Raw genomic sequence first — 243,793 nt, forward strand, 5'->3', positions numbered from 1 at the left:
TCTGACACTGTTTCCACTGTCTCCCCATCTATTTCCCATGAGGTGATGGTACCAGATGCCATGATCTTAGTTTTCCGAATGTTAAGCTTTAAGCCAACTTTTTCACTCCTTTTCCTATTTGGAACCAGTCTGTTGTTCCATGTCCAGTTCTAACTGTTGCTTCCTGACCTGCATACAGGTTTCTCAAGAGGCAGGTCAGGTGGTCTGGTATTCCCATCTCCTTCAGAATTTTCCACAGTTTATTGTGATCCACACAGTCGAAGGCTTTGGCATAGTCAATAAAGCAGAAATAGATGTTTTTCTGGAACTCTCTTGCTTTTTCAATGATCCAGCGGATATCGGTGATCTGATCTCTGGTTCCTCTGCCTTTTCTAAAATCAGCTTGAACATCTGGAAGTTCTCGGTTCACATATTGCTGAAGCCTGGCTTGGACAATTTTGAGCATTACTTTACTAGCGTGTGAGATGAGTGCAATTGTGCAGTAGTTTGAGCATTCTTTGGGATTGCCTTTCTTAGGGATTGGAATGAAAATGGACCTTTTCCAGTCCTGTGGCCACTGCTGAGTTTTCCAAATTTGCTGGCATATTGAGTGCAGCACTTTCACAGCATCATCTTTCAGGATTTGAAATAGCTCAACTGGAATTCCATCACATCCACTAGCTTTGTTTGTAGTGATGCTTTCTAAGGCCCACTTGACTTCACATTCCAGGACGTCTGGCTCTAGGTGAGTGATCACACCATTGTGATTATCTGGGTCACGAAGATACTGAACTGTAATTGAAAGCAGGTTGTATTAGAAAGACCTGAAACAGGCTAGTTTTATTAACTGTTTAAAATGAATACAATAATATTGCACCTTAAATTCATGCTCTGTTAAATAAAATATTAACAACAGTTAAAGAAGGCGAAGATTAATACTTGATGAAATTATCAGAGAAAGCTTTATGGAAGAAGTAGGGTTTGAGACCGGAGAAGGCAATGGCACCCCACTCCAGTACTCTTGCCTGGAGGATCCCATGGACGGAGGAGCCTGGTGGGCTGCAGTCCATGGGGTCGCTAAGAGTCAGACACAACTGAGCGACTTCACTTTCACTTTTCACTTTCATGCACTGGAGAAGGAAATGGCAACCCACTCCAGTATTCTTGCCTGGAGAATCCCAGGGACGGGGGAGCCTGGTGGGCTGCTGTCTATGGGGTCGCACAGAGTCAGACATGACTGAAAGTGACTTAGCAGCAGCAGCAGCAGGGTTTGAGACATAATTTCAAGTATTGATGGAATTATAAAGAGGAAGTGATCATCACTCAGTCTTGTCCAACTCTTTGCGACCCCATGGACTGTAGCCTGCCCTCTGGAGTGGGGGATTATAAATTATTGTAATTGGGATACAAAAAATATTTTAATGAAAAATTGAATATATTATCCATTAAATATGCTTGTGGGTTTCTGAAATAAATTACTTTTAGCTAAAGCTAATGAAGCCTAAATTTATATGTGAAAGTTAAATGTGGAAAATGCTTACTGAATTAAGCACTTGAGTAGGAATTCGGATTTCTTCTTGCAGAGGTGGTACTGGTTTGCCTAGGTGCTTCTTCTATGATAGCTGGTCAAAATGGAATAATGTTTTTTCAACAATATTCCTTAAAGGTAATGAGAGACCTGGATTTCCATTTTGCTTTTAGCAAGTTGACCTAAAACAAATAAACTAACGTCTCTGACTCTTTTTTTCCTTATCTAGAAATGGTATTAGTAATAACTTTACTGACAACCTCATGGCAGTTGTGAAACCTGAACAGGATAATGTGTGTGAAAATGCTTTGGAATCTTTCAGATATAAGATTCAGTAAATAACAGAGTTGTACAGATTATGGCCTAAGAAGTTTCTATGCAGATAGTTTTAGGAATAAATACTGCAGAATTCTCTGCAATGTCAACATGGGTTGTCTGCCTTATCAAAGATTCTAATGAACACAATGTATTATATTTTCCCTGGGGTGTGGGTAACCTATGTATGTGTGCAGCATGATTAGTTGATTGCTTCATATGTACTGAATCATCTTTTATCAATTCTGGGCTGATTTACAACTATGCAGTTAACTGTTATTTAGAGTGTCATTGGAAAATTCTTGTTTGTATTATTTTTAGTTTATAGATTATGTACAAAAAATCACCTTCTTCATACTTGTATCCAGATTAATTGCATTACTGAAGAATGATAATGAACTGCTAATGCAGACGGAGAATAGTGCTCCAACTCTAATTTCTTATATAACTGAAGAGATGACTATTTGATCACTGAGAGGAGAGCAGAATTATAGAACTGTAGTACTCTCTAGCTTTTCTTTCACTAAGAAGTAAGTTCAATTGTCACTAAAAGTAGGTTCAATTCTTACTAAGAAAAACTGAACTTGGTTTGTGATGCAAAGAAAGTCTTCAATTCACTGTCGCCACATCCCTATTCTCTAACATCTAATGATATAGTATTATTTTATGGGGTTTGATAAAATTAATATAAAATTTAATAAATTGTTAGTACTCAAATAATAACATTTAACTCTCGATAAAGGTTCAAAATACACAAAGGATTTAATTTAACAAAATATACATATTTTTTCATATGGTAAAAAAATTGCCCTTTTATGTCAATTATATTTCAATTAAAAATTGCCTATTAGAAATGCTATCTGGGTTACTGAGTAGTATTAGTTATCTATTGCTGCATAATCAATTACCATGGACTTGGTGGCTTAAAATGATACATTTATTATCTCACAGTTTATGTAGGTCAGAATTCCAGGCACAATGTAACTGAATTATTTGCTTCATGATCTCTCACAAGGCTTCAGTCATGAGGTCAGCCAGGGCTGGAGTCTCATTTGAAAGTCCAACTGGTAAGGATCAATTTCCAGTCTTACATGGTTGCTGGCAGAATTCATTTCCTTGCCAGCCTGTTTTCCTGAGAACCTCAGTTCTTTTCTGGCTGTCGGCTGTTCCTTGCAAAAAGGTCTTCTCCATAGGCAGTTTATAACATGGCAGCTTGCTTCTTCAGAGCCAGCCAAAGTGAAGTTGCTCAGTCGTGTCCGACTCTTTGCGACCCCATGGACTGTAGCCCACCAGGCTCCTCAGTCCATGGAATTTTCCAGGCAAGAGTACTGGAGTGGGTTGCCATTTCCTTCTCCAGGGAATCTTCCCAACCCAGGGATTGAACCTGGGTTTCCCACACTGCAGGCAGACACTTTACTGTCTGAGCCACTGGGGAAGCCCAAGAGGTCTCCAAAAAAGCCGGAAGTTACGATCTTACCTAATGTAATCACAGAAGTGACATCCTATCACCTTTGTTGTATTGGTTAGCACAAGTTGTGTGTCCTGCTCACCAAGGGAGGGGATTACACAAGGGTGTAAATGCCAGGAGACAGGGATCATTTGGGCTATCTTAGAGTCTGTTGGAAAAGAACTGATTAGTTTGACATACGACAGTCTACCAAGAGAGATGCCCGTTAAGAAATCTTAGTCAGGGGAATTCCCTGGAGGTTCAGTGGTTAGTACCACTGCACGGGGCACAGGTTCAACCCTGGCCAGGGAACTAAGATCCACATGTCACATGACATGGCCAAAAAAAAAGAAGAAATAGTATTCAATTAGTTCTATAATCCAGAAGGAATTAATGGGAATGACTTAATAGAATTTTTTAGTTAGCAATACAGTATCACAAGCAAGTATAAACTACTAAGCACATTATTTTTTCTTCCACTATTCTGCTCTTCATCTACTACTGTCAGCTATGAAATGAAATAGCCTACATCAGACCCTGAAAAAGTAGTAAAGAGTTGTACTTCAGAAAAATGTTAGAGAAAAATAGTCTCACACATATATGAGTTTTATCAACAAATGGTTTATCAGCACATGAGATCACTTTTGTTATATTGATAAGCAATATCTACTAAAAATGGCATTCTCAACAGCACAGGCCAGCAGTGCTTGCATGTGTGAGTGCCAAGTCACTTTAGCGGTATCCGACTCTTTGTGATCCCATGGACTGTAGCCGCCAGGCTTCTCTGTCCATGGGATTCTCCAGGCAGGAATACTGGAGTGAGTTGCTTTGCTCTCCTCCAGGGGATTTTCCTGACTCAGGAATCAAACCCACATCTCCTGTATCTCCTGCATTGGCAGACGGGTTCTTTACCACTTGGCCATCAGGGAAACCCTACATGCCAACATGTTCCCCTGCAGATAAAATAAAGTTAAATAAAATAATAATGCTTGGATATGATTAGAAATTATCAAAAGAGTTACTGTGGCATTACTGTAATGAGGTTGTTGACTCTGAGTAATTGACAAAACTTCATCAGGTAATTAAGAGAGCTCTTTGTATTCTTAACAAGTCAAAACACCAGCTATTAAACAATTGAGAGCAATTATGCACAAAATGATCATTTTCTATGTGAAAACATTTGTATCTATTTGAAGACTAGCAAAGACTGCAAAACCCTATGATGGGAGAGATTAGTAATTATCACTTCAATAGTGTTTGGATTGTTGAGTTATAGTTAGTGGATGGCCTCTAACAGGATTGAGAATAAGTTCATTAGCCTGAATGGGAAGTCAGGAAAATCCTATTTTGCTTTTATTTTTAAGCTGCAGAAGAAATGCCATGGAAAATGGAAATAAGTACTTGTAAGGTTGGTCGGTATGAACTGGAGCACTTCCAGCAGCTTAAGAGTTGTGTGGAAGGCTGAAGACAAAGATACATTTCCTATTTTTAAGTTTGCCAGTTTATCTTAGAGCAAATTGATATTATAACCTTTAATGTTGGTATTTCTGCTCTACTGCTCTAAATCAGACAATAGATGTATTTTGAGAGATTATAGTGATTTGGTAGGAGTTCTTCACTCACATAAAAGGACTGAATAAATTTTGTGCCTGCAGTATTTATGACACATCATGTATAATATCTATGGTTCATAAATCCTAAATAGAAAAGGTCAAGAAATGAATTGACAAGATTGGGTACCACCATGCCAAGTAGACTGAGATATTATGTAAGCCACATGATCAAAGAAGACATTCTAATATTGTGGTAGCAGCTTCAAACAGACAAACATCTACATGTTTCCTTTTTATTAGCTGAAGTGTAGGTTTGGTATCTTGACAGGGCCCTGCTTTGTCATTGTCCTTGGAAGTACAATTGTCCTTCTCTGAAGTACACAGGAAAATTCTCTTCTGAATACAGAGTGAAGTCAGGTTTTTAGCTAAGTCATATAGAAACTTATGTCTTCTCATTTATAGTATAGAATTGAAGGGTAGGAAGGACTTTGCTGAAGAAATACAGGTTTGATGCTTGGAGCAAATGAAACAAAAAAGCAAAAGACTGGGAATACTAAGGCCTTGGGTGTAGCAAGTATTTGCCTGAGGAGAAAAATACTTTTTCTGAATTCTGATAGTGTGGCTTCTGTTTCAGAGTAGGATCTTCTTTGAAGGTTTAAGCATTAAAAAGAGAGTCTATTCAGTTATAATGTGAGCCCTTGACCTTTGCCCAAGGATTCAGTTCAATCATATAAATCAGAAATTCAAATGTCAAATCACCCATGGTTTACCCAGTTTTGTATACTGGCATTTAGAAACCCATCCTGTCTCATTCTAGAGGTGAAGTTTTAGTCATTTGGAGGCATTATCAGAAGCCTATCGAGTCTAAGAACATACAGGTATTTCCCCTGTTTTCGAAAGTTTGCTTTATGCCACTTTGTTTATATGAAGGACCTTACATTAAATACCTATTTTCACTAAATGAAATCTGAAGAGGATTTTTACTATTATGAAAAAAAGGTGAAAAGTGAAAATAGTGTTCAGCATTTGTTTTACAGCAAGTGTCTATAGAGGCAGTGCCCCCCGAGCAGCAAGTTGGCACCTCAAGCTCCTTCCCCAGGAACTATATGCAGCATCTCAGCAACAAGTCACCATTTTTGTTGTTGTTTGTTGGACCCTTTGTTGTTGCTCAGTCACTAAGTTGTGTCTGATTCTTTGCAGCCCCATGGACTGCAGCATGCCAGGCTTCCCTGTCTTTCACTATCTCCCTGAGTTTGCTCAAATTCATGTCCATTGAGTCAGTAATGTTATCTAATCATCTTATCCTCTGCCGTCCCCTTCTCCTCCTGCCCTCAATCTTTCCCAGCATCAGGGTTTTTTCCAGTGACTCTATATCAGGTGCCCAAAGTATTGGAACTTCAGCTTCAGCATCAGTCTTTCTTATGAACACTCAGGACTGATCTCCTTTAGGATGGACTTGTTGGATCTCCTTGCTGTCCAAGGGACTCTTGAGAGTCTTCTCCAGCACCACATTTTGAAAGCATTAATTCTTTGGCGCTCAGCCTTCTTTATGGTCCAACTCTCATATCTGTATAGGACTACTGGAAAAACCATGGCTTTGACTATACGGACCTTTGCTGGCAAAGTGATATCTCTGCTTTTAATATACTGTCTGGGTTTGTTATAGCTTTCCTTCTAAGTCACCGTAGCTTTTAACTATTTCTGTGAGCATTGGTGCTTTATCTCAATTTATCAATATTTTATGCATCTATTAGTAAGATATATCCTAAGGTGATTACTTTTTTGCTTTACACCATTTTCAGCTTTCATATGGTTTCATAGGAGCAGTCTACTTTCAGATACTGGGGGAAACCCTGTACATATATTTGTTTTGTGCAATTTTTAAAAATAAGAATGAGGAGCTTCTTTTTTCCCAATTATTTTTATTAGTTGGAGGCTAATTACTTTACAATATTGTAGTGGTTTTTGCCATACATTGACATGAATCAGCCATGGATTTACATGTGTTCCCCATCCTGAACCCCCTTCCCACCTCCCTCCCCATCCCATCCCTCTGGGTCTTCCCAGTGCACCAGCCCTGAGCACTTGTCTCATGCATCCAATCTGGACTGGTGATCTGTTTCTCACTTGATAATATACATGTTTCAATGCTATTCTCTCAGAACATCCCACCCTCACCTTATCCCATAGAGTCCAAAAGTCCGTTCTATACATCTGTGCCTCTTTTTCTGTCTTGCATATAGGATTATCGTTACCATCTTTCTAAATTCCATATATATGCGTTAGTATACTGCATTGGTGTTAATCTTTCTGGCTTACTTCACTCTGTATAATGGGTTCCAGTTTTATCCATCTCATTAGAACTGATTCAAATGTATTCTTTTTAATGGCTGAGTAATATTCCATTGTGTATATGTACCACAGCTTTCTTATCCATTCGTCTGCTGATGGGCATCTAGGGTGCTTCCATGTCCTGGCAGAGCTTCTTTGACAGAACTTTATGTGAGCTAAGGTACTGAAAGGCTAGCAAAGTCTTTGATACAGGAAAATCCACAAACTTTGTAGACCAGGTTTCCTACAGAGAGCCTGGCTCACTGGGAAGTTATTCTGCTAAGCAGAATTACTCCACATATTTTAATGTGAACATTTGTATTAGATATAGATGAAAGCCAGTTTCATGCTTAGTCATGAATAGAGATTCAGAAACAAATCACACTATGGGGCAAAATAGGGTCAGTTAATGGGGCTGTCATTTAGACAAGTCCATAGATGGGGTAAGGTTTCATTTTGGTGAGCCCTTTGAACAGGATGAGAGACTCAGTTGGGGATAGTCACCTTAAACTGAAGGAAGTAGCACTAGTTTGTGAGCTTTATTTAGAATTGGTCCACAAGACCCTACTCTTCTTTAGTGAGTTGAGCAAAGTTGTGCAACCCTGAGGAAGTACCTGAGGTTTATGGGCAGGATATAAAGCAGGCTTCTTATTTGTGTGCGTACCTGAGCTTTCAGTGAGTTCTTGATCACCTAAGGAGGATGTATATATTTTGAGAGAGAGTAATCTAGCAGGTACAGATACTTTCTTTCTGGAAAACAATACATACTATTACCGTATGCATAGGAGACATTCAAAATAATTCTCTTTGTTTTGATCAGTATTTGTTAAATTATCTTAGGGTGGTAGAAGCTTCATCTTGATAAGTAAGACCCCCTCACAGACTCCATATATATAGTTTCTGTATAGTGTCCAGGTGTTCACATGGTGATGTGAATGTAATTCTTGTGGTCTTTATCTACCCATACCAGCATCCATTGAAATGTCAGATACTTAACTATGCAGATTATTACCAAGTCTTACTATTTTTCTTTACCTTAAGCTCTCTTTCTCTTTTGTATTTCATTATGATTTTATTTGGGGCTTCCTAGGTAGTAAAGAATCTGCCTACCAATGCTGGAGCCACAGGAGACATAGCAGGAGATCCCTGGGTCAGAAGTTACCTTGGAGTAGGAGATGGCAACCCACTCCAGTATTCCTGCCTGGGAAATCCAAAAGAAAGAGGAGACTGGACAACTACAGTCCAAGGGGTCGCAAAGAGTTGTCCACATCTGATCATGCATGTGTATTTTATTTAAAAATTTTTATTGAATTATAGTTGATTTACAACATTGTGTTTTAATTTCTTCTGTGCAGCAAGCTGACTCAGTTACACACACACACCCACACACACACACATTCTTTTTCATAGTCTTTTCCATTATGGTTTGTCACAGGATATTGAATATAGTTCCCTGTGCTATACAGTAGGACCTTTTTGTTTATCCATCTTGGGATGCTTTGCATCTGCTAATCTCAAACTCCCAGTCCTTCCCTCCCCTGAACCCTTCCCCTTGGTAACCACAAATCAGTATTTGTGAGTCTGTTTTTGTTTCACAGATATGTTCATTTGGGTCATATTTTAGAGTCCATATATAAGTGATATAGTATGGTATTAATATTTGTCTTTCTCTTTCTGACTTACTTTGCTTACTACAGTAATCTCTAGGTCCATCCATGTTGCTGTAAATACCATTATTTCATTCTTTTTAGTGGCTGAGTAATATCCCAGTGTGTGTATGTGAGTGTGTGTGTGAGTGAGTGTGTGTATGTGTGTGTGTGTGTGAGTGTGTGTGTGAGTGTGTGTGCGCACACGTGTGTGTATGAGTGTGTGTATGTGAGTGTGTGTGTGTGTGAGTGTGTGTGTGTGTGAGTGTTTGTGTGTGTGTGCACCACATCTTCTTTATCCTTTCATCTGTCACTGGACATTTAGATTGTTTCCATATCTTGGCTCTTGTGGATAGAGCAGCTGTGTATGTTGGGGTGCATGTGTCTTTTTTAATTGTGATTTTGTCTGGGCATATACCCAGGAGTGGGATTGCTGAATTATATGGCAACTCTGATTTTAGTTTTTTGAGGAACTTCCATACTGTTTTTCATAGTGGCTGTGCTAGTTTACATTCCGAACAGAGTAGGAGGGTTCCCTTTTCTCCACACCCTCTCCAGCATATGTTATTTGCAGACTTTTAAACGATGGCCATTCTGACTGATGTGAGGTGGTACCTCATTGCTGTTTTGATTTGCAGTTCTCTAATAATTAACTATGATGAGCATCTTTTCATGTGCTTATTGGCCATCTGTATATCTTCTTTGGAGAAATGTCTATTTAGTTGATCTTAAGGCCTGGAGGGCTACAGTCCATGGGGTCGCAAGAGTCAGACATGACTGAGAGATTAAACCACCACCAAGGTCTCTTTACGGATCCATTTTCTCTCAGTCATTCCTGTGGCTCTTTGTGGGGGGCAAATACAATGAGGCTGCCTCAGACTGTTTGCCTAAACACAACACTCAGCCATTTTTATTCTGTAGTCCCTGCCACTACACTGAGTTCTATCTGGGAATGCGGGCATTGATTCTGTTCTTCTCACATCCCTCTAACTGATCTGAGGCTCTCTCTTCCCCTTTCCTCACTGGGGCTCAATCTTAGGTGAATGAGGAGAGGTAGTCAAAGTTTATGGGGTTCCTTCTTAGGAGCTGTGATAAGCGCAGATAATTTTAGCTTCAAATAAAACAAATCCTAACCAACAGTGGTTTAAACAATTGATTATCTCATACAAGAGGTCCAGAGACACAGGCCAGGACTGGCATAGCAGCTTCACTATATAACCAGGAATTCATCTTCTTGCCATACTTCCATTTTGTTACCCTTAGCTGTTAGCTTTTGTTACTGTGTTTATCACCATTGTGCTTGTCATGTTCACTCAATGACTGGCACACCTCAGGGTATCATAATACAATGCCATATAGTTTGTCCAAACAGGGAAGGGCTATATGAGGTACAAGAAATTATGGGGGAAGTCCTCTATAAGTATAAAATTTATCTCACCATAGTTACAAATCCACAGAAAGCCACCCAAATTAGGCCAAGGCAGGAAGAGAATTTGTTGGAAGATATATCTTATGGACCTAAGGATAGGAAGTATAGCTGAACTTTATGGTGGACTAGAAGCAGGAACCAGAAAACTGTTATGAACCAGTACAGCTGTCCTCCCTTCCTTCTCTGGACACATGATCTCTTATTGTCTGCTTTATTTTTCTTTCTTGGCATTGGCTTTTTATATTTCTCTGTGTACAAACTAGAAAATGGTCACTTTAGTCATACCAGTTCAAATGCAAACTAAGATTGAGTAGCATCTCTTATGTTTTAAGTTCTCTGGGGAAAGAATATGAGTGGTCCAATCTTGATTGTATGTCAATCTTTAATCCAATTTGTGACCATGGGGATGGGTCAAATGACTTAGCAGTTCTTAGGAGCTGAACAAGAATACTCTTTTGAGAAGGGGCCATGGGTGTATATGTGTTTGTATGGCAGTGGTTATTGAAGAAGAAATAACAGGAGTGGGTTGCCATTCCCTTCTTCAGAGGATCTTCCTGACCCAGGGATCGAACCTTGGTCTCCTGCATTGCAGACAGATTCTTTACTGTCTGAGCCACCAGAAAAGAGGGCGGGGAGGCCACTTTCCACAAGGGAAGCCCACTCTGAGGAAAGATAAATCAAATTAACCATTCATTCATTCTATAGACATTGGTCTCAGTTTTTTTCCTCTTATGTTTTCTTTCAGAGAGTGTCAGTACCATTTATGTAGTTGCCCACATTATTAATTCTATACCACCAATAAGCATCACAGTAGCTAATATTCATTGAATATTGTACTATGTGATAGGCATTCTATGTACATTGTTTTAAGTTCAATCTCAGAACAACTACATATAAGTATTATCTATTTTGTAGATAAGCAAAGTGAAATTTAGAGATGTTAAGTCAAGCTTTCAACATCTCTTTTGGATTACTGCAGTAACCTGCCATTTCCCTGCCTCTGTTATGGCCTCTCCAATTCTTTTTCTGCCTGACAGTCATAGTGGTATTTCTAAAACACAACAGATTTGTTATGTTTGATCATGCTACTTTCCTGCTTAAAATCCTTATAAAGTTCCCTCAAGATAAAGTCCAAATTCCTTCACAGGATGTATAAAACCTTTTATGATCTGGGCAGTCTTTACCTTACCAACCCCTAGCCTCATCTCTTTCAGTCTTGTACCTCACAGTCTATCCTCAAGCCACACAGATTATCTGCAGTTCATAACAATTCATTTCTTCCCTCTGCACAACAACCCTGTAGTCATTATCCCACAGACTCCTACATATTACCCATAGTCAGGATTTGACTTAGATGTTACCCTATTCAGAGGCCTTTCCTGATTGAATTTGGTACTCCTCCTTTATACTTTTGTATCACTCAGTGATTTTCTCTTATGCTTATCAAACCATGCTGTAATTGTATGTCAACTTATTCTGTCTCTTGCATTGGATTGTAAAGTCTTTGAGTAGGAAGATGAAGTATAGTTTAGTTTTGAAAACCCTAAGATTAGGGTAGTGCTTGGTGCATATTTGTTGCTCAATAAATATTTGCTAAATGAATGAATCTGGGAGAAGTCTGGAAGAACTTACAAAGTTACCTGGAGAGAAACAGATATTCAGCATTTCTTATTTAGTAAATGAATTATTCTGACAGCTATTTCTCCTTAACTGTATTCTTTTGGCTTATAATTTATAAAAATTGAGCAGATACAAATTTAAAAATTGAGAAAATTAACCATAAAAACATATCACAAATAATAAAATAAGAAAGTGATATAAAACAGTAACCTAGGAGTGTTAAACTTAATGTATGATAAAGAAGACTGAAGGAAGTAACAAAGCTTGAGACTGGGGAAGGAAAAGCAAGGAACTGAATTTTTTTCAGCACCGTCTAAATTGAATGGATTTTTTCCCAGTAATATCTGATTTAAATCTTAGAATAATTCTTTGAGGTTGCTATGCTACAGCTGCATTAAAACTAAGGAAATTAAAGATCAGAGTAAAATAAACTGAATGATTATACAATAAACTTTCTACAGATAGAAAGCAAATGAAACAAAACTCAACCATAGAAAATATGGGGTATATGTGAGGGTAAATCACTCTACACCCTAAATGATCCTTTTGTTTTTTGTTTTTTTTTCATTTATTTTTATTTTTGTTGGGTTTTTGTATCAGCTTTGTAGCTTTCTTCCCTAAAGTGATTTCCTTCACTCTCATCTGCTTTGACTGTATGGATACATCCTCCCTTTTACCAGGATAAATTCCATCTCCTCCTTCAAGCTTTGTCTCACTCAAGTTGCTTCTTAAGTGAAATTTGCTTCATTAGACCTGTTTTTTTATTTAGCTAAACTTTTCCGAGCCTAGCAAAGCACCCTGACTTCTCTTTCAGAGAATTACCAGCACACAGCAGTAAAAACCAACACAAAAGAGACTATTACTATAGATTACTCAGGAGAAAAGAAATCCTTAATAGTGGCAGTGTTTAAGTGACTATATTCTGCGCTGTGAGAACACCTGGAGTCATTTTTAACTCCCACCACTCCCTACTTCTTAGTCGGGTCAGTTTTCTAAACTTTCGAAGTCTCAGTTTTCGTATCTACGAAAAGAGGATCGTAGTAAGAGTCTCCTACCTACATACTCCAGAACTTCTGTGAGGAGCAAATCGGAGGACATACGTGAAAATATTTCACAGACATTTGGTAAAACGCTACAAAATGTTTGTACCTGGCTACAGATGAGACAACGACAAGTTATGTTCCTGGGCTAAAAAAACTCAGAGGCTAATCGCTAGGGAATGGAAGCCGAGCGTTGCTATGTGACGTCATCACTCCGCGCCAGACGCGACGGTTTCCGGCTTGGGCTTCAGGCAGTATTCCGCGTCATGGGGGTTTGGCAGCGTTTGCTGGTGTCTGGTGGAGTGTCGCTTCGGGGCTGCGGCGGGGCCTGTGTCCCGCTTGGGGGAAGCCGACTATTGATTTGTCGGCGCCAGGTCCGTGGTGCTGCAGGGCAGGTGGAGGCGGGCGGGTCGGAGATCTGGGGCGCCGGGGCGGCAGGTTCTCTGCAGGTGCGCTGCTATTGCCTCTTGCCAAGAATTCACTTCAGTCCCTCTTGGGCCCCCTCCCCTGCTCAGTGAGACCCCAGTTGTCTGGATGTGCCCACTTTCCACGCAGGCCCCCAGTAGGACCAGGGCGAGGCATAAAGGGTTAGAACATGGATGTGTGACTTGCACATGCTTTCTTAGTGTTGTTTATTTAGAAAATAGGTTAAAGAGAAGGAAAACACGTGGGGATTTAACTCCGTAAAGAGGGAGATTACTTACTTTCCATTTTTAACGCCTGGCAAATAAATTTCAACTTAAACAATGTGTCTCTGCAGTTGTGATCAACAGCTATTTGTAAATAACACTAAAGGCCTAACTAATGGAAATGAGCAGAATTAAAGTAGAAAAGAAAGACCTGTTAATCGCAAATACCGAATTGTTTAACCGCGTAATAATGGAGATAGCTTATTTTAAAACTGTTTTTTCTTCTTCTCAAGTTCTCTGGCGCTGAGAGTGAGACCCTAAAACAAAGAAGATCACAAATCATGTCTCGAGGACTTCCAAAGCAGAAACCGATAGAAGGTGTTAAACAAGTTATAGTTGTGGCTTCTGGAAAGGGTGGAGTTGGAAAGTCTACTACAGCAGGTATTATAGGATATTCTCATTTTGAGTAGAATTTTAGGCCAACTGGCAAGTGCAGAATATTAAAATTATAGTTTTGTTCTTGAAAAAGTATTTGTGAAGTTTCTAATAGCTGGTTCCTTAGTATGAGGAGTTGGTAGTGATTGAGGGCTTAGATTTTGGAGTTAGGCAGAACTAGATATGTTGCCAGGTCTTTGACTCCTTAACTGAGGAAAAGGTAGTCAGGTTGCCCATCAGATCTTCAGTTTACTTAACTGTAAAGTAACAGTGATGATAATCTTTTTCATAGAGTGGTCATGCAAATTAAACAAGTTAACCACTTAGCCCCCTGTCTCCTACATAGAAGTACTCAATGTTTGGTTGTTATTATTTTTAAAGCATTTAGTAAGTTTAATACTAAATTTATTTCTGTTTTTTAAATACTAAACTTATTTGTTTTGTTTGCATTCTTTTCTAGTCTTTTTCAGTGTATATTTAGCTAAGTAGTTGCAATGAGATTGTTTACATTATTGTGACCTGTTTTCATTTAATCATAACAGTTTTTCAGCATTTATAAAGTCAAAATAGATCTAATATTTGAAAATCTTTTAATTATTTAAAACATGTAATCTTTAGATCTTTATATTAATACTGGAACAGAGATTTTTTTTTTTGGTGGAGTTTGCAAGTTGATTATAGATTTCATTGTGACTGAAATGCTGCTTTCAGAACCCATAAAAGAAGTCCCACTAGAAATGTAAGAGGTACCATCCAGGACTAATGAACAGGTATTCCCAATTTTTTTCAAAAGAAACTTTTTATTTCTAAAAAAAAAATTTCAGTATAATAATGTAAAAAGGTAGCTCCCCTTCTTCCAGTTCAACAGAGGCAACTTGTATTATCAATTTGAAGTCATAAATCTCTCAAGGTTTGTTGAATCACTTAAAATTTTCAGTCATTTTAATAGGAATGGCTTAATTCAGATCTTACCCAATCTATCCTTTTTGCAGTTGATTAAAAAAATAACTATCCTTATTATATTTCATTTTGTTAGTTTTGACATAGTTCCTCACTGTTAAGATCTTGTATATATTCATGTATTTATTTTCAGCTTTTAACTCAAATTTCTGCATTTTTTCAAATTGAAGTGTAGCTGATGTACAGTATTATGTAAGTTCCAGGTAAATGGCATAGTTCACAATTTTTAAAGATTATATTCCATTTACGGTGATTATAAAATACTGGATCTAATCCTTGTGTTGTATAATATATCCTTGTAGCTTATTTATTTTATAATAGTAGTTTGTACCTCTTAATTCCCTACTCCATCTTGCATCTCCTCCCTAAGATCTGTAAAGTTTTTTTTTTCTCAGATATCAATCTAAACTTGGGGCATATATGTACCTTAAAATTACTTAATTCCTTTGAAACCAATGACATTTTGAAATAAAAAGGGTCAGGTACAGAGTTCTGTGACTTTCACTAGCGATCCTGTGTCTTGACTCAAAGCCATATTTGGTAATTCCTGGATATAGCAGTTCTGTAGTTGTATAACCAGCTATAGATCCAACTATATAGTGTTATTAGCTTAGTTCCCCTCCCCCCCTCCCCATTTTGACCTGAATGTATCGTGGAAGCGTTTTTCAGATATTTTGAAGAAATTAAGATTTTACAAGTGTTGTAGTTATGATAGGCTCCCACTATACTACTTGATAGATACCATATTGTTATTAAAGATGGTTAGTGATTGTTCTTAATGAATTTATGCTGTATCCTACACACTCTTGCTTTCTTTCCTAAGGACGTACAATCTATCTATTTAACATTTTGTTTTTAAAATTCGGAAGTTCTTAGTTTTCAATTCTAGAATCCATCTCTACTTGTGTTTTGAAAATTAAGGTTTCCAAAAAAATACCTGTTTTCAGTGGTGTGAATCCCTTTGCAAGCTCTGTGTTTACTTGAATTGGTTAAAGATGGAAGGCGTTTTCATGATAATAGCCACAAGTTCTTTGGGTTTTGTGCAATATAATTTGTCAAATCTGTATGCTAGCACTTGTTTAAAACAAATTTATTTATTGTTTTTGGTTATAAGATCTTCTAATGCCATGGGCTTTGGCAGCATTTAGACAGGAAAGTATATGAGAAAATGTTCAATGTGTGACATATATGTGCTTTAGTAAGCATCCCTTCCTTGCTTTTCATCTTTGTTAGCACCATACCATCTATCTCAAATAATTGATCTATACTTTTTCATAACTGCTGTCTCTGCTTTAGAAATAGATTATTTCTATGTAACTCTGTTGGCATTATATTTCTTTACCTTATACATATTTATTCCAGTTCCGAAGTGTCTCAAAATATTTCCCATCTGAATATGTGTGCTAGAAATATTTTGGATTAGAGTGAGGACATTTGATTGATGCAAACATGCTCTTAGATTCTATTGTGTAAATGGAGAAAGATCCTCACATTGAAATGAATTACTCTGCCTCAGAGTTGGATTATGTTTAACCTACAGCATACCTGAAATTCAGAATTATTTTATAATTTATGATTTATTTTTTTTGCTTTATTTATTTTTTTTCAATTTCTCCATTTAATGATTAAATCAAATATTAAATATTAATAATGATTTAATAATGAATTGTCAAGTGCCATTCCCTAGGCTGAGTACTTTACACTTAGAATTTGATTTGATTCTTACAACAGTTATGAAATAGGACCTCATTTTATCGAGAAGGAAACATACTTGGGGGTAAAAATACTCAAGATTATAAAACACAGAGTGGGGACACTGGGGTTTGAACCAGGTCTGCCTTGAGAGTTTATGTTCTTAAATACTTCAAAAGAAACAGTATCGGTATCATCTAGAACATTGTCCGGTAAGGAATGGTGATCCACAGTATGAGGGTCTGTTTATCAGTTTGGGAATGTATTCCTTTTGGACCTCTTTCTCATCTCAGATGTAGCATATCTCTCTTGCTGGGTTAACGGTGGTTTTGGGGCCTACTGCTTTCCCTGTTTCTGTCTGAGATTCACTATTAATAGGCACTTTTGGGAAAATGTTTCACTGTCTTACCTTTTTACCTTTTTCCCTTCCCTCTTCTCACTGGTCCAAGCTTTCATTTATGTAGGTATTTGTGAGTTAGATTATTTGGAATTCCTGTATTACCAGCATTTATTTTTAAAAAACAATAGGATCAGCTCCATTTTTATTTATTAAAAAGTATTTTTCTGCAAAGTATTTTTTGAAAATAATTGAATAATATATACATTAATATGATTAAAACATTTAATATATTATTTACACTTGATCTTAGCCAAAAGGCCGAGAATAAAACATTTAATATATTATTTAAACACAGTTGTAACATGTGATAAAGGGATTATTTAAAGTTTTGAGACAGGCATCTGTTGCTTATGCTGAAATTTACTTTCCTTTTTGTCTTTTTTACTTTCTATAGTCTCTCCATGTCCTTGTTTATTTTTTTAATAAAGGATTTATATTAAAATTTTATTTGCTTTGGTTATTACATTGAAAATATTAAAAGGCAAAATGAATTCTGGTAGAAGGAAAGTTACTAAGTTTAATTACTTTTTTGTTTCTTACAGTGAACCTTGCACTTGCTCTAGCAGCGAATGATTCGGTAGGTATTTATTAATAGAACTACTAATTTATTAACATTTTTAAGTCAGTGATTTAGAGCATACTCATGTTTTCCATTTACTCTATCAGGGGCTGTATATCATAGCTCTAGTTATTTGCATGTCTTTAAGGGGCTAAAAAATCTGCCGTAAGTACTGGTTACATTTAATAATGGTGATGAAAATGGAAGGGGATTGCTGGTCAAGGAATTCAGGTAGCCTCTAGAAGTTAGGGAAGGCAAGAAATGTTTTTTTTTCCTTAGAGCCTCCCAAAGGTATGGCATCATGTCAGCACCTAAATTCTAGCTCATTGAAACCCATTTGAATTTCTGTGATAATTTTTTACAGTAGAAGTAGGAAACTGATACAGGAAGTCAGTTTTCTTAGTCCTTAAATTTCCAAAAGTGTCTTTATTTTACCTTCATATTTGCTAGTTTGACTAGATGTAGAATTCTAGGTTCACAATAATTTACTCTCTGAACCTTGAAAACAGCTTTCCATTTTCTTCCAGCATGCTAATAAGATATCTGATGATAGTCTGATTTATACTGCTTTGTAATAACCTGTGTTTTTCCCCTTAAGGCTTTTATGAATTTCCTTTATGTCTTTTAAGTTTAGAAATGTCACAGATATGTGTCTGGTTGCTGGCATTACATTTTTTTTTTTTTTGCCTGTTTGGAAATTGAGCAAGCAGTACAAGGCTTGAGTCTTTTTCAGCTTAGGGAAGATTTCCTCATTGATTATTTTTTGTGATGTGCTTGTTCTCTCTCCAGAAATCTATTAGGTAGATATTGACTGTTTATGCTTGTTAATTTTTCTCTCATATTTTCCATCTCTTTGTCTTTTGCTCTGTGTTTTGAAAGATGTCTTACGCAATTTTCCACACTGCTATATTAGGTTGTGGTTGTTATTTAGCCCTTTTTATTTTTATTTTTAATTTGGAAATTATATTTTTTCTAGTTTTTCAGAACTGTTTCCCTATTTTGCAGTTGCTTTTCCTAATCAACTAAATTAAAATTATGGTTGTACCATTAGTTTGAGTCTCTCTGAAGATGCTAATTAGAATTAATAAAAAAGGTTCCGTTTAATGATCTCTATTTACTTAGCGTGGTGGTTCTTATAATGTGGTCCTCTGACCAGCAGAATGAGCATCACCTGGGAACTTGTTAAACACATAAAATCTTGAGCCCCAGACCTACTAAATCAGAAACTCTCAAGGTGGAGTCCTACAGTTTGTGTTTTAACCAGTCCTCTAGATGATTTTGATGCATGCTAAAGTTTGAGAACCATACATCTAGAATTTTTTAGAACTCTAAATTGCTAATGCACCCTTTTTGTTTTCTTGTGTGATTGTTTTTAATTTAGTTTTAAACTTTTTTGTTTGTTTGTTTCAATGTGAATTTGGAATAGAAGAGAGATACTCTGTATGGTTAGGCAACCTTATTGAAATATCGGGATGGGGAATACTTGTAACTCTATGGCTGATTCATATCAATGTATGACAAAACCCACTGAAATGTTGTAAAGTAATTAGCCTCCAACTAATAAAAAATAAAAATAAAAAAAAATAAATAAAAGTGAACAGGTTAGGAAAGATTAACCTATTTAAAATTTAAAAAATTTAAAAAAGCCAGTACTACTTTTTAAAGAATACTTTTTATTAAAGCACTTAATTACCTTGAAGAAAGGACGCCATCTTTCTTAAATTAGGGAGGGCTGGTTATACCCTGATTCATTCCCATGGAGTCTTAATTCCATGGAGCTTGTGTTGTAAGAGGTGTCTCTGACTTGCTTACCCTTTAAGCCAACTTTGCCCAAGACCTTGCTAACTGTTTTCTCCTTTCTTCCTTGGGTTGTCCTTTTCCAGCATCGCAGTGGGAAGATCTAATAAGACTTGTTTGTTGGCCTGGAGGAAACAGATCCAGGAAGTTAGTCATTTTACTTACAATGTTGGTCTTAATAATCTCTATAAACAGGGTTATATAAACCACAGGGGATATGTAAGATAGTCATTGGGATGTGGAATTTTTCTTTATTTGTATGAATTTTTATCTTTTAAAATTTAAGTTTTTTGTATATACTTTATAACTTATAGTAAATTAGTATAGTGGCTCTAATAAAGTCAACACATATATTAACATGTATTGAGGTTGTATACTGGAACATTTTTCACCAGGTGGGAAACGTGGTCAAGACAGTTTGGTTGTCACTGGCCAAGGCAAAAGAAAATTTCTGAGCTGGATCATTTGCCAGTTCAAAAGAAGACTACTTTATAGATGGAAATAAAAGCCTTATAGGAGTAGGATGTGAATTTTCCCTGCCTTTTCTTTGCCTTTTGTACTTTCCTTTGGGGATGTAGAAGGTAGTGTTACAGGGCAGAATTTGGGATCCTGTCATGTGTACCATGCATTTTAAATATTCAATCCTGTGGTATATTGGAGCTGGCTGATGCTAGTTGTGAGAACTGATTGTCAAATTTGCAAGAATTTTGCAGTTGATATCCTATTGTTAGCTCAAAATAGGCCATGGTGGGAGTATTTAATGAAAATTGACAAATACTGAAAGTTAGACTTCCCACCTCACCCTGGGCCACTGTTAAACATTTTCTGGCACAACAGTGATTATACATATTACCAATCATATATTTCAGTCTTTCTTGTTTCTATCTTCTTAACCGCTTTTATTGTGGATCTCATTCTTCCACAGTATAAATTTAGTGAACAGAGAAGCTCTGAAACTGGAGAGGGGAAGGTAAAGGTCACCAGAATCCAGTGATGAGCTGTGTTCCTAAATGATGTTCCTAATTTTCCTAAATGATGTTCCTGATGTTCCTAAATCAGTTTACTTCAGTTTATTTTAGTTCAACAGACATTTAGTGAGCCCCTCTAACACTCACCGTCAGACACCATGAGTATAGGTATATAAAGAAAAGTAAACATGCCTACGAAGACTGCATTAACAAAACTGTTTTGTGTGTGTGTATATATTTACATAAGTGTATATATGTCTTTTTGTGTATGTGTGTGTCTATTTTGGTGATGGTAATCATTTCAGTTCAGTAATCATTTCTTCTGTGAGTGAGAAAATGTGCTTAAACAACACTTAATAAGGTTTTATCATAATTTGTTTCAGAGTAGGCACACTGTGCACTCTTAAAGGTTTAATAATCTAGTGAAGACAAGAGGAAGATAAATGTCTTAAAATGATGAACTGTGTCCAAGGTCAAATATAATAGTGTTTCTGTCCAAGACAACTAGCTTTTATTTCAGAGAAAAGCTGTCTTTTTTTCATAGAGCATTTTTGTGAACATAATTATATTTGCCTTTCACAGAAACCTATAATGCAGTACACTTAATATTTATCAGTTTTACAGTCTTTATTGATTCTGCCCTATCCTTGTCACATTTCATCAGCCAGCAAATGTGCTTTTTTGTCTCTGCAATATTTTTCCAGTGTGTATCTTTCTCTTCTCACTGTTCCCACTCTAATTAAACCTCATATTACTTCTTTTTGGTTCATTCATTCATGTATACCTCAAACAGTTACAGAGTGCCTACCCTTCCCCAAGAACTTTGCTACTTTGGAGAATATAGAAATGCATGAAATACAGCCCCTGCCTTTAAGGGCCTCCCAGAATAGGAGACTGCTGCAAGCACCTCTTACCTGCCCAAGCACAAATCCATTCAGTACATAATGCCAGATTATTCTTACTTGAGCACCACTGGAACCCCATTTAACCCTGAATGCCTTTGGTGAGCTTCAAGATCTTCTATAATCTGGCTCCCATCCACCTTTCTGGGTTTATCTTCAGCTCTTCTAAATGGTCCCTGTGCTCTGGCAAGTCTGGGTTGCTTGCTGTTGCCAGTTTGAGCTTGACTATATTGATATGTTCTTAATAGCTTACAGTGTTTCTTCTGTGTTTCTACTGGAGTGTTCTCTACTTTTTCTTCAGCTTTATAGGTCCTCTCCTCCAGGCTGCAATGCATGGCTTGTGCTGGTTATATCCTGCCCCTAGAGTACTTCTCAAGGGAATTGAGTTATGACAGACATCCAGGGTATCGTCCTTTTCATGTGTACCTGTAGACTGCATTCTGATTCACACCGAGGCACTGTATGAGCCAGCCTGCCCTGAGAGGTACTTAGTGACATGCTCCCTGAATTCAGTCCCAGTGAGTGTCTTTCTTCCATTTTGTGAAATCCAGTAGCACTATTTACTGTTACTATTATGTACCCATGTAACCATTCTGGTAATTTTATATAGCAAATAATAAAAATAACATTTATCGAACATTTGTCATATGTCAAGCACTGTTCCTCATGATATGTTTCTTAATTCATTTATTCTTCATAGCAACCATATGGGAATAGATACTGTTATGGTCCCTGTTGTACATAAGAAGCAGAAGCAGCTGGAGGCTAAGTATTTTGCCCAAGCTCACCCAGGAAGTAAATGGCAGAGCCAGGTTTGAATGCCAGCCTAGATCCTGTGCCCTTAGCCTATTTGTTATACTACTCCTATGATAGCTAGATTCTTATGATTCAGAACTGTGTTGTCTTTATTCTTGGCTGTTGACTTAGGAAATAGACAACAAATGTTTGCTACATGCATGAATCGAGTGTATAGATGGGTTTCATAGTATATAAGTGCAAAGGTTTGTTTTGCATTGTTTTTTGAGGAATGGTGCGGGATGGGAGGGCTTGTTGTGGCTTAGTGGCCTGCACACTATTCTTTTCCTGATTCTTAAATGATAGTGTGCTCCATCTTTCTACTTGGCTCTCTTCTCATTTTATACTGTCCAGTAATCTCATCTTTTCCCACTACCCCAGTGACTACCCATGTGCCCTGGATTCTAAATGCATCAGCAACCTAGGTATCTCTCCGGGTGCCAGACCTGGCTGCCTCACCTACTGTAGATGCCCACTTGAGTGCTTTACAGACATTCAGGCTCAACATGTATAAAACCAAACTTTTCTTTCTTGTAATTGTCTTTGTCCTGTGACAGTCATGTGATTCCCTCCCACCTCCAAACCTGTTCCTGCTGCTTCTACCACTCAGAGCTTTTGGAGTACGTCTTCTCATTTCATTCCTTAATGCCATATCTTTTTCAGACCTTTATTTTATCTTTCATGAGGTGATTCCAGCTGTTTTTTTTCTCTGCTATGATGCTTTGAGGACAGGACTAGTACTTCTCATATTATTTTAGAGATCTGTTTCCTTGTTTAACTTCTATGCTAGTTTAGGAACCTTTTTGGGCCAAGGATCTTGGCCTTATTCCCTTTTTTAAAATTCTCAGTCTCTAGTCCAGTGATGGTATATAGTAGGCTCTTGGTAAATGTTGGTAATGACAGTGGAACACGTTAAGTGAAGAGTGGTTGTGAATATATATACTAATATATTTCACATATGTAGATTCTAAGTGTTGGATAAGCTATCTATCATTTGTTTAATGCTAAATTATGCCCTTTTCCCCCCTGAGCAAATGAAATTGAAATCTAAATGGGATAATGTGAAATGCTTAGCACAATGGCTGATACATAGTAAGCTTTAAATTACTTCTTAGTATTGTAACTAAATAAAATTTTTTTGCAAGTAATGTCTCAAAATAAAAATTGATATGCATTTTACTTACATGACTATTTTAACAAAAACTTATTTTAAGTTTTTACTTATTTTCCATTGCTACAATGAATCATTAAGTAGAATTTTAATTGGACTGAAAGATGGAACAGGAAGCAGTATAATCTTCAAAGAGTTTGTGTTTCTTTGGTTATTTTTTTTCCATTGATTTTTATCTCAAAATATTTATTTTTTTCCCAAGATTACATAATGTCTTCACACTTATTCTTTGCAGCTGTACTGCTCTATTTCACAAAATTACTATGAGAGGCACTTAAACATAATTAAGATTGTCTTAAGTCTTTGAAGTTCTATGATTATGTTGGGAAAAACTGGGAAGTTTTAGTTCAAGATTTAGGTTTTGGTTTTTGAAAAGTTCATTGATCTTGGAAACAGAACATGATATGTAGTGTCACTTAAAACACTATGATTTTCTTCATTAATAGTTATGTATATAGCAGCTAACAGTCCAGCTTTTTGGTGGCAAATAGACCTGGGCTTGATTCTGGCTCTGCTTCTTGCAACCTGTATAACTTTTGCCTGTACCTACCTCTTAAGGCTGTGGGTATTAAAGGAGATAATACATATGCTGCACTTAGCACAGTGCCTGGCACACTGTTGTTCCCACTGAGTCGCCTCTGACTCTTTGCAACCCCGTGGTCTGGCATATAGTAAATGCCAATCAGAGCATTAGCTGTTCTAGTATTCTAAATGCCAGCCTGGACACATTAACTATAATGTTAGTTATAATGTGAATTTGGATTAAATATGAATGAAACTTTTTCACAATTCATAGGAAATCCTGATGTATACTACTCAGCTAATATTGGGGATTATCTTCTCTTTAATGCCAGTGTTGTAAAGAAATTACAGTATATTAAAGCAACCTGTTCTTAATTTTTTTAAATCATTGCTTGGAAGTATATACAACATGCACATTTCTTATAAAAATATTTTGTTTTGTTAATGGTTAGCCATTTTGGAGGAAGGGTGCACTTTTAGTGTTCAAAGTATAGATATTTTAAAGCTGGAGAGGAAACTCGGACAAGAGATCCAAAAGGAGCAATTGCAAAATCATTTTTCCTCCTTTTTGTTCTTCAATTCAAAAGTAATTCTTGGCAAGAAGAGTGTTTTTTAAGTGAATTTGAACTCACATTTTGACATTTACTGAGGAGAGACTCAGAAGATCTATTTGTAACTAGAGCAAAAATCTTAATTAAAACTAAAAATTTGTTTTAGGATAAGAAATATATTTATTTTAGTAGTTATAAATAAATTTATAATGACTTTCTTACAAATATTTGATAATTGTTATCACTACACATATCCATACATATTACTTTCATAGGGGATTATCAGTTTATAATCGATGAAAAGAATGAATAGATTTCCAGTGAAGCACTTTTGTCTTCCCTGGTAGCTCAGCTGGTAAAGAATCCACCTGCAATGTGGGAGACCTGTTCTATCCCTGGGTTGAGAAGATCCACTGGAGGAGGGCACGGTAACCCACTCCAGTATTCTTGCCTAGAGAATCCCCATGGACAGAGGAGCCTGGTGGGCTGCACTGCATGAAGTCGCAAAGAGTCGGACATGAATGAGTGACTAACATTAGCAGAGTACTTTTGTCTTATTCCTTCATATATAGGTTTGTTCATTCATTCTTTTATAAAAACTTGTGTTGAGGGCCTGTCATCTCCTAGGTTCTGTGCTTGACATGGGAATTCAGAGCTGAAAAAGCCCTACCGCTGTCCGCATCTTAGTTAATTTACAGCCTGAGTGCCTGTTTGGGAGATTGTTATTTCAGTTGGAGCCAGGATCTCTGTGTGACTAGATGCTTTTTGACTTGTCTCTGGTCTAATTCTCTTCTCATTTGCCACAGATGCTCTTCTAAATCTTTCCCATTTTCAATCTGTCTGTTACATTTCACATTTCTTACCCCCCCTAGCATGTGATCTTGCCTCCTATTCAACTTGAAAACTGGACTTTTCCTTGGTAACTTGTTTGCCTCTCCCTCTATCATCTGTATCTTTCTGTGATCATCGTGACTACCTTCCTCTCCTTTCTCAGGGAAAGAGATTTCAGACCCGATACCTCTACTGGACTCTTGATCCTTCATTTTCTGCCTCTTCTAGGATTTGACTCATACATTCCTTTTGGTTATCTTCAGTTTATCTTTACTCATTCCTTCCCTTTGGTCTAGAGAGCTCCTCATGTCACACACACTGAAAAGTATAAATGTGTATTTGTTGGGTGAGTGAATGAATCAGCAGGTCTTCTTTAGCCCCTGGGTCCCCTCAAGCTCTGCCCCCTCTGACTTTCCATTTATAGCCATACTTGAGAGAGTTGTCTGCACCTGCTGTGTTGGTTTACCCAATTCTCATTTATTTCTCAACTTCTGGAATTTGACTTATTACTATGCTGTTGAATTTCCTCTTGTAGTTATCAGCTCTCCACCAAATATATATTCTCTGTCCAAATTGCTTGATTCTACTTGCTACCCTGCTACATTTGATACTGCTGACCACAGTGGCTCACGTGTTAGAGAATCTTTATTTATTTGACTTTTTTATCATTCTATCTTGATTCTTCTGTCTTTCTCCAACCCTTTCTGTTTCCTCTCTAACTTTTCATATTGCTCCATTCCTGTATTTTAACATTTTTCTCCCTTATACTTACATGCCTTCCCTTTGTCTTTATATACTGCTTCTTTGACATCTGTCTCTCTTTAAAAATCCAGACCTTTATTTTCAGTAGTTTGTTCAACATCTCCACTTGGTGTTCTACAGATCTGTCAGATTTAAATCATTGAAATGGAACTACCATAATATTCTTCCTCACCTAAACCTCCTGTTCCTGTATTCTTTGATAATTCATTCATATGCTACCATTACTTATGTCAGTTTTCTATTGATGTGTAACAAACCACCCTAAACTTAGTTATATAAAGCAATGACTATTTTATTTTGCTCATGGTTTCTATGGGACAGGACTTCCCTGGTGGCTCAGATGGTAAAGCGTCTGCCTACAATGCCAGAGACACAGGTTCAATCCCTGGGTTGGGAAGATCTTCTGGAGAAGGAAATGGCAACTCACTCCAGTACTCTTGCCTGGAAAATCCCATGGACACCAGACTGTAGACTGGTAGTCTACAGCCCTTGGGGTTGCAAAGATTTGGACACGACTGAGCAACTTCACTTTACTTTTTCTATGGGACAAAAATCTGCCTAAAACGTAGGTGGGGTGGCTTGTCCTGTTCTACAACATTTGGGGCTTCATCAGGGAAGATTCACATGACTGCAGACTGAAATTATCTGGGACTCTTCATTCATATGCTTGGTCCTTGGACTGGGATGATCTGAAGGCTGAGCTTAGCTGGGATTGTTGATTAGAGTACCTTTACCTGGCCTTTCCGTTATCACAAGGGCTTCATCGCAGTGTGGCAGCCTCAGTGCAGTTGGACTTCTTATATAATGGCTCAGAGCTTTGAGAGTTAACGCCCCAGTGAGTGAGGAGGAAGGTGTATGGCCTTTTGTGACCTAGTCTTGGTCGTCAGGCTGGGTTCTGGACTGAAGTACTCATGTGCTTCCCGGATTCAAGGGGGAGGAGGCATAGACCTCACTTCATAATGGGTGGGGTACTAGTAAATATGTGGCCATGTTTTAAAAATATCACACCACATCTATTGGTGTCCTATGTAGAAACCTTGATATTATCCTGTCTTTCATTTCTCCAATCCCACTCCACTTTTATATATCTGTTCCTAAGTGCTGGCCTTTTTAAATTTGGAAGTATCTCCTTTTCTCCATTATCATGAACAGAAGTAAGACTTTTATTACCTTTCACTTAGGAGTTTTCATAACCTCTTAATTAGTCTTTATTGTCTCTCCCACCTTGAATTAAATAGTGATTCCTTACATTGTCTGTAGGATAGTTCTTACTGCATACAGGTCTATGTCCAAATTGCTTAACTTCCTCTTAAAGGTTGGTGGTGGTGGTTTAGTCACTAAGTCGTGTCCGACTCTCGTGATCCCGTGGACTGTAGCCCACCAGGCTCTCAGTCCATGGGATTTCCCAGGCAAGAGTACAGGAGTGGTTTGCCATTTCCCTCTCCAGGGGATCTTTCTGACCCAGGGATCGAACCCAGGCCTCTTGGCACTGCAGGCAGTTTCTTACAGGTTGTGTCGACCTAAATTCCCACTGTGTGGTTGACTGCTTCAGCTGCTCCTTTGCATTAGCTGTCTTCCTTGTTTTCTTTGCCCAGTTCCTTTCGTTCTTCAGGTCTCATGTTGGCAATTTTATTCCTCTTCTAAACCTCCTTCCTCTCTGAAGCCTTTTTAGTGGCTTCACATAATGTCAACGTCACTTCTTCCTCATTGGTTCATACAGTTATCTCCTGCCATTAGAATGACCATAACTTACACAAGGTCAGGGACTGTATCTTAAATTATCTGCTACTATTGCCTGTCCTATTATATACTCAGTAAATGCTTCTAGGTGACTGAAAACAAATTTCACTTTAGTAGAATTCTCTAAAGATTTGAATGAGTTACTGGACTTTCTAAAATGTCTATAAAATTACCAAGGAGTCATATTTGTCTTGGGAGAGTTATGCTCAGAGAAGCTTTGAAGTTAGGGAGTTTACATTCTGTGTGTCAACATTTTATTTCAGTTAAATCATATACAACAAAACCAAAAACCTTATACTTGAAATATCATTGTGTGCCAGAATTTAGGAAAGTGAGCAAGGATTAGATTTAAAAGAAGCTTTGATAAGATTAAAGCCTGTGAGAATAAAGTTGAAACCAGAATAGTATTGTTTTCGTTTGTAGCATTTTAAAGTTTCAGTTTTGGCCTGGAAATAGTTCACGTTACAAATTTTGTTCCAGCCTATTTCTTTTTGGTCAGGAACATGTGATAGTTCACTTTTGGCAGCTGCAGTGTGTGAAAGGGCTGGGGTCAGCACTGCTGTGCAGAAATGGGTCAATGGGCGTTCAGATGAAAGCGAAAAAAACTTTTAAAGAGGCTTTATTTATTGTTGGTGTAATAAGACAAAATAATTATAAGCTTGAACCTCTTACTGTGTCCTTACTTCCTCCTTCATCTCTCAAATGCCTTGCCAAATTAACCACATCAACAAATTTTACAGAAAATGGATTGCTGTTTTAAATACTTCTTTAGCTATTATTCTTAAGAAGCTTCTTCAGAAAGTCTTTCTCTGTTGTCCTCCAAAAGGACATAAGTCTCCTTTGTATGTCTATAAAAGTCTGAAATGGCCATTTATGAGAGCAGGCAGCATGTTCTGCTTGAGTGAGTGATAAAGTACAGTAACCACCTATTTTTCAGCTGAGCTGGAAGAACTCTATCCTACTGTTTCTTTAAAAGATGATTTTATCACCGTCAGGACAGATAACAAGCTAGGATTTTGTAAGAGCAATAAATGACAAGTTGGTTTATTACTTGTGACTTTTAAACAATGTAACATTCTTAAATTAAAGAGAGAAAGTACTCAGGTAATCTTGGAAAGCAGTTTCCATGCCCTGCATGGAGATACGGTTGCTCTATGTTTAGATTTTTCCTGAGTAAGATAAGACACACATGGTTTCTCCAAACCCTGGAACAGCCTTGCTCTCAAATTTGTGCTGGAATGTTATCTGGAATGCGATGGGGCTCTTTGTCAGTCACCATGGAAACTGACCAAAGCTCTATCTAGTCCTGTCCTTTGGGCTATTTGGGGTGACTTAAATAAAAGATGACCAGCAAATGTAATCCTATTCCCCACATATGTATTTTCTTTAAAAATTATTAAAAATACAGCTTACTAAGAGAGAAAAGGGTATCTGTATCCTATTTTTATTAGGCTATTTAAAACATTCTGTGCAGCTGAAGACTATTCTGGCCAAGAAACATTAATGAAAATTCTCATTTTGGATGGGCATAATTCCATTGGTTTGTGATTTTGTCTTTTGGCCTCTGTGCTTATATATGCAATAGAATAACAAATGCTGAATTTCCATTTACTGCTTAGTGATGGAGAGGGACTTGACATAGATTTTAAGTCATGTGTATTATACCATTGCCAAGTGAAATGTGGTTTATGTTGTACAGAGATGGACGAGTTAAAGGCATCTGTGAGCAATTAAGATAATTAAGGATTCAGGTATTATAGACATCTAATAGTACATCTTCTGAAATGACCAGTTTGTAGCTAAAGTTAGGGAGAACTTTATATTTATGGTAATCCTTAGAAGTCTGAGCTTTGACAGGCTCTTCTGTTTCCTCAGTGGGAAACTGGTGAACAGAGGAGGATGATCTGGGCAGAGACTATGGGGATTTGCCTTATGCTGATAGAAGAGCCTTTTAACATTTTTACTTATTTTTTAAATTAATTTTTATTGGCTATAGTTGCTTTGCAGCATTGTGTTCAAAGTATTTTATAAATAGTTAATTTTAGAAATTGAGGTGAAATTTACACTAATAGAGTTTTGTGTTGTGAGCCACACTGCCTGCATTTTTCCGTATTCAAAGGTTTATTCTGTTTTCAAGGTCAGACTCTGAAAAGGTAAAAATGGAAACTTGGATTGTTGAGGTTCCTCTTGGTTATTTCAAATAACATGATTTCCTTTAATGTTCAATAAAGTCTATCTGTAAGAAATGAAAATACTCAGTGCTTCTACAGATAGAGATACTTTGATTCATTCATTCAAGTACTTACTAAGTACTTATGTACTGAGTACTTTTCTGGGTCCTGGAGATACAATGATAAAAAAGTTCACATTCCTGTTTTAAAGGAGTTTACGGTCTGGTGGAAGAGATACAATAAATAAATATATACTTTTAGGTAGTAGCAAGAGTTATGAAAGATAATAAAGCAGTGTAAGGAAATAGAAAGTGATGGGAGGTGCTGTTTTAGATTGGGTTGTCAGGAAGAGACTGTCTAAAGATGTCAGAGCAGAGACCTAAGTAATTTGAAAAACTGGGCCTGGGGAAGAACAGAAGCCCTGACGTGGACTCCACTCGGATTGTTTAAAGAATACCAGGAAGGCCAGTGTGACTAGAGTGGACCAGGGGAGAGGTTGGCAGGGCCACATCATGCAGCCTTATAAGCCATGGTGGAACTCAGAACTTTTTTTCTGAGTACGATGTGAATTTTTAAACCAGGGCAGTGACATGATCTTATTTACTTTTTAGAAGGATGCAGCTGCGCTGTAGAGCATAGACTGTAGGGGAGTAAGAATGAAAGCGGAGAGACTTGCTAGTAGCAGTTGCAGGAGTTTAGGCTAAAGATGATAGCTGGCACTGTCGTCTGCCTTGGTGGTGGCTATGTGCTGTTCTTAGTCACTCAGTGGTGTCCGACTCTTTGCGACCTCACAGACTGCAGCCCGCCAGGCTCCTCTGTCCATGGGGATTCTCCAAGCAAGAATACTGGAGTGGTTTGCTTTGCCCTCCTCCAGGGGATCTTCCCAACTTAGGGATTGAACCCAGATCTCCCTCACTGTAGGCTGATTCTTTACCATCTGAGCCACCAGGGTAACACAAAAATCTTGAAGTGGGTAACCTATCCCTTCTCTAAGGGATCTTCCCAACTCAGGAATTGAACCAGGGTCTCCTGAACTGCATGTGAATTCTTTACCAGCTGAGCTACCAGGTAAGCCCTTGGTGGTAGAGGTAGTGTTAATTAAGTACTTAGGTCCCAAACCCATCACTCGAACTATTTCGTCATCCCGAACTGAAACTTGGGATTTGGGAAAATGGTCTTATATCAAGTAGTACATTTTTAAGATTGTGATAATGGAATGCATGTATTTTAAGACTTGTCCAAGTTGCTAAACCTGTAGAGAGATTAAAAAAAAGACATTGGTTTTAAATGTTCTAATTGGTATAGCACATTGGTTTTAGGCAATTGTCTACTTGTTACTTTATTAGCCAATTCCCCATACTTTCTTTGGCTTAAAATAGTGGAAAGCTTCGTTCTTTTAGAAGTTCTCTAAGGAATTAAAAAAAAAAAACCATGTCAGGATGAATTGGGTACTGACTAGAATGGTTAATTTCCAAAAGCTACATAGCATAGAAATTCTATCATGGCAGGGACAATTTGAAAATTAATAGATGCCAGTGATAATAGGATAGAGGGGGCTTGTTTATGAACAGAGTATTTTAGTGAGCAGACGCCAGCTGTGTGTGACTAAGGGTAGCATTCATCCAGGCAAAGGATGTTTTGGGGGAAATTTGTGTACTTTTTTTTTTTTTTTTTAAACAGAGAGACTGTTTTTTAGTTAGACCACTGGTCTCTATTCTTTTTCAGAGGATTAAGTTTCAAAGGAAGGATCAGACCACTCTGGTGGGATGAGATGGTGGTGGAGGACATATGTGGAATAAGAGGGATGTTTGCAACAATACTGGGCTAGAATTCCCCTAAACACTATGGTTCATAGGCATTTGACCAAATACTCAAGGGCCAAATCTACATATTACTTGTTTTCCTCCATTTAATGAGAATGATTGAGCTTAATTAGCTCCCAATTTTGTATTTGCAGTGGTCACACCACAGAGCTTGTGAATACTTAAAAAAAATTTTTTTCCCACGTTATAGTAATAAATAATACCTGTTTTGAGCATCAGATCTTTGCAAAAGTAGTTTGGTAGTAGAAATTGTTTTCGTAATGGAGAAAAAAGGACTAAAGATTGTTATAAGTACTCAAAAGAAAAAGGGAAATTTAAGAGTCTGTGATACGTCTTTTTAAAACTATTTTGACTGTGCCACCCAGGATCTTGTTAATAGTTCCCTGACCAGGGATTGAACCCATGCTTCTTGCAGTGGAAGTGCAGTCTTAACCGCTGGACCACCAGGGGAGTCCCTGAAATGTCATTTCTTTTACAGAAAGTATTTATTTATTTATTTTTTGGCCACTCCATGCAGCTTGTGGAATTTTAGTTCCCTGACCAGGAATCAAACCCGTGCCCTGTGCAGTGGAAGCTCGGAGTCCTAACCCTGTACCTCCAGGGAATGCCCCTGAAATGTCGTTTTTAAAGGAGGAAATTGAATTCAGGAAAGAAGAGACTTGCCTGGAAACAAGTCCTGTAATTGGAACTTGAGTAACATCCGCCTTTGACAGAATTCCCTGCAAAGCTGGTACTTACACTTGGGTCCTTGAATTAGGGCTCTGACATTTTCATATTTGCCATGGAAATGATTGTGATAATATAAATGATGCTTTATTTTTATACTTGATTATATAGAGAAGATGGAAGCCAGATGTTGTTTAAGTGTATATCTTCTGAGACTGCAGGGACTGTAACATAGGCAATAGTAACTGAAGGCAGCAGAGTGGGTGTTGCTGAAGCTTGCAGGGCAAGCTCTGGTTTTTCTTGGTAACTCTTGGTTTTGGTTCTGGCATAGTTGGCTAGGTTAACTGATTACATCACATGGTCTGTGGTTTTATGATTCATGTTGTGAAACTGGAGAACCCAAGGCATTCCTTTGAAGTGTGTTTAACTGTCTGCTTTATGTCAGACACTATGGTAGGCATTTTGAATAGAGTGGTGAATAAGACAGTTCAAGTTGTTTATTTACATCTGTGCTAAGTACTGCAAAGGAGAAATCCTGTTGTCAGGAAAGCATGTAACAGGGTGCTGATCCTAATCTGAGGGCTCAGGGAAGACTTCCCTGAGGGAGTAACAGCGGTTACATCTTCTTTCCAACAGCCACCATTGCTGTCTTTCCCAGTACTCTGTTCTTTTTTTTTTTTTTTTTCCAGTTTAACAACTGTTATTGCCCCAAATTCTTAACTTTTCTTCTTCCTTCGTGCCTCCTTCTCCCACTCCCCTACCCCGTCACCCCCATTAGAATGAAAACTCCTGGAGAGCAAGGACCTTTGTGCCAGAAAACCCTAAACTGAAAGGAACACGGAGAGGTGGACGAATGTAAAAAAGGCCAGTGAGGTGGCAGTCAGTATGAGAGGGAGAATAGCAGCCTTGGAGACCATGTCAAGGATTTTAGAAGTTTAGAATTTATCCTAAGGGCAGTGGGAAGCAGTTATAAGCAGGGGATAGAAATGTTCAGATTTGCTTAAACATTATTTCACTGTTGCATGAAGAATGGTAGAGATGTTAGAATGGGCCCAAGAGACCAGTTCAGGCTATCATGGTAACCTAAGTAGCAGAACATGGGCGATGTCTTAGAATCGGATTTTAGCAGTGGAAATGGAGAAGAAAGTAAAATTGGTAGGTCTTGATGATGGATTGGATACAAGAGAGGAGATGAAGAAGTCAGGGGTGCCCTCCATCCGAGACTTCTTTATTGTACAACTGAGTTGATGTCAGATACATTTTCCTGATGCCTTTGAAAAATAACGTGCACATTGTCAAGTTTTGTATATAGTAGAATTGTTCCTGATTGTGAAGTATCAGCAAATGTATCCAAAATATCCAGTCAACTTTTGGTCAGGACAGAAGTGCACCTTTTAGTCTATACTCTTTTACCTACTAATAAGTAATCAATATCTTTGCTTAAGGCTTATTAATTGTTATAACTGACTGGGGTCTGAACATTTCTTTTTTTAATGGTTTTGAGATATGGTTCACATACAGTTACATACAGTTAGATTCACATACAAATAGATATAGTTTATCTATTTTAAGTGTACAGTTCACTGGCTCTTAATATATTCACAGACTAGTATATCTATCAGTTTTATAACATTTTCATTACCCCAAAAGAAACCCTATATGGCTTAGCCATTATTCTTCAATCTCCTTCTGTACTCCAGCCTTAGGCAACCGTTAATTTACTTTCTGTTTCTATTGTTATTTGGTCGCTAAGTTGTGTCTGACTCTTTGTGACCCCATGGACTGCTGTAGGCCAGGCTTCCCTGTCCTTCACTATCTCCTAGAATTTGCTCAAATTCATGTTCATTGAGTTGGTGATGCCATCCAACCATCTCTTCCTCTGTTGCCCCCTTCTCCTCCTGCCTTCTGTCTTTCCCAGCATCAGGATCTTTTCCAGTGAGTTAGCGCTTCCAGCTCACTGATTCATTCTTCTGCTTCAGATATTCTGCTATTGATTCCTTCTAGAGTATTTTTAATTTCAGTAATTGTGTTGTTTTTCTCTGTATGTTTATTCTTTAATTCTTCTAGGTCTTTGTTAATTGATGCTTGCATTTTCTCCATTTTTTTTCAAGGTCTTTGATCATCTTTACTGTCATTATTCTGAATTCTTTCTCAGGCAGTTTGCCTGTTTCCTCTTCATTTATTTGGACTTATGTGTTTCTAGTTTGTTCCTTCATTTGTGTAGTATTTCTCTGCCTTTTCATTTTTTTTTTTTTTTTTTGACTTATTGTGTTTGAGGTCTCCTTTTCCCAGGCTTCGGGGTTGAATTCTTTCTTCCTTTTGGTTTCTGCCCTCCTAAGGTTGATCCAGTGGTTTGTGTAAGCTTTATATAGGGTAAGATTTGTGCTGAGTTTTTGTTTATTTGTTTGTTTTCATCTGATGGGCAAGGCTGAGTGAGGGGGTATTCCTGTCTGCTGATGACTGGGTTTGTATTTTTGTTTTGTTTGTTGTTTAGATGAGGCACCCTGCGCAGGGTGCTGCTGGTGGTTGGGTGGTGCCGGTTTCCTTTGTGTGAGTTCTCACTGTTTGATACTCCCTAGGGTTAGTTCTCTGGTCGTCTAGGGTCTCGGAGTCAGTGCTCCCACTCCAAAGGCTCAGCGCTTGATCTCTGGTCAGGAATGAAGATTCCACAAGTGGTTTGTTATGGCATTTAAGTGAGATTAAAACAAATATCCAAAAACAAGAAACAAAAGATGAACCCCAGACAAATGGCAGTTACAAAATCAGGCAAATAATAATTAAAATAATGGAATATACACATATATATATACACCCATGAGCAAAGTCAAAACAGTCCAACAAAAATAAAGTACAGTAGATTGACCCAGCGAACAAAGGAAATAAAAAATTATATTTACACACTAAGAACAAAACTAACTAAAGCACAAACTGGAAAACAAAACTAAAGCAAGATGCCAAGTGGGGAATAAAGCAATGAAAATAAAACTAACAAATATGTTGAGTGGAAAGGAAAGAAAAGAAAGAATAGATATGTATAGTTAAATAGACGTAGATGAAGAAGATTTATATATAGTAAAGATTAACTGCAAGGGGAAAAGAACAGTAGGAAAGGCAAACAAAGGAATAAATGTAGGAAAAATATAATAGGTTAAAAAATTAAAAATTAAATTAAAAAAAAGGAAAACTCCACAGAACTGCAAAAGCCAAATGTAGAGGCAGAGGTTTATAACAACAATAAAAAATGTGACTGAGAAAAAAAAGCCCAAAAGCTTAGTTAGATTTCATAGTGCCAATAAAATTGACAGCTACAGCAGAGGGTGAAAGAAAAAGAAAAGGCCACAGTCTACAGGGTTGGAAAGTCAGACACTACTGAAGTGACCCTGCATGCATAGGCGCAAGACTCTTTTTGCCTGTGGCAGCTCTGCCCCAGTGAGTCGAGCGTGAAGGCGGCGCAGCTGCTTGGCTTGCGGGGACCCTGGCGGCGCCAAGTGTGCAGGGACATGGACTGCCTCCACCGTAGGAGTCATGGTCCTATCAGAGTCTTCTTCCAGGCACATTTGGGGCACCCTGGGTGGGGTCCTACTCTGTGTTTGGGCACATCAGTCACTTAAAGGGGCACCCTGGGTGGGATCCTGCTCTTTAGTTCAGCGCATCAGGTGTTTGATGGGCCAGCCTCTCTATTGTTCAGTCCCTGGGATTCTCCAGGCAGGAATACTGGAGCGGGTTGCCATTTCCCTCTCCAATGCATGCATGCATGCAAAGTCGCTTCAGTCGTGTCCGACTCTGTGCGACCCCATAGACCGCAGTCCATCAGGCTCCTCTGTCCACAGGATTCTCTAGGCAAGAATGCTGTTGTTGGTTGCCGTTTCCTTCTCCACCTCTGACTCAAACGATTGCCCCAAAACGGGGATTGGTCCCCTGCTTCAGTTCCCCCACCATCCAGTCCTACTAATGCTCCCTGTTTTTCCACCTAGTTCCTTCATCCTACTGAATTTTGCGTGGTTCTATATACTCATTTCCTCTGGTCAGTTACTCCTTTCTGCTCTCAGCTGGTATTCTGCATGCACTTCTGTGTCTGAAGATGTATTCCTGATGGATCCATGGAGAGAGTTGTACTCTACGTACACCTACTCCTCTGCCATCTTGTTCTCTGAATGTTGAGTTTTAAGCCAGCTTTTTCATTCTCCTCTTTCATTGTTGTCAAGAGGCTCTTTAGTTCCTCTTCAGTTTCTGCCATTAGAGTGGTATCATATCTGCATATCTGAGGTTGTTGATATTTCTCCCAGCAATCTTCATTGCAGCTTATGCTTCATCCAGCTTGGAATTTTACCTGATGTACTCTGCATATAAGTTAAATAAACAGGGTGATGGTATACAGCCGTGTTTTAACTCCTTTCCCAATTTGGAACCAGGCAGTTGTACCATGTCCAGTTCTAACTGTTGCTTCTTGACCTGCATACAGGTTTCTCAGGAGACAGCTAAGGTGGTCTGTTAAATTTTCCACAGTTTGTTGTGATCTACACAAAGGCTTTAGCATAGTCGTTGTAGCAGAAGTAGATGTTTTATTGGAATTCCCTTGCCTTCTCTATGATCCAACAAATATTCAGTTTGATTTCTGGTTCTTCTGCCTCTTCTAAATCCAGCTTGTGCATCTGGAAGTTTTCAGTTCATGTACTGCTGAAGCCTAACTTGAAGGATTTTGAGCATTACCTTACTAGCATGCAACTTGAGTGCAGCTATATGGTAATTTGAACATTCTTTGGCATTGCCCTTCTTTAGGATTGGAATGAAAACTGATCTTTTCCGGTGGCCACTGCTGAGTTTTCCAGATTTGCTGACATATTGAATGCAGCAGTTTAACAGCATCATCTTTTAGGATTTTAAACAGCTCAGCTGGTATTCCATCACCTGCACTAGCTTTGTTTGTAGTAATGTTTCCTAAGGCCCAGTTGACTTAACACTTAGGATATCTGGCTCTAGGTGAGTGACCACATCATTATGATTATTCAGGTCATTAAGACCTTTTGTGTATAGTTCTTCTGTCCTTGTCACTTCTTCTTAATCTCTTCTGTTTCTGTTAGGTCCTTGCCATTTCTGTTGTTTATTGTGCCCCTCTTTACATGAACTATTCCCTTGGTATCTCCAGTTTTCTTGAAGTGATCTCTAGTCTTTCCCATTCTATTGTTTTCTTCTACTTCTTTGCACTGTTCGTTGAAGAAGACCTTATCTCTCCTTGCAATAGCAAGGAACTGTGCATTCAGTTGGTTATATCTTTCCCTTTCTCCCCTGCTTTTCACTTCTCTTCTTTCCTTAGCAATTGAGGAGTAAAGTCTCCTCAGACAACAATTTCCCCTTCTTGCCTTTCTTTTTTGGGGGATGGTTTTGGTCACTGCCTCCTGTACAATGTTACGAACCTCCATCCACAGTTATTCAGGCACTCTACCAGATCTAATCCCTTGAATCTAGTTGTCACTTCCACTGTATAATCATAAGGGATTTGATTTAGATCATACCTGAATGGTCTAGTGGTTTTCCCTACTTTCTGCAATTTAAGCCTGAATTTTGCAATAAGGAGCCGATGATCTGAGTCACAGTCAGCTCCAGGTCTTGTTTTTGCTGACTGTGTAGAGCTTCTCCATCTTTGGCTGCAAAGAACAGATTGATTAATCTGATTTTGGTATTGACCATTTGTTGATGTCCATGTGTAGAATCATCTCTTATGTTGTTGGAAAAGGGTGTTTGTTATGACCAGTGTGATATCTTGGCAAAACTCTGTTAAAGCCTTTGCCCTGCTTCATTTTATACTCCAAGGCCAAACTTGCCTTTACTCCAGGTCTCTTGATTTCCTGTTTTTGCATTCCAATCACCTGTGATAAAAAGGACATCTTTTTTTTTTGGTGTTAGTTCTACAAGGTGTGGTAGATCTTCATAGAACTGGTCAGCTTCACCTCCTTTGGCATCAGCGTTGGGGAATGAACTTGGATTATGTAATTTTGAATGGTTTGCGTTGGAAACTGACCAAGATCATTCTGTCTTTTTTGAGATGGCACTCGAGTACTGCATTTCAGACTCTTTTATTGACTATGAGGACTACTGTCTCATTTTCTGTCTCTATAGGTTTGCCTGTTTTGGACATTGCATATAAGTAGAATCATTCAATACATGATCTTTTGTACCTGGCTTCTTTCACTTAGCATAATATTGTCAAGGTTTATCCATGTCATAGCATGTTTCATTTCCTCATTTCTTTTTATTTCTGAGTAATAATCCATTGTATAGTTATAACACATTTATCTGTTTCATCCAGTTGATGGACGTTTGGGTTGTTCCCACTCTGGCTATTATGGATAATGCTGTTGTGAATATTTGTGTGTAAGTTTTTGTATGCACATATATTTTCAGTTCTTTTGAGGGTATATCAAGCAGTGGAATTGCTGGGTATACCATTTTACATTCCTACCAGCATTATATGAAGGTTCCAGGTTCTATGTCTTCAACAATGCTTTACTTATTTTCTCTTTTTGATTATAGTCATCCTCGTGAGTGTTAACGTGGTTTCTCATGTAGTTTTGAATTGAGTTTCCCAACAGTGTTTCTATTGGACTAAAATAATAATAAGATAGAGGAAGGACAGTTTACTGGCTGACATAGAATATGTCAATCATAAGAAAGTATGCATATGCAAGTAAGTATTTTGATCATTTTCTAAGACTTTGCATTATCTTTAGGATTTTTTTTTTTAGGATTCTTATTTATCAATTAACAATGAAAACATTTTATTTTGTACGTTAAAATCAAAATAGTTTTGAGGTTCCAAAATACTTTTCACAAATCCCCTGAATATTTTTGTTGCAGTTTTTCTTTCCCTTTAAAATATAGTCTTCATCTCTTTGGCTGCTAAAAGACATAGTTGAGAACATCTACTGATTTTGGACAAGTTCAGTTGAACAATCCAAGGACCATCTTGTACCAGTCACTCGTTTTACTGTGTTTACATGGGGGCTACCTTCACAAATCCTCCAATCTTGTGGGCCAGACAGATACACATTTATGTATATATAAGGAAGAATGTGTACTAACACATATATATGGAATCTAGAAAGATGGTAACGATAACCCTATATGCAAAACAGAAAAAGAGACACAGAAATACAGAACAGACTTTTGAACTCTGTGGGAGAAGGTGAGGGTGGGATGTTTCAAAAGAACAGCATGTATACTATCTATGGTGAAACAGATCACCAGCCCAGGTGGGATGCATGAGACAAGTGCTCGGGCCTGGTGTACTGGGAAGACCCAGAGGAATCGGGTGGAGAGGGAGGTGGGAGGGGGGGTCGGGATGGGGAACACGTGTAAATCTATGGCTGATTCTTATCAATGTATGACAAAACCCACTGAAATGTTGTGAAGTAATTAGCCTCCAACTAATAAAAAAAAAAAAAAAAGGAAGAATGTGGCAAGTGTAGCAGTTGGCGGGTATAAACAGAGTGTGTTACTATCAGAGTTATTAACTAGAAATTAATTCCAGTTTTTAGCAGAGGCAGTAACTTATAGACTAGGTAGAATTTTGGCTGGTAGAAAGCAGAATAGAAGAGAATTTTAGGTTGAAGGAACTATGTAAGCAAAGTCCTAGAAACAGGAAATTATAAGGTGTTTGGGGTGAGAAGTAGTCTGTGTGATTATAGTTTCTGCTATATTGGGACAAGACGGCTCATGGGGGATCCAGGTGAAAATAGCCTGGATGCATACAACATGTAAAGGTCTCTGAATTTTGTCCTGTAATCAGTGGGATACTTTAGAAAATTATCTGCTCGTGTACAGTTCATGATAAAATCTATGCTTTTCAAAGGTAAAATGCATAGTGATGGTGAAGAACAAATTAGAGATAGATGGGGAGGCAAGGGAGGCATTTGTAATGAGAAGGGTGAGAAATGACTTATCAACTAAAATTCGCTGAAGATAGGGGTTTGTTATTTCACATGAAAGAAATCTGTAAGTTAAAGAGTTGGTTAAAAGAAACCCAATTATATCAGGGCTCTAGGATGGCATTGCTGCGTGTTTCTTGGTTTAATCTTTATGATCACAAGATGGCTCTCATTCAATCACAAACAGGAGTTAAAAGGGTGGGCTGTCTTGTTGTTAGAGAAGAAAACTGACTAACCACTCTTAGCTTGACTGACCAAGATTGGATCTCATGACAGTGACTTAACTGCAAAGGAAGCTGGGAAAATGGGGGATCTGATTTTTTCCCACCTTTGTAGTGGGAGGTGAGCTCTGCTGATGGAAAGAACAGGTGAGAGTAGGAGTTCTCAGAGGCTAGAAATTAGTAGTGTTATCGGAGATGCTAATACCCTCTAGTAGTAAAAAGGCAAAAGAACAGACCGCTTTAAGAGATAAATTCAAAGTAAAGGAGAAATTAAGATTGGCTCCTGTTTTGGTGGTGAGTGAAGAGATGGTAATGCTATTTACCAAAGTGTATTTCCTGATCTAAAATTGAGTTGGGTCCTTAACCTGTTAATACCACTTATAGGGTGAATACCGTCCTAGGCCTACTGCTGCTGCTGCTGCTGCTAAGTCACTTCAGTCGTGTCTGACTCTGTGCGACCCCCTAGACGGCAGCCCACCAGGCTCCCCCGTCCCTGGGATTCTCCAGGCAAGAACACTGGAGTGGGTTGCCATTTCCTTCTCCAGTGCTTGAAAGTGAAACATGAAAGTGAAGTCGCTCAGTCGTGTCTGACTCTTAGTGACCCCATGGACTGCAGCCTACCAGGCTGCTCCTTCCATGGGATTTTCGAGGCAAAAGTACTGGAGTGGGGTGCCATTTCCTTCTCCAGTCCTAGGCCTAGGACCCTATTATTGTACCTTCTAATCACCAACCTAATGGAACTTGGAGGAGACTGTTGGAGGTAGTTCAGTCTTTTTTTTTTAAATTGTTTATTTTACAGTATTGGTTTGATTTCTGTCATACATCAACATTAATTAGCCACAGGTGTATGTATGTCCGCTTCTCATTTTTAAGGACTACTTCTTGGACCAGTGTCAGTTTGCTGCATAATAATCACCTGAGCTTGTTAAATAAATCAGAATCTTTGGGAATTTGATTATTTTTAGATCTTGGATTTGACCATCAATTTTGTTAACAAGCTCCCCAGGTAATTCTGATGCACAGCTTGGTTTAGGTATATTTGGTAGGAAAAATGTGGACTTTGGTTTTAGGCAAACCTGACTTTAGATTCCAGTTCTTCACTTATTAACTGTGTGAACTTGGCCAAAGCACTTGACTCACAGAGCTCAGGTCCCTCATCTGTGAAATGGGTAATAACAACAACATCACCGATAAATAGCTACTTTACATAGCTTTTTGAAACACACGGTATTAATGTAGTATGTCTAGCTTAATGACTGCCATATTGTAAGGATTCAGTAACTGGTTATTTTCATGTACCTTAATAAGTACTGGGTGTTTAATTTAGCAAAGAAACACATTTCTGTAAAGCTACAACAAAAAGAAAATAAAAAGCCAAATATAATAAATTGCTTTTCTTGTTACTTGGTATCCACTGTAATCAATAATTGATTTTTTTGGCCCAGCCAAACATCTTCTAAGCTTGAGCATATAAGCTCTGTTTATTTTCCGAACTGCATTTTTGGCTGTGTCTGTTCTGTATAATCTCTATAAGTATATAACCTAAAAATCAGTCAGTGTACAGAATTACTAATCCATTTCTGTGAAATACATTATTTAATATTCAGTAGAGGCTATTTTTCACTAAATCTCATATAAAACCTTAAACTAGGCAGGATTCTTGCTTTTATAAAACAAAAACCAGACAATTCTGATAAAAGTAGTAAGTGCACATTTAGGATCATTTTGTTCTTCTTGGGGCTTATGCAGTTGCCTGGGTTAAGAATTGGAATGTTACTGTGGATGACTGTCTAGTGATAAATAACTACCCACTGAGAGTGAACGCTTGTTTTTCCTGTTTCAGTGCGTAAGGAGGTCTTGGTGTAAGGGAGAAGATGCTTACATTGGCTGTTTACTTTGTGCTAGGGAATGTGACTTACTGTGTCTTGTAGGAGAGAGGCAGCCTGCCGTAGTGGGCACCTGTGGGCTCGGAAGGCGTGCTGTCTGGGCTCCTTTCTCAGCTCCTGCACTCACAGATGTGACTGTAGGTAAATTACTGATCTTTGCATGCCTTGACATTATACTGTACACCTGCCTCATGAAGTTGTTGTGAGGATTACATAAGCTAACATACCTAGAGTATTTACAAAGTGCTTGGCTTATAGTTCTGTATAACTGTTAGCTATTCTTAGTTTCACAAATTTCACAAATTTACGCTGTTCTGCGGTCTCTCAAAAATCCTGTAAGGTTATGTATCTTCTTAATCTTTTTTTATAGGTAAGAAAACTGAGGTTTGATGAGGTTAGTAACTTAGCCACAATGCCATCTATTTGGTGATGCAAATACTAGATAGCTTCTTTCTGCATTCTACTATGCCTTTAATAATTTAGTTATTTTTTAAAAATTCTAAAAATAATTACTCATGTGATTCATATGGTATTAAGTAATATTGATTTCAATTTATAAAAAAATATTTTTGCTAATTGGCAATAGAATGGATTAACTTTCTTTGAACTTTGAGTAAGCTGGTAATATTTTGAAAAACATTTTTTATTGATCCTCCCTTAAAAATATTGCATCATGGGATATGGAGGAAAGATAACACTTGCACTTTGTTGGTGGAATGTAAATTGGTGCAGTCACTGTGGAAAACAGTATGGAGTTTCCTCAAAAAACTAAAAATAAAGTTGTCATATGATCCAGCAGTTCTACTGCTGGATATATATTTGAAGAAAACAAAAACAATAATTTGAAAAAAACACATGCACCCCAGTGTTCATAGAAACATTATTTACAAAAGCTAAGAAATGGAAGCGACCTAAGTATCCATTAATAGATGAATAGATAGATGAAGATATATTTACAATGGAATACTACTCAGCCACAGAAAATAATGAAATTTTGCCATTTGCAAAAACATGGATGAATGTGGAGGGTATTATGCTTAGTGAAATAAGTCATTCAGAGAAAGAAAATACTGTGTGTTATCCTTTATATGTAGAGTCTAAAAAATACAACAAACTAGCAAATGTAGCAAAAAAGAAACAGGCTCACTGATGTAGAGAACAATTGTGGTTACCAATGGGGGAAAATTAAGGGGGGAAAGCAAAATAGGGGTAGGGAATTAAGTACAACAACCTCCCATCACCTCATGGGAAATAGATGGGGAGACAGTGGAAACAGTGTCAGACTTTATTTTTTTGGGCTCCAAAATCACTGCAGATGGTGACTGCAGCCATGAAATTAAAAGACGCCTACTCCTTGGAAGGAAAGTTATGACCATCATAGATAGCATATTAAAAAGCAGAGACATCACTTTGCCAACAAAGGTCCATCTGGTCAAGGCTATGGTTTTTCCAGTAGTCATGTATGGATGTGAGAGTTGGACTGTGAAGAAAGCTAAGTGCCGAAAAATTGATGCTTTTGAACTGTGGTGTTGCAGAAGACTCTTGAGAGTCCCTTGGACTGCAAGGAGATCCAACCAGTCCATCCTAAAGGAGATCAGTCCTGGGTGTTCATTGGAAGGACTGATGCTGAAGCTGAAACTCCAATACTTTGGCCACCTCATGCGAAGAGTTGACTCACTGGAAAAGACCCTGATGCTGGGGCGGATTGAGGGCAGGAGGAGAAGGGGACCACAGAGGATGAGATGGCTGGATAGTATCACCGCCTCGATGGGCATGAGTTTGCGTAAACTCTGGGAGTTTGTGATGGACAGGGAGGCCTGGTGTGCTGCGATTCATGGGGTCACAAAGAGTCGGACACAACTGAGCGACTGAACTGCACTGAACTGAACTATGTATGAAATAAATACGCTACAAGAATATATTGTGCAGCACAGGGAATATAGCCAGCATTTTTTAACAGTAGTTAGTGGAGTATAATCTTAAAAAATTGTGAATCACTATGTTATAACCTGAAACTTACATAATATTATAAATCAACTATACTTCAATAAAAATTAAATATTGTATCAAGGTGTATTGAGATATTTTAAAGTATGGTGTAATTGCAGTAGGCATTTAATTGATATTAATTACAGAAATATAATTTACTTGGGTTTAGGTAATGATATTTTTATAACATCATTTTATACTTGATGATCATAATAGTTCAGTTCAGTTCAGTTGCTCAGTTGTGTCTGACTCTTTGTGACCATAATAGTACCTTGAGGTTTTTGGACTTTATTTTTGTTTGTTGTGTAGTTATATAAATATTTGAATACAATACTATTATTAATTTCATTTATAATATGGATGCATTTGTGATGCATCTAAATCTAAATCCTGAATTATCTAACCCTAAATACATTTTACAGAATATATATACAGTTTTGCTTGCTAACAGATAGCCACTAATGTGTATGCATAGTATTGACTTGAGACATTTGTGTCTACCTGTCTGTATCTTTTATATGAATAATTGTGTACTGAATAAGAAACTTAATTTAAAATATTAAAATGAAAGATAGGCTGTGCTTTTTGTTTTTGTTTTTAATTAATTCTGTAACAGGGGGGTGGAAGTATGTTAAACTAGAATCTAAAGCCAATCTTGCATTAGAAATTTTCCCTTACTTACTCTTCCTCTTTCTCTGTAAGCACACAGGTACATGAACCACACTTACCAAACAATAAAATAAAAATATTGTTTTATAAGGTAATTTTCAGAAGGTAAAAAGCCCCAGACAGCTTTTCCCCTTTATAGTTTTAGGTGGAAAGCGTTATGCGCAACTTACTTTGAAATTTCCCATTAGAAGCAATAGCGATTTTGTTTTGAATAGCTCTAAAGAAGCTATGTGTTTCCTCCTCAGCACTCTTTGGCCTACCTTATAAATTTCTTTTGGTAAAGTGCAGCGTGTTGCCAGAAATTCATTTTCTCTCTTTGGAATGGAATGGAAGTTGCTGCATTTGATTATGGGTTAGAAAGAGAACAGTTATCCAAATTTTACATTCAATAATATTTTTCCTTAGTTTCATTTAGTTTATAACATATTGGTGGCAGAACTGTTCCACATCCTTTGAATTTCGTGATCTGATTGCATACAATAAGAAGTTATCCAGATCTTTCTCACAGTAACAGTCTGTCTTTTTTCTTTTTCTTAATTATTCTCCCCATCCTCCCTGACTTGGCTCTCACCAATTCCTGTCTTCTCTCTCAATTTTTTTCTTCTCAGTAGTTTGTTTCCATCTCATCTCCTTGAGGAATAAGGAGGACCCTAAATCCTTGGTAGGGCAGTGTTGAAACAATTGGTGAAAGGAGAGCAGAGGACACATGAAGACATGGGTTGTAAAACCAGCTGCTTGGCTCCTATGATTTTGAATCTGGAGGGTGATCAGGTGCTCTGTTTACATCTGATTCCTGCATTGCTGCATTGCTTTTCTTTGCAAGAGCTGCTCTCAGAATTGTAAATGCTCTTCCCTGCATTGCAGTTTAGTTAAGGACATTTTGAAGGAATTGATGTTGGTTTTCAGTGCTTTTGCTGCAGTACCTTATCTGATTTGGGAAAGAAGGTTCTTATTTGGTTAGGTTTGTAGTTCTGTAGGCTTAGATTCTGTCAAAAAAGTGGCTGGTTGGTGTCGCAGATAAGATGATTATTATTTTTAGACGTTAGTATCTAGAAGTATCTTTTTCTGCATCTGTATTACCATGGTGATAGAAGGCTTCCTAATTTTTCTCTGATTTTGAAGACTCTACTAAAAGCATCGATACTTTTTTTCTTTAACTATAAAGACCAAAGATGCAAGGTTTTTCTTAATCTTAGTTGTTTTATTCCTAATTTACTTTCTCTGTTACTTGCTAGATGAAAATGTAGAACTTAAGGCAATTACTTTTTGTTAAAGAAGATAAGATGTTGCCTGTCTCTGTGGTGTGTGTGTGTGTACTCTGGAAAGGAACTCCACACACACACACACACACACACACGCACACACACACACACACACACACTCTTCTATGTTTTTTATGTTAAAAAGAAAAACAGCCTTTTTATGTTTAAAACTCTGGATTGAACCTAATCTTCGTAGTGAACAGGTATAAAAATTGCCTTCTTTTTAATGAGCCCTTTCACACTATATTGTGGGTTTAGTTTTAAAAAATTTAGATAGTGTGCTTTTTTTTTTTAAAGATAGTATATTCTTATCATATATATATACATGTATTTTACAGCAGCCCACTATAACCAGTATTTGCACTAGATTTTCTTCTATGAAGTCCCATTTTTCTGGAGTTGAGATCAGTAGAAAAATGAAGATAACATTGGATTTTCTTGGAAAAAAGTGGTGGTTAAGAATAGACTGCAAGGAAATGTATGATCCCCCCTTTTTTAAATACTAGATATTTTAAACTCTACCTGCATTAGTTAATTTTGAATTCTCTAACTTAAACTATTAGTGTAGAGGTATTAGGAGAGGGAATTTCATGAACTCCTAGAGTGTTAGATCTCAAGGGATCAAGTAACCAATCCTGATACTATGTAGAGGAACACTGGAGGTTTATTCATTCATTCATCCACCCATTCACTCAATGAATATTTATTTTACTATTGCTATTTTAGGTTCTTGGGGATATCCTTAGCCTTATGGAGTTGACAATAAATAGATATTAGACATCATAAGTAAGTAAATTGCATATTGGAAAGTGATAAAAGTAGTCTAAGATAAGGGGGAGAGAAAGTGCTTATGTGAGGGTGGGTTTCGTTTGCACTTCAAAATAGAGTAGGTCCCAATGAAAACGTGACATTTGAGCAGAAACTTGAAGATGAGAGTGTAATCTGTGTGACATCTGTGGGAAGATTGTGTCAGACAAAAGGGAAAGCCAGTTCAAAGGCTAATACATGGGGCCATGTCTAGCTTATGTTCACTGAGTAGTAAAAACATCACTTTGGCTTCTGGAGTAAAAGTGGACTGAAGTTAACAGGTGATGAAAGTTAACAGGACTGGAAGGCAAGGGTATGAGAAACTGAATAGATTATGTGGTGTCTGGTGAGCTGTAGGGACTTTGGCTTTTCATGGATGAAATGTAGGAAGGGGTGTCAGTGAAGGGTTTTGAGTAGACATCATCTGACTTATGTTTCAACTCTGAATCATTCTGACTGCCCTGTTGAGAAGAGGCTGGAGTAGGGTTACTAGATTTAGAAAATAAAAATATGCTCACTAAATTAAATTTGAATTTTAGATAAACAATAATTTTTTATATACATTTGTCCCATGCCATGTGACTATTTACCCATATGGCAGAATGTAAACTACTATCTTATAGTTAAAAAAAGAAAAAGAACACTCTTCATTGTTCCTGTTGTTTACTGTAGGTGACTGTTACCCTGATCCTGTTGATCCCAAGGCATGGGCCTTAGAGCAAATTTTCATCTTTGCTTTCCATACTATCCAAATTACTGTTTTTCACATTGTGGTCATCTTATACCTGAGAGTGTTACAAATGCAGTTTGTTGAACTCTGGCCCAGACCTACTGAATCAAAATTTCTTGAGATAGCACAGAGTATCTCCATGACTGCTCACTGTTCTAGATTCTATTTACAGTAGTGAATAAAACATACAAAATTCTTTACCCTAATGAAATTAGTATTCTAGTGGGTGAGACAAATAAACAAGATAAATAAGTAAATATATAGTAAGTTAAATATTTATATAGGTGCTAAGAAGAAAGAAAAAACACGATGGGGAAAGGACATATGCTATGTAACGATGAGGGAGTTGTAGTTTTAAACAGCGTGTGCCCAGTGAAGACCTCACCATATAGTGATGTTTGAATTGAGACTTGAAGAAAGTGACAGAAAAAGGTAGATCCCTGGAGGTATGCATTCTTCACTGAAGAAATAACAACTACAGAAGTCCTAAAGTGAAAGTGAAAGTGAAGTCGCTCAGTTGTGTCTGACTCTTTGCAACCCTGTGGGCTGTAGCCCACCAGGCTCCTCCGTCTATGGGATTCTCCAGGCGAGAATACTGGAGTGGGTTGCCATTTCCTTCTCCAGGGGCAAATCTGGTGTGTTCAATACACTGCCAGGGGCCGTATGTCTGGAATGGAGTGAAAGGGGAAAAATAGTAGGGGAAGAGATGAGAGGGGAAGAAAAGAAAGAGGAGTGGTGAGTGAGTGTTAGTAATTAGACCTTATTGTATGTTGGAAAGAGACTTGGAAGCTAGACCCAGCTATGACATCCCTGGACTGGTTTCTTCTTGGCTAAAAAGCAGTCAGAAGATTAAGATGATCTCTTTTGGTGTTTTTTGGTTTTGTTTTGTTTTTAATCTTAAATAGTCTTTAATTTGATGCTCTTCCATTTCTAGCTTGTTTATAAACAGTTCATCATTTGAGATTCTTTTGTCCTTTTCACGAGCTCATCTCTGCCCTCTGTCTAGCCATGTGAACTTTTCCCTTTATGTTGCCCTTGTTCCTCTTTCTTTCTTGGTTGAACTTGAAGATTTAGACAGTCCTTTGATAAATATAGTAGGAAATTGTTCTCTTATCACTTTGAGTGTCAGAAGTAGTAATGGTTGGACAAAGTTATTTAATGTTAACTAAGAATTAAGAACCTCTTCATGGATCACAGCCTTGTTGTGGGGAAGGAACTTGCATAACTCAGTGAAGCTATGAGTAATGCCATACAGGGCCACCAAAGGCAGACAGGTCATGATGGAGAGTTGTGACAAAACATGGTCCACTGGAAGAGGGAATGGCAAACTACTCCAGTATTCTTGCCTGGAGAACCCCATGAACAGTATAAAAAGGCAAAAAGCTATGACACTGAAAGATGAGCATCCCTTCCACCCCCACCCAAGTCAGAAGTATCCAATATGCTACTGGGGAAGGGTGGAGGGCAATTACTAATAGCTCCAGAAAGAATGAAGCAGCTTGGCCAAAGGGGAAATGATGCTTAGTTGTGGATGTGTCTGGTGGTGAAAGTAAAATCTGATACTGTAAAGAAAGATACTGCATAAGAACCTGGAATGTTAGGTCCATTAATCCAGGTAAGTTGGACTTGGTCAAGCAAGAGAAGGCAAGATTAAACATTGACGTCTTAGGAATCAGTGAGCTAAAGTGGATGAGAATGGGCGAATTTAATTCAGATGACCATTGTATCTACTTCTGTGGGCAAGAATTCCTTAGAAGAAATGGAGTAGCTCTCATAGTCAACAAAAGAGTCTGAAATGCAGCACTTGGGTGCAACCTCAAAAACAACAGCATGATCTCAGTTTGTTTCCAAGGCAAATCATTCAACATAACAGTAATCCATGTCTGTGCCCTAACCGCTAATGTCAAAGAAGCTGAAGCTGACCATTTCTATGAAGACCTCCAACATCTTCTAGAACTAACACTCAAAAAAGATATCCTTTTCATCATAGGGTATTGCAATGCAGAAGTAGAAAGTCAAGAGATACCTGGAGTAACAGATAAGTTTGGCCTTGGAGTACAAAATGAAGCAGGGCAAAGGCTAACAGAGTTTTGCCAAGAAAATGCACTGGTCATGGCAAATTCTTTTCCAACAACACAAGAGACGACTCTACACATGGACACCAACAAATGGTCAATACCAAAATCAGATTGATTATGTTCTTTGCAGCCAAAGATGGTGAAGCTCTATACAGTCAGCAAAAGCAAGACCTGGAACTGACTGTGGCTCAGATAATTGGTTCCTTATTACAAAATTCAGGCTTAAATTGAAGAAAGCAGGGAAAACCATTAGATGATTCAGGTATGATCTAAATCAAATCCCTTATGATTATACAGTGGAAGTGACAACTAGATTCAAGGGATTAGATCTGGTAGACAGAGTGCCTGAATAACTGTGGATGGAGGTTCGTAACATTGTACAGGAGGCAGTGACCAAAACCATCCCCCAAAAAAGAAAGGCAAGAAGGGGAAATTGTTGTCTGAGGAGGCTTTACTCCTCAATAGCTAAAGAAAGAAGAGAAGTGGAAGGCAAGGGAGAGAGGGAAAGGTTATATCCAACTGAATGCACAGTTCCAAAGAATAGCAAGGAGAGATAAGGCCTTCTTCAATGAACAGTGCAAAGAAGTAGAGGAAAACAATAGAATGGGAAAGACTAGAGATCTCTTCAAGAAAATTGGAGATATCAAGGGAACATTTCGTGCAAGAATGGGCATGATAAAGGACAGAAACGGTAAGGACCTAACAGAGGTAGAAGAGATTAAGAAGTGGCAAGAACATACAGAAGAACTATATACAAAAGGTCTTAATGACCTGGATAACTATGATGGTGTGGTCACTAACCTAGAGCCAGATATCCCAGAGTGTGAAGTCAAGTGGGCCTGAGGGAGCATTACTACAAATAAAGCTAGCTGATGGGATTCCAGCTGAGCTATTTAAAATCCTAAAAGTTGATGCTGTTTAATTGCTGCACTCAATATGCCAGCAAATCTGGAAAACTCAGCAGTGGTCACAGGACTGGAAAAGGTCAGTTTTCATTCCAGTCCCAAAGAAGGGCAATGTCAAAGAATGTTCAAACTACCATACAATTGCATTCATTTCACATACTAGTAAGGTTATGCTCATAATCCTTCAAGCTCGGCTTTAGCAGTACATGAACTGAAAAATTCCAGATGTGCAAGCTGGGTTTAGAAAAGGCATAAGAGCCAGAGATCAATTTGTCAGCATTTTTTGGATCATAGAGAAAGCAAGAGAATTCCAGAAAAACATCTATCTCTGCTTCATTGACTGTGCTAAAGCTTTTGACTGTGGATCACAACAAACTGTGGAAAAATTCTTCAAGAGCGGGAATACCAGACCACCTTACCTGTCTCTTGAGAAACCTGTATGTAGGACAAGAAGCAACAGTTAGAATTGGACATGAACCAATTGACTGGTTCCAAATTGGGAAAGGAGTACGTCAAAGCTGTATATTGTCACTGTATATTATTTAACTTCTATACAGAATACTTCATGTGAAGTGCTGGGCTGGATGAATCACAGGCTGGAATCAAGATTGCTGGAGAAATGTCAACAACCTCTGTTATGCAGATGTGATACCACTCTAATGGCAGAAAGTAAAGAGAAACTAAAGAGCCTTTTGATGAGGGTGAAAGAGAAGAGTGAAAAAGCTTTTGAAACTCAACATGAAAAATCCTAAGATCATGGCATCCATCACTTCATGGCTTATAGATGGGAAAAAGTGGAAGCAGTGACAGATTTTATTTTCTTGGGCTCCAATATCCCTGTAGTTGGTGACTGTAGCCATGAAATTAAAAGACAGTTGCTCCTTGGAAGGAAAGCTATGACAAACCTAGACGGCATATTAAAAAGCAGAGACATCACTTTGCCAGCAAAGGTCCGTTTAGTCAAATCTATGGTTTTTCCAGTAGTCATATATGGATGTGAGAGTTGAACCATAGAGAAGGATGAGCACCGAAGAACTGAAGCTTTCAAATTGTGGTGCTGGAGAAGACTCTTGAGAATCCCTCGAGTCTCAAGACTCTTGAGAATGTGCAAGGAGATCACACCAGTCAGTCCTAATGGAAAACAATTCGGAATATTCATTTCAAGGACTGCTGCTGAAGTTGAAGCTCCAGTATGTTGGCTACCTCACGTGAAGTGCCAACCCATTAGAATAGGCCCTGATGCTGGAAAAGATTGAAGGCAGAAAGAGAAGAGGGCGGCAGAGGATGAGATGACTAGATAGCATCACTGACTCAATGGACATGAATTTGAGCAGACTGTAGGAAATGGTCGAGGTCAGAGGACCCTGGCGGGCTGCAGTCTATGGGGTTGCAAAGAGTTGGACACGACAGTGACTGAACAACAAGAACAAGATAAGAAGCATTTTTCTCTACTAAGAGATTTAAATTCTTTGAATGACAGCTTGACTTAAAGCTTAACAGAGAGAGGAAAAAGAGGCTTGACTAAGCTTCAAATTGAATAAATCCCAAATTCTAGTCCAAGGTTAAATGTAATATAATGTGTAGATAATCATGGGATTCTTAACTGGATACCTCTATGGAAAGGACACTTTTGAGTAGGTCTTAATCTTAAATGAATGTTTACTTACAAATAATCAGGTAGACCACTCTAAGATGTTGTTTTGATGGGGTCTATTAGCAGATGTCATGGATAAAAAGAACATCATGAAGCTTTGCAGTCTTCTTTAGTAATAATTCTGTTGGAAGAACAAAGCACTATCACATTTGTTGCTGGAGGCTTTGAAATCCAACACACATAAAAAAACGGGACTTGTAGGCTCTCAAATTCCAGCTTTCATGCAGCGGTAATGAAACATTATAATCACTCTGAATAATTCTGCCACCTTGTCTAGCTCTCACAGGGTATTGTGAATTATAAAGAAACAAATACAAAAATCTAAGTAGTATCTTGGGGTTTTATCTGTAGTGTTTTTGTTGTCTGCTAGAGTTTGAGTACTGCAGGAGAGTCAGAGAAAGAGTATAATATTAGGTACCAACATATTAGGTTAAGTTTATGATGGCAGTTCTACTTGACAATAGTTGTTGTTTAGCCACTAAGTCGTGTTCAGTTCTTTTGTGACCCCATGGACTGTAGTCCATCAGGCTCCTCTGTCCATTAGATTTCCTAGGCAGGAATGCTGGAGTGAGTTGCCATTTCCTTCTGCAGGGGATCTTCCTGAACTAGGCAGCAAGCTCACGTCTCCTGCTTGGCAGGCAGGTTCTTTACCACTGAACCACCTGGAAAGCCCACCTTACAACGGTGCATTTACAAGGTTTTTTTTTGCTAATAATCATTTTCTTCATCTGTTGTGTATTTGATGAGGCTTTTGTAGTGATTATTCTCTTGGGCTTGACTGAAATGAAAGAAATCTTAATTGGACCTTTCTTGACTAAATATAATTATTTTAGGAGGAATGAGGCGGAAAGGCATCATAAAACTTAGTTGAACAATCAGCCGCATATATTTATTTGTAACCTCTACCTTACTCATTTATTTTCCTACAGTGACTTAAAATAGGAGCCTATTGAAAAATAGTGGTGTAAATTTTGAAAAACAAAGTTTATTTTGCATCTTTTGCATATTATTGAATTCTAGACTTGAAGATATGTTTCAGCTGATTTTTGTAGCTGTAGTAATTTTATCAGGTTGGTAGCTGTGCCACAATCAAAGTACAGTATACTTTAATTAATACAGGCTTTGGAGTTTCTATTTAATGAACACTGATTTATTTGCATTTTATAAAATCAAAACAAGACATACTAAGTTCCAATGAAACAGCCTAAAATGTGTCCGCCTTATTATTTTTTAAAACTAGCCAATTAAGGATGAGGAAGTAAATCTTTACTGAGATAGCTCCTCTGACACCAAAGGGATGACTGTGTTCTGCCTGCTCTTGGCTTCACCAAAATTAGGTTGTTGGGCAGCTGAATAACTTTGTCATGAAAAAGTTTATTTTTAAAATCACTGTTGGCAAACTGTGACCTGTGGACTAAATCCTGTCTGTTTTTGTAAATGAAGTATGGTACAGAGCCATGCTCATTTGTGTTCGCATGTTGTTTATAGTTGCTTTGGTGCTACAGTGGCACTGTTCAATAGTTTCGGATCAAATGGTCCACAAGGCTTAAAATATTTTATATTATTTGGCCCTGTCGGGAGAATCGTGCTGACTCCTGTTTTTTAATCTAAGTCTTCTGTAGATAGGTCATGTTCAAGTTACGGTGGAGTTTTATGTGGTTGGTATTTTTGTGTTCAATTTTCCATTCAGCTTCATTCTAAGGAGGAAATAGTTTAAAAAAAATCATTTGGAATGTTAGTTTCTTGCTTCCTCATCAAACGTAGGTATAATACCACTTTACACGGTTGCCATGAGGAGTCAATGAGAACTGTAAATAAAATCTTTAAAGTGCCTGGCACCCAGCAGGAATTCAGGTGTTGAGGGGGGTATAATCAGGGAAAGTCTGGGTGTTTCTTTGGGTGATTTAGGATGGCATGTTTTTAGAGATTCTGATTTGTCCACAGAGCTGGCTGTGGAAGCCTAGTTTATAGAGTTTCTTAGTACAACATTGTTGATTAACTTTCCTCCATCCTTTCCTTCCTGCTTCCCTGTGCCCCTCTTTCTCTTTCCTCTCCTCCTACTGACCATTGTATATTGCAGGAAAAATGGGGTATGAGAGGATGGTCATGTCCCAGGTCTTGACTGAGTACCTGGGATGGGCTGCCAGTTGAGGGTCCTTGACCTTATGCAGAAAAGAGTTCAAGAGCTAGCCATAGTAAAATGAAAGCAGGTTCATTTAGAGAGATACACTTTTGAGGGGCTTCCCTGGTGGCTCAGATGGTAAAGAATCTGCCTGTGATGCGGGAGATCCAGGTTTGATCCCTAGGTCGGGAAGATCGAAGGGAATGGCTACCTACTCCCCTGGAGAACCCCATGGGCAGAGGAACCTGGTGGGCTACTGTCCATGGGATCTCAAAGAGTCTGACATGACTGATCTACTAATACACACACACACACACACACACACACATTCTTTTTAGAAGGTAAGAGCTGACCCCAGGGTACCTACTCCCCTGGAGAATCCCATGGGCAGAGGAACCTGGTGGGCTACTGTCCATGGGATCTCAAAGAGTCTGACATGACTGATCTACTAATACACACACACACACACACACACACACACATTCTTTTTAGAAGGTAAAAGCTGACCCCAGGGTACCTACTCCCCTGGAGAATCCCATGGGCAGAGGAACCTGGTGGGCTACTGTCCATGGGATCTCAAAGAGTCCAACATGACTGATCTACTAATACACACACACACACACACACACACACTCTCTCTCTCTCTCTCTCTCTCTCTCTCTCTTCTTAGAAGGTAAGAGCTGACCCCAGGGCATGGAGTCCTGTTGAAAAGTGAGAGCAGACCTTGGCTGTGGCTGGTAGGTAGTGGTCTACGTAATTTAGTTTTTATGGGCTTCCATGGTGGCTCAGAGGTAGAGAATCCGCCTGCCAATGCAGGAGACAGGGGTTTGATCTCTGGCTCAGGAACGTCCCCTGGAGAAAGAAATGGTAACCCACTCCAGTATCCTTGCATGGAAAATCCCACTGACAGAGGAGCCCCTTGGGCTGTAGTCCCTGTGGTTGCAGAGTCTGAGAGGATTTAGCAACTAAACAACAAACAAGGAGTAGCAGGAATAGTCTAACCATCTTAGAGAAGGAGTGGGGATTTTCAGGAGATGGGGCACCCCTCACTTTTCAGTTCAGTTCAGTTCAGTCGCTCAGTTGTGTCCAACTCTTTGCAACCCGATGAATCACAGCACGCCAGGCCTCCCTGTCTATCACCAACTCCTGGAGTTTACTCAAGCTCAGTGTCCATCGAGTTGGTGATGCCATCCAGCCATCTCATCCTCTGTTGTCCCCTTCTTCTCCTGCCCCCAATCCGCCCCAGCATCAGGGTCTTTTCCAATGAGTCAACTCTTCGCATGAGGTGGCCAAAGTATTGGAGTTTCAGCTTCCACATCAGTCCTTCCAATGAACAGCTAGCATTGATCTCCTTTAGGATGGACTGGCTGGATCTCCTTCCAGTCCAAGGGACTCTGAAGAGTCTTCTCCAACACCACAGTTCAAAAGCATCAATTTTTCGGCGCTTAGCTTTCTTTACAGTCCAACTCTCACATCCACACATGACCACTGGAAAAACCATAGCCTTGACTAGATGGATCTCTGTTGGCGAAGTAATGTTTCTGCCTTTTAATATGCTATCTAGGTTGGTCATAACTTTCCCCCCTTTTAGGCCTTTTTTAATTGGCTTCTGAACTGTCATGGCACCTGTGGGTGTATATTTAGCATATGCAAATATATTACAGTGGGCATATAGTGTGGCTCAAGGTCTACTGGAAGTCGAATCTTCCTCCATCTTGAGCCTAGTATGTTCTAACCTGTTTTGGTCTTATCCTGTTGTTTTTCATGGTTGTGTCATTCTTTTAACAGTTATGTCCTGCCCTCTTCCTTCCCGTCTCAATACCTTTGCTTCTCTGTTTCCTTTTTGATATATGTAAGCATTAGTACTAAATTTAGTTAGTCAGTAGAGACTTGTAGAGGATTTTCCATTATTCTTAGTTCCATCCTCTAGGATGCAGAAGAAATTAGCTTCTTGTGATCTCCCTCCCTACCCTCTTTATTCTTACGTGATAATGTATACTAGCAGATATCTAGGTATATATGCAAAATCCATTCCTACCACAGCAAATTTTAGAGCAGGTCTTCAATTTTGTTTTAACCCATGATGCCAAGGGCTCACTTGTAGACAAGCATAGTTTTCTTCTAGAAGACAGGACAGATAGATGATAAATAGATTCTTCCTAACATTTTGAAGTGTCAGGTGAGTGTATGCTCCTCGGTTCTTTGTCTCGTCACAACAAAAATTTGGAGTGACGGACATTAAAGCCCCTTTGGCGGGTCACAGCTCTCGGAGGACAGACCGTGTTTATAGCTCTCAAGTCTCAAACGGACCGTGTTGTAGCTCTTAAATAAATCAGTGTTACGGCTCAGTGTTACAGCTCTATTTTATTTAGATAATAGCAAGAAAATCCATCTTCGAGGCGTGAGAGCACGTCGACCCAAAAACGTGAAGAGAAGAACGCCCCATCACACGGGGGAGAGAGAGAAGAGGGCTTTGGCTCCTCTTTTTGTATGTTTCTCTGTCCCTGGGCCTGTCTTATATAAATTGGACCAGCCAGGAGTGTTGTTTGTTTTACCTGAGGTTCTCACTCCGGTCCTCGGACCTTCCTTTGTTCTATTTTCGCGGGCTTTTCCCTTCCAGGTCTTTTAGCCACCGCCATTCTGGACTCCTTTTCCCTATTCCTACCTAACAGAAGGAAACTTAAAGATCTAGTGATGATAAAATTGAGCTGGCAATCTTATATTGCAGGCACCCACTTAGTTGTTTTCTTGTTTCATGAAAACATAAACTTAGAAAACTAAGTTATTTTACTTGACAGGTATTTTTAGAAGATTAATTTGAAACCTGGGACCTAACCCTTTCAAGTTACTTTGAAAGCAATGTTAAAATAAATGAGAGCAAGGACAAAGAATCTTAGAATGTTTTTTGTTTTAATTGGCATTATTATTATTTTATGATAGCATTTAGTTTTATAGGTGTCATGGAAAAGATATGGAAAAGAGGTGATAGTTGTAATATTAGCAGACCCATAGACAATAGTTAAGTTATCCACGTTTGTTAGGTTTGAAAATCTTTTTATCCATATTGAATTTACTCCTATTTTCAATTCACCTGAATTCTTTTGTTTGTGGTTTGAAAAGGAGTTAAATTGGGTCAGAAATTCTCGTTGAATGTTCTACCTTTTTAAAGCTACTGACTGACCTGAATTTAGTACCGGTGCTTATATACATCAAAAAGGAAACAGAGGAGAGAAAGGTACAAAGACCAGTAGGAAGAGAGGAAAGTGAAAGGGAGAGAGGGACACAGGGAAGGTAGGAGGAGAGGGAAGGACGAAAGAAGGTTAATCAGAAATATTATGTTAAGAACCTGGATAAACTAGACTTCCACAGCCAGCTCTGTGGAGAAATCAGAATCTCTAAACACATGCCATGCTAAATCACCCAAAGAACCTCCTAGACTTTTCCTGATTATTTCTTCCTACCACTTGAATTCCTTCTGGGTCCTGGCACTCTGCTAAGGATTTTATTTACAGTTCTCATTGACTCCTCATAGTAACTCTGTAAGGTGGTGTTATACCTACTTTTGATGAGAAAGCTAGAAACTAACACTCAAAATGAGTTTTTAAAGTATTAAACCCAGTTTTTATATATCACCATTCTATTAAAGGTAATGTATTCTTCCTCCTTTTTCATGTATTTTACAGTAAACTGAGAGATAGATAGTAATCTTGAGTCCTTTAGCTTCTGTGAGTCACAGAGGGACATTAAATGATTTTCTTAGAACTGCCATTTGAGTTAAAGTTAGGGGCATAAATTTGAATGTACCTTATTTTGTCTATTTATAGGAACCAGACAGGTTTAAAAAGTAATTTTGTGTCTGGAAATAGGTAGATAACAGAAAATGAGAGATTGTTTAGTGTTAAAAAGTTTTGAGAGTTGTAAAGAATTTTATCTTTCCAGCATACAGGGAGAGAACCGGATGAGTTGTATGTCCTGGGGAAACAGAACTCAAAAGCACGTGTTAGAATTAGCATTCTGTTTGCTTGTATATGAGAAAAACCAGTAACAAATTGATTTAATCTGTGAAAGGAGAAAGAGCAGGGAGGTGGTGGGGGGAGAAGAAAAAAAGACCTATTTAGAGATAGTGAATTTTGTTTCTCTTTCTTTGTTAATCTGCTGATTAACTGTCAGCTAGTGAAGAGACCAGTCAGATATTCTGCTCTTGGGCAGCTGCATAAATCATCAAAGAAAACAGTTTTGGTTGTTTATGAATTCTCTGGAAGACGTTGGGTGTTCTACTGTGACTTGCACATAAGAGGTTGCCTCTGTATTATGTCTGCCACTATCCTCATTAGCATTTCCATGCCAGATTTGCATCAGAATTCCTCACTTGCTTTAATTATGGTCTTGTTTCCATGATTTTCTCCCCTTATTTTGTATTCTTTGGTGTGTTAGATAGTCTTTCCAAAAGTTAATGCTCCATCTTCCTGGGGTTATGTTTGCTGTTGTAAACCATTATTTTAACATTGTGTGCATGTAATTTGTTAGTTCTCAGATAAAAAAAATCTTAGTCTGTTTGTGACTGTATGGGAGATCTGAACCACAGTGTTTAAAGTGTGTGCAGTGGATTTCTTTGGTCAGTTAACTGGAAGAGATTAGGAAACCAACAAAAAATATTTACACTGGGCAGTTTATGTTCTTTTACCTCACTGTTGCTTTAAAAGTTTAGGTTATGATTTAGAAATATTTTACAAATTAGCTTCTCTGTAGTTAGACTTATTGTTGCTGTGCACTTTATCTCTGATGAAGAGTGGGGAAATCTTATGGTAAATTCTGTTTTCTTACAGTCGAAGGCTGTTGGTTTGTTAGATGTGGATGTGTATGGCCCTTCAATTCCAAAGATGATGAATCTGAAAGGCAATCCCGAATTATCACAGAGTAAGTAAAGAAGAGATAAAGAGTACGGCAATGTAGCTCCACTTTTATTGAGTACCTGCTGGGTGTCGGGCGTTGTGCCACATGCCGTGTATACCTCATGCACACTGCACGATAAGGTGTGGAGCCAGACTGCCTGGGTTTGAATTCTGGCTCTGTCACTGATTAACAGTGTAGCTTTGAATGACTTGTGTCCTCATGTGTAAAACAGGGTTAAATGCTTGTACTTGCCAGATAGAATTGCTATATTTCATTGCTTAACTACAAAATTGCGGTAAGTGCAGTGCATATGGAGCACAGTGCTTGGAACACTGTACATGGTCAAATTTAGCTCATCATCGTCTTTGTATATAAAATGTGTGGGTGTGTGGGGTTATTTGAATAGAAAGTATCTGACTGAGCGACTTAACTATTTGTTAGAAGAGCTGAAAATTATTTTCTCTAATCGGATTTTTGTTATATTTATTTTAAATTGTTTTTGAAAAAACCGTACAGCATTGATTTCTCTCCCCAGCCTTCATTGCCATCAATAATAGGAGAGAGTAATTTTTTGGATAAATCTTTAATATTTATAACTGTTGTTATTATATTTTCTTACAAAACTATTAAATATAAAGCTTTAAGAACAAGGAAATTCTATGCTCAAAAAAAGAAAAATTGAAACAACTGGTAACTTTCCTTGAAAAATAGTTTTGAGTGAAGACACTTTACTAAAATTTATTTGTAACTATAGTAAGCATATGAGATTGAATAATTTCTTTTATTTCTTATTGGACCTTTTATTTTCCATGAATCTAGGACAAAATGCCTGTATTTACTGAAGAGTTTATATTGAATTTTCTGTGTACATAACAGAAGGTGTTATTTTTGTCTTTGTGATTAAATGTTAGGTAGTAAGACATTATCTGCTATTTAAGGTGCCTTTGTTGGTGCTGAGATGGGCTTCCCTCATCTCTCTGTCGTTAAAGAATCTGCCTGCAATGCTGGAGACCCAGGTTTGATTCCTGGGTCAGAAAGATCCCTTGGAGAAGGAAATGGCAACCCACTCCAATATTCTTGCCTAGAGAATCCCATGGACAGAGGAGCCTGGCAGGCTACAGTCCATGGGGTTGCAAGAGTTGGACAGAATTTAGGGGCTAAACTACCACCGAGGTGGTTTGTTCGTGCTGTAGTTGTTGAAATCAGTTACAGCATTAAGTTCTGAATAACTGCTTATCAGATAATAAGGATTCTTCCTATTACTTTGAAGGAATTTAAGGCTCTAGTGATGATAAAAGTGACCCTAGCCGTCCTACATTACAAGCATCCACTTAAGTTGTTTTCTTGTTTTGTGAAAATAGAAACTTAAAAGAAAGCTAATTTATTCTAGTTTCTTTGTTCTTTGCCCTTTTAGTGGAATGCGTACTTACTTTACAAATATGTGCCATGAGCCAAAATGTCAAACTTACACAAAGAAGTAATGAATTTGTGTACTTTAAATGATAGACTCTTTATGTCTGTCTCTTGATTAAGTAGCATGAAAACTAGTGCATGTAGCACATGAGTAATGGCAAAATGAAGCCCTTGGTGTCAATTTTTTCTTAAGTAGTCTGTTCAGTCTATGCCCGTATAAATACTTGAAGTGAACTTTAATTTCTTTCTTGTTTTCCTGAAGCTGTACTCTTAAATTTGATGTTTGCAAATTGGCTGCCATTAAATAGACTTTCTGGTAAAAATTAGCTACTGGAAATCTTGGAAAGCCTGAAAAGAATGTGTGTTGACAAGCAGATCTCAAGTCCCATAAGAAATAAACTGAACGATTAAGGCATTCACTTAGAAGAGTGTGGATTCTTGAAAGCCCATCTTTTAAATTGGTTTTTGAATCTTAGATAAACCTGCTCCCGTTGTGCTAATTGGCATCATTTTGACTTTTCTATGTTTTTGTCATTTTAATTTATCCTGTATTACTGTTTATTAAAGAAAGCACAGTGCAACATGAAATTATCTTATTAACAGTAAGAAAAAAGATTTGTTTTCAGCGGTTCAGATTTTGGGGAGGTAGAACTGTGAGCAGAATCTTAGCTTTATAAATGTTTCCCCTGTTCTTGCACTTAGCTACACAACCATAGGGGGAATGGGACTTCAGGATTGTCTTTTTTTGTTCATTATTTAAGCAGACATATGGTAATGTAGTTTTGATCAATTTGTTAATTTTACTCCATGTTAAAGTTGGCAGATGCATTCTCTTATATTTTTCTTGTTGAGGAGATTATAGAAAAACCACACTTCTTGTACTTAGATATTTTAGTCTTGATCACCAAGGGAAATTTTACATTTGATTCTAGAGAAGTGAATTCAGTAATTGAGGAAAAATTTGTTTATAATCGTTTTGGATTTCTTAAGCTGAAAATGTTTCTATCAGCTTAAAAGGACAACAGTGATTTTCTATGTTGGTATGCAGTATGCAAAATTATGGTAATGGAAAGTCTAGCCAGTTTGTAGAGAGAGTATTGTACAAAAACCTCACCAGGTTGACATTATAATGGGTGCAAATGACCAGCTGCTTTGGGAACCTAATGGAATTTAGAATAAAATCCATGTGTAGTTTGAGAAATTATCATCTAAGCATGAGTTAAACTTTTTTTTTTTGTCTAAAGAACAAATACCAGTCATTTGTCTCTTTTTTAAGTTTGTAAATAACATAATATGCAGATTTCATAATATAGTATAGCCAAACTATAGTCCTAGAAATTATTGACTAGGAAGGTTTTCAGTTGAAATTATAAGAAAATATTACATGGTAGTTACACACAGAAATGTGTTGTTAATGCACTAATGTAATACTCTTTTTTGTTGAGGATTTTCACTAAACTTTCTCAGTTAACTTTTATTGGTAGAAATCTGCTTTCTTTCACAGTTTTATGATGATGAATTCACACTTTATCACACTTGTGAATTTATCACTACTTAGTTTTACTAAAGAATGTCTTAAAGTATATTTAGCTAATAAAGTAGGAAAATTTTTAAGGCCTGTGGAGAAAGGTTACTAAAATTGAAATGTCAAGTAATTTTATTGAGGATGACACAGTGATTATTAATAATGATTAACTATGAGCCTTTTTTTTCAAGTAGGATTCACTTTTCTTTTGTTGGGGGATAGATTTTCTACTCATGTCACAATATTCTGCTCTCTCTGTCTTAATAAGCATTTTCCAAGTTTATGAAATGAATGTGTGTACAGAAGAGACAGAGAAAATGTGGAAAATCAGCTTGGGGAAATGACTTTTTATAATAGCAGTCATCTCCAGCAAGAACTGCCAAGAGGTGACTAAATTTTTTTAAGGTAATTTAAGTGCATAAAGAATGAGAGTGAATTCTACTTATTTCTGAAATTACCTTTTTTCTTCCAAGGCAGAGAGTTAGGGGTGTTACTGAAGTTACTGACTTGAATAATTAAATTCTGATGCAGTAGTTACAGTTCCGAAAGTTTCTCAATTATAATTTGCTTCTTCTGATCATTGTCTTGTGGACTCTTGGGTTTCATCTGATGCTAAAGTTCCTCTGATTATCTTTGGAAAGTGTTCTGGGACATATTGCATAATCAGTGTTATAGAAATGACTTTTTTTCTTGCTGCCTTCCTGGATTTTGTTTACAATCTGTTTTATACCTACAATATTAAATTGTTGTTGTTTAGTCACTGAATTGTGTCCAACTCTTTTGCAACCCCATGGGCTGTGTAGCCTGTTAGGCTCCTCTGTCCATGGGATTTCCCAGGCAAGAATACTGAGGTAAGTTGCCATTTCCTTCTCCAAGGGATCTTCCCTACCCTGGGATAGAACCCACGTCTCCTGCATTGGCAGGTGAATTCTTTATCATTGAGCCACCAGGGAAGCCCAGAATATTAAGGCAAAGTGCAAATCAGGAGTTGAAGGAATCAAGGAGATCCAACCAGTCTATCCTAAAGGAGATCAGTCCTGGGTGTTCATTGGAAGGACTGATGCTGAAGCTGAAACTCCAATACTTTGACCACCTCATGTGAAGAGTTGACTCATTGGAAAAGACCCTGATGCTGGGAGGGATTGGGGGCAGGAGGAGAAGGGGACAACAGAGGATGAGCTGGCTGGATGGCATCACCAACTCGATGGGCATGAGTATGAGTAAACTCTGGGAGTTGGTGATGGACAGGGAGGCCTGGCGTGATGTGATTCATTGGGTCGCAAAGAGTTGGACATGACTGAACCGAACTGAAATCTTATTAATTTGATCTTGTTAAATCTGGCTTTAGGCACTTTTATCTTTAAAATCTTTAAAATCCCTCAGAGATGAGATTTGTGTTCTTTGAAGAATCCTGTCACCCTACTTTATCAAGACAAAAGTCTACCCTTCACTTGGCTTATTGTTTCTTACACAGGTTATTGAATAGTCTGAACTAAATACTTTTTTTAGTATGGTAAAACCCTTTTCCTTTTTTCTTTGCCAGTTCTGAGTTGCAGAATAGGCAGCCTCTTTTTTGGAGTTCTATGTGTTCTGCTGCAAACCATCTTAGCCAAAGGTTGTAGCACATAAAGTCAATGAAGAAATGCTTTATTTATCTACAGAACAACCAAGTGTACTTTAGTAGCTGTGTGTGCATAGTCAGGCACTTGTTCATGTCTGACTTTTTGTGATGTTATGGACTCTAACCCTTCAGGCTCCTCTCTCCATGGATTTCTCCAGGGAAGAATACCAGTGGTGGTTTTGCAGCTAAGTTGTATCTGACTCTTGCGACCACATGGACTGTAGCCTGCCAGGCTCCTCTGTCCATGGGCTTCTCCAGGCAAGAATACTGGAGTGGGTTGCCATTTCCCTTCTCCAGGGGATCTTCCTGATCCAGGAATTGAACCCGGGTCTCCTGCATTGCAGGCAGGTTCTTTACTGACTGAGCTACAAGGGAAGCCTAAGAATATTGGAGGAAAAAAAAACAAACAAAAAAGAATATTGGGGGAAGCTGAAGAATATTGGCGTGGGTGCCATTTCCACCTCCAGGGGAATCTTCCTGACCCAGGGATCAAACTCACACCTCCCATGTCTCCTGCCTTCTCAGGTGGATTCTTTACTGCTGAGCCACCTGGGAAGCCATTTTTTAGTAGTTGCTACCTGTTAATTTTTGCTTTCTTTCACAGGATGACAGCAAATAGTGTTGACCAGTGTGTCTGCTTATATGTCAAATAGTCCTTACATCTTTGTGTTTACAATTAGCACCTGCCCCAAGACAAGATTGGTGTCCTATTATGCCTCTTTTGCTTTCTGAGTTATATCAGAGGGCTACCCTTAAGATATGTAGATTGATAGGAGGGTACATTTGTAATATAGCCATACATTTTAAGGCTATTTGTAGTTCTGAGACGGGAATCTGAGTTCTTGTCCATGGAGCTGAAGAATGGAATCTACAAACATGCAAACACTTATGGTAGCAAGCAAATAGGATTTATTAAAGAGGAGAAAAGTACAAAGTTTTCAGCATAGACACTGAGAGTAAAGAGTCCCCCCAAGGTGGGACTTACAGCCGTTTTTATATCCTTCCTTAAGTCACATTATTTCTAACCAGTCAATTTAAAGGTCAAGATACTTAACATACATAACACACACATGATGGTGTGATCACTCACTTAGAGCCAGACATCCTGGAATACGAAGTCAGGTGGGCCTTAGGAAGCATCACTATGAACAAAGCTATTGGAGGTGATGGAATTTGAGTTGAGCTATTTCAAATCCTAAAAGATGATGCTGTGAAAGTGCTGCACTCAATATGCCAGCAAATTTGGAAAACTCAGCAGTGGCCACAGGACTGGAAAAGGTCAGTTTTCATTCCAATCCCAAAGAAAGTTAGTGCCAAAAAATGGTCAAACTACCACACAGTTGTACTTATCTCACTCGCTAGCAAAGTAATGCTCAAGATTCTCCAAGCCAGGCTTCAATAGTACATAAACTGTGAACTTCCAGATGTTCAAGCTGGATGTAGAAAAGGCAGAAGAACCAGATAACATTGCCAACATCCGTTGGATCATTGAAAAAGCAAGAGAGTTCCAGAAAACATCTACTTCTGCTTTATTGACTACGCCAAAGTCTTTGGCTGTGTGGATCCCAACAAACTGTAGAAAATTCTTCAAAAGGTGGGAATACCAGACCACCTGACCTGCCTCCTGAGAAATCTGTATGCAGGTCAAGAAGCAACAGTTAGAACTGGACATGGAACAACACACTAGTTCCAAATCAGGAAAGGAGTACATAAGGCTGTATATTGTCACCTTGCTTATATAACTTGTATGCAGAGTATATCATGTGAAATGCTGGGCTGGATGAAGCACAAGCTGGAATCAAGATTGCTGGGAGAAATATCAATAACCTCAGATAGGCAGATGACACCACCGTTACGGCAGAAAGTGAAGAACTAAAGAGCCTCTTGATGAAAGTGAAGGAGAGAGTGAAAAAGTTGGCTTAAAGCTCAACATTCAGAAAACTAAGATCATGGCATCCATTCCCATCACTTCATGGCAAATAGATGGGGAAACAGTGGAAACAGTGACAGACTAGTTTTTTCGGCTCCAGAATCACTGCAGATGGTGACTGCAGCCATGAAATTAAAAGACACTTACTCCTTGGAAGAAAACTTATGACCTACCTAGATAGCATACTAAAAAGCAGAGACATGCCTTTGCCAACAAAGGTCCGTCTAGTCAAGGCTATGGTTTTTCCAGTAGTCATGTATGGATGTGAGAGTTGGACTATAAAGAAAGCTGAGCGCTGAAGAATTGATGCTTTTGAACTGTGGTGTTGGAGAAGACTCTTGAGAGTCCCTTGGGCTGCAAGGAGATCCATCCAGTCCATCCTAAAGGAAATCAGTCCTGAATATTCATTAGAAGGACTCATGTTGAAGCTGAAACTCCAATACTTTGACCACCTGATTTGAAGCATTGAGTCATTTGAAAAGACCCTGATGCTGGGAAAGATTGAAGGTGGGAGGAAAAGGGGATGACAGAGGATGAGATTGTTGGATGGCATCACCCACTCAATGGACATAAGTTTGAGCAAGCTCCAGGAGTTGGTGATGGACAGGGAGGCCTGGCATGGGGCAGTCCATGGGGTCGCCAAGAGTCGGACAGGACTGAGCAACTGAACTGAACTCAATATGAAACAGATGTTAATTACTACCCTTCCCTGGATCTGAGTGCTGATAATTTATCAGACTAAAGATACATTCCAGGAATTCAGGACAATGGAGTGGGATGTTTACTGAAAACAAGACTGAGGTCTTAGAGTTCTACACTGTCTGCCTAGTAATTTCTACCTCAGTTCATATTCTCTTTTCTAGTCTAACCCCAGACTGGAAAAAAACGTGGTTTTTTTTTTCCCCTTCCTAATCTTTGATCATTTTCAGTGTTTCTCAACATTATGAGGACATTTTCAGTGTCTTCTCTGAAATGAGGAAAATTAAAAGAAACTTACTATTATTAGGTATTGTGGAGGGATAGTTTGCAATTTTGTTTGTAATACTCTAGTTTTTATGTATGTATTCTCTGAATTTTTGCTTTTTAAAACAGAACACATTATTGCTGATTCATAGTTACTTTAATAATTCAGTGAGTACTTTAGAAACCTTTGAGGAATATTTTAACAAAACATATGCTTCCCCCCTCCTTTTTTTTTTCTTTTTGGGCTAACAGAAAGTAAAGCATTTAAGACAGAAAAACCGAGTTTGGTGAAAGCAGAATGTAAAATGAGTTTTGAAGTGGAAGATAAGGGAAATAGTTCATCCATGAATTGGAGACTCCAGGGCAAAAGGCAAGAGGCCATTAATAAGGAAATTATACTAAGAGGCATGAAAAGTTTTGATGGTCTGGATTTGGAGGCTGTCAAGAGAGAAGAGAAATTAGACATGCTATCCCTGGTGGCTCAGCTGGTAAAGAATCTGCCTGCAATGTGGGAGACCTGGGTTTGATCCCTGGGTTGGGAAGATACCTTGGAGAAGGGACCCACTTCAGTATTCTGGCCTGGAGAATTCCATGTACTGTATAACTCATGGGGTCACAAGAGTCGGACACGACTGACTGACTTTCACACACACACACAAATAATGAAATAAGGCATCTTTTTCATTTTCTTTCTGCACTTCCACTCTAGATTTTTGTCTATGTGGCATACATCTATATCAGGCAATGGATTGAAATGCCATCTTGTTCTTTAAGATTGGATAGATTTTGTATACCCATGTTCGTAGTGTTATCCACAGTAGATAAAATGCAGAAGCTATCCACGTGTCCATCAATTAATGAATGGTTAAGCAAAATATGGTATACACATACAATGTAGTATTAGTGATAGTGAAGTTGCTCAGTCGTGTCTGACTCTTTGGAGCCTACCAGGCTCCTCTGTCCATGGGACTCTCCAGGCAAGAATACTGGAGCGGGTTACCATTTCCTTCTCCAGGAATGTAGTATTAGTCAACCTTAAAGAGATAATTCTGACATAACCTGAAACATGGATGAATCATGAGGATGTTATGCTAAGTGAAGTAAAACCAGTCATAAAAAGAGAAATAGTGTGTGATTCCCCTTACATAAGGTACTTAGTCAATTTTTTAAGGACAGAATGTAGAATGGTAATTGCCAGGAGCTGGGGGAAAGGGAAATGGGGAATTATTGTTTGGTAGATATATAGTTTCAGTTTTTTAAGATGAAAAGAAATCTGGAGAAGGATGGTAGTGATGGTTGGACAACATTATATTTAACATCATTCTCTTGTATAGTTAATGATTAAGATGGTAAATTTTATGTTATGAATGTTTTACCACCATTACAAAAGGGAAAAAACTGGGTATATTTTTTGACAATGTTAACTGTACTAGGCTTAACAGTATAGGGTTTCTTCAGTGTGTTTATGGTCTCAACACAGGGAATCAACCTGCTCTGTAAAAGAGCCATCATTACAGAACTGGGAGAAAATGGAGCAGTGAGGTTTCTCTGGGAGACTCACGTCCCTGGTGGCTCAGATGGTAAAGCGACTGCCAACAATCCTGGAGACCTGCGTTTAATCCCTGGGTTGGGAAGATTCCCTGAAGAAGGAAATGGTAACCCACTCCAGTACTCTTGCCTGGAGAATCCCATGGATGGAGAATTCTGGCAGGTTACAGTCCATGGTCACAATAAACTGTGGAAAATTCCAAAAGAGATGGGAATACCAGACCACCTGACCTGCCTCTTGAGAAACCTGTATGCAGGTCAGGAAGCAACAGTTAGAACTGGACATGGAACAACAACCTGGTTCCAAATAGGAAAAGGAGTACGTCAAGGCTGTATGTTGTCACCCTGCTTATTTGACTTATATGCAGAGTACATCATGAGAAATACTGGGCTGGAAGAAGCACAAGCTGAAATCAAGATTGCCAGGAGAAATATCAATAACCTCAGATATGCAGATGACACCACCCTTATGGCAGAAAGTGAAGAGGAACTAAAATGCCTCTTGATGAAAGTGAAAGAGGAGAGTGAAAAAGTTGGCTTAAAGCTCAACATTCAGAAAACTAAGATCATGGCATCTGGTCCCATCACTTCATGGGAAATAGATGGGGAAACAGTAGAAACAGTGTCAGACTATTTTTTTGGCTCCAGAATCACTGCAGATGGTGATTACAGCCATGAAATTAAAAGACTCTTACTCCTTGTAAGGAAAGTTATGGCCAACCTAGATAGCATACTAAAAAGCAGAGGCATTCCTGTACCAACAAAGATCCATCTAATCAAGGCTCTGGTTTTTCCAGTGGTCATGTATGGATGTGAGAGTCGGACTGTGAAGAAAGCTGAGCGCCGAAAAATTGTTGCTTTTGAACTGTGGTGTTGCAGAAGACTCTTGAGAGTCCCTTGGACTGCAAGGAGATCCAACCAGTCCATCCTAAAGGAGATCAGTCCTGGATGTTCATTGGAAGGATTGATGCTGAAGCTGAAACTCCAGTACTTTGGCCACCTCATGCGAAGAGTTGACTCATTGGAAAAGACCCTGATGCTGGGAGGGATTGGGGGCAGAAGGAGACGACAGAGGATGAGATGGCTGGATGGCATCACCGACTCAATGGACATGAGTTTGAGTAAGCTCCAGGAGTTGGTGATGGACTGGGAGGCCTGGTGTACTGCGATTCATGGGGTCGCAAAGAGTCGGACACGACTGAGCCACTGAACTGAATGGAAGTCCATGCGGTCGCAAAGAGTTGTACAGGACTGAGTGACTTTACTTTCACTTTCACTTTGGGAGACTTAGTAAGCTTAGCTGTAAACTTTCTCTGTTGTTCAGTTTGGAAACTTCACTAGTGTACAAGTTGTTATGAATTATAGCCAAAAACTATATTTTTGTGTTACAAAAAGTGACAGAGCTTATTATATTTAAAATTCTTATTGCTACCTGTATTACCATTTGTAACATGATCAATGTTATAAACACCTCTGTCATTTGGCCCCTGCCTTCTATTTACTTCCACTGCCTCAATTCTAATAAGCTTGTTCTGTTATTCAATGAGTACCACTCTCCATGGCCTCTTTTTCTCAAAAATGCCATGTTCTGTGCTGGGGACCCTCACATAGTATATTCTCTCTGCCTGAGACACCTTACATTTCTATTGTCTTCTACCCCTCCTCCACAACTAAATCTGCTATCAAGTCTCAATTTTAATGATTCTCTTCTTTGACTCCTTCTCTCACTCCTCACTCTCCTTATTGCAATTGCAAGGGTAAGTTATCTGTTTAATGTTTTCAGTCTCCTCTACCAGACAGTAGAACATCACAGAGCAGAGGCTTTCTGGCTTAGTTTCATTTAGACTTGGTTATGTAGTAGATGCTCAGTCAATCTTAGTTGAATAAAAGAAGTTTTCTGTTAAATTTCTTGTACATTAGATGCATACTTTATTTTCTACTTTGGGCATATGAGTAACTTAATTTGCAATCATAATATTTATTTTTTTAACGAATAATATAGACAGTTTTAAGATATTTTCTTAGCCATTAGTCTTTGTGGTAGATGAATGACTCATACCACTTTTTTCCATTTTAGGAAAAGAGAAAGAACCCATATGGTTAGTAATTTGACACTTGAGAATTATGTTACGTGGCGTGAAATGGCTGTTCACATTGTTTCAGCGTGGTAGGACAGTGCCACTTTTGCCTCACATTTTAACTTTAAAATGTTGAGTATAGATCTGGTTACCTATAAAGGATAGAGGCTTGTGGGGCCTGAATGTGGGCCATGATGGAAGGGGCAGAGTTCATAATCCCTGCTCTGAGACAGAACAACCTGGAAAAAGTAAAGGAACTAGAATCTCAGCATGCATTATCCTTTTCCTTAGACCATCCTCATTTCAGGCTAAAACAGTACATGGACAAAGATTATTATGTGAATGCATTAGTATAAAGATGTTATTTGAGACTGTTTATTCTGGAACTTGTTATTTGTAATAGGTTTGGAGACATGGTGAGTGAGGAAGCAGTGACAGTAAGTTTTGATTTCATTCTGCTGCCACTGAGGTATTTCACTTAAGGAAAAGAAAGCAGAAATAGCAGCTTGCAGTTTGATGGGCTTTGGGATCTCCCTTGCAATATACAAACCACAGACTTTTCTTGGAAAAACTGGATTCCCCAGAAAGCAGAGCCCTGCACACTAATAGTTTATTAAGGAGTAAAACTGGGCTGAGGAAGGAGAAAATGGGGATGGGGAGCCAATATGAAAATGTGCTGTCAAAAATAACTAGAGATGTTTTTGATTGTCGTGACTGGGGGGAACGTAGTGGGTAGACACCAGAGATGCTGCTAGTATCCTGCAGTGCACAAGCCATCCACAATAAATTATTGGTGGTGGTTTAACTGCTAAGTTGAGTCTGACTCTTGTGACCCCATGGACTGTAGCCCACCAGGCTCCTCTGTCCATGGAATTCTCTAGGCAAGAATACCGGAGTGGGTTGCCATTTCCTTCTCCAGGGGATGGGATTGAATCTGGGTCTCCTGCATTGCAGGCAAATACTTTATCAACTGAGCCACTAGGGAAGTCAATAAATTATTGTCTGGTCCAAAATGTCACTTCTGCTGACGCTGGGAATTCCTGATTTAGATAATGTAACCCAAAAGAATTTGAGAGAGATTGCAGTAATGTATGGGGCTGAGAATAGAATTTTGGGGAAATAACCTAAGGTGATCAGAGAAAGACTGAGAAGGAGTGACCAGAGAACTAGGAAGACAAGAAGAAATGGCATCCTGGAAGGCAAGGGGGAGCTTTAGGATGAAGTGGTCAACATTTTTGGGCTTCCTTGGTGGCTCAGAAGGTAAAGCATCTGCCTGCAATGTGGGAGACCCTGGGTTCAGGTTCAGTCCCTAGGTCAGGAAGATCCCCTGGAGAAGGAAATGGCAACCCACTCCAGTACTCTTGCCTAGAAAACCCCATGGACGGAGGAGCCTGGTAGGCTACAGTCCATGGCTTGCAAGTCCATCTGGTTGCATGGGGTCAACATTTTTAGAGAGGCTAAATTAGGTAAGAATTAAATATTATGTATTTTAAATTTGATAATATTTCTGTTTTCAGTTTATGAAACTACTGTTTTGTAAATGTGCACAACTTGTGCTTCTTGAAGAAATGTATTTTATAAAATATTTACATTTGGCTTCTGGGAGATAAATCATTTGGAAACTGAGCATGACTGTAATGGTACTGTGCTGTGCTCCAGGGGAAAAAGATGAGTAAGATGTAAACTCTGTTCTTGAGGAGCTTACAGTGGGAGAGACGGGAAATGTCAGCACACAATGTAATGTACGAAGAGGTATGAACAGAGAACCATGGAGGTGGAGAGGACCTTCTAATTCTAATCTTCCTGTGATGTAGTACATACAGCCAGCCCTGGATCCTGATAAGGCTTGAAAGAGCAAAAGACTTGGGCATGTTGAGAACAAATAATGGAAAGATTATGGTGGTTTTTTTTGTTTTTTGTTTTTTATTTTAGTGTTAAAAATGGCCATTGGGACTATGGTTGATATGTTCTGTCATGAGCAGTATGTATGGGATGTTTCACTTATAAATCAGAATGTAAACTACCACGTTCTAGCTCCACCCCAAGACAGCCCTTTGTTTAAAATGTGCCTGAGGCTTGTCTCATTTCTGTAACCTTTCTCTTTCCTCTCTACCCACTTCTGTTTCTTTGTAATTCCAAGCAGAGATAGGAAATGGTAGTTATAACTGAGGGCTGTGGGGAGTTGGGAATTTTTCTGGAGAATCTATTAGTTTATCCTAGAGTTGGCTTTTCCTCTTCTCTATCCATTTCCTCCAAAATAAACGGTAGTCATCTCCTTACATCCTAACCCTGGGTGCAACCAGATGTGAAGTGAGATTTTTTTTCTCACAAATTTGTATTTTTTCATTTTTAATATTTAGATTATAAACTGTTTACTTATCTTCATATTCTTCTGAGTGTTGGTTGCAAAGAGTCGGACGCAGCTGAGCGACTGAGCACAACCACAGCACACCGTATAGTAGTTCTCAGACTTTCTGGTCTGTGGGGCCTTTTACGCTCTTAAAAATGGCTGAGGATCCCACACAGCTTCTGCTAACGTGCTGTGCTGTGCTTAGTCGCTCAGTCATGTCCGACTCTTTGTGACTCCATGGACTGTAGCCTGCCAGGCTCTTCTGTCCATGGGGATTCTGCAGGCAGAAACACTGGAGTGGGTTGCCATGCCCTCCTCCAGGGGAATCTTCCTGACCCCCAGGGATCGAATCCAGGTCCCCTGCATTGCAGGCACATTCTTTACCATCTGAGCCACCAGGGAAGCCCAAGAATGCTGGAGTGGGTAGCCTATCCCTTCTCCAGGGGATCTTTCTGACCCAGCAATTAAACTGGGGTCTCCTGCACTGCAGGTGGAATCTTTACCAGCTGAGCTACACAGGAGGTTATATTTACTGATATTTATCAAGTTAAAGTTAAGACTGAGAAATTAAAAAAAAAACTTTATTAATTCATTAAAAATAACATCAAGCTCATACTTATTAACATAAAAAAACATTTTAATGAAAAGTATTTTCTGAGGTAAAAAATCAGTGAGAAAAGTGGCATTGTTTTATACTTTTGTAAATCATTTATATGTCTGACTTAATAGAAAACTGCTTGACTTTCATAACTAGCTTTTCCTTCTGTCTGTTGCAGTATTTCAGCTGAAATATATGAGGGAATTCCAGCCTCACACAAACATGTAGTTAGAAAAAGAGAATGATATTTTAGTAATTTCAAATAAGTGTCGGTTTTCTTTGATGCTACACCAAAATTTGACAAGTAGTAGTTTCATTTTAAGAATTTATATACTGAAGTGTGGTTGATTTATAATGTTGCATTTCTACTGTACATCAAAGTGATTCAGATATGTTTATATGTGTGTGTGTGTGTGTGTGTATACCTATACACTTTTCCATTATGGTTTGTCACAGGATATTGAATATACTTCCTTGTGCTCGACATTGGGGCCTTGCTGTTTATTAGCTCTATATATGATAGTTTGTTAATCCCAAATTTCCATTCCTTCCCTCCCTACCCTTCTGCCCCTTGGCAACCACAGGTTTATCCTCCATGTGGTCTTTAAGTTTGTCTTTCAAGTAAAAATGGTGGTCCATGAAAAATACAGCCAGTTAGCTTACAGCTCAAACGATTATACAAGTCCTTTCCCTTGAGGATTGTAATTGTGTGCTGCAGAGATGCTTTATATGTATTTTCTGTGTTGTCACACAGAATTTTAAAAAGATGTGTATTCAAGGGTCAAGATTTAATAAACGAATTTCACTATGTCATCTGGGCTGGCCTTTATTTTGACTGCAGTTCATTCTGGGGGAGAGTCTGATGACTGCTAGTACATTTGGTGCAATTGCCTTGATTTGTGCTAAGGCATCATTAGTTCTAGTACCCATCATTGCTTTTGGACCATCAGTGCAAAAGTTGACTGAGTGGAAGGCTGAATGATATCTTAGTACTTTTATGAAAATAGTCTTACCAGTATGGTACTGGCACAAAGACAGAAATATAGATCAATGGAACAAAATAGAAAGCCCAGAGATAAATCCACGTACCTATGGACACCTTATCTTTGACAAAGGAGGCAAGGATATACAATGGAAAAAAGACAACCTCTTTAACAAGTGGTGCTGGGAAAACTGGTCAACCACTTGTAAAAGAATGAAACTAGAACATTTTCTAACACCATACACAAAAATAAACTCAAAATGGATTAAAGATCTAAATGTAAGACCAGAAACTATAAAACTCCTAGAGGAGAACATAGGCAAAACACTCTCTGACATAAACCACAGCAAGATCCTCTATGACCCACCTCCCAGAATATTGGAAATAAAAGCAAAACTAAACAAATGGGACCTAATGAAACTTAAAAGCTTTTGCACAACAAAGGAAACTATAAGCAAGGTGAAAAGACAGCCTTCAAAATGGGAGAAAATAATAGTAAACGAAGCAACAGACAGAGGATTAATCTCAAAAATATACAAGCAACTCCTGCAGCTCAATTCCAGAAAAATAAACGACCCAATCAAAAAATGGGCCAAAGAACTAAACAGACATTTCTCCAAAGAAGACATACAGATGGCTAACAAACACATGAAAAGATGCTCAACATCACTCATTATCAGAGAAATGCAAATCAAAACCACAGTGAGGTGCCATTACACACCAGTCAGGATGGCTGCTATCCAAAAGTCTACAAGCAATAAATGCTGGAGAGGGTGTGGAGAAAAGGGAACCCTCTTACACTGTTGGTGGGAATGCAAACTAGTACAGCCACTATGGAGAACAGTGTGGAGATTCCTTAAAAAACTGGAAATAGAACTGCCATATGACCCAGCAATCCCACTCCTGGGCATACACACCGAGGAAACCAGATCTGAAAGAGACACGTGCACCCCAATGTTCATCGCAGCACTGTTTATAATAGCCAGGACATGGAAGCAACCTAGATGCCTATCAGCAGACGAATGGATAAGGAAGCTGTGGTACATATACACCATGGAATATTACTCAGCCATTAAAAAGAATTCATTTGAATCAGTTCTAATGAGATGGATGAAACTGGAGCCCATTATACAGAGTGAAGTAAACCAGAAAGAAAAACAGCAATACAGTATACTAATGCATATATATGGAATATAGAAAGATGGTAACGATAACCCTATATGCAAGACAGAAAAAGAGACACAGATGTACAGAACAGACTTTTGGACCCTGTGGGAGAAGGCGAGGGTGGGATGTTTTGAGAGAACAGCATCGAAACATGTATATTATCTATGGTGAAACAGGTCACCAGCCCAGGTTGGATGCATGAGACAAGTGCTTGGGGCTGGTGCACTGGGATGACCCAGAGGGATGGGGTGGGGAGGGAGGTGAGAGGAGGGATCGGGATGGGGAACACATGTAAATCCATGGCTGATTCATGTCAATATATGGCAAAAACCATTACAATATTGTAAAGTAATTAGCCTCCAACTAATAAAATTAAATGGAAAAAAAAAAAAAAAGAAAATTGTCTTACTCTCTTGGATCATCTGAAAGGTTTTTTGGGATCTCTAGAGGACCAGAGAGTGTACTTGGAGACCTAGTTGTTTAGTAGGACATTCTTCAACCAGAAGTCAGAATTCTTGGTTTCTGGTTTAGTAATGCTTGTTATGGATTTCAGGAAATTATTGACCTCATTTTTTTCTTCCTTTTTTAAAGTAATGTGGAAGCGAGTGCTTTGTAAATGAATTAGTTTGTGTTGGAAGCCTGGAAATATTATTTAAAGGTGGCTCTTTGTAAAGAAGTCCTGTAGAGTTGCACTGGGACTTTTCTCTCCATTTATTTTGTTTACTATTTTGGCATTAAGGTACCTGGAGTTGATAACCTATTTTTTAAAAATTTCTAATTAATTTTTCAAAAGTATAATACTTGAATATGATCTTTATTAACACAGACACTGCAGTGATGTTAGAATGTAGACTATAAGATACAAAAGATGTCTTCAAAGCTGCTTGTAATCTGATTAATATACACTCAGAAATAGCAATGTAATGTATTTTATGCTATTACATGATTGCTTTGGAGAATATAGGAGACTAGAGAGGGCAAGGAGAAGTAGAAAATGTCTTTATGAATTTGATAGAATTAAACTGGACCTTAATGGAAACGGAAATGATAATGAGCCAAGAAACACAGAGAATGCATCATACTTCACAGTGAAGCTTTTCCCCTCCCAAATAGCCATTCAGTTTCCCCCTTGCATTCTTTCTTCCCTTTCTGTGGTTTGGGACATAGTTTTTCTTACACTTCTCAATTTTGGACCACTCTGAGGCCTGTGATTTGTGCTGCGGTTAAGACAGTGTGCTGTGGTGGAAAGATATTAGGCTTTGGGATCTCGCTAATCCAACCCTCATTTCTGATATCACCATTTACTGCCCATGGGCAAGGTTTACAACTTTGAAGGCTGTATAAAAAATAAGTAAAAAAATAAATATAAAGATTCCCAGTAAATGCTCACTGCCTTTCACTGTTATTACAAGTAGTTGATAGTGACAGAGGATGCGTCAATTAACATGATAGCATCAGGGGTAAAGAATCTGCCTGCAATGCGGGAGACTCCAGATTCCTGGGTCGGGAAGATTTGCTAGAGAAGGGATAGGCTACTCACTCCGGTATTCTTGGGCTTCCCTGGTTGCTCAGCTGGTAAAGAATCTACCTGCAATGCAGGAGACCTGGGCCTGATCCCTGGATTGGGAAGATGTCCTGGAGAAGGGAACGGCTACCCACTCCAGTATTCTGGCCAGGAGAATTCCATGGACTGTATAGTCCATGGGATTGCAAAGAGTCGGATACAACTGAGCAACTTTCATGCTATGATGAAATTTATCTGTTAGACTGGGATAGCAAAGGGCTTATTACAAGGGGATAGTAATACAGAATTGTTATCATGGATTTCACAGTCTGAGAGACTTGGAGTCAGATCTTGACTGCAGGCTATATTATTATCTTCATTTACTTTGAGCAAGTTGACTTAAACTCTCCAAGCCTTAGTTTATTTATACAATAAATGGGAATGGTTTTAGGAAGATAGTCAACTTCAATTGTCATGGATATCTTGACACACATTGCCCAGTTCAAGAGGTCCAACCATATAAAAGACTAAAATATTTACTGTCTGGTTCTTTACAAAAAAAGTTTGCCAGTTCCTGTTATATGTAATTAAGTTATTTGAAATCAATTTGATTCTCTGAGGATAACTTTTAAACTTAGAGTGGGTCCAGAACTGACTTCAGTCCAGGGCTAGTTTACCCCAATACTACTGTGATTACTTCCAGAGGACTCTACCATGTATTGGTAAATCTTTCCTCTCTGGCTGGTGGGAATATAGCAAATGTTCCCAGCCATATGTGATCTTGGGAAATTGTACAGTTTGCAGCTTTCTGCTGATTCTTTCCTCAGTCCCAGGGAATTTCCTCTTACTCATGTGCAGATGAATACTCAACAGCGACTCCTCAGGTCCCCTGTGCAGTTCCCTGGAGTTCTCTGTGTTGCTTCCTCCTCTCTGATATTCTGCCCCATAAATTCTTGCTGCCTTTGGTTCACTTAACTCTGATTATTTTTTTCTCAATTCACCATGTTACTGGGCTTTGTTTGGATTCCCCCTTCCTGTGCCACAGTCTGGAAACTACCTCAAGGGCAGTAAACGGGGGCAGTCGTAGGGCTCATCTTCTGCTTTCCGTTCTTTCAAGGACTGTGGGCTTCCTTCCTGTTGTCCTGTGTCTGAAAATGTAGTTTTTCCAAGTTTGTATGTGTTAGTGGGGTGGGGTGCTGGGGCTCTGGGTATTTATAGGGTAAATACTGCTTTTACGTTTTTATGGCCAGAAGCAAAGATACGTTAATAGCTTTTCTTTTTCCTTCCTATGTGCTCTCTAGGAAGTCAGATGAGTCCACAGTCTTTACAATCACTTTTTTCTTTTTTCATAGCAGTTAAGTTCCATAGCCATTTGTATTAGTCTGGGTTCTTTAGAGAAACAGAACCAATAGGAGATATAGATAGATGGATAATAGGGAATTGACTTATGTGGTTAAGAAGGCCAGGAAGTCCCAAGATGTGCAGTCAGCAAGCTGGAGACCCAGAAGAGCTGATGGTATGGTTTCAGTCTAAGTCCACACGTTTGAGAACAAGGAGAGCTGATGGTGTGAATTCCAGTCTGAGCCTGGAGGCAGGAGAAGACTGATGTTCTGGCTTGAGGACTGGCAGAGAGAGGATATTCTCCCTAACTCTGCGTTTTTATTCCATTGAGGCCTTCAATGGATTGGATGAGGCCCACCTGCATTGCCCTACAGGGGCTTCCCAGATAGCTCAGCTGGTAAAGAATCTGCCTGCAGTGCAGGAGACCCCAGTTTGATTCCTGGGTTGGGAAGATCCACTGGAGAAGGGGTAGGCTACTCATTCCAATATTCTTGGGCTTCCCTTGTAGCTCAGCTGGTAAAGAATCCACCTGCAATACGGGAGACCTGGGTTTGATCCCTCGAACCCTGGGTTGGGAAGACACCCTGGAGAAGGGAAAGGCTACCCATCCAGTAGGCTGGCCTAGAGAATTCCACAGACTGTATGTATAGTCCATGGGGTCGCAAAGAGTTGGACACAACTAAGCGACTTTCACTTCACTTCACCTACATTGGGGAGGGTAATTTGCTATATTCAGTCTGTTGATTCAAATGTTAATCCCACCCAGAAGCACCCTCACAGGCACACCCAGAATAATGTTAAACCAAGTATCTGGGTACCCTGTGATTCTGGCTAATTGCCATAAAATTATATATCACACCACAGTATCTCCCAGTTTGCCCTTCATCTGATTTATGTAATCATTAATGTTGATAACGTTAAATGCATTACCTTTGGCCCCATTTTCTCTCACTGTGGAGATTATTCCTGAGTTTCTAGAGTAATCTCAATCTCATTTCAAAGAAAAGCTGTGGTAAACTTAGCGTATTAAGAAGCAGAGACAACACTTTGCAGACAAAGGTCCATATAGTCAAAGCTATGGTTTTTCCAGTAGTCATGTACAGACGTGAGAGTTGGACCATAAAGAAGGCTGAGTGCTAAAGAATCAATACTTTCAAACTCTGGTGCTAGAGAATACTCTTGAGAGTCCCTTGGACAGCAGGGAGATCAAACCAGTCAATCCTAAAGGAAATCAACCCTGAATATTTATTGGAAGGACTGATGCAGAAGCTGAAGCTCCAATACTTTGGCTACCTGATGCGAAGAGCCAGCTAATAATTGGAAAAGACCCTGATGCTGAGAAAGATTGGCAGGAGGAAAAGGGGGCGACAGAGGATGAGATGGATGGATGGCATCACTGACTCAATGGATGTGAGTTTGAGCAAACTCCAGAAGATAATGAAGGACAGGGAAGCCTGGCATGCTACAGATCATGGGATTGCAAAGAGTCGGACATGACTGAAGACTGAACAACAGCAAAATCAACATTTCAAGCAACTGTTTCTTGGGATCACTTTTCACCAGAAGCACAGAAGTGTGCTTTTCAAATTATCTGAGAGGGACTATTTGTAAATATGTATAAGTGTGGGAGGGGAAACCACAAGAGGTAGGATAATAACTGTTGATAACAGTTGAAGTAGTAACTGTTGATAGTGGTTACTATTTCTAGGCCTGAAGAGGTTAGAAGAGGGAGCATATTAAGCCTAGAAGGAGACTGTTCTTGCACAGATGGCTGCTTTGGGAGAAACATTGACAGTCGGTGGAGGTACCCAGCTAGCTGAAGATCATCCTACAGAGGGAAAGTCAGGAAATGAAATGCCCTAACCACTCCCCACTTCCTCTTTCTGATCTGCTTTTGATGTGGTCCATGGAAAAACAAAGAAAGACAATGCCAAAGAATGCTCAAAATACCACACAATCGCATTCATCTCACACACTAGTAAAGTAATGCTCAAAATTCTACAAGCCAGGCTTCAGCAATACATGAACTGAGAACTTCCAGATGTTCAAGCTGGTTTTAGAAAAGGCAGAGGAACCAGAGATCACATTGCCAACATCTGCTGGATCATCAAAAAAGCAAGAGAGTTCCAGAAAAACATCTATTTCTGCTTTATTGACTACGCCAAAGCCTTCAACTGTGTGGATCACAATGAACTGTGGAAAATTCCAAAAGAGATAGGAATACCAGACCACCTGACCTGCCTCCTGAGAAACCTGTATGCAGGTCAGGAAGCAACAGTTAGAACTGGACAAGGAACAACAGACTGGTTCCAAATAGGAAAAGGAGTGCGTCAAGGCTGTATATTGTCACCCTGCTTATTTAACTTATATGCAGAGTACATCATGAGAAACGCTGAGCTGGAAGAAGCACAAGCTGGAATCAAGATTGCTGGGAGAAATATCAATAACCTCAGATATGCAGATGACACCACCCTTATGGCAGAAAGTGAAGAAGAACTAAAGAGCCTCTTGATGAGGGTGAAAAAAAGGAGAGTAAATAAGCTGGATTAAAACTCAACATTCAGTAAACTAAGATCATGGCATCCGATCCCATCACTTCATGGCAAATAGATGGGGAAACAGTGGCTGAGTTTATTTTCTTGGGTTCCAAAATCACTGCAGATGGTGACTTCAGCCGTGAAATTAAAAGTTACTTGCTCCTTGGAAGAGAAGCTATGACCAACCTAGACAGCATATTAAAAAGCAAAGATATTACTTTGCCAACAAAGGTCCGTCTAGTGAAAGTTATGGTTTTTCCAGTAGTCATGTATGGATATGAGAGTTGGACTATAAAGAAAGTTGAGCACCAAAAATATTGATGCTTTCGAATTATGGTGTTGGAGAAGACTGTTGAGAGTCCCTTGGACTGCAAGGAGATCCAACCAGTCCAACCTAAAGGAAATCAGTCCTGAATATTCATTGGAAGGACTCATGTTGAAGCTGAAGCTCCAATACTTTGGCCACCTGATGCAAAGAACCAACTTATTGGAAAAGACCCTGATGCTGGGAAAGATTGAAGGTGGGAGGAGAAGGGGACGACAGAGGATGAGATGGTTGGGTGGTATCACTGACTTGATGGACATGAGTTTTAGCAAGCTCTGTGAGTTGGTGATGGGCAGGGAAGCCTGGCGTGTTGCAGTCCATGGGGTTGCAAAGAGTCGTACACAACTGAGTGACTGAAGTGAACTGAACTTTATGGTAAGACTGTATAAGTAGCTAGCTGTGAAAGTCAAGTGATCAATAATGGTAGACATGTAAGCTTCTGTTTTAAAGAGTTGATTTCTGTCATACATAATTTTTGATTATCGTTTGTAAAAGCAACAGCAATAAGCTAATATTTCTCTGTTGTGTCTTAGCTGCCAGTAAAATGAATGTAAATGAATGTAGCATTGTGGCATTGAGCCAGGTGAGAAAGATGAGGAAAGAAGGCAGAATCCAGTCAGTCACTAAAGATTTGGTTGAATCTGAGTATAGTATACAGAAGGTTGTTATTGTTGTTTGGTCACTAGATTGTGTTGAACTCTTATGACCCGGTGGACTGTAACCCACCCACCAGGATCCTCTGTCCATGGAATTCTCCAGGCAAGAATACTGGAGTGGGTTGCCATTCCCTTCTCTAAGGGATCTTCCCGTGAGATACTATTGAACTCATGTCTCCTGCATTGGCAGGTGGGTTCTTTACCAGCGAGCCACCATACAGACTGTTACCAAATCAAAGAGGCAACTAAATGATGTGTTGGGAAGTTGCTTAAAAAAATTGAAGAAACATGATATATTGAGTTGTAAGAAAAGCCATTGGCCTGAAAAGTCCTAGAACTATTAAAACAACAAAAACAACACGACAAAACTTAGCATGCTAGCCAAGTAGAACTCTCCTGGAAGAAGACCCTAGGTTCTGTAACCCTGTTTGATGCTTACTGATAAACTATACTCCTAAACCATGTCGTGGTAAATGTGCTATCTTATGAAACAAATCAAATCCATTAGTATTAACATGTCTGTATTGTTTAAGAGAAAGTTTTATAATCATTGTGATACTGTGTATGTATATTTGTTTTTAAAGGTTTTTGAAGCATTTAAGAGAATTAAACATATTAGAGAATCTCATGTTAGCTTTGTAATTTTAATTTGAAATGTTTCATTGATATTAAACATGTATTAATTTGTATTATTTTTTATTGTGGGTGAAAGGAAACAGCACAATATTGGCTTAAACATGGTAGTTTATTTCTCTTTCACATAAGAATTTGCATGCAATCCATACAGGGTTGATAAGACAGTTTTATTCCACAAGGTGTTTAGGAACCAGGTTTTTTTTTTTTTTCCCCCAGTTTGCTGCTACAGCACATTTAGGAAGATTTTAACTTGAAAAATTTAAAATAATTTGGTTAAATTTCTAAAGTGTTAGAGCATTCAAGATACTTGGATTTATTTCATTTATTATTTCTGTTTATTAAACTTACAAGAGTTGCTTGGGTATTTAGAGTAATTTTGATAGTTTGTAAGGCTACCCTGTCAGGCATTTGTAAGGTTTGAGAGTGTCAGGTTTATCTGATTTCTAAATATAGTTTTAAATATTTTAGACAACTTAATTTACCTAACTGTATAATTGGAGATAATGAGAAGATAACATGCTATGCACCTGGAGTTGAGACTGCTGACATTATTTTTTTTAATGCTTTTAAGTGTACATTTTATATTGTCAAGGGGGAGTAAATAATTGCTTTAATATTTGCATATCTTTCACGAGACTTTGACAAGTTTAGCTCTTTGCTTTTAGGAGCCTCAATCAGTTTCGTGTCCAACTCTTTTGTGACCCATTGGACTATATGCCATGCTCCTCTGTCCATGGGATTTCCCAGGCAGGTGTACTGGAATGGTTTGCCATTTCTTTCTCCAGAGGATCTTCCCAACCTGTGTCTCCTGCATTGGCAAGTGGATTCTTTACCACTGAGCAACCAGGGAAGGCCCTTGGTATATGGTAGATGCTCACTAATATGTTGAATGAGAGAGTGAATGGAAAGAAATCTCTTTAAGTGGTGAGTGTTCATTGATACCTTAAAATAAAACTCATTTTTATAGAAATGTAATTTATATTTAGTCTTTTGTAGGGTTGCAACTTTTATTTAAGCTAATTGCCTATAATTTTAAGTGGCAGAGAATAGAATTTTTAAATCAGTTACTATTTTATAAATGCTTTAATGGTAGCCCATAACCAAAATAAAAAGCTATCTAACACTGCAAAGTTTCATTACCTTTCTGAATAGTTTTCAGATTACTGTGGGGCCACAGACATTAGTGACTCTGCTTCCTATTAATCCTTTTTTTTTTTTTTCTGTTTTCTTATCTATATACTCTGATATATGGACCATTCATATAAGTTCCCAGATATCTAGTATAACTTAATGGGTAATGTTAAGGCTTTTATTGTGTATGCAAAATGCTTATTGAAAGGTGTTTGCCTCTGAGTATTTGTAAATGTATTATTTCTTTTATTTCCTAGTTTTTAATGTTTTTATTGTAATTTATGTTTATTTACATTTCTTAGCTATACCTTTGGGCTTTCTTGGTGGCTCAAATGATAAAGAATGCAATGCAGGAGACCCGGGTTTGATCCCTGGGTTGGGAAGATCCCCTGTAGTAGTGAATGGCTACCCATTCCAGTATTCTTGCCTGGAGAATTCTATGGACAGAGGAGTTTGTTGGACTGTAGTCTACGGGATCGCAAAGAGTTGAACACAACTGAAAGACTAACATTTTTAGCTATATCTTTATTATGGCTTATTTTTGTTGCTGTCATGTTAGGTCTTTTTTTTTTTCAGTAGTCTTCTTAAGATGGTTTTTCATTTTTATGCCTTGTATCTTTTCCTTTCCTCTTGAGTTTAATGTATCGTTTTAGCCGCACTGGTGTAAAGAGTGCACTGTAACCAGAGTTTTGTCTTTGGCTGTACATCTACTTATTTTCTCTATTGTACTTTGTATTCTTGTGTTTTTTAAATGTTGGCAGTCATAATTTTGTCTAACTTTTTTATGTTTTGTTGCTTCACAGTATACACATCAATAGGTATTTTAGTTACTGTATGAAGCTCAGTTTTGTGTTAAGCCCTTGTCATATGGCTAAGGTAGCTTTTGTCCCAGAATGTCACTCCTGTTTTGCTAATTTGCTGCTGTGGCTACTGCTGCTAAGTCACTTCAGACATGTCCGACTCTGTGTGATACCATAGACGGCAGCCCACCAGGCTCCCCCCTCCCTGGGATTCTCCAGGCAAGAACACTGGAGTGGGTTGTCATTTCCTTCTCCAATGTGTGAAAGTGAAAAGTGAAAGTGAAGTCGCTCAGTCGTGTCCGACTCTTAGCGACCCCATGGACCACAGCCTACCAGCTGGAGTGGGGTGCCATTGCCTTTTTGCTGTTAAATTATCTTATTTTGCCTTGTCGGCATGTATTGCTAGTATGTTTCAAATTCCAGCTCCTGAATCCCCTGTACTTGGAGCTTGCTGTAGCTGCTCAAAAATGAATTTGAGATTTTTAAAAGCTTGGTGGGTTAATAAAGCCAGTTTTATATGTCATATAAATTACAGAAATTTGTATAAAAGATAGAGGATATATCAAGATAACCAAACATAGTCAATTATAATTCTACAGCCATAACCCTAGTTAAGACTTTTCTGTTGGCTTAAAAGATGATACACATTAATTATAGAATAACTTGGTCTTTCAGAGTTAAATCATTTCAGGAAACTCGTCTGGGCATCATCAAGCAATAGAAAGAAAACATGCTCCTATATTTGCTACTCTTTCAACTGTGTGTTATCTTCTGATCTCATGTATGTTGGCATGACCTTAATTAAACCTTCTGCTTCTTTGGAGATGTGTGTTGTAAGAATATGAGTCTTAGTATGAAACAAGCCTAGACTCAAATCCTTACTTGTTTCGTTGCTAGCTGTTTATCTTTGAGCAATTTAGTTTTCTGATCCTCGACTATGTTATAAGAAGTATGACATATAAATACTTCATGTGTCATATGAAGGAAACTTTTCAAGGCCACAGCTAGAAGTGGCTAATTTCTTATAATAAATTGGCTTTTCTGGGGCTTTCCCTAGTGGTCCAGTGGCTGGAACTCTGCAGTCTCAAAGCAGGGGGCCCAGATTCAATAAGTGGTTGGGGGAACTAGATACCACATGCCACAATGAAGTGTTCACATGCTACAACTTAAAAAGAAACTAATAATAATAATAATAAATAATGGTAATAATATTTTACTGTACTGAAAATGCCTGAGTGACCAAATATAGGGTGTGCAGGTTTACTTTACATCTGTTTACTTTTGACTGTTTTATCTATTTACAAAACCGTTTTGGCCATTATGTCAACATGTAGTTTTGAGTACCAGCTATACTGAACAAGAAGAATATGTTATTGGTTGGAGAGGTAAGAAAGAGGCATGAAAAAGATAAATAATCATATAGGGTAACATTTAAAAAAAATAAATTTGTTTACTTTTAGCTGGAGGAAAATTACTTCACAATATTGTGATGGTTTCTGCCAAACGTCAACATGAATTGGCCTTAGGTATACCTATGTCCTCTTCTTCTTGAACGTCCCTCCCACCTCCCACCCCATCCTAGAGCCATGGTTTAAGTTCACTGAGTCATACGGCAAATTCCCATTGGCTATTTATTCTGCATATGGTAATGTATGTTTCCATGTCACTCTCTCCATGCCTCCCACCCATTTGTTAAGTGTTCGATACTGGAGGAGATTAGAAGAGGGGATGGCTATGGAGAGCTGGTTTGGAGGCTGCCACGCAAGAAAGGGATTAGAGACTGGGATAGCCTTCCACTTTCCTCAACTGTAGAATGGAAATAGTCCTGCCTCGTAGGATTGTTTTAAGGATTCAGTGAATTATGGTATCTGTAAAGTATCTATTCAGTGCTGTATGACACATAACTGCTATTTTTGTTATTCTTCTACACTGAATGTGTTTCCTTCTGTCATCTTAAAAAATTTTTCCTTCACAGATGCCTGACTACTCCATTATCTTGGAGATAACACATAGTTTTCAACTTAAATACTAACTGGTTATCTGGAACAAAATGTTGAAAAAATTCTGATCTATATCTGGTTGCAGCAAGAAAAAATGTGATCAGTTAGTGATCAGTTAGTGCTCAATTAGTGATGCCAAAGCAGGTGTAAAGTAGGCTGGAGGCCAGGAATTGTGGTATATGGGTTGTTGGAGTATGTGAAGCAAGTATTTATCATCCTTACCTATAATCCTGTTATCACCTATTTTTTTCTAGTCCTCCTTTCACTTCTTCTTGTTAAACTCTGCAGTGTAAATTGACAAGATTCAGATGTAGGATGCCAAGTTTGTCCCTGTATTTCTAGTTACTCAGTAAATATTTGCTACGTAGTTAGGTGGTGCAGTGGTAAAGAATCTGCCTGCCAGTGCAGGAGACGCAAGAGATGTGGGTTCAGTCCCTGGATTGGGAAGATCCCCTGGAGGAGGAAATGGCAACCTGCTCCAGTATTCTTGCCTGGAAAATTCCATGGACAGAGGAGCCTGATAGGCTGCAGTCCACGGGGAAGGAAGAGTTGGACACAACTGAGTGAGCGAGCACACACACACACACACACACACACACTAACTAAATGAAGAAAATCAGAAGATCATTGCTCTAGATTGATAAGAATTTGAGATAGTAATCCTTCCTCCAAAATATCTCTTTATATATCATCTTATTTATATTATTCTAGAGAGCAGCTTCTATTTAAAAAATATTTATATCCTCTACAAAACTTAAGTTCTCAATGTGGCTTACTCATACCAGATTCTTTTCCTAAGGGGAACCCCCCCACTTGAGAAAATGAGAGTTTTAAATTGAGGGAAGGAATGGGTTGGAAAAGAAAGAGGCAGCATTTTAATTGGGAAAAGGGTTAGATTTTGAGAAAGATTTGCTTGAATGGCTTTCAGTTCTTAGATGAGTGGATTCCTGGGATGGTATAGTACGGTTCTAAGGTGGTACAAAAATGAAAAGTATGCTGAAGATAAATGCAATTGTAATGTTGATTAATAGGTGTATTAGTTGCTCAGAGTGTCTGACTCTTTGTGACCCCATGGACTGTAGCCCACCAGGCTCCTCTGTCCATGGGATTTCCCAGGCAAGAACACTGGAGTGGATTGCCATTTCCTTCTCCATGATTAATAAGTATACAATCAAAGCATTGAAGAATTTGCTTTGTGTTCATACTTTTTGCTCCCTTCTCTAATATTCTAGATCTCTTTCCTTTCCCCTTCTATTAATATGTACCATATTATTACTTTTGGGCCATCCAGGTTTGCACATATTCTTCTTTTCTTCTAGGTAACCTAGTAGGTTTTTGAAACCTTTCCTAGGCACTATTAATTGGTGGGACTACTTTGTGTCACCAAACCACTTGAAGTTCTCCTGAAAGAACAATAGTGGATACAACTCCTTGCATCTTATTTCTCCTAAGAAAGGTTATTCGTTTTAGAAAGAAAAGAAGGAATACAAAAGTGGATGGTGAGAAAGTGAAATTGTAAGATTTGCACTGGCAGTCCTTTCTTACTTTTTGAAGGTTCTTATACCTTTGAGTGTCTTCTCATTAATATGTGGGTAAAGGCTTGTTTTTATAAAACTGTTTTATTATTTACTTGATTCTATGTTTAAATACTTCTTAAAATTCACAAGATGAGGTTCTATATTCTTGGCTGCACTCTGTCTGCATTTTAAAAATGGATTTAATACCTTTAATTATATGATATCAAACTATAATTTTTTTCAAGACATATATTCCTGACCTTGGCATTCAACTGTGTTTAAAATACTTTATTTTTGGAGCTAAGGGACAGAGTAGAAGGTACAGATTTTTCAGGCTTATTGCTAATACCAAGTAAATGGGAATGTCTACTATTTAGCTGATTCATGAACAGTGGGATTGCTACAGAAAAAGATTTGATTCTAGATCAGAGTTATCTTTGGAACATTTAATGATGTCAACTTTAATAGAAAGGTTTAAAACAGCCTTTCTTATGCCCATTTCCTTTTTATCTAGTTTTTAATCTTGACGTGGTCACAGTGTCTATTCTAGCTTGACAATTAATTTATAATATGAAAGTAGTCTCTAAATCGGTTTGAAATCCACTGGTGACATATAATCCGTTAATTAAATTCACACCTGTTAGAAATGATGGAATTTTGTGGTAACAGAATGAGGAGGATACGACAGTGTGTCTTTCATTCTGTGAGTGGCATTGTGGCAATTGAGATAGTTTGACTTACAGTAAGAATCTTTTGTGCTTAAATGCATGAGCTATTGTGAAGATATGAGGAAGTGGGAAATAATGATCAGTGTCACGGTATGTTCTGCTAATGATAGTCTCTTCAAAATGCTATTATTCATGGGACAGTGGATTCCAAAGTATCTATGCAAGCTTGCAGCAGTACCGTGTTAGTTTTCCTGTTAGGTTTATGTGGGGAAATGGCCGTACGCATTTTCTTTAAATAAAAGTGTAGGGCAGAGAAGCTAATTTGTACATGTAATTGTGAGTTATTTTTCAGAGTCTTTCTCTGTTAATTTAAATGTATGGCTTCAGCCTGTGCCAGCAATATATTTTGGTAGTCGTATTAATTAAACTAAAATGCTTTTAGGCAGTATCAATTTTGTTTACTCCAACTTACATAGGAGAAGATAGTGAAGGATGTGCCTTTTTCTTTAATGTGTATGCAATAGATGTTTGAGTTTCAGTCTACCTTTTTTACAATTAAATTTTGAAAAAAACATTTAACATGGTGATGAATCTGCTCACATTGCTGAGCTTTCGGTTTATAATTGATTATTCACTAAAGTACAAGCGATACTTAAGGTATGCATTTTCTCTGGATTAGGAATTAGCATACTAATAAAGTAGACTAAAGATTGTTTCTTTACCGTGTTGCTGTTCAGTCACTCAGTCGTGTCTGACTCTGCGACCCCATGGACTGCAGCTCTCCAGGCTTCCCAATGTCCTTCACCATCTCCCAGAGCTTGCTCAAACTCTTGTTCATTGAGTTTACGGTGTTAGACATTTTAATTTTCAGTTTTGTGAAAAGACTTTGATTGACCCAATGTCTTAGTCTCTTCAGGCTACTGTTACGAAAATACCATATACTGGGTGGCTTATATCACAGACATTTATTTCTGTCATCAAAGTACTAACCAGGCCCGACCCTGCTTAGTTTCCGAGATCAGACGCGATCAGGTGTGTTCAGGGTAGTATGGCTGTAGACAGACATTTATTTCTCACAGTTCTTGAGTCTGGGAAGTCGACAAGCACAGTGCCAGCAGATTTTGGTCTGGTGAGGACCTGCCTCCTGATTCACAGATCTTTTCATTATGTGCTCTCATGGTAGAAAGGGCCAGAGAACTCTCTGGGGTCTGTTTTAGGTCACTCATCCCATTCGTGAGAACTCCACTCTTATGACCTAGTTGCCTCACAGGCCTTGCCTCCTAGTACGATCAGATTGGGGGTTAGGTTTGCAACCTAAGTTTTGATGGTGGAGGTGGGGGACAGAAATCGCAAACATTTAGTCCTCAGGCCCTACCTCCTAGTGCCATCAGATTGGGGGTTAGGTTTGCAACCTAAGTTTTGATGGTGGAGGTGGGGGGTGGAAATCACAAACATTTAGGCCATAACACCTAGTTTGAATTTCTAATTCCAGTTTGAACTTCACTCCCATGTTTTGAGCAAACTACTCAGACCATCTATATTTCAAATGGAGGAGTAAAGGAATAGATGATACTCATATTTCCTTAATTTACTTTAGTGTAATCTTTTTCCTGTTACATTAAAAACAAGATGAGGCTGCCATTACTATTGCAGGTTTTAGCCGATGCACTAAAACAAGAAAAGGAAGTAACTATTATTAATAATGGAGAGGAAAAGATAGAATTGTCATGAATTTGATGTAATATGTCTACCTTGAAAATTCAAAGATATAAGTAGAAAACTAGTTGACAAATAGAGTTCTACAAGATATTTTGGGGGGTTATAAGATCACTGAATAAAAATCAGCAGCTTTCCACTTTTAGTTGTCAGGTAGGCAGACAGTGTTTAGAAAAACTGTTCCTGTAATGGCATACCTTAAAATGTTATGTGGGATTTTAACAAAAAGTACTTTTCAATGCATGCCTGAGGTAGTAGGAAAGGAAGAGAGTTTCTGAGAACTTAGAAATAATAAGAAAGTGTGAGCTAATTAGTATTGGTTAGCATTGGATTGATGTCTACCCAGGTATTACCTGCTGATCCTTGTTGGCTTAGGACCTGTATTTTTATAGATCTGTGTATGAGAGAATGGAGATGAAGTTTGGCACCTTAGGTGGTGGGGAGGGGAAGAAGTTTCAGTGGAGAATCATCATGTAAAAAGCTGGGATGCCTGAAGGATGACATCCTTAATAAATGACCAGTGAAATATCTCTTCCTTACATTGGTGGTTATAGGGATGTATATTGACCTTGTCTTTGGGTAGAATGCAAACCAAAGAAGGAGGGGAGGTGAGGAGAAAGACAGATAAAACAAAAGATTAGCCACAACTAAAGAAGAAATCAGTTAACTAGAATGTAGATGAAAAGAAAATACTCAGAATGTAACCTATAGAGAAGATTGGGGGAAAATAAAGAAATTTGAAGGGCATGGAACATAGCATGAAAAGGTCTGTCATAGGTCTAATAAGACCTCCTAGAAGGAGATAATGGAGAAAATGTGACTGAGGCATTATTTAAAGAGATAGATAATGGTTGAGAGGTTTCCAGATAGAACTAAAATTTAGGAAAACAATAGCATATAATTTGACCTGGGAGAGAGAATCATTAGATTTTAAGCATTCAGATGGCAAAAGGTAGCAGTATTGATTAACTTTATACTTTAAATGTTTGTTTACATGTTTAAGAGTAGAACTGGACCGTGTGATTTCCATTTTAAAAGGGGGAAATCGGGGAAAGAATCGCAATAAAGAAATAAGGCTACTCCTCAAAAAAGTTAGGCAAAGAGAAAGTACAATACAGAATAGTTGATATGAATTGAAATGTACCAATAATATAAATATTAATATTATGCAACTCTCCAGTTAAAAGAATACTATTGTAAGACAGGATAAAACAAAACCTAAAACCATAATTACAGCAAGAGCAAAATCCAGATAGGTTAAAGCTATTTAGAAGAGTTGCTCCTTAAAACATAAAAATGTATATAGGTTAAAAGTTAAAGGATTGAAAATGATAAATCAGGCAAAATGAAAGTGGGTATAATATTAATAGACAAGATAGACTTTGAAGACTTTTAAAGCAAAAGTATTACTGAAAGTGAGGAATTGCTACCTGTAAACAAGCTTCCTCTAATGGCTATCTATAGACTCTTCTTTTCAAATATAAGTGGAACATTTGCAAAAATTGACTGTGTGCTAGCCACTGACACAGGTTTCAGTGAATTTCAAAGATTATACATTCAGACCACATTCTCTAATTGTCACACAATTAATTTAGAAGTTTATAACAAAATAGTAACTTAAAACAGCTACACATTTGGAAATTAAGTTGATTAATAACGTATGGTTGAAAGAAGAAATAATGAAAATGAAAACATGGGATAGTGCTAAAATAATATTTAGAGATAAATAGTCATGTTATATTTAAAAAGAAGAAATTGAAAATAAATCTGGTAACTATTTAACTGAAGAAGTTAGAATAATGCAGTCAACCCAGAGATAGTAGAAGGAATAAAGTGATTAAGAGTGAAAATTAATGAACTTGAAAGCAAAGATACAGTAGAGAGGACTAACAGAACTAAAAAAAAAAAAAATGAATAATTTAGACAACTTTCTGGTAATGTAGAATTAAATAAATGCAAATTAAAAGACGCTTACTGCTTGGAAGGAAAGTTATGACCAACCTAGATAGCATATTAAAAAGCAGAGACATTACTTTGCCGACAGAGGTCCGTCTGGTCCAGGCTATGGTTTTTCCAGTGGTCATGTATGGGTGGGGAGAGTTGGTCTGTGAAGAAAGCTGAGTGCTGAAAAATTGATGCTTTTGAACTGTGGTGTTGGAGAAGACTCTTGGGAGTCCCTTGGACTGCAGGGAGATCTAACCAGTCCATCCTAAAGGAGATCAGTCCTGGGTGTTCATTGAAAGGATTGATGCTGAAGCTGAAACTCCAGTACTTTGGCCACCTCATGCGAAGAGTTGACTCATTGGAAAAGACCCTGATGCTGGGAGGGATTGGGGGCAGGAGGAGAAGGGGACGACAGAGGATGAGATGGCTGGATGGCATCACCGACTTGATGGGCATGAGTTTGAGTAAACTTCGGGAACTGGTGATGGACGGGGAGGCCTGGTGTGCTGTGATTCATGGGTTTGCAAAGAGTCGGACATGACTGAGCGACTGAACTGAACTGAACTGAATAAACAAAAATGGTCTCAATAAAGGACAGAAATGGTATGGACCTAACAGAAGCAGAAGATATTAAGAAGAGGTGGCAAGAATACACAGAAGAAATGTACAAAAAAGATCTTCACGACCCAGATAATCACAATGGTGTGATCACTCACCTAGAGACAGACATCCTTGAATGTGAAGTCAAGTGGGCCTTAGAAAGCATCACTACAAACAAAGCTAGTGGATATGATGGAATTCCAGTTGAGCTATTTCAAATCCTGAAAGATGATGCTGTGAAAGTGCTGCACTCAATATGCCAGCAAATTTGGAAAACTCAGCAGTGGCCACGGGACTGGAAAAGGTCCGTTTTCATTCCAATCCCTAACAAAGGCAATCCCAAAGAATGCTCAAACTACCGCACAATTGCACTCATCTCAACGCTAGTAAAGTAATGCTCAAAATTGGCCAAGCCAGGCTTCAGCAATACGTGAACCGAGAACTTCCAGATGTTCAACCTGGTTTTAGAAAAGGCAGAGTAACCAGAGATCAAATTGCCAATATCCTCTGGATCATCGAAAAAGAAAGAGAGTTCCAGAAAAACATCTATTTCTGCTTTATTGACTACGCCAAAGCCTTTGACTGTGTGGATCACAATAAACTGTGGAAAATTCTTCAAGAGATGGGAATACCAGACCATCTGACCTGCCTCTTGAGAAACCTGTATGCAGGTCAGGAAGCAACAGTTAGAACTGGACATGGAACAACAACCTGGTTCCAAATAGGAAAAAGAGTACGTCAAAGCTGTATATTGTCACCCTGCTTATTTAACTTATATGCAGAGTACATCATGAGAAATGCTGAGCTGGAAGAAGCACAAGCTGGAATCAAGATTGCTGGGAGAAATATCAATAACCTCAGATATGCAGATGACACCACCCTTATGGCAGAGAGTAAAGAGGAACTGAAAAGCCTCTTGATGAAAGTGAAAGAGGAGAGTGGAAAAGTTGGCTTAAAGCTTAATATTCAGAATACTAAGATTATGGCATCTGGTCCCATCACCTCATGGGAAATAGATGGGGAGACAGTGGAAACAGTGTCAGACTTTATTTTTTTGGCTCCAGAATCACTGCAGATGGTGACTGCAGCCGTGAAATTAAAAGACGCATACTCCTTGGAAGGAAAGTGATGACCAATCTAGATGGCATATTAAAAAGTAGAGACATCACTTTGCCAACAAAGGCTGTGGTCTTTGGTGGTCATGTGGTCAAGGCTATGGTCTTTCCAGTGGTCATGTATGGACGTGAGCATTGGACTGTGAAGAAAGCTGAGCGCCAAAAAATTGATGCTTTTGAACTATGGTGTTGGAGAAGACTCTTGAGAGTCCCTTGGGCTGCAAGGAGATCCAACCAGTCCATCCTAAAGGAGATCAGTCCTGGGTGTTCATTGGAAGGATTGATGCTGAAGCTGAAACTCCAGTACTTTGGCCACCTCATGCGAAGAGTTGACTCATTGGAAAAGACCCTGATTCTGGGAGTGGTTGGGGGCAGGAGGAGAAGGGGACGGCAGAGGATGAGATGACTGGATGGCATCACCGACTCGATGGGCATGAGTTTGCGTAAACTCTGGGAGTTGGTGATGGACAGGGAGGCCTGGTGTGCTGTGATTCATGGGGTCGCAAAGAGTCGGACATGACTGAGTGATTGAACTGAACTGAACTGAACTGATAAATAAATTGGAAATAAGGGAATTGACAGATGCAACCATTAGTTTTAATTATGAGAAAATGTTTTAAACATTTTCTGAAATAAAAAATTCCTGAAAAAATATGTATCACTAAAACAAAGGTTAAGAAATAAATAAAACATGTAGATCATTATAGTTATTTTAAAAAATGGAATCAGTAAAAAATCTTACTATGATGAAAATAGCAAGCCAACACTCAAAAAATTGGTAATTCCAATCTTACACAAACTCACTCATGGAATAGAAAAGTATATAATACTTTACAACTTAAGAGGCTTATCTGTGAGGCTAGTTAATCCTTAGAAAGCTGGGATGAAAAGAGAAAAATTATGGAACAGTCTCCCTAAGTGATGTATGTAAAAAGACTGAAGCAAATGTTGGGAAACAAATTCCAACATTATACAAAACAACTATATTATGATTAAATTCTATTTAATACAGAAAAGCACATTTGATTCAGTATCAGTAAAATTTTGTTAATTTAGCTTACTATTTTAGCATATTAAAGTAGAAAAAGTATAATTCAGAAAGATGCTGAAAAAGCATTCTACAAAACCCAGCAACCATTTATGATCAAAACTCTTCTCAAACAAGGGACAAAATTATCTGAACTTTCTTTAACCTGATACAGTGTATCTCTAAAAAATATATAGCAAGAATCATACTCACTGGTGAACTATTAAAAGCATTCCTTTTAAAATTATGAGTAAGAGGAAAAGACTGGTATCACAGCTTTATTTAACATTATACAGGCACTCCTAACCTGCAGAATAAGTTCCAACACATGCTAACATAGATGAATAAGGAATTAAATAAAAGAAGCAAACTGTCAGTATTTGCAGAAAATATCATTATTTAAGTAGAAATAAATTTAAATCTATAGAAGAATTATTAAAATGGACACAAATTTAATTGGGTGGTTAGATATAAGGTTAATATATGAGAAAATTAAACTTCTATTTAGTACCAATAAAGAATTAGAAAGTTCAGTTTCAAAAAAGATACAAATAGCTTCAGAAATATAGGACACCTGGGAACAAATCTGGCAAATGTACAAATTTCATGTGGAAAAATTTTTTAAGTTTTATTGAAATAGAAAGGTGGTAACGATGACCCTATATGCAGGACAGCAAGAGACACAGATGTAAAGAACAGACTTTTGGACTCTGTGGGAGAAGGCAAGGGTGGGATAATTTGAGAGAATAGCATTAAAACATGTATATTACCATATGTGAAATAGATGACCAGTCCAAGTTCAATGCATGGAACAGGGCACTCAAAGCCGATGCATTGGGACAACCCAGAGGGATGGGTTGGGTAGGGAGGTGGGAGGTGGGGTTTGGGACGGGGGGACACACGTATACCCATGGCTGATTCATGTCAATATATGGCAAAAACTACCACAATATTGTAAAGTAATTAGCCTCCAAGTAAAATAAATAAATTTTTTAAAATGTCAATAAATGGAAAACAAATGATGATCATGGATAGGAAGACTAAATTTTATAAAAATCTCAGTCTTCCTAATAGTCTTGCAAATTTAATCAAAACTCCACTTGTCAAAAGTGATGACCAAGTTGAATTTACGTATTATAGGTGAGCAAAGGGTCTATGAACAGACAAGAGAATAGTGGTTGACTTGCTGTGCCAGATAAGAGGACTTACTGTAAAGCTGAGCTATATATATAAGAGGACTTACTGTAAAGCTGAGCTATATACATACGAGGGCTTACTATAAAGCTGAGCTATATATATAAGAGGACTTACTATAAAGCTGAGCTATATATATAAGAGGACTTACTATAAAGCTGAGCCATATGCCATGTTTGGTGTGGATTCAAGGATAGACAGATAAACAACTAGAACTGAATAGGTAGTCCAGAAACAGACTTACACATATATGGAAACCTGATTTATGACAAGGCTAGCACTGCAGATTATTGATGATGGGACAGTTTATTATCCACATGAAAATAAAAAAGTGAATCCTCACAGTACACACCAAAATTAATTTTAGATGGCTTAATGACTGAGATGGCTCAGATGGTAAAGCATCTGCCTGCGATGTGGGAGACCCAGGTTCAACACTGGGTTGGGAAGATCCCCTAGAGAAGGAAATGGCAACCCACTCCAGTACTTTTGCCTGGAAAATCCCATGGACGGAGGAGCCTGGTGGGCTACAGTTCATGGGGTTGCGGAGTCGGACACGACTGAGCGACTTCACTTGCACTAGTGACTTAGATGTGAAATTCAAAGCCGTGGAGGTTCAGAAGATAATATGAGACTGTCTCAATGACTGTATTACTAAAGGCTTTCTTAAAGAAGACCCAAAAAGGATAGAGTATAATAGAAAAAAATCAGTTAGTTTGATTACATAAAAAGAACTTCTGTTATTCAAAAGACATTATAAAGGATTCAACAGAGCCTAGTTCAAGATGATGAACTCAAATACCTAGTGCATTTGATTAATGAATTTGATACTTGTGCAACTGGAAAATAGTTTAGGAACAAGTAGCTAATAAATACATAGAAAATGAAGGAAACACATATACACATTCTGCACAAAGATCTTATCAGTTCAGAGAGACAAAGGAAAAATAATATTGTGTGCTGTATTGCTCAGCTGTTACTAACATTTACATGATTTATATAATAAAAATTGTGTGATATAATTGCATTGGGAAGATGGGTGCATAAAAAGTGTGTCAGTGTTTGTGGAAAAGAGCTAAATAATATGTCATAACTAAAAACTGTCAGACTTTTGGTTTGGTAGATTAGCTAATTGTATAGTATCAATATTAGTTTTCTGGTTGTGACTAACTGCACTATGGTTATATAAATTATTAACATTAGGGAAAGCTAGGTGAAGGGCATATGAGGACTTTGGCTATATTTGTAGCTTTCTGTAAGTGTAGGATTAATTAATCATAAGAAGTTTAAAAAGTCAGTTAATTAACCATCTATATGTCTTTGCAGAAATGTTTGTTTAGGTGGGTGGGGTGAATTGAAAAAGTAGCATTGAGACATAAATTACCATATGTAATCTAGATAGCCAGTGGGTATTCACTATATGATGCAGAGAGTTCATACCCGGTGCTCTGTGACCGCCTAGAGCTGGTGGGGTGGGTTGGCAGGTGGAAGGGGAGGTTCAAGAGGGAGGGGACGTATGTATACCTGTGGTACGGCAGAAACCAGTACAGTGTTGTAAAGCAATTACCCTCCAACTAAAAATAAATAAAATAAATTAGAAAACAAGAAACAGCAACAACAAAAAAGTTAAGAGTTCTTGGCTCTGGAGAGTAATAGAGAGTTGGGGATTATTGACATTTAGTAATAATTTTTATTGTACTACTTGACTCTTTAATCATTATGCATATGTTATTGAAGAAAACAGAAAGTAGAATGAAATTCAAAGCAGAATGAAAGAAAGTTGTTACTCTGAAAATGTAACTTGGATGCTTTGAAAAGAATTGATGAAGTTATGTGGGAAAGAGTCCTATTACCAAATTAGCTATGGGGAAGATTGAGCTTGTTAGTTTAGTCAGAAGTTATAGAGGGAAGCTGTAAAGAAATATATGCATTCTTAAACATTTTAGCTTGGAACAGTAAAATGCATTCTTATTCACCATTCTTTTAATGAAGGGCCATAGCTTTTTCTTTGTGTGAAGTAAAGTCGCTCAGTTGTGTCCGACTCCTTGAGACCCCATGGACTATACAGTTCATGGAATTCTCCAGGCCAGAATACTGGAGTGGGTAGCCTTTCCCTTCTCCAGGGAATCTTCCCAACCCAGGAATCGAACCCAGGTCTCCCATATTGCAGGCGGATTCTTTACCAGCTGAGCTATCAGGGAAGCCCTTTTCTTTGTGTAGGGATCCAATAAATAGAGTTCAGTAATGGATTTCTTATATAAACCATGCCTATATGTTTTATACATTATTTTAAATTTCAACCTCTTTAAAGAGGAGAAAGAACTGAAGACTATATGATAAAATCTGAAAATGTAATTCTGCTAGATTTTTATGATTTTGTCCTAAACTTTTAGCCCAGTACTTGTCTAAGGTATATAAGGTAAGAGGGCTTCTTATATACTTTGTTATGGTGAAGAAGTAGTATATGGTAGCAAGAATGACTGAAGGCATGACTGCACAGATGGTTTGATAAAAGAAACTATATAATATTCTTTTGCCACATGAAGTGTATTTTCTTTGTTTTGTTGTGAGCATAAGTAGTACATTGGTTTTCTCTTGGGATTAATACAATTTCTTGTCTCAGATTAGAGAGTCAAGTTTTTTTTTTTTCTTTCTTTTATTGTGGTAAAAAACACATAACTTAAAATTTACCCTCTTAACCATTTTTAAGTGTACGTTGTTCAGTCACTCCGTCGTGTCCGACTCTGTGACCCTATCGACTGCAGCACGCCAGGCTTTCCTGTCCGTCTTCATGTCCCGGAGCTTGCTCAAACTCATGTCCGTTGAGTCGGTGATGCCATCCAGCCATCTCGTCCTCTGTCATCCCCTTCTCCTCCTGCCTTCAATCTTTCCCAGCATCAGGGTCTTTTCCAATGAGTCAGCTCTTCGCATCAGGTGGCCAAAGTATTGGAGCTTCAGCTTCAGTATCCGTCCTTCCAGTGAATTTTCAGGACTGATTTCCTTTAGGATGGACTGGTTGGATCTCCTTGCAGTCCAAGGGACTTTCAAGAGTCTTCTCTAACACTGCAATTCAGTGATATTAAATATATTTATAATATTGTTCAACCATCACCACCAACTATCTCCATAGTTCTTTTCATCTTGTAAAACTGAAACACTCTGCCCATTAAACAGTAGCTCTCTATTACCACTTCCCCATGCCTTTGTCAACCATCATTCTACTTTCTATCATTTCGACTACTTTCAGTATCTCGTTTAAGAGGAATCATACAGTATTTCTCTTTTTTGTGGCAAACTTACTTTACTCAGCATAATGTTCTCATGATTCATCCTTGTTGTAGCATATGTCAGAATTTTCTTCCTTTTTTGAGGCTGAATAATATTCCATTGTATACCTATAGCACATTTAGCTTATCCATTCATTCATTAATGGGCACTTGGTTTGTTTCCACATTTTAACTATTGTGAATACTGTTGCTATGAACACAAATGTACAAAAATCTCTTCAGGACACTGAGTCCCTGCTTTTAATTCTTTTTGGGTATATACTAGGAAGTAGAATTCCTGGATTGTATGGTAATTCTATTTTAATTTTTTGAGGAACTCATATTATTTTCTGTAGCATTTCCATTTTACATTCCTGTGAATAGTGCACAAGCGCTCCCATTTGTCTGTATTCTTGCCAATTGTTATTTCCTGTAGGTTTTTATTTTTTATATTTTGATTGCAGCCATTCTAATACTGTGAGGTGATCTCTCATTGTAATTTTGATTCACATTTTAATAACAGTCAGTGATGTTGAACATTTTTTCATGTGTTTATTGTCCGTTTGTAGATCTTCCTTGAAGAAATGTCTATTCACTTCCTTTGCCTATTTTTGAATTTTGTTGTTTTATTGAGTTTTAAGAATTTTCTCTATGTTCTGGGTATTAGTCTCTATAAAATAAATGATTTACAAATATTTTGTCCCATTTTGTGGATTGCCTTTTCTCCCTGTTGATATTTTCTCCTGATGCACAACATTTACAAACTTTCATGAACTACAGTTTGTCTGTTGTTTCTTTTGTCGCCCTTGTTGGGTGTTGTATCCAAGAAAGCCTCACCAAATTCAATGGCATGAAACTCTTGCCCTGTGTTTTCTAAGAGCTTTATAATTAATAGCTCTTCCATTTAGGGCTTTGACCCATTTTGAGTTCATTTTTTGTGTTAGGTAATGGTCCAACTTCATTCTTTTGCATTTGGATGTCCCAATTTTCGCAGCTTTTCCCCCATTGAATGATTTTGGTCTCCTTGTGAAAAAATCGTTTGACTATATAAGTGAGAGTATATTTTTGGAGTCTCTATTCTATTCCATTGGTTTATATGTCTGCCTTTATGCCAGTACCCCACTGTTTTGATTGCTGTAGCTGTGTAGTAAGCTTTGAAATAAGGAAGTATCAGTCCTCAAGCTGTGTTCTTTTTCAAGATTGATTTTCATATTGGGGATCCCTTGAGATTCCATCTGAATATTAGGATGGATTTATTTCTGCAAAAAATGTTAAAGGCATTTTGATAAGGATTGCATTGAATCTGTAGGTGACTTTGGGTAATATTGCCTCTTAATGTTAAGTCTTCCAGCTGATGAACATGGGATGTGTTTTTATTTTTGTCTTCTTTAATTTCTTTCAGCAATATTTTATAGTTTTAATTTAACAAGTCTTTTATCTCCTTGATTAAGTTAATTCCAAAGTATTTATTCTTTTTGATGCTGTTATAAATGGGATTTTCATAATTTCCTTTTTAAATTGTTACGTGTATAAGAAATAATGTGATTTTTTAATTTTAACTTTGTATCTTCTACTAGATTTACTTATTAGCTCCAATAGTTTTCTTTGTGGAATCTTTAGGGTCTTATATATAAGATCATAATATCTGTGAAATGAGGAGACTTTACTTCCTCCTTTGCAGTTTGGATGCTATTTATTTCTTTGTCTTGCCTCATTGCTCTGGCTGTAACTTTCAGTATTATGTTGAGTAGTAGTGGCAAAAGTGGGCATCCTTGTCTTACTCCTGATCCTAGAGGAGAAACATTCAGTCTTGTATTCTTGAGTACTATGTTGCTTTGGGTTTTTCACATTTGGCTTGTATTATGTTGAGATTTGAAGTAAGAAATTGATGGACAGAATTACTTATTGAGGCTATTTTTTAGAACACCTGAAAATTATAGATGAAGTGTTTCTGAAACTATATCACACCTGTTTTTAGATGTTGCATCTGTTGGGTGTGTTAGTTGTATGCTTGGTATGATGTTTGCAAATTGAGGTGTATTAATTTACCAGTAGCAATATGAGTAGTTTTGTTGTTTTTCAGTTGCTAAGTCCTGTCTGACTCTTCGGGACCCCATGGACTGCAGCACACCAGGCTTTCCTGTCCTTCACTCTCTCCTAGAGTTTGCTCAGACTCATGTCCATCGAGTCAGTGATGCTATCCAGCTATCTCATCCTGTCACTTCATTCTTCTCCTGCCCTCAATCTTTCCCAGCATCAGGGTATTTTCTAATGAGTCAGCTCTTCACATCAAGTGGCCAAAGTATTGGAGCTTCATCTTCAGCGTCAGTCCTTCCAGTGAATATTCAGGGTTGATTTCCTTTAAGATTGACTGGTTTGATCTTACAGTCCATAGGACCCTCAAGAGTCTTCTTCAGCACCACAGTTGAAAGTATCAATTCTTTGGCACCCAGCGTTCTTTATGGTTCAACTCTCACATCCATTCATGACTGCTGGAAAAACCATAGCTTTGACTATACGGACCTTTGTCAGCACAGTGATGTCTCTGCTTTTTAATACACTGTCTAGGTTCATCATAGCTTTTCTTCCAATAGCTTAGTTATATTTTTAACTTGACACTGTTTGATGATTATATTTATGTATAGTGACTTACTCTTCTTTTTTTTTTTTTAAATATATATTTTATTTATTTATTTGACTTCATGAGGTCTTAGTTACAGCACATGGGATCTTGTTCCCTGACCAGGGTTTGAACCCAGGCCCCCTGCATTGGAAGCACAGAGTCCTAGCCACTGAACCACCAGGGAAGTCTGTGACTTACTCTTCTAAAAGATGTTTTTTTCTATTTCAGGCAACTTAATGCGGCCTCTTTTGAATTATGGTATTGCTTGGTGAGCATATTTTTTTTTTTTACTTTATGTTAGTTTTCAGAATAATATTGATTACCTTATGTAATTTAGTTGTATTTTTGGTTTCCTTCTGCAGCATGTCCATGGGCTTCCTGGTTGAAGAGACTGCCCCCCTTGTTTGGAGAGGTCTTATGGTAATGTCAGCCATTGAGAAACTGTTGAGGCAGGTAATAAAATTGCTTTAAGTAGAATTTTATTATGGGTACACTGTGGTAAATATTTGCTGACTGAGGGGTCATTAAAGTTTCCAGTCATGTTTGAGGTGTTTTGCAAAAGAATCCAGTTGATAGACTGAGTTTATAATGAGTTATGTGGCGCCAAGACCAAATTCCACTGTCATGTGGTTGAATCTTTCCCATTGCTTATTAGTGCTAATCTCTAATGTCTTATTTTATATTGTTCTGTTTCTCTCTTCAGACTCTGTTGAGTCTGCAGTACAATGAGGATGGCTATTTTATAAGTAATCTGTCTTCTTTAGATTTATGGTTAATTTCATTGTGGCCATATTGAGTTACAAGGGCATTGTAGAAATTCCTCAAATGTAGAAAAAATTATTTAAACCACCGTGTTTATGATTTAAAATTGCTTCAGAAGAAAATGAAATTTTATTTTACTCTGAGTACATATGGCTATATATTTATATATATAGTAACTGTCCAATCAACTTTAATTTATCCTTAAGGAAGAGAACATTTGATTGGATTATCTAAAAATATCAGATGGGCTCTATGTTATTTATAGAAATAAATTTCATTTTTTTCTTAGTTGCTGTATATTTATAGTTAATTATCTTCTAGGTTATAAGTATTTTGCATTTTCTCCACTGACTCACAACAGTTACCCCTTATTTATTCACGTTTTACTTTAGGTCAGGCACCATGCCATAGGTTAACAGTTCTAATCATAGGTACTCCTATATTAATTTCCAGTTATTAAAGTAAGTAGATATTTCTTGAACTCTGAAACTCTTCTTTTCCCCTGTAACATCTTGTCTTATTTTTCTGCTACTTGAGTTCTGATAAATTTGCTTTCTGATCTTTGTTCCCAGAAACTTTCTATTTTCCCAGCACATTTAAGTCTCTTGGCTACATTTCTTTCTCTTTTACACTCAGATCCCATAGTTGGTTATTTCAGTTATACTCCTAACAACATCCTGTCCATTCTGTGATCTTGACCTTTATTTTTGTGGATTAAACCAGCTTTTTTTTTTTTTTCCCTTTAAGGAAATTTTAAAACAATTTTTATTCAGTTTATAATTAGCGTCAATGAAAATTTGGAAACACAGAAGGAGAATTCTGATTTAATATTGTTGACTGATAAAAAAGTACAACCTATAAGTTGAGAATTATGTTTTATTTGGTGGGCAAAACTGAGGACTTAATCCTGGGATGCAATCTCTCAGATAACTCTAAGTGACTGCTTCGAAGTGGTAAGGGAGTGTTGTAGCCACGCGTTCTGGGAAACAAACTCTCTCAGAAGGACAATGCAGTTAGTGAAGTGCAGTTTATTATTACACTGGTGGGCCCAAGGCAGAGTCTCCTCTTAGCCAAGGACCCCAACCAGCATTTGTGAAAATCTTTTATACCCCGTGTGTATGTGTCCGAACCCACCACCCCAAATTCCTTGGGAGTTACATAAACTAAGGAAGGGTAAATACAATCCCAATAACCCCATCATTCATGTGCCATGTGCTCAGACAGTTAAACAATTAGCCATTAATCAGTAAGCACGAGGTTACACTCCAATAGGTACAGAAAAATTTATGGCCTGTCTGGAGGAAGGGGTGATTAGTGTATGTTCTCTTAGGCGATGAGTAACCTGGATATGATCTTCAAGATTCCCCTGTCCGGAGGGAGACTTATCCTTCTGTTGTCGTTTCCATAGACACTAAACACAGAGTGCAGAGTCCATTGGAGAGGTGGCCGAGCATGATCAGCATGAACAGGCCTGAGATGGAGTCCAGGCCCTATGAATTCCTTCTTCAGGAGGAGCCAAGATATATGAGTTTTTGCAGCAAAGTTTTCCAGGTAGTCAGAACGTCAAAAGATTACCGTTAATTTGGGGAGAATGGATACATGTATATTTATGGCTTAGTTCCTTTGCTGTCCACCTGAAACTCTTTCAACACTGTTAATTGGCTATACTCCAGTATAAAATACAAAAGTTAAAAAAAATTACTATTACTAAGGAAAACCACATATCTCAAGTTAAGGAATTTAGTGCTTGTTTATGTACAGGAAGATGCAAGAGTTTGGGCTCACTGAAGTCATCCCTCAGTTATCTGGGGCCCTCCGTTCTCTGCGGCCAGTATCCTGTGTTTTCTACTTCTGAGCTTGCTCAGGGTGCACCGTCCGGGTGGCTGCAGCAGCTGACAGACTGCTAGATGACAGGCATTCTGTTTCTATCCTGAGTTCCCTCAGGGCTAACTGTCAGGGAGCCTACCAGGCAATGGCTTGAAGGCTGCAAATCCTTTGTTTACTGATATGGCAGGCAACATTTTTCCATTGTCATTATCAGCTTTCCCCCTCCTATGTTAGGGTTAGAAATCTCAACAGGAAATGATTCAGAATTCCTCTTAAAGCTTTATGGATGGCCACAAGAAGGTGGAAATTCTTCCACTTTCCACAGTAATCAGACACTTAGAGATTCAAGTCAGTGAGAAGAGACACAGAACTACAGGCCAAAGGTTGGTGTTCTGAGGAGCATGCTTTGTGAAAATACAATAGCTGGTTAGATGCTCTGTGCAGGAGACACAGGAGACTCAGGTTTGATCGCTGGGTTGGGAAGATCCTCTCGAAAAGGAAATGGCAACCACTCCAGTATTCTTACCTGAAAAATCCCATGGACAGAGGAGCCTTGAAGGCTACAGTCAGCAATAAATTTCCTTCATTTCTTAATGCTCTATATAGCAGTGAATTGTGGAGGGTACCTGATTCATTGGCCAACTAAAAAAAAATTGAATATAACACATGTACAGAATATAGCATGTATACATGTACATAATGGTCCAGATAGATGGTTTATCCCAAAGAGAAAATACCTTTATATTCATCACTTAGGACAAAATAAATAGAATACCACTGTTTCAGATGCTCTTCTCTTGTCTCATCCCAGATACTAATTTGTGGGGAGATGATAAGTACTTGTGGTCAGTCTGCCATCTTGAGCTAAAATCTGTTTTAAAAGTTCTTTTTCCTTTCTTTCAATGTTTTACTGAGTTAAACTTACAGATATAGTAGGATGAACATATCTTATGTATGGAGTTCAATGATTTTTTGATAAACATATATAACTATGTAACCACACCCCAGTCAAGATAGAGAACATTTTTATCCCCCCCTAGAAAGTTTCCTTGGGCTCCCTTAGGCCATCACTGTTGTGATTTCTGTCACTCTAAGTGAGTTTTGTGTGTTCTTATACTTCATATCAGGGAACCTTATAGTATAATTCCCTTTTGCATCTCATTTGTTTTTCTTAGCCTAACGCTTTAAAAATCATCCTTGTAGCATGTATCAGTAGCTGAGGCCTTTTTATTGCTGAGTAGTAATTCCCTCACATGAATATAACCCAATTTTGTTTATTTATTCTTCTGATGATAGACAATTGTGTAGTCTCCAGTTTTTGGCTATTATAAATAATGCTGCTGTAAATACTTTTACAAGTATTCGTAAAGATTCCAATTGTTTCACATCTTTTTTTGTGTGTGTTATCATTCTCTTCACTGGTGGCTGTAAAAATGCTGTCTTCTGATGGTTTCAGTTTGTGCTTCCCTGATGGTCAGTGATGTTAAGCCCCTTTTTATGTGCATGTTAAGATATTGCTGTATCTTCTTTCATAAAGTGTATGTTCAAGTCCTTCACTTTTTTTGGCTCATTTCTCTTCTTACAATTGAGTATTCTGGCTATGAGTCCATTGTCAGATACATATATTGGGAATATTTCTCCCAGTCTGTGGCTTGCCTTTTGATGAGCTGAAGTTTTAAATTTTCATGAAATCCAATTTATCAAAAAATTATGTTTAATGCTTAGTGCTGCTTGTGTCCTCTGTAGGAAATCTTTGCCTGTCTACCCCAAGGTTGTAGAGATATTTTTGTATATTTCTTTTCTCTTAAAATTTATAGGTCTGGCTTGTTTATATTAATTTTCATGTGTGAAGTGAGATAATGATCAAAGTTTATATTTTTCGTTGTTATGTGATAACAGGAAATACATTTATTCTTTGTCCTTTGGTTCTGACACAAAGCTCCCTAAACCCTTAGAATTTCCTGAGTGGTAGATTTGTCCTTTGTCTTTCGTAAGGAGCCCCTTGTTGACCACGCCAGCTGGTTCATGCTAGGGAGATGTCTTAGGGTGGAATCTCTAGATAGCCTCAGATGGGACTGGTCACCAGAAGACCAAGTATTTAGAGAGTTAGAATTTTCCACCTCACCTGCCTACCTCTGGGAAGGGGATGTGGGGTGGATTGCAGATTAAACACTGTAAAAACTCTTGAACAAGATTTGATGAGCTTCTGGGTTGTAAAACACATCCATGTGCTGGGTGGGTTGTATACCCTAGCTCCATGGGGACAGAAGGTGCTCAGAGCCCTTCTGAACCTTGCCCTGTGTACTTAGCACCTCTTCATCTGCCCTTTCATCTGTATCCTATACCCTTTATAATAAACTGGGAAATGTAAGTAAACATTTCTCTGAGTTCTGTGAGCTGCTCAAGTACAATACAGGCACACCTAAGATATTTTAAGTTTGGTTCCAGACCAGTACAATGAAGAGAGTATCACAATAAAGCCATTACACAAATTTTTTTGTTTCCCAGTGCACAAAGAGTTGTGTTTCATTGTACTTTAGTCTGTTAAGTATACAGTAGCATTATGTCTAAAAAAAATTATACATATCTTAATTAAGAAATACTTTATTGCTGGAAAGCATTAACCATCATCTGAGCCTTCAGCAAGTCATAATCTTTTTACAATAGTGACATCAAAGGTCAGTGATCACAGGTCACAGTGACAAATACAGTAATAATGAAAAAGTTTGAAATACTGTAAAGATTACCAAAATGTGATGTAGAGACACAAAGTGAGTAAATGCTCGTGTGGAAAAAGGATCCTGGTAGACTTGCTTGATGCAGGTTTGCCACATACCTTCAATTTGTAAAAAATGCAGTATCTGTGAAGCATAATAAAATGAGACATGCTTGTAACTGAACTTAAGGAGAGGGATCTTGAGAACCTCTGATTAATAGCCAGTTAGCCCAAAAGCACATGTAACAGCCTGGATTTGTGATTGGCATCTGAATTGGGTGCAGTCTTGTGGGACTAAGCCCTTAGTATGGAATCTAATGCTATCTCCAGGTAGATAGTGTCAGAGTTAACTTAATTGCTTGGTGGTATTGGAAAATACACATTATAATAGTTTATCTAATTTTTCTAGCATTATTTGTTTAGAAGACTTCCCTTTCCCCATTGAATTGACTTGATACATTAGACAAAAATCAATTAAGTTTTGTATAGGGGTCTATCTCTGGACACTGTTGTGTTCCAGTAATAGTTGAATCCTTACAGTAAAACTATATTGTCTTAATGATTGTAGCTCTTTAGAAGGCTTATTAATATCAGAAAGTGAGAGTCCCCCAACTTTGTTCTTTCTTAGGATTACTTTGACTACTTTAGGTTTTTTCACATTTCCAAATAATTTTCTTACTCAGCTTATCAATTTTGTGGAAAAGCATATTACTGTTTTCATTAGGATTTGTTGTTCTTCAGCTGCTAAGTCGTGTCCAACTCTTTGTGACCCAGTGGACTGCAGCACACCAGGCTCCTCTGTCCTCCTTTATCCCCTGGAGTTTGCTCAAATTTATGTCCATTGAGTTGATGATGCTGTCTAACTGGGTCGGTGATGCTGTCTAACCCTTTCATCCTCTGCCACCCCCTTTTGCCTTTAATCTTTCCCAGCATCAAGGTCTTTCCCAATGACCCAGCTCTTCCTAATCAGGTAGCCAAAGTGTTGGAGCTTCAGCTTCAGCATCATTCTTCTAATAAGTATTCAGGGTTGATTTCCTTTAAGATTGACTGGTTTGATTACCTTGCAGTCCGTGGTACTCCAAAAGCATCAGTTCTTTGGTGCTCACCCTTCTTTATGGTCCAATTCTCACATCCGTACGTGACTACTGGAAAAACCAGAGCTTTGACTATATGGACCTTTGTTGGCAAAGTGATATATCTGATTTTTAATATGCTATCTAGGTTTGTCATAGCTTTGCTTCCAAGGAGCAAGTGTCTTTTAATTTCATGGCTGCAGTCAACATCCACAGTGTTTTTGGAGCCCAAGAAAATAAAATCTGTCACTGCTTCCACTTTTTCCACTTCTATTTGCTATGAAGTGATGGGACCAGATGCCATATCTTAAGTTTTTTGAATGTGGAGTTTTAAGCCAGCTTTTTCAGTCTCTTCTTTCACCCTCATCAAGAGGCTCTTTAGTTCCTCTTCAATTTCTGCCTTTAGAGTGGTATCATCTGCATATCTGAGGTTGTTGATATTTCTTCCGGCAGTGTTGACTTCAAGTTGTGGTTCGTCCCACCTGGCGTTCACACGATGTACTCTGCATGTAAGTTAGATAAGCAGGATGACAGTATACAGCCTTGTGGTGCTCCTTGCTCAATTTTGAACCCTCTGTTGTTCCGTGTCCAGTTCTAGCTGTTGCTTCTTGACCCACATACAGGTTTCTCAGGAGACAGGTAAGATAGTCTGGTATTCCCATCTCTTTAAGAATTTTCGTCAGTGAAATAGAAGTAGATATATTTTCTTGAATTCTCTTGCTTTCTTGATGATCCAGCAAATGTTGGCAATTTTTATCTCTGGTTCTCTGCCTTTTCTAAACCCAGTTTGTACATCTGGAAGTTCTTGGTTCGTGTACTACTGAAGCGTAGCTTGAAGGATTTTGAGCATAGCCTTGTTCACATGTGAAATGAGTGCAATTGTACAGTAGTTTGAATATTCTTTGGCATTGCCCTTCTTTGGGATTGGTATGAAAACTGACTTTTTCTGATCCCATGGCCTCTGCTGAGTTTTCCAAATTTACTGACATATTGAGCACAGCACTGTAACAGCATCACCTTTTAAAATTTTAAATAGCTCAGCTGGAATTCCATCACCTCCACTAGCTTTGTTTGTAGTAATGCTTCTCAAGTAATGCTCCAGGATTTCTGGCTCTAGGTGAGTGACCATACCATCATGGTTATCCAGATCATTAAGACTTTTTTTGTGTAATTCTTCTGTGTGTTCTTGTCACTTCTTTTTAATCTCCTCTGCTTGTTTTAGTTCCTTGCTGTTTTTGTCCTTTATTGTGCCCATCCTTGCATGAAATACTCCCTTGAAATCTCCAATTTTCTTGAATAGATCTGTAGTCTTTCTCATTCTATTGTTTTCCTCTTATTTCTATGCATTGTTCACTTAAGAAGGCTTTCTTATCTCTCCTTGCTATTCTCTGGAACTCTTCCTTCAGTTGGGTGTATCTTTCTCTTTCTCCCTTGCATTTTGCTTCCCTTCTTTTCTCTATTTTATGTAAAGCCTCCTTAGACAACCACTGTGCCTTTTTCTATTTCTTCCTCTTTTGGATGGTTTTGGTCACGGCCTCCTGTACAACATTACAAACCTCTGTCCATAGTTCTTCAGGCACTCTACCAGATCTAATTCCTTGAGTCTATTTGTCACCTCCACTGTATAATCATAAGGGATTTGGTTTAGGGCACCTGAATGGCCTAGTGTTTCTCCCTATTTTCTTCAATTTAAGCCTGCATTTTGCAATTAGGAGCGTATAGAACTGCTCCATCTTTGACTCCTAAGAATATAATCAGTTTGATTTCCATATTGACCATCTGGTGCTGTTCCATTGTCTTCTGCTTTTCATTATTTCCAATAAGAAATCTTCCCTAATTTGTCTAATTGATGTCCATAGCTCAGTACCTAAGGGCATGGACGATGGAGCCACCACTGCCTGAGTCCAATGCTTAACACACGTGTAATAGCTGTATATCCTTGGGCAGAAAGCTCTCTGGGCTTTAGTTTCCTTACCAATATAATGGGGTTAATAGTATCTACCACATTATGAAAATTAAATGAGTTTATATGTGTAATATACTTAGAAAGCATAGTAATTGTTATATAAGTGTGCCATGTTATTACTGTATTTTGTCAACCTTAATACAAATTAGATTTTCTCTAGATTTTAACATTTTCTAATCAGAATGCATCTTATGAGTGATAACTTCTCAGAATTCCTTTATCTGTGGCTTGAATTCTGGTTCTTCCAGAGACATTTTGTGTTGTTTCTTCATTCATCTGGGGCGTTTTCAACCAGAGGCAACTATTTGTTTTTAAAATTTAGTTTTAATTGGAGGATAATTGCTTTATAATGTTGTGTTCGGTTCTGCCGTTCATCAACATGAACCACCCATAGGTATACACACATCCTCTCCCTCTTGAACCTCCCTCCCACTTCCCACCCCTTGAGGCAACTTTAAATAGAATTCTCTGTTAAAGGTTTTGGGGACCAGTCTGGTGGTCAGAATTCAGACGGAAAGCTCCATGGGTACCAATTTTGATTCATTGTCTTTAGGAGGTATTTTTCTGCCTTCTGCCACAGCCTGGAGCGGTGCATATTTCCTTGAAATTTATTTCTCACTTGAGGATTTATGTTTTATTTACCTTTAGTTGAAGAGAGTTTAGTCTTTTAGGGCCCCAACTTTATGAAAGTTTCTTCTATTAAGACTCCTTCTCATCATAGGTGTTTCCCCTCTTTTCTTCTGACATAAAATAATGATACATCTTTTAATGAGTAGGGGATTAGATTTGTTGATATTAGGTGTCATTATTATTGTCATAATCACCACCATCCTCCCTGAGACATCTCTTCTAATTTCATGACTTCAGTTATATCAATTACAGTAGCAGAATTCTCTTTGGTTAATATTCCTAGTTTGAGGTGGTGATTTTGTGAGGAAAAGGAATTAGTCAAGAAGAAAAGAAGTAGTTCAAGTAGGAAAAGAACTAAGGATACTAATGTCATAAAGTGTTTGCAGCCATGGTTTTTCAACATATCTGCATAGTAGAGTCATTTGGGAATTTTTAAAAATTTTCAAATTTCAAGTCATACCCCAGACAGAGTAAATCATAGACTCTTGGGGTGTTACCTAGGCATCAGTGTTTTTGGAACCTTCCATCTGATTGCACTGTGTAGATAAGTTTGGGAACCACTAGTTTCAAGAAGAATAGGTCAGTGAGAGTGAGGATTGAAAAAGGGCAAGAAATAATAGATGGTAGGTAACCATTTATGACCCTTTAGTAGTATAGTGAATGAAAAATGTCAGATGATAGATGTTTAAGAATGAATTTGTAACAGGATCTTGGAGGTAGAGTTGTATAAAGCCCATAATATAAAATAGGCCATTCAGCAGTGGTGGGGAAAAGGAAAGAAAAACAGGGTGGAAGCTTAAGGAGGAATGGTATCAAATGAAAACCCTTTACATTTGTTTTCCAAGTAGGGCAGGCATACCTTTTCCAAAGTGCAGAATATAGTGAAGGACTGAAGATGAGAAAATGAGAGGATTCTTGAAAGAGGAATATTATGAAAGAGGCAAAAGGGAAGGGGATTAAAAGGTTATGGATTATTTATAGAAAATAAGTTTTCAGTCCAAGTTTGGTGAGTAGAATGAAAAGAAGAACAGATGAGGGAACCCCATCATAACTGACACTAAAAAGAGGTTAACCAAAATTGTTATTTCCTGGATCTTCTCAGTGGAAGGAGAAAGATAGTGAGTTCACTCAGGTGAGCAAATTTGGTTCACAAATTTCTGTATTTATAAAAATTGTCTGGGGAGCTAGTTGAAAATTCAAATTTGTAGCCTTCCCATCCCACTCCCCCACTTGAACATGTTCCTCACTAGGTCCAAAGGAGGGCCAAGGAGTTTACATTTTTAATAGATTATCCCAGGTGAGTCTTATTAATGCTGGTGGTTCTGAAATCAAGCTTGGTTATACCTTGGGCTAGAGGCAGTGCTTTTGAGCTGCTTTCAGAGAAATAAAAAAAAAGATGAGAGAAATGAGCCCTGTGCAACAGCCGAGGCCCCCTGGATGCTAAATATGATTTTTTAGGTTTGATGAGTTTTTGTGACTGTCTTTAGCAACTCTTCAAAGCCTGAAAGCTGACATAGGCGAAACCTGTTGTTGGATCCAGGATCAGCATGGCAGAAAGTCCAGACAGGAAACACATCCAGGGCATTAATGAAGGAAACATTAAATTCAAGGTCTGGTTTCCCGGAAGACAGGCAGTCAGAAGTGATCAGGAGGCTGAGTGTAAAATTGGAGGCATCACATAATTGAGAATCATCCTTTATGGGGAAGAAGTGGTTCAGTAGCTTGGGAGGAACAAGTATAGAAAATTTCAAATAGTTTTGTTAGGGAAGGGAGGGGCATTAGCAAGGTTGGGCCTTCCTTCCTTCCTTATTTGAAAATTTGGTGTTGTTGAAGAAAGGCACGTTTCTCTCAAAGTGAGAAAAACGTCAAGGATCAAGTTATCTCATGGTTGGATGGTAATAGGGTTGCTAGATAAAATGCAAGGTATACCTAGTTAAGTTTGGGTGTCAGATACACAGTGAATAAGTTTTCAGTATGGATATGTCCCAAATATTGCTTGGGTCATGTTCACAGTAAGAAGGTATTCATTGTATATCTGATATTCATACTTAACTGAGTTAGTGTCCTCTATCTTTTTTTGCTAAGTCTGGCAACCTTTAGTAGAAATGATGTTTCATAAGATATAGATAAGAGCCAGGCTGGGAGAAGGTTGTCATGGTGGTGGAGTGGAACTGAGTTGTTTGAGAATAAAAGTATGAAGTAGTATCAGGGGAATATTATTTAGCCAAGAGTGTCAGGTATAAATAATCAAAATAAGATGAGCATTAGAGTGGGAGATGGGACAAAGAATTATTGTATATTAAAGTAGGGGAGCTCTGCCAGGATCATTCTTTGTAATTTTGTAAAGAAAGATGGTTTGTCAACTGATTTTCCCAACGTCTGCAGCTTCTTCTGAATCATAACTTATTTTTCTGGATACAGAAGCAGTTGTATAGGGAGTGTTTCATGGTTTCAGTTGCCAGTGTCTAGTTAATTTATCTGCATAATATCTCCCTACCTTCTTTCAACCTCATCTGCTAAAAGGATGGGAAGAGATTGATGAATAAATGTTGTGTGTTCATGAATGCATTTTGTGATGAGTTGCAGGAAAGCATGCCAGCCCATAAAAATAGAAGTTAAATTTTATGATCAATTAGGAAAACTAGGCAGATAAATGCTAGAATGTAATTTTGAATAGTAGATTTATCTTTATGTTTTTCTTTTTATTCTCCTGATTTTGGAAATAATTTCCTTTTATTTTCCATTTTGACTTTAAATAATTAAAGGCTCAGACATTTAGTATCATTTCACTCAATGAATAACTGATAGTTTAAAATTTTTCTATTATTTGTTGATTCTGGAGTAATGTTTTTTTTCCTCTTAAGTGGTGCTCAACATAGGTATAATTAGTTTAACTCAAACAAAAGTCTTGTCTTAGAATCTTTGACTTTAAAAATGTGGGATATTGGAAAAATAATTTTAGTTAGTAGAAGAGTATGGGAAGGAAAACTTCAAAGGCTAGTCTGGTGTCAGCACCTGCTGTGGTCACAGTGTAAACCCTGGGGACCAGGGATTTTGGCAGCAATCTCGGTGCTTTTAGTTCATTCTCCAGAATCCCCAAATGTGAAGCAGATGCCAATTTCTTCTCTAGGGCTCTGATAATGGCATATAATGAGTTGGTTGTTTCCTAGCAACTAAAGAAGCAGTTTCACTTTAGCTGATCCTGCAATAGGAATGAGACATTTTCCCTTGATAGCTGGTATTAGTGATTTCCCTGACAATGGAATTTCACTTCTGAATAAGGAATGTTCTCAGCCTTTGGTTTCCTAAAGAACTTTGCTTTTGAGTGTGGGCTAAGCTCTGCTTAATCCTGTATAAAATGGAAAAAATTTCTTGAGCCCCCTAAGTACCTCTCATGGGAAGAGCCAAAGGAGTTTGATACATCATTTCTCAAATGGCAAGTGATTATACAAGAAGCTATAATGGGTGTATTTTTCCCAGTGTTTAACAGGATAATTAACAGCCAGATTCTTTTCTGTATTTAAAGTTTAAGGCAACCAAGGTTTATTAAGTATTGGCCAATGTGTGGTAGGAAAAATATATATGAAACTTTATTAACATTTCAACATACAGACAGTGTAACAAGAACATCTTCTAATCTATAATCTACTTGATTTCAAACAGTATTCTATAAACAAAATTATTATTACACCAGTTATTACAGTAGTTCATTTTATAGTAAACTGTTGAACAATTTAATGTTTAACTTTCAATAATTGCTAATATTTAGTTGTACTTAATTATAGCATATCTAAATCCTTATTTGGCAGTGGTAATAGATCAGAGGTCTTCTGATTATTAAGATATATGGAGGCATGAAAATATTACTTTAAATGATTTTCTTTTAGTCATTCATAGTTTAAACAATTTCTAAGGAAATTATCTATTTGTCTTCCTTTGACATTATATAACTAATAATCATTAAGAATTATAATACAGTATATTAAATTTCAGAAGTTCCTAGCTACTTAGTCAAGGAAATAAAGTGTTAAATGATGTTCTTAAGATAATTAAGTTAGCCATGTCTAAATATACCAAAGAAATTTATTGCCTTGCATGGAAAAGTTTCTCAGACTATGCATTAAATGTAGATCAAGTTATTGAATGTTTTCCTTGTCACTTTTGGGCATCTGACCTTATTCATTTCTATGATTTTTGCATCATCAGATACTTAGCAAGTCTCATATTTAAAAACACTTTATTAGGCTTCCATGAAGCGTTAAAGAACAGAGAACATTAATGAATTCAGTTAGACAGGACAGTAGTCTTTCAGGCACCTAAAGACATAAATTTTCCTTAAAAACTCTTTAAACATGAGGCACAGTTTCTGTGTGATATCTCAGTTACCACTCTTAGATTTCTTTGGGACTTCTGAGGTGACAGAATCAAGCATGTTAAGCCTAGTTTTTAATTATCCTTTCCCTTTTAAAACTACAGATTAGTCAACAAGGAAACAGAGATACAATATAACTAAAGTCTAGTTCTTTGAAATACTTTTCTGAGGCAGTATTAGCTAAGAAATAGCTCAATTTGATTAACCTGGCAGGGGTTTCTTTTGATCACTGCATTTATTCATTCATTTCACAACCAGATACTTGTACAGTATCAGATACTTGTACTTCTACAGATACAGTACAATTCTATACTTTAAAAATGTCATCATACTTTTTGTCATTGTCAGCAGCACATATTTAAGTGGCTACTTAGTGTGTTTGGGGGGGCATTGTTTAGATGCTGAGGACACGAGGATTATGTAAGATGTATTTCCACCTTTGAAAATACCAAGGCTTTTAGTTGCAGACCTACTTTTGACTTTTGGTCATAAGCAAGATGTTTAGAATGTTAGACATTTTGATAATGATACTGTTTTACAGTGTTTTGTTTAAGGCAGTCAAGGCTGGTACTTAGAGGACAAAGCTGAATATTATATAGTGTTGACCATTCAAGTTGGTGGTATTGTTATGATACCAGGTTTCACAGGTTCATTTAGGTTCCATGTCATAGAGGGAACCGTGCAGTCACACTGAAAGGGAATGAGTTCTCAGGAGTTGGAAATAGCTTATGAATATAAATTGCTGGTTATTTTTTCCAACTTAAAATACCCTTTTTAAAATACCAGTTGTCAGAGATGACTTACATGAGTTCCTCCAGCTTACCATGATGACTATTCTTATATACGCAGCTTTGAATACAAGCTATTACAGTGTTCTAGGCTGGCACCGACTTCCCTAATCCCCACCCCAAGCCATTTATGCTAAGTTTCTCAAGAATCAGAGTGGATCTAACGTGTCATTACTTCACCAATTTACTCATGTGTGCTGATCCCTGTTAACACAGGCATAGAGATACTTTGTCACCTGATAGAACTACTTAAGGACCAGAATGTTTAAGTGGGTAATTTTATGAAGAAAACAATAGAAGTAAAGCAACCAAAGTATATATATAAAAAGAAGGGTTCTTGTTTTGTCCAGTGTCAGCCACTGATATTCTCTGCATAGCCCTGCTATTCTTCTGTGTAGTTTTGGGTTGAAGCAATTTCTAAGTTTGGGAGGGCCCTGCTTCTCAGAGTTTCTTTTCTAACCTGACACCCACAGAAGGCCTCCTGCTCCAACCCTCTGACCATATACACCTGAGTCAGATTATCCTCTGCTGTCTATCAGTGACTGGCCTTCTTGGATCAGCCCTACTCCTAGTACCTTTGGAAGATGAATTTTCCTATTTGTGGTCATGAATTCCTTTCTCAGGTTTTAGGTCTTTCAGTCATATCTTGCTCTGGTCTGGATGCAGGAACCAGCATGTCATCTCATATCCCTTCTCGTTTGGTACACCATTAGCTATTTCTTCACATGGCTTACCCCTTTGGCAAGGATAGGCTTTGTCATCTGTCTAGTTAAATGTCCTTCTTCCCTAGAACTTTTCAGTAGTGTATTCAGTTTCTCATTTCTGGTCTTCCCTTTTCTTCTCAGCTCAAAGCCCTTGTTCACTTTGGATAGATCTTTTTGCCTGAGTGAAAAACATGTTCTCAGCCTATTTGTAGGCTCACCCACCCTCTAGGAGTGATAGAAACTGTGGACTCAGATTACCAGTTTTACTTCCCTGGCAGTGGTTTTGGTGCTTCCCAATGAGAGAGATGGGGCCTTCATGATTTTGTCCCATCATATCAATTTTTCATTCTCAGTAGTGAACATAGAGAATCAGGATTCATATTTTCAGGACATAGAATGGGAGGGGAGGCACAGTGTGACTATTCAGTCCCAGTGAAATACAACAGCAGATTTCATTTATGACTTTTCTGACACCTAAATCGGGAAGTAAGGACAAATAAAGAAAAACAGAGCATCTGGCTTGACTCCAGGCCTTGCATCTGGAAAGAGAGCAGGAAAGGAAGTAACAAGAAAGAAAGGATAGGAAGGTACCAGGAAGTTGAAGTCATTTTTGTGGTTTAAACTTGGTCAGTGTTTCATTGATCAGGCAAAGATGCTTTAGTATTCTTTTGTGTCTAACAGCACAGGAAGCTTTCCCTATTTCGTTCTTTGTGTAACTACCAGGGGGAAGTAATAGGGGTCCTTGGACAGTCATTTCAAATTAAAGATGGCTCTCACTGTAACTCTGACATAAGTAGGAAGCATACAGAATCCTGTCGTGTTTTTAAGAGAATTGACAAAATGGGCTGTCTCATTTAAATTGAAGTCAGCAATCAAAATTAGTGCAAAAGGAATCACTACTAGAAAATTGTGCCAAGCCAGTGAAATACATTAATCAAAGGGCGATGGAATGATGTCAAATACAAATCATTGGCAGCAAAAACCAATGAGGCTAAAATAATTGCCTTAGGAAATGAATAAGTTAAAAGTAGACTAATTACCCAAACCTTATAATTTCCCATCTCTACCTTGAACACTTCAAAATTCCTGACTTTCTGATTCTTTTATGTTGTTGATCCAGACTTTTAAGAATAAGCTACAATGATTTGAGCCGAGTCTAGGATAGAGGATAATTATAAAAGGTAGGACCTCGTCTTCTGCAGTTGTAATTAAGCCTTAATAAAGATCAAGATTAATAAAGTAAGTTTACTTACTGGGCCCTTAGGAGAATTTCTTAGAGCTGTAGCCCTTTTGGATGGACAGGGCTTTTTCTATTTCCTTAGGGCCAGAGGGAGAATCATGGGTCAGAATCACAAGTTAGAAGCCTGTTAGAGCTGTTCAAATTCCAAAAAGGTTTGACTAGATCCCAAACAGGCTATAAGGAGAGTTATGGTTGTTACTGGGGACTTTATAGGATTTTGACCCCTTTTTATTATTTAAATAGATACTGTACCTAATTGATTTTAAGATACCTATTTTTTCAAATTTCAGTATCTCTGAAATTGGAGTATATTTTATAATCATGAAATCTTGACATCACATTTAATTATTAACTTTTTAATCTTTTTGTGGTATATAAAATAATGGTATATCTTACAATCTATGATGTCTTCTATATGGAAAATATAGTAATTATTTTAACTGTGACCGCTTTGGGGCTGATTGAATTATATTCTCATCTTTTTCGCAGTCACTGCAGAATGATTCTATGCCATTCATTTTGGTCAGGTATTTTTATTGTTGAAAGACTGTTTTAAACTGCTGGTGACAGCTTTGGCAACCTGTTCATCCTCTTTCATCTCCTCATCACTAACTTAATTTTCCTCCTTATTGCTTAGCCAGAGACTGCCAGATTATTCTTCCCAGTGTCAATTTTTGGGATGTCAGTCATTGTGTCTCCCTATTTACTTTTTACAGCAACCTATCCTCTGACATTTTTCATTTGTTCGGTGGTTAGATTTAGAGAAATTGTAGATAAGAAAGGCGTGGAACTTGATGGCATAGTTTCTTTTTGTTTCTGTGAACCTTTACTTAATGTTTATTTGATGTTGATAAAAAGTGCACTGAACGAAATGACTCATGGTGAATTAAAACATCCTTTTTAAAGAAAATTTATTTTTGTATTTATGCCAAGCCTGTATGTGTGTGTGTGTGTGTGTGTGTGTGTCCAAAGCAAGAGATATGTCAGATCCTCAATGTAGAAAGCATCAGATTAGATAGGTTGAATTAATGTATTATAACTGGATAATTTTAAACTACTAAAAATAGCTAATATTGAGTTCTTACTATATACTGAGCCTTATGCTGTTTGCCTTGATTATCTCATTTAATAGATAATTATCTGTGTAATAGATACTATTATTCTTATTTTTACATATGAGGAAACTGATGCATAAAGACATTATATAAGTAAAGCAGGTCCTACAAGTAATCTTTCTGATTCCCTAGGCTGAGCTTTTAACTAAACTGTACAACTGAAATCTCAAAGGTTTAAGTTTTCACTTACAATGAAAACACACCTTTTGCTATCATCTCTGAAATACTAATAGGTATTAGTATATTGAGACCTTTCCTTTGTCATTTGACTGTATATTTTGTATTTTATGCTTTGTACCATGTAAGACATATGTGAGAGAATGTCTTTATAAATCTCTTTACAATAACATCCATTAGTTAAACACCCTTTTCATTCCACTTCAATTGCATTTTTAAAAATTTAGGCAATATGTTATTTTGGTACAGTTTTTATATGAAGGTGAGTTATAAAGTCTTTTCAGCAGTGTTTGATAATGAGAAATTTGACAAACCATTTATAAAGTGTAGTAGTTATAGAATGCCTTATTAAAAAATTAAAATAGTTTTATAGGGATTCATTATTTGGGTTTGATCACACTTCACTGAGATGCTATGGCATTTCCCAGTTACCCAGAATAAGCTGCGATTCAGTAAAGGGAAATGACTTTCTGTCTCAGTGATATAGTGAGTGTCTATTATATCTAGATGAATCCTCAACCCTACTTTTCTTAGTGGTTATTTGTTGAGACTTCTTCACAGTTCAGAGGAATTTATGGGAGCAAAGAGTCACCGATAGCAGAATAGACTAGTTACTATTCAGTGACAAATTTCAGCTAACCTCATATATTGAGTTCTTTTCAAATCATTTTTTTTGGCAAACATACTGATTTAGAGAGAACAGATATTGTAGTTTAGACCAAATATAAATTTAGAGGGGTCCCACTAGACTGCCTTCGCTCTGACACTAATTATAAATCCAGGGATTCCCAAGACCATCCTTAGATTCAGTAATTTGCTAAAAGGACTTGCAGAACTCACTGAGAACAACCGCACTCATGGGTATGGTTTGTTACAGGAAAAAGAGATTAAAATCAGCCAAAGGAAGAAGTGCCTAACGCAGTATCTGAGGGATTATCATGAAGTATGGAGCTTCCATTGTCTTCTCCCGGTGGAGCTGGGACACAGTACTTCCCTGGCATTGATGTGTGACTCTGTGCATGGAGTATTGCCAACCAAGGAAGCTCACCTGAGCGCTGGTATTCGCAGAGCTTTTGCTGGGACTCTGTGACATGGTCATCGTTGACTCTCTGAGGCTGGTCTCAGTCTTTAGTCTCTAGCTCCTCTGAGCTTGACCGAAAAGAGAAAGCCCACATTCTAAATCACATTGTTACTACCTGGCTATCCCATCAGCCCAGGAAAACAGAGACCTTGGAGATGACTTCCCAGAAGCTGAAGTCAAAGGTCAGTGTTTAGGGGTCTTTTTGAGCAAGGTTAGATTATTCACTACACACATACAATGTGAATAAAACTGGCTTCCAGAATGAATGTATTCCTAAGCTAAACTTGAGTGTTCACCTCAGTTCAGTTCAGTTTAGTTCAGTCGCTCAGTCGTGTCCAACTCTTTGCGACCCCATGAATCGCAGCACGCCAGGCCTCCCTGTCCATCACTAACTCCCGGAATTTACTCAAACTCATGCCCATCGAGTCAGTGATGCCATCCAGCCATCTCATCCTCTGTCATCCCCTTCTCCTCCTACCCCCAATCCCTCCCAGCATCAGAGTTTTTTCCAATGAGTCAACTCTTCACATGAGGTGGCCAAAGTATTGGAGTTTCAGCTTCAGCATCAGTCCTTCCAGTGAACATCCAGGACTGATCTCCTTTAGGATGGACTGGTTGGATCTCCTTGCAGTCCAAGGGACTCTCAAGAGTCTTCTGCAACACCACAGTTCAAAAGCATCAGTTTTTCGGTGCTCAGCTTTCTTCACAGTCCAACTTTCACATCCATACATGACCACTGGAAAAACCATAGCCTTGACCAGACGGACCTTTGTTGGCAAAGTGATGTCTCTACTTTTTAATATGCTATCTAGGTTGGTCATAACTTTCCTTCCAAGGAGTAAGCGTTTTTTAATTTCATGGTTGCAGTCACCATCCGCAGTGATTTTGGAGCCCAAAAAAATAAAGTCTGACACTGTTTCTACTGTTTCCCCATCTATTTCCCATGAGGTGATGGGACCGGATGCCATGATCTTAGTTTTCTGAATGTTGAGCTTTAAGCCAACTTTTCCACTCTCCTCTTTTACTTTCATCAAGAGGCTTTTCAGTTCCTTTTCACTCTCTGCCATAAGGGTGGTGTCATCTGCATATCTGAGGTTATTGATATTTCTCCCAGCAATCTTGATTCCAGCTTGTGCTTCTTCCAGCTCAGCATTTCTCATGATGTACTCTGCATATAAGTTAAATAAGCAGGGTGACAATATACAGCCTTGATGTACTCCTTTTCCTATTTGGAACCAGTCTGTTGTTCCATGTCCAGTTCTAACTGTTGCTTCCTGACCTGCATACAGGTTTCTCAAGAGGCAGGTCAGGTGGTCTGGTATTCCCATCTCTTTCAGAATTTTCCACAGTGTTCACCTAGTACACTAAAAACATTGTTGCTGAGAGTTTCTAGGTATTGTCACTCAATATGGGAATTCCTTGAAAGTACAGTTTTTTTCAATTGTAGAAAGGCTACTTAGACTGCTTCTTTTGGAAACCTTGAGGTCTGCTAATTCCATTATGCCTCATAATACCTGCCATTTTGGTAATTACCCCAATATAATCCTCTCTGGTCATTACAAATTTTTTCTCATCTTTTTATGTGCTTGGGACTTCTTCTCTCCTAAACTTGAATTTACTTTCCTCTTCCCAAAGCTTTGTTTTGATGTTCTCTGGAGCCCCTACTTGTATTAAATGTATTCTCCTTAATACCCTTAACTGAGAACTCCTCTCTGTCTCTTTGCCCTTATTGAAAACTGCGGTTCCTCGTAGACAGCACTTTTCATGAAGTCTTCTTAAGTGGATGTGTCTCTTCTTTCACTTACTGTGTACCCATGGATTTAGGATAAGGTCTGACACATTGTTTCCTAGAGCAGCTTCTGCTCTGGTACGCCTCCATACTTACATTCTCTTTTGATAGTCATGGTTACAAAAAGTACAGTCGACGGTCGACGTCTCCTGTTCTTCTTTGGTCATTCTTTTTTTTTTTTTAAATACTTAAGTAATTAAACTTATTTGACTGTGCTGGGTCTTTGTAGAAAGCAAGATCTTCAGTCTTCATTGCAGCAAGGTGGGATCTTTAGTTTTGGCATGTAGGCTCTAATTACCTGAGCAGGGACTGAACCTGTGTCCCCTGCATTGGAAGCTTGGAGTCTTAGCCACTGGACCACCACAAAAGTCCCGTCATTCTTTTTTAGTTGCTAAAGATATTGGCATTTCCTTCTACTCCCGTTCTAGCCACCATCTTGGATAACTTCAGAGTCCATATGGATAATCCAGTTAGTATCCTGGTCTTTCAATTTCTTTGCCTTCTTTTTTTTTACAGAGCTTAAAAAAATTTTGATTGCTGTGTAACTCACATACTATAAAACATACTATTTCACCATATTTAACTGTACAATTCAGTGGCACCAAGTACATTCACATTGTTATGCAGCTTGTACTATCATCCATTTCTTGAATTTTTCACCTTCCTAAACTGAAGCTCTGTCCCCATTAAATACTAACTCTCTGTTCCCCCTTCCCACACCATCCCCAGCCCCTGGCATCTACCAGTGTACTTTCTGATGCTATAAATTTGGCTGTTGTGGGTACCTTGTAAAAGCAGAATCAAGCAGTATTTGTTTGCACCTACTGCATATGCCTAGTGGCTCAATTGTGTCAGACTCTGTCCAACTCCATGGACTGTAGCCTGCCAGGCTCCTCTGTCCATGAGGTTTTCCCAGCAAGAATACTTGAAAAAGAGAAAACAGACACTAATCACCCCTGCCTCCGGACACTATCTATCAGAATGTAAGCACAGGCTTATTGGTTATTAACTATTTGGAATGTAACTGCGGGCTTATTGATTCTTGACTGTTTGAACACATAACACGTGAATGATGGGGTTATTGTAGTTGTATTTACCCTTCCTTTGTTTATGTAAGTCTCAAGGGAATTGGGGTAGTGGTTTTGGACACGTACACATGGGGTATAAAAGATTTTCACAAATGCTGGTCGGGGTCCTTGGCTAAGAGGAGACTCTGCCTTGGGCCCGCCGGTGTAATAAACTGCACTCCACTATCTGCAAAAAAAAAAAAAAAAGAAGAAAGAATACTGGAGTGCATCACCATTTCCTTCTCCAGGGGAACTTTCCGACCCAGGAATTGAACCTGCATTTTCTGCTTTGGCAGGTGGATTCTCTACCCCTGAGCCACCTGGAAAGCACCTACTGTATATTGCAATGCATTTTTAAGGTTAACTTAATATGTGTCTCTAAGCAGGTTGTGCCTTCCCCCACCCTCCTCCCAGTGCTATACAGTAAGTTCTCATTAGTTATCTGTTTTATACCTAGTAGTGTATACATGCCAATCCCAATTTCTCAGTTCATCCCACCTACCCCTTTCCCTCCTTGGTGTCCATATATTTGTTCTCTATGGCTGTGTCTGTTGTATTACTGTTTAACACAAGCCTCAGCACATTCCCTGGGGGTTCTGGAGATGGAGTGACTTCTTGGGGATCACCCCCTTGGCCAGGCCTTTATCCTCCATCATGGGCTGGTTGTTGCATGTGGGTTATCCCCAGGTGGGATGCACGATCTTAGGCTTGGGATGCCTTTGTGACTCAGCTGAGTGACATCCTCTGCCAGCACTCCCAGCAGTTGGAAGAATGAGTGACTCAGTCCTGAAGGGGGCCCCAGTGGCACACATTAGCATTCAGCTGAAGCTCAGGGATGAGAGGAAGCCAGTCTTAGGTGTGTGTTCTGTCCATCATGTTTTGCATGACTTCTGACAGCTCGTGGCTGTTGTTCGGTAGCTCAGTTGTGTCTGACTCTTTATGACACAAAGAGTGCCGTGGACTGCAGCCCGCCAGGCTCCTCTGTCCATGGGATTTCCCAGGCAATACTGGAGTGGGTTGCCATTTTCTTCTCCAGGTTTTCGCCTTAATGTGAGTGTCTTTAACTTCCATTCTATGTCAGCCACCCATTCTCATGGTATACCCTCAATCTTGTCCTCTGGAAGTGCTCATTTTACTCATCTTGCCAGTCTAATTTTTTTTCTCTTCTGCAGGCAAGCTTCTTGAAGGAATTTTCTGAATCTGTCTCACTCCTTCATTTATCATCTACTTCTGTCACCTTCACCCTACTTTAGCCAGGATCCCCAGAAATGTCTATTAAAAAAATCCTTTGTATACTTTTCTCATTTTAATTGATTTGTTTGCAGTAAGTTAACACATCTCTTTGATGTATTAACTTTACTTTTGAATACGCTTTTCCATTGGTTTTCATAATACTACATTTTCCTATGATATCTACTTTTTAATCTTCTTTTTTTCTTTCTCCTTTATAGTTTCTTCTTTCTCTACTCATTTAAAAAATATTTGTCCTTAGCACAGGTATAATTATCCCAACTCACAGGCTTGGAGACTAAGTGACCCTACTTAGTAAATGGTGCAGCCAACATTTGAACTGAGTCTAAAGCCTTTACAGCTCTCTCTCTTGGAATCCTGTCTGATCTTGTGCTTTCCCTGGGCAATAGCATCCAGCCCTGAAGCCCAGATACTATATTCACCCTATGTATCTCTCCTGAGTGGTAAACACACCCATCCCATGGGCAGCTGCCTGCTGGATTGATCATCACCCATCAATATCTCAAAGTCATGGAGTCCAGATGAGAGCTCATCATTGTCTCCCACACCTGAAACTCCTCCTTCTGTGCTGGTGACAGAGACTCAGTGATTGACACTACCATACATGTACCTGTTCTGGCCAAAATCCTGGTTGTCATCTTTGATTCGTCCTTCTCCCCTCCACCTGCCATATTCATTGTGTCCTAGTCTCCCATCTCTGTGGCTGCCCCTCCTGCACTCCCCCTTCTGTCTCTCCTGGGAAAGCTGTAAGACTTCTACATCTATGTCCCTCTGTAATCTGAGATAGTCTGACTAATCTTTTTAAAATGCAGATCTCATCATGTACTTTCCTGATTTAGACTCTTTAGTGACAATTTGTTGTTTTCTGGACAAAAGTTCAAAAATCCAAGTTGGGAAATAAAGCCCTTCTTGATCTGCTCACAGCTCATTCGCCTACTCCCACTCTCTGCTTCAGCTGTCCTAAACTATTTGCTATTCCTGGATTCATTTTGCTCTCTTGCCTCCAGGACGTCCCTCGTGCTCTTTCTTCTTGCCAAAATGCTCTCTTCTGTTACTCCATCTAGTCCTTGAGGTCTTGGCTTAGGTGTTACCTCCTTTGGGAAAGCCTTCTGTGATGCTTGCAGTGCCTTGAAAGGCGCACACACTCTCTTGTCTCAGGGCCTTTGTACTTGCTGCCCCTCTGCCTTCTGTCTCTTCCCTGCCTCTGTCGTCTTGCTGTTCATTACAGATAATGGTCTGTGGTGAGCTTACATTTCCCCCCCATTACAGTTAAGAAATCCTCCTCTTCACTTTGTGAAATCTGAAACAATTCTATGGTGTTCTTATATATTAGGAATGTAGAATTTTGAACCGTTTGCTTCTAATTTGCATCTCCTTCTCCCTTAATCCAGACCTTCAAAAACAAAACAAAAAACCTAAGCCTGTTCTTCAGCTTTATGCTTCTCCAAGCAAGCTGACATTGCCTAACTTGAGAATCGATTATGTGCCAGAAGTCAGCTGATGCTGTTTGTTTAAAAAAAAAAAAAAAATGGCATTTATAGCTTTCAGCTCTAGTCACTGAACCTGACAAGTTCCGACATCTCTTCTCTTGGCTGCCTCTCACTTCTTTTTCTGTTTCCATGGAAATGGACATCAGATCACAGAAACATAGTAAGATACTGGTGGCTAATTGCTGTTGCAGATTTCTGGATTCTCTTTGTCTGTGGAGTGATTATTTTAGTGACTCCTGCCCACTGTGTAGTATGTGGTAGTTAGCTAAAACATCTGAGGCAGTTTCTGGGTTTGGAAGCTAGCTGATGTTTCTCGGTTGTCACTAACTAGTTTTGTAAAAGCTTATTCCCTGTTTCAACTCTGAGGGAAAATATGTTTTAATTTTAGAACTGTAATCTTGTCTGATTTCAAGCCAGGATACCTGGCCTTGGGCCCAGGTCTGTTACTGTCTCACTGTCTGACCTCAGTCAGTTTCGTCAGATTTATTGGATGAGCCCATTGCTACCACCTAGCCCTGAGGCTTATTTCCAAATGTCCCAGAGAAAAGCCTGCTTCTCTACAAGTGTGTTTTCATAGAAAACATAGAAATAAGATGCACAACTAATTTTAGTTAAGGAGAACAAACCAGGTTTCTAAACATCTGAAATAGAAAAATGCTTTTAATTTTAGCCCTTTACTTTCTTTTCCTATAAAATGATAAGAATAAGACTAGGCATGTGGCTAGAAATATTAGGTTAAGATTCCCTTTTTAATGTACATGTGGTTTCCCAAGACAAAAAAAAAAAAAACCTATCATATGGCAGAGTGATTAACATTATAGTTGGAAAAAATCTATTCATTTTCTAGTTAGTGAAGGAAGAGTTATTACATTGCTTATCTAATTGTGTTTTATTCACATCCAGAATGTAGGAGGATTTGTCATAGCCATATGCCTCTCTGGTAGGCTTATCTATACCAGATTAGGATTTCCTTGTAAATCTAAATGTAGGGCTTGGAAAGCTGAGCTTTTGCTAAATGCAAAAAGGACTGGATGTACCTATAAAAGAAATTAGTATTTGCTGAACCACTTCTTGAGCATACAGTGTCTGCTGTATATCAAGTGAGCCTGAGTAATTGAAATTTAGTATGAACAGAATAAATCTTTTTTTTGCATGACTACACAGAATAAAAGATAGGTTTGCAGCAAATTCCCTCTTGTAGTCACAACTATGTGGACATAAACTATACATGATAAGACATTATAAATAAATTTAATGGGGAAGAATCCATTTTATACTTTGTAATTGTGGTAAATTTTTCAAATGGAGAAAAACTGCTTTTTTCAATTTGTCTTGAATTTAGTCTCCCATAACAAACCTTCAGTAGAAGACTTTGGGGAATGGTCATGTCATATTCCCTCTGTCAATAAATGGGAAGGATGTAGAGAAAAGGGAACCCTCTTACACTATTGGTGGGAATGTAAATTGATATAGCCACTATGGAGAGCAGTATGGAGGAGGGTCCTTAAAAAACTAAAAATAGAGCTACCATATGACCCCGCAATCCCACTGTTGGGCATATATACCTAGAGAAAAACCGTAATTCAAAAAGTTACTTGCACACCAGCATTCATTGCAGCAGTGTTTACAGTAGTCAGGACATGGAAGCAACCTACATGCCCATCAACAGAGAAATGGATAAAGATCATGTGACGCATATATATCATACAGTGGACTATTACTCAGCTATAAAGAAGAACAGAATTGGGTCATTTGTAGAGATGTGGATGGACCTAGAGACTGTCATACAAAGTGAAGTAACTTAGAGAAAAACAGATATTGTATATTAATGCGTATATGTGGATTCTAGAAAAATGGTAAAGATGATCTTGTCTGCAAAGCAGAAATAGAGACACAGACATAGTGGACAAATGTATGGATACCAAGGGGAAAGGAGGCGGTGGGATGAATTGGGAGATTGGGGTTGACATATACATACTGCTGTGTATACAATCGATAACTAATGAGGACCTGCTGTATAGTGCAGGGAACTCGACTCAGTGTTCTGTGGTGACCTAAATGGGAAGGAAATAAAAAGAGAGGATATGCTACACACACGGTTGATTGACTTTGCTACAGCAGATACTGACACCGCACTGTACAGCAAATATACTCCAGTAAAACATCCCCTCCGTTTGAGCCACAGCTGCACACTTCAGTAGGCTTACCACGGGTGCTCTAAGTACGGTGCATGCGTGCCTAGTTGCTCAGCTGTGTCCAACTCTTTGCAACCCCGTGGACTGAAGCCCGCCAGGCTCCTCTGTCTGTGGGATTCTTCAGGCAAGAATACTGGAGTGGGTTGCCATTTCCTCCTTGAGCAGACCTTCCCGACACAGGGATAGAACCTATGTCTCTTGTATCCCCTGCATTGGCAGGTGGATTCTTCACCACTGAGTCACTGTACCTGTAAAGTACAGTGCTTTAGAGTGAAAGTTTATTTTTAGAGAAAGTATATTCTGTAATTGTTGGAATAAGACAATAAGAAAAAAAATGTTGAAGACAGAAGGTAGTGGCCCATTACCTCACTGTCAAAGTAAGCTACTATTGACTTTTGGCATATTCCTTCAATTAAAAAATATTCTACCAATATACAGAACAAAATTGGGTTCATGCTGTATATGGTGCTTTGTAGTCTACTTATTTCATTTATCACATCATGGTATTTTACCCTGGTATTATATATTCTTTAAAAATAATTTTAGTAATTATACTATCTCACACAATTACAAAATTTATTTAACTTTTAAGATATTAATGGATATTTAGAATGTTTTCTGACAAACAACTGTAAGCAAGAGCCTTTAAATTTTCTTTATCCCTTCAGTCAATGTAGAAAGTGACTAAATTATCTGCTTTTCCAAGCTGATACCCCAGCAGCTTTCACTTTGATTTCTTTCTTGTGTGCCATATCTCAGTTTTCTAAATCTCACTAATTTTATCTCCAAAATGTCTCTTGAATTTGTTTTTTCATCTTTCTTCTCCCTGTGATTGTGGTCATCAGAATCATTGAAACTACTTTGAGAACTGCAGTAGTTTCATCCATAGCTGAAGCTACCTCTCTGGTCTCCTCTTTCTTTCAATGTATGGCTCCTCTTATGGTCAAAATTGTCTTTCTAAGCTGTGGATATGGTCATATTCATATGTTCCCTGAATTTGAAGTCTTTAATGTGTTCCCCTCTCTGGTACATAAAGTTTAACTCCTTAGCTTGATATTCATAGGTGTCATATTTTGGCTCTATCTAACCCTCTGACCTCACTTCTATTTTCCACATTTTACATATCCCAGGCAGCCTTCTCTAAACATGTTAGGAAATCCTTCTCACAGCCCTTTGTCTTATCTGTGCCCTTATTTCCTGGGAATGGGATTGAGCTGTCCTCTACCCCCATCAGTTCTTTACTCCCTTCTTTTAAGATTCCAGCTCAGTTATTACCTATTCTGTAAAGCCCTGCTGCTATTCAGTAAAGTAACCACTAGCTACCTGTGGCTATTAAAATTAATTAAAATTAAAAATTCCATTTCACATTTATATTAGCCATATGTGGTTAGTGGCTGTTGTATTGGACAATACATATTAAAGAACATTTTCATCCTTGCAGAAACCTCTGTTGGAGAACATTTCTATAAAGCTGTTCCTAAAATAATTGATTCCTTCTTCAGAGCTTCCATAACCCTTAAGATGAGCTATTTTTAAAAGCCCTTGCATTCCTTTAAGGGTTGATGATAGACCAAGAATTATTCTTTTTATCTCTAGCACCTAGAATAATAGGTGGCATGCACTTGAATTTCAGGATGTGTTGGCTTGAACAAATGAGTAAAGACATGATTTTTGGGGAGTCATATGAATAATGACAATGTTAGGGGTTTTTCAAGTCTAGAGAAATGCTGATTCCATCTTGTAAAGAGCATGGTTATCAGTTTCTCTTCATTAGTGACTCACAAAACCTTGGACAAATCTTGGCTTCTGATGCTTTTAACATTTAAACACTGTGTAATTAGGTATGTTTCCCCTATATGATGTAATATAAGGTCAATATTTACTGAATCTGTGCCAGATATTGTGGACATTACACAAAGCATAAAGCATTGCCAAATTCCACACTTCTGCTTGAACTTATATTCCATGAGCTGTGAGAGCAGACATTTAGTGTCTGTGTGTGCCTGAAATCTCACCTCTTTTATCTTATTTCATTTCCATAATATCTTTATGAGGTAGTTTTTTTTTTTTTCCTTCTGTTTTGCAGTTAAGGAAACAGAAGCATAGGGAAGCTAAGTAGCTTGCATGAGGTCATATATAGCTGGGAAGGGACTCTTTACTATTATACATAGCTGCCTCACCTGTAACCTTATTTGAATTGTTAATATAATCAGTGCCTCTGGGTAGCTTTGGTGATTCATATATTTTATAGTTGTTGATGGCTGGAGTATGTCTTGGGTTTTGGTTTTAAGAAAAGTCAACAGCCTGAAAAAATGTTAAAGAGGGAAATGATAACGCCCCCCACTGTTAACTTTTTATTATTGACTAATATTGCCTGGTACTATGCCTGGGCTAATGGGATGTACAGATCAAGTTAAAGGAAAAACCATAAATTCTGGAAGTAGTAGAATTACAGAAGCCTTTTGGAGGTATTTTACTTTGTGAATTGCAACTATCATCCTATGCCAGTGGCTTTCTAGCTAGTTTTCAAAAACTTTCCAAAGCCCCAAATCAGCATGTAAAAAATTACACAGTACAATGCCTGGCACAAAGTCAGTGTTTAGAGGTAGTTTGTTTAATGAATGTATGAAAAATAACAGAAATACTGGTATTGGTAGTAATAATAGTAGTTATTATTGTTGTTAACACTGTTTGAATGTTTTCTGTTTCCCAAATGGTTGTCCTAAGCTCTTTATTTGCATTATTTCATGGATTCACTATTAAGCACCTACAATGTGCTAGGCACCATGCTTAGTACTGGAGATACAGTGGTGAGACACATAAAGACCCTGTTCTCATGGGTTAGTTAATATTTTTTGGTAGGAGAGACAGAAATAAACAAATAAATAAAAAACATAATATAGTAGAGGTTACTGATGAGTGCTGTTGGAAATAAGTAGAGGAAACTAGGCAACGCTTATATGAGCAGGTGACATTTAAAGCAGACTTGAATGGAAGGAAGGAGATTGAGCCATCCGGGCATCCGGGGAAGAACGTTCATAGAGGAGGGAATAAGTGAACAAGGAAGCCAAGGATTGGATCATTTAGGGTTTTACAGACTCTGGTAAGGATTTTGGACTTTGTTCCAAAAATGACTCAAACGACTGGAGGTTTTGTGCAGTGGAATCATGTGATAGGATTTTTGTTTTAAACTTTGGCTGCTTGTGTTTAGAATAGAAGTAGGTGGAATGGGAAGGAACGGATGAGAATGGTGGAAGTAGGGAGACCCATTCAGGACCGGTTACAGTATCCCAACAGCCCTGTGAGTTAGGTTTTATTATTTTCTCCATTTTTAGGTTAGAGCAGAGAAGCCCAAAGAGATTAAGAGGTTATTCAGTGTTGCATATCCAGTCTGTCATTAATCACTGCCATTATATTATTCTTCCTGATTTCCATGAATGAGCTTTAAGAATATTTGACATTGTATTTCAGTATAGCTAATAGTGTATAGATTTCAAGTGAATGTTATCTTAATTAGATTGTTTTCTTAAGGTATAGCAACTTGTGAACTCATGTGTTACATAGAATTTGTTAATCAAGCAGAGTTCAATTTATAATAGGGAAAATTGTATAGGTAGAGTGAAATTTATGTATATTCTTATTAAAAGGCACTTAATGTTACAATGCTTTTATATTAGAGCAAGTTTCTTGTTTATGCAGGCATAAAGTACTCTGAGATTTAGCTTCATTGAAAGACTGGTTCATGGAAATAATGAAAACTCAGTGATTGAATTAAAATGTGAACACAAGCACCATTTTTAGATAACATGGTATAGTGAAAAGAGCATGGGCTTAGGATAAGGCATATGATCTCGAAAAATTGCTTGAATCTTTCTTTTTATTTTTAATGAAAGGAATGTTTATTGCTGTGTAACTGACTTGTTCTTTACTAATCCTTTCCCCAGATACCTTTTTTTTTGTTAAATTTATTTTTAATTGAAGGATAATTGCTTTAAAATATTGGTTTGATTTCTTTTTTTTTTTTTTTGAAAAAAATTTTTTTTTTATTAGTTGGAGGCTAATTGCTTCACAGCATTTCAGTGGGTTTTGTCATACATTGATATGAATCAGCCATAGATTTACACGTATTCCCCATCCCGATCCCCCCTCCCACCTCCCTCTCCACCCGATTCCTCTGGGTCGTCCCAGTGCACCAGGCCCGAGCACTTGTCTCATGCATCCCACCTGGGCTGATTTCTACCGTACAACATGAATTAGCCACAGGTGTACTTATGTCCCCTCCCTCTTGAACCTCCCTCCCACCTCCCACCCTTTCCTACCCATCTAGGTTGTTACAGAACCCCAGTTTGAGTTCCCTGATTCCCATTCATGATCTGTTTTACATATGGTAGTGTATTTGCTTCCATGCTACTCTCTCCATTCATCTCACCCTCTCATTCCTCCCCTTCCACCCTTGTCCATAAGTCTGTTCTCTGTGTTTGTGTCTTCACTGCCGCCTTGCAGATAGGTTCATCAGTGCCACCTTTCTTGATTCCATATATTTACATTAATGTATGATACTTGTTTTTCTCTTTCTGACTTACTTCACTATGTATAATAGGCTCTAGGTTCATTCACCTCATTAGAGCTGACTCAAATGCGTTCCTTTTTATGATTGAGTAGTATTCCATTGTGTATATGTATCACAGTTTCTTTCCTTTTATCTTCCTGAGCATGAATTCTTCATGTCTTAAGTGAAGATAGAATTATGTTCTTCACTGGATTGTTGTGATAGTTGAATATGATGATGCATATAAAATGTCAAGTATATTGTACATGGAGGTAGTAAATATTCTTTTTAAAAACAGTTTTGTGGGTTTGAGAAGGATAGCTCAAGAAAATTTATCAATTACTAATAGCCAAAATTCTTGCAAAATCTTAGTGTTTTTATTCATTTCCATTCAGTTTTAAGGATCATGTCTTATGAAGAACTGTCAGAAGTAGTGGAGGAATTGTTTTAGCCTCTGGGAGACAAAATTCAGAGATGTATGAGAGCTGTCTTTAAATGTGTAAGGGGCTGTCATGTGGAACAGAGCTTTGTTCTTTATGATTCAGGAGAGCAGAACAGAGGGTGAAAACTACAGGGAAGGTTATTTTGGCTCATTAAAATGAAGACACGTCCAAAAATAGAATGAGTGCTCTATCATTGGGAACTGTGTGCATAGCTACACCAGTTTTCCAGAATGTGTCAGCAATGGAAGGTTTTTTAATTTAGTTTGAATATTTCTTCAACCTGGAATCATTGGAACATAAGCTAGATGAAAGCAGAGTTCTTGTCTTAGCACCATGATGTCCTCAATGCCTAGGACTGTGATCAGATTGTAATCTGATCACAGTACGGTCATATGTTGAATGAGTGAGTCAGTTGCATACTTCAAGTACAATTATCTGCATTCTTCACTCCCCTTATAAGGAGTACGATTATCTGCATTTTTTCACTCCTCTTCACTCTCCTTAATTAAGTTTAGTTCTTGGTTTTTGGTTGATGTTTTGATATGTTTGTTTGGGTTAAAAATAAGGGAAACTATGAGTTGCCACTTGGTAAGAAAACAAATGATTTAGTGGAATGTTTCTCAACAGCAGCACTATTGACACTTTGGGCCAGATAGTTATTTTGGAAGAGGTTATCTTGTACGTTGTATAATTTTTAGCAGCATCGCTAGCTGTTGGATACTCATCAGATATCCATAGCATCACCTCCTGTACAGTGTTACAAACCTCCATCCATAGTTCTTCAGGCACTTTGCCTACCAGATCTAGTCCCTTGAATCTATTCGTCACCTTCACTGTATAATCATAAGGGATTTGATTTAGGTCATATCTGAATGGCCTAATGGTCTTCCCTAATTTCTTCAGTTTAAGCCTGAATTTTGCAAAAAGGAGCCGATGATCTGAGCCATAGTTAGCTTCAGGTCTTATTTTTAGAGCTTCTGCATCTTTGGCTGCAAATATAAATCAATCTGATTTCGGTACTGACCATCTAGTGATGTACATGCATAGAGTTGTCTTGTGTTATTGGAAGAGTTTGCTATGACCAGTGCCTTCTCTTGGCAAAACTCTGTTAGCCTTTGTCCTGCTTCATTTTGTACTCCAAGGCCAAACTTGCCTGTTATTCTAGGTATCTCTTGACTTCCTACTTTTGCATTGCAGTTCCCTATGATGAAAAGGACATCTTTTTTTTGATGTTAGTTCTAGAAGATCTTGTAGGTCATCATAGAACCATTCAGCTTCTTTGGCATTAGTGGTTGGGGCATAGACTTAGATTACTGTGATGTTAAATGGTTTGTCTTGGACACAAACTGAGATCTTTCTGTCATTTTTGAGATCACAACCAAGTACCTCATGTCAAACTCTTGTTGACTGTGAGGGCTACTCCATTCCTTCTAAGGGATTCTTGCCCAGAGTAGTAGATAAAATGGTCATCTGAATTAAATTTGTACATTCCAGTCCATTTTAGTTCACTGATTCCTAAAATGTCGATGTTCACTCTTGGCACCTCCTATTTGACCACATCTGATTTACCTTGATTTATGGACCTAATATTCCAGGTTCCTATGCAGTATTGTTCTTCACAGCATTGGACTTTACTTTGACCACCAGATACAACCAAAGAATGTTCAAATTACTACACAATCGCACTCATTTCACATGCTAGCAAAATTATGCTCAAAATCCTTCAAGCTAGGCTTCAGCAGTATGTGAACCATGAACTACCAGATTTACAAGCTAGATTTAGAAAAGGCAGAAGAGCCAGAGATCAAACTGCCAACATCTACTGGATCATAGAAAAAGCAAGAGAATTCCAGAAAAGCATCTGCTTTATTGACTATGCTAAAGCCTTTGACTGTGTGGATAAAAACGAATTATGGAATATTCTTAATGAGATTAGAATACCAGACCACATTACCTGCCTCCTGAGAAATCTGTATGCAGGACAAGAAGCAACATTTAGAATTTGACATGGAACAACAGACTGTTTTAAAATAGGGAAAGGAGTATGTCAAGGCTGTAAATTGTCACCCTGCTTATTTAACTTATATGCAGAGTATATCATACGAAATGCTGGGCTGGATGAATCACAAACTGGAATCAAGATTGCCAGGAGGAATATCAACAACCTCAAATATGCAGATAATACCACTTTAATGGCAAAAAGCAAAGAGGAACTAAAGAGCCTTGATGAAGGTGAAAAAGGAGAGTGAAAAAGCTGGCTTAAAACTCACCATTCAGAAAATGAAGATCATGGCCTTTGGTCCCATCACTGCATGGCAAATAGATGGGTAAAATGTGGAAATAGTGTCAGATTTCATTTTGGGGGGCTCCAAAATCAATGCAGATGGTGACTGCAGCCACAAAATAAAAAGTCAGTTGCTCCTTAGAAGAAAAGCTATGACAAACCTAAACAGCATATTAAAAGCAGACAAATCACTTTGTCAACAAAGGTCCATATAGTCAAAGCTGTGTTTTTTTCCAGTAGTCATGTATAAATGTGAGAGTTGAACCATAAAGAAGTCTGAGCGCTGAAGAATTGATGCTTTCAAACTGTGGTGTTGGAGAAGACTCTTGAGAGGCCCTTGGACTGCAGGGAAATGAAACCAGTCAATCCTAAAGGAAAACAGCCCTTTATATTCATTGAAGGACTGCTGCTGAAGCTGAAGCTCCAATACTTTGGCCACCTGATGCAAAAAACTGACTCACTGGAAAAGACCCTGATGCTGGGAAAGATTGAAGGCAAGAGGAGAAGGGGATGACAGAGGAGGAGATGGTTGGATGGCATCACTGACTCATTGGAACATGAGTTTGAGCAAATTCTGGGAGATAGTGAAAGACAGGGAAGTCTGGCGTGCTACAGTTCATGGGGTTCCAAAGAGTCCAACCCAGTGTAGTGACTAAACAACAACAATAAATCAGTAGCGTCCCTCTCCTCACTCATTGCAATGAAAAATGTCTCCAGACTTTGCCAGATATCCCTTGGGGAACAAATTGTCCCTTGTTGAGAACCTCTGAGTCAGTGAATAACTCAGTAGGACACACCAATGCAAGTAGACAAATACAGTATTTTCATTAGATGAAAATAGAGAAAATGGTATCCTTTAAGAAAACTTTGTAAATTATTTGTTTTAAGATGAACTATGTGTTGGTATCATGAAATGTATGTTGTTATCTGCATACAGCTTTATAATGAAGTTGTCTGTGTAATACTTCTGGGTGTCTGCTTTGAAACATGAAGTTGATTCTTTAGTTTTAGCTTCTTAGTAAATGAAGGTTTACCATATTTCTTTGGTAGTGGTAGAATTGCTTATTCTGGGTCTTAGGATCCAAATTGCTTTGAAAGAAAAAACGGAAAGTGTTAGTCTCTCAGTTGAGTCTGATTCTTTGCGAGTGTAGCCCGCCAGGCTCCTCTGTCCATGGAATTCCTCCAGGCAAGAATATTGGAATGAGTTGCTATTTCCTTCTCCAGGGGATCTTCCTAACCTAGGGATTTAACCCGGGTCTCTTGCATTGCAGGCAGATTCTTTACCATATAAGCCACCAGGGAATTGCTTTGACTACCATTATATATTGCAGTATAAGTGTGGAGAGTTCAAAACAAGGTTATTGGAGATGGTAGCTTATAACTGTCAAAACCAAAGACAGCATGAGGTATAATGGCAGGAAGTGTTGCAAGAGCAGAGTGCTGATCATGGATTCTAGAAGAAGGAATACTGAGGGGGTTTTTTTGTTTTGTTTTTAAACTTATATCTGTATTTTAAGTTTATACTTTGGTCTTAGTCTCGGGATATGATTGTCTCAAAAATGGATATGATTTTGTAAGTAACTATGGTATACACTGGTCACCATAGAACTAAACTATCTTAGACTGTATGGGCTTCCCTGGTGGCTCAGAAGGTTAAGTCTGCCTGCAGTGCAGAAGACCTGGGTTGATCCCTGGGTTGGGAAGATCCCCTGGAGAAGGAAATGGCAACCCACTCCAGTATTTTTGCGTGGAAAATCCCATGGATGGAGGAGCCTAGCAGGCTACAATCCATGGGGTTGCAAAGAGTCAGAGATGACTGAGCAACTTCACTTCATTTTAGACTGTGCTGAGTTTGTACTTCTCTGACTTGTATTACTAGTGTTTATGTTGATATTTTCTCTTGTTTAAATCTTCTAAATAGTAAGTTCTAAGAAGTCCTTGTTTGCATTATATTTTAACTTCATATAAATTCTTGTCACATCACACTTTCTTTATAACATGTTCTACTGAAGTTTTCATGGTTTTGATTTAATTATAAGCTAGGCATTGTTGCATTTTAATATACAACACTTGCATACATATTGTGATGTAGTCATTTGTAAAAGATAGTCTCACCAGGCATTATTGTAGAGAAGCATCTGTCAGCATTTCCATTATAGGCCCTAATGTATTTTTAAGGAGTTTCTGACTTGTCTATTTCTAAATTGCTTTGCACTGAAACTAGCATAGAAATTGTCAGATGAAATCCAAGTTTCCCTATAGAGGGAAAAATTGACACTAGTACTTTCTATGACTTTGTGTCACAGCATTGAAAACCCTCTGATTTTTACCAGATTCAGATGCTTTTTACTTGATATTTAATTCCCATTAACCCAAGTGAGGAAACTGACAGCCTCTTAAATGGGCTTATTTCTTTTCCTGTGTTTTGTTATAACATTTCTGATAGATTTATTTGAAAAGTATTTACTGAGTAGATGTATTAAGTATCTTGTTAGAACCACCTTAGAATATGAAAGTGTCCTTACAAAGCCCATAGGAAGTCAGATCTAGGTTTACTGTGGATAGAGAAACTTACAAAAGCATCAACTATAATGAGATTCTGGGACCAGTTTCATAGTTGAGAAAGTGAATAACCGTTTAGTGATCAAGTTTTGGGATTCTTATTCTCCTTGTCTCTCCTCGAATTGTATTACTTTGCAATCATTATTAACCTGGCTGATTTCTCCCTCGCCCTCTTCTTTGTGAGCTGTCCTTGTTGCTATCAGTAGATGCTTCTGTGATAATTCTCAAGTTGCTTTTATCTTATATAGATTATAAATATAAAATATAAAAACTTAAAGAGAGACTCCTAAAAAAAAAAAGAAGAGTAAAACAACTGTGGTCTACAGGCATACCTCAGAGATATTGCAGATTCAGTTCCAGAGCACCACAATCCAGTGAACATGGCAATAAAAAAAAAAAAAAATGGCAAAAAAATAAATAAAGTGAGTCACATAAACATTTTGGTTTTCTAGTGCATATATAAGTTACATTTACACTCTACTGTTAACAGTGAAATGGCATTATTTCTAAAAATGTACAAATCTTTTTCAATAAATACTTTATTGCTAAAAATTGCAGACCATCATCTAATAATGCAGGGTTGCCACAAACCTTCAAGCTGTAAAAAATGCAATATCTGCAAAGTGTAAAATAAGCTGAAGCACAGTAAAATGAGGTATGTCCCTAGAGGGGAACACCCATAATACTATCAGCTGATTTCTGTATAGAAACTTTTCAGACCAGAAGGGAACAGCATGCTGTTTTCAAAGTGCTGAAAGGAAAAAAAAAAAAACTTTCAATCAAGAATATTCTGCCTGGCAAGATTATTGTTCAGACTTGAAGGAGAAATAAAGAGCTTTCTAGAGAAACAAATGCTAAGTTTATCCATACTAACTGGCCTTACAAAAGATGTTAGAAAGGAAAACAGAAAAACCTTTAAGCTAAAAAGAAGTTACTAATTAGTAACAAGAAAACAGATAAAAAACCTCACCAGTAAATATAAATTTATACTAATGGTATTAGATTAAAAACTTGTGAAACTAGTGTGAAAGTTAAAAGGCAAAAATAATATATTTACCATAACTGTAACTACAATAATTAGTTAAGGAATACCCATTAAAAAAGATGTAAAATATGACATCAGAAAACTTAAAACATTGGGCAGGGAGCAAAATTGTAGAGTATTAGAATGACTTTGAACTTAACTTGTTACTGTAGGTATGTATGTGTTTGTGTCCCAGGTGCCACTAGTGGTAAATAATCCACCTGCCAGTGTAGGTTAGACGTAAGAGATACAGGTTCAGGCCCTGGGTTGGGAAGATTCCCTGGAGGAGGGCATGGCAACTCATTCCATTATTCTTGCCAGGAGAATCCCATGGACAGAGGATCCTGGCAGGCTGTAGTCCATAGGGTTGCACAGAGTCGGGCACAACTGAAGTGACGTAGCGCATACACAGACACACACAGACACAACTTAAGTGACATAACACGCATACAACACACACACACGGTTTCCCAGGTAGCGCTAGTGGTGAAGAACCTGCCTGCCAGTGAAGGAGACGTAATAGCCATGAGTACAAAAATAAGAACCACATATTTGTTGCTAATAAAAGACTCATATACAGCGAAGGGATGGTAAAAGATGCTTCATGCAGATGGAAACCGTAAGAAATCTACCCAAATCTACAGGATGCAGCAAACATCGTTCTAAGAGGGAAATAGTTCTAAGTGGGAAGTCTATAATGATAAATGCCTACCTCATGAAAAAAGAAAAATCTTAAATAAACAGTCAAATTTATACCTAAAGAAGACAGATAAGAACATGAACATAACACATGAAATCAAAATTAGTAGAAGGGAGGAAAGATCAAAGTGGAAATCAATAAAATAGAGGCTAAAAATACAATAGAAAAGATCAATGAAACTAAGAACTTGTTCTTTGAAAAGATATAATTGATAAATCTTTAGCTAAACTCACTAGGAAAAACAGAGATGGGATTCAAATAAATAAAATTAGAAATGAAAGAAGAGAACTTAAAACCAACACTGCAGAGATACAAAGGATTATGAGACTACTATGAACTACTATTTGTGTCAACAAATTGGACAACCTAGAAGAAATGGATGAATTCTTAGATACATACAGTCTTTCAAGACTGAATCATGAAGAAATAAAAACATGAGTATACCAGTTACTAGTAAGGAGATTGAATCAGTAATCAAAAAACTCCAAACAAAGTCCAGGAGCAGAGAGCTTCACTGGTAAATTCTACCAAAACATTTAATACCTGTTCTTTCAAACTCTTCCAAAAACTTGAGGAGAAATTGCTTCCAAGCTCATTTTACAAGGCTGACAGCATCTTGATACCAAAACCACACAAGAATAAAAAGAAAATTATAGACCAGTTTCCCTTTGAGCATAGATGCAAAACTTCTTAACAAAATATTTATAAACCAAATTCAACAATACAGTCAAAGGATCATACACCAAGAACAAGTGGGGTTTAACCAAGGGATGCAAAGATGGTTTAATTAATATGACACACCACATTAACAAAATAAAAGATAAAATTATATTATCTTCTCAATAGATGCAGACAGAACATTTGACAAAATTCAACACCCATTTGTGATATATAAAAAAAACCTCTCTCAGCAAAGTGGTATCAGTTCAGTTCAGTTCAGTCGCTCACTTGTGTCCGACCCTTTGCGACCCCATGAACCGCAGCACGCCAGGCCTCCCCTGTCCATCACCAACTGCCCAAGTCTACCCAAACCCATGTCCATTGAGTCAGTGATGCCATCCAACCATCTCATCCTCTGTCGTCCCCTTCTCCTCCTGCCCTCAATCTTTCCCAGCATCAGGGTCTTTTCAAATGAATCAGCTCTTCGCATCAGGTGTCCAAAGGATTGGAGTTTCAGCTTCAGCATTAGTCCTTCCAGTGAACATCCAGGACTGATCTGCTTTAGGATGGACTGGTTGGATCTCCTTGCAGTCCAAGGGACTCTCAAGAGTCTTTTCCAACACCACAGTTCAAAAGCATCAATTCTTTGGCGCTCAGCTTTCTTTATAGTCCAGCTCTCTATCAACATAATAAAGGCCATATAACAAGCCCACAGCTAACATCATACTCAGTGGAAAAAGCTAAAAGCTTTTCCTTTAAGATGAGAAACAATACAAGAATGTTCACTGTCTCCACTTTTACCCTATAGTATTCAATTTTCTCCACTTTTATTTTATTCAGTCTGTCCACTTTTATGTTAGTGAAAATCCTAGCCAGAGCAATTAGGCAGGAAAAAGACATTCAACTCAGAAAGTAGAAGGTAAAATTATCTTTATTTGCAGATGACGTGAGTTTATATATAGAAAACCCTAAAGACACCACCGAAAGAAACAACCTGTGAGAACTAATAAACACATTCAGTAAAGTTGCAGGATACAAAATCAATATCCAAAATCTGTCGTTTTTATACACTAACAACAAGAGAAATTAAGAAAACAGTCCTATTTGCAGTTGCATTTAAAAAATACTGAGGAATAAATAAAGTCAAAACCACAATGAAATAGCACCTCATACCTGTCAGAATGACTGTTCTAAAAAAAGACAACAAACAAGAAGCATTGCTGAGGATGTGGACAAAAGGGAACTCCTGGGCAGTGTTGTTGGAGATGTAAAATGGTACAGTCACCATGGAAAACAGTATGAGGATTCTTTTAAAAATTCAGAGTAGAACTCTGATACAATCTAGCAATTCCACTTTGGGATATTTATCTTAAGAAAATGAAAACAAATTTTCCACATTGAAGGAACTCTTAAAAACCATTGGACCAAATGCCTTTTGGGTTATAAGTTGATCTTTGACTATTTTCTTGTGTTATTTATTCATTCATGTTTTCTACTTATTCTTGTGTCAGTTTTTAAATTTCTGGTTTCCTAAGAAATGATCCATTTCATCTAGTTTGAAGTTTATTAGTATGATATTGTACTTAGTAATCTCTTATAATATCAAATCTCTTCTAATTCCTTAGTGAGACTTGTTAAAGTGTTGTTTTATTTTATTGGTCTTTTTTGAGGAAAAAATGCTTTTGGTTTTGCTGATTGAGTTTATTGGTTATTTTTGTTTTATTGAAGTATAACTTACATATAATAAGATACAAGGATGATAGGTGAACATTTTGGTGAGATTTTGATATTGGGTTCACCCATGCTGTGTCCAATATACAAAATAAAATAAAGAGCATTCTCATGACAACAGAAACTTTCCTTGTGCCCCTTTTCAGTCATCTCCTCTCCCCACCCCACACAGGAAGCCACTTTATGAATTTTTATGATCATAGAATAGTTTTGCCTTTGTTCAGCATAAAGTCTTTGAGATGATCAATGTTGCATGTATTAGTAATTTGTTATTTTTTCCCGAATAATATTTAATCATATGAATATGCCACAATTTATTTACTTTATGTTGAGGTACAGTTGGTTTGTCTCTGTTTTTTGGCTATTATGAATAGAGTTCCTGTTATGAACATTTAAAAGGTATTTTCTATGTGTTGATACCTAGGAATAGAGTTGCTGAGTTATAGATTAGATACACATTTAACCTTATGAGAAGCTACCAAAGAGTTCTCCGAAGTGATTTTATAATTCCACCAGCGGTGTATGAGATTACCATTTCCCATGTATTGTTGCCAGCATTTGGTGCTGTCATTGTTCTTGATTTAGCCATTCGGCTTAGAGTGTAGTGGTATCTTACTGTGTTTTACATTTGCATTTCTCTGCTGACCAAAAAGTGTGAGGACTTTTCCATATGGTTGTTAGCTGCTGGAATATCTTCTTTTGCGAAGAGTCTGTTCAGTCTTTTGCTCATTCTTAGATGGTTGTTTTCTGTTGATTTGTAATATTTCGATTAATAGTCACATATTTGTTATATAATTAGATGTGATTTCATCGATCTATCTAGAGCTAGCAAGATTGTGTATGTGCACATGTGAGAGAGGAGAGGTAAAGAGAAAGAAAGAAAAATATTTTCTCATGTTTGTCAGTCATTTTTAAATGATGTCTTTTGGTGGACAGATTCTTTTTTAATTTTGGTTGTCTTTTGTGTTTAGACATGTGCTTCATCTCAAATTATTTTTTGTGTATAGTGTGAGAAAGAAGTTAAACTTCATTTTTTTTAATGCATGTGTCCAGTTTTCTAGCACTAAATTTAAGAAGACACTTTCCTCCATTTAACTGACTTGAAGCCTTGGTTGAAAGAAAAATACGTGTATGTATATATGTATAGAAAGGTAGATAGATATTTGTGTATGTGTGTGGGGAGTCTCTTTTTGGATTATGTATTCTGTTATCTGCCTCATGCCAATACGACTTAGTATAATAGCTATAGGGTAAGGCTTCTGGATTTGTTTTCTTTTTAAAGAATTGTTTTGGGAATTTTAGATTGTGTGCTATTTCCATGGAAATTTTGGAATCAACCTGTCAGTTTCTTCAGAATGTTTGCTGGACTTTTGCTGGGGGGTTTGTGAAATTGATACCTCAATTTGGAGAGATTTGCTGTCATAGCAGTATTGAGTCTTCTGATCCATGAACATTATTTATCTTGCCATTTATGTAGGTCTTTTGAAATTTCTTACAGTAGCATTTTGTAGTGTAATAAACTTGTACATCTTTGTTAGGCTTATTTTTTAGATACCTTTTTGTTTTATTTTTAACTTCATTTGGAATTGTGTATTGCTAGTATATAGAAATACAGTTGAGTTTTGTATATTGATCTTATATCTTCCTCTATTCCTAGAATCATTTATTATTGCAATTTTTGTAGAGCCCATTGAGTTTTCTGCATACCATGCAGTCATATCATCTAGGAATAAAGAAGCTTTCCATTTTCAATATTTATGTCTTTTATTTCTTTGCCTTGGCTTGCTGCACTGACCAGCTTTTTCAGTATAATGTAGCAGCAGTAAGAATGGATTTCTTCATCTTTTTCCTGACTTTTTGAAAAGCATTTAGTATTTCATCATGAAGTAAATACATTACATAAGTAAGCTATAATTTTTTTACGGATCCCATCTCTTAACTTCAGATAGTTCGCTTCCTACTTTGCTAATTGTTAATATTATGAATGGGGATTGAATCTTGTTTAATGCTTTTTCTATATGTGTTGAGATGATCATACAGTTTTTGTCTTTTATTTTACTAGTGTAATAAATTACATGAGTTATATGAATTAGATCTAACATGTATTCATGAGGTTAAATCCCTTTGTCATGATGTTTAATTATTTTTATATTTTGATAAATTTGTTTTTTCTAATACATTTAGAGGTTTTTAAAATCTGTGTTCCTAAAGGATGTTGGGTTATAATTTTCTTCTCTTAGAATATCTTTGTAGTGATTTATTGTCAAGGTTGTCTTTAGCTTTTTGGTACTCTAGAGCATAAATTTCTTCAGTTTTAAATTGCTTTTCTGTTTTCTCAGTTTATTATTATTTTTCTATTTTTTAATTGACTCTTCTTTTGAACCATAGATGTAAGTACAGTCTATAAATGTTTCCCTGAGTATTGCTTTGGCTACCTCATTTTAAATAGATGTTGCATATTATTTTAATCAAATATATTAAATATTGCAGCAGGAATACTGTATACCTTGTCACAGATAAGGTTTCAGAAAATGGTTTAGTACATCTGCAGGTTTCTGCTGAGAAAAGAAGAGAAGCGAAAGGCAAAGCAGAAAAGGAAAGATAGACCCATCTGAATGCAGAGTTCCAAAGAATAGCAAGGAGAGATAAGAAAGCCTTCCTCAGTGATCAATGAGAAGAAATAGAGGAAAACAATAGAATGGGAAAGATTAGAGATCTCATCAAGAAAATTAGAGATACCAAGGGGACATTTCATGCAGAGATGGGCACAATAAAGGACAGAAACAGTGTGGACCTAACAGAAGCAGAAGATATTAAGAAAATGTGGCAAGAATACACAGAAGAACTATACAAAAAAGATCTTAATGATTCAGATAACCCTGATGGTGTGATCACTCACCTAGAGCCAGGCATCCTGGAGTGTGAAGTCAAGTGGGCCTTAGGAAGCATCACTACAAACAAAGCTAGTGGAAGTGATGGGATGCCAGCTGAGCTCTTTGAAATCCTCAAAGATGATACTGTGAAAGTGCTGCACTCAATATACCAGCAGATTTGGAAAACTCAGCAGTGGCCACAGGACTGAAAAAGGTCAATTTTCATTCCAGTCCCGAAAAAAGGCAATGACAAGGAATGTCTAAATTACTGCACAATTGCATTCATCTCACATGCTAGCAAAGTAATGCTCAAAATTCTCCAAGCTGGGCTTCAACAATACATGAACCGTGAACTTCCAGATGTTCAAGCTGGTTTTAGAAAAGGCAGAGGAACCAGAAATCACATTGCCAACATCCGCTGGATCATTGAAAAAGCAAGAGAATTCCAGAAAAACATCTACTTCTGCTTTGTTGACTATGCCAAAGCCTTTGACTGTGCAGATCACAACAAACTGGAAATTTCTGCAAGAGATGGGAATACCAGACCACCTGACCTGCCTCCTGAGAAATTTGTATGCAGATCAAGAAGTAACAGAACTGGACATGGAACAATGGACTGGTTCCAAATTGGGAAAGGAGTTCATCAGGACTGTATATTGTCACTGCTTATTTAACTTATTTGCAAAGTACATCATGTGAAATGCCAGGTTGGATGAAGCACAAGCTGGAATCAAGATTGCCAGAAGAAATATCAATAACCTCAGATATGCAGATGACACCACCCTTATGGCAGAAAGTGAAGAAGAACTAAAGAGCCTTGTAAAAGAGGAGAGTGAAAAGTTGGCTTAAAGCTCAACATTCAGAAAACTAAGATCATGGCATCTGGTCTCATCACTTCATGGCAAATAGATGGGGAAACTGTGGAAACAGTGACAGACTTTATTTTGGGGGGCTCCAAGATCACTGTAGTTGGTGACTGCAGCCATGAAATTAAAAGACACTTATTCCTTGAAAGAAAAACTATGACCAACCTAGGCAGCATAGTAAAAAGCAGAGACATTACTTTGCCAACAAAGGTCCATCTAGTCAAAGCTCTGGTTTTTCCAGTAGTCATGTATGGATATGGAAATTGGACCACAAGGAAGGCTGAGTATTGAAGAATTGATGCTTTTGAACTGTGATGTTGGAGAAGACTCTTGAGAATCCCTTGGATTGCAAGGAGATCAAACCAGTCAATCCTAAAGGAAATCAGTCCTGAATATTCACTTGAAGGACTGCTGCTGAAACTGAAGCTTCAGTATGTTGGCCACCTGATGCAAAGAGCTGACTCATTAGAAAATACCCTGATGCTGGGAAAGATTGAAGGCAGGAGGAGAAGGGGACGACAGAGGACGAGATGGTTTGGTGGCATCACCAACTCAATGGACATGAGTTTGAGCAAGCCCTAGAAGATGGTGAACGACAGAGAAGCCTGGCATGCTGCAGTCCATGGGGTCGCAAAGAGTCGGACATGACTGAGTGACTGAACAGCAACCACCTGTCTTCTATGAATGCTGTATAGCCTCTGTGGATCTGGGCTTTTTGGCTCCAGATTGTAGCCAAAAAGATAAATCAGAGTTGTTCTGATGACATGAAATTTTTTAGTCCCTATCATGGCAGCTCTAGGTTTGGACTGGGTAATTTCTTTGTTGGCAGGGGAAGGTTGGCTGTCTTGTACACTGGAAGATATTTAGTGTATCTGGCTTTTATCTGCTAGTGCCCACAGCAGCTCCACTTGTGACAATTTAGATTTTCTCTAGACCTTGGCAATGTTCTGGTTTGAGGATGAGGTCAGAATTGTACCTGGTTGAGAACTATCACTCTAGGCTAGTATCTTTGTGTCATTTTTGTTATTCCTGTAGATATAGTAAATTTCCATGCAAAAATGGATATATATTAAATTGCTTTTTTCAATTGATAGCAAACTGGGAAGAATGTGGCAAAAACAACTATTAGCTGTTTCAAACAGTAGGAAAATTATAGATTAGATGCTATCATTCCTACCTTGTTTGGTTACACAACTGATATCTGGATCAGGGACTACAGACATTTGAATGTATGGTTCAAATAGCAGAATAGTCTCGGGGAACAGTACCTCTGTCTTCCGTGTCTGTTGCTTAGATGTCTCACACTAATCTTTTAGCTGAGAAGCAGAACTGCTTCCCTGGTTTTAAAAATCAGGGTAGATATGTATTCATAATCTTGGACAATGAGAAAGGCACATTTCTTGTTTATATTTCATTTTTGTGATAAATATCTGAAGGATGCTTCACAAACTACTGCAGTGGCACATAAAATCTTTTCTTAATAAAGGTAGCTCCTGACAAAAGCTATACACTTCAGAATGAGTATGTATAACTCAGTCTTCCCAAGTTTTCCCCATTGTTAGAAATTCAGTGTTTTTGTTTCCCTCCCATTATAAATATTTGTACGAAAAATATCTTCTCTGCATTTCAAGGAGTTTATATTATAAAGCCAGATTGCTTCCCAAGGGTCTGGGCAGCCATTTGTGATGTTACTTTTTGCTTTAGATTTTTCTTGACTTTTTTTGCATTTTTTTCTACCACTCTAACTTTAAAAATACTTTCAAAAGTATTTAACAGTAAAGTACGGTGCACCAATCTTACTATATTATACACTCCTGCATAATTGCTACCCAGACCAAGATCTAGAATGTTTTTAATACCTGGAGGTTCCCTCATATTTCTTCCCACTCAGTGCTCACTCTCAAAGGTATCTAGTATATGACTGACTGATTGATTGATATTTATTTATACATGCATGTATGTTTGTTTATTTTTGAGCTGTATTGAGGTATATTGAGAAATAATATTAAAATATGTTTCAACAGTATAACATGATGATTTGAAAAGATTCCAACATGATTAGCACTTTCACCACCTCACATATTTGGGGTTTTTTTTTTTTGCTTTTAAAAGTTTTTGTTTTTAACACTTAAGTTCCACCCTGTTGACAAATTCTGATTAGATTACCATCAGTAGTCATCATGTTGTGCATAAGAGGTGTGTGTGTGTTAGTCTCTCAGTTGTGTCCGACTGTGACCCCATGGACTTGAAGCCTGACAGGCTCCTCTGTCCATGGGATTCTCCAGGAAAGAATACTGGAGTGGGTTGCTGTTCCCTTCTCCAGTATATATTAGATACTCAGACCTTATTAATCTTGTAACTGAAAGTTTGTACCTTTTTCACCAGACCCTCCCTATTTCTTCTACCCCCTTAATCCCTGGCAACCACCATTCTGCTCTGCTCATGAGTTCAACTTCTTTTTTAGATTCTACATATAAGTGATACCATACAGTATTTCTCTGTCTCTGTCTGGCTCATTTCACTTAGAGCATAACACCCTCCATGTTCATCCATGTTGTTGCAAATGGCAGGGTTTCCATCCATTTTGAGACTGAACAACATTCCATTGTATATACACACCACATCCTTGGGGCTTCCCGTGTGGTTTGTGGGTCAGTGGTAAAGAATCTCCCTGCCAGTGCAGGAGATGCAGGAGACGAAGGTTGGATCCCTGGATCGGGAAGATCCCCTGGAGTAGTAAGTGGCAAGCCACTCCAGGGTTCTTGCTTAGAAAGTTCCACGGAAAGAGGAGCCTCTTGGGCTGCAGTCCATGAGGTCACAGAGTCAGACATGACTGAGTGGCTGAGGACACGTGCACATCTTCATTCACTGATTCACATGTGGCACGCAGGTTGTTTCTGAACCGCGGCTGTTGTGAGTCGCTACAATGAATATGGGAGTACAAGTATGTCTTTGAGGCAGTGATTTTGTTTGCTTTAAATGTTTACCTAGAGGTGGGATTTCTGGATCATACGGTAGTTCTGTTTTTAATTTCTTGAGGAACTTTCATACTGTTTTCCATCATGGCTGTCCCCATTTATATTCCCACCAGTAGTCTGCAAGTTTTCCCTTTTCTCTACATTCTTGCCACCATTTATCTCTTATCTTTTTGATGATAACCATTCTAACAAGTATAAAGTGACATCTCATTATAATTTTGATTTGCATTTGCATGGTGACTAGTGATGCTGAGAACCTAATCTTGTAACTATTGGCCTTTTTAATGTCTTCTTTGGGAGAGTGTCTATTCAAGAACTTTGCCTATATTTTAATTGGGTTATTTTTTTATTGAATTATATGAATTCCTTATATATTTTGGATGTTGTTGTTGTTCAGTTGCTAAGCTGTGACTGACTCTTTGTGATCCCATGGATTGTAGCATGCCAGGCTCCTCTGCCCTCCACTGTCTCCTGGAGTTTGCTCAGATTTTATAGTTTTCATGGTACAGATCTTACAGCTTCTTGGTTAAATTTATTCCAAAGTATTTTATAGAGAGAAAATATTTTTGAGGAGATTTTTGTGTGAGAGTTCATATAGAAAAGAAAGATGAAGTTACCCTGAAAATAGAAACTGTTGTGTTTGTCACATTATTTAACAAATGATAGAACTCAAACTTTTCAGATGCCTCAGTGATGCTGTTCCTCAGGGTGTGCAGAACTTCAGTAGTTTGAATGGCAGAAAGTTCCTTGTTTCCCCTACCCACTTCAGCACTTGCCTGCATATCTGCAGTAGTTCTCAATTCCTGGTTCCTTTCCCTATTCAAAGCTCTATTTTTGTGTGCTTTCATCATTTCCTTTCTTCCTGATTTCTCCAAAATCTTCTAGAGTTGATAACTTTCCTTCACTGCTATGACATTAAGAAAGGGAAAAAGATATGAGAAAGAAAAGCAAGAAGAAGAAGAGTCATTGTTTTAAGTTTAATAAGACTTCATTCTTTAGGTGAGAATTGCTGTATCCAAAATGCCTTTCTTCCTCAAATCTAATTTGCACATTCATTATTGATTACAGTGATACCTCTATAAGTGCCATCAAGAAATTGTTACTTAAGTATAATTGATATAATTTAGGTCTATACTTAGAAATCATAAACTATTGTGAAAATGTTCTGAATAAAGTGAAAACCAAAGGTATTCATACCTTGTGAAAGGAGATTTGGCAAGTAAAATTTTCAGTGATTCTTAGAGTGGCCTGTGTCCTAAATAGTTGTTAGTTGGTGAATGTGTTATATGACTCTTAAAAGCCACAGTAACTCTAAATACTGCTTATTACAATTTATAGTGGTATTCTCTATAAGGCATCTTCTTTGTTTCAATTTTGTTTTGTTTTTTTCCCCAATTATTTTTATTAGTTGGAGGCTAATTACTTTACAGTATTGTAGTGGTTTTTGCCATACATTGACATGAATCAGCCATGGATTTACATGTGTTCCCCATCCTGAACCCCCCTCCCACCTCCCTCCCCATCCCATCCCTCTGGGTCATCCCAGTGCACCAGCCCCAAGCACTTGTCTCATGCATCCAACCTGGACTGGTGATCTGTTTCACACTTGATAATATACATGTTTCGATGCTGTTCTCTCAGATCATCCCACCCTCGCCTTCTCCCAGAGAGTCCAAAAGTCTGTTCTATACATCTGTGTCTCTTTTTCTGTCTTGCATATAGGGTTATCGTTACCATCTTTCTATATTCCATATATATGCATTAGTATACTGTATTGGTGTTTTTCTTTCTGGTTTACTTCACTCTGTATAATGGGCTCCAGTTTCATCCACCTCATTAGAACTGATTCAAATGAATTCTTTTTAATGGCTGAGTAATATTCCATTGTGTATATGTACCACAGCTTCCTTATCCATTCGTCTGCTGATGGCATCTAGGTTGCTTCCATGTCCTGGCTATTATAAACAGTGCTGCGATGAACATTGGGGTGCACGTGTCTCTTTCAGATCTGGTTTCCTCGGTGTGTATGCCCAGAAGTGGGATTGCTGGGTCATATGGCAGTTCTATTTCCAGTTTTTTAAGGAATCTCCACACTGTTCTCCGTAGCGGCTGTACTAGTTTGCATTCCCACCAACAGTGTAAGAGGGTTCCCTTTTCTCCACACCCTCTCCAGCATTTATTGCTTGTAGACTTTTGGATAGCAGCCATTCTGACTGGCATGTAATGGTACCTCATTGAGGTTTTGATTTGCATTTCTCTGATAATGAGTGATGTTGAGCATCTTTTCATGTGTTTGTTAGCCATCTGTATGTCTTCTTTGGAGAAATGTCTGTTTAGATCTTTGGCCCATTTTTTGATTGAGTCATTTATTTTTCTGGAATTGAGCTGCAGGAGTTGCTTGTATATTTTTGAGATTAATCCTTTGTCTGTTTCTTCATTTGCTATTATTTTCTCCCATTCTGAAGGCTGTTTTTTCACCTTGCTTATAGTTTCCTTTGTTGTGCAAAGGCTTTTAAGTTTAATTAGGTCCCATTTGTTTATTTTTGCTTTTATTTCCAATATTCTTTGTTTCAATTTTGAATTTCCTATATAATTTAAGATTCTAAATATTTCTGATGAGGGAGTATCCTGTTTTGTTGTGACTCTGAATCTGTCTGGTTTACTTGATGAAACCAAATCTATCTGGTTTGCTTGGAAAACATACATCTCATGGTGGTACTGCCTTTTCGTCCTGCTGCTAATCAACCTAAAACAAGAGAACAGTTTTCCCCCAGGATCAGATAATCTTTGAAATTCTGGATCTGCATCTCTGCTTATTTCAAGTAATTAGGATGACATTCTAACCAACTCCTCAGAAACTATGTTGCACTATTTCTTTATAATTAAGGGTAGGACAAAGCAGAGTCCTTTTGAGAGGAAATCAAAGAAATAGCCTGGTGGCTCAGATGGTAAAGCATCTGTCTGCAATGCAGGAGATCCGAGTTCCATCCCTGGGTTGGGAAGATCCCCTGAAGAAGGAAATGGAGATCTACTCCAGTACTCCCGCCTAGAAAATCCCATGGACGGAGGAGTCTGGTAGGCTACATACAGTCCATGGGGTTGCAAAGAGTCAGACACAACTAAGTGACTTCACTTCACTTCTTCAAAGAAATAGTAATCAGAAAGGTTAAAGGAATGAAAATATGTGGCTTGCTGATTTTCAAGCTAGCCCATAACCCTGTTTCTCACCTTACTCAGATTAAGGATAATGTATTAGAAAGTTAATGAAGAAACAAACTGTCAGTTATTTACATTGGGGAAGTCTTAGCATCTAGATAAGGAGAATGAAAAAAAAGAAACATAGGGAAAATTTTACCAAGAGGGAGCCAGTGGGAATGAAATAGATATGGGAAAAAATGTGATCTTTTACATGGAGAAGGTAGAGCAATAAAGAAATTTAAGACTAAGTAAGTTAGTCTTATGTCACATACATAAATAAAAGGACCTGTTTTGTATTACAGATAATGAATAGATACATTGTCTGAAATTTGTGCATTCTATATTTAAACAAGCTGTTTAGAAATCTTCTGACTATGCATTTTTGAATAATTTATATTCAAAATACAATTTGTCATCTGTAAAGATGTTGATGGAACTGATTTGCATTAAAACATTCATCATGATTCTGAGTAAGAAAAATACACAGAATCACAGAGCACTTAATTACGTTTCTTTAAAAATAAGTGTCAAGAAAAGCATTTAAAAGTAAGATAAAATGTAGTACCTAAGGGAAAATTTTATCTCAGAATTCAAAATATTTTATAGCTGTGCATGGGATAATAGAATTATTTTATGTATTTTAATATATACATTGGGACTCCCTTGTGGCTAAGCTGGTAAAGAATGTGCCTGCAATGTGGGAGACCTGGGTTTGATCTCTGGGTTGGGAAGATGCCCTGGAGAAGGGAAAGGCTACCCACTCCAGCATTCTGGCCTGGAGAACTCTATGAACTGTATAGTCTGTGGGGTCGCAAAGAGTTGGACACAACTGAGCCACTTTCGCTTTCAGTGTATACATTATGTTGAAGGTTTTTTATTATTTATTTTAATGGCTTTGCTTTTCTAAATGAACTCAGACTCCTTCCTTCTTTTCTTGTTTAAAGTATGATAACACATTTATAGGATACTTGGAAAATACCAAACAAGGTTACATACAGTTTCAGTATATATTGCAATTATTTTTTAAAAAAGATAAAGATTTCTAGTTGGAGTTTCAATATCAAACTCTCAATAATTAATAGAATGAATAGACAGAAAAGCGGAAGGATGTAGTAGACTAAAAAGCACTATGAACCAGTTCAACATAATTGAGATTTATATAGTTTTCACGCAATAGCAGGATACAAATTCTATTCAAGTTCCCCTGAACTGTAAACCAGGAGACATTGGAACATATCTAGGGATATAAAACAGGTACAAAAATGTCATGGGCAGACTCCTTTCTTTCATCAGTTCCCTGTAGGTTCAGGATATCTCTCTTTCTAATTAAGAGATATTTGACCTGCATTGGTAATTTTTGGAATTGTATTTGTGCTTATACTGTTTTCTATCTTTATACTTTGATTTGTAGCTGGAAAAACTGTTTCTTTTACTTCTTCTGAGTAGTACAGTAAAGTCCAGTTAATAAGACACTGGTTGAGGCTGGAAACTATAACCCAGAGCTATTATTTGCATATTAAAAAGAAAGACATTCTATTTTGGAACCCAGTTCCTTTTAAATAAGCTGTATTTACACGTAGTTATAAGACCTAATGGAGATCAAAAGCGTTGGTAAACTATTATCGAGAAATACAATATGTATATGAATAACACATTATGAAAGGAGTTATTTGTTAACTCACTAGGTAATCAGATATTTTGTAGATGTATATTATCGAAATGGAATAACATTCTAAAAGTTCTATATATAGAAATAGTTTGTGACACATCTGACATTCCTTTCCTGTGTGAAAATTTAGATAATATATCTAGAAATCTTGTCATTTAGAAGATAATTTTAATTATTTTTGTTATTGATGAAATGTTAAGGTTAGACTCTTTTCTCTCTCTTCTCTCTTAAACATTCCACATCTTCCTTTGTAGAAAGAGGCAAGGGAAAACAGCAGGACAATTTGAATTATTATTACTCACATAGAAATGGGAGATTGGAAAATTAGCATCTAAAAAGTGAAATATTCCCCCAAGGTTAATTCATTATAACTTATTAAATGGTAATGTTTTTAATCTGTTTCTCATTTTTTCTGTATCCTGACTCTGTATATTCCTTATTTGTGGTGACCTATGCAGATGACACCACCCTTATGGCAGAAAGTGAAGAGGAACTAAAAAGCCTCTTGATCAAAGTGACAGAGGAGAGTGAAAAAGTTGGCTTAAAGCTCAACATTCAGAAAATTAAGATCATGGCATCTGGTCCCATCGCTTCATGGCAAATAGATAGGGAAACAGTGGAAATAATGTCAGACTTTATTTTTCTGGGCTCCAAAATCACTGCAGATGGTGATTGCAGCCATAAAATTAAAAGACGCTTACTCCTTGGAAGGAAAGTTATGACCAACCTAGATAGCATATTAAAAAGCAGAGACATTACTTTGCCAACAAAGGTCCATCTAGTCAAGACTATGGTTTTTCCAGTAATCATGTATGGATGTGAGAGCTGGACTGTGAAGAAAGCTGAACGCCGAAGAATTGATGCTCTTGAACTGTGGTGTTGGAGAAGACTCTTGAGAGTCCCTTGGACTGCAAGGAGATCCAACCAGTCCATCCTAAAGGAGATCAGTCCTGGGTGTTCATTGGAAGGATGGATGCTGAAGCTGAAACTCCAAAACTTTGGCCACCTCATGCGAAGAGTTGACTCATTGGAAAAGACCCTGATGCTGGGAGGGATTGGGGGCAGGAGGAGAAGGGGATGACGGAGGATGAGATGGCTGGATGGCATCACCAACTCGATGGGCATGAGTTTGAGTAAACTCCGGGAGTTGGTGATGGACAGGGAGGCCTGGCGTGCTGCGGTTCATGGGGTTGCAGAGAGTCAGACATGACTAAGCGACTGAGCTGAACTGATTAGATGATATGGGCTTCCCAGATGGCGTTGGTGGTAAAGAATTCAATGCAGGAGACTAAAGAAACATGGTTTTAATCCCTGGGTCGGGGAGATCTCCTGGAGGAGGGCATGGAAACCCACTCTGTTCTTGTCTGGAGAGTCCCATGGACAGAGGAGCCAGGCAGTCTATGGTCCATGGAGTTGCCAAGAGTTGGACAGGACTGAAATGACTTAGTACAGCATAGCATACACATTAGAAAATATAAAAGATTGATAATAAATGTGGGTTAAAATAATATTTAATACTATTCTTTGAAATTTTTAACCCAGTGTATTCTTTGTTGATGTATGTATGAAGGGATATGGTGAGAAAATGAATTTTCTAAGAAAAAAAGTAGGAATTTATATTATTTTTGAGCAGAAATATTATTTATAGAAAACAACAAATAACAGTATTTTATTTCTCTTTGCTGAAAATTTTGATTATCTGCAGCTAGGATAAGGAAGAAAAAAAAAACCAATAATAAGTTGAGTAAATATTGACTGAATTTCATCCATATCATTACCTAGATGATTTTGATTTCTAAATCTGTGCATCCCTTAGCGTTTCCCATAACAAGTTGTTCAGGCCAAAAATCTAGGACTTATTCTTAATTTCTTTCATTCCCTACCTTATATATACACTTAGCAGCAAATTCTATAGATTTTACATTCCAGATAGATCTTAAATCTATCTACTTCTCTCATCTTCTCCACCAACCTAGTATAATCTATCATCATTTGTTTAGAATAGTGCAGGAGCCTCCTAGGTGATATCTCTGCTTTCACTCTTTCTTATATTTCACTCTGTTCTCCAATGATATTCAGAATGATCTTTAAAACCTTCCCTGCTTAAAAAAAAAAAAAAAAAAAAAAAAAAACCTTCCCTGCTTAAAATCATCCATATGCTAGGCAACCATCTTATTATTTGTAAAACTTGAATATAAAGAAAATCAAGTATTTATTTTACTTTTCCTGTACTGTTAACCATAAAATTGATGAAGAAAATTTTTTACAGAAATATTTCAGCTGATAAAGAAGGAATGATAGAATTATAGTCATCAGCATTTTACAACTCTTAATGAAATATTATAATAGATCTAAGTAATTAACACTGGTTGCATATATATATATTTATAGACTTCCCTGGTAGCTCAGCTGGTAAAGAATCTGCCTGCCATGTGGGAGACCTGGGTTCAATCCCTGGGTTGAGAAGATCCCCTGGAGGAAGGCATGGCAACCCACTCCAGTGTTCTTGCTTGGAAAATCCCCATGGACAGAGGAGCCTGATGGGCTACAGTCCACGGGGTTGCAAAGAGTTGGACACCACTGAGTGACTAAACACAGCACAGCATATATATATAGAGAGAGAGACAGACAGACAGACAGACAGAGAGACAGAGACAGAGTATACTATATATTTATCTACCTCCTGTTTAGCGTACGTAGCATAAACTATGAAGCAGTCTTGTTTGAAATTCTAACCTGAATCTGATTAAACCTTATCTCACTACCAGTTTATAGGAAATACAGGAGACAGAAGAACATGTTAAGTGACACAGGGAGGTCCAGTCAGGAAATCCAGAATTGGAAAATCTTGTAGGACTCAGTTTTTTCAACAAATAAATTACAGGGGAAAAAAATAAAGGAACAATGGTTTATAGATTTAAAGTGTCAGGAAACATTAATTGCAATGTCTGGGCCTTATTTTGATTCTGATTTGAACCAGTAAACTTTTTCAGAAAATGATACACAGGGAAATTTGAACACTTATCTACATAGTTGATGATAGTAATAAATTATTATTGAAAATAATGTATAATGGTGATAATATTGATTGTGGTTATATTTATAAGAGTCCTTATCTTTTAGAGATACATACTAAAATGAAATGATGTCTGAGGAGTAGGTAGGGAATAAGTAAAAGTACAGATTAAGCAAGACCAGCTACAAATTAATAATTGTTGAAGCTGGATAATAAAGATATCAGGATCCATTTTGCTTTTCTCACATATGTCTTAATTTCCTTTAATAAAATTGGAAGCAAAACAAGAAGTCACTGTGCCTATAGTCAAAAGTATTTATCTTAGCAGGTTCTACCTAAGATGACCTCTCCTTAGCTCATCTCTGCCATGTTTACCTTTGTTCAGAGTGTAGTTCTTCCTTTTTCTCAGGTACTACAAGTTCATTCCCATTTTAGGGCCCTTGAAATTGCTGTTCTATCTACAACCCTCTTTTCCTGGACCTTTAGTGTCTGTTCCCTCTTAAAATTCAGGTCTCATTTTAATTTTTTTCAGGTCTTATTTTAGTGTTATCCCAGAAGAGCTGGCTGTGATAATCATTTCATCTTATTTGTCACAACACTTACCGTGATTTGACATTTTCTTTTATATTTATTTATTGACAGTTTCCACCATTAGAGTGTAAGCTGCATAGTAGTGGTGATAAGATCTTGACTAGCATGTTCACTTTTAAATCCCAGCACTTCAGGTGAATACCTGGCAGATGCAGCTGGTGGTTAATAAATGTTTTGAATGAATCAGTGAAATGTTTGTGCAGCTGGTAAATTATTAATCTTTTACATTTGGAATATTAACAGTATATACTGTTGTTGCCTAATGAAAGTATTTAATATTCAGCTGGCATTTTCATTATTAATGTTTTCAAAGGCTCATGTGTGGGAGAATTAACTGTGTAGCAAAGCTTCAGAAAGATTTTTTAAAATTCACAAAATGTCACATCTTCTGTTAGCATTTATTTAAAAATATTTGTATTTTGGGTAATTAATGTCACATCATGTCTAAAAGCTGTTTTTCATATCTGGATAAGCAGAGGTTAAGTTTTATGATATGTGTTTATATGTGATATAAAAATTTGGCGAACATTTCTTGGCTTATGTGAATAATAGACACTTATAATTATGTCTTCCATCATGAGGGAACTGAGAAATAATTTATAGGTAAATTCATAGAGGGAATGAGTCTGTAAAAATATGTACAAATAAAAATAGGTACATACATATATGAGGTGTCATTCAAAATAATTGCTTAAGGAAGTTGTTGTTTATGGTTATTGAGTAAAATGATATGTTTCACTGGTAAAATAATTTTTATCCTAATATTTATAAGTAGAAACACAGAAGACTGGTAGATTTTCTCCTCCTCGTGTCCTCAGGATACTTCCGCTCCAGAGCACGTTTTGAGCTCCAGAGTTGGGCTGGTTTTGCTATGGCCAGGGTGGTTCCTCTCACCATCCTCCATGTTTGGCGCACAGGAGTCTTAGATCATGGCCTTTCCACTGGAAACATGATGCTGTTGCTTCTCGCCTTAACTATCTCCTGTTAGTTGCTACAGACCAGAGAACTTCTTTAGATTTGACTCTTGATCAAGACATATTTTATTCTAAGTGGGCTTGTTTGTTTGCTCTTTTGCTTATTTCCCCATTTATTTCTTTATTTAATGCTAGTTTATTGTGGTTTGTCATGTAGAAAGCACTAGCTGTGAGATTTTAGAGAATAAGATAGAAATGAACATGACATAATATACTTACTCCAAGGATGTTGCCTTGGATAATTACACTTTTTGGAACATCTCTTCTGGAATTGCCTTTAGAATGAGTTCTAAAGGCTCATTCATTTATAGTCCTATCTTAGGTTTAGGAGGAGTCAGAGAAAATGAGCCTTTCCTGTCTCCCTGGGAGAGGGCTATAAAGACAGAATTTCATCAGGCTCCAGGATCTCATAGGGCCTAGTTGTCCACCAGAGGAAGTGCGGATTTCCCTTGTCCTGGTCCTGGCCTTGCTCCCAAGCTTATCCTCCAGTGTTTAGAAGTCATTCAGTTCTCAAAACCCCCTTCCTTTAGTTCTCTAGCATTTTCACTCAGGGAAGAAGGCTGCTTACCTGTGACAGGGTCCTGGGGGAGTTGTCATCCTACAGGATGGTGAGCAGAGACCTCCCTAGTACCTTATTTCCCATCCATTGTGCTTAGAACCTGAAGACTGGAGAGTCTCGGGGTCTCTCAAGGCTGGCAATAGGGGTTTTGGTGAGTTGTCCTGTTTCTTCCTGTCCAGAAGGAAGCTCAGTCTGACTTCAAGATGATGTCTGGTCCTCAAGGGATTACCACTGCCCACAGGCAATTCCAGGTCAGATGACGATGCCTCTGGAGGCAGAGCAGGCTCTGGGCAAGGATTCAGTTTGGGGGCTTCAGTCTCACATAGTTCACTGAACTGTTTCACCAGTGAGTTTGGGATGTGGTCTCTGCTGCTGGGGTTCACGGGTATCCATGCAGTACAGAGGGTGGGGGTGCAGGCACTGGAGTCCTGGGACTGATTAAGGCCCTGCCAGTGCTCCTCTGTGGGTCGTTTGGGGTGTGGGGTATGCACTTAAACAGGAGAGTACAGGAGGCCTGCAGTGGGGGAATAGGGATCTGCCAGCAGAGCGATGGCATGCCATGCCGTGGAGGCCGTGTGGAGTGACTTGGGTGCTCTTGGCCGAGCCCTTCTCAACCAGAAGGAGTAGAGTGGTTAGGGCCCAGCTGCAGCCGGTGGATGCTGGGCCCCATTTCCACCTTCAGATGCCCAGCAACTCCTCCAGTTTGTTAACTAATGGTGACTTACTTATCCATTCTCCCTTTAAAGGACATTGAAGTTTGAGCCACTTTTTCTTTATAAAAAAGAAATTATTGCACTGAACTTCTTTGTGAAAGCAATAACACTTTTTTAGGATATATAATTTGTGTGTTTAAGATTCACAAATGAATTTGATGTTTTCTTAGGTGCCTTAACATTGTACTAAGTTTTTTGAGAATCCCTTCCTTTCTTCCTCCTCATTTCTTTCTCTTTCTCTCTCCCTTTGTTTGAAAATTTAAATTATTCTCTTATCAAATTTCAGTTATTCAGGATAGTGTTATCAACCATGATCATCATGTTTTACTGCAGATCCTCAGAACTTATTCATCTTATAGCTGAAAGTTTGTGCTCTTTAATAACCTTTCCTTTTCCCCCCACCAGCAACTACTTTTCTACTTTGTATCGATGAGTTTGAGGTTTTTTAGAAAAAATGCTACATATGAGTGATACTATGTCTCCTGATGTGAAGAGCCAGCTCATTGAAAAAGACCCTGGTGCTGGGAAAGACAGGGCAAGAGGAGAAGGGGGCAATAGAGGATGAGATGGTTGGATGGCATCATCAAGTCAGTAGACATGAATCTGAGCAAACTCCGGGAGATAGTAAAGGACAGGGAAGCCTGGCATGCTGCGGTCCAGCTGACCCAAAAAGTCAGACACGACTGAGTATCTGTCATTCTCTACATGGTTTATTTCACTTAGCTTTATGTCCATCAATGTTGTTGTTCCTGGTAGAATTTCTTTCTTTCTCATGGCTGAAAAATATTCCTCTGTGTGTGTGTGTGTGTGTGTGAGAGTGAGAGAGAGAGAGAGAGACAGAGAGAGAGAGAGAGAGAGAGAGAGAGAGAGAGATCTCCTTTATTCATTCCTCCATTGATAGACACTTAGGTTGTTTCCATATCTTGGTTCTTGTGAATAAGGTCACAGTAAACATGGGAGTGGAGATATCTTTATGCTATTCTATTCTAATTTTCTTTGGAAATATGCCTAGAAGTGGGATTGCTGTATCACATGGTAGTTCTGTGTTTAGTTTCTTGAAGAACATCCATATTGTGTTCCGTAGTGACTGCATCAATTTACACTCCCATTAATAGTGCACAAGAGTTCTCTTTTTCCATATTCTTGCTAACGCTTATTATCTCAGTGTATTTTTTTTTTTTCTCAGTGTATTTTTGATGATATTCATTCTAACAGGGGATATCTCACTGTGGTTTTTAACGATTTGCATTTCTCATTGATTAATTTTTGTTTTTGAGCACCTTTTTATATTCCTGTAGTTATTTATATGTCTTCTTTGGACAAGTGTCTTTTTGGTTCCTCTGCTTCCTTTTAAAATCAGATTGTTTGGTTTTTGCTGTTGGGGTTATGCATTCATTATGCATTTTGAATAGTAACCCCTTATCAGATATTTGATTTGCAGATATTTTCTCCCTTTCAGTAGGTTGCATTTTCATTTTGTTAATTGCTTTCTTCACTGTGCAGAAACTTTTTAGTTTGATGTGGTCCCACTTGTTAATTTTTGCTTTTGTTTCCTTGCTTTTGGTGTTAAATTCAGAAAGTCATTGCCAAGACCAGTGTCAAGGAACTTAACTCCATTTTATTCTAAGAGTTCTACCGTTTCAGATCTACTTTCAATTTGTTAATCCAGTTTGAGTTGATTTTTGGGTGTGGTATAAGATAGGAGTCCAAGTTCCTTCTTTTGCATGTGGCTGTCCAGCTTTTCTGACACCTTTTATTGAAGAAATTACACTTTCTCCATTGTATATTCTTGGGGGAACCAGTTTTTGAAAAAATCTTTAACAGGAACTAAATAAGTAAATCAGAAAATTTATTTAGTCGTGCTGTAATTACTCATAATGAAATTGAGTTGTTGCCACAGTTAGTTTTATGGGAAAAGGACAGAGGTCCTGTATTTTCAAAACACAGAGTTGAGGGTAGCTTGCAAAAATCTTTACTAACTATATCAGAGCATAAGGTATTGTGCATAGGTCTTTAGGTTAAAGATAGTCCTGCAGAATCATTTGTGTCTCAGAAAGTTTCTTGCTTAACTAAACTCTGAATGGTTTTCAAAGACATGACAGGACCTATGAAATTGAGTATATATGTTTAAGAAAATAAACTTAAAATGAGGAAGGAGTTTTTGAAAGAGCCAGACATCTTACTTGTAGCTTCATGGGTAGTTGGTTTTTCCCTCAGTTTGATGGCCATCAGTAGGAAGTCTACTTTTCCTATGGTGATGATGCCTATAGCACCTCCTAGTATAAAACCCAGAGCCTGCAAACCACCCAATAACTATCCGTATTGATTTTAGGTGCTCCATATTTCTGTGAATGACTATGTCAGAGAACAAAATTAGGAGTACTGGTAAAAGTTTCATGTGCAGAATTTTGTTGCCAAATGTCTAGCGCAAGCCTAAGATGATTGCTGATTGAAAGGGCCTAGCTGAAGAATGCTAACCAGTCATTCCTAAGTTGTCTTATAGAACCCTGAAAATGTTATGTTCTGAACTTTCATCAGGAGTCTACTTAATAATTGATTCACTTTACTGTGCAACAGAAACCATCGCAACATTGTAAATCAACTATGCTCCAATAAAAATTAATGTAAAAAAAGAGTCTATGTAAGAGATGTCTAGGTCTCTACTTCCTTTGGAGGATGATGGAAAGAGAATGGGATAGAAGGGATGGGGGTAACTGTTATTGAAAAGCAGTATGTTATATGGAAAGAATGTGGGCTGTGGTGACGAAGGTTAGTAGCTTTGGTGGTAGGAGTTGTGGAAGATTTCTGATTGTCTCTGTTTTTCAACAGAATGAGACTTTTTATTGGGCATGTGTGTACCTGGCCTGAAGATGAAATGGTGAATGAGAGACTTGTCTTCTGCCCTTTAGAGAGAGATTTACTATTTAAACAGGATAGCAGCTTGGTTCTACTGTTAGTACACATTTCTTCCAGTTTTCTTGGTTTGTGCCCAAGTTTTAGACTTAGTTTTCTCCCTGTTGGTCTTTCTTCTCTCCTATTTTTATTTTTTAATATGTCACTGATTGAGGAATTCAGAGAGAGAGGGGAGATACTAGCAGATTGATTCAGGCCATAAAGTTAACTTACATTTTATGTTGGGAATCCTCATATATTTCTTTACTCTGACTTATTGTCCTCTATGTTAATATTTCAGAATTACTAAGACTATACCTGATTCATGGAGTTAATTTCTTACATCTAGATATCCTTGCTTTCTGATGCTAAAGTAGCTTGGTCAGAACTTCAGCCGTTAATTTGTTCTTCCATAACTATTTTGCTGTCGTTTTTAAAATGGGGACCATTTTTAAGGTCTTCATTGAATCTTTGTTACAGTATTGCTTCTGTTTTTTTGACTACAAGGCCTGTGAGCCCAGCTTTCTAACTAGGGATTGTACTCACACCCTCTGCATTGGAAAGCAAAGTCTTAACCACTGGAATGCCAGAGAAGTCCCTAGTTTGCTGTTTTAAATGCAAGAAATCAAACTTCATACTATATGCCTATGCCAATGCAATTTTGAAAAAGTATGTGTTCATCATATTAAACAAAATTATTAATATTATTTTTCAACTGGAAGAGAAAAAAGAATTCTCATGTTAAATGTGCCTTGAAATTCATAATCCGAAAACAGTAGTCTAGTTGATAACAAAGATTTTTTAAACAGATAGCCGTGATATTTAAATTAAAAATGACTTCTCTGGACATTAGTACTGAAACTAAGAGAAAATATGTTCCAGAATAGCAGTATATGACATTATTATCTTATTTGAGAAACCATAGCTTACTAACTAGAGTTAGTTGTGGCTCAGATGGTAAAGAATCTGCCTTTAATGCAAAAGACCAGAGTTCAGTCCCTAGGTCGGAACTGAAAAGAGAATAGCTGTCCACTCTAGTATTCTTGCCTGGAGAATTCCATGGACAGAAGAGCCTGGTGGGTTAAAGTCCATGGGGTCGCAAAGAGCAGGATACGACTGAGCAACTAACACTTGTATTGAGTCTCACCATTATCCAATTATTTTTCTTCTGTTGCATGGCATGGCTTACACTTCCTACTCTGGACTGCATTCTGTTATGTGTGTACCACTGGAGGCAGGGATAGATACAGGAAAATTGTAGTGCAAGTTCTATTGATTTGCAGGTTTTTGGTGTAGTTTTTGTTTGAGAAGAGTCTAATGATACTTAGTAATATTAATTTCCAGTTTTATAGACAACAAACTGAGGTCTCAAAAGATGACTTTCATCAAGATTACAAGTGATATACCAGATTTGGTTTGTTTTTGTCCTCCTGTCCCCATTTCATGGGCACAGGAGCTTCAGTTAGTTTGTTCATTGCTGTATTCTCAGTGCCTAGAACAGCACTTGGCACATGCAGATGTTGGAATTAATTTCTTAGGGTTAAACTCCATAATGATGATTCTGTGTACCCTCTTATATTCTGGCTTTAGGCATGCATATTAATGTGTGATCTGCAATATTAAGATAAATAAGAGAACACCAGATACCTGTTTAGGAAAGAACAATTTCTAGATACATTACCACATTCCCTTGCTCACCAGGGTACAAGATTATTGTGAACAAGTCTGGGTATAATGACCAGTGTTCATAAATGAGAATGAAGGAACAGCTGTTCATTTAATAGTCTTTTAATGAGATGCATAAAATTCAGTCCGTTTTTCTATTTCTTTGCAATTTGGTTGTTTCAGGTTTCTTAGATGTCTTATTGGATACTTCTAAAGTAATTATGTAGTTTAGGAAGTTGGGAAATTCGGAAGTTGATGAGATGGGAAGTAGATTGTTTCATGTGTTTTCCCCCCCTCTGTCCACAAACCTACTTCCAATCTGTATCTGTATCATCTTCATCTCTGTTCTTTCTCCATCCTTAATCTTTCTCAAAATCCTTTGTTAAACGCAGCTTGGTCGTTTGTAGTTTGTAGCAGCTAAAAAGCTGCTACATTTTTAGTTTTCACTAGGAAAAATCATTTCTGACAGTACATTTATTGTTTTTTCTTCAGATATGTAGGTCACAGGTCTACTTAACAGGAGCAGGATACAGGTCACTAAAATGTAGAAATTTAATATATTCAAACAACAGATGTGACTTCTTTTCTGCTCTTTTCTTAGCCTTTATTTTTAGTCATTTATATATTTTTAAATTGTACTTTGACACAATGTTTTCATGCTTAATTTTACTGGTGAGAAATTTCCTTTAATTTGCAAAAAGCCATTTAAATCAGCTTATGACATCTAAACATATGGAAAATATATTTCTAAATTACATTTTCAGACCATTTTGGAATGTGGTGACCTCAGAAATCGACACATATTTTCTTAGCACTTGATTAGAAGAATAGACATGACATGCTCATTGAGACGGAGAAGGCAATGGCAACCCTCTCCAGTACTCTTGCCTGGAAAATCCCACGGATGGAGGAGCCTGGTCGGCTGCAGCCCATGGGGTCATGAAGAGTCGGACATGACTGAGCAACTTCACTTTCACTTTTCACTTTCATGCATTGGAGAAGGAAATGGCAACCCACTCCAGTGTTCTTGCCTGGAGAATCCCAGGGACGGGGGAGCCTGGTGGGCTGCCGTCTATGGAGTCGCTCAGAGTCGGACACGACTGAAGTGGCTTAGCAGCAGCAGCAGCAGCAGCTCATTGAGAGAAATTTTAGTATTGACTTGCACTACATGACAAATTGCTCTTTAAAGTAACTTTTTTCAATATGATACTAATTATTTAATGCTTTTTAGAAAATTAGTGATCTCATTTCCGCTTCAGAAGAAAACCTCTATATATCAGAAAAAGGTATTTTTATTATCCCTATTTTGCAGAGTAAGTTTTAGGCAAATCATTTGATTTCTCAGTTTCAGTTTCCTTATCTGGAATGTCAGATCCATGAATCAAGGTAAATTGGAAGTGGTCAAACAGGAGATGGTAAGAGTGAGCATCAACATTTTAGGAACCAGTGAACTAAAATGGACTGGAATGGGCAAATTTAATTCAGGTGACCATTATATCTACTGCTGTGGGCAAGAATCCCTTAGAAGGAATGGAGTAGCCCTCATAGTCAACAAGAGTCTGAAATGCAGTACTTGGGTGCAATCTCAAAAATGACAGAATGATCTCTGTTCATTTCCAAGGCAAACTATTCAATATCACAGTAATCCAAGTCTGTGCCCCAACCACTAATGCCAAAGAAGCTGAAGTTGAATGGTTCTTTGTAGACCTACAAGATCTAGAACTAACATCAAAAAAAGATGTCCTTTTCATCATAGGTGACTGGAATGAAAAGTGGAAAGTCAAGAGATACCTGAAGTAACAGGCAAGTTTGGCCTTGGAGTACAAAATGAAGCAGGGGAAAGGCTAACAGTTTTGCCAAGAAAATGCACTGGTCATAGCAAACACCATCTTCCAACAACACAAGAGATGATTCTACACATGGACATCACCAGATGGTCAATACCAAAATCAGATTGATTATATTCTTTGCAACTGAAGATGGAGAAGTTCTATACAGTCAGCAAAAACAAGACCTCGAGCTGACTGTGGCTCAGATCATGAACTCCTTATTGCCAAAGTCAGACATACATTGATGAGAGTAGGGAAAACCACTAGACCATTCAGGTATGACCTAAATCAAATCCATTACAATTATACAGTGGAAGTGACAAATGGATCCAAGGGATTAGATCTGATAGACAGAGTGCTTGAAAAACTGTGGACAGAGGTTCGTGACACTGTACAAGAGGTAGTGATCAAAACCATCCCCAAGAAAAAGAAGTGCAAAAAGGCAAAATGGTTGTCTGAGAAGTTACATAGCTGAGAAAAGAAAAAAAGTGAAAGGCAAAGGAGAAAAGGAAAGATATACCCGTCTGAATGCAGAGTTCCAAAGAATAGCATGGAGAGATAAGAAAGCCTTCCTCAGTGATCAGTGCAAAGAAATAGAGGAAAACAATAGAATGAGAAAAACTAGAGATCTCTTCAAGAAAATTAGAGATACCAAGGGAGCATTTCTTGCAAAGATGGGCACAATAAAGGATAGAAATGGTATGGTAACAGTATGTTAGTTGTCTTCTATCTTTTATATACATCTTCAGTATGTATGCTATCTTCTGCTAACAGAAGCAGAAGATATTAAGAAGTGGCAAGAATACACAGAAGAACTGTACAAAAAAGATCTTAATGACCCAGATAACCCCGATGGTGTGATCACTCACCTAGAACCAGACATCCTGGAGTGCGAAGTCAAGTGGGCCTTAGGAAGCATCACTATGAACAAGGCTAGTAGAGGTGATGGAGTTCCGGTTGAGCTGTTTCAAGTCTTAAAAGATGATTCTGTGAAAGTGCTGCACTCAATATGCCAGCAAATTTGGAAAACTCAGCAGTGGCCACAGGATTGGTAAATGTCAGTTTCCATTCCAGTCTCAAAGAAAGGCAATGCCAAAGAGTGTTCAGACTACCACACAGTTGCACTCTTATCACATGCTAGCAAAGTAATGTTAAAAATTCTCTAAGCGAGGCTTCAACAGTATGTGAACCAAGAAATTCCAGATGATCAAGCTGAATTTAGAAAAGGCAGAGAAACCAGAGATCAAATTGCCAACATCTGTTGGATCATAGAAAAAGCAAGAGAGTTCCAGAAAAGCCTGTACTTCTGTTTATTGACTACGTTAAAGCCTTAGACTGTATGGATCAAAACAAAGTGTGGAAAATTCTTAAAGAGACAGGAATACCAGACCACTGTACTTGCCTTCTGAGAAACCTGTATGCAGGTCAAGAAGCAACAGTTAGAATTGGACATGGAACAACAGACTGGTTCCAAATTGGGAAAGGAGTTTGTCAAGGCTGTATATTGTCACCCTGCTTATTTAACTTACATGCAGAGTACGTCGTGCGAAGTGCCAGGTTGAATGAAGCACAAGCTGATATCAAGATTCCCAGGAGAAATATCAGTAAACCTCGGATATGCAGCTGACACCACCCATATGGCAGAAAGTGAAGAAGAACTAAAGAGCCTCTTGATGAAAGTGAAAGAGGAGAGTGATTTTTACTGGCTTAAAACTGAACATGCGAAAAACTAAGATCATGGCATCCGGTCTCATCACTTCATGGCAAATAGATGGGGAAGCAGTGGAAACAGTGACAGACTTTATTTTCTTGGACTCCAATATTACTACAGATGGTGACTGCAGCCATGAAATTAAGGCACTTGTTCCTTGGAAAAAAAATCTATGACCAACCTAGACAGCATATTAAAAAGCAGAGATATTACTTTGCCATCAAAGGTCCTCTAGTCAAAGCTTTGGTTTTTCCAGTAGTCATGTATGGATATGAGAGTTGGATCATAAAGAAAGCTGGGCACTGAAGAATTGATGCTTTTGAACTGTGGTTTTGGAGAAGACTCTTGAGAGTCCCTTGGACTGCAAGGAGATCAAACTAGTCCATCTTGAAGGAAGTCAGTCATGAATATTCATTGTAAGAACTGATGCTAAAGCCCAAGCTCCAGTACTTTCACCACCTGATGTGAAAAACTGACTCATTGCAAAAGACCCTAATGCTGGGAAATATTGAAGGCAGAAGAAGGGGACGAGAGAGGAGGAGATGGTCAGATGGCATCACCGACTCAATGGACGTGAGTTTGAGCAAGCTCTGGAAGCTGGTGATGGATAGGGAGGCCTGGTGTGCTGCAGTCTATGGAGTTGCAAAGAGTGGGACACGACTTTTAACAGCTGATCTGTTAAAAGGGCTTTTGTACAAGATAATCTCTAGAGTCTCTGCTATCTCTGAAATTCTCTGTTGAAAACCATTTCAAGATGAGGATACAGAGGCACCCCAAGTTAAGCAGCTTGGTTAAGTTCAGGCAATCAATTAATAATGAAACCTTAATATCTGACTTTCTGACTAACCTGTTTTTTGACACTTTCACACAACCCTTATACCTAAAACTGCTGATATCTCCCCTTCTTTTTTTTAAGGTTAGAACCAAATCATTTTTTTTTCCATTTATTTTTATTAGTTGGAGGCTAATTACTTTACAATATTGTAGTGGTTTTTGTCATACATTGACATGAATCAGCCATGGATTTACATGTATTCCCCAACCTGATCCCCCTTCCCACCTCCCTCTCCACCCTTCTTTACTGAAAGCACATCAGTTTACAAAAATTATTCTACATATATAATCCTTTTTATTTTCTAAAAGCTCAAGTATATGTCTGTAGTCTCAAGTTAAATCCTTATAATTTAGTAGGTGCTTATTCATATTTTTAAAAGGAGGAGGTCTTTATAAATAGAGGTTCCCATACCAAACAAAGGGCTTCCTTGGTAGCTCAGTTGGTAAAGAAGCTGCCTGTAGTGCAGGAGACCTGGGTTTGATTCCTGAATTGGCAAGATCCCCTGGAGAAGGAAATGGCAACCCAGTCCAATATTCTGGCCTGGAAAATCCTGTGGACAGAGGAGCCTGGCAGGCTACAGTCCATGGGGTTGCAATAGTAGGATACGACTTAGCAACTAAACCACCATACCAACAAAGGCAAATCAGAAAACAAAGCATATTTTGAGCTGTGTTGTAGGAGAAATAAAGTAAGTTAAAGTAAACTGATCTTATATATAGCAAAAGAAAAAAACAGAAAAAATTCTTAAGTGACAACTTTTGTCCATCCTTTTTGTGTAAATTATTCCACAATTTGTATTTGAATGTGTGATAAGCATTGGAATGACTCAAACTTTCTGCTGTTGGCTAAGTGTATCTCCATCATGAGTGTTTATGGAAAGAAGTTTTGTATTAGTGGGAAAACTGGGTTAGGTCTTCTGCCTTTAAGGGTCTGTGATTGAATCCCCTCCCCACTCCTTACCTCAGTGGTAGTTCCCCATACAACTTTTCAGGATGCATCTATTTTGTAAATTATGACATTTTATAGAAATATAACATACTAATTCCTAGATAAGCCAGAATGAGATATTTTAAGATGGTAGTTAGGACTGATCAAAACAAATTTATATTTCTTTGTAAAATTCAGCTAATTTTTTCCATAAGAAATATGATCATTCCATGAAATAAATTTGCTAAATATACCAGTTTGCTCTTATCTTTCTTGTTTTTATATAAAGTGCTCCCATTAAAAAAATTTTTTTAAAAAGCTTGTGTTGTCATTTTGGTGCTTTTGGATAAGAATACTTTTTATTCACTTTTTCCTCTAAGCAAATCTCTCACAAATGTTTTTTAGCTTACACAAACAAGTCATTGTCACATTTTCTTTTTTTAAGTTATTTGAAGGAATCTTACTGATTATTTAATTTTAACACTTGATTTTAGCAGAAGAGGATAGTTAGGGCCACAGAGGTTAATTAGTTGACCCATGATAATATAGTTAATTAGAGACAAAAATGATTGGAACTTAGGTATACCAGTTTCCCAGACTAGAACTCTTCTGTTTGATGAAGAGCTATCTGGATTCTTATCTATATCCAGCTAGATTCATAGTCTTGATTTTTGCTGAACTCCTTCTTTCCAGTGCCGTTTTTTAAAAAATCATAGTAATTAATGTCTGAATCAGAATTTGAAATCTTAAAGCTGCATTATAATAGCTCATACTTAAAATGTAGCTTCATATGGAGCTATGATTCCTCACAGTTGGTTTTCTATTTGATGTTAGATCTTTAAATTTTTGGATTAAAACCTAGTGGGCCAGTTTAAGAAACACCGTGTTCAAAATTGTAGGTATTTGCAACCCACTCCATTGTTCTTGCCTGGAGAATCCCAGGGATGGGGTCACACAGAGTCGGACATGACTGAAGTGACTTAGCAGTAGCAAAAGCATATTTATTTTCTGTCTTAGTCCTGAGAAGTTATTTACTTTGTTTCAGACAATTGCTCCACATAATATTTTGTGTGTAGATGGTTGGTAGAATGATGATTCTATGATTTATGATTTATTGGTTGAAAACAAAACCAAAATTTAGTGTGGGTTATTATTATTACTATTAATATTCTTTAATAACACATAGTCAACATTTCCATGGTTATAAGACCCTTACTTTAATTTGTTGTTGTTATTCAGTCACTCAGTCATGACTGACTCTTTGTTACCCCATATACTGCAGCATGCCAGGCCTCCCTGTCTTTCACTGTCTCCCAGAATTTGCTCAAATTCATGTCCACTGAGTCAGTGATGACATCCAACCATTTCATGCCATCCAACAAAGATGTTGGATGTCGCCCCCTTCTCCTCCGGCTATCTGTCTTTCCCAGTATCAGGGTCTTTTCCAATGAGTTGGCTCTTTCAGGTGGCCATAGTATTGGAACTTTAGCGTCAGCATCAGTCCTTCCAATGAATATTCAGGGTTGAGGGTTGATTTCCTTTAGGATTGACTGGTTGATCTTGCTTTAATACGTAAAAGACTCTTAAAGGATCATGTAAGGAAAGAATACTATGACATACCGTAAAAAATACTCAGAAATAGAGGAAACATCATTCTAATTAACCAGTAAATGGGAAAAATAAGGAAACAAATGATTCTTCTATTTCTTACTTATATTATGTAAGTAAATAATTTTCTGTGAGTCTGTAGTGTTTACTTTTTTTTTTTAATCATACTCTGAAAAAGTGGTGTAGTAAAGCTCATTTGTTCTTGGGGTTGTGCTAATAGAACAAGGCCTTGGAGAATGGGCTTGGAATAGTGATGCTGCTCCTGATACTCTGGGAGACTTGGAAACGTGACGAGTCACACAGACCAGAATTTATATCCCAACTCTGTCACTCACCATCAGCCCCATCTTGGGCAACTTTCTTAACTTCTCTAATCCTCAATATTCTTACCTGTATAAAAAAGAAATTATAGTACCCATTTTGCAGTGTTACATAAATGTATCTACCTTAGACTCTCAAAAACTACTCATTGCCATTTGCTCTCCTTTACCTGTTACCTGAAGACGCTTCCCCCCACCTCTTCCCTGTTCACTAACCCAGTTCTTTCTGATGCACCATAAGGCTCAAGTGTAGGACTCTAGATGACAGGTAATGGAGCTCAAGAAATGATCTGGAACAATTAGTCAGATCCCCCCTAGCATTCAGTACTATTAATACATTGGGTAGATTGCTTTCCAGGAGCAGAAGGTCCCTGCAGTTCTGTAACATCTTTAAGAACCTCCTTCAGGACCTTGGATCCTCCCAAATACAGTATTTTTCCTAAGGAGTTTCTTAAAAAGAGTATTAATAGTTTTCAATTTTTTTAGAGAGAGTCCTACACATCTAAATATATTTTATAAACTGTCCCAAATTAGGTTGGGTTTCCCTGGTGGCTCACATGGTAAAGAATCCACCTGCGCTGCAGGAGAACCGGATTTGATCCCCAGGTCGGAAAGATCCCCTAGAGAAGGGAATGGCTACCCACTCCAGTCTTCTTGCCTGGAAAATCCCATGGACAGAGGAAGCTGGCAGGCTATAGTCTATGGGGTCGCAAGGAGTCAGACATGAGTGGGTGACTAAGCTTGCAAATTAGGTTAATAAGGTGGTTTGTTACTCCTACTTAAAAAAAAATTCTGAAGCTTCAGCCTTTAGGTTTATAATAAAAAACAAAGGAGAGTTTTTATTTTTTAAATATCTTTTAGTAATTTTAAAAAATTTATTTATTTTTAAATGAAGGATAATTGCTTTACAGTACTGTGTTAGTTTCTACCAAACATCAACATGAATCAGACATAGGGACCCATGTCCCCTCCCACTTGTACATCCCTCCCACCATCCTGCCCATAGTATTTTTAAAAAATAAAAACATCTTGATTTTCAGGCAAGTTTGTAATATTTTAGGCCTTTTTGGTAGCAGTCCTGTCCTTTACTAACATCATCTTCCTAGGTTATGAACATCTGTATATATAAGCAGTTGGTCTAAAGCAGGAGTCTGGAGATCTTAGAGAGATGTTCTCATAATATGTATTCTTACTTTTGTGGTAACATTATTATTTTTATACCGTGAAGTTTTACTGTAGATTTACCTGGGTGTCTGTGGGCTGGACCTGGGAATTGGATAATCTTTTAAATATTGCTTCAGAAACTGGGCACAGAATTACCAAAGATGAGCCCATCTATCAACTTTTGGGTCAGAAGTCATCTGTGAATTGACACTCTCCGTGTTGGCAGGTTCAGTCTGCTCTCTCTCTCTGCTAGGACAGTTAATGAAATGGAAGATGGTGTTAAAGAGAAGGATAAAATGAAATGAAAGATGATGTTAAAGGGAACGATAAAGAATAAAGTTTCTCTTTCTCGCACAGAACATTATTGCTGTCATTTGGGTTGGTAGTATCTGGAGGGATTTATTCAAGACATCTTCCACCCCACCTCCTTTTCCTATGGCAAGAAAGAAATTTGAAAATGGAATAGAGAATTTTTATCTGAAAAAAAATGAAAATATTAAAGAAGTTTTAGATCATTGTTATAACTCGAATAATGTGTTTTCACCATATAACTGGGTTAGCTCTTATCAAAATAGTCTCAAGGATAAGTTCATTAAATTTGGTTGTGTCATTTATTTCTGCAAGTCAGTAGGTCATCAACTCAAGTGGAATTTTTTTTTTGTTATTCAAGCTTTTATTATGTTATTTATTATTTAAATAATTTCATCTTTGTAGAAATTTTCTTCTTGCAACCAAAATAAAATGTTGTATGATTTTATGAATAAGCCACTGAGCAGAGTAAAAGCTATGGTTCAGACTTAATCCTAATTTGTGTTCTATTTTAGATCTATATTTTATGTAAAAGGTACCTCACATGGCAAAAAAATTAGTTTTGATAGTGTAATAACTTGACTCGGAATTACACTCAGTGGATGTGGATTGAACACTGAACACTGGTTCATTATGGAGGGAATTAGTTGTGGAAAGAGAGTCCAGGGATGCATAAAGAATGGCTTCTTCTGTCAGGGAACTTACACTGAAGTTAAGGAGATAATTTTATATAAAAATAATTACCTAGAATTCTTGGAGCTGAAGACCTCTTCAAACCTTGGAAGTTAGTTGAAGCAAAAATCCTAGTAGCTTGGTGATTTGCCTGGCAAGTTTGTCCATGGGTCTGAGACAAGGTTAGCTGCATCTCCTATGCCAGAGGTGGCGTGGTTTCATGTTTGGGATTCTGAGCAAAGTACAAGTACTGTTCTATTTGCTGTTAGGGTTAAATCATGCTTAACAGTGGTTGGAGAACCAGGAAATCAGGGAGAGGCAGCAGGACTTAGGTACGGGATGGAAGGAGCAACTTAGGTACAGGATAGAAGATGGATGGCCAGAGTCAGATGTCAGGACACGACATTATGAATCAGGTGGGCGTAAGAGTCAACCAACTATTCAAGGACCAATTAAGAGCAGACAGGAAGGGAAGAGGCAATGTCTGACTTAGCCAACTTCCTTTAGAATTTGCCCTGTTACCGATGGAATATTTTAAGCATTGTATGAATAGGTTTTCGAGTTACAGTCCACTTCTAAATGATTCAGTCTAGATTTTTCTCCCCTTTCTCCTGCTTCATGATTTGTCTTTTTGTTCTTAAGTCACACCTTTTTCATCTCAGGAGTGTAATTCTTCTTGGCCACCACTTTGGCTCCAGCAGGTCATAACCCCAGCTCTTCTTTCTTGGCAGTGATGTGCCTCCCCGAATCCCCAGGGACCCAGGGCCCACCCTGGCTGATATTGTTTTCACTTGGCTCCCACTGGCCTTGCTCACAAACCTAGGATAGCTGGGACACTCTGCCTTTGCTTTGGAAAAGCACGTCTTGACCCTGTGGTACTTAAACATGGCCTGTGTAGTGCTCATGATGGAAATCACTACACTGGAGGCTGACTGTGGTACACTGCTCCAGAGAAGCTGGAAGCTTTAGCTGAGAAGCTAAAAATGGAATGCATCCATGGGCTGTTTCTTTTTAACACTTACAACTCAGACACTTTGCACTCATACTCCCAGCATCCTCTGCATTGAGGCCTGATAAGTGCTGTTTTGGTTAGCTTCTTAATAGAAGTATCTGTGGAAGGAACTGGTCCATCTTCTTTACCCATTCATAGCACCATACTCTTCATAACTGATGTCCTGCTGTCTTCATAACCTTATCTGTCCAAATATAAGACACATTTTTATCTCCCAGTCATTCCTCAGTAAAGAGGGAATTACCTTTATTTGAGTTTTTGGGTTTCTCTCTGATTATCAGGCATTATTTTGAATACTAAAACACAAAATATTGTTTGGGGAAGACATATTAGCCTAGAATTACCCCAGTCAGTGCTAGCTGAAATATTTTCCCTGAATAAGGTTGACAAAAAAGATAAATAGTAAGATAACAGAAAATAAAAATAATTTAACAGAGATTTAGTAATTATTTCTGATGGCATAACCTTCAAGTGTTGGTTGTCTTAATAACAGAGAAAGAGCAATTAAAAAAGCAATACCATAAGATGTGCTGTTTTAGCAATTACAAATGCATATTTATAAGACAAAAAAAAACAGCTGTTCTAATCTTATTTGAATGACTTTGGACAAAAGCTCAGTGACTGACTTGATTCCAAAAGTCCTGTATCTCAAACACTTTGGAGGAAATTAAAAGTTACATATAACTATGTAAAAGAGGCATCTCTCACAGGGCTTCTGTTGGCAGACTGAGGTCTGAACTGTTGCCGCTAATCTGTACCACATCCCATCCTTCTCAATTGCCCTGGCCACTGGATTATTTTTAAATTATCCTATTGCACTGTGTATGTGCCCCTTTGGATTTGATGCACCTGTTTTGACTTCTTAACTGCATTGCTGGGTTCTCTGCTGCAACAGCTGCCTCTTTATCCACAGGGCATCTCTGAACCACCTTGGTAACTCCACCTCTAGACTGACTCAGTCTGTCCCACTGGGATCCTTTAAGTCTGGAGCCTGGGAGGGAGCTGAGAAGGTTTTACCAGAGGTGGAGTTACCTTGAGGGTAATGAAGCTTACGTTCAGGATTCCACACTGTCTTGGGTTTTAGAATGTTCTCAGTGGAGAGCGGAAGCCAGTTGCAGTCAGGGACAATTTCTCTGTAAGCATTTCTGGTGTTCCGGAGGTCTCAGAGAAAGGAACTCTAAGGTGCTAACATGTTATGATGATTTCTTTTACATTCTAAATAAATATTTACTTTTGCACCTAGTTTTGCATTTCTGACTTTGCATTCTTATTCTTAGAGAAGACCACCGAAGTTGTATGTGCTCCATGACACCCCAAAATCTGGATCTTCTGCTGTACTGTGTGCTCAGTTACTAAGTTCTGTCTGACTCTTTGAGACCCCATGGACTGTAGCCCACCAGACTCCTCTGTCCATGGGATTTTTCAGGCAAAACACGAGTGGGTTGCCATTCCCTTCTCCAGGGGCTCTTCCCAACCCAGGGGTTGAATCTGTATCTCCTGCTTTGTCAGGCAGATTCTTTACCATTAAGTATCCCGGGAAGCCAGGATCTGCTGCTAGGTTTTACTAAATTAGATGCCTGGGTGTTTTGCTAGTACTTATTTCCCTGCATTTAGTAATAAATAATTTATGTGAGTAAATCTACACTGAATAGAATGTAAAGAATCCCCAAATCATTCTAAAATCAATGCTTTGGTAGTTCATTTACAAGAGAACTGGAACTTTCTGGCAGACAGTATATTTTAATATATTAATATTATATTCCTTGAGAGCTTCCCTGGTGGCTCAGTTGGTAGAGTCTGTCTGCAGTGCAGGAGACCTGGGTTCGATCCCTGGGTTGGGAAGATGCCCTGGAGAGGGGAATGGCAACCCACTCCAGTATTCTTGTCTGGGAAATCCCATGGACAGAGTAGACTGGTGAGCCCCAGTCTGTGGGGTTGCAAAGAGTAGGACGTGACTGAGCATTTAACATTTCATTTCAATATTATATTAATATGTTAATTGTTAACTGGGGTCGCAAAAAGTCAGACATGACTTAGTGACTGAACAACAATAATGTGTTAATTATGTTAATTTTATATTAATTATTATATATTCATTAATAGCAATATATTGATATATTAGTGAATACCATAAAACTGGAGGTCAGATACTGAATTCAGTTCAAGTCTCCAAGCCTTGGTGAAATGCCTACAATGTGTGATGAAGGTTCTGGGCCAGGTTTTTTACTTTTCCCATAGAATTTGAATTCAGTTTAAGAGTCATTTGAAATTCATTGCCTTACCAGTGCAGTATTTTTAGGTCCTTGGAAATACAATAAGAATTCTCTTTAAAGATGTAAGAAATTTGAGCCAATGTGATAAATATGATTAAATGCCAAGGAACAACAATTATAAATTGTTGGCACCACTCATTTGATGTCCTCTGAAACAAAGAGGCTTGTCAGTCTGCCAGTGCTAGGAGTTTCAGTGTAGAGGATGTAAAATGAAAAGTATCCTTTATCTTTTTTGTAAATAGTTTCATAGATGATGGCCATGGGTAACTTAGGGATAGCTGTTTTCAAACAAGAAACCCCATATTGAAAATGAACTACTTCATGTTCATCATTTCATCATTCTCTTAAAATGTATTGTTACATCAGTATCAAATACTTGTGTTTGAGAAATATCATAGTATTCCTAAAAGACATGTCAGTATATAATGGCAGATATTGATATTGATATAATGTCAGATATTGATAAATGTTTTCAAGAAAGCACATTCAGAGAAGGAAAGAGACTGATGATTGGGGGAGTGCTGTTTTAGAAAGGCTGTGCTGCCTTCCTACATATTCTGTGAGTGTACCAAGCATATCCCCATCTCAGGGCCTTTCCACTTGCCAGTGCTTCTGCCTAGAATGCTTTCTAAGAATTGCATCAGTTATTTTTCTCACTTCAGGCTCTGACCACCCTGTCGAAGGTAGTCCCTTACACCATTCTTTTCCTTTTCTCTCTTCTTCATGTGTTCCTCACTATCTGACCCTGGGAACTGAAGAGACTCAAAGAACTCCTTTGATAAATTCTTAGCTGTCTGAACTCTTACTACCCGCTCTCTGAAACTCAGAAATTGAAGACTTTTAAAATGTCTCTTGCTGTTTGATCTGGATATATCCAAATCAAGAGCCAAGTAATTCTGTATAGAAAGGGATGCTTGTTTTCTTTGCAGTACTTTTTACTGTTTGTCTTTCTGTTTATCTGCCTGTCTCCCTCACTAAAACTTTAGTTGCTTGGTGGATGGGACTTTGTTTTTTTCATTGCTGTCTATTCATCTATTCATCACCTGGAACAGTGCCTGGAATCATTTCTCGGTAAATATATGTTGAATAAATGTGTTAAAACATAAATGAATCCATCAGACCCAATATCATATTTTAAGAAATACGTGATTTTATGGAAAAGGCTTATTTCACATTATTAAGTTTTAAGAAGTAGGATACACAGTATAATTTCCATTTCCTTTCAAAACATTGTAAGTATTTGCATGTATGTATATAGGAGACGCTCAAATTCATTCCTTGAAAGAAAATTTGAGCGTCTCCTATATGTCCATTCTATGTTAGATATGTCTAAGTCATCTACAGTTTCGTGAGAAGATAGATACTGAAACAATAGTAAATGAATGTCACTTTCCTCTTGCACTGCTTTTCAGCTATGTTGATCTTTCAATTTCTCTCACTAACCTTTTTTTGCACAGGTTATATCATTTTGTGTTGAATATCTCTCTCCCTCTGTATTGTAAATTCTGTGAGACTAGGGCCCATGATACTATTCAATTAATTGAATAGCTATTGCTCAATGCCTGGTATATAGTAGATACTCAGTAAACATTTGCTGGTTGAATGAATGAACAAATGATTAGAATAGGAACACCTATTCTACATAATAGGAACACCATATCTAATCTTTAATGAAAGTTATGGGAAGTAACTTTCAAGCTGAGGCCTCAGTACAGAACAGACTTTTGGACTCTGTGGGAGAAGGCGAGGGTGGGATGTTTTGAGAGAACAGCATCGAAACATGTATATTATCTATGGTGAAACAGATCACCAGCCCAGGTTGGATGCATGAGACAAGTGCTTGGACCTGGTGCACTGGGAAGACCCAGAGGGATCGGGTAGAGAGGGAGGTGGGAGGGGGGATCGGAATGGGGAATACATGTAAATCCATGGCTGATTCATGTCAATGTACGACAAAAACCACTACAATATTGTAAAGTAATTAGCCTCCAACTAATGAAAATAAATGGAAAAAAAAAAAAAAAAAAGAATGAGGAAGAATTAACAAGTAAAGAAGACCAGGCAGAAGTTCTAAAGCTTAAGCTTAGCCTTTATCCTAAAAGCGATAGAGAAGTTTTAAACAAACAAACAAAAAAAAAACACTGCACTATCAAATCATTTTTTTCTGTGGTATTAAGAATAGACTTATGTGGGCAATGCTGATACAGGGAAATTGGTTGGGAGATTTTAGTGATAAATGACTGTGGTTCATGTTGGGTTCTTCGTCATGCAGAAAAAGTGAATACATTTCAGAGATTTTTTAGAAAGCATAATATAAATGGTGAGGGAAAGGGGACAAGTTACACATGATCCCAAGTCTTTGCATTAGGCACCTGAGAGGACCCCTCGGCCTTTTGCTGAAACTGGGGATTCGTAAGGAAGAACCATTTGAGGGGAAAAGAGCTTGAAGTATCCTTGATGGTGGTGGTGGTTTAGTCGCTAAGTTGTGTCTGACTCTTGGGACCCCATGGACTGTTGCCTGCCAGGCTCCTCTGTCCATGGGATTTCCCAGGCAAGAATACTGGATTGGGTTGCCATTTCCTTCTCCAGGGGACCTTCCTGAGCCAAGGATCGAACCCAGGTCACCTGCATTGCAGACAGATTCTTTAAAAACTGACTGAACCACTAGGGAAGCCCCGAAGTATCTTTGATACCTGTCTAATTGAGGCTGAGCATTTTTCTAGGTATAGATACTTAGTAAAGTGCCTGGAAAGAAATAATCAAATGTTAATAGTTTGTAAGTCTATTTATATTTATAAAATTTTCTTATCAAGTTTCAGTTTTCATTATTAGTGTGTTTTATGAAGGAAAAATAATAAACATTGAAAACTATAGTAGGATCTGCTACAGGAAACATTACTAAAAACTCAAAGGACAAAAAGCTAAGACTTCCTTAGGTAAAATTAGGGCTGTTCTCAGTGAAAATAGATTATTGGTGCTGAAGTCCATTGTGCAGTGGGATCATCATTATGGTATGTGTGTGTTTTGTGGGATCATCTGAAAATTTAACCTTATTAGTCAGAGAAGGTCTGCTAGAAGCAAAGATGGTCTCTTATACACCCATGGTTTCTTATACATCTGTATCAGCCCTCAGCATAATCCCTGGAACTTAATAATAGCTCAAATGAAAGCTATTTTAGATTTGTTATTAATTTTTTTTTTGTTTACATCACTATTCACCACATTTGTTTTTACAGTGATATTATTTGTGTCGTCTTGGTTTTTAGGTAGATTGGGGTCAGCTGGACTACCTGGTCGTTGACATGCCACCAGGAACTGGAGACGTACAGTTATCAGTCTCACAGAATATTCCCATTTCAGGTAAGTCTTACAGTTAAATGGAATTTGTGCTGTCCTTGATGTTTTGTTATTGTCATACAGTAAAACGAACTATGACAGGCAAACATTTTTGTGTCCTAGAAACATTATCATTTATAAATTTACCTTTAGAGACCAGATTCATGAACAAAAGTTTCAAAGAACTGCCAGAATAAGCATGTTTACAAAAATATAAAGAAAGACACTTTGAAAAGGTAGTGATGTAAGTCTGTGTTTTAGAAAAGAAGTAGTGCTGAAGTATCATTTAGTTAAAACCTGGCTGTTTGGTTCACAGTCGTTCAGCAGTTACAGCATAGTGCCTGATATGTGCCAGGCACTCAGTAATATTTATTGAATAAATATTGAATAAGAATAAACACTGGGAAAATTTGGCTTTTTGATAAATACAACTATGGGAAAAGTTTATATCCTGCCAATTAGTTAATGTTAAAGTTGAGAGCAATAAATGTTAGTTTACATCAAATGCAAAATACACAACACTTCAGTATGGTAGTGGATATCTTTTTATGCAATGGAATTTAAATATTAGTATTAGCTTTTATATTGAATCTGTTTCTAAGGATTTTCCTAGATTCCAGTGCAGAAATAGTTGTAAATCTCTCTGTAAATCTCTCTTATATGCATATAAGGACTTTGAGGAAAATAATGGAATTTTAAAATGTCTTTTCAAATCCATTATTTGTTGGTAATAACCAGGAGATATGGACAGTCACCAAAAAGTTTAGAAACTAGGTATTTGATGATATATATATATACATTCTTAGAAAATATCATTATGATGTTACTAATAATTATGACTACTTTTGATATTTTAAATAGATTTATAACCTTTCTGGAGCCTGAGGCTTTTACTTTGTTGGGGCAAATTATAATGCATGAGATGGGAGTAAAGTGCAGTAAAACAGGAAAGCAATTTGTCCTTTCTGTAGTCAGAGTTCTAAATAGTCTGTATTTTTTTCTTTTTAGAGTAGTTTTGGTACTTTTATTCTTTAGATATCAAGAGTGATCACTAGATGTTTATTGAATAAGTTGTACTCCTTGAACTTTGAAATGCCTGTTGCAAGATTCCAAAACTCTTATTTATGTGGATAATATTGATAAAGTTGGGCTAAATTATTATTTATTCCCTGAGTTGTGAATTGGTACCTTGAAAAAGTTTAATTTACTTCTCACAGATAAGCTGATGTCCCTATGCAATTTTCCTTTGTTTATTCAGATAATAGCCCCTCTGTGTGGACAGGATTTATGATTATATCACCCTGTTTAATTTGTGCTTATACTCTAAAACAAACAATGTGTAGATTGGGGTTAAGATTTACTTCTCCTTTGAGGATTTCTAATATCCTAAAATTTAACTAGTATCTCTATTTCTTACCTTTGATGAAGAGTCTACCCTCTAATAGGTAATTAATGTTAGATGAGAATAAAAAGCAGTGTTTTTAGAACTTATGTCAAATGTGCATGACGATTCAGTAGCATTGTGTACATTCACACTGTTGTGCAGCCATCACCACCATCCATCTCCAGAGCTTTCTCATCTTCCCAAACTGAAACTCTTTACCCATTAAACAATAACTCCGAATTCCCTCCTACCCCTAGCCCCTGGTAAGCACCATTCAGAAACAGTAATTTTTACAATAAGGTGAGAGAATGATTCTAGAATGAGGAAAACATATTTATAAGATTGCATTAAACATAAACCTAACATTGATTTTATGATTTATTAATAAATTTTAATTGTTTTTTTAAAATGAAGAAACAGTGTTTACTTCTTAATTTTGTTGTCATTCTTAAAATCTGCCTTTGGGAAAAACTCTTCAACTGGGTTTGTGCTGTACTCCATGGTCGGTAGCTGCTGCCGCTGTTGCTACTGCTGCTTCTTCAAGCTTTTGTTTACGTTTCTCTCTTGTGCCTTTTTATTTTTTATTGAAGTATACTTGAGGTTGCAAAGCAACAAATGCTATCCATGTGAAAGTAGGTGCTTAGCACTGTACAGGATCCAGGGATGGTTAAATCAAGTCTTTCCCCTAGACAAGTATTCCAAACCTTTTTTTGATTCTTGGATCTTTTTTTGATAATTTGATGTATAAATGGAAATGTATTTGTACCTACAGGAACACAATTTTTATGTATGATTTCAGAAGGTTTGCTGTCCTCAGGTTAAAAGTCCCATCTGAATCCTTGTACACTGTTGATGGGAATGTAATTGATACAGCCACTGGGGAAGACAGTAGGGAGGTTTCTCAAAAAACTGAAAATAGAACTTCCTTATAACTCAGCAATTCCACTCCTGGATACATATCTGAGAGAAATGGAAATACTAATTCAAAAAGACAAACACACCCCAATGTTCATAGCAACATTATTTACAATTGCCAAGATATGGAAGCAACCTAAATGCCTATCAATAGATGAATGGATAAAGAAGATGTGGTGAGTATGTGTACACACATACACACAATGGAATACTACTCAGCTGTTAAAAAAACAATGAAAACTTGCCATTTCCAACAACATGGATGGACTTGGAGAATATTGTGCTAAGTGAGAGAAGTCAGACAGAGAAAGACAAATACTGTACAATGTCAGTTTTATGTGGAATTCCAAAAATACAACAAACTAGTGTATATAACAAAAAAGAAACAGACTTACAGATATAGAGAACAAACTAGTAGTTACTAGTTGAGGGAGGGAAGTGGAGAGAGGCAGTATAGGGGTAGGGAATAGAGATACAAAATATTATGTATAATATAAGCTACAAGGATATTATATTTTATAATACCTATAGATGGAACATGGGATTTTCAAGGCAAGAATACTAGGGTGGATTGCCATTTCTTCCACCAGAGAATCTTTCAGACTCAGGGGTTGACCCACATCTCCTGTGTCTCCTACACTGGCAGGCAGATTCTCTACCACTGAGCCACCCAGGAACCCCTACATGTATATATATATATATGTAGGAGAAGGAAATGACAACCCACTCCAGTATTCTTGCTGGAAAAATACCATGGACAGAGGAGCCTGGCACACATGACTAAAACCACTGAGTATGTGTGTGTGTGTGTGTGTGTGCGCGTGCGTGTGCGCGCGTGTGTGTGTGTGTGTGTGCGCGCACCCAGCACAGCAGGTAGGGATCGAAAGTGGTTGACGCAGTTTGGGAAAAAGAAACTAGAGACAGAATTAAGGTTTAAAGATGGGATGGGTGGACTCAAGACCTCTTAGATCAAGAGCCCTGTTCCTCGGAGCCATGTCACTTTTATTTATTGTCTTGGCAAGCAGAAAGTATCTTTTGTGTTACAATGAAGTCAGCCTCCTGTGTTCCCAGTCACTCTCCCATTTTATTGATTAAACAATCTTTGTTATTTTTTTGTACAAGGAGTATCACCTCGCTGGAGGTCATAGACCCACTTATGCCTTGGGAAAACATCTTAGTGTGTGCACAAGCAGTGTTCTGGACTTTTGCTGACCCAGCGTTCCAAGGTTCACACTATGTTTTTCCTTAGCTTAGCAGGGCATGACAACCCCAACTGATCAACCCAATATACTTTTATTTGGGTTATGCTGTATTGCTGTATTTTGCTTTTATTCTTTTCCCATGGTGATTTTCTCATGGCTTAGCCAGAGCAACAGGTGGCTGACTATTAACCCCTGCATATATATAATATATATACATATATATATCTCACATTTTCTTTATTCATTCATCTGTTGATGGACATTTAGGTTGTTTCTGTGTCTTGACTATTGTAAATAGTGCTGTTGTGAACATAGCGCAAATATCTTTTTGAACTATAGTTTCTTCTGGATATATGCCCGAGTAGGATTGCTGGATCATATGACAACTTTATTTTTAGCTTTTTGAGAAACCTCCATACTGTTTTTAATAGTGGCTTCACCAACTTACGTTCCCACCAATGGTGTAAGAGAGTGCCCTTTTTTCTCCACATCCTCTCCAGCATTTGTTATTGGTAGACTTTTCAATAATGGACATTCTGACTGGTGTGAGGTGGTATCTCATTGTAATTTTGATTTGCATTTCTCTAATAATTAGCAGTTTGAGCATCTTTCCATGCCCCTGTTGGCCATCTGTTTGTCTTCTTTGGAAAAATGTCTGTTTATGTATTCTGCCCATTTTTTAATAGGGTTATTTGTTTTTTTGTTGTTGTATGAGCTGTTTATATATTTTGAAAACTAAGCTCTTGTCAGTTATATCAGTTGCAAGTATTTTCTCTCAATCCATAGATTGTCTTTTCATTTTGTTTATGGTTTCCTTTGCTGAGAAAACACTCATTCTTTAAAGACAATACATTTCTGTGTAAACAGCTGCCATGATGATTGGCTGTTATTAACAAACTGCCACTTAATGACAGTTTTCCATGTATTAGTTTTTTATTTGAGGATCACAGGTGTTATATTATGTCTGTTTTCTTAAATTTTTGAAGGGTTAAGTAACTTTCTCAAGGCCACACAGTTAAAATGCGTCATAGCTGAGGTCTGTATTAGTTCTGATTGGGTTTAAAACTTATACTGTCAAGCTCTACGTCATGCTGCCCTAATAGAAAGCCCAGCAATATTTGACTCATGGATTTACTAAGTTTAGTTCTAGTCCATTCCACCCATTTAGGTTGTAAATATTCTAATCTATGTTATCTTTGATAAAAATAAACTTGTCTGTGAATATGCCTAAACCAGTGCACCCCTATGTGGTGAGTATCCAACCAGTGGTCTAGATTGGTTTCTCCTGTATTCAAGGCTTTTGCTTGTTTGTTTGTTTCTGACTCCTGAAAGATTGCTTTGGGCCTCTTTATACATCCTAGGGAAGACCTGAAGGCAGTCTAGAAGCAGTCTCCTTTGGGCTTTGGGAAAGTAGTATTAGTCCCTCAGTCATGTCCAACTCTTTGCGACCCCATGGACTGCAGCCTGCCAGGCTCCTCTGTTCATGGGATTTCCAAGGCAAGCATACTGGAATGGGTTGCCATTTCTTCTTCAGGGGATCTTCCTGTCCCAGGGATGGAACCCAGGTCTCCCACATTGCAGGCAGACTCTTTACTGTCTGAGCCACCAGGAAGCCCTAGGAGACCTCCAAATCATTTTTGGGAAGACCAGTGTTGTCTTTGGGCTGGTCATACTGGTCTTGGGACTTTGACTGGTTTCCAGGAACACTGGCTCTCAGTATAGAATTGCAGCTGTCGATGTTAATACAATGATGGTTTATTATGTCAAAGTTAAAGTTAATAGCAGTGCGAAGACTAGATTTTCTATAGTGAACATGTCTTAATTTTATAATGAGAAAAACAGAACAAGCAGAACATACCAGAAACATACAAGAAAGGATGTGAGGGGATGTTGAGGGGACAGGTGCATTGGTGATTGTCTCTGTATATGTATCTTTCTTACAGGCTTAGGTCCTGAAGTGTAGTTTTATTCAGGCCGTGGTCATTTCACAGCTAATGTTTCTAAATAAATGCTAAAATTGAGCCAGTTCCCAGGATTTAGAGGGAAGGGCACCAACCAAAGACTTACTGGCCTGGCTTGAATCATGGCTTTCATCAATTCATATAATCTGGAACAGGCTGACAGAATCGTGTCTGCCTTTCTAGACCTACCTGAATTATTTTTCTCTAACTATGAACCTTATTTTCCTTTTTTCTTATCACTGACTTTAGAGCTCTTTTAGGATAGCCTGTGTTCTACTTTTCTTATGTCCCATATCCCACAAACCCAGAGACTTTTTCAGCTCTCATTTGAGCCCCGCTGTGATTCGACTTCCTTTCCTTTCCCACTAAACTCCTTCATGTAACCTGGGATTGCTCCCCCTAAACCTTATATACCCACTGCCCTTCTTCCCTTCCTTTACTTTCTCTAATATAAGACACAGTTGACCCTCACTTAGAATGTCTTCCTTCCCCATTCACTGGGTACCTTGGTCCTGCTTACTCTTTATTCTAATGGCTACTACTTTCCATTTTCCCCCAACCTCCCAGTTAGGAACCGTTTCTCCTTGTTTGGAATTCACATAGCATTTTATTTGAATGATTTCTATAGCACTTCTTACGTTCTTCGTTCAACACTTGCATAACTATGTTATCTTCTCTACCAGACTGTTACACCCTCGAGAGTAAAGCCTCTGTTTCGTTCATCTTTGTGTTTCTCACAGGGCCGAACTCGGTGCCTTCCTGTAATCACTCAGGAAATGTTGATCAGTGAATGAGTGTTTTATCTGTTTTGGTATTATCTTACCAAGTAGGCGGTAAGCTGTTTGAATGCAATGATTTTTTCCCCCATTTATCGTAGTATTTCTCAAGAGTACCTTGGGCAATGCCTTATGCAATTAATATTGATTGAATAAATGACATAGTTAGTTGACTAGTTGTCACTGCTTATGTGCCCCCTTATCTTTCTTAACAGCCCACTAACTCATTCCTGTGATCTCTCCTACCCCAGCTGCTTTTACCTGGGAGCTCTTTTCTGTGTATCAGTTAAAGCATTACCTTTAAAAACATCAGTCAGTCAGTTTAGTCGTTCAGTTGTGTCCGACTCTTTGCAACCCCATGGACTGCAGCACGCCAGGCTTCCCTGTCCATCACCAACTCCCAGAGCTTGAGCAAACTCATGTCCATCGAGTTGGTGATGCCATCCAACCATCTCATCCTCTTTTGTCCCCTTCTCCTCCTGCCTTCAATCTTTCCCAGCATCAGGGTCTCTTCCAATGAGTCAGTTCTTTGCATCAGGTGGCCAAAATATTGAAGTTTCAGGTTCAGAATCAGCCCTTCCAATGAATATTCAGGACTGATTTCCTTTAGGATGGACTGGTTTGATCTCTTTGCAGTCTAAGCAACTCTCAAGAATCTTCGCCAACACCCCAATTCAAAAGCAACACAGATTTTATTTAACTCTTCCTTTGAGTGAAAAGTATTTTCATTTTAGGGACTTCTTTATGCCATCCTTTTTCTTGTGTTATATGTAACATACTTGTGGTTAGTTGATACCTTTTGATACTAACTTTTCTTTGGTGTCTGGGATAATAGTATGCATGTGGGCACTTGTTATTTGGTTACATGCAGGCTCTGTATTATGGGCTTCCCAAGTGGCTCAGGGGTAAAGAATCAGGTAAACCTGTAATGCAGGAGATGCAGGTTCGATTCCTGTGTCGGGAAGATCTCCTGTAGAAGGAAATAGCAACCCACTCCAGTATTCTTGCTTGGGAAATCCAATGGACAAGGGGTTGCAAAAGAGTGGACACAACTTAGAGAGTAAACAACAATAATAACAATAGGCTCTGTATTAAATTACTGATGAGAGTCACTAGTGCTGCTCCATTGTAAGATAATAAGAAATTCTTTTATTTACTTGCAGGGATATTTGGCAAGGGACTAAATATCTGATTATCCTTATGTGTGGAATACCTGCCTACCCCATAGACTTAGAAGGAACAAATGAGATAACGAACATAACAGCCCCGTATAAATGTATAGTAGTTGTTAGAAACTACTTGAACACTTTAGAAGAGTTTTTTTAGAGGGGTGTGAAATGTTGTGAATTAGGAATCTTTATATGAACTTTGCATTTCTCCAAGCCATGTTGAGAATGAAATTGTGTTTTATGCTTGTAAAGAGACATCGTTTTGCAAAATTTATGGAGACAGACCTGTACAAGTAAAAGATCTTTCTAAGTGCTAATTAGCAAGTCTTTTTATGTGTTCCATTTTGTTCCATGGGATAGATGACAAGCTCATTATAAGAGGAAACTTTAAAGAAAAAATCCTCCTCTTATTTGTTAAAAGTGTTGTGTAGCAACAATAGTGATAAATGTGTTGACAGCAGTATTAATGGCTAATGATTTAAGTTTGAGCTTCCATGGACTACTGAATCATTATATACTGCAAGTATCTAGTAGTTGTAGTAATTTCTAGAGGGAAAGGAGACAGAATAGAGGGTGAGAAATAATCAATTATAGTCCTTGCATTTGCTCTTGTCTTGTTGAATCTGTCAACGGGAGAAGCCAGAGTTACCAGTGATGGTTTTGTTGTGTTATTTTTCTTACTTTTTTTTGTTGCACAGTTTGCTGAGTTTTTGTTTGCTGTTTCTTTTGCTTGTAAATTAGTTGGTGCCATATATTGAGTTGGGTATATTCCAGTGTTGACTTGTAGTTTTTTTTTTTTTTGGCATAGTGATGTACTCTTCGGAATTATCGAATACTAAACTGCTCTTCCATAATGGAAGAGGATTAATATTTCTTTGAGAAACATTATAAGTTCCTTGAAAGTTTGAAAATATATGCACCATGTTACTATTTGAATTCTAATAGATGTTGCCTAAAATGTTTTTCTTCCTTTGTTAGATGACTTTAACTCTTAGAATTAAGTGAAGAATTTATTCCTCTCATGAAATCTGTGAAGCATATTTTTATTTTTTGAGAGACTAGAGAGTTTTAGTGAGTCACTCATATTAAGGTGCTATATTAGTCAGGGTCCTAGCTGGAAAAAGATGATACATCTTAAAAAGAGTTAACAGAGTGAGTTTAATGAAGAGATTAGTTACCGAGGTGTGGGCAATATCAGGAAACCAGCAAGGGACAGAGAAATACCCAGAGGCTAGTGACAGTCAGGAATTTTTACTGTCTGCCTGAAGGAGCAGAGAGTGAACCATGTTAGTGTGACTTGGTGACTGCTGAAGTCATGGTAGAGGGGCTGATTGTTGGGAGCTCTGACCACAGAGGAATGCAGGCAAGCGCAGAACTTCTGCAAGACAGAGAGGAAGCAGTGTGTGTGGTACTTATAGTGCCCCACCTTTTTCTCCTCTCACAGCCTTCTCTCCTGGGTACCTGCTATGGCAGATTCCTGTTGAAAGCCAGAGGATAAGGAAATTCAGGTGATAGAATTCACACAGGTCAGCTGCCTGGGTTGATCAGGACAGAGAATGAAGCAGAGCCTGGGGAAGAAGGAGAGGAAGTAAGTGGAGCACAGCAAGTGGAAAATAATCAAAGCAGCTTTTTTTTCCTTCATGGTTGTCATTTTGACTGTGAATTAGTGACTTGTGATCGATGAAGTACAAAGACTCCTGCCTTCTGAAAATTTGAAGCTAATACAGATTTCAATACAGTCAAATTAGTGAACATTCATGTTATCAGAGGGCAAAATTTTACTGTCGTCAAATTAATGAACAGAATATTTATATTGGAGATAAATTGTGATGTTAAGTATATTTTGTTGCAGTGGGGAGTAATGGATAGAAGGGTTTATTTTGATAAGATAGGGTTATGAAAAAAAAAGTTCTCCTTCGCTTTATTAAGTAAAAATAGATGCGGGAATAAAACTTCTGGAAATGATTCTTAAAATAGAAGGGACAAAGACTGAACATTCATGAGGGGAGCACGTGATCCCTCCTTGGTCTTCTTCCTTTTACTTCCAAGGAAGGGCACAGAAAGCAGCCGGGTGGTCCTGCTGTGGGTACTGTCCTCATTACTCCCCGCAAGAGGGAGAAGCTGCTGCATGTGGCAGGTGGGCAGCTAGACAGTATATGCTAAACACCCACGGACTCAAGAGAAGCTGCGCTGGCAGACTGGCATTGCGTTATAGAAATGAGGTTTTGCCCTTTTTCCTGTCTGGAGCCCTTCCTGTCTGGACACTGCAGATAGAAGGAAAGCCAGAGGCCTTTCTGCCTCTTACTCACTTAAATGAGATGAGATGGGAATTTTAAATTAAGCCACCTTAATATTTCAGTCATCATTTAAAGTGAACGGCATTTATTGCTTGTGAAAGGCAGTGGGCCTTTTGCCACATTAACTGAACTCCTATTCACTCATCATAGATGCTAGTCCAAGCCCACACTTGTATTTTTCCCACCACCAGCTTGGGCTATTCAGTTATCTCTTTTATAGTAATACTCTCTGACTGCCAGTTTTGACAGTGGGGTGTGTGCGTGTGTGTGAGTGTGTGTAATTTTATTTATGTGTGTATTTGTGGCTGTCCTGTGTCTCTGTTGCCTTGCAGGCCTTTCTCTAGTTGTGGCGAGTGGAGTCTACTCTCTAGTTGCAATGTGCAGGTTTCTCATTGCGGTGGCTTCTCTTGTTGCAGAGCATGGGCTCTAGGGCAGGTGAGGGGCTTCAGTAGTTGCGACTCCTGGATTCTAGAGCACAGGCTCAATAGTTGTGGCCCGTGGGTTTTGTTGCTTCACAACCTGTGGGATCTTTCCAGATCAGGGCTTGTACCTGTGTCTCCTGTATTGGCAGGGGAATTCTTTATCACTGAGTCACTGGAGAAGCCCAACAGTAGTTTTTATAACATGAAAGGATCGGAAACATATTGTTGCCTTCATTAAGTAAATTACCATGGGCCATGTTTGGCTGCTTCGGATTTTAGTGATATTTTTCCCCAATATTTTACAATTTGTAATTACCTCAAACTGTATAGTTTAAAGCATGCTAATACCTGATAGGTGGCAGACTTAGGTCATAGATTTTCCTAGTATTCAGAGATAGTAAATCTTCATTGTGTTTTCAGTTTGTAGTATGAAACTAAAGGAGACAGTCAGTTTTGGATTTCTCTCCTGGTGTATTTCCATGAAAATTTTGGGCAGGGTTATAATTAAAGGATATTTGGCAAATAATCACATGATGTAGAAGAGAATTACTGTTTTATCCATCAAATTGTAAAAATTCTTTCCAAAATAATTTTTTGTTGTTGTTTTTGTTAGGCAAATTGTAGCCAAGGATTAAAGATTAGGAATTGTATTCCAGTGTTTTATCTTTAGGGACACTCCTGATATTCAGTCTGAAACTTCAGTCTTTGTTAGTTTGGAAATCAAATTATAAAGCAAATATAATGCTATTGGTTAATGAACAATAATGTTTCCAATTAAATTTAAGAAGCAGGGCCCCTGTATTTGTGTCAGCATATATTATAGGTGGAAGTTATCGTGTGTCAGTTAACAGTTCAAGGAAATAGCCTAAAAATTAACAACTTTTAAACTATGACATAGAAAGACCTAGGATTTGAAAAACTTCCCCAAATGATTCTTATGTAGATTTCAGGATCATTCCGTCTAGAGCAACTTATCTGATGATAGAATTCCTTGATTTATCCAGCCTGTGTTTTGATGGGACCCTTCTGATAGCATTCAATCAGTTTTGTCTTAGAAGAATTTCTAGGCACTTTGTTCATCATATGTCTGACAGCTAAAATTCTTTAATATCTTAAAGTTCAATGAATAGTTAATGGCCAATGGATAGTCAGATTCATATTAAAAACTACTTTTAAATCTATTAAACATTTGTATGTAGAAAAAGGATGAGACTCACAATCTGTCATTTAAAAATTTTTGCACTTTGTCATATATGTTAAAGATTTGATCAGAGTGTTGTGTAGCTCTGAAGAATGTCTTCATATCTTAAGTATGATTTGAAAACGGAGCAAAGCTTTTCCATGAAAAATCTCAGCCTTTCTTTTGTGAAATACACCTGGTTAAATACAGTTAAGGTAATCAGGGTATAGCAGTTCTCTTCTTTGGCGTTCATGTTGGAGAAAGAATGTGTTCAGAAAGGAATATGTACCGTTATGAACAAAACAGCCTTTTGTGGGCTTTATGTGCATCTAACAGAGTTTGAAATCCAAAATATTAAATCTTAAGAGTCCAGCATGAACAGACACATATAGAAGAACATTGCAGAGACATTTGTGTACAACAAGTAGGCTTCTCTAGGTGTTTACTGATCAACATAAAGATGGACTCAAGACTGGAGAGAAGTCAGGATTTAATCTTTACTGATAATATCAGAACTGAGGGGGAGAATGAGAATGAGAGAGAGAAATAGCTTGTGAGTAGAATATGAGAGAACTGTATGGTTCTAGCCCAAGCTCTGTAGAATCTCTGGAAACTTCTCTTGTCCTCAGTGGTTCACAGTGAATGCAGTCTGAAACCCCTAGTGAGTTCATCATTAGGGTGAGGTGATTGGAAGCCTGTTGCCTTCTGACTCCATTATTGAAGAGCTAATCTCTCTTTCTAAATAGCAGGTGTGTGTCCAGATTCCTTTAACAAACTTGAATTCTTAACTAAAAATGCACATGCTCTCTCTCACCAATGACTTTGAAATACTATGATTTCTACTAATTATTGTGTTTTATAATGCTTTTTGGCATCAATTGGCATAATTTTCTGTGACAAAATTCATTTCTAAAGTGAGCAACATAATGATCAATCTTTAAATTAGTAAAACATATACCCTTTGTGACTATAGCTAATTCACTCCTCTGTTGGAATGGCGTATAGAATCCAAAACAGTGACTCATGAAAGAATTATTTATAGTCCCTGTTGAAACACAATCTGGGGGTACATTTAAGGTGAATTTGCCTTTTTAATTTTGTTTTACTTAATCTGATGCTAATATTAGTGGACATTTATTGATATTACAGGCAATAATGTTTACAGTTCAGGAAGTTTGGGAGTTATAGAGAAGAATGGCAAGGGAGAGCTAAAAAATACTGAAGCAAATCTCCTTTATAGTCAATAAACAATTATGTTTATGCTAAGCTAGCAGAAAATGATTATTTTGCTGCAAGTATCTTTAAATAAATCACCGAGCATCAGTAGCACTAAATATTAGAGCACTGTGAACGTTAAGGGTAGCAGTTAATTTCTTCTTTTAAGTGTTAGTTGACTTTACATTGACGTGCTAAAGGATTATATAGAATTACTCATCCAGGTATACTTAAGGGCGGTTTCTGTTGTATATTTTTATTAGGTTCCAACACTGAAATTCTCAATCAAGCATGGGAATTAGATACAATTTATGCCTTGGAGACTTAGAATGCCATAGTTGAGTAATTCCACACTGGTATAATTATGATCAGCTTAACATCTGGAATGATTAGTTTTAAATGCTTCAGTTCAGTTCAGTTTGGTCGCTCAGTCATGTCTGACTCTTTGCAACCCTGTGGACTGCAGCATGCCAGGCTTCCCTGCCCATCACCAACTCCTGGAGCTTACTCAAACTCACGTCTATCGAGTCGGTGATGCCACCCAACCATCTCATCCTCCGTCATCCCCTTCTCCCACCTTCAATCTTTGCCAGCATCAGGGTCTTTTTCAGTGAGTCAGTTCTTTGCATCAGGTGGCCAAAGTATTGGAGTTTCAGCTTCAACATCAGTCCTTCCAATGAATATTCAGGACTGATTTCCTTTAGGATGGACTGGTTGGATCTCCTTGCACGCCAAGGGACTCTCTCAAGAGTCTTCTCCAACACCACAGTTCAAAAGCATCAGTTGTTCAGTGCTCAGCTTTCTTTTTGGTCCAGCTCTCACATCCATACATGAATACTGGAACTAACTGCTCTGAACTCGGACCCAAATCTAGATATGCAGTTATAGATACAATTTCCTCTCAATACTCAAGAGAATTAGCAGTTAAGACAATACTCTAAATAACTATTTTTCAAGATGTTTGCATACTTTGCAGAATCTGATAGACAATTAACCTCTTATAGTAAATCCCAGTTAGTAAAAAGCTGTTTACATAGATTACAACTTGGAAAATAACATTTAAACAATATTGTTTATTTAGACTTAGACATTTACCCTAGAAAATGGATAGAAAATTCTTCATGGAATTCTTGAGATGGCACTTTATGATACTGTGTTTTTACCCCCTTGAAAATTATTATATTTATTGCAAACTAAACATTCTCTTTGTTGCTATTAGTATTTCTTGTGCTCAGTGGAGGGAGCACAAGTTTTCTAACAAACCATCACAAAACTGAAGTGACATCATCAGTGATGGTATAGAGGGGAACAATCTAGGCTAGTTCATATTGGTTCATGTTCCAGGGTCTGTGAGAAAAATTAAAATTTATTAACTAGAAAGTCAAGAATTGTAGAGATAAACTGTAATGTCAGGTTTAGAGATCATATTTTAAGTTAAGAGATTAGTAACAAAAACCATAATTCCTTTAAAACTTAAAAATGTGCATTGTGATGCACAGATTGGTTAATGATTAATTTTACTGGAGGTTTTGTTTCTCTTTTGTTTACCTTATTTCTTTATAATTTGTAGAGGTCACTTTAGGGTGTCTGGAATAGTTAGATGTGTGATGCACTAAAGTTTGGTACAGCAAAAGAGGTGTAGTGATTTCTCTATGGGTCAGTTATGTTTTTGTATTGTTTAATAAGGGCTAGAAATTTTTTTCTCAAAGCTGCATCCTGAAGACTGATTGCATTGCAATTAGTCAATAGTTAAAAACATATATTTAAGGGGAAAAAAATCTTACACCAAAAACTCTTATGAATGTAGCTGGTAGTTCCAGTGGAATGTGTACATGGTTTGTGAGCATTTTATGGAACATGGAAGATGATCGTTGTCTGTCCTTGTCAGAAATGTGTTATGATGTATGAGTGGTACTGTTCAAATTACAAACAAACTCAGGCATCATGGATGCTTATTTGTGATACCGTGTTAGCGTTAAGTAAAAGAAAACCAAGACACTTTAATCCCTCTCTCTAGGGTCTTAATAGCTATCACTAAGCATTTTTGTAACAGTTTTATGTTGTTTTTTAAAAAGTGAAACAGCTCTTTAAATAAGACCAGTGGAAATAGGTTCATTTTATAGAGAAGTTAATTGAGATATATTGAGATTTAGTGAGCTATTCAAGATTATATAATACATTAGCATAGTCAACAAAACCAGAATTTGGAGCTTTTGACTCCTGGTTCAAGGAGTTACAAGGCGTTCTTACAGCTGTAGTCTAGGATAATTCAAAAACATAGGACAGTTATTTAAATCCCTGATCCTTTGTTAAGTGCCTGTTTTGTGTACAGCATTGGGTTATTTTGTTTGATTAAAAATTGAGAAACATAACCATCCATGAAACTATATTGTGTAGTAGTAGTACAAACAGTAGATGAAGTGTGTTTCAAACAAAAAATGTTTATATCCTCTTAAAGCTAAAGGTACTTTTTAGGGCTAATAGAAAACCCCTCTGTACTGATTTATCGTTATGAGAGAATTTGGAGGAAATAGCCAAGGTGGGGCGGGGGGTGTTGTTTACAGGTGAAGAGAATGGCTCTGAGATTGAGGGACTATAATTCTTAGGGGAGGTGGTATTTCACATCTGCTTAAATAGGATTACTGAGGCAGCCTGTTTGAACTGAAAACTACAGTAAGAGGGAATGCAAAATTTCGTGATCAGAGAGCTGGCTGAGACCTTGAAGACTGTCTGCCCTTGCATTAATTTTACGGCTAAGGAAACTGAGACCTGGAGTGATTCTGAGTTGTTTGCCCAAGGTTAGTCACACAGGTAAATGGGGGCAGAACTGAAATTAGTTTTTCTCCAAATGCCTGGATATGATAACAGAACTGGGAAGGTGGCAAATTATGGAAACACATTGGATGTGCAGAGTTGAGTATATTTTTGCACAACAGTTATTTCCATCAGTCTTTAAAAGAGGAAAAAGAGAAATGTTGGTTTGTTTTGGGTTTCTTGGGAAGAATAAATCAAAATAGAAGAATGTAGTGATCCATGGAACAGTTCAAAAAATAGGATGAGCTGCCTGATGGCAAATATGAGAATGACCTTGCCAACAACTTCTAGGACATTTTTACTAATAATAGTAATAAAAATAATAAAACATATAACCAACAGCAACAGCTATCATTTATTGAACATTTACCTATGGCATCATGTCGAATATCTTATGTACATTACTTCATTAAATTATTGCACCCTGTGACCTAAGTATTACTATGCCATTTTGTAAATTAGAAGCTAAATCTCAAAGAGATTAAGTTATTCCCCTTGTCACACTGGTAGTCAGCTATGGAATAAAAATTTGAATTCTCATTCTGTTTGAATTCCAAGCCAGTGTTTCTGAAGCTTGACTAATGAATAAACCCTTCTTCTAAAGGAAAATAATCTGCTCCATGCCCCAAATAGACTTATTGTTATTAGTAGGCTACTTAACTAAGCATAAACACAAATTCCGTAAGCTTATAGCTTTTATATAATTTTTAAAAACTACAAAACTTACAAATTAAATTCAAGCAAATGTATAAGATCAATAAAATTCAAACTAATGACATTAATTTAATATGAAAGATGAAGTTTCTGCTGTAATGAAAATACCAATTGCGAGATGAATTTGCGGCTAACTGCTACTGCACAGTTACTCTGAGTTTAGTGGGCCAGTCCTGCCACGTGCTTTGTGAGAACTTGATTCTGCTGCTACTTTATTCTGTCTTCTTCAGACTGTCCCTTCAGACTCTGTAGTACTCTGTAACAGTATCATTTGCCCTTCACTTGATGCCATCAGTTATTTATTGTTAACCCTACTTCTGTTTTCATTGCTCTGCCAGAGTACTACTGCTAATTTGGTGGTTTGGAATGCTGAGATGTCATAGCAGTAAATATTTAATTGTAAGTTGTGCTCATCAGGTGATCTAAAATATGTTCATTTTTTTCAGTCTGTCATCTAGAAGAAACCCCCAAATTTAAGAAATTCACAGTGTCTACAAATCATAACCAGGTCTCTGGTGTTTCTACTTAACAGAAAAAAATTGCACTGCACTTTCCCTCAAAACTCAAAACTATCTGGTTACTGTGGGGTCATAGTGGAGACCCAGGAAAGCCTCCATCTCCATCTACTTTCAATGCTGCGTTAGTTCAGACTACCACTGTTTCCATCCAAGTTTCTGCCACAACCCCTAGTTTTATCCCCACCAAACTGGTCTCTACAGTGTAACCCACAGTACCGAGTTTTCTGTAATACAGATTTAGAACTCAGCTGGGGTATCACTTCTTTCTGAAAACTTTCCCCTCTTGTTTCTTCTTATCACCTGTTTCCTCACCCCATTCATGATCAACTTCACCATCCTCTTCTGTAGATTCAGTTAGTTATTTTTCCTTTGTTCTTCCTTCATAACTCCATAACACCCTAAGTCTACCTTTATTATAATCCTTGGTAGCACACTGTGTTGAATCCCTAATTTGGGGGCGTCTCCCCAGGTAGGCTGTTAGGTTCTTGAAAGTAAAGCATACCTCGTGCATCTTCTAGGTGGCACATTGTGTGTGTGTGAAAGGGAAGAAGATCCTGCTGATACAGCTGTGATCATGAATCACACGTCAGTTTTAATTTTAGGAGTGAGGAGTCAAAAATTGGCAAGAACAAAATAGACATTTCCTTATCTTTCCTATTCATGTATGTGAAATTTATACACATTACCTAAGCAGTTAATATAATAGACTCTTTCAGTGTGTAGTCAACAGAATTTTGGAAGTACTCTTTCCGTAAGGAATTAGATAATAGCATCATTTCGCTACGTCTGTTTTCCCTGGATTAGGTGCTGTCATCGTCTCCACGCCTCAGGACATTGCCCTGATGGATGCACACAAGGGGGCTGAGATGTTTCGAAAAGTCCACGTGCCTGTAAGTATTTACACCTTCACTGTTGGAAAAATAAGAAATGCTTCTAACTGAAAAAGCAGATCATTGAGAAACACAAGCCAAAATTTAATTTAGTTCTGGGTGGAAATCTATATGAACACCGTACTTCATTTTTTGTTGTTGTTTAGTCGCTAAGCCATGTCCAACTCTTATGCGACCCCATGGGTTGTAACCACCAGGCTCCTCTGTCCATAGGCTTTCCCAGGCAGGAATACTGGAGTGAGTTGCCATTTCCTTCTCCAGGGGATTTTCCTGACTCAAGGACTGAACCCACATGTCCTGCATTGGCAGGCAGATTCTTTACCACTGAGCCACCAGGGTAGCCCGTAATTCATTTTAATTGTTCTTTAAAAACACACATATAGGTGGAAACAGGAATGCATATTATATTAATCAAAGAAAATGTTGAAATATCCTTCAGGTATGAGTTTTATTATTTTTGGTATGAGTTTTCTGAACAATTATTCCCTCTCTCAACTATTTGTAGCTGTCACTGACTAAAAAAAACATAATGAGAATTTTGGGAAATTATTTAGGTAGATGACTTTTTTCCTTCTGTCTTCTACAGTTGAATCATTTATAGCTCACCATCTTCTTGAAAGGAAGAATTTGCTATACAAAGTGGCAAAAAATAAAAATATTATAAAAAGGAGAGAAAGGACAATTAAAATCAGATGGAGTCAGAAGTGAAGTCTGTAAATAACTTGCGTGCTATTAAGGGACTTAGATGTGTGCTAGAAGTATGCCATGTATTTTCAAGCAGTCACAGGGAAAGAAACATAGGGCCATTATAAGACTGTCCATTTCTATGAGGTTAAATAAAAGAGCTTGAAGCACTATTGATAATAGCCAGGACATGGAAACAGCCTAAATGTCCACTGACAGATGAATGGATAAAGAAGATTACTATTCCTCAGCCATCAGGAAAGAATGAAATAGTGCCATTTGCAGTAACATGGATGGACCTAGAGATTATCATACTGAACAAAGTAACTCAGAAAGAGAAAGATAAATACCATATGATATTACTCATATGTGGAATCTAAAGTGCTATACAAATCAATTTATCTATAAAACAAAAACAGACTCACAGACATAAAGAACAGACTTGTGGTTGCCAAGGGGATGGGGGAATAGGGAAGGAAAGGAACAGGAGTTTGGGATTAGTAGATAACATATATACATAATTATATATAACTGAGTCACTTTGTTGTGTGGAAGAAATTCACACAACATTGTAAGTCAACTATACTTCAGTAAATTTTTTTAAAAAAGAGCTTGATGCTCAAAAGAAGCAGAACTGAGAGGCAAGGCATTACTCTTTCCTAAATCCTCAAGAATGTTAATAAAAGAAACCCTGTAGGTAATGAACACATCTTTGTCACCTTTGCAACCATAAATAGAGGGTTCTTCCTCCTAGTGTGCCTCATCAAAAGTAAGTGGACTTGTGCCAAAGTGTAGTTTAGAACAAGTGTTTCTGTATGAAGCCAACATGATACATCCATCTCTGTGGCTCCTAATGGCTTTGTTTAATTCTTGGTTAGATTTTAGAGCTTGTAAAGCAGAACTGTTTGTTTTCCTTTATGGTTTATTACAGGGTATTTAATATAGTTCCCTGTGCTGCACAGTAGGACCTTGCAGTTTTTCCATTCTATATATAATAGTTTGCATCTGCTAATCCCAAACTCCCAATCCAACCCCCTGACCCCAACGGCCAGAAGTCCGTTCTGTTTGTGAATCTGTTTCTTTTTCACAGGTAAGTTTATTTGTGTCATATTTTAGATTCCACATATAAGTGACATTATATGGCGTTCAACTCTCTTTCTGACTTACTTTGCTTAGTGTGATAGTCTCTAAGTCCATCCATGTAGCTACAAATGGCATTGTTTCGTCCTTTTTGATGGCTGAGTACTATTTCACTGTATATGTATGTACACACACCACATCTTTATCCATTTCTCTATTGGTGGACTGGATATTTAGATTGCTTCCATGCCTTAGCTATTGGAAATAATGCTTCTGTGAACATCAGGGGGCATATATCTTTTTTATTTACTTTTGTCTGGATATATGGCCAGGAGTAGGATTGCTAGATTATACAATAGCTCTATTTTTTGGTTTCTGAAGAACCTTCTTACTATTCTCCATAGTGGCTGCACCAATTTACATTCCCACCAACAGTGCAAGAGAGTTCCCTTTTTTCCATGCTCTCGCCAGCATTTGCTGTTTGTGGATTTTTTACTAATGGCCTTTCTCATTGCAGTTTTGATTTGCATTTCTCTAATAATTGGTGATTTGAGTATCATTTGTACGTCTTCTTTGGAGAAATGTCTATTTAGGTCTTCTGCCCATTTTTTGATTGGGTTGTTTTGTTTTTTTTGTTATTGAGTTGTATGAGCTGTTTGTATATTTTGGAAATTAAGCCCTTATCAGTTGCATCATTTGCAGACATTTTCTCCCAGTCCATAGGTTGTCTTTTCATTTTGTTATGGTTTCCTTTGTTGTGCAAAAGCTTGTAAATTTGAAGTTTAGCTTGGACAAATTTTAAAGCAATAGTAACCAAATACCTGCTTCAGATAGAAAACTGTCTTGATAAAGCACTTAGTTGAACAACTTTATTTCCTATTATGCCCTCCAAGATAAACTAGATGCAAGTGATGCCTACTCAGATAACTAATAAGAATACTTATATGAGATTTTAAAGTATAAATCAGCAAAAAGTTAGATAGTTATCCACCCAAAATTATGGGAACAAGTAATTCATAATCCGTCTTTTTGGCAGGAATTAGATAACTGAACCAGTGATCTGTTACTGCCACTTCAAGGTCAGGATAATAACCATTCTATCAACACATAAGTGAATGCTTAGCTTCTAGTTCTGTAAGATGAGTGCAGAGGCAATTGTCCAGCTCACTCAAAAGGAGCATGAAATCCTTGAGAGAAAAGTTTTTAAAAGAGAGGAAGCCAGAATTTTGTTAGGTGGGTGTCACTGAAGGATAAAAGTTGAGCTGTCAAGCAGAAAGTATTGTGAGGAAGTACTGGGCTGCGTAAGGCTTGTGGGATTAGGGCAGGATTAGTTATGGAAAAAAGGAACCGTTTGGGAAGTGAAAGTGAATGTTGGAATATAAATTTGCAGAGTCAGAGCAGTCCTGGGTCATGACATGGTACAGGATGTGGTTGGTCATGGGTGTGTGGGACTGAAGAGGGGTGGAAATGAAAGTCATTGGAAATGCTTGATTCCTCCATTATTTTTTGACATTATCTGTTGTCTTTATTATAGCCCTCATTCTTCACCCATTTTAATTATTTCCTTCTAAACTGCAAAAAATTTGAAAAAGCAGTAGAATGTTGTAGTCAGCTCTTAACCTGCAAAGCAAGACAGGTGTTCAGTAATCTTTGCAAGTAAATGAGTGAGAACTTCCCAGCAGAGAGCTCTGTAAGCAGTTGGAGGACAGCCATGGTATAGCTGCCTTGTGAAGGGAATCCTGGCTTTGAGCAAGATGTGGATTTGATGACCTCTGAGATCCTTCTGGCACTTAAGAGCCTTGCAGTCTGAGTAATGGTAAAGCATTTGAAATTAGGAAGTATTCCATAAATGCAAAGGAGAAATGTTATGCTTTGTTTATACCACTTCATTTCATTTTTTTCCTGGTTTTTAGTCTTGTTCTCTTTTTTCCCCCTTTTGAAGTGCATTAGTTACCATGGAAACAGTGATGTCATTGGAATTCATTGGTATGGTCAGAGTTTATTAATGTCTACAAAAATGTTTTGAAATTAATTTAAATAATTTCCTAAAACTCAAGGCTCCTTAGGGGAAGGAGAAGAAGAGCTATTAAATTCTCTGTTCTCTGCCTGAAATGATACCAACTTTGCCAAATTCTTGATTATGTCAGTATTTGTAGATAGACAGTTTTAAAAAATAATAATAATTTTTCAATCTTACACATTTTTAATGATGTACTGTGTCATTCTCATCCATTTTTGTTGCCTTTTGTAAGGAAAGCCCTTATAAATGTAAAAAAGCAGAAACATTGCTTTGCCAACAAAGGTCCATCTAGTCAAGGCTATGGTTTTTCCAGTAGTCATGTATGGATGTGAGAATTGGACTATAAAGAAAGCTGAGCCCCAAAGAATTGATGCTTTTGAACTGTGGTGTTGGAGAAGACTCTTGAGAGTCCCTTGGACTGCAAGGAAATCCAACCAGTCCATCCTAAAGGAAATCAGTCCTGACTGTTCATTGGAAGGACTGATGTTGAAGCTGAAACTCCAATACTTTGGCCACCTGATGGGAAGAGCTGACTCATTTGAAAAGACCCTGATGCTGGGAAAGACTGAAGACAGAAGGAGAAGGGGCCGACAGAGGATGAGATGGTTGGATGGCGTCACCGACTCAATGGACATGAGTTTTAGTAAACTCCGGGAGTTAATGATGGACAGGGAGCCCTGGCATGCTGCAGTTCATGGAGTTGCAGAGTCGGACACAACTGAGCGACTGAACTGACTGACAAGGAAGGCCTAGATACCTCAATTTAGAGCCCTTCCCCTACTGTTTCAACTGTAAAGTCACAGGGATTTCACTACCCAGCCCTTTCTTCTTAGGTAGTCTTTCCAGATGCTGAAAAGTGTATTAAAGTATGTCATTGTTTAGTCGCTAAGTCATATCCGACTCTGTGCGATCCTATGGGCTATAGCCCGCCAGGCTCCTCTTTCCACGGAATTCTCCAGGCAAGAATACTGGAGTGGGTTGCCATAACCTTCCCCAGGGGATCTTCCCGACCCAGGGATTGAACCCGTGTCTACTGTACTGGCAGGTGGATTCTTCACCCCTGAGCCACCAGGGAAGCCCATATTAAAGTATTTTTCCTTTCTTATTCTTTCTATATATAAAGGGTCACTTAGTAATTTTAATTCAACAAATACTTATGTTTATTTATTCTACAAATATATATTTACTTACATTGAGTACCTTCTATAAGCAAAGTACTGTGGTAAACTTAATTGATGATTTTTTAAAAAAAGTGAGAATGAAGCCTTTTTCTTCAAGTACCTTATCATCTTGTAGACTAACTCCATTGTAGTGCAGGGGCCCTGAATTCTGAGGGACATGAGAATTCTTTCTTCTCTGGGCTATCAAGGAAAGTTTTCATGAGAAAGTCATGTTTGGCATTCTTTTTTTTTTTTTTTAAATGTTCCTGTAATTTTGTACATGCTGGTCCCTGGCCTGAAAAGCCATTGCCAGTTCATATTCATTTTTCAAATTCCTGCTCAGGCATACATCCTCTAGGAAGCTTTACCCAAGCTACCAGAAAAGGTTAATACTTCTTTCTCTGAACTACTTGAACATATATCTAGTTTGGCTCTTATTCCACTATCAGTCCCAACAGAAGAATCTGAGTTCTTAGAGGGCAAGAAACACACCTTAAATATCCTCAAATGTTCCTTCCGTGGTGTGTAATAGGCATATATATGCTTCCTACACTGACATTTGACCTGGGATATAATGCCATCCACAATCTGCTGTTCCCAGCTCAAGGCCGCTCTGACTGGCATTCTCTCTGCCCCAGGCAAACTGTTCATCTTTCACTTCTTTGTGATTTCCATAGTTTCTCTTCTCGTGGTCCTCAGCATGCTGTTTTCATATCTCAAAACCCTTACCCTCACTTCTCACTTGGTAAGCTGCTTTTTATCCTTTGGTGCTTAGATTAAATGGCTTTTTCTCTGGTGGACTTGCTCTGACCCTATTAACGAGGTAAGCTCTTTCTAGTGTATGATTCAGTAATGCTCTGCTTCCCCTCTTGTAACTGTTTTCACATTCCGTCAGTGTTTTCACATTATAGCGCCGTACTGTCAACTCTGTGAGTACAGGGACCACTGACCTCCTACTGTGTCCACAACATATGAAAGTCACTCAGTAGTGTCTGACTCTTTGCGACCCCATGGACTGTAGCCTGCCAGGCTCCTCTGTCCATGGAATTCTCCAGCCCAGAGTCCTGGAGTGGGTAGCCATTCCCTTTTCCAGGGGATCTTCCCAACCCAGGGATCAAACCCAGGTCTCCCACATTGCAGGGAGATTCTTTACCACCCAAGCTACCAGGGAAGCCCCCAGAACCTATAGCTGCTCACTAAATTTATACTGAATGAATGAGCAGAGGAGGATTGTTATTAGTTTATCATGAGACTAGGGAAGGGACAGAATTCAGTCTGAAAAAAATTCAGGAAATAACTAGTGTTCAGGGTTATTCAGTTTGTCTATAGTTGAAGTAATACATTTGTATGTGTCTTTGCTAGCTAGGTTCAGGTTCCGTCAAACCTTAAATTCTAACTTAAAGAATTTGGACATTCTTCCTGAAATGTTTAGAGGCATTCATAATGAATGCTGGATAGGAAACAGGCAAAATTAGAATGGAACTTTAAAAGGAATTAATCTTGTGGAGATAAGTAGAATAGCAGCCAGGAGTGTGGAGGCAATAAGAAAGCATTAGCAATGGTCAGAGTCATTCACACTCCAGGTTGTGACCCACCAATGAGTCAGGAAATCAGTACAGTGAGAGATATAACCAAAGTTTTTAAACAGTATCAGGGTAAATTGCTCTTAGGAAGAGAAACTGTTATTTCATAGGGATATGGTCTCATTCATAAACACATATACATGTGTTTTTGTATTAGATCAAGATGTCAAATATTTCTCTTATAAGACAGTTTTAGTAAGTTGCAAAAACACTAGTGTAAGTGATAGGTAGTGAGGGTCTAATTTAGAATAATGGCAATGAAAATGAACAACATAATTGACATTTTGAAAGAAGAATAGACAGGCTTAGCAATTGATTACATAGGGTAGGGTGGTTAGGAAAAAAGTCAGAAATCAAAGGAATTTTGAGAGTTATGCCACCATTCATAAATGTACCAGAAGCTAGTTTTTTGCTCTCAGGATTACAGTGTACTAGAAATAAGAGATTAGATTCTCAGTCACAAATCCCTATCCTATTCTGTAAGGATTGTGATTTAAAAGTGTTTGGCAAGGATGAGACTGGTGTTGGCCTTTTTAGTACTATTCACATCCCATGATATATGTGACTGTCCCTTCTCCTCACTGTACCACATTTTTTTATTTATCTGTATAGTGGTAGCCTTTTAAACACAGATTTTTTTTAAAGTACATAGAGAGCTATATTTTCTAGGTATATCTTTTATGGTTGCAAGTTAAATTACTTTAGAAACTGTATTATAATGTTAAGGCAGTAGAGTGCAGCTTATAGAGACATTTTTACTTAGTAGTTTAGAAGAGTGAACTCAGGAGAGTGAATGCTAGGATTCAAATCCCAGATCTGTCACATTGTAGCAGTATGACCTGAGCGAATTACTTAATCTGTGCTTCAATTTTCTCGTTCATAATATAGGAATTATAATAGCATTTCCCTCAGAGGATTGAGGTGAAAAAAAATGAGGGCTTAGTACAGTGCTTGGTATAATCTAAACACTTGATGTCAACATAATGTTATATAATTAATGTTGCTTATTATTCATATCATGAAACATAAATTTACAATTCATACGTGTTTATGTATTGGCCAAGGTATTTTGACTGGTCTCTTTATTTGCTAATAAGAATGTTAAGAAAAAATTTTTTAAAATTTAGATGAATAGGGTCTTTGTGATCTCTTTATTTCTTGAGTATTTTTGTTGGCCCTAAATTGTTCTCTTCATATATTATTAAGTTTCTAAAGTTATTTAGCGCCTGAAATTCTGCATTACTTAAACTTTGCATTACTTAAATTTTGCATTATTTAATGTCAGCTAATTGCTGTCACAGATAGACCTCAAAATTTATAATGATGCACATTAGGTAAAAGTTTATTTCTTGCTTATATAACAATACTAGTATGTGAACAGATGAGCACGGTGTTTTTATTCCTCAAAGTCTTTTAGGCTTAAAGACCACTGCCATTTTAAAATCACCCTTGGGCCATCCTCATTTGAGCTAGCCAGAAGAGGAAGACAGCACAGACGTACGTCACGGGAGATTTTTATGGACGAGGCCTGGTTGTGGCACACATACTTCTATACTTCTGTGCCCATTGTCTTAACTAAAGCTCTGTTACGTTCCCACAGTCTTATTTCTCAAGGAGCCTGAGAGACATAGGATAGCTGTATGCTGACTATGAAAGACGAGAGTGGGTTTTGGTGAGCAGCTAGCTGTCTGTGCTGCTATTGACCTGGCAACAAATAAATTAAAGCTTAGTGCTGGGTACTGAACTTCTTTTTCCCTTTTAATTATTTTTGACAATTCTATTAATATAACTATTACAGCCTTGCAAATAGTTAATTATTTTATAAGAGAGAGATTGGAATTTTGCTTTTGCTGTGGTTTATTTTTTCTGCTGGTTTAAAACCAAGAATTAAGAATCCTACTGTGGTATGGAACTTTGTGGTATTTATTTGTAAGGGTTAATGATTATATTGTCTCCTAAGAAAAATTAGATGATCTTAGAGCCTAAAATAATTGATTCTTATCAATTTTTTTTTTCTTAAACAGAAGGCCCCATAAGTTGTTCTGAGTGATAAGGATCAAAATTGTAGTTCATTCTTTTTCTGGCAGTCACCATTCGTGGCAGTAGGTTATCCATTTGGACCAGGAGTTTCACATCTTCACCCTTGAATGCCTTCAAGAGTCGCGTGTTCTTTATATCTATCTTGGAGCTTTTTCAACATCTAGTTTGTCTTTTGGACCCTGAAAGTTCAATTTTAATACCTCAAGTCTACCTACCTTACAAAACAACTTAGAAATAGGTAACCTTACATGAAGATAGAGGTAAGTGACACATTTATTCTCTTCATCCTTGAGCATAATTTTTCCTCTATGATCATCAAGTTGTCTCACTTGATTCTCTGAAAAGTTTAATACCCTTGATGTACTTAGAGAGTCTTTCATCATTGGCTTTGAAGGCCTTGGAAGATGCTATTAGAATTCTTTCTAGGAACTCTATTAGTTTGCACATGATGTATCATATGTGGCTTCCTTCTTCACAACTGGATAATTTTTCCATTTTCAAAAAATGACTTTTCTTCAGTCACAACCTTTGTAAGACTGAGTAGATAGCATTCTGCATCTCAGCCACAGTTTTATCTTAGAGACTGAAGCTGTTTGCTCATTTTTGTCTTTCTCCAGTGGTCCATGTATGCTTTAAGTGGGAATGCTGTTCTATGTGATTTACATGAATTAACTAATCTAACCCTCACAATAACCCTGTGAGGTAATAACATTATTTTCCCCATTTTTCTTACGTGGGAACTGTAGTACAGAGATTAAACATTTCATATAAGGCTGCCTATCTGTTTATTTTCCCTCCCAGTTGGGTTGCCCTCCGAGATTCGAAAACTTGCCCCAGACCCGCCAGTGAGAGGGTTTCCTGCTGTTTGGAAACTTCCTCTATTAAGACTCCCTTCCTGGGACGGATCTCCATTCCTAACTCTATTGTCTCTCTTTTTATCTTTTATATTTTGTCCTACCTCCTTTCAAAGACATTGGGCTGCTTTTCTGGGTGTCTGATGTCCTCTGCTAGCGATCAGAAGTTGTTTTGTGGAGTTTGCTCAGCGTTCAAATGATCTTTCGATGAATTTGTGGGGGAGAAAGTGGTCTCCCCGTCCTATTCCTCGCCATCTTAGTTCCCCACCTGCCTATCTGTTTAATGGGTCTCTGGGATCCTATTCTAAATGGTCTGCTTTCCAGAGTCTACATTCTTTAAAAAAAAAAAAATTGAAAATTTTATTAATTGAACCCAAACCCAAGATACCGGGATTAACCCAACTCTTAGGAAGAATAAAAAAAGACATTCTCTGGTGGCTCAGCTGGTAAAGAATCTACCTGCAATGTGGGAGACCTGGGTTCTATCCCTGGGTTGGTAAGATTCCCTGGAGAAGGGAACAGCTAACCACTCCAGTATTCTGGCCTGCAGAATTCCATGGGCTGTATAGTCCATGGGATCGCAAGGAGTCAGACACAACTGAGTGACTTTCACTCACTCAATCAGGTTACAGGCTGTAGAAGACAACAGCAGTAACTACACCAAATATTAATAAGAGTAAGAGGCTTTCTGGAAATGGACAATTTTCTGAAATGCTTGCTGAAACTCTTTGTTAAACACAGTGTATATTACTGGTTTTATGAGGGAGTTTAGATAGCCTTGCCAAGTGAAAAAGTCAAAAGGGCTGGGTGGGCCCAGCAGGAGCACTGGCAGATAAGGAGGGCTGAAGATTCAGCAAAGAAGGGCAGCCAGCAGTGATAGAGGCCCCCTGGATGCTTCCCCAGGCTTTTCGTGGCTTTCCTGTCTCAGGCAGCAGAAATCCTCTTGTGCTCCAGAACACTGTCCACAAGCTTGATTTTCACATGGTTGAAAATGAGAGGGGAACCGGTCAAATGAGAGTGCCCCTCATGAAGGCTGGCATTGAGCGAGCAGAGCAAGGACCCCGCAGAGTCTCTGATGAGGTGGGCTGTGGTGAAGCACTTCCCATAAAGCGATAGTGGATTCAGGATATGGTTCCAGGCGGCCATGTAGATTTGTCCACAGAGGATAATGAGCAATACAGGCAGGATGGAGAAGGCCCCACAGAAGGAATAGATAATGTAAGAGATCTGAGAAGTATTCACCAGGCAAGCTGATATTTCTTCGTGAACTTTAGCCTGCTGCCACAAGAGTGGTGGGATGGAGATGTGGATGGAAGTGGCCCAGATGATGGCAAGCCTGGCAGCCGCATGGCCCACTGTCGGGGTTTCCTGTACTCGGGGTATCAGTGACGGCCCAGTACCAGGATGGAGGCTTGGTACCATGTGATGTCAGAAGATGACCAGATGTCACATAGGAGGTGGCCAAAGCTCCAGATGTGGGTGGTTGTATATGTGATGCTGATGAACATGACCAAAATGGAAACTAAGAGGTCAGTCATGGCTAAGGAGCCAATGAAATAGTTGGCAGGGATGTAGAACTTCCTGGTCTTAGAGACAGCAGTAAGTACAAAGGCATTGGTAAAGAAGACGGCCAGAGAAATCTTGAGTGCTTGGAGTCCCTCTTTCCTAAGTCCCTGGAGTTTCTTTGGCATTTGGGAATCTCTTGGGAGCCTCCTGCAGAAGGCCTCCACTGACTGGTTTGAGGGGACATTCTAGGTGACTCTCTCTTTCCACAGACTTTCACACATACAGCTTCTTATTTCATAGTTGTCCTGCTGACAGAATAAAGTCATCCTTCTGTTTCACACTGGAGGGAATCAGCCATCAGAACAGACCAAGTGAAAAGACCTCAAAACTCGACTATTTAAGGAACACTGAGGTGACTACCAACCAGATTCTGCATTCTTAATTGCTATTTCTGTGAATTAGTTAGAGTTGAGGTTTATGTGGATATCATCAAATATCACAGGGTTAAGAAGATTAAGAAATAATTTAGCTTAAGTGGTTTGTGACCCATCTCATAGGTTGTTGTGGCAGTTAAATAAGATTACATGTGTAGTGCTTAGCATAGGTCTTTCCTCATGACATTGTGAAGGGTAGCTCTGAATGTTACTGTTATAGTGGTAGATTTTAGAAATCCTTACAGCCTCTCATTTTAGAATTCAAGGCTTGGAGAAGTTAAGTCATACCTCATGGATCCAGAAGTAGTTGGTCCCTGAGAGAAGAATGATTGCAGGCCTTCCCTGCTCATTGCTCTGTCTATTGCCAAACTAATTTTGAAAGAAAAAAAAAAAGAACGCCAGTCTCATTTTTTAAAATTATAATATCTGTACACATGCTTTAAACTATACCAAAACCTGGTTCAAGGCTAAATGGAGAACTGAAAAGCACTTGTGAATCTAATCAATTTCAGTTATTATTATTCATTCTCTGTTTAACGGTGAGTTTTTCCTCTTCATTTTTTCTTAAATCATAGCTCTTTATCCTTGTGACAGGTTCCAGCCGGCAAGAATTTAACCTGATTGTAACCTTGAGAAATTGGATTATATACTAGCCTGAAAATCTTGCTTGTTACTTACTTGAGTCTAGGTTTAAAATGCCAAGAAGAAATTAAAACTGGAGTCTTCTGAGTCTGCTTAATTCAATACATTTAGACACAAAAATCCAGTATTTCAGGGCAATGTTGATATTTCAAGAGAGTCAATTTTTTAAAAGTTAATAAAAGAAGTGCCCTTCTGAGCCAGTGATGGATTAGAATCACGTAAGAAAAGCGTGCTAAAGGTTTGTGGTGGCTGATGTTAGGCAGGCATGTAGCATTTACTTTCTTTCAGCGAAACCAGCTGAGGTAAAAAGAAAAAAGGATCTTATACTTTGATGAGACATTAAAAAATGGTTGAGCATGCTCACAGCTGCGTCTCAGTAGTTTTATGTAAATTAAGCTGTGGCAAAGCGTCTGTTTTCTAATGTTTCTGTGATCAAAGGATACACAAAATAGCTCTACAGTAAACACAAACAGCTTAACAACATATAAAGTATTCACACAGTATAAAGCTTTTTGGGGGGTGAGGGGAGGGAGTGATCATGTGGATATGTATTCCTTCCTATTTAAGGAATTTTTATGAACAACATTGTAATATGGGTATTATAATCGTCTGTTTTATTACATTAGCTACCCCTGTTCAAAAATCATTAATTATAGAGCACTGCTCTTAAATGACTAGGGCAGTGTTTTCTAATCTTTTTAATACTGAAAGCTCTCTTTTAAATGTTCTCCCACCCAATCCCATTTTTTGAAAAAGTTGTTCAGCCACATAGTCTGTGTATCTTAGGAAGTAATTTGTTTTCTCTTTTCTAGTTAAATGATGTGTGTGTATCACTGTTGTGTGAACTTCTGAACAGAAAGCGATAACCACACATGAGTGTTTTCACACCCAGTTGGTGTAATTTCAACGAAAAGCAAATAAACCTGACAGTTTATCTGTCCTAATAGTCTTAAAGGTAAATGTTTCTCTTCTCTTCAATTTTTAAAAATATTCATAAATTACAGGCCCTGATAAAATGTTTTTTTTTTTTTTTTGCATTTTTAGGACCTTAGAGTAACACTTGATAGGAGAACAATCAAGATAAGTTCTACAGTTCAGCTTCAGTGGTCAACAGCAGCATTGTCCAATAGAAATATAATTCAAACCACACGTGTAATTTTAAAGTTTTTAGTAGCCATATTTTTAAAAATGGAAAAAAAAACAGGTGGAGTTAAATTTATTTATATATTTATCTTTTAAATTTTTATCGGAGTATAGTTGATGTACAATGTTGTGTTAGTTTAAGGTGTACAGTGAAGTGATTCAGTTAAACAGATACATACATATACGTCTGTATGTACTCTTTTTCAAAAAATTTATTTTTAATTGAAAGAATTGCTTTGCAGTACTGTATGCACTCTTTTTTAAGACTCTTTTCCCATATAGTCTGTTACAGACTGTTTAGAGTTCCCTGTTCTACACAGTAGGTTCTAATTATTAGTTATCTATTTCATATATGCTGGTATGTGTATGTCAACCTCTGTCTCCCAGTTTTTCCCTCCCCCTGCCATCCTCTGGTAACCATAAGCTTGTTTTCCACATCAGTGACTATTTCTGCTTTGTAAAAAAGTTCATTTTTACACTTATTCCGCATATAATCAATATCATATGATATTTGTTTTTCTGTGTCTGACTTCACTTAGTATGACCATGTCTAGGTCCATGCATGTTGCTGCAGATGGCACGATTTTGTTCTTTTTTATGACTAAGTAATATTCCACTGTTCTATATGTACCACATTTTCTTTATCTGTTCCTTTGGTGATGGACATTTAAGTTGCTTCCATGTCCTGGCTATTGTAAATAGCTCTGCATTGAACTTTGGGGTGCTTGTATCTTTTCAAATTATGGTTTTCTCTGGGGATATGCCTAAGAGTGGGAGTGCTGGTTCTATTTTTAGTTTCTAAAGGCCCCTCCATACTGTTTTCCATGTGGTTTTACCAGTGTACTTTCCCACCAACAGTGTAGGAGGGTTCCTTTTTCTCCATACCTTCTCTAGCATTTGTTATTTGTAGATTTTTTGATGGTGGCCATTCTGATGTGCTGCAGTGCATGGGGTTGCAAAAGTCTGTGGGGTTAAAGGTTAGGACACGACTTAGTGACTGAACGACAACATTCTGACCAATGTGAGGTGATACTTCATTGTAGTTTTGATTTGCATTTCTCTAATGATTAGTGTTGTGAGCATCTCTTCATGTGCTTTTTGGCCATCTGTAATGTCTTCTTCGGAGAAATGTCTATTTCAATCTTCTGCTCTTTTTTTGGATTGAATTGTTTTTTTTTTTTTTTTATATTGAGCTGCATGAGCTGTTTGTATATTTTGGAGATTAATCCCTTGTCAGTTGGAAGTTAGTTTTAAAATATAGTTAACTCAGTATATTGAAAATACTGTCAACATGAAGTCAATATAAAACTTGAGAATCAAACAAAACGGGATGCCATTTAAACATACTAGGAACTCTGGCAATTCAGTAAGAAAAAAACCCACATAATCAATGGAAAAAAAAGAGAAGAGGCCTGAGCAGTACAGAGCAGAATATACAAATGACTAATAATCATAGAAAAATATGCTTAGCTTCACTAGTAATTTTGACAACACAAAACCACAGTGCAAAGGAGAGCTGGGCATAGCATCAGAAAGAATAAGAACAGACTAGAATACATCTGCACCTCTGTAAGTTTCTGTCACCACCTCTGACCACAGGAAACCTCTAGAGGATAAGGCCTGAGGCTACACTTACTCTTTCCAAATGTCATGCCACTTTACCTTTGGTGAAATTTAACCAGGAGCCATACAAGGAAGGAGATTCTGGGAAATACAGTTCCTAGTACAAACAGCTTGACACTGGAACAATCCAACACAACAAGATACTACTATATACTTACCATACCTGCCCAAATGAAAGAAGCCTGTTGATATCAAATGTTGGTGAAGCTGTGGCACAGAACTGGTATTGTATGAGAATATAAATTGGTTCACTGATGGTGGGAGTATAAATTGGTAGAACTTTATTGGAAAACTGGCTTTTTTTTTTTTAAACTGATGTTAAATATGCGTAACCTAATATCCAGCAAAAAAAAAAAACATGTATTAAAACATTAGTAGAATCACTGTTTAATAATAGCCAAAATCTGGAAACAGCACAGATGATCCAACGAGAAAATGAGTAACTGTGATATAGTCATCATGGACTCTTAGGACTCCATGAAAATGAACTGCAGATGTATGTGATTTAGCTGGATGCATCATACAGACACAAAGGAATATATTGCATGATTACATTCATATCAAGTTCAAAACTAGACAAAATTTATGGTATTAGAAATCAGGCTGTTAGTTTATACCTTTGGCAACCTGTTTTGGAGAGTATAGAGGGAGACTTCTAGGGTGCTGGCTAGATTTTATTAACAGTGTCATGGTAACATGGGCCTACTTTATGATAAGTCCATTCAGTCATGCACTTACGATTTGTGTGCTTTCTGTGTGTATTCATGATACACTTCAATGAAAAAAGGTTAAAGAATAACTTGTAAACTTTAAAACATTATTGACATATTTTACCTTCTTTTACTTGTAGTAAGTCTTTGGTTTCCAGCGTGTGTTTTATACTTAACAGCACATCTCAAATCAGACTAGCCGCATTTCAAACGCTTAGCAGCCACATGTGAACTAGTGGATACCTTATGAGACATTAAGGGTCTAACACCCCACCATTTCAGAGCTTCTCTGGGTTTAGGTTTTTCTTTCAGTTCTTTCCTGGGAATGTCATGTGGAAAGAATAGGGGATTATTCTTCCTGAATTATTAATTTTACTCATATTAATTTTACTGCTACCTCTCTTTTTATGGAATATTTTCTATTTAAAACAGATGGTTGGTTTTGTGTGCAGGTTCACAAGATGCCCAGTAAGCCATCATTTTGGATATTTGTTCTTACTGCTTTCTTGGCCGCTCTTCACATGATCACCTTTTTTTAAAAGCAAACATTTTGTTGATGTCCAATATACATATGAAAAAGGCATGTATTGTAGATATATATTGCTCAGTGCATTTTTGCAGAGTGAATACACCCATTGTTTGTGTTCAAGAAACACAACATCACCCTTACCCCAGAAGCTTCTGCCTAGAGCCACCTCCTGATCACTGCCCCCAAAGCAGAATCCAAATTTATAACACTATTGGTTAGTTTTACATGTCTTTGAACTTTATATAAATGGAATAATAAGTATATACTTTTGTGTGGCTTCTTTTGCTTCAAATTATGTTTGAGAGATTCACTCATACTGTGGACTGTAGCTAAAGTTCTTTCTTTCTCATTGCTGTGTAGCATTCCGTTGTATGTTAGTCACTCAGTTGTGTCTGACTCTTTGCGACCCCGTGGACTGTAGTCTGCCAGGCTCCTCTGTCCATGGGATTTCCCAGGCAAGAATACTAGAGTGGGTTGCCATTTCCTTCTCCAGGGGATATTCCCGACCCAGGGATTGAACCTGGGTCTCCCACATTGCAGGCAGATTCTGTATCATCTGAGCCACCAGGGAAGCCCTTTCCATTATATGAATACACCACAATTTATCTGTCCATTTTACTGTTAATGGACATTTAGGTAGTTTTTCATTTTTGGATAATTAGTTATGAACACTTTTATGCATGTCTTTTGGTAACTGTTATGTCCACTTTTTTTAACATATAACAGAATGGAAATACTGTGCCACAGTATAGGCATACATTAGTTTAAGTTGGTAACTACCAGTTCTCCAAAATGGTGTACCACTTTGCACTCAGCTGAAGCTATGGGTTTTAGTTGTTGTATGTCATCATCAACATTTGATATTTGGGTTTTTAACTTTTTGTAGGCAGGGGGGTTGTTGTAGTCATAGGACCTTTTTCTGTTCTAATCAGGTCTTAAGCATAAATGCATGATATTTCGTTGTGATTCTAATTTGCATTTCCATGATGATAATTAAAATTGAATACTTTTCCTTGTGTTTGTTTGTCTTTGATTATCTTTTTTTATGAAGTGCCTTTTAAGTCTCTTGCTCATTTCTCTGTTGTATTGCCTTATTTCTTCTTATTGATTTGCAGGAGTTCTTTATATATTCTAGATAAAAGTCCTTTGTTATATATGTATATTATAGCTGCTATCTCTTGCTCTATAGGTGCCCTTTTTATTCTTAATTATGTCTTCTGATAAGTTATTAATTTTAATGTTGTCCAGTTTAGCAAAAAATTTTCATTTATGTTTAGTGCTTCTTTGTGTCCTGCTAAAAAAATCTTTCCCTGCATCCAAGGTTTTAAGTATATTTTGCTGTCTTCTTCCAAATATGTTATTGTTTTATCTTTCATATTAGCTCTACAGTCCATCTGGAATTACTTTTTGTGCATGGTGTGAGATAGAGGGTTAAGATTTCTTATTTTCTATATGGATGTCCAATTAACATTGCAGCACTGTGTCATCTCCATTATAAATTAGTGACTTTCATTTATGAGTCTGTTCTGGGCTGTCTGTTCTGTTCCATTACTATACAGCATTTTTTTTTTTAAAGAAATGTGGTATTTGTGTAGGAAGTTTTTAATTGAGGAAATTCTAGAGTTAAGAGGAGTTACTTTGTTCAAAATAACTTAGGAAGCAGTATTAGGCATTTGTCCTTTAACTAGAAGAAGAATATCAGTAATAGAGCCAAGCTTAGGTATCACAATCTCTTAATTTCAAACATATAAAAGGTTATCTCTAAATTGTTTTGATGGTACATTCTTATGAATAAGTGATGTTTGAAAGTATATATAGTTATATACATACACATATATAGAGGTAGATTCTATTATGTATACTATGTAGAGATATAAATTATATAAAAATATGTTATATGTACCTATATATAGATGCTATAAGGCATACTATATATAGGCAATATTATAAATTATATGTATCTATATGTAGTACACATTTATTAATGTTATTTCCATTGTAACACACGGAAAAGTTGGGATTAAAAAGGAAATCATAAGGAAGAAATAGAAATTCTAGTACTTTCTTCCTACACCTTTCTGTCAGCCAATATGGGCTGGATTATGTGTACTAACAACCCTCAAATTTCAGTGGCTTAAAACAACATGAGTTTATTTTTCTCATGCTACACGACCATTACAGTTTGGCTTTAACACTCGTCTGCATTGTTCTTACTCTGGCACCCAGATGGATTGAGCAGCCACTTTCTGGAAGCTTGCTTGTCCCAGGGAGAGAGGGAAACATAATGGGGAATTAGCAGTTAAAGCCTCTGCCTGGATGTGACACATGTCACTTCAACTCACATTTCATTGCCAGAACAAGATACATGTCCTCATCTAATTCAAAGAAGAAAAACACTAACTTTGTTTCCAGGAGAAGAATCCAGTGAAGAAAAGAACTGTGCAGGGTCAAAACTAGAGTATTTTCAGATCAGTTCAGTCACTCAGTGGTGTTTGACTCTTTGTGACCCCATGAACTGCACCTCGCCAGGCCTCCCTGTCCATCACCAACTCCCAGAGTTTACTCAAACTCATGTCCATTGAGTCGGTGATGCCATCCAACCATCTCATCCTCTGTCGGCCCCTTCTCCTCCTGTCTTCAGTCTTTCCCGGTATCAGTCTTTTCAAATGAGTCAGTTCTTCGCATCAGGTGGCCAAAGGATTGGAGTTTCAGCTTCAGCATCAGTCCTTCCAATGAATAGTCAGGACTGATTTCCTTTAGGATGGACTGGTTGGATTTCCTTGCGGTCCAAGGGACTCTCAAGAGTCTTCTCCAACACCACAGTTCAAAAGCATCAATTCTTTGGGGCTCAGCTTTCTTTATAGTCCACCTCTCACATCCATACATGACTACTGGAAAAACCATGGCTTTGACTAGACAGACCTTTGTTGGCAAAATAACATCTCTGCTTTTTAATATGCTGTCTAGGTTGGTCATAAGTTTTCTAACAAGGAGCAAGCGTCTTTTAATTTCATGGCTGCAATCACCATCTGCAGTGATTTTGGAGCCCCCCAAAATAAAGTCTGTCACTGTTTCCACAGTTTCCCCATCTATTTGCCATGAAGTGATGGGATCAGATGCCATGATCTTTGTTTTCTAAATGTTGAGCTTTAAGCCAACTTTTTCACTCTCCTCTTTTACTATCATCAAGAAGCTCTTTAGTTCTTCTTCATCCAGCTTGTGCTTTATCCAGCCCAGCATTTCTCATGATGTACTCTGCATTTAAGTTAAGTAAGCAGGGTGACAATAAACAGCCTTAATGTACTCCTTTCCCAATTTGGAACCAGTCTGTTGTTCCATGTTCAGTTCTAACTGTTGCTTCTTGACCTGCATACAGATTTCTCAGGAGGCAGGTCAGGTGGTCTGATATTCCCATCTGTTTCAGAATTTTCCATAGTTTGTGGTGATCCACACAGTCAAAGGCTTTGGCATAGTCAATAAAGCAGAAGCAGATGTTTTTCTGGAACTCTCTTGCTTTTTCATTGATCCAACGGATGTTGGCAATTTGATCTCTAAAAAGCTGCCTTTTCTAAATCCAGCTTGAACATCTGGAAGTCCACAGTTCACCTACTGTTGAAGCCCAGCTTGGAGAATTTTGAGCATTACTTTGCTAGCGTGTGAGATGAGTGCAATTGTGCGGTAGTTTGAACATTCTTTGGCATTGCCTTTCTTTGGGATTGGAGTGAAAACTGACCTTTTCCCCTCCTGTTGCCACTGAGTTTTCCAAATTTGATGGCATATTGAGTGCAGCACTTTCATAGCATCATCTTTTAGAATTTGAAATAGCTCAACTGGAATTCCATCACCTCCACTAGCTTTGTTCATAGTGATGCTTCCTAAGTCCCACTTGACTTCACATTCCAGGATGTCTGGCTCTAGGTGAGTGATCGCACCATTATGATTATCTGGGTCGTGAAGATATTTTTGTATAGTTCTGTGTATTCTTGCCACCTCTTCTTAATATCTTCTGCTTCTGTTAGGTTCATATCATTTCTGTTCTTTAGTGTGCTCATCTTTGCAGGAAATGTTCCCTTGGTATCTCTGATTTTCTTGAAGAGATCTCTAGTCTTTCCCATTCTATTGTTTTCCTCTATTTCTTTGCATTGGTCACTGAAGAAGGCATTCTTATCTCTCCTTGCTGTTCTTTGGAACTGTGCATTCAAATGGGTATACTTTTCCTTTTCTCCTTGGCCTTTCGCTGAAAACTGTCACCTACTGGATTGGTATTTTTCAGAGAAATAAACATACAAAGAAAAATCCTTTCAGTTTTTCTATTCCATGTTATTTTTTAAAGCCTTCGGTCTTGAGAAATGAGTCTCCTGCAATTATAAGCATAGCAGTCTCTCTTGCTTAAACTGTCAGTGGCATCTCTGCACTCATACAACCTACATACCTAACATGGCCTGCAGACCCTGCCTCTCAAGGCTCATCTCGCACCACTCACCCCATACCTCAGCCCTGCTGCCTTTCAGTTCCTTGAAGTAGACATGCTTCTACTTCTTTTTTGAGTGTGTTTCCTCCCTTTTCCTTGTTTTTAACCTGCTTACTCTTTAACTGTTGGATCAGTGTATCAAACATTTCCCCACTCTGTGACTTCCATAGTAGATAGAGTCCTCTCTTTTCTACAGTCTCGTAATACTCTGTACTTTGCTTCTAGAGAAACTGTTCTAGTTTTTAAAATCAATTTTTGCACTAATTATTCAATCTGTTTCTCCAGTTAGCGTGCAAGCTCCAAGTCTGTTTTGCTCACTACTGTGGGCTGCTTCTTGTGTTTAGCCTAGTTATTGGCATATTATAGCATAGCATTAAATCCTGAGTTTGATTACAATTTTATGTCTGTGACATTTATGTAGTCTATACAGGGAATGTGTGAGACATTTATACAGTCCATAGCAAATGATTTAATAATAAGTTAATCACAGACAAACTGCAAATATACTCTTGCTCCATGTCTCTATATCTTGGAGAGCCTAAGAGTTTCCAGAGAAGGAATACATTTCACATTCTCTCTGAATTAGAATATATCCTTCTTTAAATTTTCATGTTGCATTTTTCTTTCTTCTCCTTCTTGAGAGATTATTTTATTTATATTATTCTTATAAATATATATAATTTTATTTATATAAAATTTTATTTTGTAAAAGTATATAGTTTTATTTATATTTACATTTATGAAAACCTTACAGTTAGGGGATATATACATTCAAGGTAAATGGTAGTAAGACAGCTCAAGTAATGAGTGTATTATGTAGACATAGTGAATAAAATAAGCTGTGTGATATTTAGCTGGGTTTTCCTTAGCTTTTGAAGATGGCATTGAATTACCAAAACATGTTATGATTTATTTTTTGTGACACTTTCCATCAGCGAAAGGGCATATAATGCATGGAAAATGCTTACCTACAGATTTACATCCCTCACTATTTGTCTTCATTTACATACGTGGTAGTAAACTTTAGTCTTTCCTGTTTCTCTTTTCAGAAAGAATAACACATTTGATCACCTTCTTGTTGATATATTTAATTGTGGACTATCAGTGCTATTCTTCATTTAAAATGCAAATGTTCTAATAGAGATATCTCCCATAACGATAAGTGTATTGGTGGGATTGGTAGGATGATATGGACATTGTTACCTGTAAGCCAATTGTTTTCTCCATTTTTACTCTAGAAGACAACCAGGCTTCCCATAAATAAGGAGTAAGATTAGAAGGATCATAAATAGAGCCTGTCTGTTTATTCAGCTAATGTTTATGAAATATCTCTTTTGAAGCTGGGGAAACTCAGAAAGAAATGAACACTTTGTATATAGCTTTAAATTTTTATTTTAAATGATAATATTTTGGTAAGAGCTGAGTTTCAGTCTTCTGCTGACTGTGTCAGTTTTCTTACCTATAGAAAGGATATGCTAACAACCCATCTTATAAAGTTCTGTAAAGAGACAGTAAGATAGTGCATATACAGCCCTTATCCCAAGGCCTGACCTAGAATAAGTACTCAGTATATGTTGCTGGGAATGATTGAGGGCAGAAGGAGAAGAGGGCGTCAGAGGATGAGATGGCTATATGACATCACGGATGCAATGGACATGAACTTGGGCAAACTTTGGGAGATGGTGAGGGACAGGAAGGCCTGGCATGCTGCACTCCATGGGGTCAGAAAAAGGTGGACACGACTGGGCGACTGAACAATAACAATGTATGTTACCTGTTGTCTACTGTGAGGCTTTGTCCACAGTTAGCCTCTTTTTTTTTTAACAGTTAGCCTCTTAACCGTGTCTTTTCTTTTGTTGCTTCCTGCTTATTTTTTCCATGTTGACCTCAAAGGAAAATTCTAAAACAGATCTGGCTGTGTATCACTGCCTCTTCAGTGCCATCTCTGTTGTTTCAAGAATAAAGTCTCAAATACATGGACAGCATTTGGCACCTTACCATCTCTTGGCATCTTACCTTACCACCTCGACCTTTCTACCAAACTAACTTCTGCCTTGTCACCTTTACGGGCCTGCAGCCAAAATAGGCCCTGCGAATCAAAATTCACTGCCTTGGCTTCTGCCCTTTTCTTCTGCCTAGAATTCCTGCTGTAGGCCTCAACCCCTCTTCTTACACTCAACCTGAAGAAACAGTTCTCTGTGGGAAACTCAGAGATCCCTCTTATTCTTCCAAAACAGAATTTTTGATCCCCATCATGTATAATTTTTTAGCACCCATCTCATTACTCGAGTTAATGGCATCTGTCTTGCTCTCCCACTAGCTTGAGTTGCTTGAGAGCAGAGACCATTACTTATGCATCATAGTATCTCTGGAACCTAGTAGGCACACAGTAGAAGCTTGTTGAAATAATGGATTGAAATTCGGTTTAATTTTGTTTTGATTTCAATGTGTCTTTATTATTCTAGGTTCTGGGCCTTGTCCAAAATATGAGTGTTTTCCAGTGTCCAAAATGTAAACACAAAACTCATATTTTTGGTGCTGATGGTGCAAGGAGACTAGCACGGACCCTTGACCTTGATATTCTAGGTAAGACCACCAGATATTCTTTTGCAAAGGAACTAGCATGGTGATGAAGATCGTCTCAGAATGATGAAATGCTTTTGGCTTTGTGTTTTGAATTAAGTCAGTATAGTGCACTTCTCTGTGTTACCCTTTCTTTGGCTTTTTGTGATACTTCATTAGTGGAACACATTTTGAATAGGGGGTTTGTTCTGCCAGTTATAACTCTTGCTATAGATGAAAACTGCCCATAACCTGAATTTGCAAAGAAAGTTTTGTGGTTTGAGTACTCTGATTTGAAGTCCACATTTTAAATAATGGTCATCAGTTTGTTTGCTAAGTTGGAAAGACATCTGTTAGTATAAGCAGAAAGTGAAGGTGAAAGTCGCTCAGTGTCCAACTCTTTGTGACTGCATGGACTGTATATAGCCCATGGAATTCTCCAGGCCAGAATACTGGAGTGGGTAGCTCTTCCCTTCTCCAGGGGATTTTCCCAACCCAGGGATCAAACCGAGGTCTCCTGCATTGCAGGTGGATTCTTTATTAGCTGAGCCACAAGGGAAGCCCAAGAATACTGGAGTGAATGGATAGCCTATCCCTTCTCCAGCGGATTTTCTCGACCCAAAATTGAAATAGGGTCTCCTGCATTGTAGGCAGATTCTTTACCAGCTGAGCAGATGTATATAGAAATACCTATTTCATATGTTGTGGCAGTCTTTGGAAGTGTCAGTTCTTGATGAGCATGAAGAAATGCCTTCCTGATCAGTTCTGAATGTATAAGTCCTCTGCTCTAGAAAAAATGATATTTACTGTTTTCTGTAATCTTTTTATGCCGTATCTATGAAGTATGGCACCTGAAACTTACCTTGTCTATACTGTTCATGTTACTGAATTGAAGAATTAATTAGTAATTGAAGGAGAAGTCAAATCATGTGTTAAAGGAGCAAAACACAGATTTTAGATAAAATATTTTTTAAAAAAAATCCACAAGCCAACTTAATGGACTTTTTAGGGAACATGTTTTGATATTCTGCATATGAGGTTCTGTTCTGGGTAAAGGCAGATGTTAGGTACTAAATAATAGAGGCATAGAGTGAATTATATGTTTTAGGTAGTTAACAATTAAGATTCCTTAGAGATCAAGGAATTAAAAACATTCTTTATTATAATTAGGTTTCTAAAAGTTGATGTTAAATGTATTATTGTTTTTATGCGTTTGTACTATAGTAGCTACCACAGTACCAGGTGAATACTAATGATATATTTTGATACATTTTTATAATTAAAGATACTAATTTTATTCTGCAACTGTTTCTCATTTAACTAACCTAGGAAGTTCAGTTTCCCAAATCTGCATAATAACATAGCAGATTGACATTCACTTATATAATAAAGTAAATGTGTAATTATAATGGCATTATTGAATTATGCTGACAGTATTATAATTCCCTAATTTATGAATGGGTGGTATGATTTTATAAGTCAATTATTTAGGACTTGAAACATGTCTCCTAGAGGAACAATCTACATATGGAAGTTACATTTTAACCAACAGCTCACAAATGTATGCATGCATGCTGAGTCGCCTCAGTCGAGTCTGACTCTTTGTGCCCCTATGGACTGTAGCCCACCTATGGACTGTAGCCCGCCAGGCTCCTCTGTCCGTGGGATTCTCCAGGTAAGAATGCTGGAGTTGCCATGTTGCCAGTGGCAACTCCAGTATTGGAGCTGCCAATGCTGGAGGGTTGCCATGCCCACCTCCAGGGGATCTTCCCGACCCAGGGATCGAACCTGCATCTCGTATGTCTCCCGCATTGGCAGGCGGGTTCTTTACTACTCACACCACCTGGGAAGCCCTGCAAATCAAATGTATAGTTACCCTAAAAATATATCAGAAACACTGACTACTGATCACAGAAACTCGGCTAGTGCTATAGACTGTTGTATCTCAAACTCTTACAGGAAAAATAATTTAGAGTTCTGACGTAGAGCACATCTGCTGCCTTTAATGTGATCGTGGGGCCCAGAGGGCTCTCCCATGAACTGGAACAGGCGCTCTGATGATGAAGAGGTTGGAACTGGGAACAAGGAACTGAAATCAGGGAAAGAGCTCTCACACCTGTGACCTTCTGGCTGGGTGACACTCCTAGGACTCTTATTTGTCCTTTACTGACTCTCTTGCTGTCTCTTATTTTCATCTAGGTAGCTGTGTTTCAAATGATTATTTGGTAAAATGTCTCTTCAGAATTTTATGAATATTCAGCTTGTGATGGTTTTTGTTAGTGTCTCAGTCATGTCTGACTCTTTGTGACCCTGTGAACTATAGCCCTCCAGGCTCCTCTGTCCGTAGGATTTCCCAGGCAGGAATACTAGAGTAGATTGCTATTTCATTCTTCAGGGGATCTTGCCAACCCAGGGACTGAAGCTACTTGGAAGGTGGATTCTTTTTCTTTTTTTTTAATTAATTTATTTTAACTGGAGGATAATTACTTTACAATATTGTGATGGTTTTTGCCACACATCAACATGAATCGGCCACAGGTATACCTATGTCCCCCCAGACCTGAACCCCCCTTCCTACCTCCCTCCCCACCCTGTCCGTCTGGGCAGGTGGATTCTTTATCACCGAGCTATCTGGGAAGTCCGTGTTCAGCTACAGGGACAGTTTATACTTAGTAATTAAGGTCTCAGATCATGTCACAGAAACCTCTTTAACTTATGTCTCTGAAATGTGCTTCCTTCGGCCCTAACCCCTCAAAAGTACTTTTCAAGGCCAGACTGAACCTCGGCAACTCTTATCACCTTTACTGCATTTTAATTTTCTCAGCTGTTAGTCCCCTGCGGCTCTCACTGTGCCATCTACTTCCTAACAAGGTTTTCCTCTGTCTTGTTCTCCTCTTCTGCGGACTGTGAGTCTCTGGAGGGCAGAAATGATGTCACTAGCTGACTCATTGGAAAAGACCCTGATGCTGGGAAAGATTGAGGACAGGAGGAAAAGGGGGTGACAGAATGAGATGGTTGGATGGCATCACTGACTCAATGGACTTGCGTTTGAACAAACTCTGGGAGATAGTGAAGGATAGGGAAACCTGGCGTGCTGCAGTTCATGGGGTTGCAAAGAGTCAGACATGACAAGCACTGAACAACAGTGAACAAGGTGTTCTATATAATGGAGATGATTTTACTTTTTTCTTCTATTACTGTGGTAGATATGAAAGCATTCAGGATTCTTTACTATATACTGGCAGTTCATAAATCAAGAGAAAAAACTTTGGGGGTTTCTAAATATTTTCTGTAACATATCTTCCCCTGCTTCCCCCATGACAGCTTCTTATAGTCTAAAGTTGATCTATAGAATAGACATCCAATTTACTGAAAAACTAGTCTTTACATGGTTACTGAAATATTCATGCATTTTTGTCTATTGAACATTTACAGAAGAGAGTTGGCTAAGATCTCAAAATATGATGATAAGAGGCACATGAAATAACTGTTACTCTATATACTTCATAATATAAATTGTGGTAGGTTTGTAACTTTGTAGCACATTCTTCTTCTGCATTATTTACATTGAATGGCATGGTACTGAATGAATATTTTGTGTAAAACATACATACACACATGTTTCAATAACCTTTGCATGGACTTGAAGTGGTTCTAAGAATGCTGAGCAGCATGAAAGTCAACTCTTCTACTCCATTTACTGCATTTTAAATCTCAGCTTTATTTGTGATGGTGTGGTAGAAAGAATCCATTGGATGATGGATCAGAGCATTTTTCCTCTGAATTCTACTACCTAATGTATCCTCAGGAAAGACACACATATACAAGTCTGTATATTGGAGGTTCTTATTATTTCCTGAGAGCTCATCAAGTTCACAAGTTATGTATAGTGCTGTATCGATTGATATGTAATAAAAGAAAAATAATTCTATCTGGTAAAGAGGCAGATAGTTGAACTAACAAGTCTGTCCTGCTTTTTAACAGTTCTCTGCTCACCCATCTGCCACTATCAAGAAGATTATTCTGTTGTGCTTTTTAAAAACTATGTTGCCTCGACATCTTTCCTTTTCATTTTCCTCTTATTTTGTGGCAAGATACACCTATATCAGTTATTGGAGAAAAATTGACAAATATCTTCCAGGTCATTTTTGCTGGAAGACCTCCAGCAAAGAATAAATCAGAGATCTTATTCCTTGATTGACTGCCACACTGCTTTCAAATATAATCATAGTATTACCCTCAAATGGAATATTTTGTCCTTAAGTTTCATTTGAAATCTGTTTTTCAGAAATTTAGCAATTTGAGGATAGTCATAACTCAGGTTGATTTGAATCAATTTGTTTCTGCAGTTCAAAGAGTAAAATTTCAAATGCCTGTATAAGCTTTTGTGGTACTAATGGTTATCTGGTGGACTCTTTTAGGAGACATCCCCTTACATCTTAACATAAGGGAAGCCTCAGATACAGGCCAGCCAATTGTGTTTTCACAGCCTGAAAGTGATGAGGTAAGTTATATTTATAAATATTAGTTATATTTATAAATATTTATTTTAATTTCTTTTAGGATATATACTTTTTGATATAAAGAAAGAAGGTTGGGGAGATCAAGTTTGTCTATTTAGAATGCATGTATTAACCAAAGATTAGTTAACTTATTCAAAGCTTCTTTAAGTTACTATAAGGTAGACATACTAGTGCTGATTCTGAATTATCAACTGAACAGGCTCAACTACAAAGAATCATCACCCAATAAGTTTTCTCACGATGAGCATGAACAGTGGGAATTTGTAGAGTTCTTTTCTTGCTAGCTAGCACTATCTCACTGCCTGAAGTTATTTTATTTCAGTGTTAGAAGTTCAGCTGATTGTTGAGAGAAGGAAATCAAATACAAGAAAAAACTGCGTCGAATGTGGGGAAACTGTATAAACATTTAGAGATGGAGTTTCCACTGTGTTTATTTTAATAAATGTGATTGAGGAGGTGAGGTGGGAAAATTAATAGTGTTTCATTATCTACTATGATTTGGGATACAGATAGAGTTTTCAAAGACTGCTGAAGCTTACTGCCTGTAAGTGTAAACTCTCTTGTTGTTTAGTCACTGAGTTGTGACCAACTCTTTGTGATCCCTTGGACTGCAGTACACCAGGCTTCCCTGTCCTTCACTCTCTCTCAGAGTTTGTTGAAATTCATGTCACTGAGTCAGTAATGCTGTCTAACCACCTCATACTCTTCCACCCTCTTCTCCTTTTGCCTTCAGTCTTTCCTAGCATCAGAATCTTTTCCAGTGAGTCGACTTTTTGCATCAGGTGGCCAAAGTGTAAGTTTCAGCATCAGTCCTTCCAGTGAATAATCAAGGCTGATTTCCTTTAGGATTGACTGGTTTGATCTCCCTGCAGTTCAAGGGGCTCTCAAGAGTCTTCTCCAACAGCATAATTCAAAAGCATTAATTCTTCGGTGCTCTAAGGTCCAACTCTCACATCCATACATGATTACTGGAAAAACCCATAGCTTTGACTATATGGATCTTTGTCAACAAAGGGATGTCTCTGCTTTTTAATATGCTGTCTAGGTTTGTCATGGCTCTTTTATTTTACTCTTTTTAAAATAGAAATGAAATAATATATGTATGATTTTATTATATATAATAATTTTATTATATATATAATCATATGTAATAAAGTCATATGTATCTCTTCTTTCCTAAGTAGCAGTTGCTGTTTTTGTCAGAAAGTGAGCCATCATCTGGTGCATCAGTTTTAATGTAATTCTTATGCTCCTTTGCCAAACAGCCTCAATCAGTCCTCTCAGCGTCTCTCTTTTTTCCCCTTACCAAATAAGTATAGCTTTATCAGTTCAGTTCAGTTCAGTTCAGTCGCTCAGTCATGTCCGACTCTTTGCGACCCAATGAACCGCAGCACGCCAGGCTTCCCTGTCCATCACCAACTCCCGGAGTCCACCCAAACCCATGTCCATTGAGTCGGTGATGCCAACAACCATCTCCTCCTCTGTCGTCCCCTTCTCCTCCTGCCCCCAATCCCTCCCAGCATCAGGGTCTTTTCCAGTGAGTCAGCTCTTTGCATAAGGTGGTCAAAGGATTGGAGTTTCAGCTTCATCATCAGTCCTTCCCATGAACACTCAGGACTGATTTCCTTTAGAATGGACTAGTTGAATGTCCTTACAGTCCAAGGGACTCTCAAGAGTCTTCTCCAACACCACAGTTCAAAAGCATCAATTATGTGCTCAGCTTTCTTTATAGTCCAACTCTGACATCCATACATGACCACTGGAAAAACCATAGCCTTGCCTAGACAGACCTTTGTTGACAAAGTAATGTCTCTGCTTTTTAATATGCTGTCTAGGTTGGTCATAACTTTCCTTCCAAGGAGTAAGCTTCTTTTAATTTCATGGCTGCAGTCACCATCTGTAGTGATTTTGGAGCCCAGAAAAATAAAGTCAGCCGCCATTTCCACTGTTTCCCCATCTATTTGCCATGAAGTGATGGGGCTGGATGCCATGATCTTAGTTTTCTGAATGTTGAGCTTTAAGCCAACTTTTTCAGTCTCCTTTTTCACTTTCATCAAGAGGCTGTTTAGTTCTTCTTCACTTTCCGCCATAATGGTGGTGTCATCTGCATATCTGAGGTTATTGATATTTCTCCCGGCAATCTTGATTCCAGCTTCTCCTTCTTCCAGCCCAGCATTTCTCATGATGCACAGTACCGTTATTTTGTCCACCCATAACTATCCCACCTTCCATTCTAGTTTGCTTCCTCTAATCCTATATGAACTGAAAGACAAAGGAGCCAAGCTTTGTTAGAACTGTGAATACAACAAGGGCAAAGCTGACAGCCAGGAGTCTGAGATTGGTCAAGTAGATTCATTTTGAACTATCTCTTTCAGGACCCAGAGCTCCTTTCTCTTTCTTAAGGGTCGACAGTTATGGTACAGGTGATTGAGTTGCTGGGATATGATGTCTGAGTAAATGTACTGTAGTATATATCCTTGTTTTTCCTTTCTCTGCCTCTTATGTAGTAATAAATGTTAAATTTCCTTTTCAGTCTTTTCTTTAAAATCTTTCAGATAAGCAAAAAAATAACCTTTTATTGCTTTTACAACTGAAGCATGGCAATCTCATCTACCATAAGTGTACTTTATGTGAATGAAAAGTTGTATGAAAATGGAGGGTTTTTAAAATCACACACTTTTAAATGCCTCCTGAGAGCAGCCTATTTAAAGATATTTAGTGGTGAATCCTTTTCAATAAGAATAATTGTCTAGTAGTTTATTTCAATTATGAATATAGGTTTTAAAATATTTTCCCACCTGTCCATTATTTTTTTCTTTGAGATTCTCCAAAAGCAAAAACATTTCAGAAAGTTAAAGGAATGTAATATAACAGAGAATATATAGCAGCCTTCAAAAAGTAATATGATTTAAAGCTCTAAACAGCAGTGTTTGTAGAGCTTTTTGGCTACATGCTTTTTAAATCTCATTTACATTTATGTAAAATTAGATCTATTATTTTACTGTTGCTGGCTGACATTTATGGTAATGTGAGCAAGCTACCCCTTTGTGGTTTAGGCTAGATTTAATCTGGTGAAGTCTGCTAAAGCTGGTGAGAATTTCATGCACCGCATTGTCAACCTTACATATGAAGACTTCTGAGCAGCTTTTTAAGATTCAGACATGTCCATAAAAAGAGATTTAAAAAATGGAGCTTTGTATTTATTTTGTTTCCATGGAAGTTATTATTTCCTACTCTTAGATTGCAGATATTCATTATATTAACCATCTTTCTAACAATAATAGCAGTTATAGTATGTTAGAAGACACTGTTAGGCATCTATATACTTTCAATGCTCACAACAACTTAATACAATGTATAAATAGTCCCCATTTTGCAGTTGAGAAAACTGAGACTCATAGAAGCTAAATAATTTTCCCAAGGTCACAGAAGTGATAGATGCCAAGATGTGATTAAAAAACAATTCTTCTCCTTCCAAATGTTGTCCTCTTTTCATTGTGTCACCTTCTGGTGGTTTAGTCGCTCAGTCGTGTCCGACTCTTGTGAACCCATGGACTGTAGCCCGCCAGGCTCCTCTGTCCATGGGATTTTCCAGGCAAGAATACTGGAGTGGATTGCCATTTCCTTCTCTAGTCACCTTCTGAGTCCTCTACTAATAGCTATGGTTTCTTCAATTCCTTCTAAGAAGTGAGTACAGTATTTGAGTGAATAAAATACAATATATTCTCAATTTTATTCTCATAACACATTTGTGAGGTATGTATGATAATCTCCATTTTTCAAATGAAGAAGTAGAAATTCATTTGCAGTAAGGAATTTGTCCAAGATAGTACCCGAGGCTATTTCCATACTCAGCTCTGAAACTGTAGGCTTGCATCCTTTTCCCAAGGCCATATCTTCTTTCCTTCTCAATTAATTGCAGACTTGCTTCAGTGTCTGTCTATTGTGTATATTTAGGCTGGCTTTCAGTTCACCTCCTTTTCATATTACAGAGATCTAGAGAAGAGGGGTGGTCCCACTGGTGTGCACCGTGGCAGCCATAATACAGAGGATTTTAATCTGGATTTGAGAATCCCCTGAAGTTATATCCAGAATGTGTGAATGTGCATTTTTGTGGGAAATTGAACAAGAGCTTTACTAGATTCTCAAAAGGTCTCTGCATGAAAAGCAAAGCATTAATCAGTATTAGCCTGGGGTTTCATTACTAAGAATGCTACTTTCTAAGTGTGACCTTAGGTAAGTTCCCTCATGTCTCTGAACCTCTCTCTCTGTCTGTAAATTAATATCATAATGAGAAGGATTAAATGAGATGATAATGTGAAAATATTTTGAAAAATGCCAAGTAGAATACAGCTATGAGTATTTATGTCTTCTGAAATGTCCTGTGAAAGTTGTCATGGTACTAATTGTCTTTCTTCTGCCCTTCATCAAAGGGTTGAGCCCATTTATGCCCTTTCCCTTACATAGCTTCAGGTAAATGTCACTCTTTGGTGACATCTAAAAATCAGCAAAATTTGAATCATAAGATGAGGATAGAGTTCTCAGCCTCAGCATTTAAGATTTTATGTCCTAGACTTTAGGAGACTGTTGTTGAGTCCTGGAATCAGGATCCTTCTGATGACTTTTATGGTGAATCTTACCTTCTAATAATCCCCTTCCCTTTTCTCCTGTGAACTTAAATGGAAATCTGCTCTCAGTAACTGGTCACAGCCATCTCAACAGATTCTGCCATATGCATGGAAGCTTAGTGCCCATTCTACCTGAATGTCTTCATTTAAAGAATGAAGGAAGTGTTTACTTGCAAACATGATAAACTTCTATAAAAATTAATGGGATGGAATATGTCAAATTATTTGCTAATTGTTAGCTGTTTAGATTGACACTTTTCATTGTTAGCTTTTAGGGGTTTGCTATAGGCAAATTTATTAATAAATAAAAGTTTCATCTTTAGCTTTTTGTCTTCTTTCTAATTCCTCCTTCTTTTGTCTGTCTTTAATTAGTCCCTCCTCTCAGCACCAGGTTCCAGGGCTCTCATTCTCTGTCCATAAAATCTTCTAATATTAGGCATTAGGAATTTAACTCTTCCAGTAATATTTAAAAACATAGTGATTAATTGGGAGAAGGCAATGGCACCCCACTCCCGTACTCTTGCCTGGAAAATCCCATGGACGGAGGAGCCTGTTGGGCTGCAGTCCATGGGGTCGCTAAGAGTTGGACATGACTGAGTGACTTCACTTTCACTTTTCACTTTCATGCATTGGAGAAGGAAATGGCAACCCACTCCAGTGTTCTTGCCTGGAGAATCCCAGGGACGGGGGAGCCTGGTGGGCTACCATCTATGATGTCGCTCAGAGTCGGACACAACTGAAGCGACTTAGCAGCAGCAGCAGCAGCAGTGATTAATTGAAAGGTGTGGAATGTGTTGAATTTGAGGCATCATTGGAAAAGTTGGGAGGGGCTACAGTACCAGTTAAAAAGCTCCAACTGGCTACTACCTACTCAACCAAAAGTCAAAACCATCTGCACATGTCCCCCATGGGCTTCTCTGGTGCCTCAGACGGTAAAGCGTGTGGGAGACCCGGGTTCAATCCCTGGGATGGGAAGATACCCTGGAGAAGTAAATGACAACCCACTCCAGTACTCTTGCCTGGAAAATCCCATGGACAGAGGAGCCCGATAGGCTACAGTCCATGGGGTTGCAAAGAGTCGGACACGACTGAGCGACTTCACTTTTTCGCTATGTGCACAACTGAGGAACCGAGAGTAATTGAAGCTATAAATATAAATAGTGTAAAATAGCCAGAGCAAGCAATAAGAGGAAGGAAGAGAGAGTGGACACTTAGGATTCAAAACTCTTAAGTTCAATAGCATTTCCTCTGGTTTGTGTAATTATAATTGTTCATTCAACTATTTCTACCTTTTGCCTTTGGTTGAGTCCAGGACACAGTGATGAACCTATGATTGACAGTTAATTTTGTGGTTTCATTCTTTTTGTCAAGTAAAAGTCTTAATATTGGATGTTAAAAGTTATGCTGTAAGATATACCTGGTAAAGGCTTTAAAAGTAGAAGTAGAAGCTTTATTGTCTTATAATTTCTACATTATAACCTCATAATCCTAATATGAAATGACTGTGTTTGGAAAATTAGAACTTCACATCTTTAAAAACAAAGACAAAGGGGAAAAGCTCACCATAAAGCTTGTGTACTTTGGTTGTCATCCAGTTCCTTTACTTGGTAATGATAGATTAAACAAAAGGAAGGGATTTAATTTACTTGGTCCTCAGGCAGGAAAATTGTGCAAAAGGATATGTTACTATGAACTCTTCAGTGAGATTGTAAATTACTTGAGGACATAATAATAGTAATAATGGTAGACACGCATTTATTATTTACTTTTTGTATTACAGTACTTCAATACTTTATTGTTAACCTAATATGCCCCCAAGCCCTTTGAGGTAGATACTATTATTATAACCATTTTACAGATAATGGAAACCAAGCCTGGAAGGGTTAATTCACTTGCCCAAGGCCAGTGCTAATAAGTATTGGAACTAGGATTTTAAAGCTTACTTGTCTGACCTTAAGGCCCCAACTCCTCACCAGAGAGTGCTTCTGCCTCCCTTTTTTTTTTTTTATCATTACATCCCACAGATTTCCCAAAACTATGCCTTACACTAAGAACCAAAGTATTTGTTGAATGATACTCCATTGGCTGAAAAAATTCAATCGCAACAGTTTTGTGGAAATTGAAACTGTGTTAAAGTAAGCACTTTCAGTGGTTTCTCAGCAAATGACAATCTAACTGACTTTCAGTGTGATATATTGAAAGTTTAAGCTTGGGGATAGTCCATTAAAAAGCAAAGGTTAAATGTAGCAAATTTGATTATTATGGAATCTTTATTTTGTGTAGTGAGATAGGTTTATATCTCTAATTTAACGTAAGTAAGAACTAAGAGATTATAGAATGATGGCTCAGCTTGCCTTAATGCGCTTTTATTTACACAGTAAAATTTTAGACTTAAATACCTAGAAAAGCTACTAGGAGAGAAAAGGTGTTAATATTTATAAAAATGCATAGGTGAAAATAAGCACTTTTGCGGGGTTGGGTGGGGGGGTTGCCACGCTGTGCAGTGTGTGGAACCTTAGTTCCCCAACCAGGAATGGAACCTGTGCTGTCTGCAGTGGAAGCAGAGTCTTAACCATTGGACTTCCAGGAAAGTCCTAAAAAATCACACTTTGATTTTAAGAGAAATATTTCTTTATAAAGTATATGTTATTTCCATTTTTAAGCAAAATCTGTTGTTTCTGGTGACTGAAACCCTTTTTAGACAGTACATTTTGATTAGAATTCCTTGTATTTTGAATTTACTGTTTAATGTGTGATGTGGCTTCCGTCGGTAAAGTCTGTCTGCAATGTGGGAGTCCTGGGTTCAATCCCTGGGCTGGGAAGATCCCTCAGAGAAGGAAATGGCAACCCACTCCAGCATTCTTGCCTGGAGAATTCCATGGACAGAGGAGCAAGCTGGGCTACAGTCCATGGGGTTGCAAAGAGTGGGACATGACTGAGCGACTGACACTTTCACTTTCTTTGTGATGTGGTGGGCTTCCCAGGTGGCTCAGTGGTGAAGAGTCCACCTGCCAGTGCAGGAGTCGCAGGTTCGATCCCTGGGTCAGGAAGATCCCCTGGAGGAGGAAATGGCAACCCACTGCAGTATTCTTGCCTGGAGAATTCCTTGGACAGAAGAGCCTGGCGGGAGTCCATGGGCTCGCAAAGAGTCAGACACAACTGAGCGACTGAACACACAGCCCGCACATGTGACATGCCGGAAGGAGCTGGGCTTTGGAGTCAGGCAGACCCAGTTGTGAATGTTCTTCATCCTGCTAACTTTGTGACTCAGCAGACAAGTTCAGTTTCTTCATCCAAGTTGAGCCAATGCTGTTTATTTTACATACGTGCGATTGTGTGATTACTTACACTAGTACTTAGTACAGTATGTACTCAGTAAAAACATATAAGGTCTTATTCATGTTTTGAGAGCTATTCTTCTATTTAAAAGAAGAATGTAAATGAAATTTTAACACTTTCCTGGTAAAATAAAATATAATTCACCCATTAGGGAACAAACATAGTTTTTTTCTTTTTTTTCTGGGAGTCTGACAGTATTCTGCTTATTGACATAGGTGTTGAGTTACAGAAGTGTGTTCACTTTGTACACTTTCATTGCTGTGTGCACTTAGGATCCATGCATGTATTTTTAAAGAAATTTAAATACATATCACCAATGAAAAAGTAGCACTTGAAAGTAGATTTACGTGTCATCTTCTTACATTGCCAGGTAGATCTTTAAAGTATTAAATAAAATTACTCAGTAATTAGTTTTTTTAAATTACACTGTTGTTTCTAGATCAAAAACTGACAAATATTAAATATATAACTTATAAAGAAAAGGGGTCAAGTGTTTATTTATTTTTAAAGGTTAGTAGAAAAGGAGTTAATATAGGTTGAATAAGAAATTAAATCAGGTCTTTTGAGGAAACCACAAAAAATAAATACAAATCCAAATATATCAATTATTAATATTAACATAAATAACCAATTACTCCTTTTAAAGTCAAACATTTCTGATTATAATCATTGGATCTTTTTCTAGAAGTAGAGCCAAAATGTAAGGTGTAAAGTAGTAATGTGAAACATGTATTTTATGTAATTATATATGATATGTTTCAACAATGAAACAAGTAGCATGGCAATATATATATAGACAATATACACTTAGATGTTTGTCATTGTTGTAATTAGTATAATTTAAAGTTCCTTAATGAACTGTTTTCCAGCATGTTGATTGAGAGATAACAGACATGACTGACCTTTTTCATTCCTAACTCCCAGAGGGAAATGCAAGTAAATTTTTTACTTTAACATATACATGTACCTAATCTTTTTCAAATTCTTTTCCCATTTAGGTTATTACAGAAATTGAGCAGCATTTCGTGTGCCATATAGTAGGCCCTGTTTATATGTATATGTATATATAATTCCTATGTATCCACAGATACTTACAAGTATACATATGCACACACATAAAGGTAGCTATATGTGTATGTACACATTTTTCTTCTTTCTGATATAATATGTGGCAAATATTTAAATTTATGATGTGAGTTACAAATATGGGTTTCTTTTTGTGGCACAAAATTATATATGTGTGTGTATATGTATATAATTATATGAAAAAGTGAAAATGTTAGCTACTCAGTCGTGTCTGACTCTTTGGGATCCCACAGACTGTAGCCCGCAAGGATCCTTTGTCCATGGAATTCTCCAGACAAGAATACTTGAGTGGGTAGTCATTCCCTTCCCTTCTCCCCTGACCTGGGGATTGAACCTGGGTCTCCTGCATTGCAGGCAGATTCTTTACCGTCTGAGCCACCAGGGAAGCCCGACATAATTATATATATCAAAATAATTCTTTTGCTTTTGAAAATGCTGATTTCTAATTATGTTGTGTCAACTTCATAATGTAAATAGGGGTCTATATTAAACTACTTCTCCAAATGGAGTAAATATTTATTTTTGAGTGTAGTTTTAAAAAAATAATCAAGATGTGTGAAACATGGTTAAACATCAAGTCAGGGTAGTTCAGTTCAGTTCGGTCGCTCAGTCGGATCCAACTCTCTGTGACCCCCATGGACCGCTGCATGCCAGGCTTCCCGTCCATCACCAACTCTCGAAGCTTGCTGTCCATCAAGTCGGTGATGCCATCCAACCATCTTATCCTCTCTTGTCCTCTTCTCCTCCTGCCTTCTTTCTTTCCCAGCATCAGGGTCTTTTCCAGTGAGTCAGCTCTTTATATCAGGTGACCAACGTATTGGAGTTTTAGTTTCAGCATCAGTCCTTCCAATGAATATTCAGAACTGATTTCCTTTAGGATTGATAGGGTAAAGTCGGGGTAAAGAAGCCTCAAACAGTTCTTTTACCATCCAGAGTCAAGGAACTGGTCTGCCTGTGTTCAAAGCCCAGCTCATCTCACACTAGCTGTGATGCTGTGAACAAGACTCTTCATCTTTCTGAGTCTTGGTTTTCTTGTCTATAGAGTTGGAAATAATGACAGAATTTACCCCTTAGGATAACTTTGAGGATAAAATGAAATAATACTTGGCCATTATTAAGTACTCAAGTAAATTTTAACTATTACCATTACTTCAAGTGGTGCTGGTTGTAATGGTAGTAGAATTAGTGTCTACGCAAGTATAGAAATGTATAAATTAACAGTTTTAGAGAACCTTACTATTGTCTTACAGTTACTTTTCATAGATAAGGTAGAAGAAATAAGTAGCATTTGCATTTTACTTGTTTAAAACTTTGAACTACAAATGCCATGACCCTTGTTCTAACTGGACTGTGCAGGCCAGTTGTGGCCCACCTGATGCTTGGGAGCTGCTTCTTGTGTTGTGTTGTACTGGGGTCGTAGAGATGGACAGTGTGACAACTGATTGTAGGAATTCTTGCATGGTGCTTAAATCTCACCGGATGGAGGAGCCTTTAGGTACTTGGTGCTGGTATCAGACACCATTCTCAGAGAGAATGACGAAAATGCTTTCCAAAGATAAACCTAGGATGGTACAGATAGTCTTTTCAAAAATGACTAACAGCTCTTAATGCCAAAGAATTATGGCAGTATCCCACTCAGGATATCAACTTTTCAGAAGAGGAAGGTTAATTTTTCTGCAGGTGGACTGGGTTGCTAGTTTGCTGAAACAGGAATTAAGAGTTTGAAAAACAGTAATTGCAGCTACTAAATACTGATTTTTTTTTTTTTTTCAGAAAGTCACCTTCCAAATTGTTACCCCCCAAATAACCTAAAATCCTTTCTCCTCTGCCCCACCTGCAATAAAGCAGTATCTTCTCACTATTGAATTTCTTCATCACATTCTGTTCAACTCAGTAGACAGCGACGGCAGTTTGTGAGTCACTTGATGTGTACTGGGGAGAAATATACAGCAAATAAATCTATTCTTTTCCAGGCCAAAGCCTACCTAAGGATTGCTACTGAAGTGGTAAGAAGATTGCCACCACCTCCAGAGTCATTCCCCAAGTGTCTTGGAAATTTGCCTGGTCATTGACAGTTAAGACCTTTGGAAATCAGCTGTATGGTGGTGAAACCTTCAGAACAATAGCAATTATAATTATTTTTCTTGTATTTCTAAAGAAATAATGTCCAGTCTTCAGATTTGATTTGCTAAACAATGACTCACAAATAAAAATTTTACATACCAATGCTTAAATTAAAAAAAAATTTTTTTTAATGCTTAAGAATATTTTTGAAAGTTGTTGTGTGTCAGCATCCCAGAACTGCATTTTATTTTATTGAACTATCCCCTTAAGGAATCACGAGTTAATATTATACGCCCAACCTTCAATTCAGGAGAGAACCATGCTCTTTCTGCAGGACTGTAGAGTTAAAGGATTTACTGAGAATGAGTATGGATGTGAGTATGACAATTCTCCATCAGGCAGTGTGGTCTGGGTCCTGCATCTAGAACTATCTTGGACCCTTTCTTAATACAGATGAACTTCTGCTTTTTCATCTGTACTAGACTCTCCCCTAGACTTTATGAATCTGAATTTCCAGGGGTGGGTCTGGACATGTATATTTTTAACAAATAAATTATAATGATTTTGATTGTTTTGATTATGATGACAATAATAATAATAATAACTAATATTTATCAAGTGTTTTCTTGTGTCCTTATAGTTACTCTTTCATTGATAGGAGTGGAGTACTGTTGTTATCTCTGCTTTATAGATGGGGAAGTTGAGATGTGGGAAAGTTAAGTATTGTATTGAGTGTTACTGTTCTAGCAAGTGGAGGTTTGAACTTGGGCAGTTGGATACTGGATCCTTCCTTTTGTACACCACACGGGCATTTGTTTATTTCAAAAGAGGAATGTGAACATAGTGGTCAAAATTTCTCCAGCTTATTTGACCATTAACTTTCCCACCTCCCCTTCCCCTTTAGGAGCATTTCATGAAGTTCATATTTCAAAGAACACACCTTGAAAAACATCTTTTCTGGTTGAGGCTCAGAGAGAGAGTCAAAGGCTTCCCAAGGTTAAAAAGCTGTAAGTACTGATAAGAGTTATTAGTTAATCCTCACTTATAAGGAGGTGGTCTGTGACCTTTGGCAGATGCCTGAGTTTCTTTTCTCTGTAGTTAAGCAGCCAGAAAATTAGGTGAAGAGTTACATATCATTATAAACATGTTTTTGCACACTTATTTTCATTAAAAAACTATGCATAAATGTTTATAGCAGCTTTATTTGTAATAGCCAAAACAACCCAAAGTTTTTCACTGGCTAAGTGGTTTGACAACCAGTAATATATCCATGCCATGGAATACTACTCAGTGATGAAAAAGAACAAAGTATGAATACATGCAACGACCTGGATAAACTCCAGATAATTATGCTGAATGCAAAAGTAATCCCAAAAGGTTGTGTACCATATGATTCAACTTAACATTCTTGAAATGACAGAATTACAGAAATGGAGAACAGATGAGTGGTTTTCAGAGGTTAAGGGGGAGGTTGGTGATGGGGGGAGGGAATTGTGTTTGTGGCTGTACAATGGCAACATGAGGGATCCTTTGGAGGGTGGAAATGTTCTGTATCATGACTATATCAATGTGTCAGTATCTTGGTTGTGAAATTGCGCAATAGCTTTGCAAGATGTTACCACTGGAAGAAACTGGGTAAAGGGCACAGTGAAATTTCTCTGTTTTATTCCTTACAAGCTGCATGTGAATCTACAAATACCTCAAAATAAAAATAAAAGTATAATTAAAAAAAAAAACTTGTGCTGCTATATTTGAACTGAAGTCTTCTGGACCAAATTATCCATGCTAATTAAAATCATGAATAAAAGTATTTGTGGACACACAGTAATCATCATTCACCACTCTGAAAAAGGAGAAATGACTTTAGGTGGTAGATATGTAATTGTGTTTTATTCTCTTTTTGGAAGAAGGCCTATGTAGATAATCATTGAGTACTTCAAAATACCAAAAAAGCAAGTAGTCAAACCAAGCTTAACCCTTCCTGGAAAAGGAATAATTTAAATAAGCTTCCAGAGGTGTCTAAAGTTGTGTACCAGAATTTAATACATCTGATGGAGAAATGAGAAAGAGTTTACTCGTAAATATGTGACTTAGAGAAGATTCACATATATAAACATCTGCTCCCTTCTCCCTCACCTATTAGTCTCTGCCGATGCTTCCAGGTAAGTCACTGAAAAAACGAAACAAAACAAAACAAAACTGTGGTTGGAGTTTATACCCAGGTTCAAAAATGAAGGAAGAGAAAGTAGCTGTGGGAGCAATAATGAAGCTTATTCCAAAATTTTGCCTCTGGTAGCCTTTGCTAAGCTTTAGGGAACTGACTTCAAACAGACTATCAAGCACAACTAGTCTGCCTCTTGCTAGAAGAGTTATTTCTCATCCTTCACATTTCCATAGAGTATAGGAAATTTCCATTCACCAGTCCAGGAGGGAAAGACAAGCTCCTGATAGCTTACTGTGAGCCATGTCAGATTCCTGATCTCTGAAGAAGATTTATCTTTGGGACCAGGGACCAGCCTTGATCACTCAAGAGCTTTTGTGTAGCAGAGTTTTATTAAAGTGAAAGACAGAGAAAGCTTCTCACAGAGACATCAGAGGGGGACAGAGAGCAACCCCCTCACTAGTCCTATCAAGGCCTTAAATACTTTTACCAGACCCACTCCCACAACAGACACCTTAAATTAACAAGATTAAGTAACAATAGAAAGCTCTCACCAGACCCACTCCCATAAAATAACAAGATTAGTCAGAATGTTCTTGTTAAGGAGATAAATCCACGAACCTATGGACACCTTATCTTTGACAAAGGAGGCAAGGATATACAATGGAAAAAAGACAACCTCTTTAACAAGTGGTGCTGGGAAAACTGGTCAACCACTTGCAGAAGAATGAAACTAGAACACTTTCTAACACCATACACAAAAATAAACTCAAAATGGATTAAAGATCTAAATGTAAGACCAGAAACTATAAAACTCCTAGAGGAGAACATAGGCAAAACACTCTCCGACATAAATCACAGCAAGATCCTCTATGACCCACCTCCCAGAATATTGGAAATAAAAGCAAAACTAAACAAATGGGATCTAATGAAACTTAAAAGCTTTTGCACTACAAAAGAAACTATAAGTAAGGTGAAAAGACAGCCGTCAGATTGGGAGAAAATAATAGCAAATGAAGAAACAGACAAAGGATTAATCTCAAAAATATACAAGCAACTCCTGCAGCTCAATTCCAGAAAAATAAATGACCCAATCAAAAAATGGGCCAGAGAACTAAACAGACATTTCTCCAAAGAAGACATACAGATGGCTAACAAACACATGAAAAGGTGCTCAACATCACTCATTATTAGAGAAATGCAAATCAAAACCACAATGAGGTACCATTACACGCCAGTCAGGATGGCTGCTATCCAAAAGTCTACAAGCAATAAATGCTGGAGAGGGTGTGGAGAAAAGGGAACCCTCTTACACTGTTGGTGGGAATGCAAAGTAGTACAGCCACTATGGAAAACAGTGTGGAGATTCCTTAAAAAACTGGAAATAGAACTGCTATATGACCCAGCAATACCACTTCTGGGCATACACACTGAGGAAACCAGATCTGAAAGAGACACGTGCACCCCAATGTTCATCGCAGCACTGTTTATAATAGCCAGGACATGGAAGCAACCTAGATGCCCATCAGCAGATGAATGGATAAGGAAGCTGTGGTACATATACACCATGGAATTTTACTCAGCCGTCAAAAAGAATTCATTTGAACCAGTCCTAATGAGATGGATGAAACTGGAGCCCCTTATACAGAGTGAAGTAAGCCAGAAAGATAAAGAACATTACAGCATACTAACACATATATATGGAATTTAGAAAGATGGTAACGATAACCCTATATGCAAAACAGAAAAAGAGACACAGAAATACAGAACAGACTTTTGAACTCTGTGGGAGAAGGTGAGGGTGGGATGTTTCAAAAGAACAGCATGTATACTATCTATGGTGAAACAGATCACCAGCCCAGGTGGGATGCATGAGACAAGTGCTTGGGCCTGGTGCACTGGGAAGACCCAGAGGAATCGGGTGGAGAGGGAGATGGGAGGGGGGATCGGGATGGGGAATAAGTGTAAATCTATGGCTGATTCATATCAATGTATGACAAAACCCACTGAAATGTTGTGAAGTAATTAGCCTCCAACTAATAAAAAAATTAAAAAAAAAAAAAAGGAGAAACATGTCCTCCAGCAAGATATATTGTTATACTGACTAAGACAAAGCAATGTAGAAATAATGTTTGTCCTTTTCTCCTCCTTGAGAACCCCAGACCCCTATCTCCTCCTTGAGAGCCCTAGACCCCTTTCTCCTCCTCGTGGACCCCAGACTACTTATCAACGTACCTAGGAATTGACCCTCTCACTCCCCCAGTCACTCCATCCCAGGGAAAGAGGAGTGACTCATGGGCAGATTGCTTCCTATCTCTGTCTCAGATTTCAGCCAAATCCTGAGCTTTCTAAGGTTTCTAAGCTTCTACTGGGAAGCCCACAGCCGTTACACCTCTACCTTGGACATGGGTGAGCAAGTCCGTCTAATTTAGGGGTAGGGTATGTGGTAACCCATTGTGGTCACATGTCCTCTAATCCAGCTAATGGTTTTTTGTTTTTAACTTTTATCTGAATTCTGTTTCTCTGCATTCCAAACAAGGGAAGAATCCCCCTAAACAGACTCCTTGGAAACACTGAATACCTTTCTAGAATCCTATAAAGTTAAAACTGAAGAGTATATGGAGTTCAGATCAGTCCACTGCTCTATTTGAAGCACCTCTTGGTAAAAATTAAGTTCATTAATGGTCGGAAGTTTTTTTTAAGGGGAGTAGAGTTCAGAAATAGACATATATAGATATGATAACTTGATTTTCAACAAAAATGTGAAGGTAATTAGGAAGAGATCATTTCAGCAGTTGTACTCAGTTGAGCATCTTTTTGCCAAGAAATGCACCTTGGCTTATACCTTACGCATTTACAAAAATTAAGTCAAAATGGATCATATACCTAAATGCAAAATCCAAAACTACGAAACTTCTAAAAGGAAAAGATGGGAGAAAAATCTTCTTGATCTTGATGGGAGAAAAATCTTCTTGATCTTGAGTTAAACTTGTTTCAATATGGCACAGAAAATAGCTATAAAACTGTAAAAGAGAAAGCCAAAAATTGTACTTCATAAAAATTAAAACAGCTATTTGAAATTAAAACAGCAGTTAAGGAAATTTACAGATTGGGAGAAAATATGTATACAAAATATCTGACAAAGAATTTGTATCTAAACTATATAAAGAACTCTTATAACCTGATAATAAGAAGACAAAGATGGAGAAGCTCTATACAGTCATCACCACAAAACTGGGAGCTGACTGTGGCTCAGATCATGAACTCCTTATTGCCAAATTAAAACTTAAACTGAAAAAAGTAGGGAAAACTATTAGACCTTTCAGGTATGACCTAAATCAAATCCCTAACAATTATACAGTGGAAGTGAGAAGTAGATTTAAGAGACTAGATCTGATGGACAGAGTACCTGATGAACTATGGATGGAGATTCTTGACACTGTATAGGAGACAGGAATCAAGACCATCCCAAAGGAAAAAAAAGAAATGCAAAAAAGCAAAATAGCTGTCTGAGGAGGCCTTACAAATAGCTGTGAAAAAAAGAGAAGCCAAAAGCAAAGGAGAAAAAGAAAGATATACCCATTTGAATGCAGAGTTCCAAAGCATAGCCAGGAGAGATAAGAAAGTCTTCGTCAGTGATCAGTGCAAAGAAATAGAGGAAAACAATAGAATGGGAGAGACTAGAGATCTCTTCAAGAAAATCAGAGATACCAAGGGAACATTTCCTGCAAAGATGAGCTCAATAAAGAACAGAAATGGTATGGACCTAACAGAAGCAGAAGATATTAAGAAGAGGTGGTAAGAATACACAGAAGAACTGTACAAAAAAAAATCTTCATGACCCAGATAATCATGATGGTGTGATCACTCACCTAGAGCCAGACACCCTGGAATGTGAAGTCAAGTGGGACTTAGGAAGCATCACTATGAACAAAGCTAGTGGACTTGATGGAATTCCAGTTGAGCTTTTACAAATCCAAAAAGATGATGCTGTGAAAGTGCTGCACTCAATATGCCATCAAATTTGGAAAACTCAGCAGTGGCCACAGGACTGGAAAAGGTCAGTATTCATTCCCATCCCTAAGAAAGACAATGCCAAAGAATGCTCAAACTACTGCACAATTGCACTCACCTCACACGCTAGCAAAGTAATACTTAAAATTCTCCAAGCCAGGCTTCAACAATAAGTGAACTGTGAACTTCCAGATGTTGGATTTAGAAAGCTGGATTTAGAAAAGGCAGAGGAGCCAGAGATCAAATTGCCAATATCTGCTGGATCATCGAAAAAGCAAGAAGTTTCCAGAAAAACGTCTACTTCTGCTTTATTGACTATGCTAAAGCCTTTGACTGTGTGGATCACAATAAACTATGGAAAATTCTGAAAGAGATGGAAATACCAGACCACCTGACCTGCTTCCTGAGAAATCTGTATGCAGGTCAAGAAGCAACAGTTAGAACTGGACATGGAACAATAGACTGGTTCCAATAGGAAAAGGAGTACGTCAAGGCTGTACGTTCTCACCATACTTATTTAACTTAAATGCAGAGTACATCATGAGAAATGCTGGGCTGGATGAAGCACAAGCTGGAATCAAGTTTGCTGGGAGAAATATCAATAACCTCAGATATGCAGATGACACCACCCTTATTGCCGAAAGTGAAGAACTAAAGGGCCCCTTGATGAAAGTGAAAGAGGAGAGTGAAAAAGTTGGCTTAAAACTCAACATTCAGAAAACAAAGATCATGGCATCAGGTCCCATCACTTCATGGCAAATAGATGGAGAAACAGTGGAAACAGTGACAGACTTTATTTTTGGGGGCTCCAAAATCGCTGCAGATGGTGATTGCAGCCATGAAATTAAAAGACGCTTACTTCTTAGAAGAAAAGTTATGACTAACCTAGACAGCATGTTGAAAAGCAGAGACATTACTTTGCCAACAAAGGTCTGTCTAGTCAAAGCTATGGTTTTTCCAGTAGTCATGTATGGATGTGAGAGTTGAACTATAAAGAAAGCTGAGTGCCAAGAATTGATGCTTTTGAACTATGATGTTGGAGAAGACTCGAGAGTCCCTTGGGCTGCAAGGAGATCAAACCATTCCATCCTAAAGGAAATCAGTCCTAAATATTCA

The 243,793-nt window shown here is 37.9% G+C and overlaps 1 protein-coding gene, 1 non-coding gene and 2 pseudogenes across 4 annotated transcripts; 1 reads left to right on the plus strand and 3 right to left on the minus strand.

Moving 5' to 3' along the window:
* Positions 1-13,118: 13,118 nt before the first annotated feature.
* Positions 13,119-238,238, plus strand: NUBPL (nucleotide binding protein like). 3 transcript variants are annotated; one of them, XM_043922088.1, is made up of 11 exons: positions 13,119-13,262; positions 13,811-13,958; positions 17,547-17,581; positions 59,337-59,427; positions 102,407-102,446; positions 102,541-102,631; positions 180,295-180,388; positions 197,736-197,821; positions 220,766-220,886; positions 225,284-225,366; positions 236,412-238,238. In XM_043922088.1, exons 1-11 carry the CDS (start codon positions 13,155-13,157, stop codon positions 236,508-236,510), a joined length of 996 nt encoding a protein of 331 aa, XP_043778023.1. In that variant the 5' UTR covers positions 13,119-13,154; the 3' UTR covers positions 236,511-238,238. The 3 variants fall into 3 exon arrangements, with proteins under 3 accessions (XP_043778023.1, XP_043778024.1, XP_043778025.1); XM_043922089.1 differs by having other exon boundaries at positions 13,121-13,262; positions 102,541-102,598; XM_043922090.1 differs by lacking the exon at positions 236,412-238,238 and adding an exon at positions 236,212-236,358 and having other exon boundaries at positions 13,121-13,262.
* On the minus strand, positions 102,290-102,362 carry TRNAG-UCC. Its single transcript has one exon. It is a non-coding gene; the product is annotated as a tRNA-Gly (tRNA).
* On the minus strand, positions 158,913-159,768 carry LOC122707003 (annotated as a pseudogene).
* LOC122707004 lies at positions 207,910-208,933 on the minus strand (annotated as a pseudogene).
* Positions 238,239-243,793: the final 5,555 nt, after the last annotated feature.

Source organism: Cervus elaphus, chromosome 13 (genome assembly GCF_910594005.1).
Source record: "Cervus elaphus chromosome 13, mCerEla1.1, whole genome shotgun sequence".
NCBI lineage: Eukaryota > Metazoa > Chordata > Mammalia > Artiodactyla > Cervidae > Cervus > Cervus elaphus.

Excerpts from the sequence above, each read along its gene's own strand:
- NUBPL (XM_043922088.1), top strand. The coding sequence starts at position 13,155 with ATGGGGGTTTGGCAGCGTTTGCTGGTGTCTGGTGGAGTGTCGCTTCGG. Across the intron at positions 102,447-102,540 it reads TTGAATTATGGTATTGCTTG|CATGTCCATGGGCTTCCTGG; the intron begins GTGAGCATATTT and ends TTCCTTCTGCAG. Across the intron at positions 180,389-197,735 it reads ACAGAATATTCCCATTTCAG|GTGCTGTCATCGTCTCCACG; the intron begins GTAAGTCTTACA and ends TCCCTGGATTAG.